The sequence below is a fragment of the Vanellus vanellus genome, assembly GCF_965231255.1.
Source record: "Vanellus vanellus genome assembly, chromosome: 5".
NCBI classification, from domain to species: Eukaryota; Metazoa; Chordata; class Aves; order Charadriiformes; family Charadriidae; genus Vanellus; species Vanellus vanellus.
In genome coordinates, this window is record NC_138910.1 from 77,176,339 (window position 1) to 77,464,696 (window position 288,358).

Sequence of the window (288,358 nt, forward strand, 5' to 3'; positions counted from 1 at the left end):
CAGCTCCCTTTCCCTGCCCTGCAGTAGTGCAGCGCGCACGGGCATGAGGTCTTCAAGACTGCAGAAGCATCACCTAGCGCCGAGCATCCGCTCAGCAGCACAAGCTATAGCACACTCTTTACGTCTGTCTGACCCTTTTTCATACTTTTACTCACGTCTTCTGTTTGCTACACAATATAAAGCCACCTTCCAACTCTAACCCCTTCTCTTGGAGGTATCTGCGCTGGGATTTCCATTTTGGACTTCAGAGATGAAGACCTTGGTAACCAGCTTTGCTTCCTTGGCAAAACAGGAGTTATTTACCAAGCTCCCGTGCAGAAAAAGCTCTCCCGCGCCTGCAGAGAGGATGAGCTGAGAGAGCCCATGTGTGCTGCGAAAGCATGTGTGAAACGGCGAACTTTCCAAGGGCAGAGCTCCAATTGCTAGGCACAATTTCTTCATCTTCCCATATCTAACAGCTCTATAACCTCTGTACATTGCTTTTTTTTTTTTTTTTTTTAAAAAAAAACAACCACACGCTACCCCTGAATGAAAGGCTGTCCGCTCCGCGCTTTTCCCCGGGGCACCACGAGAGAACAAACGGCACACAGCAGGCGTCAGTCCCATCGGCAGCAAGAAGCTCGGGTACAACTTTGGGGGTATGCTGTATCGAACGGAACAAACCAGATGCAGGGTTCTGTCATTAGATGTTCACGGCCTTCACGTCAGGCTCGAAATTCAGACTTACAGTATCGCATGAATAATATACTACAAAAAATTATGAATAGAACAGCGGCATAAAAAAAGGATGATTCTTTTAAGTAGCTCTATCCCCTGCTGTGAAAACCACGTGAATATGCTAAAAATAAAAATCTACTTATAAAGCAAGTACAAATACAAATTGCTGGACGACAGCAACATTACGTTACCTCTTGTAATATAAACTTCAGCTTGGAGCAGGGTTCCGGCGGACAGCCACGCTACCGAAATGTGCTGTTCAGGTGCTATTTGAAAGATGAATGCATACCGCAGGCAGAAGTTAATGCCCGTTGCTGGGGCAGAGAGGCTGGAGGACTGAAGTGGAGACTTTCTGAAGTGGAACAAAACCCTGCGTTGCTACCAGTGAGGAAAAGCGGGTGACCACGTTTGTTTACGCTGAGTTAATCTGCTCCCGCATTTTAGACACATAAAAGTTGTAAATGAGGAGGTACGCGCCTTCTAATGAGAGGCTGACAGGGAAGAGTTCATCAGTGTCGGGGAAAAGAGCTTTGCCATGGGAATAGTCCCGAAGCGACGACGCAAACTCCCACGCCGGTTTGGCTGCAGCGAGCTGGTTGCTCATCCCAGCCCGTACTTCCACGCTCCTGAAGAGCCCCGAGACCCCAGTTGGCGGCTCATCCTCCTGAAGGTGACAGCATGGCTATGGACAGCACGGTGAGCATCGCGAGCCGGAGAGGGTCAGAGAGTTAATTCAGGTTTAGAGACAAGGGTCCAAGACGCATTTTCGACAAGCTCAATTCATAACGTTATAAACGGAACCGTAGCTTTTATACATATCGCTTTTGGAACACAGCACCTTCGAGAAAGGTTCTTTAATTTCACCTCTACCGTGGTGCGCCTTGCTTGCCGCTTAAATCTCTCTCGCACGCCTCCCCCCCCCAAAACGACCTCACCTATCAGTGCGAAATTGCTGTTGTGCCCGATTGCGCAAACCAGCCCGGCCTTCTACCTGGGAGCCGTGCCACAAGTACCTTTCCTTTTATATACGGCGTGTTTCTGATGCTGCTGTCAGAAAAGAAAAGATGTAACGCGTCGGCGGTCTCGCTTAGATGCTGAGGAGGCACTCGGCTGTGGGAAGCAGCCGTTTATATCAAAGGATGGCAGAAGTTTGGAAGATTTGGAAGAAGACAGATTTGGCAGACGGCCAGGGAGGCCCCCACCACGGGCACAGCGGGGTCCGTCCCCACCAGACCTCTATAAGCATTGCTACAAACCTTTTTATGTCGTTTTGTCTGAACAGCCAACACGCAGGGAGGCTGTAATGTGTAAGCGGGAGGTGACGGTGGGGATCGCCTTAGGCCAGTTTCAATCCCCTGCTTTTCTCCCAGGCAAATGCAATTTAGGTTTAATAGTATTTTAAAAAAAAAAATAAATATTAAACCCCTTATTTGAGTTCTTCTTGTGTAGGCGAAGAAGGGAGGACTTTCTGAACCCATCTGAAGTGCATTAGTAGGCGAGGGACTACATTAACATACTCTCGAAGGTCACAAAAAGGCAGTTTTCATTTCATTTCACTTCGCTACAGAGTCTACCCATGCGCTACACTACTTCGTGTTTAGCAAAGACAAGCCCCAGGGTCATTCTGAACTTTAATTACATCAAAATAACGTGGTAAGAGTTCCTTTTATTTTGATAATTTACAATACCCGCTATTGAAATCGGCTTTGCAATTAATTTGGGAAATATACAAAGTGACACTTCTATCCCAGTCTTTTGTGGAGGGAGGACAATTCGCTGTCTGCTTAATAGCGGTAATAGCCCAAGACCAGATTTTTCCTACAGTAATTACAATTTCTCCTGAATTTATTGAGGTTCAAGCTTCCAGTTTTCTGCTGGGAACGCTTCATTTATGCAGGAAGCATCTCAGCCCACTTCTGCAGAAGAAAAAGCAGGGAGATACAGACCCTTGGTCGAACACAAAAGTCTCCATAGATCTCTTACCATTTTTTTTTTTTTAACTAATATCTAAGGAAGTTACAGATTCCTTGTGCATTTTTGTGCCTGCCCAGGAGCCCTCGGGGGAATTTTGCGGGCTATCTGCAAGCTCGAGGTATGGGGCAACTTGAGCTATAGCATGACCAAGTGTCTTTCCAATAGCCATTTTGTCCTTCTTCCAACAAAAGAAAACTAATTCTTTTCATCTTGTGACTATTATCTTAATAATAAATAACCCCTGGTGTGGTGTCCTTGCTTTGGATGGCATTGCTTTCTTATACTTGTGCACATCCACTACTTCTGTGTTGAGATCCCAACCGGTGAAAAGCATTAGAGCCACCGCCGACAGATGAGTTTGCGCAGCTTATGGGATAGGACACAATTTCTGATTTGGGGGAGATCTTTCGCGCCCCAAATCACTTTAGGAAACAGAGGTTCAGACTCTGGTGTTGCAGTGACTGTGTAAGGCCACCAAAACCCAGGTGGTAACTCACCTCAGCTTTGGAGATGGGACGCTGCCTCATGGGGATGGCAACAGGAAGAAACCGAACTGACATCTCCTTGACGTACCTGGAAGGCACGTGTTCCTCATAACAGAATTTTGTAATAATCTTCAGTTTGCCGTACTGGAAAGCTTCGCCCCGGTCGGCGACCAGAGGCACCAAAACTGCAGTTAAGTCACTACAGGAAATAAAACCAGTTTCCTCCTCTTTCAAATTAAAAGGAGGGAGCAGGCCGGACAAGAAACACGCTGCTGCAATAGGGCTCGATTGACTTTAACGTGGAAACAGTTGCACAGTTTAATATATTCCCTTGCCAGAAAACCGGGAATTTGTTTCCAAAAGGGCAAAGGCCTCCGGGATGCATCCCGATTCTTTGTGATTGGATCTGTGCCGTCGTCAATAATTTACCACAGCGTTTTGGAGTCCGGTGGGCTCCGCCGCGTTTCGTTGAGTCGCGCTTTCCCCACGGCGTCCCGAAGTCTAAAGCTTTTGTTTGCAGCTAATCTATAGCAAACGTTTACATATGGAAAAACAATGCGGTGGGACCTGTGTCGGCTTTCTCCTCTGATCCTCTCTATATGCTCCTTGGCTTTAACGGTCCGTCAGGCCCCGGCTACAGCACGCAAGGAGCTCGAGGCATTGCCTTCCCGGAGGTATGTCTGCTCCCCCCCTCCCTCCGCTTTACATATAGAAATTATGGGCAAGTCAGTCAGCCCATCAATTTTGTCCTGACTCGTGGCATGTGCACACTGTGCTCTCTGTAAACAGCTACCACAAAAAAAAAAAAAAATAATAATAAAAAATATATATATATTGGCAGTGGTCCAAAGCCCAAGCTAAGGCATCGTAATTCCTGCTTATATGAACTGTTTGCATAATGGCTTTTCTTTTGAGAGATTACTATTAAGCCTTCTTAAACTTCTTTACCAAAATTACCATCCTGGTTTGGGGCACTTGGAATATACACTATACAGGGCAATTTACGAGTGAACATTTTTCATATTCTTTTTCCTTATAATTATTTTGCATTTGACAATGTGAAGTTAACAAGTGCATGTTTATAACCTAATTTTCATCCAAGCCACATCCTCGTACCTCTGATTTTTTATCCCTGAACAATATTATTAACCTATACGAGTGTCATTTAGGCTTTGAAGGAAGGGAATAAACAAGTTACCTTTTTCTAAATCTACAGTGTCATGATAGGAGAATGGCTGGACTTTTTTTCGACAGCTATTAATTTCAGGCTTGTTCTAAAGGCAAATATGATTTAGAAGAATCAAAAAAGGTATCAGCGATAATTGGAACGTGGAGACAAGGGGAAGGCAGAAAGGAAAAAAAAAATGTGGTAGTGATACACTTAATTATGAAGGCTTATTCCGATAATCCCTGCTGAAAATGAACAAAGACGAGATTTTTGATGTTTGATGAACTTATCAAACAAGGCAGAATAATGAAGAGGTAAATGCAAAACCCAATCGAAGGTGAGCCAATTAAGTACTTTGTGAAGTGCTGAAGGATACAGCCCACAAATCCTCCTGTCAGAGCCAAAAGGCATCAATACCTGCGTGTCCTCCAGCTCCGTGTTTGTCTGCAGGCTCCCGTTGTTTTCCTAGAGAGATGGTGGGGCTTCATCTCACGCACCGATCTGCATCCAGGGGCTCCCTGGGAAAGCTGTTGTGGCTTTCATTGAGTAAATCCCTCTTCTGCAGCCTCCGATGAATCCCCAATGTGCTCCGTACCTCCGCTAATTATCAATATTTCTCTTTGGAGCACAGTCTTGTAAGTAAAACAGACTGCTCATTAGTTAATCACCAAAATAATAATAATAATTTTTGGCTCAGAATAACCCCTCAGAATGCTTCGAAGGCTGTGGCAAACACAGAGTTGTACTGACACGCCACAGATTGCTCCTCAAGACAAAGAAACACGTTATCCAAATAAGAGAATGTAGGAGTGGGGACAGAAACAGAGATCGTAACGACCGGGCTGGGAGGCAAGAGAAGTCTTTTCTTGCTGTCGTATAGTGATATTCAGCGTGTGTGCAGAGAGTCTGATGCAAGGGCCATTGCCATACAGTACCCTCGCCATTTTCTGATTTTATACTCTTCCTTTAGTTATTTTCCTCTCCTCAGAACTTATGTAGTTCCTTGTAGAAACGGTCAACCAAGAAATTCTCATAGTCAACATGGCCTTGTACCTTGCCTTCTCAGCACTGCCGGTGCAGCCATTCCCTCCACTCCGCAAAGCCCATGCGAATCAGACCCCGATTTCATACCGGTCGGGAAAAATACACACCGTGAGTTAACTATGGTATAAGAAAAGCAAAACCAATAGATTTCAGAACAGGCCCAGGGTGATAAACATCACTACTCCTGGAGTTTGTGACGTGCTTTTTGAGAAGAAAACCAAAAAAAGAAGCCTTTCCTTAAAACCTGCCTCTTCTTGACATTCATTCTGTTTACTCAGCGCGTCTGGTCTTATATATATGATGTACGTCTATTTTATTGCTATCTACCTATTGGAAAGGGCTAGGATCTCTTGGGAGAGCAGGAAACCCAAGACAAAATCCTCAGATCCTGCACCTGCTGCCCCTGACCAGTTCTGATGGTGAATACTTGGACGGGGCATCTCAGGTAGTACAGCCCTCCCCCCCCGCCCCCGCTAAGGGACGTTTCCCATCTCCTACAAAATAGGTTCCTGGTGGAAAAACACACGCACACAGAGATCCTTGTCTCCTTGCGAGCCTCCAGCCCTCCTTAAAACACAACTTCAAAGACCTTAGACCGCTATCTCTTCCCCTCCTTAGAAGAAGCGGCAGAGATGTTAATTCTCCGGCTCCTGTCGACTGTCAGCTGAGCCAGTGGTCAGAATGGACTGATTGCTTTCCTTGCCAAGAGAAAAAAGTAAGACTCCACTGTAATGTATTCATTTATCTTCAGATGTGTCTGTGATGAGGATGTACACACATTAATTATATATATTATACATATTCATCATTCTGAAGCATCCAGTAAACTCATCCAAATATGATGGAGATGCTCCTCTTCTAGAGAGGCTCTTACTTACCCTGGTGTAAACTGGGGAATAAATTCGTTCAGGGCAGCAGAAGTGCAAAATGTAAAATCAAGGCAAACGGTGGAAGAATCAGGCCAGAACATTTGCCCAAGACCTTCTTCCTTTTCTATCTCAGATTTAATTAAGTATCCCCTGATTCTGAATGCAAATATTCCGATGAAAAGAAATTAAAAGCAGCCTTCATTCATCAGCTCCTGCTCTCAGTTTTTTATATCATTTCACATATGTCTTCATAATTCAAGAATGTGTTTTCAAATACCTGACATAATTTTGCTTTCTACTGAGTTTATATCCCTGCATTTTATTTTTTTTTTGTTCCTGTGCAAATGATTTGGCTCTTCTCTCTTTCCTTTTTTTTCTTTTTTCCCCCCTAGTTTAAAGAGCAGCAATTCTCATTAATAATCCATCAGAAATGTTGCAGGATCAGTGCTGTAATTAGTGTCTGCGTCCATCTGAGCCTGTAACGTTCTGGGACAAAGCATATGTAACTGGAAAAATGCCATGTTATTTCCAAGGTATAAAAGAGGGAAGAGATTTTTAAAAACAGTTGTTCCACCTGTCCCCCAAATTCACCTGTATGAACTTCAAGCCAATCTCCTGAGCTCCCGCCGCTCTGCTGACTCTTCTTCTCCATTTATCACGTGCAGAGCCTGCGGACTACACGAAAAAAAATAAAAAACCACTATAGCGAAAAGCGATAGTTCTAATTGCTTTATAACCCGTGGAGGTGATGTCTCTGGGGGATAACAGTTAGGTATTGGCGGTGTTTTTCTCTCTTGTGTGGTTCAGCACCGGTACCGGAGGCTGGTGCAGCCGGCGGGGTTCTCGGGGCGGCGATGTGCGGGGCACTTCTGGGGCGAGCAAGTTTGCCGTGCCGAGACGACCTGCCCTGGACCCCCCAGCTGCGGGAAGGACTTTCGGTGTGAGGAAACGGGTGAGTGATGCGAGAGAAAGCAGGGAATTTCCACATCTTTGGGTTTTTCCCCACTTTCGCAGAAATCCGTCCGTGTTATGCTTAGATTTGGATAGAAAAGAAGGCCGTGTGACATGGAAAAGGTTAATTTTTCAGTGGAACAAAGAGAATAGAAATATTCTGCTCCAACTGCTGTGCTACACGCTCGCACCCCCCTCCATGGGCACCAACGCTCCCACAACGCACCACTTTCTCCCCCTGCAGAAGACATAGTTCAATCATGAATCCAACTAGCAATCTGTTGGGGTGATTTATTTATTTTTAGCCATCCCCAGCTCTGAGACTTGGGATATACTGTGGCTGTTCTCTGAAAGTTTGACTAGCCTTGACAGATTTTTGGGTTTACACAAATGGCTTCAAAGTCCCATCTTGAGCATTCAATGAAAATTCTATTGAAATTTAGAAATAGGCACCAGCTCCGTCACCAGCTCATCAACTGGAGCAGGTCATTATTGGTCCACTGAGGCAAGTGTGCAGCAGTACCAGTTCCCTCCTGCCACGAATGCCACATCAAGGCTTTCTCCTTACTCCAGAAGCAAAAGCACTTTCAAGTTGCCCTTCCTGCAAACATCCATTCTTAAGCTGTAATTATTGCAATAAACTCCCCAAATACCTCCTGCAATGGGAAGAGGCAAAAAATGCACTTTAACCGGACAGAGTTGACTTCCCTAAGCCAAGTGGAGAATCTATTGCTTCCTGTAGCTCCCTTCCAAAAGCGTGATTGTAGGTAATAGAGTCAGGCCAGTGAGGTGACCTCTGCTTGATTCCCATCCCATTGGAGCTGGCTTGGACTCCGAGCTGTGCTCGCTCCACGTTGCAAACGAAAACCTCCCCCCTAAGGAGCTGGGAAAAGCAAGCTCCCAACAGAAGAACACTGTGTTTAACGCCCAGCGTGACTTCTTGTGGCCCTGAGATATGGGTGGAAACCAGCACAACCAGTGCAAGCTGCCAAAAAGGTTTTCTGAAAGGCGGATGAGGGATCGTCTGTACCTCTGCACTTTAGGTCGCTGTATTAAACGGCATCTTGTGTGCAACGGAGAGCCAGACTGCAGAGATGGGTCTGATGAGGATAACTGTGAGGATGAAGATATCGAAGGCCCTTGTGAACGTCTGTTCCCAATCCCAGGGTCTGAAAGAGCAGCCCAAGGGTACGTAATTAATCAATAGCTGCTACTCTCACAATGAAAACTGGATCCAGGTTTTCATGTTGCTCTTCCTTAGTAACAGCAGCGCTCTGTGAATTGACAGGGAGCTGTACCAAACCCAAAGGAGAGCTACTGTCCCACCCAACCTCGGGTAGCAAGGGGGGAGGCAGGAGGGTTCGTCCCAGCTTTTATTTCAAATTCTGTTTCGGATGTACTTACCTTGGCCTCTCCCAGCTACTCTGTACTTTTGATGTCCCCTTTAAACTCATGTAAAAAGTATACCCCAGTTATCTTACAGCTTTCTGCAGTTGATAAAAGCAATACATTAACCCAAAGAGTAGACTCTGGAGATGCAGCATCCTGGATCCTGTTCACCCTTAAGATGAAGGATTTAGGACTTCAGAGCACAGATTGAAGGCAGAGAGCCTGAGCTGCACATGAATACGTGCAGGGTCAATACTCCTGTCCGTGAAAAATCTTTACCCTGTTCAGTTGCAAATTCTGGTTAGGCGATACATGCGAAAGAGGAATCCAGAGCAACGTGAAAGGCAAATTGTCTATTGTGACATTCTTGTTTTTAATCTTGTGTTTTAACCAAGATGCTGCTTAGTTTCACTCGGAGAACATGGGCTACAGTATGAGAACGTAGTCACCCAGCAGATAACTTTCCCATCAGCTGGATCCAATGCTCTCTGCCGTCCATGAGATCAATGCTTCTCTGGCCCAGGGCCCGGGAGAGTCCATCAAAAGTTTTTCAAGACATATATTAATTTTCACTGAGCACTCCATTTAATACTGCTCTCTGATGTGTTTCTCCCACAGAACATACAAAAGCAATAGTATGTACTATCTTAGTCTTAAAGACCATCCCCTGTTGTGAGGAGCAATGCCGCTGCCGAGGCTGAATAATGCTTTCATTTGGGGCCGTGGAAGTCCAGGGAATATTAAGTAACAGGCGGGATTTCAGAGGGCAGCAGCTGTGATGGCTGGAGAGCAGCAAGAAAGAGGCGTAAGGAAATAATAAGCGAGAGACTTGGCAAAGCACAGGCAGACTGCCAGTCTAGGGAGGGTGCTAACTCCCCTGAGAAGTGGGACCGTTATTAAAAGGAAGGAGATGAAATAAAGATAGAAAACAATTACAGGGAATGCCGGAAAACTCTTTGTGACAGTGAGATGCGTTAGGCTGTGAGAGACTCACGGGGGACCTGGAGGAATTCCAGGAGTTTGGGACTTTCATAACTGTAACAATTCATAACCGGACAATTTAACTGATTTCTTCCATCTCTAGCACATGAGTCCAAACCGATGTCTTGGAAATAAAATGGCTGTTTGTCTCCTGTTAGCTTTGGAAAGGCGAGAGCAAAGGAGAACAGACTCAAACCTTATATTTTAGGTGCTACCCAAATTCAAAGTCAGAGACAGATAGATAACGTATAGTGTCAGGAGAACAGAAACGGTGACGGAGACTGTTGGGGAAATAAAACGGGCGCTATGGATAACTTTCTGAATGCTGTTTCTTTCCAAGGTACAATATCTTAACACAGGAAGAGAGCCAGTACATATATGATCCTAATTTTTTTGGAGGCCACTGTGAGTATGTCTACAACGGAGAGTGGCGGGAGCTGAAGTACGACGCTGCATGTGAACATCTGTACTATGGAGACGACGAGAAGTATTTCCGCAAACCTTACAACTTTCACATATACCAATTCCTAGTAAGTGCTTCAGGTGGTCAAAATTAGCAATGTGCTCCCAGCTAAAAGCCAAACTCCCTATAAATATATTGTCTACATTTTATCATTCACGATAAGTTGTCTTTCAAGGTACGTTTCTCTAGCGGTCCCCAAAACAACAAGCGATCGATGATATAAATGCTGTTTTATGGCACATCAAGGAACTAACGTGCTTTATCACCCAGGCATCTGCTTCCTCTGGCCTAGTCAGAGCCAAGAGAAATGGGTTTTCTCTAAACTCTGCTATTAATGAGCTGTAGACCTTGCGCAAGCGACTTGCCTCCCTAGGGATGAAGTTGGCATGGGAACAATGCTACCGGTTCAGTCTTCGAAAGCATTTGAAGTCTACGGCTTGGCGACAAGGAACGTAAATCCAAATTCTGAGTGACACAAAGATCCCGAAAGCCATCACCATGTATCATAACACCTATACTCTGCGGGGGTGTAAATGGCACATCCCAGATTCATCGGGGCTGCTCGATTCCACGTGCCGGCACAGCGGAGCTGTCAGGGAAAAGGTCACTTCTCTCAAACGCAGGCAAAACAAAGTTTGTTTTCTAGCGTTGCCATCGCAAGTAGCTGGATCACCGCTGTTGAATTTTCGTTCCTAAATAAATTCATCCAGAAGCAGGCGGGAGAGAAAAAAAAAAAATAATAATCGCTCCAAATCATTAGGATTTGGCAGAGCTGTAAGGAACTGGAAGGAGGATTTTATAATGGGAAGTGTCAAGGTAGCTTAATAGGCACTATTACCAGCTCCGCCTGTAATGGCGCTGCTTTGAGTGGCTAAACACAAACCTTTCGCCTGCCTGGAGATGGATGAAGCAAAATGTATGGCTTTAGCTGCATTTCTCACATATTTCCAAATGAAATGGCACGTGACGAAGTTCTTTATTTCACATTCACTGCAGTCAGTGTTGGTGCTGTCATGAGCATCGCGGGCTTCAACAGAGGCACCACCAGCTCCTTGAAGAAGTAGAGATTAAAAAGAAAGGGAAATACCTGAAAAATTAATGTCTGCTACTTTCACTTTAGGCTCATGCTGATTCTGGATTCGCTTTTGAGTTTTACGATGATTCAAAGGACCTGCTTGACGCCCTTAAAAGTGATAAATCCAGAACAAAAGGCTTTACCATTGGAATTGGGCCTGAGAAATCACCTTTCCAGTTAGACTTGGGCTTCACTTTATCATATGGCAAAGGATCCCTGAAGAATTTCACTCAATACACTGCAAAGGTAAAAATAAATAATAAATCAATGATGCATATGCTCCAGTCGTGTCATCTGTGCACCGCATGGTCTGGCTATAACTTATGTCAGTTTATTCTCTCAATGGCATTTTTTAACACATAGTAATTGTACCTTAATTTGTTCGTGTAATTGCAAATGTATGATCGTTAGTAATCCTGTTTGTTGTTCTTATTACGTTTTACCAAACAGGGAGTGGGAATAAAATTGAATTACGCAGTACCACAACACATGTCATCTCACCCCATCCTGTTTCATGGCTACATTAAGCACATAAATGAAAAAATGCTTACAGGGATGATGAGGGAGGAGGAAATATCAAGATGTTGATCAAAACAGTTGTCCTCCAGGAATGATCTCCGGTAGCAGATATATCTTGTTTAAATTAATACAAGCTGCCTTACGATGGGGAAATACGCTACTTTTTATGAAAGGTTAAAATACCGCGCTGAAAAAAGAGTACCCAATAATAGGGTGTATTTCTCACGGTGAGTTTACATCATGGACTAGCTGTGATGACCTCCTTCCAATCTAATAACGTGAGCGCTGGTATTTCCCACATTTACCGTGCCCCGTCTCCACGTCTCTCGTGGCTGCTGACAGAAAACAATAAAGGAGAATTACTTTGACGGTGTTCCGAGTTGAAATGCCCTTTAAAAGGTGTTGGAAATTGGCACCGTTATAGTATTTACTGTGCCCTTGTCTAGACTCACATGATGTTTGCAGCTAAACGATGATCAATTATTGGAGGAATCATTTAAAAGGCTGTTCTGGTTGCACGAGAGCCTTGTCCGAGGCTATGGCTAATCCAGAAGAGGAGTCGTGGATCTGGTGGTATATCCAGGAAATCCTCTCCCCATCAGCACCTTCCTGGCAGGGGTATCCCCCCACTGCCGCGCTGGGCTGGGCTTGCCACGAGCCCTTCTCCTGCATCTCGAGTCAAGGCTGTGAAAAAAAAGCAAAAGGGAATAAACAGTACGGAAAGGAAACCAGAAAAAAAAAAAAAAAAAGAAATAGCAGAAATGGAGGACGGAGGGGAATCACGTGGAGCCAAATTCTGACCGCATTCACACATCAGTAAAAAAACCCCACAGCATGTAAACCCATGGCTCTGCCCTCCACCTCACACAGCACACAAGAGACACTCTCTCAAAAAGAATTACAACTGATTTCATTTAAACCTGGGCTGGTTTTCATGTCTTTAACATCTATGGACAGTCAAAGATTCAGGCTTTCCTCTGCAAACCTAAAGACTAGAAATTACTTTTGGGGGTTTCTTTTAAATTAATGTTGAGTGACAGCTCCTGCTTTCTTCACCTGCAGGAGGTTGGATTCATTAGAGCTGTGACGAAGGTACAGACGGCCCGTTTCAAGATGAGAAGGGACAACATCGTTTTGGATGAAGACGTGCTGCTCTCCCTGCGGGAGCTTCCAGACACCTACAACTACGGCATGTATGCCAAATTCATCAACGACTACGGCACCCACTTCATGACATCCGGCACTATGGGAGGCGTCTTTGAGTACATCCTTGTCATTAACAAAGAGGAAATGAGAAGAAAAGGTTAGAAAACCACTAGAAATTTTCTGTTCACAACTTTCTGCTTTAAACAGGGCATTTCCAACCTGGACACCACGAGGCAGGTCCAGTCCCCCAGAGTAACTCATCCGGCTCTGGCTGCTCCCCACAGCCATCATCTCCCTGGGCCCTGGAGGGCAGACGGTCATCGGCCCCTCTTTGCTGAGCTGGCTGACATGTCTCATCACATGATAGACACGCACTCGTCACAAGCCCCCAAATGCAGAGTGGGGGTGGGGGTAGAGGTATCTGCATGTCGTTCACAAGGTGGATGCACTATTGGCCACGTAGCAGGCGATAAGCTTGAGCATCACAAAATTTGCTTCCTGACGTAATTTCAGAAGAATCTGAGTGAAATTTTGGTAGTTTAGGAAGGAACCCGTGCATCTTTTTCTCCCTTTCTTTCAGGGTCACTTCCTAGACTTCTCTAAACTTCTCCTATTTATAGAATCATAGAATCATAGAATCAGTGAGGTTGGAAGGGACCTTTAAGATCATCAAGTCCAACCATTAACCTACCCTGATAAAAACACCACCACTTCTAAACCATGTCCCAAAGCACCTCATCTACCCTTTTCTTAAACACCTCCAGGGATGGTGAATCCACCACCTCTCTGGGCAGCTTATTCCACTATTTGTTATAGTCTTTGTTCTGGCCATTCTCATGAATGCTCAAGGACTGGAAACTCATCCAGAGTAAAGAAAGATGGCCCGCTCACGTTTTAGCCTCCTAATAGTGAGGGTTTCAATTTTCTGTAAATGGAAATAATGCATTGCACGTGGCAATACCTCTGCCGCTTTACTCTGGTTAGCGTCATGTCTGAAGACTAACAGACCTCTGTTAGCTCCAGTTCTCAACAAATTAGAGCGTATGAGGCTGCAGAGCCATACCTCTAAATCTCAGTTACGCAAAATATCCACCGCAAATGTCTGGAGCGCAAGAATAGCCATTAGCGGCCAGCCAAAGCATAACATTTTTCCTAATCAAAAACATAAGATGCAGGACAATAATATGGTACTTTAGTACACTAACCGGATTGTCAACGTTTGCAAAGGTGTCGACAATGCCATAGATCCCACTTCCCCTAAGGACCATCACTCTGCTCTGCTGAGGGTAACGCTGCCTTGGTACCTCCAGACTGGACATTTATGCAAAAGAAAATTGTGATCTTGGACAACGGGTGCAAATTGCTGCAGGTGGTGCAAATTGCTGTAATTCCATTAATTCCGTTAATTTCCATGGTTCTACCCCAAATTCTGCCTCCGGTCTGAAACGGTTTGCTACCATCACGCGCTCCATATTGAGTGTTAATGCCAATTTTTCCACAAGAAACTACCAATTGAGAGACTTTTCATCAAGTTCCCGAAACACTAAAGTTTGGAAACATGATGCCTCTTCAAATCATTTATTCACTTTGAAGAGTGACTGATACAGAAGTGAACAAGATCTTGGCAGGCAAGTCTTCAGGAAGCACACTGCCAACTTCAGAGGAAGAAGGTATAGAGAGCATGTGGAGGGAGGCTCCAGTTTTGCTTTATCTTGTGCTTGCCGTGTATACGAGGAGGAGATTTACTACTACAAGATGCCTTATCTTAGGAAAGAAGGATGTTGAAGTTCAGCAAAAGACAAAAACGTGCCCCAGTAGAGATGCAATTTTCACTGTAACGTACCACACTTCTGTAATTTTCGTCTAAGCACGACTCTGCAAGAAAGTCCACATTTACCAAGTCAGCAGCTCTCTATGTCACACGACGTAGACCCAGAAGGACCCACCCGCAGTGGCTGATATGCCACAGTCTAAAAGCATTTAGCAAAAAACATGTTTTTTTTTAATGGTGATCACAGCCATGCTTGAAGGCTGTGTTTGCAAGAGGATTATCCGCCTTCCCCGAGGAATGGTCAGGATCAGGATATAAGTGCTCAAGTCTTAAAATTAGAGCTTCAAAAGATGAGTTTGAAGCTTTGCAGATGCCGGGAGACGTACCGCTGAGTCCCCACAGGGCTGAGCGGCATGGCACCTGCTTTAGATAAACCACCGCATCCTGAGAGCCCACCTAGCCCATGAGGCTGCGTGTTAGGTGCTCTGGAAGGGAAAACACTCCTTTTTTACAGACCAGTAACTAAAGCGTATGCCCAGGAAAAAGATCCCTAGGCTGAATCCTCCTTAAATGAGAGCGAGCTCGGGCAGTGGCTGAGCATCCAGCTAGGCGTAGGCATGAACTGAACTTTAAGCGTCTCGGAAACCTGAATTTTGAAAGCGAAGTTCCTTCCCTTCTGGGTTTAGATACCCAGGAATGGACCACGACTCACCGGTGCAGAGCTTAAGGACTGCAGTTTTGCTGCCAGACCCGTTTCTAGCTTTCAGGCTGCAAGGGCTTGTATGGACGTGGTCACGAGTGAAATAAATACACGTGTCAGAACGAGGTCCCTGGTTGCTCTGCCATCAATATTTTTCATTACTTGTTTCTAAAATAGATTGTTATGGTTCTATTATTTAGCAGAAAACAGTATAATGTGTTCACACATTACAAGAACATTTATGGGAGAAACATTATGCGCAGAGTAAATTAGAAAGAGTCTTCGTATATTCTGATTAATTCAAAATGCAGCAGTAAATCTTATCACTCGAGCACATTTAACTATCGCAAATTATATCATATAAAAAAAACCCTATCAGGGCTCCCCCCTCAAGTGCCAATATTTTCTATGACCACCCTTTTGCAATGATAACCACTTTTCATTTATCAAGACCCGATCTTGCTGCAACCAATAGCGAATTGTATTGACAGACCCTCGCTGAACATAATTACTCAACGGGAACCATGGTGAATCAATTAATCAGGGTGTTCCTCAAGTTTAATTTTATGGCACTCCAAGACCAAGATAAGCAATCACTCATGTTGCTTTGGGTGAATGAACTTTACCCACTGTGTTTACAACTGTTGAACAGTTTAGTGCAAGTAATTGAGTGCTACACATTTAATCTTTCTCAAGGGCCCAGTTTTGCAACGGGATGTAATTCCCCCTGAAGTCTTGACTATGCTTCAGCTCTCACCAGTTCCCGTTTTCGGGATGCTGAGCACCCCCGCTGGTTGGGACCTACCAAGCCAAGGAGCAGATCCCTACTCCGCACCACTCCGGCAAAACCCTCCTGCAAGAGCGTGCAGAAGGGAGCAAAAAACCAGAGCTCCGGCTGTTCTACCAGTATTTTAAACACAAGGAAGACAAGTAACCGCTCCCCGGTGCTGGGGGGAGGCAGTTCAGCAGACAGCGCTCTGGACTGGGGCTCGGACGGAGGTTTGATCTTTAGACCATTAAGCCACGACGCACAAATCCCACTGACCTCTGTGCCTCCCTTTCAGTACCGGGGTATCGATCGCCAGGCTGCTTTGTAAAACGCTTTAAGGTCCTCTGACAAAAAGAGCAACAGAAGAGTTACCTATTACTTACAATACCCGCATTTAATGAAATCAATGGATTTTTTTAACTGCTAGAGAAGACGGCCTTATATTTGCAGTATACTGAAGCGTGTGCCAAAAACCGGGCTGTACGAAATATGTGCGTCGCTTACCTTGGTGAAACCACCTCGTTAGTTCCCTTCACACCTCTGCAGTGGCTTCGTGGGTCTCCAGTTACGTATTTCCACGCTGGATGTGGCGGTGCTGGTGGCAGCAGCCCCGCAGCAGGCGGTGAGGCTTCGGCAGCTCTCAGCGGACAGACTTTTTACAAGTTGTTACTTAAGCCACAGATACATGGGTTAGATCCTCAGTTTAGGAAAATTAGCAAGGATCTGTTGATTTCAGCTGCTCTTCCCAGCTTTATCCTGGTCATGAGTTAGACTGTAAAAAAAAAAAAAAAAAGAAAAAAAAAAAAGAAGTATTTTTTAAAAATAAATAGACCAAAGAAGGAAATACATGCCTGAAGCTTTGTGGTAAGATTTTTACTTTCTTCTAAGACTTTCTAAGGAAACAATTATACAGCAAGGCCATTTCTCTTTTCACCTATTATGGGATAAGCCCAATATACCCCAATAAAATATTGGCTTTTCCACCGCAAGACTAAAGGCTGTCCTCTACCTGGAATAGCTCTTGACTTTGAAAAACAGGCCATGCAAATAACTGAATATTTTCTTCACTGATAGAAAAAAAAAAAAAAACCAAACCAACAAACCAACAAGTAGGAAAATGAGCATCCTTCCACTCATTCCGAGTCACTGATTTGACTGGTTTCCTTTCTGTTTTGCAGACATCAGCGCCGGAGAGATAAGTGCCTGCGTTGGCTGGTCAATTGGCCTTACAGACAGCGAGAATAAACTGCATTTGCAAGCGTCTGTGTCATCCTCCGACTGTGCAAAGAAAGGACTTCTGAAAACTGGTATGATAGCAGGGCAGACGTCTGATAAGGCATCTTGCATCACTTCTTTTGGTCACTCGGGCACGGCGATTCAGGCAGGGTCACAGAAGGGTACGACATGCCCATGCCATCCCCAGCCGTGGGTCAGGCCCAATCACGGGACCAAAGCAACTTTAGGTCCCAGTCTCCAGGAGTACTCGCTGCTCTTCAAAGAGCAGAAATTAAGGTAGCAATGGCCTGATTAGCAACGCGTGTAAATAGAGGCATGGGGTGGCTGGAAGGCTGCAGTCCCGATAGCCACGACAGACTGGGCATGGACGACAAGGGCAACATGGCAACCATAAAAGAAGTCAAAAACAACTATAAAAAGTACTCAAAGAGGCTACGAAGCCCCAGATTTGTAAATCGCTTAACCAGCTACAGACAGGGTGACCTACTGCCCACGTGCTAACTAGAAACAAAGGCTGGAGGCATGCAAGCTCTTCAGGGCTTACCAGCTCAGAGTATTTGTGATGCTCAACTCATCACCAGCTGCCTTGCGATAACGCGGCAGGGCTCGCCCCGCGAGCGGGAGACGCTGAGCTCCCATCGATTTCAGGAGGCAGCATCAGCGCCGCTCGCCGATAGCCCCTTACACCATTGATCTCACCTCCATTAAGTATTTTCTAGTGTATGTGTGGAAACGATAACTAAACAATATGGGTGCAATTCAACTTTTCAGATGCGGAGAGCAACAGCGCCGTTGTGGAAGATATTATTCCCCGGATTAGAGGTGGAGATACCAGTTACAGCGGAGGGCTCTTAAACAGTTGGGATGGCAATATGTATCGTCACTGGGGAAGGTCATTAAAATATAATCCTGCTGTTATTGATTTTGAGGTAAGGCTTTTCTGCAGTTGAAGAAACTCTGCCACTATAAGGAATGAAAGTGTAGTCGAGCAGATCATTTCGTATTTTTATTGTGATCCCATCACAGAACAAGATTAAATGTAATGGGCCACTGATCTGGTAACCTCTTACTCATTTCACAATGGGGAGTACATCTCCCACCGACTGTATCCGCAGGGAGATGGACAAGGAGCTTAATGCTGGATTAGTGCTGAGTTAAGTTTTTAATGTGTCCCCAAACAGCCTCCCGATGAATGGCTCTCTGTGGTTGCATTCTTCCCTATTATTCTCCCCGACAACTGTCCGCCCTCCTCTATAAGCAGGAGACTCGGGGGGGGTGGGGGGGGTGGGGCAGGAGACTTGCCCCAGCCCCCCCCAAAGGCTATGCATAGACCCCCCCCTGCTTTCCACCTGCCTCAGAGCCACAGTGGCTATGCCGAACCTCTGCAGACCTTGGTGGGTGTTGCTATGGGTCCTTCCGGGAGCTTTTTTGAGCAGGGGGCTCCTGGTTGCTTTGTCAGGTGGGTCCTGTCTCTCTCCATGCTCCACAAAGCACATCTGTGGCCATAAAAACCAGCCGAGTTCTCCTCCTCCCTTCATTTTCTTGGATGCCTCATACAATGGAAAGACCACTGAAGCATCCTACATGGCTTCAGAGACCAGGGGGGGTTGTGCAAGCAGAGGGGATGGAAAGGAAGAGAGAATCCAGGGTCAGAGACCACAGGGGAGGAGGCAGGCGCACCCCTCAGCTGCGGTCAGGAGTACCACCTCTACCCTGAGCTGCGACTGTCGCTGGTCTGCTCCGGGAGCGCAGCTGTGGGCTGAGGGGGAGGAGGACCTCGGTCACGGCAGGGACACACCACCACTTCCACCCCTCTCGTCTTCGCCTGCGAGCACGCCCGCTCCTGGCTCTGTCAGAGGGTGGGAGAAGGGAAGGTGGAACCAGGAACCACCTGCGTTACTGGCAGGGCGAGCGGGAATCTGCAAACCTTCCTGGGCACCACCCCGGCGGTGGAAAGCCCTGATCAAGTAGAAGCGCTTTCGGTTCCAGCCGAACCCGTGCTGCAGGTTATTCACCTTTCTGTACGAGCTCCCATCGATTCTGGGCAAAATTTATTGCAATTTTCCAGTAAACCATGTGCTGACCTTTCTGCTGGCTGCTCCAGAGCTCAGCGCTCACTGTGCAACCGGAGCTGCCGGTAAGCGCTCATGTCCACTTCGGCAGCTCTTATCGGCAGCTCCCGCTCGTTTGTTCAAGAGGCTTGTGCAAATTTGTCTACCAGCTCTTCCCAAAGCCCAGCTGATCCTCCCCACGAACCGCTCTCCCTGCGCCTTGTGCAATGAGACGATGCCCAGCTCTTCTCTGGGACCTCTTTCCACCGATTCCCAGGCCAGGACACGCAGCGTTCGCACAGGTGCATGGATGGACAAACGTAAATACATGTCCTCACACCAGCCCCGAGCTTTTAGCTTTAATATTCAGTTGAATATTAATATTCAGTTGGGCAAGTTATAATTATAGTTGCCCACACCGGACTATTTTTTGCTGAATGGTATGTAAGAACTGGATTTTGCTACTGGAAACACGAGCAATTTATACTCTTAAAGCTGAAAACGGCACAGTATTATTTTGCTGCATCAAAGGGCAAAGAGTAGGCAGGTAAAATTCTTCACGCTCAGCATTTACGGGATGGTTCACAATCTGGTCGCCATTAGTTGTAGGTTGGCGTTAAGTTTTAATGAAACCCACTGTCCAAAGCTCTTAACAAAACATTTTGGTTCAAAAAGGCAAAATGCATGCAAGAATCTCTGAGGCTGTGACAGCAGTAAGAAATCAGTCAAAAAATGGGTTTACCGGGGTGCTTTAATTTATCATTCGAATCCAGACTTAATCTCCAAAGCATGTCCAGAAAAGCCAATGCCACACAAACCTCAAAGATGAGGAGGGTTTTGGAACGGTGGTTTCTCACTGGGGCCCATCAGTCGTGATAACGCATTTGCATGATGTACGTGGAGCTGTCAAGGAAGACAAATGAGTTTTTTTCTGAGCCCTGAGTTTATCCAGCAATGTCACAGCTCTCCGACTGCGGCCTGGAAGCATCTCAGTTGATGCCCAGCTGAAACTGTCCCCATTCTATTCATCTCCACCCTACGCAGCTGCAGCCCATCCATGAAATTCTCCGCAGAAGCGACCTCGGCGACATGGAAACCAAACGGCACAACCTGAAACGGGCTTTGGACGATTACCTGTTGGAATTCAACGCCTGCCGCTGCGGACCGTGCCAGAACAACGGTGAACCCGTTTTGGTGGGAGACACGTGTTTCTGCCAGTGTCGACCAGGTTACGGAGGCCCTGCCTGCGAGCAGACCAAGCGCCAAGGTAAGACCCCGGCGCGCACCCGTAGCAGGGGAGGGCGAAAAGCAGCAAAAAGAGAGGGCTTTCCCCTCTACGTCGTTAACCACCAGCTCCTTGCATCCATGCATCAATCAAGCCTTCGCTTCTCTACCGCTCTTGTCGCTACGCTATCCGAAGCAGCCCTCCAAGAGAATTAAATTAACAGCTCAGGTGATTATTATAAGTAAATTAGTGGAAACGGAGACGTGTTTAATAGCTGGAGACTTACTGAGGCGTTGCAGAAAAGCTGAGCTGGGGTGCAGCAGCAGCGCGCAGGCAAAGCCCGGCTGCCCATATTGCCAGCTGAGGGGTGGGCTCTGCCCGCCTGCCGTGCTCGGTGGATGCAGCTCGTTACCGCAAATGAGACCGTCATCTGGTCCCCACTGACTGGCACGTCACGTCCTCGGGACGGCGATTCTCCAGAGCGCTTGCGGCATTCCCCTATGGACGCCTGCTATAGGGGCGAGAACACAAACCTCAACGGGCAGGGAGGTGAAGGGAGGCTGACAGGGTCAGGCCAAGCAACTGGGAGGTGGTGCTCAAGCAACGTGCCGCCCAAAATGATGTTTTAGCCAAAAAATCGCCACGTTGCCAGATTTCCCCCCTGCTCGTCACAGGGACACATTTTAACTAGTGGGAAGTATCTCTTTTGGGGGAGAAAAAATGTGTTTTTCCAAAGTGTCAGGCTTTTACTTATGTTTTCTTTATTGCTCTATATACTAGCCTAAAAAATTAAATGGGTGGCAAGAAAAGCCAACCTTGGAACATGCTCTCAGATTCCAAAAAAAAAAAAAAAAGTCACAGTTCTGTCTGGATATTCTTATCCTGATTCATGATGACAAAAAAGAATCTAAATCTCAGCACAGAGAACCACAGAATCACAGAACTGTCTAGGCTGGAAGGGAACTTTAAGATCATCGAGTCCAACCATCAACCCAACACTGCCAAAACCACCACTAAACCATGTCCCTCAGCACCACGTCTACCCGTCTTTTAAATACCTCCAGGGATGGGGACTCCACCGCTTCCCTGGGCAGCCTGTGCCAATGCCTGATAACCCTTTCAGTGAAGAAATTTTTCCTAATATCCACTCAAAACCTCCCCTGGCACAACTTGAGGCTGTTTCCTCTTGTCCTGTCGCTTGTTACTTGGGAGAAGATATCTACCCCCACCTCAATACAACCTCCTTTCAGGTAGTTGTAGAGAGTGATAAGGTCTCCTCTCAGCCTCCTTTTCTCCAGACTAAACAAGCTGAGTTCCCTCAGCCTCTCCTCGTAAGACTTGTGCTCCAGACCCTTCACCAGCTTCGTTGCCCTAAATGAAGTGGGCAGAAAAATCCATCTTCAGAGCAGTTCCATTAGGCAGAGCTCCATGCCTTCAACCGAGTGCTCATAACTAGGGTCTCACCACCGGAAAATCAAAGCTGTGATGAGATAAGGAGTTAGAACAGAGCTGGGCAGACAGTTAATGCAGCTGAGCTCAAAAGCATTGCCTCAGTGACTCAAAAGTGGGCTGCTTTAAAAAAGTCTCAGGTTCTCTGAGCTGTCTCCAAATCCAAGGAATCTGCCTTGGATGAGGAGCATGGCAAGCTCAGGACCTGGCCCCAAAGCATCCCACTGAACTGGCCGGCCCCTGCGCTCCCTGCTTTTAGCAACAGCAGGGAGGGACACACGCACTTCCAGCTCATGGGAGATTAAGCCAATTCTTAGTTTGAAAACTCATTTAAGACCAAACCCAGTTTTTTAAAAGAACAATGGTCCAGCAGACTGGGTACCCTGCTTTTCAGCCAGCACTAAGTAAGAGCACACCCATCCATTTGTGCTGTCTGGATTAATAAAGTGCCCAAGCCAGGCATGAAGGCCAGGTGAGTAAATAAAAACCGACAGTAAGTGACAGCCATCAAGCATCCCCATCATTCAGGAGCGCCGCCATAATCCATAGTATCGAACGCTCCTGACAACTCAGTCTGTACTGTAATGAAAAAGCCTTGAAACGACCCACCTCCAAAGGGCTGGGCAGACTTTTCAAAACACCTCCACGATGTTAGGAGAGTTTTGTCCCTCTGGCTTGGTTGGAGGTGGGAGAGTTAGTGCAGAGAGAGATGTCAGCTGCCCTTCGGGAAAGGAAAGCCAAACCGCAGCCTTTCAACTGAGGAGAGGAGAAAAATGAAACAGGTATTGTTGGCTGAAGGAGGTGATGCTGCTTCATCTCCCCTGGCTTCAAAGCGCCTTGATCTCAGGAGCCGTGTGCTGGGCATGGCTGGATGGACCAGGGAGTGCTCCTACCCGAAGTACCCTGCTGCAGTCCGGCCACATGTAGCGCTTCAGACCTGAATATTACTTTTTTTTTCCCCCCTATTTTAATACATTTCCAGGCGGGGCGACGAATGGGCGCTGGAGTTGCTGGTCCCAGTGGGGTCCCTGCCAGTCGGGCACGGCGCGGCGCAGCCGGCAGTGCAACAACCCATCCCCGCAGCACGGCGGGGAGTCCTGCGCCGGGAGGGACCTGCAGAGCAAAGCCTGCTGAAAACCCACGGGATGGCATCACTCCCCACAGGTACGCGGTCGAGAGCGGTTTGGAGTCCGTGCCGGGCTATAAATACCCCGGGCATGATCCTGGAATTATGCTGGGGAGAAATAATTGTCAAGAATTGCATTTCTATACGTACGGAGACATGCTGGATTTGCTGTATAAAACCGGACCAGGCTGACTGACCCCATCCCTGGCTGCCCAAGATGTGATGGGAGCCCCACCAGTCCGCGGCAGCACGGCTGCGCTACAGGAGATGGCGGAGAATCCACACGGGTGGTTTTGCTGGAGGGTGACCGTGGGGCTGTAACGTGTCATGAAATAAACGTACTACAAGTGTTTAGACAAGTAAGCTTGACTCAGAGAAATCTTTATATTTGCCTTCGGAAAACACATTAAAAGCTCACGATCCTTGCATTTTTATGCAGTTGGTATTGACATATGCAGCATGAAACTTTTATAAGTTGGCGCTGTCAGATTTTTAAGTCCAGCATATTGGCCAGGGCTGCATTTGCAGCGAAGCCATATGCTGCTCTGTATGGGAGCAGGCTTAAGCCTAAAGACGCCGAAGCATCGTTGCGAAACATGAACCCAAGCCGATGAAAAATCTTAAATAAATAAATAACGTAATGAATAGATATGCTCGAACACAACCACTCTGCAGAGGATGTTCACACACAAGCGGAGGCGGGGGCTGCTCTTTGAGATCAGTGATGAACTGACTATTAGCACGCAGGCGTTTTATCTCCCAGCCACCCGGAGCCGGAGAAGATGCTAACGGGCTGCTTGATTTAAGGAGCTTTTTTGAATGTAAGACTTAAATCTCTGCACAAGAATACACGCAGTATTGAACTGCGTCCAGAGAGACCACAGCGAGAGCCCGCAGCTCCCTCTTCTTAATGAACTGCCGTGAAAACCTGGGGTGGACGGAAAGCGAACGGCACTTCATTTTACTGTGCTTTTCATTACAAGGGAAGAAGGAGGAGGGGAAAAAAAAAAAAAAAAAGCCCTAAGAAGGAGTCGGGCATTACGAAAAGCAACAAAACCTCAAAGCACAAAGGAGCACTTCTATATACATTTGACTGGAAACAGGGAGTAGAAAGGAATCATGGTTTAGCGAAAGAAATTGCTCAGCTATAGCTCTGATTCTTGGAAATGCTTGTTTTTCAGCAGCGTGTCAGTGGTGATTTAGAGCCTGACACTTAGCTGATGTAAATCAGTGTCGCTCCTTCGCCGCAGCTGATTTATGCTACCTGAAGATCTGGCCCCACGTTTTCTTTTGTGTGCACGTTTGCCAAAGGCCAATTTTTTCACCACTTCTCTTTCGCTTGAAAATGCAACTATAGGCCGGTTTCGTATACGAAACCAACAAGCTGTGTCGTCTCGAACTCTGAGATGTAATTGTCCTGTGAAAAATCCCTACGAGGAGTGGTAAAGCTGTGGCCTTTATACCAACTCTGCTTTTCCAGGTAAAGGCGATATTCACCCAGAGATGAATTTTCTCCCAAGGGCTTGAACCTGATGTCTTCTGTGGTGGGAAAATGCAGCAGCACGAAGCACCCATATATCGCTGTAATATAGACATCCCAGAGGAATGGGAAATGCAGGATCAAAACAAGTTTTCCCATCAACGACTTTATCAACGCGGTTTGGTGTTGGGCTGGCAGGTTACGTAGAAACATGAGATGGTGCTCTTACACCAAGGGCTTGTTTGGCTCATCCGCAATTCTTACCTTTACACCGACTGCTTAGGACTCGGGAAAATGCCTGAAAGTAAGTGAATATAAAGTCATCTTAGTTAGAAAGCCTCTTCTGTGACCAGAGGGAAGACATTAATAAACAGAAAGATCGGCAGCCTTGGAGGCTGGGGAGGGACGGGGCCTGCGGGAAGGCAACCTGCACCCTCAGCTTTTAGAGCCAGTTCCATCAGGATAGATCACAGGCCGGAGAACCACAAAAAAAAAAAAAGAAAAAAAGAGGAAAAAAAAAAAAAAAAGAAAAAAATAAATCTAAGTGATTAAAGAAACCACATATGAAATACCACCAAGAAGCACATATAAATAAGAGCAAAAAGCTGGGATTTGCCTGCAGTCGTTCATTCTCCCCTTTGAACAGCGCGGTGTCGGAGTAGAGAGATGAAAGCGAGGATACGCGCGGGGCAGAGTTCGTCGTTCACCTCGCAACCCAGGGCAACGAAGTACAAAGCCAAGGGCTCCCTTCAAATGCCAAAGGCAGCTCGGCAGCAGCCCCTCTCCTCCCCCTCCGCGTCCAGGGCTCAGGCATCCGCACGGCTGAAACTCGGGAGCAGCAAAGATGAAGTCAAAAGAAAGGAAGAAGCTGCCTGCAAGATCTGGGGGGGGAAAAAAAAAACCAACAAAAAAAAAAACAACCCCAAAAAAGCCCAAACCACAACAGATTATGAGCAATTACACATTTACAATGTCAGTCAAAGAAGCTTACACATCTCACGCCGAAGTGGCCAGCATGAGAGTTCAGCTAGATGAGATAAGCAGCAAAAACGTAGGTTTCTTACTTAAACTTAAAGCTTAGAGGGTACAATACAACACTGCAGTTGTACCCTGCCTTTAATGAATGGTTTTTCCCCTCTTGCACACTGACATACATTTGATATAGTTATTTATCCTATATATTTCTTGCGGCATATTTCCCAGGAGACCTTGTTTATCTCGCTCCTAAGTACATGATGGATGTATGGTGCTTTGGATAAATGGTATCACAATCAGATATTTTTATGGATATAGGCAAACCGGGTTATTAACAAAGGAAGGGCAGAGAGGAACCAGTACGCAAAAGAAAATAGCAAATGATTGATGACAATACACCTGAGGTTGCAAGGTGCAGACTCCAGATAACCAGCTAACAGAAGAGTAGATAAGGCCAAGCGCTTGAGACAGAGCTGTTTTCTACCTCGGGGTCAATGTCACGCCGACTACCCGAACGCCTGCATCCCTCTGAGCCTGCGATTTTAGAGCAGGCAAAAAAATTCCCCGGCAGGAGCAGCTCAAAAATTATTGCCTTCCTTTTTAGGCAGTGTAATGCAGAGGCACGGGAAGATACACAACATTTAATCCCACCTTCAAAAAAACCTGAAACAAAAGAAACGCCAGAATCTGGAGAGTTTGGGGAGGGACAGGCATTTGTTGGGCTGCTGCACCGTGCCCAACGCAGCAGGAGTTTTGGTGCTGTGTTACAAATAAGTTAAAAAAAAAAAAGAGGTTCACGATGGTAATAATTGCTGTCTTCATCTCTAGTTTTGATGATTTACAGAAGCAGGGGAGATATAAAAGGAAGACAAATCTGCAGGCATAATTTGACCTGAAATCTGGCAGCTGTCTTGGGTGCTCTCCGGCCTCGGTAGCCATCAAGGAAGAAAAACTGAGTTGGGAGTCTGGGGACTGCTGCCACCTCCGCACAGACTCGCTGGGTCGCCTTCAACAAAATCCCTCCGTCTGGAAAAGAACCTGGGAGGGGAACAACTATATACATAGCAGGAGAAACAGGAGCACGGTCAAGTAATTTAGCAATACTGTGACTACCACGGGGTTTGCGAGTCCCCAGTGACAACCATGTCCCGGCCTCACGGGTGAACGCCAGGTGTCTACATGGCAGGAAAAGACAGGGAGCAAATGAACCCAGGCTGGAAACCAGTCGGATTTATCCACTCCTGATGGAGATGTAAGGGGCTGCAGGTTGGTTTTGCCCTGGGAAAGCTGGACGTGACAACTAAAACTTACCTAAAATACTGCTTCGGGAGCTTCCTAAGCCTTGTCAACCGGATCCAGCACACATCACAGCAGCAACGTCTTCAAGCAGAGAGGTGGAGAAAATACAGCTCCTCCGTGTTTACTGAGTCTCTTTTTTTCACAAGCAAACCGCTTGTGAAAACGTAGCACGGGGTGTAGTAAAGCCCATTGAGACAAGCGTCTTAACCAGCGAAACGGGCTACAGCAGCGCAACCGGTGCTGAACACGCACGCGTTGTGCCCGCAGCCTTCCCAAGTTTTCATACCTGGGGTATTAATCTAAACTTGCACAGAAAGGGGGAAGTTAGAAACACCAGTAAAAGACAGTACCAAAATTTAATGCGTACCAAAATGAAACAATAAAAGCTTCCGCATAGCATCTTTTATTACCCTCCGTGTCATAATAAATCATTAGTCGGTTGAATCAAAGCACAAAATCACAAGGACAAGATAAAGTTCTGTCCTTTACGGGAGCCTTCTAAGCCTATAGATTCCATATTCAACCACTACTGAAATCACGCCTCAGTCAGACTATCCTGCTGACTTTGAAGATTGTCCGATCTGTCCTCTCTTCCTCCAAAAAAAGAAAAACCAAACCCCAACTATCCAAATCCAGGCACTGCCACTTCAAAAGATCAGGGCTTTTCTGATCTGGGCACCAGAGTTCCAATTCAGGTTGCTACCCTTGGCCGTGCTCGCCGCAGCAGTGGGCAGACGCACCATGGCTATGTGTCAGAGTGCTTATTCCAGCTTGATGCTCAGGCAAGGTGGTCAAATTCACAAAAGCCACTCAACTCCTCTGAAAAACTTCCTTAATCGGATTACATCGATGCTTCTGGAGAAGGGCAGGCAACCGCACTGCAGTAGGTGTCCTTACGGGCATCCATGAACCGCGATTCAGGTCCTCTGCTGCAGAGCTTCTACAGTGTCTCTTTAAAAAGCTTTGAAGAATATCACACTTAGCATAAACAATGACCTCTTTGACCATGACCCTAAACGAACCTCTTGGCAAATTTCTATCACACAAAAGATATCACAGTTACAGAGCGGATAATGGACATGTTTTGGGATGGCAGTTTAATTATGAAGCCCGTAATGAGTACAGAGCGCTCTTCTTTTACATATGCAATGTGCTCTTCCTTTCTTAAAGCTGTCACAGAAACCTTGTCGACAAGCGTGGAGGCGGCACGAGGGCTACAACTAAATGCACGTTCCATTGTTCAGATGTCAGAGAGCCTGAGTTGTTCTTACAAGAACTACACTTAGACAACGTCAGTCTGAAAAGACAGAAGCTGGTGATACGAACCCATCATCACCAGCATCGCTTAAAAACCCTCGGAAGAGTGTTTGACCTTGCGGATGTTAGAAGACTCACAACACTTATGAACAACTTTGCTCCGGTGGAATCGTTTCCCTGGAGCAAAGCTTGTTGCTGTTTATTTTAGAGCATGCCCCGACAATTGTCTTCGCAAAAATCACTAACCACCAACGAAGCTGCAGGAGGTGAGTCCCTGGCGTGAGCCAGGCTCAGGTCGGACATGAAACACTGCACAATATTGCGAGTTCCTCTTCTGTTTGACCTGGATTGTGATGCACCGCAAACCACTCACTTGGCTTTGGCACTTTTCACAGCAAACTCTCCCCATCTCAGATGTCCTCACCTGCATGGACTAGCGAGGCAGCTGCTGAAACTCAGACAGATGAACCAGAGCCTGTTTGGGGCAGAGGTGGCTCCTAAGGGCAGAAGACCTCAGGGGACGCGCAAAGATGTGACAGAGAACTACAGAAAAGCTGGCTGCTCATCCTGCTCCAGCGGAGGGTGCTGGCACCCTGGAGTGACAACCCCTAGTCAGGGTGCCGGAGGTCCAGCCTGTCCTGCAAGCGCAGCCGTCTCTCCTGCCTTCCAATATCCCCAAGCAGCTGTTTTCCAACTCCCCATCCCAGTAACATCCCTCTGTCCTTCCCTCCCCCAGGAACCAGAGCGTACTGGGGTGTATCCCATACTCTCAGTGGATCTGTTCTACTTCAGAAACGCACAGGAGGAACCTCGTCGCTGCGGCAGGAGCGCAACTGCAATATAGTCTAACAATGCTTTGGCGTCACCAGACCGTTCTTCACAATTCGGTTTTCACTCCTTCAAGACAATTTCTAACACGACAGACAATTTAAGTTAAATACAATAAATTGGGAAAGTGGGGTAGTGAGGCGCAGCGGCTTTAAATGTCACGTTAGATACTATTGTGCTCATTGAGATTTAGACTTTAATACGCTATATTTTGCTCCCCATGACACAGCTGTCTTCACAGAAGCTGCATATTAGCGCGCATTCTGGTGCACTTAAGATCAAACAGCTTTTTCTTATCTCAAAAGAACCTTCAAAAACGAGACAGTAAACTTTAAAATCATGCAGCTACCAAATAAGGCAGGAGATGAAGCTTGTCTCAGTTAGCCCATTGCAATAAAGACAGAGAAAAGTCCAAGTATGACGAACAGTAAGCACATTCAAGCCCATGGGACAACTGCAAAACATGTCTGAAGGTGTGATTCGTAACACACCCCCAGGTCCCAATGTCTTCTGAGATGTTCCAACTTCAATGCACTTGGATGGGACCCGTAAGCAGAGTGAGGCCAACTCAGGTGACATCTTCCCACTTCGTTTGCAAACTGCTCATCAGTTTTGTGTAAGTTCCTAATGATTCCCTCTAGCAAGGAACTGCCTCAGCATCTGGCCCTGAGCATGACGAACCTCCATTTTGCGGGGCAGGGTTGTTGCACTGTCGTCTCCTTGTTCGTTGACCTCCTGAACATGGAGACCAGCTGGCCCAGCAACCCCAGTTTCCGTTAATAGCAGCATCTGGAAAAAAAAATACGCAAAGCCAGAAAGGACTGTCAGAATAAAGCAGCTCTTTCTATGGGAAGAGCTGTCAGCTTCCACGGATCACATTTAAACACAAACAGCTCTGCCCCTGTCCACCACCTACTTGAGTCATTAACAAAGAGTGATTGTTTTAAAGATGTTAATTCTCTGATCAGCATTTCTGGTGTTTGTTCAAACCACGCTTTATACAGAAAGGACAAGGAAAAAAAAAATAATCAATTAATTAGCTTTATATTTGCTTGTGGGGTGTTTCTCCCTCTGAGGTAGCCCAAGCCTAGGTAAGAACCTGGGGGTGTTGGTCCTAGGTAAGGACCTGGGGGTGTTGGTGGACAGCCGGCTGAGCATGAGCCAGCAGTGTGCCCAGGCAGCCAAGAAGGCCAACAGCATCCTGGCCTGCATCAGGAATAGTGTGGTGAGCCGGACTAGGGAAGTAATCATCCCCCTGTACTCGGCACTGGTGAGGCCTCACCTCGAGTACTGTGTTCAGTTTTGGGCCCCTCACTACAAGAAGGACATTGAGGTGTTGGAGCGTGTCCAGAGAAGGGCTACAAAGCTGGTGAAGGGTCTGGAGGACAAACCTTATGAGGAACGACTGAGGGATCTGGGGTTGTTTAGCCTGGAGAAGAGGAGGCTGAGGGGAGACCTTATCACCCTCTACAACCACCTGAAAGGAGGTTTTAGAGAGATGGGAGCTGACCTCTTCTCCCTGGCGACAAGTGATAGGACGAGAGGAAACGGGTTCAAGTTATGTCAGGGCAGGTTTAGATTGGATATTAGGAAGCATTTTTTCACTGAAAGGGTTATTAAACATTGGAATAAGCTGCCCAGAGAGGTGGTGGATTCACCATCCCTGGGGGTGTTTAAGAAAAGGGTAGATGAGCTGCTTAGGGACATGGTTTAGGAGTGGTGGTGTTTTTATCAGGGTAGGTTAATGGTTGGACTTGATGATCTTAAAGGTCCCTTCCAACCTCACTGATTCTATGATTCTATGATTCTAAGAAAACCAGTGACTAAACTCGCGTCAGCCCCATTCTGAGGTGCTAGGGGAAACGTTAGCACGTTCTTCTTCAATGCACAACAGCTTGAATATTCAGCTCTCTATCCGCTGCTTTTCCTATTACACCGTTTCTTCTGGACCCTGAGCACGTGAGTGACATAAATTCCAAACCCTGAGAATCACGGAGCCGAACACGGAGGCAATCCGTAAAAGGAGCAATGGGGAGCGAGAGAGGAAGTTACACGTTGACAAGTGGATGGATGTGAGTCTTTGGGAGGGTCGGATGCGATTAAGCCTGTGGTAAGCAGACTGGAAGAAGGTGTAAGGGACTCCAGAGATGAAGGTTCCATGGACTTCCTCCGAAACACCCACAAAACCGACCCTTTGCTCGGTGAATTCTTGGTTTTAAATGTATTTCAGCCTGGCTCAGTTAGGACACAGTCATGCAGAATGAGGACTGGATAAAAGACGGTAAACAAAGAGCAATGATAAATGCAGTGCATCAAATTGTGGGATGGTGCCAGAGCTCTGGGCGCCTGCGAGCTGGTATTATTTAGCATCTAAATTAATGAGCTGGGAGAAGTAAACAAAACGATTAAATTCACAGATCGTCCTAAGCTAGAAGGAGTTAAGAACATCAGTCAGGAGACAGCAGCGATCCAAAGTGACCAAGAAGCATTAGTAAATGCTTCAAAACAACATAATAAGATTTTAAGATTAAAATGCACGGTAGCATATCTGGGGGAAAGCAGTTTGCAACATACCGGCTGTATCAAAGGGAAAAACTTAGGGAACAGAGCTGTTGGAGGAGACCTGAGGCTTGGCATGGATCGTATATTAGGTAGGAGTTTGTATGTTGATATAATTGCATGTACAATCGCATATAATTGCGGTTATGCAGCTTTGAACCGCAAAAGTAAAGCCACCTCCTCGTGAGTGAGAAGACATTTAGAAGAGGGCAGGCAAAGAGTGTCTGTCCCTTTGCAGGACCCCCCTGTGCATTGGGGTGGACAGAGTGGGGACAGCAGCCCCGGGCATGACTCCCCCTCCATCGCCCGCCATCCGCGGACACTCCTAAATACTGCTGGGACTTTTGGAGCATCTTTCCTATGAGGAAAGGCTGAGGGACTCGGGGCTTTCTAGTCTGGAGAAGAGAAGACTGAGGGGGGATCTTATCAACGCTTATCAATCCTCAAAGGGAGGGCGCCGGGGGGATGGGAACAGTCTTGTTTCTGTGGTGCCCAGTGACGGGACAAGAGGTAACGGGCACAAACTTGAGCATAAGAAGTTCCATCTTAACACTAAGAGGGATTTCTTTGCTGTGAGGGCAGCAGAGCGCTGGCACAGGCTGCCCAGAGAGGTGGGGGAGTCTCCCACTCTGGAGCCATTCCAAACCCACCTGGATGCTCTCCTGTGAACCTGTTCTAGGCGAACCTGCTCTGGCGGGGGGGTTGGACTGGACGATCTCCAGATGTCCTTTCCAACCCTGACCATCCTGTGATTCTGTGACTGTCTCCTCAGACTTGGGGTCCCTCTTACCTTTCCTCTCGCTGATCTCGCAGGCTGTGCCCCTGTAGCCGAGGGGACATACGCATTCACACTCGGTTCCTGAAAGCAAGCACAGATGGTGGGATTAGAGACTTCAAGTCACATCTCCCTGCAGACACCCGTATCTCCTCAGTGCTTCATCTTCTGCGAGGAAGGGACAGAGGGTGAAATGGTATCAGCATTTCTCTCCGCTGGTGACAGTACAAAATAGCAATAAAGCAGGGGAGCTGTGACTACCCTGCCGCCCCTCTCGCCTCCCCCGCCATTTGTTCCTGCCGCTGCTCTGCGGCTCGACCTCAGCTACGCCGGAGCAGTAATTCAGCAGCGCAGGGTACCACACAGTCCCCCTGCACCCCTCCTGACGAGGCATCTCGGTAGAGCTGAGAGGGAGCAAAGCGCAGCATCAGGAGTGAGCACCCAGGACTGGAGCATCCCAGCTTGTGGCAGAGGAAAAGTCCACGGAGCCCCACGCCGGCTGCCCAGGACTGTGGTGTGCACCCCAGGGCAGGACCCCAGAGGAGAGCTCCTGCTTTGGAAAATAACGGTCATTTAAAACCTCTTGTCGGGAAGATCCTAAATTAAACGCTAACCTGACTCAGCACCTAAAAAGTTATTTAAACAAGGGTAATCATGAGATGAATCTTTTAAGTGCTACAATCAACTAGCTGGTACCTGAAGCGATGGTTTCTGCGTTAGATACATTTAGACGATAACGATTCTCATCAGGACTTTTGCAGATGCAGATTGGAATTATGCACTTGACAAAATGGTCCCTTTGTTAGAAGCTCTCATCGCATCCTATATCTCTGTTTAGGCAGTGCGGTTTTCATTCAATTTGATTATTTTTCCCCTTCATTTTTAAATCACAGCCTGCTTACAAAGGAGGACAGCTTCTATTAGAAATGGGGGGAGGTGGTGGTGATAACTGTGCTTGGCACTTAGATGGTGCTTTTCATCTTCAAAACACTTTTACAAACCCTAATTAACGCTGAGACAGTAGTCACTTTTCTAGGAGGATGGAAGGAATCTTAAAAGCAAAGGAGGAGGCCTAAAGATGTCAAGGTTTGTTTTAAATGCATAATTGCGATGGAACAAAGTCTTCCGCAAAACTGATACAGATGGTCACTCCCATTAACAAGCCTCATCCCTTGACTTTACTGTCTTTACTTACCGGTGGCACTCTTCAACTAGACCAACTTTGAAAAAAATACAACGTTTAATTACCTCAAACAGAAATGACAGACACAACTAAAGAGCAGATTACTCGCCAAGCTTCCTCGCTCCCCACAAATTCCCAGCTCGTTCCTCTCAGAGGGTAGAGAAGAGATGCAAAATCCTTCTACCTTGCAGAAAGGGGATGCCGTTGCCGTGGCAGGGAGCACAGCGACAAGAACTGGTCTCCAGCTGAAACTCCTCGAGAGCCCGTCGCAGATTGTCTTTTATCGCGACTGCATTAGCGAAGTCAGTTGGAGTCACCAGCTGATACAGCGGCTCTGCCTAAAGGGAGGGAAGAAACTGCATTTGTTTCCAAGTTCGAGACGGTGTGAGCATCGCAGGGCTCGGGGGGGGGGGGCACAGCTGGAGAGGGAAATGAAGGCTGTGTGGTACAGGCTCTGGGTTTCCCATTAGTATTTCTTTAAACCTCACGAACAACAAGGCAGAGATGTCAGGAATACCTACAGGGATCCCCTCCTTGCTTTACAACAGCAAAGAAACTGCAAATATGTAATAAAATGCAACCACCGCACTGGTAGTTGACAAACAGGTAAAGTTTCGTTAAACCCTTTCTCATCCGTTTTCCCGATTTTGACATTTTTAGATCAGATTTGCTCAAACTTACGTTTCCTGAGTGCTTTCCTACTCCGATTTAAAAAACGGTCCCCCAAAAACCCACCCACAAAATTCTCCTTCGTTCCTCGTACAGCCACACGGCACAGCCAGAGGCACGCGGTCACGGCCGTTCACATTTGCACTTTCACCTTAACCACTTCTGCACTTCAAGGCCGATTTCTCTCTTTCTGAAGCCGAAACAAAGGTTTCCCCTGCCTTCAGAAGGGGGAGGGTCGTGATCTTCGTCTGCAGGTGGGGTCGGTGGGAGAAGATAAGGGGGTGCGGAGCACGGTGACCGTGCAGTAGGGACCAAGGAGACTTTGACCCGCTCATTTATTTTTTTCCTGAGAGCGAGGGAAAGTTAAACCGTGGTCTCAACATTGCCAGTCACCCGCTAACGCCAGCGGGACGACACTGGCACGCGTCACCAGAGGATCCATCCCAAATTCCCATCCTTGCTCTACCAACGCCTGCCGCACAGGCCCCGGCGATACAGTAAGCGTGGAAGATCACCCTACTGCTATCACAGGCTCAAGCTACGAGAAACAGAAGAAAGTTTCAATAAAAAATGCTCATTTCCTGCTGCTGTACATTCGCTCTTCATCAATTATCTGTGATCCATACTTTGCTTTTTGAATTCAGATCATACAAACGAGGAAATACACTACGAGTGACCTGCCAAGTCCCTTCAGCAGATGATTTATGAACTGATTAGCTTTAGTTTTCCCTAACTAAGCATTCCTGGGCTGACATTTAGTCACACTCTGCTGCTACTTTTGATCTTCAACCCCACAGGGATATTGGTATGGAAATGAAGGATTATAGATACCAAATCCGAATTACATCCGTCTGAGGTTTTTCGCCGGGCAGCCTGGTCACTGGTGCCAGGCCAGACAAAGAACGTCGCCATTTCTTGCGGGAGAGTTTTCCGTACATGGGATCTGACGCGGAGGGTTGCATTGATGTTGCCTCCTGCCCAGAGACCTCCCAGTGCATTTCCGGAAGGTCTACCCACAGCACACCAGGGGCTTGGGAACGCCACCTCCGCGGCGGCAACTGCCGGACAGGCAGTGGCTGTGCTTCCAAATTACTGGTTTTTGCTTTGCTTCATATTTTTTTAGAATTCAGCTCTTTTTTTTTTTAATGAAAAGTCAGAATTTTCAATGAGAAACAAACACCTTTTTACAAATATAAACATTTTTGCCTAAAATGAATTTTTTCAATGAAAATCAATTATGCAATAATAAAATCAACTTCCACCCCTACCAGTCCAAACTCTTGTTTAAAAGGATGTTCTCTTGCACCTTTGCACTCTTCACTCAGAGTGAACTTATTTGGACATTAAAAACGATGAGGCGGAATTGCTACATACTTCCGCTCACTTTTTACTTTTACAGTGCCTCGCATTTCTAAAACTCCACAGGATCAAAAAACCTTGACTCTTCCAAAACTAGCTCATATTTTTAAGGTTTAGCTCTGCCGCACAAACACCCAGGCATGTACGGTGAACTACTTGACCACCTGAACCAGAGAGAATTGTTGCTAAATAGCCGTTGGTGCTCACAGAAGACAGGAGAAATTTCAGGGGGGGGGGGGAAAAAAAGTCCTTACAAAATATATGCTGCCAGACATATTTTTGATAAGCGATACACCGGTGGAACGGAAAGCGGACAGTCTGACCTGCGTGGTAGGCAGCAAGCGATCACATCTGCACAGCCAAGTTAAAAGGATTAAAGCTGTTTACTTCATGTACTTCCAACCACACCACCCTTTTTAATGCATCACACCTTTGATTTTCTGAATACCCAGTCTTAGAGAAACCATCTTGCACAATACGGGTCTATTATTTGCCCTAGAAATGCCTCTTTTCTTTTTTTTTCTTTTCTTTTTTTTTTTTTTTTAAATCCTGTTTATTTAAGCAGAGAGTTCTCCAAGGCGCTCAGCTAAGTGAGGCTGAACGAAGTGACGGGTACAGTACCTTTAGCTTTATGATTTCAGGGTTGTACTGTACAGCGTCTCCCCACTCCTGCATGAGCGCGGCCGTCGGCAGGTCTTTGTAAGCCAACGCGGTGATGTGTTCGCTTGCTCCGCCGCGAACAAGGGCGACGAAATCTTCCACGTACTGTTTTTTGGAGGTGCTGTCTGCAAAAACGCATTCAGAAAGTGGCCGGCTCTGCTCAGGTATGTCTTTGTGGATTGCAGATGAGATATAAGCTCACAGCAAAACGCCCCTATATATGACCCATCCCGCTGAGGGACGAAAGGAAAAAGGCCACAAGTGTTTCACACCCGAATCACAGAATAATAGAATGGTTTAGGTTGGAAGGGACCTTCAAAATCATCCAGTTCCAACCCTCCTGCCCCGGGCAGGGACACCTCCCACCAGCCCAGGTTGCCCAAGGCCCCATCCAGCCTGGCCTTCAACACCTCCATGGATGGGGCCACCAAAACTTCCCTGGGCAACCTGTTCCAGTGCCTCACCACCCACACAGTAAAGAATTTCTTCCCACTAAAGGAAGCCTGTGCCCCTCCTGCTCCCTTGTAGCAACACCCCCATCCTCCTCTCCTACACCCTATATCTCTCTCCCTAAATTTCTTCCCTACGGTTACAAGCTTGCAGGTTCTTCCACAGCCCGATGCTCCTCACCACCATGAATATTGTCTGTTCTCCTCTGCGTATTTTCAGGTGCCCCCTCCTCCCACTGCAACACCCCCAGCTTCCCATGTGTCCCCTGAGGCTCCCACACCACCATTACCTCCCTGCTTTCCCCATGCCCCATTTGGGCTTTTTTTTTTTTTTTTTTTTTTTTTTTTTGGGTGCAAAAAGCAGCATGCTGAGCTGCTCTGCTGAGAGGTGGGTGGACTGGTAACACAGCACCAGTCGGGTGGGTAATGGTTGATCTGTTCCTGCTTTTCCCTGGAACACTGAATAGATATTTCTTCTCTACCCAGCAAAGAAAATCTTGCAAAACCCCCAAGTTTTGAGACATCTACACCTCTCTTAAGCTTGGCCGGGGTTAGCCTGCAGACTCAAAAGCAGCTGTGAGGGAGCGGGGAAATCTTTCAGGCAGGCAAGATCAAAAAATCTCCTTTCCACTACGACAAAGGCTAGAAATGAAATGGCCGAAGTGTCTCATGCTTACCTCCAATCTCTTTTAAAAGGGATTTACAGCCGGCTTCAGTTATTCCGAGCTTCACATAGACAACCTTAATACTTGCACCGATGTTAAAGCCGTGCTGCGCACATTTCTGGACATCGCTCAGAGAATAACCTTAAATGCACAGCAAGAAATCGTAGCATTTTAATACAACTGCTCAATGGTTTACGTCAATATACACAGAAAATCTGAGCTGATAAATATTTTTCCTTGGGGAAAAAAAGGAGATGAGATGAAGAAGCCCTTTTGGGGGATATTTAACAGATCCATATGAAATGAAATGAAATCTCTACATTTTACAGAACTCTGAAACCCAGTGCAAATGCAAGGTCAATGCTGGAAAAGGCTCAATGACCAACTCAGCTGTACTGGGTTACGCAGAGCTGCAGTGGGTGGGAGCCTGGCCTGCGACTTAAACGCCTTTGATGAAGGATGCCCCACCACCCATCCCCATCATCAGCAGCCAGGCTTTTTAAGAGTAACAGACGAAGTAGCTTTTCCTCCCTTTGCTAGCTCACATCTCCAACTCTCTGCTGCCAGAAGAGCCTTAATCGTTTCATGCAAGTTTCTCCATGAAGCTCTACTATATTTGTTTTTCCTAGCATATAAGAATTTGCCCTAAAAATCTACCAGTCCTTCATACATTCTTCCCCAGAGTTCTTCTCTAAACTCCTTGCAGTCCTGACACTCAAGAATATTATATTCACCATTATTATGGTGAAACATCAGATATGACACTCAAGTATCTCTTTTCTTTCTCTGCTTTTTTGTTGTAATCTCCCATGTTTCCCTGAATTCTTTATTTTTTTCAGTCAAACTCATGTCTTGATGATACAGATGTTTACATACAACACAAGTATGACTGTATGGCTGTCCTGTTCTTCTGCTCTTCTCATACATCTGATATTGGCCAGTTTCTCGAGCAGAAAAGAGCACACACTGAGTTTTGGGTTGACGCAGGATGGCCCCTATTAATGTTCATAGTCCATGTGCACCTGAAGGCAGGAATCACTATTTTCTGACATCTTTGAACAGCCCAATCCAGACCTCTCTCCTGCCGCCTTTCCCACAGAAAGTATCAGATCGTGAACCACAGACGCATTTGGCGTGTTGGATTGTATGTGAGAGCAATGCAGGAACCGAACACGTGACACGGCGTGTGATACCAGATCTGCAGAAGACGACTTGATTTCTAGCACAGACAGTAGAAACAGAATGATGTATTTGAAGGGAAAAACCTGAATTCTCAGACTTGGACCTATCAAATCCTGGTGAGAACTTCCAGCCCAGCTCAGCACCGGGGACAGTGTGAAAATGTCGGTAGTACTGCAGGGTCCTGATCTCAGTCAGCAGACACTGATACAAACAATACTACCCATCAGTTCAAACAAACGTGGCTTGTGATGGACCCACACCAACAGCTGAGAAACCGGTCAGTGCTAATGTTTTGAATATCTGAAATACGAATCTCAATTCTGTCCCTCCGGGCTGTATCCGACTTCAGGATAAGCGACTTCCTAGACAGCAGAAGAGCAAACAGACTGCGTGTCACACACGGCAGAGTCCACTAAATGCTTTCGCAAATAGACAGGGAAGGCAGTTACTCACTCCCATGCCAATGAATAAATAAGAGAGTGCAGCTATTGATTAATGTCACACAGCTCGCTCTACCCTACACAACAATCATCATTCCTCGCAAAAAAAAAAAAAAGAAGCCAGAGTCAAAGAGCAAGAGCAATGTCAGGCACAAGAGTCACCCAGCAAATTATTTACTGTTTCCTACACGCTGGAAAAGCTCTCGAGGCTAAAGGTGTTTCAAAACTGTCACTTGAAAGGCAATGGAAAAAGAACTTAGGTGAAGGTTTTCAAAGCTAACAAAAGCATTAAGCTACACGATTCTCATTCATCTCAACATCTTGTCAGCCTCCGAAACGTGTTGTCTCAAACACTTGCTACAGGGCCCTTTTTACGAACTGGCAGCACCCACAGCTTGAGAGCTAGAGGAAGCCCGTGATGCTGAGCGTGCTTTGAAAACCAGGCTCTTTATTTGCTGCCAGAAAGCACTTCGACTCCCGCACTTCCTGCTGGCTTTCTTCGAGATGCTGTTGACTCCTCCTTCTGCCATCTCCTTTTTCTGGCCTCCGACCTGAACCATCCCTGGGTGCCTGCAGAGGGGGTTTCCTACCAAAAAGCTGGCCCCAAAGCTCTTCCACAACCGTCAGATGCACATACCCGCCTTCTGGAGCTCGTTGCTGTTCACGACTAAAGTATATTCGTAGATGCCACCGACGGTAGCCTCCGTGATGTAATGGGTGCCGTAGTCTCTGTAGAGCTCTCTGTACTCCCCGTAGCTGTACTCTGACGGGAGCTGATGGAGTCTCTGCAGGAACTCGTAATGCAGCATCAGGGCTCGGGGCTTCAGCTTATAAACGGCAACAGCCAGCTCAGAACGGGCGTGAATAAATTTGCTGGACTACACGGAATGCAGAAACACAAGAGAATCCAGAAATGAGGGATGTCATTCTGGTGACAGTGTGTAGTTATTTGCCATTAAACACTTAACGCTGGTCAGGACTTATCAAGTTAAAAGTTTGCAACTGGAAATCATAGAACCATAGAATGGTTTAGGTTGGAAAGGACCTTGAAGATCATCCAGTTCCAACCCCCCTGCCATAGACTGGGACACTTCCCACCAGCCCAGGTTGCCCAAGGCCACGTCCAGCCTGGCCTTGAACACCTCCAGGGATGGGGCCTCAACAACCTCTCTGGGCAACCTGTTCCAGTGCCTCACCACCCTCACAGTGAAAAACTCCTTCCTAATGTTCAATCTGAACCTGCCCTCTTCCAGTTTAAAGCCATTCCTCCTCGTCCTATCGCTACATGCCCATATCTTTTAACTTAGTAAAAATGAAACATTTAGTAGTAAACTTTCTGAAAATCAGCATTCTGACTGATATTACGGAGAGAGAAGAAGGAAGAGGGACAGACACCCATTACAGGTTAGGTGATGGCTCAGGCCACGACTGGGACATGGGGACAGCCAGGGTCCAGGCTCTGCTCGGACAGACCCGGGATGCACGGACACAAGCACCATCCTAAGAGACTGCTCTACCCCTAATAAAGTGGACCAACCTTTGCCTTTCGCAATCTCTCTCCTGAAAAACGTTGACAACTGAAATCACAATGACTTATATGTGAAATGGTAATTCCTTACCCGATCCAAATTTACATTTATATTCCGCAGAGTATGCCATTACCAAAACTCAAAGGGAAGAAAAATTACAAACACTCACACGCACGCGCATGTATTTATATGTCTCTGCGTAGATATGTGTACGTGGGTATATATTATGTCTTCCCTTTCTGGCATAAAAGTCAGGAGCTGAAGAGGTCTTCCGTCATGTCCAAAGGATTTAGTATCCAGTTGTTGGGGCCAGCAGGACAAGTACGTCAAGGGGGGTTTAATATAGAACTGTAGCTTAATAAAATCAAGACTTATTATTGGGTTTCTTTATGGATATCTATTGCAAATGCTTCTCATATACCTCTGATCTTGTCATGGGATATGCCCCTTTGCAGGAAGCAAATGCAAGTTTAATAGCAACAAGGAATTCTCTGCCGTTCCTGAGTGCACTTTATACTGAGGGGAGGGACATACATCAGCGATACTATTAAACCATTGACAAGAGCTAGGTTTGTCTACAGCAATAACAGACGAAAAAAAGAAATCAAATGACGGCGCACGCTACCTCGGACTGGATCTCATAAAGCAGTCTTAGGAGTTATGGATTAAAGCGTCCCCAGCCAGCTTAAAGTGTGCATCAGATCGCAGCCGCGACCAAATCTCTGCAGACGAGACTGGAAGTGATTGTGCCGTCCGCGTTTTGCGGCGTGTCTGTGTCCCGATCTGGTGAATGATGTACTCGGCAGGCAGACCGCATCAGCCGCAGTAAAATGGCACGTGTTAGTCTATAATTAAACCCGTGGAAGGGCTGCTAGCAGTTTTCATTCTACGTTATTGTCAAGGCTGCCCTGCAGTTGAACATCTTGGCTTCGCTGTTTGCATTATCATTTACCGAAGTGACAGCTCCTGCCTGGCTGAATCCACCTAAAAGAGGGATGGCCCTTCACGTGCGAGATGACATTCTGCAGTGATGGCACACCACGGCCATCCATACCGCAGACCCGTTTCTGGACTGTGTGCACAGGCGCAGAAATTTAGGGAACTGCAGAAAATGTTATTTGCCCTTCTTTCACACCAGATTTCTCTCTTAGTCACTGTCAGTCACTGTTAGGTCCCTCTACCCGTGAACTCTGGGCTCCTGGGTTCGTTAGCTGAACTGCAAGTCTACCTGTGCAGAGTCCCTTGGAGGAGTCACTGTGTCGGTTGCACCCACTGCCAGACCACTTGGGCCTCTAAGAACTTTTTAATGGCTGGCAGGGCAAGGTGCACAGCATGCCATGGCTGGGGTGCAGCATGGAGACCCTGCTAGGAGTGTCTCTTGTGCATCTCCTACCAGTGAGTTCGCTGTACGGAGGGGAGGCCGTGTGAACCTGCTTCTGTGTTTCACAGAATCATAGAATGGTTTCGGTTGGAAGGGACCTTCAAGATCATCTGGTTCCAACCCCCCTGCCATGGGCAGGGACACCTCCCACCAGCCCAGGTTGCTCAAAGCCCCGTCCAACCTGGCCTTGAACGCCTTCAGGGATGGGGCAGCCACAGCTTCTCTGGGCAACCTCTTCCAGTGCCTCACCACCCTCAGAGTGAAAAATTTCTTCCTGATATCTAATCTAAATCTCCCCTCTTTCAGTTTGAAGCCATTCCCCCTCGTCCTGTCACTACATGCCCTTGAAAAACGTGCCTTTCTCTCCAGCTCTCCTGTAGGCCCCCTTCAGATACTGGAAGGCCACAATAGGGTCTCTCCGGAGCCTTCTCTTCTCCAGGCTGAACAACCCCAACTCTCTCAGCCTGTCCTCATGGGAGAGGTGCTCCAGCCCTCTGATCATCTTTATGGCCCTCCTCTGGACCCGCTCCAACAGGCCCATGTCCTTCTTATGTTGGGAGCCCCAGAGCTGGACAGCTGGATGCAGTACTCCAGGTGGGGTCTCAAGAGAGTGAAGCAGAGGGGCAGAATCACCTCCCTTGAGGAAGTGATTTCCTCAATTTCATTTTTTTTGAAATGACTTCACTATAAACATCCAAAAGTGGGTGCCCAGCAGGACACAGGATGGACTGCACTCGGTTGTGGCTGATTTCAGAGGTTTGGCAGTCCGGTTCCTGGCTGACGGGTGAATGGGAAATCTCCCGGGTGCTGTAAACACAAACGAAGGCGTTGCGGCCTTAGTAAACACATAACCAACACAAACTGCAAAATCCAATCAGGAGGAGAGACTTCATTTATCCTAGTCCTGGCTGCTGATCTCATGATGGATATTAAGCTGATACACACACATACAGATAACGCGTTCGCAGAGAATTAAGTGGAGCAGTGCTTACAGTTGAAGAAAATCTTTTCATCCTTTGAATGAACTTCTTGAACCTGTTGTCGTTTGAACTGTAACCAAGTTCAAACACTCCTTGTATTTTTATACCAAAGCTGAAGCTAGACTGCGAAGCTTTTGCCTTCAGGACACCGCTTTCATAATTTGAGTAGGAGTCATATTCAGTCATTGTAAATTCATATTTGCCTTTGGTCTAAACAGAAAGCAAAAACAACACGTTTAATTTCCTGCACAGTGATTGTACACCTGAAGCGCGGGGAAGGAATACAGATACAAATATACTTGTGAATTAATGCTTGCACTTTGAAGATGAAAAGCCTTGTATAATTGCAAAGCACTATTATTATAAACGCTGGTACTTCAAGAATACTTGGCTTACAGTGGCAGGAAAGCTGCTATCCCCTCCATACTGCAAGGACCTCAGGCTTTTACTTAATATGTCAATCTTATGCAAAGAAGGTGAAATCTTAAACACAGGCACCAATTAAAAGTATGAATTCTAAGAGGAAAAGGTTTCCTAACGGGCAACGCACAAAAATATCACGCTATGCTTTCAAGAGCATTAAGGTCAAACATACAATATTTGAATATAGCCTCGATGCACCCCAGAAATGAGCTCGGCGCCTTCGCTTCCCCTCAAAGCACACGGCGTGCCGTTACACCCTAGGCTGCTGCACGAGGACAGCTTGCCCAGCCTGGCTCTGGAGGCTCTCCACAGTCCTGTCTAAAATTAACCTCCCCGTGCCCAGCGAGTGGCTTTTGGGCCCTCTTGTACAGACGGCACCGGGAAGGTTAGGCTCAGTTTTTTGCCGTGACGACGTGCAAGAGAACCTTGCCATCTATTCCAGCACGCATGGATATTATAAGGGGACGCGTCCGACTTCGTAGAGTACGTTGGGGTACGATGGCGTTCTAGAAGTAGGGCTAAATTCAGTCTCATCCCATTTGGTCTCATGAGTTTTCTAATTCTTTATAAAATGATTTAGTAATGAAGCTTCATTAATATTACTCACTAAGTTTATTGACATATATGTTTATTTGCAGACAAACCTGACACATACCTCTGGCGTATAGCTTTCTACATTGTATGGCTTTCTGAACCTTGTGTCCGTGATATAATGGGGAGAACATCCCCCAGCATAGTACCGGTGATCAAGAACTAATCCTTCCAAGTTGTTTGTCAAGACATTTAACCTGTACATGAAGAATAACAGCAAAACATTAAGATTATCATCGATTTAGAGGTAAACATCCACTGACTTGGCTGAGAAAGGCAAAAGATTTTTGTTTGGCTGAAGGCTCTTTGTTTTGTCTTTAAGGGCTTCTTTATTTTGAAACCCCATAAGAAACTTTTGCCTCTTTCACTGTCGGATCAACCCATTTGCTCCAGAAAAACCTAAATAACAAGAAAGCAAAAGACAAGAGTCAAATTCTGACACTTCAACGAATATATTAATCACAGAAGAGAAATTTTTACCACACAGCTATGAACGACACCAGAGCATTACTGCCACCAGTACCTGCAGCTTCTGCAGCCTTTACCGGAACTCTCTGGGAAGAGCAGAACAAACCGGACCAGCCAAACCGCCACAAACCAAACCAGGTTGCCCACCCCAAGCATCTCCAGATGCCTGCAGCAGTGCAGCAGCATCCAGCTCCAAAGACCGGTTTGTCAACCCATGTCATCAGTCCAGGGTCATTTTTAATTCACATTTCTTCGTTCTGGTTTATCACTCATAATCTCTGCTGGGTTAGTCAAGGATCAACCTGAGGTCAGTAGATGAGAGTGAAAATTGCCAGGGAACAAGATCTAGGTACTCAAGCAAACGTTCAACTACTCCTTGAAATCACTGGGAAGTTTTCCTCTGATTTTAGTGGATGATGGACAGTAATCTTAACCTGTCTACTCTGAGGACGGACGTCGCACCTCAATCGTATTAGATTGGGTGATAAAACCGGGCTGATGGGATCTGTGGCAGTGAAAACCCTTCTGTTGCTCACTGTCAGGACACCCTCACATCACCCTCATGGCACACAGCTGAGGACATGGCACTCACCTCCACAAACTCATACTCAAATAGTAACAAGAGTCATTAGAGGAAACTTCACTAAAGAAAAGATAATTGCTAATAGCCCATGTCGTGTCCCTATTAGCGTTCCAGGCCTCTGTTAGATCGGCCTCTCTTTATTTTGGGGAGAGAGACTCGCATGATAATGACTTTGAAGCTGTAAAATATTAACTCTAATTTTAGAACAATCTGAAAAGAAGGGAAGTCCACTAAAAGCAAATTACTGAGCAATTGTAGCTTCAAAGAGATGAGAAGCGTGTTCCTATAATTGTCCAACATTATTTTTAATTTTGATTAAACTCAGAAGTACAAAGCACCAGCAATGACATGTGCAGCAGCCATATCTCCAGAGAATAAGGAGGAAATCATAATTTTTTCCTTGCAATATAATTTTTGTGCTTTTTCTTTTTTTTTTTTTAATGTAAAAAGCATTTTTTTTCCCCGCAGAATGAGAAAAGGCTCTTTTCACACAGTCCAATCTTACAGAAAGTTGCCACAGTCTTAGCCAGTAAAAGCTGGATCAATTCAGATGTGGATTTGAATCCCCAAAAAGTTGGGGCTTGGTAACATGCAGGTTAATCCTACCCCACTCACACAAAGGACAAAAATTCCACCATCTCTCACTGCTGGAGAAGAAATACAAGAAATTTTGACACCTCCCCCCCTCCCCCCTCGCCCCAATTCATACACTGTGCAAAAATAGGAATCCATAGCCAGGTTCAGATTTTAGGCAACCCAAGCATGGTGGTACATCCTCCCCTCACCCCACCCCTTAGGCCACCCAGTGCTTGGCACAATTTCCCCCAACCTGGGCCACATAACAACCCAACGTAAAATAGGAAAGAATGCAAAGGGCAACGGACCGGACTGTTACGGCAACCCCTGAGCACACCTGGTTCCCCCAACCCCTGTCGCTTGGAAACAGTCGATAATCGATCACCCTCTGACAATACCCGGATCACGGCCCAAAGAGGGGGGTGATACCAGAAACTCAAGATCTAGCAAGTTCCGCGCTTGTGCAACTGGTGGAATGTACCAGAATATCCCACTGTCTGAGTTGGGCCGGAGTGGAAAAGTACCTGATGAAAGTCAGTTATCTCGGACCCTATAAATAGTGACTCCAACGAGTTCCTTTGAGTTCTCCTGGATCGCAGCCGGCTGTGACCGGCACCTCCCTTGAGTTGGGATGCCGCTCAGGCTGACACCTCGAGGGTTAACGGGCCATGGCGAGTCAACCTTCGGAGTCTCAGTTATCGCCCCTTGAGGAATGCCAACGCATTGGGACTACTTACTCTAAACTCCAGAGGTGGGAAATCTTAACTATAAACTAGTCTCTCTTTCATCCACCTCTCTGTTTACCTCTTTCTGACATACACATTAGCTTGGATGAGTGTGGAAGTTCATACATTTTACTGGATCCAAATATTTTCTGTCTGTTTGTCTGTCTGTGTGTGTTTATATGTTTTGGTGTTCGTACACATACATATTGATTTAGGAAAAGGGGACACCCGTCAGCTCACTGGAGTCGCCCACCGCAAAGGGACCTTGGTCCTAGCAGTTAAAGATTTGACGGCGTGTGCGTGCGACTCCTCGAATGGTGTGTGTTTGTACGTTTTGGTGTTTATACAAATATATTGATTTAGGATACCTTATCGTTAAGTTAGTGTGAATCTTGTCATTTTCGAATCTGTAATTAAGTTGCCGTTCAATTATTTTGTTAAATCACCTTGCAAATCCTTAAATTGGTTAATGATTAAGTGCTGCTAAAATTTAACCTCTTGGTTTACCTCAAACTCTTAATAAATTTTGAATTGCTGCTGAAATCATAACCATGCCCCATTATTTCCATCCGCGACACCAAGGTGCTGATTTAAGTCACTCTATAAATAGTGGTAAATCTATATGTTCAGATGTTAACAAACCCTCCTTTGTTTTTATTTGGAAAGCGCAGTTTGAAGTAGTCCCTTGGATCCTAAAGCCTGGGTCCCTCCTGCTCCCCACAGACTGCATTAGGCCAGAGTCTAACTCTACTTACATCTCTGCAAAATAATCGGATTATTGAAACTCTCCCACTCGTTAATTTAAGGGCAAGTACCTGTAGATAGTAGAGAAATGTTTGGTGTTGACATTGCCCTCTTCACCCACTGGGTTTCGGCAGCACAAAGAGCTCTGGCAGGACATATCTGCAAGCTGAGCTGATGGGCTCCGCAAGGTGCACAAGTTCTCCTGGGTACACCTGGGACTTTTACTCACCTTATCTCTCTCTGAAAGACTCATGGAGTCCACAAGGGCCTTCCCACCGGGCTTTGGATCAGGACCCCAAAGGCTGGGGGATCCTAACTCTGGGATACAGCAATTGCTACCGCTTTTCTCTGCTCAGTGGCGATGTCTGAAGCCACATAAGTGGCTAAGAGCCGCTAGATAAGAAAACATCTCATGAAGGTCACTGACTTACCCTTTTGCCAGATTCTCTATTCCCCAGTATTGCTCCATCTTCCGGTCACATTTTTTAAACACTTTTTTGCAGTTTTTTTCATCCGACTGGTCCCCACAGTCATCATCCCCGTTACAAAGCAGCCTCCGTGTAATGCATCTCCCTAGGACGCAAACGAAAAATTACTTATAAAACAATGGATTATCATGCTTACTGGTAATATTGCAAAATCACAGTCCCTGACTCAGAGCCTAGAAACAAAATCAAAGACTCCTGTAGTGTAAGGTTCAAAACTGGCTGGAAAATATTTCCTCTCTACCTGCATGGAAAAAGTCAGATTTTTAATCGCCAAACTTCATCTGCTGTTTTGCTCAGAACTTTCAAAATCTTAAAATTCCTTGTTCAACCTAGAAAAAAAAAAAAAAAAAGAAATTCCTAATAAAAAGTATAAAAAGGGATAGACTTTTTCTGTTCTTAAAATTTTTTAGTTTTGAGACAACAAACATGCTGGAGACCGTTTAGCAGACCTTGTATGTGGTATTCTTCTTTTTCCTCTTTCCCATATCCATAATTCCTGAATTCTTTTTCAGTCTCACCAAAACACTAGCCTGGGGGACAGAGATGAGAGTCGCTTTCCTTTGCCCCATCCCCTGTGCCGAGCTCCCCTCTGCCCTGCGCTCTGCTCCCTGCGCGCTTTCCTCTCCGCTGCCGGGGTGCAGAGGCAAAGCAGAGGTTGATCAGATTTTGGATACAGCTAACTGCTGCCTCGCTTCCCCACACCGCTTACTGTGTTCCCGACTAATTAGTCATTGACAAGAATGGAGGGAAATGCCATGAGGAGCACCATCATAACCTGCTGTGCTCTTGGGCATGAGTCAAGGATGCCCAACGACTGTTCTCTTGCTGTCAGATCCCCTTGTGATACAGATTTTACTCCCTCCAGCTTTGGAGTCCTCAGCACAGGAATGACATGGACCTGCTGAAGCAGGTCCTGAGGAAGGCCACAAAGATGATCTGAGGGCTGGAGCACCTCTCCCATGAGGACAGGCTGAGAGAGTTGGGGTTGTTCAGCCTGGAGAAGAGAAGGCTCCGGGGAGACCTTATAGCGGCCTTCCAGTACCTGAAGGGGGACTACAAGAAAGCTGGGGAGGGACATTTTTGCAAGGGCATGTAGTGACAGGATGAAGGGTAATGGCTTCAAACTGGAAGAGGGGAGATTTAGGTAAGATATCAGGAAGAAATTTTTCACTCTGAGGGTGGTGAGCCCCTGGCCCAGGTTGCCCAGAGAAGCTGCGGCTGCCCCATCCCTGGAGGTGTTCAAGGCCGGGTTGGACGGGGCTTGGAGCAACCTGGGCTGGTGGGAGGTGTCCCTGCCCATGGCAGGGGGGTTGGAACCAAATGATCTTGAAGGTCCGTTCCAACCTAAACCATTCTATGATTCTATGATTCTATAACTGTGTTTTAATTTTCTATTTGAAGATTTTAAGGACACGCTTTAGACTGACAGGCGTTGGCTAACAGACTCAAAATCACTGATACAAACACAACACAGGCATGGATGGACCCAGGTCAACCTCTGACATCTCTTTAGCCCAGCAAACCCTTGTAGAAGCAGAAAGCTCAACGCGGTGGTGTCAGAGACGCACTCCGTAAGTCCTTACCTGTAACTGCACACACAAAACCTTCACACCGAACTTTATTCCTGCATGGATTATTTGTAACACAGTCTTCGGTTTCTTTGTCGGAGTAATCACACGGCTCTCCATTGAACTGAGAAGGTTGTTCCAGGCGGGCAAATCTGTACTGTGATGAAATAAAAAATATTGACTCAAGTGTACAGAAATTGTGAATTTCACGCTTGCCTAGTTAAAAAACAAACTTTGTGCCGGGGAGATCTGATCTAAGAGTACTGTCACATAAAAAAAAAAAAAAAAAAGTGTCGGCAAAGAAGCGTGATGCTGGTAACGTGCCTCATTTCAAAGGTTTCTGATCTATGACAGATTTAATTTTACTAAGGAAGGATTGAGGATTGGAGGGATGAAGGAAAGTTTGCTTTTCTTTGACAGTTTGTTTAAATGAGCCTGACAGGGTAGTGCGGGCATTTGCAAGAGTAAGGAAGGATTCAGTTACATCTCCTCTCTTTCAATTAGCGCTGGTAACGACATCCCTTGTTATTTTCTGTCAGTATATTTACTTGGCCCTCTGTATCATTAGGGATTTTTTTCCGCCCACAACACTGCTGTGAAGCAGTCAATTACTCCGTCCAATATGTTAGCCCTCCTTTTCTTCCCAGCTTTTAAGATTAACTCTTTGATATGAAGCTTCACTCTTCCCAACTCCCATCACTGCTTATTCCCGCGTAAGCCTGGGAACGGCTTCTCCAACTCGTTAGCAGAGGTCCCTCTAGCAACAAGGATTTTGCTCTTCACGCTATTGGGATCATTACTTTCATTTGGTGGAGCTTCTCGGGTAGAAAATGCTCGTTGGCAGACAAGAAAAAGCATCTTAATCCTGAGAGGCACTGAGTGTCTCCAGGTCCCGCGGGGGACCGTTAGCGGGGATGGTGCCTCGCACTGATGCTGGAACAAGAGGACTGTGCTGGAAAGAAAGTCCCCGCAAAGTCTGGGCTTCCTGCCTCTGTTTTCACCAAGTCTGGGCGCTGTCTCAGGACAGCGAGGTGGCCTGGAAACCACTGGAGTTCCCGGAGGTGAAGAGCTGAAGAGCTAAAAGGCACCTGAACGCACAAGCCTGCAGTCACACCTGTACAGAGCTTTCCCCAGAAGCTCCCCGCTGTTTGCCCAAGCCCACAGACAAAAAAAGACAAGGCTTGGAGGAGGAGGTCCTGCCTCCTGGTTTCTCAGACGTCATGCATAGACCACAAACACTCACCCTTTTCTTTTGACAGGGATCACATTGGCTCCACGAGGACCAGGGGGAGAGCGTGCAGTCACGGGGCTGCGGCAGGTTGCTCACGGACCGGGCCTGCCTGCTGTTGGCCACACTCTTGTTGCTGCTGTTGAGGTTAAGGGCCTCCTCTTCACCACTGCATTCAACAACACAAGAGCTTCATCGTGTGAAACAACCAAGCTGCGACGAGAGACCAATTTGGCCTATAACTGTGAAAAACTACACGCCAAGGAGAACTAATGGCTTGGTAGACCTCACCAAATCTTCTACGTGACCTCTAGATTTCAGTACTCATTTCACACCGGCATTAATTCTGTATGAAACCTGAAACACTCTCCAACACCCAAGAGTAGACCCAGTCCTCTACACCGGCATAAGTCTGCAGAGCACTCGGGAGGGGTAACAGCAGGACACACATTTCATCTACCCAGCATGGGAAACTCAACCCACGTCCCACCAACCTGGGCTTCACCTCAAGCTGTGCAAGCCCTACCAAATAACCTGGCAAAGTGGGCAGCAGTAAAATCTGCATCATCAGTTGCTGCCCTTGCCCCACCGCTCCAGGCTGCTCGCTCTTTGGGCAGCACTTTGGTACCTCGCTGCCGTACATGATGAACATCTCCAAGGTGGGACATCTCCATGACAAACACCAGTCGCAGTGCTAAGGGCTGGTGCGCACTCAGCATTTTTGAAAACTGGGCTTAAGCACCTCCCTTTGCCGAGCAGCCTATTTTTTCTCAAGCTGGCCAAACCCAGTAGTCTTGGACTCTATTCTCGGTTCACAATAGAGAGTCATTATCCCATTAATCCCATTCATCCCAGTAATGAACCTGAACCCCAAGTGTAAGCCTTTACTCTTCCTCCCAGCTCCTCTCTCGCCCCCTCGCGTGACAGCTGTCTCCAAGGTTTCCATGATGCCACAGCTAAAATGCTGCCCGCTCTTAAGCAGCTTCAGTATTTCTGATTAAATCCTCATCCCAGACAAATGCTTCCTTGTAGCGCCTAATCTAAGTGGGGAAACTGTAGTAAAACGTTGACAATTACTTTCTTTTCATACCCACTTTGACAAGTGAACTACCACAGTCGCATTCCCAATTCTTCCACCGAGACAAGGAATAGCATCAGCTGAAGCTTTAAGTGCCTGGCAAGGCGCTCCCATTAGAATCATCGAATCATAGAATTGTCTAGGTTGGAAGAGACCCTTGGGATCATCGAGTCCAACCATCTACCCTACTCTACAAAGTTCTCCCCTACACCATATCCCCCAACACCACATCTAAACGTCTCTTAAACACATCCAGGGATGGTGACTCAACCACCTCCCTGGGCAGTCTATCCCAATGCCCGACCACTCTTTCTGTGAAAAATTCTTTCCTAATGTTCAGTCTAAATCTGCCCTGGTGGAGCTTGAAGCCATTCCCTCTTGTTCTGTCATTAATTACCTGTGAGAAGAGACCAGCACCAACCTCTCTACAGTGTCCTTTCAAATAGTTGTAGAGAGTGATGAGGTCTCCCCTCAGCCTCCTCCTCCTCAAACCAAACAGTCCCAGCTCCTTCAACCGCTCTCCGTATCATGTTTGCTGCATGTTAAATTTTTAAATTTGATTACTGCATATTAAAAAATCACACGGAATAAAGGAATTAGAAAAACTCATCAGCTCACTGAGGCACAGAATCAGAGCTCAAAGTTCAGAGAACAGTGGAAAAATATAGTCAGATCGGAAAGAGTACAGTCACTGATTGACCATGGCCCTCTGAAAAAGCAGTATCTATTAAGCTAGCCCAGACACAACAACCATCAGCCACATTCTTGCCATTTACGTACTCAAAGAAAACAAAAGCCCGTCTCTCCAGCACACCGTCGGGCAGCGAGCACGGGAGGAGGCTGTGTGCTGCAAACAGAATTCCGCGTTACAACATGACCGTGGCAATTTGTCGCCTCAGATTTATCAAAGGCGATTACTTTTCTAAAGGCAGACACATTGCACTACGTTAACTTCAAAACGACGTCTTTCGCTATTCACTGGAAATACAGAAATCGCTCGAGACAGCAATTACGTGCCATACAACGTGCGAGCAGAGGGTCTGTACTGATTTCCGCTCTTTATCATACCACCCCACGGACACGGCTTCGGAAACAGTCACTCACCCAAAGCAACGAACGGTGAGGACGCCGAGCGCGGCGTAAAGCAGCAACAGTTTGACGGGGTCCGGAGCAAACGCGGTGCGCGCTGCCATCATCGCTCCAAGGTTCCATCGGCGATTCCAAACCGCCACCGCTCCCATTCCGTCTGCCTGCGGGGGAGGGGGTCGAAAATGGTTCAAGCAGAAAAAGATAAATTACCGGGTCGTTTTTCCACAGTGTAAACAGCAGATGACCCCCCCACCTGGCAGGTTCACAAGGTAAACGTTGCATTTGTTAGTACGTGGCTTTCTGGAGGCAAGTGGGAAGGAAGCAAAGATCTGTCCAGAAGCAATTTACGCTTTCATTTGTAATGCTCCTTCCAAGAGCCGGGGAAAAATGAATATTTCAACAAACGAAACGCGCTCCAGTCTTGGCAAGAGGGAAGCGATACATAAACTAAAGTCGGCTTTCTAGGAATAGAGTAGACTGCAAAATCATTTATTTATTTCTGCTTTTCACGTCTGCCTTCCAGCAGAAGGCCAGGCACGAGGTGTGAGCCGTTCTTCTAATTGCTTGGGTAAAGCCTCCATCCCCGAGGGTGCCCTTCGCAGGGCTCGGGCTGCAGGGGACGGAAAGAGCCCCAGCCCTGGCTGGGCCCGTCCGCCGAGACCCTCTGCTCCACGTACCCAAAGCCTTGAGCCCGTTGAAGCAAGATCTCTCAGGGTAGCAAATTAAACATCGCGGTGTTTTCTAGCCACTACGCTGAGTCGTCCTCCCTCTTAAATGGTCCTCCTAACAGGGGCAGAGAACTTACCAAGGCTGATTCCCATCAGTTCAGCTGCGCTTTCGAAAGCAGATCAGCATCTCCAAAACCTCGCAGAATTTTTCTTTGGTTGCCTGTTGAGGCAGCCTTCACGTCCCGCCGCTTCCCACTTCAGGCATGGTTCTTTTTGATTCCCGAGACACAGCAGTCTTGCCCTTCATTTTTCTAATTAGCCTTAACCTACAATGAGCATCTTAAAGGGAGAAAAGTTCTCTCAATCCGTGTTTCCCCGATGAATACCGTTGTGTTTCTCCGCCCTTCCTCTTGCTGGACAAGCAGAGGTTCTTTGAACAGTTGCACTGTGCGCAGCTATGACTTTTAACAGCACGGCTCCTCACCCTGGGCTAAACCTGATTGCTTCCATGATACGAAGAATAAATACATTTTAATTTGCTCATTACGGGAATGATGGATGCTATACATAAAGTTAATCATACTCACTAATACAAAACAAACCTGACCACCTCAGCATCATTACCTGGCCAAGCGCTACACCACTTAATGTGTCATAGTTACCTTACAAATGACATTATTCTGACCGTGGAGCCACGTCTCTGCAAAATAAGCTACTGGCCACTGCATCTTTCCAGCTTGGCAGCTCGATGATAACAATTTAACACAGAGAAGCGCATCAACCGATTTCTATTAGGAATCCGCTCCGAATGAAAAGATTGTGTTTCAGGCGGCCCGTTTTTTAAGCTAGTGTTACTGAAGAGAGAGGGAGTGGGTGATTAACTGCCCTTTCATCTCTAGGCACGGAGGACAAACTGGTAGGAAAGACGGTTTAAGCCGGGCAAAGCTTTTTTCTTCGCCTTTTTTGCTTTCTGTTTTTGTTGCAAATGACTTTGCCCCAGACTGAACCCAAGACGTGCCTGTGCGACACAGCTTGCTCAACCTTTGACACAATTGATTTAGTTGTTAATCATTTGTGCGTGACAAAAAAAAAAACAAAAACCAACAAAACCCAACCCACTTTTACAGGAAAGACCTCTCCGTAGACGGGACCTTTGCTGGCTGGGGAACGCAGTACACATCCGATATTTCAACGGAAGGAAAAGAGAAGCTAAAATTATGGGCACGCACCGCCCTCAGAGATTTAACTGCAAATCACAGCAGTGATCTTGCTGCGTGAAGACCTCAAAGCGACCCGCTCCCGTTTTGCTGCCTCTCACCACCCGCATCTCAGCAGTGCCCACGCTCGCTCCTGAATGAGCACAAAGAAGTCTGGTTAAAACAGCAGCAGGGACCCGAAAGGCAGAACTTCCTACACGTTAACATACTTTTCTGAGAGAACTGAAAAGCAAAATCAGGTTCGCCACATGATTTATAACCTGGTTTAATTAGAGGTAGGTCTAACACGTAAAATTCACACCCGCCACCACAGCTCGTTTTCCACTTCCCTGCAGTTTGGGGCTTAGTGGGTCCACGGTTCAGTGGGAACGTCACCTTGTAACCCCACCTGTGTCCTCCTTCCCCGGGCGATCCATCTTCGGCGCTGACTGTAATAGCCGCGGCTGTCTGCCGAGCTGGTTTTAAGTCCCAAAGCACTTAACGCTAACAACGCCGTTAAGTCACTGAACATGGGTTTCATCACACCTGAAAATGAAGCCTCGCCAAGCGCCCGTCATGAACACCAAGCTTCCAAGCGCAACGCATCCTTTGCGGAGTTCCTAACACCAGGAGAAGTCTGTGACCCCTCGCTCCCTGTAAATAAAACCTGAACAGTTTCACCAAAGATGTTGTGTTGTTTTTTATTTATTTATTTATTTATTTATTTATTTTTAAATGGCAGTTTCCTGTCCAAAGAACAACTGAAACGCATCAGAGATGAAAGGAGCTCCCTGGGAAAGGTTAGACCGGAGCCAGCGAGCGGCTGGTTATGGTACTGTTAGTGCACATTTCTAACAGAGTTTCTTTTTCTTCTTCTGTGAGACAATCTTTGCGTTCCCTGTTTCGTGACCCCCGACGCATCCCCTTCTGCAGAACACAACTGGCTCATTCAAAGGCAAGAGGAGGCTCGCCCATCGGTGAAGAACATAAGGCAGCAAATATGTGGTAACATTTACAAGGAAGAAACCCTATGGAATGCTTTCAGATGTTTCCTACAACTCACTCTGTTGCATCACCGTTTTTGTTACTAATACAGTCATCTTCTGGCGGTGAGGCTGGTCTCTGAAAAGCCCTAGATATTAAAAATTCCCCTTGTTGAGCTTAATTCTCCTTTTCCGCCTTTTCAGTCGCTCAAAATAACGCCTCATAGCGACTCAGTCCAAACTGAGCACAGGCTCACACCTACTTCAAAACCTCTGATTCTAAGAAGACGGTAAGAGGGGGGCTGCAGTAACGAGTAGACAAAGAAAGAAAACCCACCTTGCCACATTCCTCGCCTCTATCTCCTCTCCATTAGAACTCAAGATAACACACAAACTCACTTTCAAACTAGAAACAGCAGTTTTAAAGGAGAAAAAAAAAAACCAAGACACACACAATCTCGGTATGGCAAAGAGTACAACATTTACAAAAAAAAAACCCCACCCCAACATCTTATAGCATTATAACTTCTGCTTGTTTCTAATACAACTGGCTTCTGACACTGAGAGCTTATCTCAGACCCCTAATAACTATCTGGTAAAGACGACAAAGATGCCACAAAAGGTCTTTGCACTGCCAGTACCTGGCAATAATTCTTCATAAGCTTTTATTTTCACAAATGTCTGAGACTGAATGGACATTGATTTGCTGCCCGTTAACCTGGTTTTCTTTTAATCTACTGTGATTTCCTTTCCTCGCTGGTCAGGAGTATTTATAGAAGTGGTGCTGCGGGAGCTATGGGATGGGGTTGAAAAGCCAGCAAATAATATCAGATCTTAAAAGACCTTTTTTTTTTTTTTTTAAAAAAATACATTCTGTATGGGAAAGGCCCTTGAATGGGTAACATTTGAGGCTATTTTTCTTATTGAGATTTTTCAGGTGCTGATAAAACATTTTAGGGGTGATAGATGAGCCACAGGGCAAACACGTCCATTGAGATAAGACTATTTAAAGCTCTAAAAACTAATAGCCGGAGAGTCGTTTCGCTAATAGACCTGATATTTCCTGCCTCCAGTAGGATAATTTTAGAAAGAGACAGGCGACGTTACAGGTAATCAGGAAATCGTATCAGGATATCTCCCCATATTCCTCAATGTCATGCTGAAATGTATAATTCAGTTTCCCCACGCTTCCAGACAGCAAGTAAAGCAAGAAAAAAAACACCCTTTTCCCTTCCCCATGCCAGCTCTCTGCTCTACATTAGGTATTTAAAAAAAAAAAAAAAGCTTTTAATGGGGCTGATGCTAAAAAGCACATCAGTACAAGACCAAGCTGTGGAGGACCTCCTCGCAAGAGCTGGCAGAAGTACTCTTACGAACCGTGGCTTTTGCAGCAGCAGCACCAGCGCACGGCCAGGAGCAGGGCCCCAGTCCCACTGGTTTCACATCCAGCAGCAGAACCAGAAGCCAGGAGTAGCGCGTGCAGCAGTAAGGACGGTGGTAGCGATAGCGTTTGTAACGATGCTTGCGTAGACGACCCAGGCTCACGCCTTCTTTCAAACCCTCTACTTTCTGGTTGCCGTATGGACTTTCACTTCATTCTTTCACTACTGTGTGCTTTCCACCTTGGCTTAGGGACAGGTGTAGACAATGGATTCGAAGCTCTGTAGAAAACCACCAAGAGATATCCCCTTTCATTTCTTCGAAACGATATTCTTCCGATTGAGAACAGTATTTGCCAGAAAACTAATAAATACGAACCTGACAGGGCACGAGTTGTTTAGAAAGAAAAGAAAGAAAAAAGGAAACGGTGCACAGAAACACATATCGCAACCCAGAAAAAGCAAGAAAGAGGTTAGCTCATCTGTTGCAGCAACAGTCACTGTGTCGTGATTAAAGCACACAAAACATTGCCTTTAATCCAACGTAAGCGAGTTAAAATTGCATATTCCCAGTCTATACAATCAGTCGCTTTCCCAGAAGTCACTGACATGGAAAAGAGATATCTGTCCAAGTCCTCACTTCTGTAAAACCGCAGGTTGATTCTGCAAGCGGTTTGCTGAATAAATTCTCCTTACTGCAGGAGATCACGGCCTTAATTAGCATTAGTTAAATTGGGACCATTTCTTGAACTAGTCACGTCTGAGCTGCATACTCTCATATACCATCTACAGACTCCTACTGCGCTTAGGTCACAGCAACATTAATGTCATATAGTACATTGACACAGCACAGTAAAAATCAGATTTTTTTTTTCCATTTGTGAACAAGGCCAACCCGCAGCCAGGTCCTCCCTACTTCGAGATTCCTCACCATCAGCAGACTAAATCTCAAACCTGCTCATTCTGAATTTTAAGACTGAGGCTGCATTGCAACTGTGAGCCAGTTCTTCTGATTTTTCACCAGAAACCAACTTCACTGGGGGGGGGGTACCAGATGAATATCAACACGACTCGATTCGGTCTACATTGTAAAAATGCGTTTTAGTTTAAAAGCACGCTTAGCTGCGCCTTATTTCACTTCTAAGTTGACGTTTCATAGCTCGTTGAAAACAAAAGAGATCGTGTTCCTCCTTCCAAGGACATCTGAATGCTGTTAGCTACACACCAAGTCAAAATGACATTAACATTTTCATCACAACAGAATGACCTTTATTCTCAGGTGGGATACAAGTATTTCACCAACGTTCATTGACAGAGGCAGTGAGTGTTTTGCCATGACCTGCTGGACATTTCTGGGGGGCGAGAGATCAAGAAGAAGAAATACAATAAAAGATACGCGCACACATCCACTCCCCTCTCTCTTCCTGTATACGGACACGGACATCTCACCCTTAAACTTCAATGTGGTATCTTGCACATTTGCAGCGCTCGCTCGGCAAGGAATGGTACTTTACCTTCTCTCAACCGAGAGATCCAGTACTCGGTACCGCTGAATATCAAACAACTTTATTTTGCACGCGGCATCAAGAGCTTCACACCAGCAAAACACTTCAGCCTACCCTACGCATCGCCCCAGCCAGTAGAACGGTCCCACTGAGACAGGAGGTGGTATCATCAAAATGTTTTACTGGATCAAGGCTTTGCTCTCAATTCCGTGCATATTACTGGAAAGTTTGGTGGTGTTTTTTTTGGTTATTTTTTTATTATTTTCAAAATTGTCATGTTTAAACGCACATTTCTCATTTTAAATCTTACGTGAAGAGGAAAACGTGAGCAAAATTAATCACAGCTTCTCATGCCACGGAGGTACTCCAGCTTTGGTAGCATCACACAGCGTGGTCTCTCCCAGGGACCTGAGAATTTAGAGATCACCAAAATATCCACTGGTTTGGGATCTTCACCCTAAAACACCCGACAAGAGGCCGAAAACGGGGAGGCAGCAATTAAAAGCAGCAAGTTAGGTATTTGCAAGAAAAGCGACATTTAGAGCGTTTAAGATTAGGTTTTCCCCAAATGGGGGCACTTTTTTTTTCTCCTTTCCCAGACATTTCCACCGTCAAAAATATTGGCCGTGACAGACACCCACACAGCACTGTTAAGAATGGCAGAATTACCACAGAAGAGCAAAAGCTATGAAACAAACTTACTGAAATGACGCCTTTTTAAAATGTTTTTATTCATAACAGTATTACATGGTGTGTTACAGAAATTAATGGAAAATTTCTAAAAATTTGTTGGTTTTTTTTTGTTGTCGCTGAATGCATTATACATAAAGTTAAAAATAATGTGTCCGTTTATGTTAACAAATGGTCATTATCTGAGGTAAAGTTAAAGTAGGTTTAGAAATGTACTGCAACAGTCATTTTATCTTTCTCATCTTTATTAAAAAAATATGTGTCAGAATGCAGAAATAAAAATGAATGAGAACCACGGAGTAAACATTTTTGCAAAGAAGGTGCCCAGTACGTTATTAGATGAAAGGTTTCATCAGACACTTGGATGACTACGATCTATCAAAATATCTTTTCATGACGGGTAAAGATCAAGAACCTACGGGGGACGATAAGGGGATGGCTGGTGGGATTCCCTGGTTTGTAAATTTAAAGTGACGAATTTAGTGCTAGTGAAGGATGAGGGATTAAACAACCGCACAAGCTGGATATTTGAGTTATCTACAATACTGGTACAGTGCGGAGGCCTTCCGGTCCTCTCAACTCGGCGTCTCAGCCACGACAAGGACGATCTAATCGTATGACGAGACGATTCAGAAGTTGTTTGCGTTTATGAGCGTTGGTAAAGGTAAGACAAAGGTCCACGGTGACGGTCCAGCTGTCTCTCATGAGACGCTAAAATCCCAGCCTCACTCCCTCGGCACCTATTCGCTGCAAGGACTACGTAAATGATCTGCTTCCTACCAGCATGACATCAATGGATCCTCTGAGACACAAATCTCTTCTTTTTCTTTCAACGTTTTACCCCAGAAGTGGAAATGCACTGATGATACCAAACCTCAAACGTCCGTGATGAACCAAAATCATCTTTGTGGTTCCGTACGTAGGACAAAACCCAAAAGAGCCACTGAGGAACAAAGTAGCACCACTGTGCAAATTGGGAAGATATTCTTAAAGAAATGTCCTTCAGAAACGCTTTTACCTCTGCTTTTAATCCGGAAACACTCAATCCGCCAACTTTTCATTCATCTTCTCCGGTTAGAAAACTCGATCTTTCTTCCGATGGGAAAATAAGATCCGCTACAAAGCTGTTCGCACGTGACTAAGGAATAATGACCGTGAATGGGGATAAAAGTTCTCTTCTCTGCAGGTTCGTTAGGTCTATTCACAGCTAATTTTTCATTCACATACATTCTGTAACGCACATTTCTCTAATTTCTCTAATTCAAAATAAAAGATTGGAATCATGGTGCGAGATTTGGTTGTACACATCAACAATCGCCACCCCAGTTACTCTGTCTTCTAAACCATTTTTAGCTTATAATAGAGATGAAAGAAAGTAAAATATTTATAACTCCAGGCCTATTTTAATCATGACAAAAATGTAAATCCTAATGTGTCAATTTAAAAACAAAATCTGCACAATAACCCTAAAAACTGATTAATCATTTGATTTCTTTAACCTTTTTTCCTTTTTCTATTTTTTTCTTTTTTTTCATTTTTTTTTCTTTTTTTCTTCTTTTTTTTTTTCTTTTTAGTGTTAAACCACTAAATTCAATATACTGTAACTGCATAGGAACATCAGGAAAACACATTTGACCTGTATAACAATTCTCTGTAGGGCAAAAATATATAGATTCTTTATGAAAATCATGTGCTAAACATATGAACCCAAACACTGCACTTTTGCTTCATAAATGTAAAAAAAGGACGTTTTAGATTCTTTTGTTCTGCGTGTAAACAGTTTGATGACTTCTATGCAGAGGTTCTGGAATCGCGAAGGAATGTCAATGAAATGTGATTTCTTGTAAGTGGAGTATGTCCGTGTGAAAACTAGATCATAAAATCACGTGTTCCCATTAATTTCACTAGTCGCTGACAAGCTGACTGCTTTTGGCAAACGCTCTTGAGCTTCAGCCCATTATCGTAAGCATGTGAAAAAAACGTATGTGATGTGAGAACCACAAATTGGGTTTGCCACACCTCCCAAGCACTGCAACTCGCTACCTTCTCTACCGTGTAATGGCATTAGTAAAAGGATTTTCGTAACATTTATATTTACAAAAAAACCTGGCAATTTTCATTCGAACTCCTTAAAGCCATTTCCCCTTAAACATTTAAAGAGTTTAACAGTAAGATTTTTTTTTCAAGTTATAAAATAAAAATCCCATTTGAATTTTTTTCTGATGTACAAAAAGTGATAAAGATGAACAATTTGATCACAGAATCAGTTTGTTATTCCAAAATCCATGCCATCCTTGTCCCATTTGTAAAGTCCGCTTCATACAAATTCCTAAACCAGAATCATACCAGTATTATTTGGCAAATGATTTTTTTTTTTTTTCATCAAAAATGGCACACAGAGAAGAAAACACTTGTCTGCATAGCATTACAGCAGCAAGATATCGAAGAAATAAAAATATTCCTTTTCTGCACTTTGTTTAGAGTTTCCTAGGAAATACTGACTCGTTCATCTTTCCTCAGTGGGACTCGATGTCCTTTCTCTACCCACAACATGAGTATTCAAACAGAAAAGCAGCATTTCTTCCTCACGATGCGCTAGAACTTAAAGGTCCTTTTGGCAACATTTTCAGTCAGGATGGATAAACAACCGAGTTTTATTCTGTGGTTTCAAGTTAGGAATCATTTCCGCAGGAGGCGTTTTGCTGTTAGATCTGTCACTCATACAAAACTACGGAATAAGAAATAAAAAAAAAACCAACAAACAAACAAACAAACCAACGACGCTGCCAGTATTTTGTTGTTGTTGTTTAAATATGTCTACACAGGGGCAGGAAAAAAGAAGTCAGGATCAGCCTGATGTAAATGATGATGAAAAACATGTCACCGTGACATAAAAAGTGCCGACTTGTGCCCAAAAGGGCTGTTGAATGACAATGCCGCTGCTACATACAGACGCTGCTTTTTGCTCAAAAGAAAAAGAATGTCTAATACTCGGCAAATTTCAGATGCTCGTTATTTATATGTGGCATACAGAAGATAACAAATGTTTAAAAGAAGACCGAGGAGTGAGATTTCCTAGTCTGGATACCCATGACTTGTGGGGACGGGGCTGGACTCGCGGCGTGATAAGCAGGGAGAGTTTTTAACTTTGTGCTGCCATAGGAATCTGCCATCGGTTGCCGAAAAAAAAAAAAAAAAAAAAAAAAAAAAGTCAGGTACACTCGTAGAGCCAGTCCAGGAGGGCATCATCTCTCCTTGTCAGACAAAATCAATCGGAAAAAAAAAAAAGCACGAAAGCCAAAGGCCTGCCAGGTTGTTGGGGTTCGTTTGAGTCTCGGAGCACCACAAGCCTGTAACAATGCTATTTCTTAGGTCTGTTGATCTGGGCGTAGAGAGGTTCTGCTTCCTGGGGATAATAAAAAATAAAGTAAGCGGAGACGTCTCCAGACAGCCTTTAGAACATTTTTAGAACATCTGCTTGAGGACAGCAATACCTCGTGAGTCAAAAACCCAAAGGGAGCATTTGTTTGCTGTGCGGCCTTGAGCGGTCAACGGCACCCCCGCTGAACTCTGAAGAAAACGTTGGCATTATTTCAGAAAATGAAGGCTTACTATCAATTTCCTCTTCCGGTATTGGCCGTGCACCGACCCTCAGGAGGTATTGCTGGCCACAGACACACGAAGAAATGAAATGGTATTGATATGACTCGATGTTTTGCAGTTTACAGGCCAGAAATGTAGCTGGCGTAAAGGGCTGCTACTCGTACCGGGCGGAGAGACCCCCCCCCAGCGGAACAGAGCTGTGGGTTTTACACACCTCAGGGAGAAAACCACTTGCAAACGGAAACCGCCGCTGAAAGCTGAGCTAACGGAGCGGTGACGGGATTTCAAATGACAACATGAGTCGCCTCTGAAGGGGGAGGGAAGTTAGCTCCGTGCAGTTTGAGCGGGGGTCTTTATAACCATTAGTACCATCATGAAAGCTGGGAGGAAAGCGTGGTGATTTGCTAACAGATACTTTCTTGGGAATTTCCTGGATGGGGAGGGGGGGGGGGGGAGAAGCTGCCATGTTCTTCAATGTTGCTTCGCAGCTGACACCCTGTGCTGTAAAACTATGTTCGTCTTGGCCGCTGCGGGAAGCAAACCGTCCACGGACCCTGCGATCCATTCTACTTCATTTCCAGAAACTAATTTATTAAACTAAGAATGACATCTAAAAAAAGAACAAGACAGGCAGAAAGGCTAATTAATGCCATACTGCATTAACTCTCCGCAGCTCGATATATATTCAAAACCCACGCCACGACGTCGAGTTTAACCGAGTTAGAATCAACTCATGTCGCGGCAGCATCAGCAGAAGCTCACTTTGGGCAAAAAGCCCCTCTGAACACCGGCAAATCTCTGGGCACCGCGGAGCGCAGAGACGTCTGGCAGGGGACGGCACAGGATTTGAATCACTGCTTATAAAAATGCTGCTGCTGCTGAGAAAAACAGCCCAAAGGTGGATCTGGAGGGCTGTATTTGCTCTGTGCCCAGAGTGCCCGGCTCTGCCCCGTCCCAGCGCCCCGTCCCACCTCACCACGCATCTCCTGGTGAACGAGGAGCAACACAGCAAACGCAAAATATGACCTGTTTCCTCCGTGCCAAGAAAAGCGGTCTCTTCTTCCTTGAAACGACTACATTTCCGAAGCTTGCAAAGACTCTGCTTCCCCATTTCCCACCTACGTGAAGCCCTGAGTACACAACGAGCGTTACGGGAGGATGAGAGAAATCCTCTGGAATGATTAAATAAAGGCTGCTGAAGTTATCCCCGGCAAGAAGCAAATATATTTTGTGACCTTGAAAAACCGAAGGTAATCAGAAGAGATGCCTGCGAGTAAATAACTGCATTTCACATACTGCGTGCTAAGTCCACCTATGCCAATTTTCACGTACCGCAGACATGAAGCTGGCAGAATGATCTATTGCAGCTAGTTCAGAGAAAATCTGTACTAATTAATGTGGGAACCTGACGCACACCAGGCCGTTCTTCAGGCATTTGCTGAACCTGAGGTGATTGCAAGGGGAAGTGAAAAGGAAGGAGGAGAAGAAAAGGGGAGGGAGGGAGAGCATCCCTTTGGAAGAAAAGATGTCAGTTTTTCAAATGCCTTCAGGGAGAAAAAAAAAAAAAAGAAAAAGAGCTCTTCAAAATGTCAAGCGTGCTTGTTAGAGCTGTCCTCACATATCTTTAAGATATGCAAATGCACTTAAGTAACAGGTGTCCTAAGGTGTCACTGAACTTGACACCATCGGAAGAGGAGGAGTCCATCATCGGCCATCAGCACTTTCAACAACGCATGAGGCAGCCGTTAGAGATTTCTTTTGTCCGTAGCCAATATTTATCTGAACATACGCTACACGCGGCAAAGGCCTGCATTTCTCACCGATTTGAATAATTTTTCTTCCAGTAGAACAGAGCATTTTGAACTAAAAATGTGCTCTTATGTCTTCCTTTTAGTTGATTTCCCCCCTCAGATGCCTAAATGAGAAATTAATTGCAGTAATTGCGCGCAATCTTCTCAGCCAAAGTTTTTTGTCAATGACTGAGATTTGTTTTCTGATATTATTTGGAGATCATTCAAGCAGTGCATCTTGCCTGTAGCCCAACATTGCGAATGGTATCTGTAAAGTATTGATAATGACACTCGAGAGCAGAAGAGAGCAGAAAGGGACCAAAAAGAGGCAAAAGGAGAGTCGAGTGCTGTTGACTTCACGGATAGCTTCTCTCACAACGACGGGGAGGGGGGGGGCTTCACAAGCATGATTTTGGAGAGTCTTGGAAGCTGAAATGAACCCCCTTTTTTTTACATACTCCCCACCAAAGTCACAGGGAATGTCACAGAAAGGCAGGTGAGACGAACTTTTCTCACAGCAGTGGAATCATCTCCCCAATGTTTTCTGCTTTCTACTCCTACCACTGAGTTAGGAACAGAGCCAGAGGGAAGGAAATGAAAGAATGGGTCTTTGTCGGAAAAAAAGAAGAGAGGAAAAAAGAAAAGAGCGTACAAAGCTTCCAATTCACATAAACACTTCGAATCTTAAAGTGTTCTCCTTTCTATAGGATTGGCCCAGAAGCACTTCTGATGTGCCTTCATCAACCCACAGGGAGAAACCAAGAAGACAACTGGCAGCACCTTTTATTTTTGCTGCTAAAATCCTACTGGAAGGCTTCTATCAGCTTTGGGGATGTGGAATTTCTGGCAGATGTTTGAAAAGTAAATGTTTTCCTTTGTGTTTGGGAGCTGCTATCAAAGCAGTGTTTAGCTCTAGTCTCACATACCAATGGGGCTCCTTAGGATGAAAAGGAGTCTTGAAATAACGAGACATTGCAGGAAGAAGCTATGAATTCACAGGTCGGGTATCTGACCGAAGTGACAGGGTGCAGTAAGGGACCGGAAACATCTAAATATACATGCTTTCAGTTAGACATCGAAATATTTAGGAAGCTATTGTGTAAATGTTGAGTTAGGAAGTCTCTCGGAATTAACTACAAAAACTGCCAAAGAGAAAATTTTCCCTATCTACACTACATTTACATATTCCAGAGATACTTCATGCTTAAAATCAGTTCATTCTTCCCATTTCAAGGAACATTTCGCACAATAAACAAGACTGTAGCAAACAGAAAGTATTTCTGGCATAGTACACTACTGCATGAAGTAAGAAGGTCGCTAACGGTTTTGAATAACATTATGTAAATACTAGAAGTAAACTTGCATCCAATTTAAAGATATTAACATCTTACTCCCCAGCAGGACTAATCACTGGAGAACACCTCTCGAAAGCTTCGGCACCCACTTGGGCTGGCGGAGGTGAGCTCACGCACGAAACCTCACACGGGACTGTTTTTTCATTGGCAGCCCTTTCATCACTCCCAGCCCCCCGCTACGTGCGAAGCTTCGAACGAGACGGACTGAACTGCAGAGGTGAGGCCCACGTAGATTTCTTTGCCCTTTACAATAGATTCTCAGCATCGGTTTTACTCCTGGCTGACCGATCAGAAAAGGGCAGGCTCAAATGACAAGAGGTTCAGGAAATAAGCGTGCCGGAGCGCCAGCCGAAACGAGAATCTTGTGCTGGGGATGCAAGTGAAGGGAACGGGAAGAGTGCAATACGTCTTCTCTATTGCATGCTGACTGGATAAAATAGGACACAGTAAACTTGGCAAGCGGGATTCAAATTAAATATCTTTGGTGATAAGACAAGTGATTCCTATTGGCCCATCAACAGCTTATCTTTGGTTCTTTTTATTGCAGTTAGCCTCTATTAGCAGCATAAATACAGCAACCTTCTAGTTCGGGGTTCTGACTGGAGAGTGCCTCTATTCTTCCTGTAAACCTGCCAAGGATTATTTCCTAGTCTCTAATACCTAGTTTAATTACTGACATTTTAAAAATCTCTGTCATTTTAGTATCGAGACGGATGCTATGTATCCACAAAATGAAAAAACGATGAGAAGTACTCAGAAAGACGAACCCTGCTCCATCTTGGTCCCGGCATAATAAGGAACTGCAGCAAAGAAACACGTCTGTTATTTCCCGGCCCTTTCCCTAACAAAACAGTAGCCACACACGTATACTTGCCATCTACGTATCTGTCAATTCTCCTTCGTGACTTCTGAACCCAGTGGCCGATTTGAAGCGAATCCTTCAGAAGTCTCAAAGACACTAAACTATCGCAAGCGCCTTTTTAAAATCAGTTGTTGTGCAAAAGACAGGGAACTTTTAAACGACCTCATTAGAGAGAAACCTAGGAGAGCGCGGCCCCTGATTGACTCGCTGGATTGCCCATCAGCAAGTACAGGGCTCTACCCAAGCTACACAGCGTGTTGTCTCCGGTTTGGAGAAAGAAGTCGGAGAAATGGAAGGGTACCTGGCTACTTCTAGTGGGCTTGGAGACACTGGAAGAGGTGAGAAACCTGCGTGTGAGCTGGTTGTATTACAATGGATAGCTCGAAGGGGATTTTAGGAGAGAAGAGGAAGGCAAAGCTGTAGGATGCCGCTGTTCACAGAGCAGCCTGGGTTTCTCGTGGTCTTGTCCCTTCAGATTCTTCAGTAAATACGATGACGGACAAAGGAGCGTGGGGTTTGAAATGACAATTTTAGGATCACTCTGGAATGAAGCAGTACTTCCCAAACCGTGATCGCTATCCAAAGGCACAACCCTACCCGCTTCTCTCTCAGGTTCACAGCCCTGCCCGGCGCTGTGTCTTTAGGTGGAGAATGACAGCTCTAGAGCCTACGGTAAGAACAGGTCACCTATAATCATTAAGAACTTCTCTTTGGACTCTGTTCAGTTCCTATGGAGCCGGATGAACGATGGTAACAGATCCTGCAGATATAGCCTTTGACATTTTGAGCCCATTCAGATTCTTCGCGCAACAGAAAGCGGGCAGAAAGGAAGAGGAGGTTGCAGAACCAGCTTAATATGCCCTCCTGAGGCTCCCCAAGCTCCCAGATAAGCCAATGCTTTGTTCATAAGTTGCTATTTTCTTTCAACTTCCTAATAACAGCCCAAATAACGAGTTATAGTAGTCCATCCTGGAGCTGACTATTAGGAACGTTTATCACTAAGAATGGCACTCGCTCAAAGATGGATGATGGCAGCGGGCCACCAAAGTACCACCAAAAGCTGATAGACAAATATTCTAATGAACTGTTGCTCTCCTGACAGTGCTGATGGAATCGTGAAGGGTCTGACATATTTTGAGGGCTTATAATTGTCTGCACACATTTCACAGAACAACTAAACAACTTTTTGAGGAAGATATGCTCTAGCCACAAATGTTTTGAATGTTTTCTGAGAATCTCTCGTGAACGACTGCCAGTGCAAATCTTGAACTGGGCAGCGTATCAATAGAGCTGCATTTGTTCCAGCACTTAAAACGACTTTATTGCAATAATTGTGGTATCAAATATCCCTTTATTCTCTTTCAGAAGTTTCACCCTGTTGCCAATTTGCCTTCAAGAACCAGCTCGTTTGGTTAGACCACGTTTGTGATATCCGATCCCAGTATTCAGGCTGAATTTAGTCTTTCCACAATCGGGATGTTGTGTTAGGAGATTCTGGCCAACATAACCACAGGTATCCGAAGAAACTTGACATCAGAGAAACAAAGTTTGCTCCTCTCCTTCCCTTTTCTCATCATGCTTGGACATGAACATGGACCTGCTGGAGCGTGTCCAGAGGAAAGCCACGAGGATGATCTGTGGGCTGGAGCACCTCTCTTATGAGGAGAGGCTGAAAGAGTTGGGGCTGTTCAGCCTGGAGAAGAGAAGGCTCCGGAGCGATCTTATTGTGGCCTTCCAGTACGTAAAGGGGGCCTACAGGAGAGCTGGGGAAGGACTTTTTACTGGGGCATGTAGTGATAGGATGAGGGGGAATGGCTTTAAACTGGAGGAGGGCAGGTTCAGATTGAACATTAGGAAGAAGTTTTTCACTGTGAGGGTGGCGAGGCACTGGAACAGGTTGCCCAGAGAGGTTGTTGAGGCCCCATCCCTGGAGGTGTTCAAGGCCAGGCTGGATGTGACCTTGGGCAACCTGGGCTGGTGGGAAGTGTCCCAGTCTATGGCAGGGGGGTTGGAACTCGATGATCTTCAAGGCCCTTTCCAACCTAAACCATTCTATGATTCTATGATTCCCTGCTTGAAGGCTCCCCTTTGCTAAGCTTTCAGTTGTATAGCTTCAGGGCTTCCCGGTGTCACCGCGTGTGGACCCATTGCTGAGGCTGAGTTAGGGGCTGAGGCTGAAATGCCCCCAAGAACAGAAATATCCGCAGCATCAGTGTCTGCACCTAATACCCTCTAATTCAGCCTGAAGGAGTGCACTGGTGCAAAGAGGATGATCAGGTGAAAACTCCTCTGTTCAAACTTCTTGCTTTAATCCAAAATGTCAATAATAAGAAATGCTTAACACATTTGGTAGAATCGTAGCTAAATACAGTTCCCTTCCTCTCTCTCCTCTCACCATAGTTACCCCCCACACAATGTCTTAAGAGAGCAGCAGGCATTAAATGTAAGTCAGCTGAAGATGGCAGTCTCATTATTCAGTGTTGTCCTCACCCCTTCTGGAAAGTCACTATCCATCCTCAATGGCGCTCGTGAACAAAGGGAAAACAACAGAATACAAAACTTGCTATGAATAGCTCTGCAAATAGTTGATTTTATTTCACCTGTGAAAGCTAGGCCTGTCTGCTTCTTATCTCCAACCATAAAGGGACTAAAATGTAACACATCCATAAAATGTCACATTTCCCTAGTACGAACCATAGGTCACTCTGTAGAAGAGTGACTTACAAGAGTGTCTACTGGTAGGATGATGATTTTGAGAGCTTAAGTTGAAGATCGCGAAATGAAGAGAGGAAAAAAGGAGAAGTGAAGATAGTGAGTGAACGATGCTGAATTATTTCTACATCGGAATACGGGGTATCAGAAGCAATCAATGAACCAAATTGCTAAGGCATCTTGAAAGACCAGGATACAAAACAGTAGGCAGGTGAGCATTCTCAATACATCAAGACAAGGTAAGGAAAGACATTAGGTGGCACAGCTGATTTTATAGAGGTGCTAGGAACAGACCTATTTGAAATTGCTGAGCACAATACTATGATCCTGAGAGGTCCATTCATCCGAGCTGTACACTACGCTGTTCTTGGTGTGAAGAACCACGTTCTAAAGAGCGCCGTAATCTCCCATCTAACACACAAAAGTGGCCTTTATGCAGACTGTGATTCTTTTGTACCACATGCTTCCTCCCATTAAGTTTCTCTTCAAATGTGGAGCTCAATACACAACACAGTAGTAAGTCCCGAATTGATAATTTTCCACGGAGATTAGACTTTCCGTTGCTCTGATGATACTGGGCTTCAGAATTAGACGGGCTGGTTTTAGCAAGTGGATTTCCTACGGACTGCTGCTGAATGGCACTGCGCAGAGGCACAATGACATTAGCGTAACTTCACTGGAGAGAGGCTTTCTTTTTGTTCAGCTTCCTGTTCCTGCCTACAGCTTTTAAGAATTACTGTAAGACGATAATCAGTAATATTATTTAACATTTCCCAGAATACATTTCTGAGAACTATACATTTTTTATTCAAGACTCTACAAGGATTAACAAAAAGTATAGAAAAAAAACCATATGGAATCACTACTAATATACTGTTCTTGTAGCTCCCAGAGACCCTTGAGAAGTAAAGAATGTATTTTACTACGAGTTATATAAAAGCAAAACAAAAGGAGCCCCTCACTTGACTGCCTTAGATGGTAATATGCATTAACAGATTTAAAGTACTGTTTCAAGTTATCTCCAGAACATCTGGTAGGTAAACACGTGTGATGCTAGTTTACAAACGACGCTAACTAACTTTGTGACAGTCGGAAAATGAGAAAGAGATTTTATCCTTATTAGCCCCACTATGAATTTCAGAATTACCCTGACCAGGATAAACCACAATACACAAACGTACACGAGTTTGCAGACTGTGGGACTCGGATAAAGGTCAAATTCTCTTTCTCGGTCTAGGAAAGAACTCTTGAGATGGTCTGAAGCTGGGACAGCCAGCTATGGCAGTGCCGGCCGAGGTCAGGCAAAGGCGAATTACTCTGTGGCACCGTCAATCTGCAGAAGCAGTTCTCCCTGGGGTACAATAACCAACGGATGCTTTTGCTAGAGCAGCTCATCCCGGCTTGACTCTGTCCTTTCGCATTGTCATTTTTAGACACAACGAGACACAAAGCCTAATGCTACTTTTGCTTGAGCCCCCAAGAGCTGAGCATTTACATTGGTGAAGCAAAGAAGAGGGAGATGCCTTCAATATTATTAAGAGGTAATCTTATTACCCTCGAGTGCATCAAAGCTAAGTTACTGTAAGATTTTTTTGACCATACTTAATGTACAAAGTAAACTGACTCCTAACGAAACTATTAATTTTGAGCTCAAACCAAATTACTTCGGCTCAGGGTGGATAAGTCACTGGTAAAGACAGTGCAATTTCTGTACAAAAATAAAAAGGGTTCTACCATTGTTATGGATTTGCGCCAGGAGCTCTGTGCTGAAGCACGGAAGCAGTATCAGATCGCTTATTTGGGTAATACAAAACATGAATGGCAGACGGGGAGAAGATAATGAAACATATCCTTCAAATAGTGGCACTAGAGAGTATTTGGATGGAATAACAATGTTCAGCACTCATAAAACTTTGTAGCTTTACTGTCTTTTTGGTAAAACACATATACTCTATTGAAACAAATCACAGACCATTCACTGGCAGCCACATTTTCTAACGTGCTCTCTAACGCAAAAGATGAACAGATGATCTTTCCCGTCTGTCTGGATTTAAATGACTTAACGTTTGATGAATAATTTTTAAAACATCGGTATACCAATGGTAGTATGAATGATCATAATTTTCAGATGTTTTTAATTTGCAGTTGGAGATAAAAATACACAAACCCATTTCAACATTTTTTACATGCAGATAATAAATGTGCTGCTTCTACTGATTATCACATTGATTTAGGGTAGAGGTGTTCATGTATCATTACATAATTTTATTTAATGTTTGTTATGTCTATGCGTAAGACGACTTATTCCATTTAATATGTTAGCTCTGACTAAAGGCCAGAGCGGATTTGAGAACAAAAAACCGTTCTGTCTAATACATTGTTAGTAATGGCTCAGTTTCCCTATTTTCCCTTAGAATTTGAACACGAAAATAAGTCTACATTTCTTTAAAGCATGCAGGCAGCTGAAACACACACATTTGCATAAGTTGCAACACTTAGTGAATGGCAAAAGCCATGCAAACCACTGAGCATGAGGAATACACTGTGGATAATGGAGAGGAAAAAAAAGAAGAGATGGAAAGGAAAAACAAACCATGCATCCATGAAAGCAATGGTAGGCACTGGTGGAAGAATAAGTGAGCACCTCAAGGTGTAGAGAAAAAAAGGACAGATACCTACCCCAACCTGCGCTATCTAGCTACCGACCTGTGGACTTATAGTATCACCAGTTGGCTCACCAAATGGATCACTGTTGGATGAGGCCTGAGACCCATCAGGCTAGAATACAAGAACATAACACCTTTTTTTCTCAACAATAAGAAAGTGAAAAGTCAACATGAGGTTATTTTCATGCTGTGGGCATAACAAGTACATCCTATCTCATGAAAACCGCAAAGTGAGACCTCACCGCCGCTATGTTCTCAAAAGCCACAGTGGTTTCCCATAGCTGATGCAGGCAGGGAAGGACCACACCAGTACCTGCTGGAGCCCACGCAGGAGCTGCCACAGACTTCAGAAGGTACTGGATCAGAACTGCAAAAGGCCCCGAAAGCCTATCTGATCTATGTGGATCAGAGAGTCCAAGCTAGCGTGATTTTGTACCTTTGGGTCCTTTTTTTGTACAGACTCCCTCTTGTCTTTGGCTCACTTAGGCTCTTATCTGCCTAAGATATCTTGTGATTTAAAGTCATTGCTTGGATACCATTCCTTGCTTTGGTCCACTAAGGCTAAGGCAAAGAAATCACATACTAAGGGCCAGAACACTGAGGAGCGTAACTAGGCAAGCAACTGGGATGCAAGAATGTGCAAGGCAACATCAACCATCGTCTTTTAACACACAATCTCTCACATCTCTACCTCAGGCTTCCTTACCATCAACAAGTGAACGCTGGTATGCTAAAAAGGACGTTGCATAAGACTAACATATATAACTTTACACATGAACTCTGACTTTGGTTCCTTGTATACAATATTAGTGCATATCAACATAAATGTCATGCTTTTAGCTATCAAAACTGAACGGGGAAGTGAGCGCTGTCTGCAGCTCCCCCTTAAATACCACCCAGCCCTATTAGAATAGTTTTTTCTGACACTACCAATCAACATTTCGGTAACTTCTGTCTTTTCTAGCTAAACAGAGCTAATCAGTATTTAGAAACCTTGTTGCTACTCACAGCCTCTTGCTCCTCACTTTTGCTTGGGCTTTCAAACCCCTCTTCAAAGAGGTCATCTGCAGCAGGATCACTGGTATGAGATGCTGATGATTTTGATGGAGAACTCTGTCTGGGTGCAGGGGTTGGAGCTAAACAAAGATTAAGGTAACAGTAACAGAACATGTATCCGTTAATTTGTTCAGAAAGACACAGCAGCACAACATTTGCTCATGCTTTACAGCCCTCGACTCTTATCGTCCCTGGAAATTTTTTTCTGATGAGGAGCTGTAAGAGGTAAAATTGGAACGCAAGAGTCATTATCAATTCCATATATTTAATTTCATTCAGCAGTTTCCAAATTAAGTTTGGCTGCATCTGGTATATGTCTTCAGGAACCAGGGAGACACACTACATTACATTAAGGATGCATAAGTCGCCTGCCCTACGGCAGGTGAGCCAAACAGAAGGTCTCTGGCTGCCCCCTGGTAAATCTGCGTCTCATGAATCCCTCTGTTCAGCAATCTGAGAAATCCCACATCTCCAAGCTACGAACATGATAAGCTTATTTTACAGTCCTTCAATGAACTACCTCACACATGCGATACATCAAGCTACTAAAATAAATACCTATCCCCTAATTTCTGCAAAGTATGGCTTGAATGGGACGTAAGTGAAACCATTCGTAAGGCTGAATGTCACGGGAAGTTTCCAACCAGCTTGCACGTCCCTAGCACAGAACATATATTACTGTCTTCACAGAAGTTAAATTTCAGACTGCGGCTATCGGGGCTCTGAAATTCCTCTCTGATACTTTTCTTTATGGCCGGAACACATTTAATAAGCTAGGCCATGCATGAAGGTTCTCAGTCCATATCTGTGCTGCAATTTACATGAAAAAAAAAAAAAAAAGAAATGCTTTGAGGAGCAGTCACGTCTGAGGAAAGGTATGGCTGAAAGCGTATAAATACTCACGTGAATTTGTAGAGGGTGTCGTGGAAGTCACAGGAGTCAAATTTAACTGAGAGATGTCAAAGTCATCACAATCATCTGCTTCCTGTGCCATCCCAACTTTGCTAAAGTAACTTGAGAAGGCCTCTGAGGTACAACTGAGGGAAGGCTGATCTGGTTTTCTTGATGGCACTGGTGGAGGCTGAGCCATCTGGAAATCTTTAAACATTTCTTTTCCCATTTTCTGTCTGGGCCTGTCTGTCTGCGGACTTGATCTGTTGGAATCACTTGTGGGTGGAACGGTAGCTATAGGAGCAATGGTACCTTGAAACATGGCTGCTTGTAAAGGCAAAACAGTTTGTGTTGGCATGAAGGCAGTTGGTTGGAACTGACCAGCTACAGATGGCCACGGTTGCTGAGCAGGAGGAAAAATACCGGCTTGGCCCCACGCTATCGGCTGTCCTCCCTGCATCACCTGAGCGACTGGAGGCTGAGCACCCATGGCCAACTGCTGTTGAACAAGTGGTTGCTGTCCCCAGAACGAGGGCAGAACAGCTCCCATGGCAACATAACCTTCAAAGAATAAAGAGAGAAGGGGGGAGGGGAGAAAAGATGAAAGATTTTAGCACCACTGTCAAGAGCACGCAGAAAAAGCTGCACCACAAATCAGAAACATGCAGGCTACGTTAGTGCCCCCAGAGCTTCAGTGCACTTAAAAAGAAAACTGAAAGACGTGGTTGAATTCACATCACTGAACTTTGTACTTGTGTACAAAACCACAAATGGGTGGATATGGGCAATAATTCTTCCCCTCGTCTGAAGAAAAAAAGTTCTCTTCCTCAGCGAGTACCCCCTTGGGTCTGCGAAGACCTGCCTACACGGACCTCGTTGGCAGCCCCCTTCCCCGGAGCTCTGGCTTTGCTGGGATCACTTTGGTCAAACCGCTTAGCAGAACCCCAGGAGCTCCCAAAACACTCCCTAAACTTCCCCCCTTGCAGCACAATCCCGCTCCTCATCGTTGGGGCTCTTCTGGCTCCCCCCATCCTCTGCCTGTCCTGTTCCCCTTGGGGCGAGCATCTCTGGGGCTGTACGTGATGCACTGCGCCGGGCTGGGATGCAGCTCACCTTCCCGGAGCAGCCCACACGCTGCTAAAAGACGAGTTGCCAGAGCAAGCAGAGGGAAGGAAGAGGACACCCAGGACTCCCTCCCTTCTGCGTAGCTTTGCCGTAGTTCCTCACCCTTTTTTTTTTTTTTTTTTTTTTTTTTAATTCTTTGTTGGGGAGAGTGACGCGAACACCAGCCACCTCCTGCCGACGGCACAGTGACAAAACTGGTTCTAAGTTACAGGGAAACACCTTCGTATACGGCGGGTAACAGCTCAAGGGCGCTCCCATGACAGCGCGACCTTCTTGCAAGGGAAAGGCTCTGTGCCACCTCTTCTGACACAGGCACAGTTCAAACCGTTGGGACTCCGAAGAGCAAAGCAAATGTCTCAAATTGCATAATAAAAAGACAGAGCGCAGACGAATTCAGATTAAAAGGAAAAAAAAACCAAAACCTCCACATTTGGTTATTACCCAGTTGCTTGAGAACATCAAAAAGGTCCTGAGCTTCTCCTGTGCTACATACCTGATAACAACAAACTGCTTCAGGTGTTATGCTAGCATAAAACCTCTCTAGATGGGGAGGAAATTAAAGATTAAAACTGAAATTATAATTGCTTCCTGCCAGACCTGAACTCTCTCTTCAGGCTACCAAGAGTTTGACTGCGTAGGAATTGTATGATCAGGTGCTTTGCTATTTATAATGAAAAAAAAATCTGAAACTAAAACTACTGGAAGAACTGTTACAAATTAAACCACGTAATACAATTGTGTTCCACTGATAGAAGTATTATGCTTTACAGATATGCTGTTTCACATTTAAGTTAATGATTTACTGCTAATACTTTACAATGCAAAAACCTGTTTTATTTTTTTGTACTGTCGCAGCTTTAAAACTTCTCTGTCTCACCTGAGTGTGTTTCTGAGTCCTCCTGTACGTTTTTTCCTTTTGGCTTTATTTCTACGCTGTTTTGTAATGCTACATGTAAGGGTGGTTGCAAAATCGTAAAGGGAAAAGCCCCAAATAAAAACAAAATGGAAGCAGAACTTGGAAAGACTAAATGAATGAGCTATGAAAGAACAGTAACTTTGATATGTATCTACTTCAATAGATGGCTATGATGGATTCTCCAGATGTCCTTTTATCTTGCCCCCACTGTAACCTCATCCGAGGGTTTTCAGCCGACATTATCCCCAAACACTTCACCATCAGTGTAACCTTTCTGAGAGGCAGTGGCTAATCTGACGCTGCTGCACAGCCCATCAGAGAAGGAGTCAACCAATTAGGAAGTCACCGTTGAATGATTCAAGGCACTTCTCCTCCTCCTTTTTTTTTTTTTTTTTTTTCCATAAGCGGAGCTGCTGAGAGCGCTGCCCTTGCAGTGCTCCGAGTATCCCAGGGAGAGACCGGCAGTCAAAACCACACGCCTTGCGTGCCTGTGCACAACGCTACACGGCTTTTGAATTTTGAGCACTTTGAGGAACGCAGAAAAGTCTATAGGAAATAATCAGGATTTGACTGCGTGGAATACCTTCGAAAGGCAATCAAATTCTCCACATCTCATTCCCTCTTTACTGGAGAGAGCACAGGATATTCATTGCTACCGCAAAAAAAAAAAAAAAAAAAAAAAGCAAAGCTAAACTAAATGCTTTTTTGTCTTGCTCCGACTGTACCTAGAAGGGATGTCACCCAGATGGCTGAACTGTGGTTGAACTCCCAGCGATGGTTTTGGCTTTTGTTTTAAAAAACGCGGGTAAATTCAAGATAACGTACTCCCTGCTCGTTCAAGACCCGTTTTGCCGACCCCCGCAGCACTGTCCTCAAAATCTTTCCCCGCTTCCACGGTACTAAATTAATACCCCGAGTACTGAAAGGCAAACCAGAGCTGAGAACTGATCACCACGTTGGAGCCGAGCCCCTGTTTCCAGCAGATTTCCTACCTGAGGGTACGGCAGCAGTGCTGAAAGGTACAGAGCCAAACATGTCTGTACTAGCAGGAAGTGACTGGGATGAAGATGGGATAAAGGCATCACCTGGAGTAGCAGGAGTCTGCAAGAAGACAGGAATAAAACACAGTGATGACGTATCAGCTGCCGCTTCTGCGGCACACGCTTTGCTGTCACGTCACCCGTAACTCTGAAAATACAGGTTTGGGGGGAAGAAAGAGAAAAGAGAAAGGATGGAAAGAAGCAATAGAAGTAACAGTAATAGAATTTTCTGGAGACAGGAGGAAAAGAAAGCGAGCGAGACACTTCGTACCAAAGCAAAGAATAAAATTTGCCTGGAATACCTCACATGCGAAATACTGACATCGTTTATGTCTCTGGGACACAGAGCCTTGTGATTCTATGCGTTAGGGGATAACCAGCAGAGGCAGAAGACCAAGGCGTTAATGTAAAGGCAAATGAACTATCTGCAGGATTTATGGAAAGGTGAATGCGTGTTGCTTCCAGTTAACCAACAGGACCAGAACCACAGGTCTACAAGGCTTATGAGGAGCGACTGAGGGATCTGGGGTTGTTTAGCCTGGAGAAGAGGGGGCTGAGGGGAGACCTTATCACTCTCCACAACTACCTGAAAGGAGGTTGGAGAGAGGTGGGGGCTGACCTCTTCTCCCTGGTGACAAGGGATAGGACGAGAGGAAACAGGTTCAAGTTATGTCAGGGGAGGTTTAGATTGGATATTAGGAATTTTTTTTTCACTGAAAGGGTTATCAAACATTGGAACAGGCTGCCCAGGGAGGTGGTGGATTCGCCATCCCTGGGGGTGTTTAAAAAAAGGGTAGATGTGGCACTTGGGGACATGGTGTAGAAGTGGTTTTGTCAGGGCAGGTTAATGGTTGGACTCGATGATCTTAAAGGTCCCTTCCAACCTCAGCGATTCTGTGATTCTATGATTAAAGGAGAAATCCAATCTAACTGAGCGAGGTAAGGATGAGGAGGCAGGGCTTTGAACATCTAGTCCCAGACATGCTCCAGAACACCTTGGAGATCTGAGGCCGATGACTCCACAGCGCCTCAGTTTTCTCAGTATACTCATAGTCCCCTACAGCTTAATGTAAGGTTCAAAAACTTTATAGGAAAATGACTATTTTTTCGTTTCGTGACGCAGAAAAGCACGTTAACAAAATCTTCTTTGCCCTCAAAACACACTCGGCCCTCTCTGTCTTTACTGTTTTGTCTTCCTTCCTTTAACAGCAGTTCTGGGATATGGGCTTGGTGGAACCAAAGAGACATGATATATAAGGCTTTAACTGGATGTTCCCGCAGTGCAGCGGAGAGAGAGAGTGCAGCGAAGCATGCACCTCTGATAAACACCAGGGAAGGAGATCTGCGGCTCAGGTTATATCTCATGTGACACCTAGCCCTGTATCAGAAAAATAAAAACGGAAAAGATTTTTGCACATCATCATGAAGCAGAGACTCCACATTCAATTTGCTTCACTTTTATTTTCTCGCAACGTACGAAGTACTTTGAAATCGCCCCTGCTGGAATGGCTGATGACCTGAATTGTAAATGTGCTCGATAAATGTGCTGAAAATAGCATGCACAGTTCAGTTTCCCTGGATACTCACTGGGGGAGAGGTTACATCAGGAGGAGTGGACATGTCCCCAAAAAGCTCTAGTTGGGTAACAGCCTGTAAAGAGAAAAAAAAAAAATAATTCCATTTATCTTTTGAGGAGAAGAAACTGTGAGTTAGCTAGTTACAACTTGTAAACTTAATTATTAACAGCTAGCAATATAAATCCCCCCAAAGCCATGTAGGCTTCAAATGTCGAGTCCCCTATGGAGGAAGCACATGGGTTCAAGCTGTGGGATTTTCATATTGCTGATGATGGACCCAAACAGCCAGCAGCTGACCCTGTAAAATGATTCTGTAGGGAATCCTCCACCATAAAAAGCATGAATAAAGCATGGAAAAAAACTTTCCCGAATGGGACTGGATGCATTACTGCTCTGCCCTGAACATCAGTGAGCACCCAGCATGATTTATGGCCAGTCCTTTTCCCCGGCTCCTTTTCTAAACCCTCGTTTCAAGGTCTTAAAACACGGCAGCAAACCGTGGAAGTGACAGAAGGATACAGAAGGGAAAGGCTTTTAAAGTGCTGCCTGATTTCCCCTTGCCCATGGGACAGGTGTGACCTGGATAAGTGGACTTGAAAGAGGATGCGCAACTGGGTTATTATATGTTTGTAGTTCTACATTTAACTCATGCTAGAAATGTTTTCTCAGGGCGTCCTTCGGTTTGAGCTCAAAATAGGTCACCCATACACGCCTCAATCAACTGGACCAGAAGAGAAAAAGCACTTTCATAATAAGGAGCACCTTCAGTGGCTGCACAACCAAAGGTCCTTCACATGTTCTGGAGTAAAATGACTCTCTCCCACTTTTCTGCATCTGCAAATCTGTTCATTTGGAGTCCAGGGACAGTAAAGCACAGATTGCTTATAGCTCTGCAGGACACCTAAAACCCATCTACCATCCTTGTAAGGGTGGCTATACTGGAAAACTTTGATGAGAACTCAAGAACTATTCCTTCTCTACTACTTTTCTTCTGCTTACCAGCTTTCCTTCTTCCCTGTGTCATACTCAATCACACCCACACGTGTGGGAAGCCACAATTCTCATTATGAATGAGATTTAATGCAAATTTTAATTCAGTTCATTGAATCTTCTCTTCAGCTGAGGCACATAAACCTTGTAGCCTCCTATCACGTATATAGGCTTGAAATTCATTGAGTCTTGACCTGCAGATATAGCCAACACTCAGCGCTTTGGACATTAACCCCACTGGCTGGTCAGTCTTTATAACCTAATAAAGGAGCAAGAGTGCCCTAAAATTCCCCCCCAGCTTTCTATTACAAGTGATACTTTAAGAAATAAGACTATCATTCAAAATATAACAATTTCAGAGGTCTATACGGTTTTCCAATCCAAACTCTATTCCCAAATACAAGAGCAATGCTACAATTGCTTCGACCTGGAATTCGTCTAGCAGCTTGGGTGATTCTCAGCTTTACGTCTAACGACGTACCTAGGGAAGAATTATTTCCCATTTCCTCACATCATGTCTTATATTAAATAGATCGCATTGCTTTAGTGATACAACAAGATATTTTCTTCTTATGGGTCTATATATCCCTCTAAGCATCTGTGTGGAAATGGAAGAAGGAAGAAAGAAGAAAATCACCTTTTCTTAAGGCTACACCGATTCTACTGTACATTACTAAAATACTGCTAGAAGTAGCTTTTGCAAAAAAAAAAAAAAAAGCCTGTAAGTCACTTCTGCAGTGTGTGCAAACACACTAGGCAAGCATTGTTAAAATGCCCAGAAAAGTTGGAATAATGACAACAGCAGCACTCATTTGGAAATCTCTTCAAGCCTCCTGTAGGGACTACTGACTCAAGAGATGCCAGGTGACACCGAATCGCTGAAAGAGCCACTTTCTTCTCATCTCTCCAAATAGCTTGTTCAGCACCACCCCTAAATCTGCCCTTTTCCTGCCTGACTGGTGAGCTTTTTGCTGTTTTCTCCTCTCTGGCTTCCTAAGAAATAGCTCGTGTCCTTTCGAGGAGGCCATGAGCAAAGGCTCCTGCAGTGCTTCCATCCCAGGTGAGGAATCACAGAACGGTGGGGGTTGGAAGGGACCTCTGGGGATCATCTAGTGCAACCCTCCCTCCAAAGCAGGGTCACCTACGACAGGTTGGACAGGAACGTGTCCAGGTGGGTTTTGAAGCTCTCCAGGGAAGGAGACTCCATGACCTCTCTGGGCAGCCTGTGCCAGTGCTCCATCACCCTCAAAGGAAAGAAGATTTTCCTCATGTTCAGATGGAATTTTGTGTGTTCCAGTTCGTGCCCGTTGCCCCTTGTCCTGTCACTGGGCACCGCTGGAAAGAGTCTGGCCCCATCCTCTTGCCACCCGCCCTTTAGATATTGATAAGCATTGATGAGATCCCCTCGCAGCCTTCTCTTCCCCAGGCTCAACAGCCCCAGGGCTCTCAGCCTTTCCTCATAAGAGAGGTGCTCCACTCCCCTGAGCATCTTCGTAGCCCTCCACTGGACTCTCTTCAGTAGTTCCTTGTCTTTCCTGAACTGGGGAGCCCAGAACTGGACACAGTACTCCAGATGCGGCCTCCCCAGGGCAGAGTAGAGGGGGAGGATGACCTCCCTCAATCTGCTGGCCATGCTCTTTTTAATGCACCCCAGGATGCCATTGGCCTTCTTGGCCACCAGGGCACATCGCTGGCTCAGGGAAGCAGGAGAGCAAGCCAGAGGGGATGTGAAAGGGCAGGGCACACGTGGTTACACGGGCTAAGAAGAAGCATCTGTGAAGTTAAAGGTTTGGGTTTTTTTTTTTGGAAAAAAAAATTAGACGTTTCATATCAATACTGAAAATTGATAGTGAGTATACTTTGGAATTCAGGATTATATACTATGCATTTGAAAGGTGGCAACTCAGATCTCTATGCCTTGATAGCCCTGTAAAAGGGGAATAATAATACTTTTCAGAGTGCTTCAAGGTGATGGATCTTTAGAAACTCTTCACAGATATAATTCTCTTAAAGCTCTTAAGAGAAACTCTGTGGATGGATTTCTAAACAGGCAGCTGGAGAGAGTGACAGGAAAGTGAACTTCACTATTTGTTGTTGTAAACCCTCATGCATGATATTCCCCAAGAAAAAGGAGTATAGTTACAGGGGAATTATTTATTACGGAATAGCAACCTTATATGCAACAGGAGGTACAGAACTACGTCAGAGAATGTAAAGAGAAATTTAGTGGGAACAGAACTGGTGGTACACAACTGCATCATTTAATTACTAGAGCTTTAAGCTTTAAGCAGCAACACTTGGAGGTGGGATTTTAAAGTCCCAAATGGTTCAGATTTGGATTCTGGATCTAAGTTTTTTTTTTTTCTACAACTCAATTCTCAGCCTGAATAAATGAACGCATCTTCTCTGACATAGACGTGGTTTTACCTACTTACAGCATACAAGATTCTGGACACCAAATAGTTATCTTTTATTTTTGTGATTTCACTGTCACTACAGAACTGATTTCACCCATTATGCTTTTTTAAATAATTCACATGTGATATTAGCTACGTTCCAGTGAAGTTAATCCCAAGCCGAACATTTTCAAATTGCACTATTCCTATAGAAGATTTAATCTATATTTCCTTAAAACATTTTTAGTGTCACAACCTTACCTGAGTGACTGAAACAAGATTTTCATCAATGTCCAGCAATAAGTTTCCATTCTGCAGCTGTAAAGCATGATTTATGAAATGAAATGAATGATTTATGAAAATGACATGAATTCCTGAGCATGAAAATGATAACCTCCATAATTATTGACTTCGGCATTGAAATGAAAACCCCTTCCATCTTGCAATGAGCACAGATATGAAATCACGCAGTCAAAACAGTGAGTTTGAATGCCGCTGGGGTGTGGGGCAAACATACACTTTATTTCATCTTCTAGTGTACAAGGCAATTTTACCGCTTGAATCCTAACTATTTATTTTCCCAGATACTTATTAATTCAGCAATAAGCATACCCAGCGAGCTCTGATCCTGCTGACATTAATGGAACTTTTCACCGGCTCGGTGAAAGAAAGGACTTAACGTCCTCAGGGGGAGAAAAAATTGAGTTTTGGACAGCAAAAGCTCTAAAAGCAAGTATTTACAGATAAACACAGCTTCCTCTTGACTAGGAGAATTATAACGCCACTGCAGACATATTTAAGCTGAATATTTTCTTTCCACAGTAATTTTTAAAATTATTTACGTAAGTCAATTCAAGTTCTATTTAAATCCATAGTTTGTATGTGTGTAAATATACGTGGGCGTATACTTCCCACACGTGCATACATATCTACATCCATCTACGTAGTTAACACAAATCATCACTTCAATGTCCTCAAAATGCTCTATTTCAGATAACATTTATTGTAGTGTCGGAGACTTCATTTCTTAAGAAAGAAACGTAACAGTAAATTATCGAAAATCAAATCTTAGATGACCGAGAAGCTTCGTACAAGTTACCAGCCGGTAATCCCACGCCAGCTTAAAACAAAGAAGTTTAAAAATGTCAGAAACAGCCTAGAATACTTTTTTTTACCCCTCATCTCATCACAGACCTGAAGAAAAAAAAAAACAAAAAACACAAAACTGGCAAGAGGCAAAGCCAAAGGAAGAAAATGCCATCGTGCACAACCAGGAGAGGACCCAGTCCTGCTCCTTCTTGGAGCTGAGAGCGTGTTCCCCCAGCCCCAGGTAAGGAAAGTGTGAAAAAAAAGCTGTGTTCCTTTATTCAAAGAATTCCACAGACCTCGAAAATATTCTTAAAACGAAACCAGAAGGGTTTACACCTTCAGGAGGGACCAGTTCTGGCCAGCAGTTAATCACTTTTGGTTCTGACAGCTCCCTCGTTTAACCCCCCCGTCCTCCAGCATCCAGGGATGCGGCTCGCCTCGCTCCGAAGCGGATCCCGCCCCCGGCCACGCCGATCGCTCGGAGGAACCAGCTGAGAAATAACCGTGTCTCAGCACAGAGGAAACGTGTGCGTGGCGCTCAACGGACCATTAGAAATTCCCACCTGCGCTACGGCGGGACCTTGCAGAAAACGTTTGCCCAACATGTCACGGCACGTCCCCAAGTGCCCAATTATCATGTAGCACTTGAGCTGCACCTTCCATCAGCTCCCGTTCTGCATCACACGCTGGTGAGGAGACACATCCTAAGGGTGAAATATCCCTGTCTATCAGAGCATGGAAGAGCCTTCAACGGCAACCGGGCCGAGGCTGCGGCAGGGCTACCGAGGGCAGAATTTGGCCCTCCGAACCTTCCTCCGGTTCAGCTTTTTGATCCAAAGCGTTTAACCTTCGCAATTAAAGTCAACAATCCTCTCCCTCCTTCCCCAGCACACGAGAGGAAATAACCAGAAGCCTGGAAAGACGCTCCCGTCCTTGCTCTTCCTCCTAGGATTGCTGCCTGTGGATTTCACCGCAGAGTGACGTAAAAGCTTGCTTTAATTATTCGAAAATGCATTTCTTTGAGTATGAAAACACCCCTACAGCTTAGTCAACCAGGAGCACACCGGTGACTGGCGACCAGCCACGCAGAGCGAGGCGGAGGACAGAGTATTAATCCTCCTATCGCGGTGACATTAAACCTATAATGAAGGCTCCATCTTTCTATACAGGCATGTGAGACATACGGTAAATCTTTTAAATGCGAAATATGTAAATCTGGCTTCTTAAAGCAGCAGCAGGCTTTTTAAACCACGCCAGCCAGTAATGAATTCCTCGTGACACTTTTCACTATTGACTAAAGAAAAACACGTTGTCCGAGAGATGGAGAAAAACCAGGAGTACAGAAGCAACGATAAGAGCTAAACAAACCGCAGCTTTCATAAACCTGAATCGAAAATGATCCACCTCCACTACAGTACTCCCGCTGATCGCCAAGTACTCGGAAAAATATCTTTCCTAAGCAATGCAAAAGTTCAGATTTTAAAAGGAAAATCTAAGACAGGCCTCTTGGGCTCATAAAAATGTGAAATAACTTACTTCTTTCACACCTATATCTATATATCAAGCCAGAATATTTAACTTCTGTTACTCAGCCTGGTTTGACCAAAGACAAGGGATCTACACGGCCTTACAGCGTGAGAAAACCTGCTTAATACTGCTGTACTTTTGTAAACGAGATGGTAAAAATAGCGTCTTACAAAATGCTGAAATCTCAGAGAAAGAAGCAAAGACGGTGCTTAAAAAGCATGAAAAAAAATACACAGTAATTAACTTGTACTCTGATACAGAGCTCAGCGAGTAAAAAAAAGAGTATGAAGGATACTAAATATAGCAGATAACCAGCAATTAGTAATTAACCTTTGAGCTGGATATTAGCTATTCAAATCTTTTAAGACAGCAGAGGGAGTTAAACTTGGTTTCCTGCACTCAGGGTAAGTGCCCCACCACGCGGCCCAGTAGACAAACGAGGGATCATCCAACTGCGCTGATGCTCTGCATTTCCAATTCCCTTTTCCTAACATGTATTTTACACTGGAAGTCTAATGACAAGTCAAACGGTCAGTCAAACTAAAGATTTTTGTTCTTAATTTAGTTGAAAATGGAAATATTTTGGTTTTGTCAAGTATTTTTCCTGCTGGTTCGAATCATTACTTTAGTGAAGCAAAGCTCCAGTTGGTCGCACAACCTTGTACAACAAGTGTTGATACTCCTACAAGCTCCATGAGCCGCAAGCAGTTTGCTAATTAACTACAGTACATTCCAAAAAACAATTAGAACTCTTAACGAAGGAGCGCATCAGAACAAACCACATCTAGGTAGGTTGAGACACACTGAAAACAACCAACAGACATATTGTTTGCCTGTAAAACTACTGTTGGATTAATGAAGTAGCACGATAACTCAACAAAGAATCGCTCAATTACTTCCTAATTAAAGAGAATACACTGAAGAATATGCGTGTGAAGAAAAAATTGTCAATGCCTTCGCAATCTTCAGCCTCCTACAGATCCTAATGACCCTCAAATGCCACGAGCTTTCCCAGTTACGGAGGTAATGGTAGCCACGACGTTACCATCAACCACGATTTACACAGTTGAGCACAACCTTTTAATTATAAGGCTGCTGTGGACATTTAGGGTGATTCCCAACCGGTACGGTCACATCAGCCACACAGGCTGCCATAAAACTATGTTGGTTGATTGTTATCCCAAATACGTGCATTTGGGCATCCATCGCTCACACAAGGTTCAAATCCAGTACTCAGAATCCCGTGGACGTGGGAATTAAAGTTTCTCCTGCTTAAAGTTTCTCTTTTAAGTTTCATAGGGTAACTCTTACTTGTCAGGAGCCCTCTTCCTCAGGTAATTCTTCTCCTCCCTATTTTTATTTGAAGTAATAAACCCAAGTACTGACTTTGGTATGATCTACCCAACGACAGGGTAGCCTTGAGCTTCATCGCACTCACCAACTGTCCAGTTTCCTTTGCTTGTTCACTGGGAAGCGCTGGGTGTGCTGGTTAAAAAAAGCTGTTAGCCGACCCTGTGCAGCTAAAGAGGTGGGGTGGTTAAGGATAATTGACATAATAGATTATTGAGAAGTGTTTCAGTGAACTGCTTCACTGTTGCTCGATAACTTCCTTTAAATTAAGGATCTCTTCATATGATCAAAAGATAACGCTTACCCATTTGTTTATTTTCTCTTCATTTGAAGGGAACTTCATTCTGAGTTCCCTCCATACTTTAGGTATTTACTCTTAGAGGAAACGGCATTTAAAATGCTTCAATTACCACTTCTCTCTGACAGACTCTAATAAATCAAGAGTCCAGAAGAGTGACTCTAGCTTAGAGCCGGACCCACGCTGCTTTCAGACAACACAACACCCGAGAGAAATAAATTTCCCAGAGGCACAGAGGATGCTGGTGCAAAGGTCCCAGCCACGCGGTCACCTCCCTCCATATCTTCTCCAGACCCCCACGCGGTGGGTTCAGAGAGCATGGTATACGCCACGGTATACACCGGTCACATCACATGTATTTAAAAGAAATGCTGCAAGTCCAGAAATATCACTAGGTTGTTGAACTAAGCGCTCCGGCTTTCAAAATGTTGACGCAAGCTACAAAAGCTGCTGTAATTTCCATTTCCTAGGCACTAACAGGCCCTGACATCTGTCTTCTAGAAACGTAAGCCTGGCTTTAGATTTAGGTACCTTTACAAATACGTGCAATTTATGGCGTGCGGCCGATGCACTGCAAAGATATTAAAATGAAACATATTTTTCCATTCATCAGAAAAACTGAAAACAAAGGGGAAGAGCCAAACATTTCAGCAGATACAGTGGCCAAAGCCAACCTGCGCCAAATTTCATGTCAGCCCGCGGAAGGCTGCCTGAGCAGGAAAATCAGGGACCAAGGACAAGCTGCCGGCTGGTCCAACGTCAGCCGCGGGGAGGTCTCCATCCAGACTCATCGTAGACACATTCACCGACATTTTTCGCCTGAAGATCTCTTTCTGAAAGTAATGGCCCTTTTGCTGCCAGTGCGTAGCTCTGCCAGTTCTCCCTGGGGAAAACGGGAATGACGACAGCGGCACAGGACACGGTAAAAGCTCAGATGGGCGAAGATGAACTCTTCAGCGTCAGGAGGCTACGGCACCGCCCGGGCGGCACGAGGCAGCCGGCCGTGGTGACACGCCACGGTTTTCTTCAACCGCAGATTCGAGAGACAAGTGATGACGAGGAATCCAAACTTCCACGTGAGAGCAAAACTCGGCTTCCAGGCTGTGACAGCAGAGACGCCTTTGGATGCTTGCAGGGAATAAACTTCACAATGGAAGGGAATTAGAAATAACTCCAAACTTACTATTTTATAATACAAGGCAGATTTATGCAGGTCTATCAAGTGGTTTTCAAAATGACAGGGGACTGGACCTATAACCAAGAAACGCGTGATTTCTACCTTCATGACGGAATACCAATGTCATCATGGTACTTTCGAAACCTGAATTTGCTTTGAAACATCCCTGAGGGCGGCTAGTTCCTCTCCTTGGAAAAGAGACACGGGGGCTTGAGCAGAGCCTCGGACGCGGCCTCGCGCCTCAGCTGAAGCTGAACAGAACATTCAGGTGTTTAAGTGGTTTTTGCTGTGGATCCACTCCAAACTATCAGCTGCGAAGCTGGTTAGGCCAGCGCGGAGTGAGCTGTTATTTTTACTTTACTTCTTTTTTTTCACTATTACTTTTATGTGTCCATCTATGCGTGCGTATAGATTTGATAGATAAAAGTAATCGTAATCTGAGCAAGATGCAAATGGTATGGAATAAGGGGTGGAATGTCCTGGTTTGAGGTCAAACAGGACCAATTTTGGTCATAACTTCGCTTCTTAGCCGGGCCTCTTCTAACAACTGAAATTAGCAGCATATTGTGCGGACACTGTTCGCTCTCAGAGTGATCAGACCCATGTTCATAGCTGATGCCCAGGCATGGCATGCACAGAGGCTCACGCTTATACTTATTGCTCTAACCCCCACGGCCAACCAACTTTGTTGTTTGCCCCGTTGGAGGGTGGGAAGCGGAAAAGCGTAGTGGGGTCCCACCTGCAGGGAGGAGCGGACAGGACAGGTGACCCCAAACTGACCAATGGGGTATTCCATCCCATCTGCCTCACGCTCGGTATAAAAGCTGAGGGATCAAAGGGTCACGGGCTCTTCCTTCAATGGACAACGTCTGAGGAGGACTCTGTTCATCTGCCTGTGATCCCCATCCTCAATCCAGATCCGGAATCCAGTTCCCGTCCGTCACTGAGTCCAGCCTGGGACTGCCCCAGTGCCAGCCAGTGACGTGATTGTCATCTCGGGAGAATGATACGGTTTTGTATATATTTCACTATTTCTTTTTATTTTATTATTAATATTTCATTAAAGTAGTTTAGTTCCTTCTAAACTCATAAGTCTCTTTTTCCCTCCTCTGCCTCTCTCTTTGAAGAGGGGTCAGAGGGGAGCATCTGTCAGTCCCATCTGGGGTCCCCCAGGTCCCCAGTAGCCAATTTGGCCTAAACCACAACAGGGTAAAAGGCTTTTATTCAGGGTTTTCACTTGCATTTCACACAGGTATAAACAGAAGCAGAAAGTATAAAACAGGAGAAGAGGAGGCCCATGGGTCTTGCTGAAAGGAAGGAAAAACCACCTTGACAAATCTCAGTGACCTTTTACAATGCAGAGGTAATTAAATCACAGATAATGACAGACTCCGACGGCTAACACGCATGCCCAATGCAAAGTCCAAACGCAATACACGTGTCAGCTTGCTCAACGTACCAAACCTGCCCCACGGCATCCAGGGATCTGCCTCTCCTGCATCAGCCAAGCCCGACGGAGTGCGGGACCCCCCAACCTCAAAGGAAGGAGGAAAAACCCCACAGATCCAAGCATCTTAAGACACAACAGTGCAACGTGAGCAACATCGCTGGAGATCACCAAGTAGCATCTGCCGCGATTGCCCAGAAGATAACACGGGGCAGGGGATACAGATCGCAAAGGGGATGGTACCCACAGAGCAGACGGAAGCAAAGGGCTGATGTGCGGAGAGGCTGTTATAAGGGTCTCCTGCTAGAGCACAAATCTCGCTCTCGAAGACATGTATGTGACAACAACATCTCACCTTCAGGGCTCAGATGTTACCTTTGGCATGGTGCTAACAGCTAAGCCAGCACCAGCGTCACTATCAGAGTTAATACCGCCACTAAATCAAAAGACAAGCTGAGAGGAGGCGCACACGGGGCAGAGGTGCTTCCAGCGCTGCACAAGATCTCAGAACAGTTACTGCAACATCTGCGCTACAGACGCCGGTATGTGTCTTCACTTCTATCTAAAAAAACAGCAACGGCCCACTAAAACATGGAAGAAACTCAGGCCACACGGCGTTATCATAACCAACTAATAAATCTTCAAATTGTGCGACAAGTAGCTGTGCCTGTTAAAAACGCACGTCCCACACCACGGTGTTAAACCTCAGAGGTGAGCTTTAATTGATGTAACTAAGCCAAGGGCGTTTGAACACAGGTGTGTCTTTTGGCAAAGGTAAATAAAAATGGAGGGCTTTGCCAGCGCAGGTGGTCAGAGACTGGGTCTGGGCATTCTCTTGCTTCTCACGTTTTAAAATTTGACCCCGAAAGCCTGATTGTGGAGGATTGCCAATGCCACCGGTTGGCAAGTTGTTTCCGTAAAGCCACTGACGCAAACTTTGGGAAAAGCCAGAGGGATAAAGCTCTCCTTCAGACCAGGTATCATAGAAAGAATTCACTTTGCAGAGGATGGTGAGGGTTATCTGGAAAGCTGCTCTGAACTGCTTTATTGCCAGACATTTTGGTAGGCCGTTTCTCCAGGGACTGACTTTCCGCGTGAGCTGGTGGCGCCCAGGGCTGCCCATGCCTTCCAGATGCCCCCAGGCACCTCTCCTCTGACGCGAGACCTGAACAAATCAGACCTGCAAATGGCACTGGCATCCCAGCCAGAATGAAAAACTGAGTTGTCCCGAAGGCAGCTTCCTAATTCGGGCAGAAGGGTCGGGCGGCCCTTACGGCTTCTAGTCCCGAGCGTGCTCATCGGCTCCTCCCATGCCTTGCCCCATTCCTCCCCGTCCATTCCAGCCTGGTTTGTTAATGTTTTCCACCTCGTTGGTACTACCAAGACGACTGCCTGCGTCGTAAGGCATCAGCGCTAATGCCTTGAATCTTTATACAGCGGTAAGAGGAGTTGTTTGAAAGCCTTCATAAAATTATAAGCAGATAGTTTAGACATTTTGATGAGACGAGAAGGTTTTATTGTGATGTGACTGACAGTCTCCATGAAGGGTATTTACAGTCTGACTCTTATTACTCAAAACACCATGACAGGTAGGACTTGATGTGGGTGCATAATGGGGAGACGATGGGGAAATTATGACAAAAAGAGCTCATTAAACATTTCACTTTTTTAGAACAGTTAATTTCACATACAGAACTACAATTTCTAAGCGGAGCGTGTACCACTTAACACAAGCTCTTTGGGGTAAGCTTGTTTTCTTTGTCTGGCTCGACGTCTATTCTCATCGAGCGAAGAATAGGAGAATTGGTCCAGGGAAGGAGCAGAGAGAAAATAGGAATGAATACAAGAACTCTGAGTTGATCCAGAGGAAGGGAGCGATAACGGGACGATACTGGATATCATGAGAAGTGTGTTTGGAGCTGAGCTGCGTGCCCAGCAGAGGAAATCTACAGGATTTGCTGGGAAGGGAGGCAGCAGAGGGATGGGGAAATACAAGAATTATATTGAGTAAGCAATCTTTTCATCCCAATGTCAGAGAAGTGACTTGGCAACGAGCCACCACTCATAATTGAGTTCAGTGGGTACGTTCAAATGCTGAGATCGGAGACTCATTCCTTTCCGCCTCATTTGCACCGTATTTACATTACTCGATATCGGAGATCATGAGGAGTCACACTACAAAGTACTCTGACACCTTCTGACAAATGGCCTCACACAACGACACGGCATTGTGGAAGTACATCGGCTATCTCGATGTTCGACAATGCCGAATACTTCTGCTTCACGGCACTGCCAGGAAGACGCTTCATGCTTTCAGCCCCAATGGGATCCCCTACGCACAGGGAAAGCAATATACGCCCGAACGGTCCGGCTTTCTTAAGAAGCTAGATCTTACTGCAAACCAGTATCAATTACACTTCCCAGTTTCCAAGTCAGCTTTGGAAAATGGATTCTGGCTTTTAGTTTTCACCCTGTGGTAGACCTCACCCCACCTAAGCCTAACCATTTAGAAGTTACCATACCTGCAAGTCATTTAGAGTTCCTCTGCAGCCGTAAAGGAATGATATCCAGAGGTACGTTTATTTCCACCTGAGAGGGACGCCTCATGCAGACAGAAGGAACATCCCCATGGAGCGGCTACGTCTCTCCGCTGGCTACAGAGAGACAAGGGTGGAGGGCACGACAGCTTCAGCATCCCTCACTTTTATGTGCGGAGACTAGAGATAACTTGCCTGAGAACGCACCAGAGGAAACCAACCCCCAGATGGAAAATTGATCTCTGTCCAGGGAACGTGAGCGATTCCATTCGAACTCAAGCAAAACTTGCTGCATTTTTAGTAAGTGTTGTATTTATTGTCGGGAAAGAGTATTCATGGTGCCTGAAACCTATCAGGAGCTACAAAAAGTTTCTCACTTTATTCATCCATTATGAAACTAATGAAAGCAAGATCTCCTAATAAAAAAAGTGTCCTTATATGTTTAAACCGGGTAGATGAGCCAGATTATTTGCCCTCAGATTGAATTTTAGAGGTTTATATAATAATGACAGCTATAAATTGAAAAAAAAAATTACGGCAAGTGTCTCAATGACAGAGAGTCTCAGATGTGGAAGGGTGAGCAATAAATCAGATGGGCAGTGGAATATTAAATTGCTAATTTTAAGAGGTATTGCTGCTTTTCTTTTTTTTTTTTTAATACATACTAATAAAAAGGTGAAACAAAAACCTCAGCGACGTATTTCTTCCTCTTCTCTTTCTCCTCTTTTTCTTCATAAACTACATAACTTGTTTGGAGAAAAAGCTCTAATCACTTTAAATTTAACCATGAAATAGCAAAACAAACAAAAAAAAAAAATTAGGTCTGCAACCAGCTTCATGGAGATGACAGATTAAATATATTTGATGATTACAGAGCAGGTTCCACATGCCCTATATCTCACAGTCACGCTCTTTACCAGGACAGTCTAATACCAAAGTGTCTGCAGACATGATTGCAAGTGTACTGTACACCCAGTCATACTGCAACGACCTAAATTACAGACTATACCCAGAGTAAATTTGAAACATTGCTGAAGGAATAATAAAAAAGTCACAGGAAATGTACAGCAGAAAAAAAATGTAACACCGAACTATACGAGAAATGAGTGAAAAATCTACAGCTATTCCTTGTCCACAAACACCTTAATTAGTTATGCAACTTGAGTTATTTTACTAGATTTTCCCAGGCAACACGACGATGCCTCCCTCCTCCTGGTGCCTTATCATGAAATATTTATGGCAAGTTTTGTTTGTTTGCGCAAAGCACAGAAGTGTCACAATTCAGGCCCCCATCCAGCCCCCCCCCCCAGCATTTATCTTTTTTATTCAGCATCTCCGTCTCCGTGCTCAGCCCAAGCTGTGCGATTTACCACATCCTTATGCGGAAGGAGTCTCTCTTTCTCCCCCTTGAATCCAGGCATTTTCCCCCTGCTTACAGCAGACTGAAATTCCTGCCCTGCTCCTTTGTCTTTCCCCATTCCCCCACAAATCCTCAGAAATATTAATTTTGCGTATAACCAACGCAACCGAACAATTTCTCAAGGTATATATATATATATATGTATGTATATATATATATATATCACGAAGTTATATTAAAAAGTAAAACCTCTCCTCCAGCAAACGCACGCCTTGCTGCTAAGGCATCTGTCGCTCCACTTCTTCTCTCACCCGCTTGTTACCCTTCCTTATGCATTCTGGGGATCAAAGCTTCACCCCTTCAAAACGCTAACAGACAGAGAGGGAATGGTGCCATTTGGACACACCAGGATATTACACCTCTTTTTGGACGGATTCAACCATCCATGCAAGGCACGGGGCAGAAAGAATTACGTTTACAGTCTATACGGCCCCTTAGCCTCTTGTGTACTTAGAGCATACAGAATCAATACATAGTAATACTGGTAGGAAACCTCCTCGTTCTGATTACAGCCCATAATAACCAGGAAAGCAATGTGGCACATAGAGCAAAGATGGAATTTGTTGGGCAAGGTCTTTTTGCACGCTGTTGAAACTGATGACAATTACCCGCATCTCTGCTCCACCACTCTACAGCCCTTACTGAGCTCCCATAGAAGTTGGTTTTATTGGAAAAATAATTGCTTTTCTATGGTGTATGTTAGGTTGGATTTTGATGTAACTTGTTTGGTTGGTTTTTTTTTTTTTTTTCCAAGTGACAGAAAAGTAATTCTAATGCAAATCCCCATTTTTGGGGGTAACATTTGATTTGAAGCTCCCTATGAAACCTTTACCTATCAGCACACTGCGTTCACCGGGAAGTCTTCTGAGAGGTGTAGACGTTACAGCCACAGAAAATCACCACAGAGGCCACAGACGATGTTCTGACATACCTTCTCCTAACGCTACGTCTCTCGACCTCCGCTCTATCCATACCTCGCCTCCCCTGCTGCCCGACTAAAGCAAGCTGTAAGAAGCACAATGTATAAAGTACAGCTCTGACAGAGCACACGGGAGAAAACGCAGCCCACGCTCCCTCAGAGCGATAGGCCTCGTACAGCCTTTGGGTAACAGAAGAACCCTTCTAATCCCAATTCATGCATTAACGTGCAGAAGGCTCAGTGTCGACTCTTCACCGCAGGTAACACATTTATAAACGGTGAATTCCATAAGAACGAGGCGGACAAGACAGAAAGGAGATTTAAGTAATGAACGAGATGGATATACGTGACGTTACGGTCCTGCTTACTCCGAAGCAACCCAATCAACCTGTAACACATCACCGATAAAATTCCCATCGTGAGGAATGTATCAAATGTTACATACAACAATGCAAGTCACAGAAGCTAAAAACCACATCTTCTTTACTGCATATAAATAGGGAAGATACTTACACTTACAGGTTGACTTTTTGGCACGTCATAAACACCTTCCTTCTTTTGGCTGGTAGGAACCTGCAACAGCAAAGGAAAACTACGGTCATTACCCAAGCAGGTTTGATGAAAAATTGAAAACTGCAACTGATATTTAGGTCCAGGGTAGTCATTTAATACTAATGAAATCAAGGATGGTTCCCTTTTCATCCAAGCAGCACCATTAATGGAGACTACACTGAAGAAATAAAACATCTATCTGATTTTTTCAAATCCTAAAGCCCAGTAGCGTTCAGAAATCAGATTTTCATTCTCAGTTAGGCTTGGCTGCATTAAATCCAGGTGCACTTGGATCTCCTTCCTACTTAAACGGTTTTCATTTTACTTGGGGCTTAGAAGATGCACATGGAAGTCATGATCAGGTCAGCACGTCATCTTCCTCCACGGCAGAGATCCAGAGTAGAGCTGCCGTTCTGGGGCAAAGAGAAGTTTGGCCTATGGCGTTAGATTTCTTCCTTCCGATTCATTTAATAATCTAAGTCAAGTCCAGTCATAACGTAGCCCTGTAGTGAAGGGGCCCTGCGGCTGCTCTAAGCGATGTTTGGTTACAATTCTGCAATTTTACTAAGGAAATAACGGCCTCTCGGGGTCTGACGCAGCCAGGGAGCTGAAGCCAGCAGCCTCGCACGGACAGGGGATGACGCACTTAAAAAAAAAAAACTTTGGGCGAGTCTTTACTCAAGTCAACAGTCATGATTTACCCCTTGGGCATTTATAACCTGCTCATGTAAATTCAGTTGCTTCGTTAATACTGGGCTTTGCTTGCCTAAGGACTGCTGGTTTGCTTATTTATCATTTGTGATTGCATTTCTTTTCCTTCCTAAAAGCACCGAACCTCTATTGTAAATGACACGGGCAAAAAGAACAGTAAAAACATGCACTAAACGGACACGAATGCTCTAAGTAAATCAGGGCTACTTTTCCACTGCACAAGGGCGTTCAGCGTAAGAAGGTCACATTTCAGACATTAATGCATCCTCACGGGTTAACAGGAGAAATAATACTGCAGCTATACTATGGCAATGAAGTGGTTATGTTTTTGTTTTCTAAGACAATAAGTATCTGAGAGTTCTGATATGAGAGTAGGTTTGGTTTAGGGGAAACAGAAGGAATGTTACTTATTCACTGAGGTGTGCTATCGTTTCTTATGCTGTACACTATATCAAAACCTCTTTCTATTGTTCAAACATTCTCTGGCCCACGTTTAAATGTCAAAGTTTTCATGGAAAGTCTTAAACTTGGTGCACAAGGCAGAAGTTCTTCAAAAGCATGAGTGTAGAACCCTCATGGAAAACGAACAAGCTTTTTAAGAGATCTATTCCTATCCTGGGAATGCCTTGGGTTTCTCAATGAATTGTCTTCTTCCACTAAAACCACCTATGACATTAGATAACGTGAAACTGGTGAGAGTGGAACAGCTGAATTTCATGCAAACAAAGTGCTCTCTTTTTACAGACGCTGAAGTGTCAGTGCAAGAGCAGAAAGCAAGAACGGCGTAGTTAGTAAGTCACTGGAAAGTTTAGCCTTCATAAAAAGAGGACAAACGTGGTAAGATAAACTAATTACAAACTATCAGCAGCACATATTTTTCTTTTCTCTCTGGAAAGTTTCCCCATCCGTCAACTTCTCCATAAAGTCACCCCAGTTTGCACACTCCTACCCACAGCTCATTATGGAACGAGCCTTTCCCTGCACGATCCATCCCCCTTCTCTTTCTCCAGCTTGTAATTACATCACAGAAAAGCTTCTGACTTCTAATACCAAGACAGAGAAACTTTTCTGAAAGACGTTCTTCTCTCCCACCTCGATACCGCCTGTCTCCCTGTTGCCTTTACTGGCCGTCTATCATCACGGGTTTTCGCATCGCTACTTAGACTGGGGGTCTGCAAGGGATTTCTCCTGTTTTTCCGTTGATTAGCAATATCAGCAAAGGGGTACCAGCACTAGTGCTGCTGACAGCTCTGGCTCTGTGACAGGCTCTGGACCATTTTGACGTACTTGCATCTTACAGCAACACCGCAACTCAGAAACTCCCATCTCAGACTGTCAACTCCTGATGGAGCAGAACTCGCCGCTCCATGGAGACCGGTGCTGCTTGATACACAATACGAAACCCCCTAGCAAAATCCCATCCCCACCTCACTAAAACAACAGGCAGGAAAAGAGATGCTATTAAGAAATCTGACACTAGGTGAGAGGGTCGGTACACGCTCGGTGATCAAATCCTTGCATAACTAACACAGAGCAACTTAGACAGACAGACAATATTAGAAGAGGAGACAGAGACAGACAGTCTTTGGGGTAATGCATCAAAGAAAGGTGACAGACGGAGAAAGAACGCTTAAAAAGAAAATTGTGACCTCTACTATGTTAGAAATAGAAATTGTCTCTTTTGGCACGTATCTTCCATCTCCAGTTACCCACTGGGTAGGAACCTTTTCCAACCAAGGGAGAAGTGAGCTCTTCGCATACCAGCTCTTGGTTGAAAAACTAGAGCAGCACCAGAAGAAAGATTTGGTGAGACTGAAGCAAGAATGCACGAGGTTACTGAGCAGACACGTATACCAAAACGTAGTACGCGGAAGGCTTTGTAGTAAATAATAAAAGCTGGCACCCATGTGCATCAAACTGAAAAGACCTCACCACACACAAAAAAGAAAAGGGGACATTTTCTAATTTAATTTTTAATCGTAGCCTGGATGGTTCTGAGATCCTCAAGATCTCACACGAGAAACGATTTTGCCAGCGATCTGAGCATAAGATCTGAGCCGCGGGAACCCAGATTTAACGGCAAGCCAAGACCTCACGAAGGCCTCGGGAACTCGGGAGCTCGCAGCTCTGGGCAAGGCTACGGTAGCGATACTTCAGCATCTGTCAATTACAACAGATAGCAGAAGACGACTGCCAGCTCCCCAGTCATTTGCCGTATTCCAAGTAGCGCCCGTAGTAAATACAGGCAATGACATTGCTAGACTGCATATACCGAGAGTGTGGTGTATTAATGACAGGTATCTTCTGTGCACCACCATGGGAGGAAACACTTCTCCATGTCCAGATACCGTCCAACGAAGCCTTGAGCAATTCTCTGCTGACTTACAGGACAGTAACAGCAGTACCTCGAGATGAGGCAAGACCTCACCATCTGCTTATCACCTTCTGTTTCCATTTTAAGAAAAAGAAGCTGTCCAAAGAGTCCTCCTGTTCTTCAGGCCATTCCGCAGAACACAGTTCCTACTTCTTCCCTACCCACCAGTTTGCTCTGAGATCTCCAAACAGTGGGAGTGACAACACTATTTTTCTTGCTTCCAGGGGTATTTCTCTACGACATCACTAAAAGCTCTGCACTTTGAGGAACAACAACCAGAAATTTCTCGTCTCAACGCAGCAGTTGTAAGAATTTTGTTTCTAGCGCAAAACTGACAACCAGAGTGGTCGTTTATTAAGAGACTGCTGTCCTGAAAATACTCAAACCTTCAACACTACGCGGTGGGAAATCTCCCACCTTAGGCATACTCTCACCTGGAGAGCTCTGCATGTCCTGGTCTACAGATGCAGAAAAGATGCCGATTCTCGTGTGCGTGGTGTGGTGCCAGGAAATTAACAGAGACAGCTTAAATGAATCTTATCTTAATGACCCTGCGATGGGGTCCGAGATGGTTATTTTCTAATGTTTAACTTGCATTTCCCTTTCCTACTTAGCTTCTTTCTATTTTGGCTTACAGCTACTCTACCCTTTCATTTTTTTTTCTATTATCTTCCTACCTTTACTATTACTTAAAAAAATACCTTTCCCTTTTTTTTCTCGTTCTATCCCTGCTCCTACCTTAAAAAAGCTTTTCCTATTAGCAGATCAACCTCTACTACAGCTGGATGAAATGCTTAATCACTGCTTGCATCTCCTTCCACTCCATACTAAATGATTTCCTCAAATCACAATTTCCTTACAGCACACAGAGATTTCTGTCTATCTCCAGATTTGCCTCTAGTGTGTGATACAAAATGAATTACATTATATTTTAATAAACCCTGTACCGATCCCTTGAGGATAAATTGAATGACAAAAGATTATTTTATATTGCTTTCAATGCAATTTTTTGTCAGCGTGAAGAATGCAAGCTCGGGCTCTAACATAACATGCGCACTCCGAAAAGATTTTCCCCGGTCTGGGGGATATCCACCGGGAGCTCACAGGCTCAGTTATTCCCTTGGTTAGCCAGAAAGAAGAGCACTGCCATCCAAATATCTTTCTAAGAATTGCGTGAATGGTCTGTCCTCCATGAGATTTCGGTATCCATTTCTTAGAATAGGCGTAAAAAGTTTCAAAAAATTAACAGGAAAAAAAAATAAAAATCCGGTATTTAGCACCTTACGTGGTGTACTCAAAAGTTTAAGACCCTTCGTAAGCTGACAAAGTTAATAAAATCTGCAGAAGCTGAAATGACAAAACAACAGCAAAATCACACGGAGACCGGGCGGATTATTCACGTTATGTCACCAGAATGAAATGCCAGACGGTTTTGTGATGAATGAAAACTAACAAAAGTGAACTACGTATGAAATGTACTTTACTAAATGCTTGCAAGCGTTGCAATGAAAACACCGAAGGTAGCGATTTTATACCTGATAAATGTTTTCCTCCGTTTCAGGCTCACGGATCGGCTCGTGTCCAGCCTCAAACACAATGTACTATTACACCAGCCGCCAGAGAGGAAAAGTCAAAGATGAAACAGAAGGGAAAAAGGCGATTTGGAATTCCACGTAAAAACATAGGCAGGCATTAAAGAAACAAGTTCAAAGTACAGGCCGGCAGCAGGACAAGCGGCTTGTCGGAAAGCGCAGAGCGAGGGTCTTTCATATTTCATAAACCGGCAACGAACAGACCTAAATCTCCTCTAATGATCATTACAGCAACTTCCTAATTCTTTCTCGCTAGGGAGACCGCCTGTGGCCCAATATTAATTTTCTGAAGTCAACGTGAATTTTGCCTCTTTTACATAATGGCGATTATTCCCACATATGTTTATTATTTTTTATGAATAAAAAAGCGAAAGCCGAAGTGGGACAACGGGCTGGTGCCCACGTAACAGGCCACACGGCAGAAGGCTGTCACGACACTTCTCATTTTCAGGTTCTGGCTCGATTGCGAAGAGCACAAAATAAAACTCCTGACATTATAAAAGCTGAATAGTAATTTAGGGCACCCTAATTCTTATCATCTTTCTTGCTGCACCTCAGGCACTGTTCAATATTCGCTAACGGTCGAATCAGCTTCTTTGAGCGTGCCTCCCACTGACAGGCCTAAGCGGAAGAACACAGAAACTCCAGGAAAAAATAACCAACGTAAAGTATCGTGTTATTTTGTTTCAGCACAAAAACATGAGAACGAAATTGCATCTTTTTCTGCTTCACACTCAGCAGGGTATCAGACATGAATATATTGACATATTTCTGATAATCATCTTTGCTCCCAGACATTTCGCTTGGATGAAACAAGACTTAAATTTCAGATCTATTATTAAATCATAGCCCAAATGCCACCAACAAGGGAGTGTGTTACAACATCAATTCAACTGCTGGTTTTTTTCCAAATATTCACCCTCTGAATTAAATTCTGGCCCCATAGAAGCCAAAACCAAAATGTCGATTTATTCCTATCAGGACGAGACGTCACCTTCCTTATTCTCAAAGTAACTCCCCTTCTGCTAGAGTTTATATTAAAAAATGATGACAAATCTCATTCGGACACTTAAAATCGGGACTCACAAGCCACATTTTAGGAAATATTTAAGGAAATATTTAACCTAGCATTTCTATCAGACATCTCGTGCTATTACTTACAGCCCCATCTCTAAACATGCTACTTTCTGTAAAAATCTTACAATTTTCTCAGAAGACCCATCTCAGTAAATTTCAAAACATCTTGTTAAAGGTTTTGGAGGTGCTCGAAGATAACATATATCTAGTTATTTCTGAAACTCCAAGGCCGTACAGCTTCAGAAATTACCTGGTATACAGGATCTTCTACATCTTCTTCCAAAATTGTCTACAGCAAAGTAAGAGGACAGGCAGTAAAAGCAAAGAACATAAACAGTAGAGATAAAAGAACTGTATTCAGAAATTAAAGGACAGCAAAGAAATAAGCAAAATGAGCAGGTAAGTATAAAGTTTTCTTTCCTTAGTATACAGATAAAGTCACATTATTGTACAAAGTAACTTTATTCGAGTTTCATCCGAGTTTAACAATCTGCGCCTTATTTGATTGGATTCAAAAACACACATTCAGAAGTATAGTGCATCTTCCCTAAAGTACTAGACACTGTTAAAAACCTGACTTACAACACACTGACCTTCATTAAAGTTTTCCTCCCGATTTAGAAGAAATACTACATGGGAAATGAATAGATCATTTCCAGCTGCTAGACGTGTTCATCACACCCCAAGTGATGGCTTTCATCACTGTTTAATCCTACTTCTGAGCTCACGATGGCTCTTGGGTTCGTGTCTGTCCGTTTGAAGCTAGCACCGTTCAAACCCATTGCTGTTAAGAAATGCTGAGGATGCTCAGTGCCTCTTTGGAGCAACTTTGGGGGGATACTCCAAACCATACTTTCCTTGGCAGTAGTCTAAGCTTATGCGTGTACCTGGTATACCGCTTGTTCACACTGCTTGTCCTTTTGTGCCTTTTTTTCCATTTCTTCCCTTTGTTTCAGTTCATAGATGAGCTGAAACAGGTCTCGCAAGTCCAGAATTACAGGTTCAGCCTATGGAAGCAAAAACAGGAAGGAAAGTTTCTATATGGGAAAATACACCCCTCCTATCCCGTCCTGCTGCTAGAGCAGTTATAGGATCTCCACAGTTAGGGAGAACTTCATACAGAGTTAATTTCTACCTTAGCATCCGGGCTCGGGGTAATTTCGATCAAACTACCTACCTTTGCGAATTAATGATCATTATAATTATTAAGACGAAAGGCATTATGAACACAAAAGGCATATATATGAATATAAAGGCATATTTATTAGTGGTTTCTCATACAATGGAAATACGGTAGACTATACGCAAAGTAGCTATTTGGTATCTATCGCTTTCTGTTTAAAAGCGTATAGGAATAAACGCAAACTTATCTGTACTCAGTCTAGTTTAGTTAGAAAGGAAAACAATAATTAATTATAACAAAAATACATATTGAAAAATCAGGAATGGTGAAATACATTCCTTTCTCCCCAAGCTGGTTTCATTAATTTGCCATTCACGAACACATAAGCAGACCCTTGTGACAAGTGTGGCACAGTCACAAACAATGCAGGATTGGCCTCTTGGACAGCTTCTTACGAACACGGCTTTTCCATTGAGTTACACTGTAGAAAACGACAGCGATCTGATACTTACTGCCTGGGCTGTTTTTATTGCCACAAATCTATGATTTCCCTCCTTTCCACATACGTATCCAAACGCTCGATGGTCTGTGATATCCTTTGCGATGTATGAAATTTCATGAACTGCATGGTGGTGCTGTAGTAGCTATTAAAAAAACAAAAAACAAAACAAAACAACAAAACCACGGTAGGAAATATCCATCAAAATGTTCCATTAAAAAACTTTATAATTTCTCTTTCATCAGTGCTTTACCTGGATCTCAATACACATACGGAATTAAACCAAATATAACCTAGTATCAACACAAATTAATATCGGAACTTTTAAAGCCTAGTCTCTTTTCAAAATCTAGCCAAACTTGATTTGCTTTAATACTTTGACTTCAACAGAACCTTTTTCTTGGTATCTTTTGGTGTGATATAATTCAATAGAAAATACCATGTTACCTAGTTACTACCTACGCAGCATCCTAGGTGCAGAGTCACTGTTTTTAGGGGTGTAAAAGAAGCGGCAGCAGCTACCTGTGGCTTCATACCGGGCAAGCCTGAGGACAGACGGGGCTGCAGAGCTGGAGCAGAGATACCCAATTTCTCTCAGACTTGCCTTATCTCTGCAACGCTCGGCGTCAGCCAGCAAGCGAGATTTCATTTAAAGCAGTAACAGAACTCCCAAAATGTATTTTTTCTTTTTTCTTCCCAGAAAATTCATGGAAATGCAATAATCCAACTTGAAATGAATGCTAAATGCGGAAGTTCACATTTTATTTTAAATCCCACTTTGGTTAATTGTAATAATAAAAAGACTCGATTTTGTTTTAAATGTATGAGTAAAACTCTCCCCTGAGCAGGACAGGAATCGGAGACTCCTCTAAGCACATCTCAGAGCGCCAGCATCACTCCCGCTTCGGCCTAAATAGTATTTTATTACCAAACTAATACTTAACAATTAATACTTAGAATAACGTCCTTGAAAAGTTTATCTAAAACAATCTATTAGCGTGAATTTCTGCCTTCTGGTAGATTGACCTGCTCTTGTATCAGCGAGGGATAACGCTATTTCTGAGAGCGGGCACAGCCTCACAAAGAATTCTTTTGAGGTCCAGATTCCTGCTGGTTTGGAGAAAAGCACATTTCGAAAACCAGCGTGGTATCCAGGCAATCTCTAAACAACCAGTTATTTTTAGATTTTTTTTTTTTTTTTTTTTTTTTTAAATTTAAAATTCAAAAGCGGAGAGGATGCGTGTGCGTAGAAGAGAAAAGGCTGAGCGCGTGGTGCGGGGCAGGTGACAAGCAACGAGACTTCAGAGGAACACGGACTGAAGTTTAAAAGGGGAGGCAGCAGGCATGAGACAGATCAGTACATATACAGCAAAAGACTGGAAGCGTTTCCTTTTCATTTCGTGCTAAATGACTCCTAACTTCCCAAAATCAAGACTGCTCGCTCGTAGGAAAATGGAAGCGTTGCCATTGACTTCAGGCTGAACCTGGCTACGCTGAAGGTGCGCTTCAGACACTCCCAACGTGTTAAGCGTTTAAAATTAATGACGGGATCTTACTTAGATAATGGAGGGATATTGATTTATTAGGTTTTTCTGAAAACCAAGTTGCACGCTATCTGTTACAATGAAATGAAATGTTCCCATCTCTCTATTCTGCATATGACAGGGAACGTTATCTCTGCCTCCTATTAAATCAAAGTTCTTTGACATTGCTTTATTGATTGCAAGGCAGCATTCTGCACTGAAATTAAACTGCGATCAGATTCCTTCCTCACGGAATTAAATCTGAGGATCATTCTACCATGGCAAAGTATCACCCACAATGTAAGACAGCAGATGGAGACGCTCCAATTTATTTGGGAACCCTCATTAACCGTTCGAAAATCGTTACATTTTTAATGGTTACGATATTTTACATACTGTATCAATAGATGTACAAATTAAGTAAAGGTGACTGCAACATTATCCTTTTACACGTTTTAATGTATGGAGCGTTTTTTTTCATTTGTTTGAGGGATACTGAGTTGGAACCTACACATGAAATGCAGTGTCGCATACGCACATCTGCACTCAAATGCAGATAGAAACACTCGCGTGAACTTGCATTTTCACAGCCCTCGATTCATCTAACGCACCCTCTCTACATATCCCAATACTTCATTGCAAACGTTATTTAATGAGCGCCTGATTCTTTGCTCCTCGTAAAGCAGAAATGAGACTCCCGCTGCGGTCGGTAGAGATTTGCCACCCTGGAATGCAAGATCAGAACTGCATCCTCTTCGCAAACCTTCGTTTTCGGGAGGCAGCCTGCCCGGCACCCCAAACCCCCCCTCCCGGCGGCGAGACGTGCGCTAGAGAAGGGACAGGAGAAGGGAGAGCGGGCGGAGGAAGGCCATCTCACCCCGCCGCCCAGCAGAGACTTACAATGGAGGCGATCCGCAAATACGCCGGCTTTGCCTGTTTTGATGAGGTTCGCGTCTGGTGCATTCGCATCGATTAATCTGTCTCGTAAAACGAGACCGACCGATCGAAACGTCATCTTTACCCCTCGGTTTGTAACTGCTCACATGTAGCCAACCCCTCGATACTCGATACGAACAGGCCCGGAAGGAAATGAAACAAAAGCCGTATAAAATTGCTCACAGCAGCGCTGCTGGTCAGTGCTCAACCGCTATTATTCACAAGCTGATCTGCCCCTCTCTCCCCAGCCTCTTCTCTGGTTCTTTTGGTTATTTTTTCAATACATTCACGGTTTTACCCTGACTTAATCCTCCCTCTAGTGCGTCAGAAGCACATAAAAGGAGTATTTCATAACTCAGGGGTGTTTATGACAGCCCTGTATGCCCATGCTGATGGATTCCATCACACGCTATTCGATGGTTTTCCTGTATCTTTGCCGAGCGCTGCCACGAGCCATTTACCAATTCGTAAGCGAGGTATCAAATTGGTTTGGAGGGCTGCAGTACGACAGAACAAATTATAGAGAAGACTTAATTTGTATTATGGTTCAATACAGTCAATTAAATATTGCACAGATTAGAAAGCAATTTAACATTTAAGCTTCTGTTGTTAAAAAAATCTACTGTACGTAGCCTCCAAATTATTTTAGGTCTCCTGTGACTTTAGTCACTGTTGCAAACGCCGAGGATTTTAAATGCAAGCGCAGATAAAGTCTCAAACTGGATAAATAAGACAGTCCCACGATGCTCGAGTCCTTCTTTTTAAACACGATGTCATACTTTACTTATTCATTAGAAAGTTTTTTCATGGTGTTAAAGAAGTCCAAAATACCCACCCTCCCCCAAGGCTGCTCTCTTCCTTCTTCCCCTTCAGTTTGCTCCGGTCTCTCCCCCTAGCCGTTATTTTCTCTCCTTTTCTCCATTCTATCCCCCCGCTTCTCCTCTTCCCCCCGGCTGCTCCCCGTGCATCACACTGAATTGATTTAGCTGCCTCTGAGATCTGTAGCATTTCTAATTTCCCTCAGGCTGCTCGGCACCTATCATAAATTTTTTCACCCCTTATCCTCATCTCGCCCCTTTATTTCCATGCTGTAGCCTCCAGTGCCACTAAATCAATTAAGTCAATCAATTAAGTACTTGGAGGGTCCAGCAATCATGTCAAATATGTGAGTTAGATGGCACGAGAAAGTCACTGCTTTACTCTCGCTATTTCTCTTTTAATGAGGTTGTCTATTTAGCGGAGCCTGGGGCAGAGGGTTAAGAGCAACAACAAAAAATAGCCGACGAGATGCAAAGCTCCTATAAAAGCTGCCCCACCGAAAGCAGGAAACACGCACCACACAATATCCTATCTATAGGGACAAGTTTCCCAGGGATTTAAGTTGCGCGGCCTTTCCCCTTCAATGACTAAACGGTGAGCCCGTTTTCAGATAGGTGCTATCAACTGGCCGCTCCGCCGTTACCATTGCCACGCTATCCACACTGGGATGCGGGTGACGGATGCGGCCTGAGCATCCTCTGCATATCTATTCCTGTCCGTTCACTTCTGTCACATTGGAATAAGCAAGAGCGTATTTAGCGTGTCACACGAAGCTCCCCAAACATCAAAATTACCCACCAAACCGCAAAAGCCTTCATGGATTCATAATAAAATAACTTTAGGAACTATAGTTTTAGTCATGCCACTGGCCACATGTGAGTCCCCCGTACCCCGAGTGACGCTGTGATAGCTCAGCAGCACGTTAAGGAATCACGCGCTGTATGTTTAGGAAGACTAACGAACAAATCTTAGAACCTGTATCTAATGTAGAAAATTACGGCGATGCCTTAACAAGACGCTTAGCAAGCCAGAAGTGCGATAGTCCGCTGACCATTATTTACTGCAACACATCGAGTGAAAACAATGAATTGTAAAACACGTGAGTGGTTCTGAGATGAATTTGGTCTCTATTGCTGCAAGAAACGCTGGAGCGGCACAGATGTGTGGCCAGCTCCTCCCCGACACCCACGAGGCTACCGGCCCCGTTCGTTAGTGGTGCTCAAGATGCCCATACTACGGCGCTTACTCAAGTGTTCTTCATGGCCATCTCCTTACAATTCCTGTTTGGTTTAGCCGATTTGCAGGCATCGTGGGGACAACAACTGGTCACAAGCCGTTCTCTACCTGCCTGGGTTTGTGCCGCAATGCTTCTCTGCTGTTTCATAGAATCATCGAATCATAGAATTGTCTAGGTTGGAAGAGACCCTTGGGATCATCGAGTCCAACCGTCTACCCTACTCTACAAAGTTCTCCCCTACACCATATCCCCCAACACCACATCTAAACGTCTCTTAAACACATCCAGGGATGGTGACTCAACCACCTCCCTGGGCAGTCTATCCCAATGCCCGACCACTCTTTCTGTGAAAAAGTCTTTCCTAATGTTCAGTCTAAAGTTTCGTTAAAATGCACTTCACAGAGGAGGTCTGGAGCTGCTCAGCTCCACCACAAACACCCCACAGTCCAAATACAACCTTAAGGAGCAGACACAAAACACCTAAATTCCCTACAGCTGCAGATTCTAATCCCAGACCTGTCTAGTTCTTTCAGGCAAGGATGCAGAGCAGTCCCCCGTATGTAGACAACTAAAAAAAAAACCCACATCCGAGCCCCCAAAAAACCCTTGCTGGCACGGACTTTTCCCTGGTACCCATTAATGGTACATGTTAAACAGTTGAGAACCTTTCAGCTCCCTTTCCCTCTAGAGGCAAGTGTGTTTCAATGGGACAGTGTACAGACAATTTGGGGAAAAAGTCAACGATCTCAAATGTCAGTGAAACGGAAAAACGAGTCAGTAAATTGTATCTGCACCACAAACTTTCCCCCGTTGTTTTCTGGGACTTAGTATTTGGGTGGCAGATGGGGCGGCAAGGCGTCAGCCTACTGAGATACGCAGGGGATAAGCTGATGGGGAAAACACAACAAACCTTCCCCTAACCACTGCCGAAATGCTCAGCTTAATCTGAAACAGCAAAAATTAGGCAGCTTGCTGTGTTTCCAAGCTACAGTTACCAACGACTCCAAACTCCCTGTGAATTACTGCTGGACACAGCACAGGGCCACCGAGGGCAGGGCTGGTGACAGGGCTCATCCACCCGAAAAGCCAACTGCTCCCCCAGTGCCGTCAGTGCGTTCACCCACGGCCCTTCCCTGCCTGCCTGGTGGTTCCTGGGCACTCGGCGCGGTATAAAAACATTTCACTGACACTGTAGGTGTTGCTGATTTCTCAATTAGTGACTTTCACAATTAGGAATTTCTCATTGCCCCATCCCTGGAGGTGTTCAAGGCCAGGCTGGATGGGGCTTGGAGCAACCTGGGCTGGTGGGAGGTGTCCCTGCCCATGGCAGGGGGGTGGAACTGGGTGATCTTCAAGGTCCCTTCCAACCCAAACCATTCTATGATTCTGTGACGGGCTGCTACAAATCATGGTGTTACTGCTGCCGTCTCCTCTGCCTCCACTGGGCACATGCTTTCCATTATCATTTTTCTCTTCTATTATTTTGGCCCATTTTCCAAAGACGACTACAAAAAATTCTTTGGATTATGCTCCCATGTGTCAGAAAGGCAAAAGGGGAGCCATTCACCCGGACCTTACAATACAAAAGGGGACGTTTGAGGAAAGGGGGAAAACTAGTGCTCACAAGAGAAAGAGCTTTATAAACTTTGTGTCTAAACCAAAAGCAAGAGAGGAAACATACTGCAGAAAGGTCCTGGAAGCCGGAGCTTTGAGTGCGAACATGACTGAACCCTCCTGCTGAAGGAGACTGAGCGCGTGCGCTACGTACTACACAGCCGAAATAGATGGTCCAGCCCTGAATCTTTTTTGACCCAAAGCCACTCATGGAGTTTGGGCTGAGCAAGAGGTGATAGACTTTCCAAAAAAATAAACCCCAAGAATAGGAGCAGAAAAGGAAGACGTAACCTCTAGAGTGTCCTCCGAGCCTGAAGGGACATCTCAGATGGCAGCCTTTAAGCATGTCCTCACAGTGAGGAGAAAATAAGTCTGTCTAATCCCCGTGCTTCTTCCACGCACGCTGATTTTGCAGACAATAACCTAACGACTGACTTCTCCAAGTGCCAACTTCTAAAAGGCATTTCAGCGCACGAGCTTTGCAATAAAAACACTTGGCACGAAAAGCACACTTTGAGATTATACGCAGATCAAAGCTTGGTCTACGCATCACAAAGGGGCACGTAAAATATGGTGCTGATAAAAAAAAGAATCGAGACAGATTTAGCCCCAGCTATCACAGCCTCAGTCCCTCCAGGGGTCAGCAGTCTGGCTGTGACACAGCAAAGCACCCAAAAGATATGTAAAGTTAATTTCCTCTTAATCACAACAATAATAAACTCTTGAGAGCCATTCTCTTCCTGCAACCGAGGAGACCGAAGCAAAAAAACCTGACTGTGTGACTTCTCAAGCTTACGCGGCAACGTGCAGCTGAGTCGGGAAGGAGGAAAGTCAGTGAGCGTGACCCTACGCGTGAGGATGGGCACCTCTTCAAGTGAGGTCCTAGACTAAGCTCAATCCGTACCCTCCGATTCATCCTATATAAAGGCAGGCACTCGGCAGAAGTACCCCAGGCAGGAGCCTGGTTGGCTGGACTCCAGAAGATCGCTTAAAAAGGTACATCAGCCCCAGCTAAAATCTGAAGTCATGCTTACCGTCTCCTTTGCTTGATGAATAAAGTATCCTGCTACTGCCTGTATCCTACCTGGGGAGGGAGAGCAGCGAATTCTTCAGAGAGCAAATGAGAGTGTCCTTGTTTGCGCCTCCTGTGACAAGCAGGTGCAGTGGTGCTCTCCACCGGCCTGGAGTTGTCCTCAGCCGAGACCCCTGGCGTACACCCGGAGTCAATTAAGTTGGCGGGACTGAACTTTGCCAGCGCAGCAGTCTAATTGTGATGAATGGATCTACGGTATTGAGCTAGCTGGATGTTCCAAGAACCTAATTTGTGAAAGAGAACACCACTAAGGTAATAAACTTCTGTCTGGCTCTCATAATTTGTAATAATGTCTGACAAAGACCAGATATGAATTTAGTTATTGTTCATTGTCTTTGGAAGTAAATGCTAAGCTGCTCATGCAGAAGATCCATTTATTAGATATATGAACTCGTGAAAGGAACAAAACAAAACTGGAACGCAGACATGGCCAATTTCGTATCTTCACTTCAAAGGTTTTTCAATTTTTTATTGTACCAAGAGTGAAAGTAGCTCGCTAAATCTAAACCCCTTGTCCAATTACTATTAATCCCAAGTTATAGTTTAAATCTGTGCTTGCAAATATTGTTCCAGGACAAAGAAAATCCTAAAGGGCAAGGAAACATTTTCACAGAGCTTTGGAAAAACAAATGTGCTACACTAAAGCCACGATGCTGGACCTCCCGTGAGTCTTGTAGTATTTTCTTATTGTTTCTACATCAGACATAGTCATTGTTTTATCAGCATGGTTAAAAAAAAAAAAAAAAAAAAAGAACGATTTGCACAGGGCTATCAAGAAGCAGCAAACCTGATCCTCGGGACCGAAGTCAGTGGCCCCCCTTGGCCACGATCAGCTCAGTAACGCAATACGGCCCTACACCGCAACTGTATGGGACCACCTACAGACTACAATACGTTGTTTTACCGTGCCATTTCTCTATTTCGACGTGGTGTACAAGAAACAATACTTGCCTGTAAGGGTATTATTTTATTCTTTGGGATGGCAGCCGCCCAGTGGCCACTGCTGGTTTCCAGGGCTGTAACACATCTGCCCGAGCGTACTCCCCCTTAGCCCCTACCTCATCACCTTCTGCAAAATGGTCAGTAGATCAAAATAGCCATAAATACGCCAATATCGCCCTCTGCTCCCGAGCCAAAACTTGCATCCCACCGAAGCGTGGCACCTCTGACCACGCCTTGTATTTTTTCCTGATATAGTCTGAAGTCTGTTAAGACTGGTTTTGATTAAACCTTGAATTTGAGGGAGCGCAATACTGAGTAATGAGACAGTCAGTTTGTTACAGTATCACTGAACCTCTCCATGGTTTTATTGCATTCATCTTTATAGCCCGTGAATGTCTTTCGAGAAGCCTTTACTTTTACAAGGTTCTTTTGTTCCTTCACAGCAATATTCCTCACCTCCTGAAACGCTTTTGATTTACATGAACAGCCCAAGAAATTCCTTCATACAGCTCCTGGGAGCTTTGGAGGGAATTTTTGGCTTTAACTGTCTCAGATCTTAACTGCTTCAGATTCAGCAAGCGGTATGACCCCCCCTCTTCCCGTAGCCTGTGATTTGAAAAGCTCATCAGTGAAAACCAGCCCCTGATTCTCTCGATTGGTCATGCAAACCCTATAAAGCAGAGCTTGCAAAGACCACAAAACCCCCGCTCATACTGCCAATACTAAAATTTAAGTTGCACTGGGTAGTCATCAAACGGCAACTTTCTTTAACCATAAATCTACTTCCAGAATGTTACAAATTTCTCTGGAAAAGGTGAAAAAGGACAAGAGGGATTTATTTTATATTTATCTATCTGTCTTCCAGATACTCATACCAATTTAATAAGAATTTAAAGGGGGCTGAGGGAAAGCACATGTATAGACAAGAGTAAGAATAGAAAAGGACCCTACAAATTCATGAACTGTGTATAACCAATATGTCATGTTCATGAGCCAATTGAAAATTAAAGCAAAAGAAGTTGAGAAGTCCACATGACACCATGTTTTATATCTTTCAAATACAAAAGTGCTTTAGTAAACCAAAGCATACAAGCAAGAAATCTCGTGTTCCACGACGACAGATCAGTTCCCAGTGGCACAGTATTGAACGGGACAAAAATCTACTCACTTCAACTCTTCATCTCTAATGGCTTTATTTTCTAGTGGCAAGCATATATATTTATATATACAAGTAAAGGAGACATCCTGGAATGTCTCCTGCCACAGGCATCGGTTTGCATATGAGAAACACTTGAATTTACCTTTTCTATACCATAAACAGGTAAGCCTTTCATCCTGGGGTCGCTTTTCTCTACTACTACATTATCATGGGAAATGCTCCTGGGTCCCAGTAGGGATGTCTGAGCTGCTGGACGTTCTTCCCAACGCAGAACTGGGCAGACTCTTTGAAAAGACTAAAGAACAATCTCTATCAATATTCTAAGATCTCAGGTTATTCCATAACTGAAGGTGTAGGATCACAGAGCACCATAGCGACGCCTGTGCTGGAGGTGTTGATGGACTGCGTCTACCTGCAGGTTAGCAAAAGATGATTCTGGAGAGATGAGCTTTACAATTCAGAAACACGATCGTTAACTACCTATCTTGGTCATAAACAGCAGGCTGGCACTTCATGCCATTTTATTTTCACTCTTCCTACAGAAAAAGAGAGGAAACCATTTCCTCTGAGTTACAGTTGCAAGTATAAACAAACTTCAGATAACCCCATAAATGTGCCACTCCTTCATTCGCTCAGGTCCCCCAACAGACCCTTAACCTGGGACATAAAGCACCCGCAGCAACACGACGAGTGTGTGCAGCACCTGAGCCCTACGATAAGAATAAAATGAAACGTAAAAGGCAAACCTCAAAGAGGCCCTAAAAAAGAGCAAAGAACTTGCAGGTATTTTTTGGCTCGATTTTGGGTTCCCCCCGCCCCTCCCCGCATTATCCCAAGGTAGGAATTTCTGGAGTCGCGCTCAGCAGGTGCTTGGCACACTGTGTGACAACAGTTCTCCATTTCAACTCAGGCAGTGGAGAGTATTTCTAAGTTCTGCCCTGGCACCCTCCGAAAGGGAGCCCTAAAGTTCCCATTTGCATATTTTAATGCCCAGAGCTGTTTCTTCCACGCTCATTTCCATGTAAAGCAGGCTGAATGTTTGGTTTTAGTCTTCTCCTGCTAATTGAAACCTCCACAAAGCAAACTTTGATTAAAGCAGTCCGCACGCGGACGTGGCCCAGCAGAGAGCACGGCTCAACGACACTTGCTTTTCTCTCTCTCCCCGCTTCGCTTTTCTGTCCCGGCAGTGGGTGTCACGCAGGGTCCACCTTTCGGAAAAGCTGTCCGGCAGCGCTGCCCTCACCTTTTACTTAAATGCACGCAGCAGAGTCTTCCATAGCTTTGACGCACGGCTGCTGGCTGCTGTTTTCTACCTCTTATTCCTTTAGTCCTCCCCCCTCCCCCCCCCTTAACAACTTCTGCGCACAGCAGCACATCTTCTGCTTCTCTTCTCCTGATCAAAACTGAACCCCCTCATTGCTTCACTCTCAGCACTACGCCTTACGCATGTAGAGGTCACGCTCTCACGTGCGTGACGCTTTAAAATGCTTCCAAATTCCTGTATCGTTCGCAGGAGTGCGTTTGGCTAATTAAAGATGCCATAAGGCTATAAAACCCTCTACAAACCAACTCAGCCTTTTTAAAAGCAAGGACACCATCAAAAAAATTGGATTCAGATCCATATTTTGACTCCCTAAAAAGAAAAAAAAAAAAAAAAAAACAAAAAAGAACAGGGCAGAACAGGGCAGAGGAGCCATATGCAATATTTTCAGATAATTAATTAGTGCTCTGCCTCACCTATTTCACAACACTCCCTTTAAAGTCTGCCGGAACGTGGCCACTTGCTTCACTGGGAGTACAACCATGCAGAAGTAGGATGGGAACCGCAAAGGATTAAAAAAGTACAGGTAGAGTGCATTAAATGCCGCTTTTCCTAGAGGAGTGCTACAATGCAGGGACACGTTAGGCACTGCTGTAATTCCCCAATTACCGCCAGGTGCTGAGTAGCGCGACAGGAGATGCTGCGTGACACATGGTCGCCCACGTGCTGAGCACACAGTGCACGAACCAGAAAGGTTGTGAGTACAATCATCTCATTTAGGAAGGCAACTTTTGTGAATAGGTATTTATATATTGAGCAAAGATCTGATAGCATCTGAAATGTATTACTTATTCAACTGAGAGACAGGCAGAAAGGCAGGTATTTGTGTCGGGTAATTGTTGACAAATAAGAGCATCTGATGGGCAATGGCTGTCTTTCATAGAGTCATAGAATGGTTTAGGTTGGAAAGGACCTTGAAGACCATCGAGTTCCAACCCCCCTGCCATAGACTGGGACACTTCCCACCAGCCCAGGTTGCCCAAGGCCATGTCCAGCCTGGCCTTGAACACCTCCAGGGATGGGGCCTCAACAACCTCTCTGGGCAACCTGTGCCAGTGCCTCACCACCCTCACAGTGAAAAACTTCTTCCTAATGTTCAATCTGAACCTGCCCTCTTCTAGTTTAAAGCCATTCCCCCTCGTCCTATCGCTACATGCCCCAGTAAAAAGTCCCTCCCCAGCTCTCCTGTAGGCCCCCTTCAGGTACTGGAAGGCCACAATAAGATCTCCCCGGAGCCTTCTCTTCTCCAGGCTGAACAGCCCCAATTCTTTCAGCCTCTCTTCATAGGAGATGTGCTCCGGCCCTCAGATCATCCTCATGGCCCTCCTCTGGACACGCTCCAGCAGGTCCATGTCCTTCTTCTGTTGGGGACTCCAGAGCTGGAGGCAGTACTCCCGGTGGGGTCTCACGAGAGTGGAGGGGCAGAATCACCTCCTTTGACCTGCTGGCCATGCTTCTGATGCAGCCCAGGACACAGTTGGCCTTCTGGGCTGAGATCGCACACTGCTGGCTCATGTTGAGCTTCTTGTCAATCAGCACTCCCATGTCCTTTTCCTCAGGGCTGCTCTCCAGCCATTCCCCGCCGAGCCTGTATTTGTGCTTGGGATCGCCCCGACCCAGATGTAGGACCTTGCACTTGGCCTTGTTGAACTGCATGAGGTTGGCTTGGGCCCACCTCTCCAGCCTGTCCAGGTCCCTCTGGATGGCATCCCTCCCCACCAGCGTGTCTACCCCGCCACACAGCTTGGTATCATCGGCAAACTTGCCGAGGGTGCACTTGACCCCACTGTCCATGTCGCCGACAAAGATGCTGAACAGACAACAACAACGTTTCCTCCTCTTCTCCTTCCACAGGACCACTTATTACATAACCTGAGCAGAAGAAAAGGCATTTACTCGTCCACCTGAACTATCAGATTGAACAAGGCTCTTGCCGACCTCCCTGTAGACACAACCGTGTTCCTGCGTGCAGAACACCATCCACTGATTTTATTCCCAATAGAGATATATTACTATCATCCTGCAAACTCCGGGTAACGTTAAAAGTAAACCTTCCCGTAGTTTTTCCCTCTCCCATTACGCTGACAGCGAAGGTCATCGGTCTCCCTTGCACCTGACCCCAGCAATAGGAGCGGTTAAACAGCCTACAAGTTAGCACAGGAATTCACAAGCGCCGCGGGTAGTCTTGCTATTGCTATTGCTATTGCTATTGCCAGGGCAAAGGGAAAATTGCAGAGCCGGCTACCAGACCGAACGCACGGAACGGGCAGGAAAATCACCAGCACACCCGGGGCGTAATGCTTTCAAAGGGGGACGTAACTTTCTGTTACGGCACCCGCCGAAGGTCCCCCACCGCTCTCCAGGGAGGTTTCAGTGCATCTCAGCCGCCCCTGCTATTATTATGTCAGCATTTCTCCTGCTAAATCCTTTCCTGAGCAGTTTGAAATCCGGCCATTACAGTGCAGCATGTGCTGAAAATGGGCCCGAATTCGTTTTCTAGTGCGTTTTTTTTTTCTTTCATTTTTCTAGTTAATGCACTAACCTGCCTTAAAAATATGAGTACTTGCAAACAACTCCCCTGCCCCGAGCAACTCTGTAGTTTGGGGGCTCTTCTATAAGGCCAAATCACAGCTGGAATCAGAGGGACTACAATGTGGCTTTCTCATCCTAAATTATTTCTCTGAATCACAAAAGGGTAGTGATCATAGGCAAAAAAAACCACCCCAATATAACTCTATACTTTGAGTTTTCTGTTGTGGGACAATACCTCCCCGGAGGGATGCAGTGCAGCTCCAGTATATAACGGGATCCATATCAACAACCATTTTTATAACCGAAAGCTGACTTTTGACTTTTTAGTAAAATTCACCTCACATTCCGTTGAAGCATACCAAACACGAAAACTCGACAAAACCGGAAGTGTTTGCATAGTTAATTTTTACTACAACAGCTCTGTAGACAGACACCCGCCCCCATATGCACCGGAGGCCAAATGGTAATTGGGCACGAGCATATAGCGCGGTTCCCCCTTCCATAAGACAGTGCAGGTAGCAGTACCTCCCTTTCTTAAATCCATCCCGGGGTGCTTGGATTAAACCATGGGAAGCCAAATACAGCCAAATGAGACCATCACTAAAGTCATAAAACCTCATTTGCTGCCTTTTTGAAAGCAATCGAATTTTCACCCTTTCCACACTTGAAAAACACAACTACAACAAAGTCGCACTAATTATTTCAGTTTGGCTAAAACGCCTGGAATAGCTTTATTTTATCTTCATGCCAATTAGCGTCAGAACTCTCCCAAGGCAGCTCCCGTGGATCCTCACTACCAGAAGGCTGAACTCAGCTGTAGACGAGAGCGCTTCCAGATGAGAGGAAGGAGAGAAATTTCAGCCTTCCCCCGTATGCCAAGTGGTAGGAGGAAAGACAGAAAGTTCAAAGCTCTACATCCCCCCCAAACCCTCGGACCTCAGGACGTGCAAAATCACACCCGAGTTTTGCCTTTTGTGATCTTTTTTTAACCGTGACAAAACTGCCATAATACAACGTAAGGCTTTTACAACCGTCGTGCAGCCAACTGGGCGTCTATGAAACGCATCTCAACGAGCTCGTGGCTATTAAAAATCCCCGTGGAGCACTCTGAACCATCTAAACTGTCTAGGGCACAGTTTGAAAGACCAAGAAGAAATGAATTACAATAGTCAGTAAGGGATGTAATTATGGAAGTAGGTTCTTCTGACATTTACATTTTGCTAACTGTCAAATGATGTTCATGAAATGGGTTATTGTTTCCCTTTTAAAGTATCAGAAGAATATAAATACCTTATAAGAGTACTATGCTGTGTTTTTAAGACCCCTACTCTGCCATATTCTAATTAGATATATTTATTGCACATAGAACAGTATATGCCACGTCTTAGTATTCATATTTACAAGTAGAAAGACGGAAACTGCCACGCAACAGGGCAAGACTCCCAGTTGGCCTGAGAAATCTTTCCCACCCAGAAGCTGCGGACAATGCATTCTAGTCCTTGTAAGGCATAAGAATGGCCACAAATATCACGATTTTCAAACGCATGTGCAAAATTTGACTTTGCTGTTTTTCAGTATGCTCTTTATTGTTATTACGTAATATTTTTAATCACTGTAGTCCTTCGAAGTCTTCAGCACGGTCCAAGACCCAACATTTCTTACAAAAAGTTCCTATAAACGGATAATTCTGATAAAAAAAAAATAATTAAAAGGTAATCCCAGAGAGTTTATACTTTAATTCCAGCCTTTGAAAGCTAAAGGCCAGATGCCCCTTGGGACATCTCTGAGCTGCATGGCCGGAGTAGCTCCTCCTCACAAACCCTCGGGCATGGAGAAGTCCTTCCCTCACGGCCCTGGCCGATGCCCTCCATCGCTCCTCTGGCCCTTCCTCCCAGGTGAGTACGCTGCAGGCGGCTCAACCCTGAAGTGAGCCTGGTAGAAGGGACGGTTGATTCGTGGAACCGTTCCCCAAGCCACACTTCTGCAAGGTCACAACAGAAACAACAGATGGCCAGAAGAACGATTTCATGGGCTGGATCTACAAGCCGCTAGATGGGCTGTCCTCACCCCAGGCAAATGACAACAGGGTGACTACCACGAGGCAGCACAGCTCTGCAGGACAGGCTGTAATCACAGGGTACCAGCAGTCTTAGCATCATGGAGTTTAACAAGTTTCTAGCATGGGAGTGTTTTAAGGAGGGATCTGAAGACAAAACAAGGAGGTACTGCATGAATATGCGCAAAGAATTCCTCCGAAGTATGATGGGCAGGATGGGAAGAGGCTTGGAGGCGTTTATTTGAAAACTGAATAAATGGAATGATGAAAGTTGGTAGTGTGGAAGGACTCCTTGAAAGTGGATGAAGAGTAAAGGCAGCCAGGAAGACCCTGGGAAAAAAAAACCCAAACAGTTAGGCAATGGGCTGATAAACCAGAGACGGCGGATGCAGCGTAGGAACGCAAAGAGAAGTGTGACATGATCAAAAGAATAAGCTGAGGCAGCAATCTTGGCCGTCACGATGGATTTCAGAAGCAGAAGTCACATTTGTCAAGGACAAAGAAAAGGGTAACAATCGAGACACGAGATGAAGAGAGGCAGGACTGGGTTTTAGCTGTAAGCACCACAATAAACGCTGCATTTCAGAGCAGTGAAGAAGAATCTGCAAGATCTGGAGTTACCCTGGATGTGACCCTCGAAAACGAGGTTGAGTCAAAAAAGGCCGCGGAGTTTACAGGGCTGAATAATAGGTGATGCGGATATTTTCCTCGGCACTCCGAAAAGATCAGAGAAGGACCTTTGGGAGTCAGGATTAAAAGACCCGGTTTAGCCACATTAAGCTTGAAGTGTTGGCTAAACGTGTAAGGAGAGCACCGGACAGACAGGTCAAGATTTGAACAGAAGGAGACAAGGGCTGGCGTCGTTTGGTTTGACACAATAACCAAATTCATATTTTCAAATGAAGTAATTGATAAAAAGCACAGCAGGAAGAGAAAGCGCTCGAGGACAGAGAGCACCCGGGAAATCCCAGATGAAAACTGCACGAGAGGGAAAGTGAAATTAGAAACACAGGGGCAAAATCCAGAGACAAGCGTCATGGAGGCCAGGTGGAAGGACTTTATTGAAAATGAGCTGAGAAGTTAACGATGCTAACAAAGCCCTGCACCTGAGATCAACCCCCAAGCGGCCAGTGGGAACTTTGGGAAGATCAGAGAAATGAAGGGGACAAAACCCACCTGTGGGAGGTTCTGGCCTGGAACTGGAAGGAGCCCCGGGCAGGGACCATTAACAGTCTCCTGGTCAATACTGTGCTCTGGCAAACACAAAAATGCAGTCAACTGATCACACCACCTCTCCTGCTCGCCGCAGAGTGAGTAGAGCGCAGATAAAATTAATTCCTTCTTTTATTTCTGTTTTTAAATATTCAGAGACGCTCCGTGATAGAGACTTGACAGTTTGACATTTCATCTGCTCCAGCACATGTGCTTCGAGGAATAGCTACAGATCCATAATTGTACCTCGATTTCTGGTCATAGATGCCAGAACCAACAGATTTCCAGTAAAGTCAAGAAGTACCTTTGGTAAATTTTAAAGGAGCTATCTTCTGCCAACAGCGAGAATTTTAATCTTGCTAAAATTTTCTTTCAGCCAAGTTTAGCTGTCCTGTTAGCAATCTATCAGCATAATTAACACTATCATTCACATCCAATGGAGAAGAGCAGCAAATCCAGGGGTTATCAGCACAAACCCGATAAAGTCCCAGAACAAGCTGGAAATTGCTTTACAGAAGCCTTAGTGACAACTTTGAAAAATCTGTGCATTATAGGGTCAAGAGAGCTTAAAAGGTCAGGAAGAGGGGTAAGACGTGGGCATCTAAAACAGCGGCTGGATCATATCGCAGCCATAACATTATCTCCCTAGAAGACAACAATCTGAGGCCATCAGGATTATAACCATTATAACCACCCACTACACGTATTATTTAACTGGACGTGGTTAAGCGTTAAAGCAGAAGCGCGATCACTAGTTTTGTGGCCACCATGAAAAGGCAAATTAACTTTTTTTTGCACAAAATGCTGCAGGTAAGGTCAGGTCCCCCTTCCGTGGAACAGGGAGGTATTATTGACTGAGGAACACCTTCTCAGGCAGGCAAACCCTGCTCTGCGTGAGAGTCATACAATCCTCCTCACAGATAATAAAGGTTAGAGTAAGGGATGGATAACAGGAATGAGAATAGACAGTCAACGCGAAATATATATATTTATACATAGTTTTCCTTTCTGGATTTCATTCTGACAGCCTGAAGAAAACGGCTACGGATTAAATTCATAACGTGACTAACACACCGCGATACTTCTCTGCAATACTGTAACCCAACCAGACGCTTATAGTATTCCTAGAAACGTTACAATCCCATAGGCTGTGCCCGAGCTCTGTATTTTGATAAAGATACAGGTCAACGTCTCTGAAAGAGTGGCCAATCTCTCCAAAGTTATAATAGACAATGCAAATGAAACCCACTTGAACAGAAATAATTCTTTACTTAACGCCAAACAGTATTTTTTTTCCTTTTGTCTTATGTCTCTTTCACAGTGTCTGGGTTTTCCATGAAAGTCAGCAGGATTTTGCAATTAGAAAGAACAAGAGTTTAAAAGTATACCTCATTACATGAATGTGGACAAAAATGTTTTCCCAAGCATTTTATAGAATTTAATTACTGTTTTTAAATACATTTTTGGAAAGTAACCTACAGTAAATAAAGATTTATTGTTACATAAATAAACAACGAGACAATTACAGCCTCTTTATGGAGACCATATTAGTCATGCACGTCTAATGAAGCATTACTAAGCTATCACAGGGAGATAGCCTGATGTGTGTGATTAACAAAATAATACTCATAAATAGCTAACGAACAATGATGGTCCTTTAAAAATTCTGCGTATCGTGCTGTATTGAGAGTCGTGGGTTTTGTCGCTTTCTAAGGAACATGTTAACCACTAAGTTCCACCCTGAAAAGGAGAGTAGTAAATAGCACAACGCAACGATTCGCATTTTCGCCTGCTACAGACCATGCTTTTGAAAATAGAAAAGAACTCTCATGGAAGTCTACTCATGAAGAATACATTTCGGCTTGTGCTGCACTCATTCGAAAGATGACGTCTTGAGATGTCACCAGGGGGAACAGGACAGAAGAAATGATCATAAATTATTTTTATATAATATGCAGCCATGAAATCTCTGAAGTAGCATTAGGTAGAAAAAGTCTGGGTTTTGTAGTAATTGTGGTGGATTTTTTACGTTAACAAAAAATATATTTGGCAAACATATTGTGAAGAAGACAACCGGGATGGATGGCCAACATATGAAAGTAGACAAACAAGGTACGTTTATAAGAAAAAATAGGGTCAAACCCCACGCGTAATGACATTTTTTGGCACAGAATAGGAGAACATCCTGTTAATCCAATTAAATACAGTTTTGGATTACACAGCTAACGTTGGGACTTCAACAGCAGCGCAGTTTGTGGTGGCGTGCCTACGTGTGCAGGCTCCTCCAGCAGATGGGTGAGTCTACGTAACAGTATAGGCAACCTACAGCTCTGCCACGCACGGCCCTTCCGTCACGTTCTAAATACACCGAAAACGACGTGAAAAGAGGTGTGAAGGGTCCATGGTATAGAATGATGAAATATAAGGGAGAAGTGTTATTATTTCTATTGCAGTGCTAGAGATGAACTAAATTGTATCGCATCTACAGTGCAAACTCACAGCAAATCCTTCTTGTATTTTTCTCGCTGAGATAAACTCTTCCCAAATGATATTCCACCTGCAACCTAATCACCTTCATGGATAAATTTAACTCAAAGGGCAGAATTCCTGACGGCTGGAATAACAGCATTATTACAATCGATATTTTTTGATGAACGTATTAAAGACAGCTATAAAGTACAGGGGGAAAAATCTTGCGTGTCATTTTCAGTAGTGACCCAACTACAGCCCTTCATCTGTAATGAGTTATGGAGCAATGCCCTTAAATCATCTGTATGAAGTCAGCTATGACACTCCCGATTTTAAAAAATTTGCTAGTTTTGAGCTACAAATTGATTTTTTATTGTGATAAATTAAAATCCAATAGTAGCCTACAAGATACTGAACACACAGAAGCCCACGTTTTTTCAGATTTTTTTTTCTCTCTTTTCTATCACATCAGACCGCCATTGTGCCAGACACGACAGCAACAGCCAATGATAAAAGTTAAGAACGGACATTCTAGAGAGGTAAATAACCTTTCCAAATAAACAATAAATGAGCACTGTGGCCCAAAATATCCTTTTGGGAATTGCAAAATCATGGAAACACAACTAAGGGAGAAAGCATTTCGGGTGCTAGGGAGGGCGGTAAAAGGAGGAGAAAGCAAACGCAAGATTATCCAGGCTGTTCCCTATTAAGGCCGTATTTTTCTCCCTGTGAACATCAGTCTCCAAATTTTATGAACTCTCAAGTTTAACACGGATATCCCAAGATCTGTGTGAGCAAAACACAACCTTTTTGCAACCCCTTTTGCTTCCTCCCCATCGAAAGAGCCAGGCTGAGCAATCGTACGTCCCCAGTTTTGCCAGCTTGTGGGATTTCCCTTGTTCTTTCTAAATCAAGAATGCCATTATCAGTGTGCTGCATCACCTAATTGCATCGTCCTTATTTGCCTTATAGGAGGCTCCACATTATAGCAGTAACGCGGTTTTCTTTGGGGCTGACCTAAGCACGCAGACCTCGACGCGAGACTACACAGACGGTATTATTTCCTACTATGACAGCTGACATCTCGTAGCATTACACCATGACGACCCAAAGCTGAATGGGTGAGACACAGCGCTTCATCCCTAAATATCTGTCTCTTGCGCTGTGGGAAGCACCTTGCCTAAGTAGTGGTCCTGCAGGCTCAGAAAGCCCAGAGATGCTGTCGGGGATGTCCATGACCTGTTGCTGATGTTACCCGGTGTATTTCAGATGTTGAGATTGTACGTGACTAGCAGCAGGAATGGGAATGAGGTGACAACTGTCTGTTGAGGAAGCACAGACGGGTTGGACGAACGAGAGTATGAACTGAGTGGGTCGAGGACGTGAAACTGTGGGACACGGAGAGACGCAAGCTGGGGAAAAAGCCAAAGGGATGGCGGTTGTGAAGAAGCAGCAAAGGAGTTCAGGCTCCCCCCTGCTTCAAAAGCTTGGCATGGGAAGCACGACTCTCCTGCTTTCACAAAAACACGTAAAAACTGATGTTAAAAGCTCCCCGGATCCCTCTGTTACAGTCTTGTTTCAAGAAGAGCAACTCAATACTCCTGTCCATCACTCCGGCAGCTCAGGGGCAGACGCCTGGAAGGTGGATTTAAAGGTTTCAGCCTAAGCCTGAGTGAGTGAGTGACAGGGTTACTGTAAGGATGATATAGCTATGTCAGATTTCGAGTATACGGTGTCAAAGTTACGAAGTGAAGGAGATTTGTTCTCATGTCCCCACCTCACTCGTTGCCGCTAGAAGAGTGTGCAGGACACTGCGGGAAAGGCAAGTCGGCTCACCCACACCTTTGTTTCCAAACGCATCCCCTTTTCCCTCTTTATTTCATGAAAATAAATCCTATGTTTGAGAAACATTCAGAGACGAGTGCCACAGGACAAGTCTCTCTCTCTTTCTTCTTCTTTACTTTCCCAACAAAAAGGCTTTAGTCTTAGGAAAGTAACCGTGGCCTCAGTGCAATTTGCAAATTGAAAAAGAAAACAAAATAGTACCATATTGTTTGACGTATCACACTCCGTTCTGTACGCTGAATGACGCTGGTATTCTCTGGCCAAAAAAAGGTATGTCATGGCATACTTAAGCACAGCCCTAATATCTATTTATTAGAGGACCCAACCACGTCTGCACTGGCAGCCCTAATTCTGACGGACCCTATCTTCTGAGCGCAGACTGTAGCCTCAGTTCTCTTAAACACTGCTTTTCTATGAATACTTTACACATGCTGTACCCACCACATTCCAAATGAGCTTTTCATTACTAACTACTTGTATTATGTATCAGTGAGCTCAATGACATTGATTTTCTAATAATATAAATTAACTGGCAAAGATAATTTCATCTATCATCAGTAGGGTTTTATTTCTGGCATCATGTTAAATAGTTAATCTTTCAAAAGATTAAATCAAGAGCTTTTTAAAATTCAAGGCAGAGCTTAAACTGCTGCAAAAATCTTCTTAATTAGGATTAAAACAGTTTGTGTGTTGTCGCTTTATATCTAAGTAGTATAATGTTTTGCTTAGGTTTCTTCTTTCAGAGCAATTTGAAAAATCAAACATGATATTGCTGCGGCAAAAACCGCGTAAGGCAGGGGAGTCTCCTGCAACCTCCTCCGCCAGGTGCTACTGGATGAGCTGCTGCTTGGCCACCCCAGACAGCAACCTCAAACTTCCCAGTATCTTTTACCTCCAATTCCATACAATAGATGCTTTTTCTACCATTGGCAACACAAAAGCTCTGATTCTTATGGTAACGGCGTACGTCACAGAAGACGGTGGTTGCTGTTAATGGAAGTATACTGGGTTATGGTGACTATGACCGTGTTCACGTAGAACTACGGACCTGATAGAAATTTTTAGGTTTCCCCTGGGACATCTTCAGGGCGATCCCAGGTAGGCGTGTGCTGCTCCCAGGAGCCCCCCAGCTCCCCCTGCCCTTCCTTTTCTCTTTAGTTCAGGGACCAGTGGGGAAAACAAGTTTCACCCTCCTTGGGCTTGTCCGCAGCTCCCTCCGTTCCAGCTTGTTTTCTTCCCCTCAGCTTCCCATGACACAAGGGGCCCAAGCCAAGCCACTCCAAGCCTCTAATCCTAAGCCCTTGTCATCAGACTCCCCAAAGTCACTTGGTACTGCTGAGGAGCCTTAACCCGCATCCAGAGGACTGGTGCAGTTGGGCTCAGGCTGGATGAGAAAACCCTCCTGGGTGCAGACAGCAGTCTGCGCCACCGACTGCTAAAACCGGCGGGCTGCTATTTCCAAGACCCGGGGTTTTTTTAAGCGGCAGAAGGAAAACAAACCCCTTCTTGCCACTTTCCGGACTCGGAGCTGTGAGTGTTTATGCACGTCAGGAGCATCTGGGTCCTCAAGTAAGTGGCTCTGGCAGAAGTATCCAGGAGAAGGCTTTACAATAAAGCCCGTCCCCACGCTACGCTTTACGCCTTGCTCATCTAATGGCTCGCTCTGATATACGATAACCCTTTGTCAAGCTTGTCAGGTGCTGGTTTATGTGTGCTTACACTGGTGAGATATTACCGCCCAGCTAGGAAACGCTTTTAAGGCAACATCCACGAAAAGAATCAATGTTGTTCCGTCACGATTGTTTTACTTACCCCTGTCTTTTCATCGAAGATTTTGATTCCCCCAAAGGAGACCGTTAAGAAGATTTTTTGTTTATGTTCTCCTTTCGAACGAGCCGCAGCAACAATTCCCTGTTGACACAAAGAACAGTTGGGCTGGTTTCATCCCTCTTCCAGGTGCCGCAGCAGAGCGCAAAGATTTGCTTGTGGACGACTGACCACTTTTCTAGGAAAACTTAAGGGCTTTCCAGGAACGGTCCCCCCTCTTGCTTCTGGCTTCCTCTCCTTTTTTCAAGGTACCACATCTCTTTACGTTACCCAGACAGCATTTCAAATGCGCTCCCACTTCCAACCCCTGCAGGAGCTAATCCTCCATGAAATTGGCTTTCATGGAAGCTGAAGGTCATTTCTAGCACACTTTTCCCAGCTATAAGCTGTTTTGTTTTCTGAGTTTGGTTTGTTTGTTTTTATTATTATTATTATTATTATTATTATTATTATTATTATTATTATTATTGAAGAAAAAACCCCACAACAAGCAGTGGAGGAAAAAAACACCAACTTCATGGGCACCCCCATCTGGAATAAGCTAATCGAGCTTTTTAGAGAAAAAGAACATTCTTCTCAAAATCAAACTACACCTCTGCTGTAAAAAGCGGGTGTTGAAGGTTAGGTTTTTTTCCTGATCTCAGGCTTTTACTTTGCAAGTGAACTTGCTGGTACGCACCTCTTGTATTATTCTCCCCCGGCACAAGAGTGACTTCTATTCCCACCTTCTCAGGAGCCTGCCCTGACCAACAACACCGTACTGAGATCAAACGTAACCAACTGCACTAGTAAATAAATGAAAATATTTAGCCTTTAGCTGGCGCTCTGCAATTCCAACGTGTTTCAACAACCACTAACATGTTTTAAGACCTTCACGAGGTCGTTGTTCTTATCACACAGATATGAAAATTAAAGAGAAAAACATGGAGTCGTTTGTCAAAAGTCAAATGGAGTCACTTGTCAAAACTTTATGCCTGGCCTTAAAACTCCCGTTGCTCGACCCGAGGTTGCAAGAGTCCACAACTTCACGCTGCGCCGCCTTACATACAGATGTGAATTTCTAAAGTGCCCTCCCCTTAATAGTTTGTCATCTCACAACACTGTTTCGATCAATCTCTCCGCTTTGCAAACAGGTATCAGGCACCTGGGAGATGTGGAAATGGGAATCCACGGAGGAGAGAGACAAAAAGCCTCGCGCAGCTGAACAGCGACAATTCTCCCAGATTGCTTCTAGGAACTATAAAATGATGAGAAATATCCAGTATACAATTAAACCAGATAGGAATCTTGTGGCGGATGCGATAAGTCAACAGCGCGCCTTTTAGAACAGATCAGGTTTCTGCTTGTCGTAAAATTTGTAAATTATCTACCAGACCTTGCTTTTAGATTGTTGGACTGTTGCTGTTTATTCCCGAATAACCACCTATTCCTCCCCGCTCCTCGGGACTGGAACCCTGCTAGTTGGTAGTGTAAAAGATACCATTTAGGGATCTCTCCTGCTGAAAAAATTAGTAATGGGAAATGCATCAGCTCTCTTGGTGGAGTGCTGGAGAGAGGACTGGAAGGAAAAAACCAGGAGAAAGACTGTGGAGGGTTTACTCCTAGACCTACCTGGTGACCCTGCAGTGCAGACGGGAAGCCAACAGCCAACACTGCACGAGAAAAACACAATCTATCCTTCCTCCTCGACCACTCCGGCTCTTCCACATTTCCCAGGGCCACGTAAAGGATGCTTCTTATAGACAGCTCTTATGCTCTTTGAGGGTTATAAGACTGAGCCAGAGAGAGGTGTCTAGCGTGCTCCAGAAAGCCCACCCTCCTACACCACCAGCGCTTTCGGACTCTCTCTACTCTCTAAGTTTGCAGTCTCCTCAAAATCTGCTTTTGTCACCACTCCACCTCTTTCCCAAAGGAAAAGGGGACTCCTGGGGACTCCTCTTTATCGTCCCATGCTCTGTCCTCTCAGTGCACTGCCTCCTGGTTTGGTAACCCAGAAATTCTGCCATTACAGGTGCAAGACATTATCCTCCCAGTGAGGACACCAGTTGCCCCCTGTATCTGGCTACCTACACCCCATAATGTCACTCACCTCTTCCTGCCTGTCCCGACAGGAGATAATGGTCAAAGGCAGGGCTGCAGTTGATTAGCACTGTCATATAAAATGCTCTGATAAACCATTTTTCTTTATAGTGGTTTACCTCCCCTTTTGCATAATAAAATTATTCAATTTGCAGATGTGTTGTTTATAATGGTTGTTTATAATGGCAGTGGTGTCAATCATGAATAACTACTGAACTCAAAGATAATGTATTAAAATTAAACTGGGATAAGCAATACCAGCCAGGAGTTCATGTAAAATTGACTGATTTCAATACATAATTAACCAGAGCGTGACTCAGCGTCACGAAAGGAGAACGAGTAAAAATTCAAGCTGAAATCCGCTCCCCTTGACGCCGTAATATTAAACATTAAAAGTTTCACTGCACCTTGAGCTTCATCATGGAGTCTTGGCATAACTTGTCTCCTCGTGCAGCAGAAACCTCATCTATCCCAATCAATTTTGCTTTGTATCGGACACCGTCACCTTTAAACCTCTTTATTAAAGTGGCTTCACTGCGATCCTGACCTGAAAAGACATAAGGGAAACAAGCAAATGTGCATGAGTGCAGAGGAAAATAAACAAATGAATACTTGCAATTAAGTGGCAAATTAGATCTAACTCCCACCTCAACACCTAAACATGTGAACATTTCAATAAAATTAGAAGAAAGGTATTAGTTCAATAAAACCTTTTGCCCTTACTACCTCAAACGAATTCACAGTGGAATTGTTGCCGTACAAAACGTTCTGCACAAAATTTGCACACAAATTAGGTTTACAGAAATAAGAGATAAGCCTGAATCAGACTTCACGGATCTGAAAACTCCTGATCTGTACAGGTTGTTTTAATCCCAATGCACTTGAGAATTTTTCATTTTGCAGACAAAACTCTAATAGAAACATGCCACTAGTTCCTCGTATACCGACTTATCTAACCGCATCAGCAATATTTACACTATTACCATTTGAATGATGAAAAAACAAATGATGTTATTTGCCTAGAGAATATTGCTGCTCTTAATTCTCCACCAAAAAAAAAAAAAAAAAAAAATACTGTCTCCTTGTTCTACTCTTTCTGCTTCTATATATACAGAAGAATCATAACCAGCAACATCGGCTCTCACAGGCTCACCCCGAGAAGCTTAAAAAAATGGCACAAGATGTTTCTTAATAAAAAAAAAGCAATCAGGGGGTAAGATAGCACAGTTCATGTACATAAATTACAACGCTCGGACCAGCCTGAACCACACGACGCTGATGCCCCAGCAATCCGTGAAAGGGATAGTTTTGTCGGGAAGACTTTTTCCCCGAGTACCCGCAGAAGAGTTTATTCCGTGTCTTAGCTGGAAGAAATATGTTAGTTAGGGAATCGGTCTTCCTAAAATTGATTAAAGATATATTTTTGCAGCTGTCTGTGGAATTTCTTGCTAGGATCTCAAAAAAGCAGCAGTGAACTGTAAATAATTGCAACCGAACAAGTAACCAAAGAGACAACTTTCAAGGAACAAAGAAGCAAGCAAAAACGTCGGATCTGAAAGAATTTGAAGTTTCTTGGACCCAAGAGATTCCGCCAGAAAACTTGCCTAAACATGGACCCAAGTTGCTGAAATGTATACTCTGACCGCCTCGGAGCCGCAGGCACAGGTTTTGCCCCGTCCTTGTAGCTAGTGTAAAAAATGAACAGGGCTGGAGTCTGCTATAAATGAACCAGAGGTAAGAGTCTCAAATTGGCCACCTGTACTTCAGAATTTTGGCCCAAACTTTCTCCAAAGCTCACCCCTGTTTGAAAAGTTAGATTAAAGCACAGAAAAAATAATGAAACCTGCTTCTGTGCCGCTAATTTCTGATAAGCAGAAGTGCAGAAGCTTTGGGGGAAAAAACTGTTTTGTTGTGCATTTCTGTTAAAAGCCCCTTTTTCAGCAGTCAACACCTGTGTCAACTTTGCTCGTCTTACACACCCATCAAGTGGATGAATAAATTAGGTTGAAATCTATGGAACTGAAATTTTTACAGTACCATTACACGAAAAAGTAGAGAGCATACACGACCAACGAAGAGTACTTCCGAATGAAGACACTCATTTGCTCCTCCTTCCCCCAGAGTAGAGCACATGTCCATGACGATGGACTAGACGTATGTTAAAAATAGAGCTATTTTAAGCTTATTGAGATCTTCGAGTGTGTTTCAGCACGCAAATACTATTTCTTTCAATGAAAAATATCAGCTCAGACCAATGTCTTAATGCCTCGTTGATAGTCCCTTAAAAACACGGCAGCTGATAGGTGTTCCTCTGATAGTTCAGTGTCCACCCAACTGTTTCCCTTGACTCGTCTTCACGCCTGCTCCCTCAAAAAGAATTAAACAGAGGGTTGGAACTTCATGCTCTTACATTGTATTCTATTTAAAAAAAAATAATCTGATGAGACATAAATGATAAATCGGAAACTCTGATTTATCAGAGTTATTCTGAAGTAGCGCTAATACCACTCCCCAGGCAAATGCCAAGGCAGACGTTGGCACCGTCAGCTAGAAACAACGAAAACCCATTTTCCATTTTCAGCTCCAGAGTGGGGTGGGGGGGGGGGTGGGGGAACATCTGGAGACACAACAAAGTACAACGATAACAGTGGACTTTTCCATATGTCTTTTATACTTGCAAAGCTATCCTGTTGATTTGCAGTAAATAAAATCCAATTCCAAGAGCTTTCTTGCCAACAATTTTCAACCTTACGTCTCCGTTACAGCCGAAGGCAGCTGTTAACTAATAGCATGAGCGTGTAAGTGTTGAAGAGCGTCTCCTGGGTCCAAGTCATGATAGCGACCTTGCATTCATCAGTTATTTGAACATTTATACTTATTCCAACCTCTGATCTATTTTTCCTGCACGTAACTAAATCCCTGACATTAATAGCCCATTGAAACACAACTTATGGCTATGTTTGCTGACGCACAAGTCCCATGTCAATTATGACCCAGATTAAGTAGGATAAAGTGCTTTTGGGATAAATGACTGGGAAAAATCATCAACCTGAAAATGATGTCGATATTTTAAACTGCGGTGGAAACTGCGAATTACTAGAGACTACAAATTCATCCGTAAAACCCTAGAGCATGTGTCCCATGAAAAAGCACAGGGAATGCACGCACACGCTGCCCTATATTATAAATCACCATCCGCAACAGTCACCATTTCTCAGCATACATCCAGATCTCCCCCAACCAGGGCTTATACTGTATTTCCAAATTTTGGTGCTGTAATCGGCACCGAAAAAACTTTCTACCCTCTTGGAAAATTACCATAGGACAAACACTGTCAGTACGGTCAACTTTATAGCACTCAGGAGAGGTGAGATTTATGTGGGGTGATACTTCATTTGCGCACTGGACACTTATCAGGCAGATAAGTCCAGACTCTCATAAACATCTCATCATTAGACAAAAAGCTTTTTTTTTTTTTTTAATGACAGCTCTTGAACAAGATTCTTTGCGTGTTTGAAACAGCATGAATAAGAGATGCCTGATATAAGGCTGCAACTCTTCTTAAGCTTCAGAGGAGGCCGAGTGCTAACGTTAAACCACTAAACCAGAGAGCTGTGCCTGTGCCAGAAACCCGCCCGGGAAAAGCGCCGCCTCTTTCTCTCCGGGTAACAAGCGGAGTCAATCCTTTCTTCTTCGCAGCTCCCGCCTTCGTGAGCGCAGACCCGCTGTCGCGCTCGGCTCCCCAGCCGCCCCCTGCCACCGCACTGGCTCGGCCCCAGCCGGCGGGAAGGAGGATAAGCCCGGATGCGGGGCTGCACTTACTGCTGGAGCTCGGTTATTATTTGAATAACCAGAAGCAGCGTCTTGGGGCTTTCACTCTCAGCTTGCCGTCCTCAAACTACAAATAACATCTCAAGGGCGGGAAGGGGGACGTTCACAAACCAACTACGATGATTTTAGGGACAACTGAAGCTTGAGGTCTCAAAGCGTTCCCAGACCATAATCTACAGCAAAATTAGAAGCACGTGTGTAATGACAACCACTTCTTTCCACAACACACGTTTCCTGAGAGCTCATTTTAGGATTTCTTGACTGCAGAGAAGACCACAGCTGCCAAAGCCACACCAGGTGAGCAGCTGACACCCATCTCAGTTGTCCATCGTGCCCTGCGCAGGTAGGGATCTGCCCAGCATTCTTGATCAGAGGACTAGCACCACCAGGGCACTCTAAAACGATCCTAAATTAAGTTTTTGTCTTAACTCTTTTTTAACTTCCAGACCAGTGAGTATTTTCCAATGGTTTGCTCTAAAATGCTTCCATAAATGTCTTTTCATAAGCAAAGAAATATCCTCAGCATTTGTTCGCAACGTGACACGAGCACTTCACAATCTAAAATGGAACCAGGTTATCAAGAAAACTAACAATTATTCGATTCTCATGCCCCAAACTGAGAAAAAATGCAAAAGCTAAAAACCCACTAACAACAACGTCACACAAACTCAATTTAGAAAGGTGATCCCTTTTAATTAAAAAATGTGGTGCTGTTGACACAGGCAACAAAGTCTTTTGTTTGCAGCATATAGATTTATAATCCTCAGAGGCCCTTAAAATGTAAATGTAAATGTAAGAGTAACTATTTTATCTACTTCTATAGATGCCACCGTTCACCTTTAAGCCATATGTGTTCCAGCTGGAGCCACTGCTCCCGCGTAAGTGGGAAAACATGACCTTTGCTGCCGAGTTCTGACGTTGCACTTGGACTTCCACAGGTTTTTAAGAGAACAATAAATCCCCGGCGCTGGGTGACGCAATGTGCTTCTGAGTTTGCATCTAAAGTAGAGAGAGACTTATCATCGTGATCAGCGTTAAGGTATTTTATCCATCTCACTAAATATATTGTAAAAGTAATAAACAAGGGGTTTAACACAGTCAATCATTTTTATTCGAGGCAGTATACCTTAATTAAACTCAGATTCTGTGAAGCAAGTGTCGTGGTCAAACCAGGACAGCAAGCTAGAGACAGACCTGAACCCAAAACCCCAAGTACTCAACCCAAGTACCTCAAGTGCACCCACTCCCAAGACGTGACTGGTACACAGTCCAAGAGGAGCATCAGGGGTTGTGGAAGATCCAGGTGAGAGCAGCCCAAGTTGAGCGCCGGAGGCGGATGCTCCGCGGGCCGTGCCCATCAGCAGCGCTCTCGGGAGCGGCTCGGGGGACGCTACCGTCACAGCAGCCCACCAGCCACCATTTGACCCTGACTTTGACATCCAGAGGGAGAGCTAGCTGTGTTGGCATTAGGTTACCCGGCCCCAAGTAACGCTCTTAACTTCTGAAGAAGTTCACAGACTGAAGTTCACGCAAGGTTTTCTTCCCAGGCACCGTGCGTTCTCAAGAAGACTTATCCTCACTCTTGTCGAGTCACGGCTGACACTTGATTTCAGCCCTTAGCCCAACACGGCACCAAGCTAATGTTGTATTAACACGCTAACATTTAGAGCAAACGCTGCTCATTCTCCCAGGGGATGTGTAAGTAAGTGTATTTCATAAATAGAAAAAGAAAATAAACCAAAGCATCACCGCAATAAGCACACTGTGGCTTTTCCTCTATGCCCTTATAACACACTACGCATTCTTCACAGCACCCGCTAAACTAAACCAATAGCCCTGGAAATGGCTATATCCTTTATTTACATGTGTGAAACCCTCAGGGCATAATCTGAATTTCTTGATTTTACGACTATAAAATATATAATGATATTATCACCAAAGTCAATAACATGCTCCTGGCAATCAATTCGCTGAAGAACGACACACCGCTATCTTTTTTTTTTTTTTTCCTTTTCTAGCTAATAAACTGTCAAAGTTGTATCCATCACACATTCAAATTATAAACCTGAAATAACACCTCCTTATATCTCACAGGGCTGAAAAACAATCACACACGCGCTTATAAACAGCCTACATCTTCATGGGGACAATTAGCATTTTTATAGCACCAATGCAGTGGAAAATACAAAACACTGCGGTGCAGAATGACCTCTAAGATGCCATGCACACTGAAGACTAGTGAATTAATTACTACTAGAAAGGTATTTCCCGTTAGCTGTGCGTACATACGCCCCCATGTCCACATACATATGCATCCATAATTTTATGTATTTGCACATATGCATACACACGTGGTGCACAGCTTCATTTGGTATCAATTATCTGAAGAAAACTCACAGTAATTTCAATCAACTACAGATTTCCCCAGGAAAAAAAAAAAAACACACAACAGTACATATGCAGGTGTTAAAGAGAAAATACCCATACATAATTATATGTACCTTTCAGTACAGCAGCAACTAAACAGCAATTCATGAAGGAATCACGAAAAGCTCAAAGAGATTATTCTCCTTGATGGCACATATTTCCTCAGTGGCTTCACTGAACTACACGTCCAGTGCAGAGGGCTCAAAACTATCCATCACACAAAGGGATGGATCTTCATCCCAAGACCGCGGCACCTCGGGAACTCAATTCTTTCTTCACAGACATAAAGAAGCTCAGTGCAGAATGATTATTTGGGATTTTAAACTTAAAAAAAAGAACCCTGCTATCTCTTGATCTAATTTTTGAACTTTTCTGCTAGAGGTAGAAAACTTTGAGTTGCCAAGTTGGGTCTTTGGGAGCTTCATTGCCCAAACCCACTGTGCTGCACCTAGAGATCTGACACGGAGAAATAATATCTTCTTCCTTTTTTAACATAACATTTTAGAAAAGAAAACACATCATCTCTAGCAGTATATGCGCACAATTTAACTTCTGGTGTTATCGCTAGCATCCTCTAACAGCATTTCTCAAATGAGTTGCTTGCAATTAGCCATTTATAACTTTTTTTTTTTTTTTAACAAGAGAGTTACTTGACAGTTTCATTTCAAGATCTATAATTCATCTCAAGTGACCAGCGTAAATTCGCCGCAAGATCTGCTCGCAACATCAATCATTGCTATCTTTTAAATTAAGACGTACCTTGAATTTTGTGCTTTACTTCATTGATGCAGGTTAGTTCCTAGCAACTGGGAAAAAACTACTGATGTAGTGAAATCATAGAGTCATAGAATTCTTGAGGTTGGAAGGGACCTTTAAGATCATCAGGTCCAACCATTAACCTACCCTGACAAAACCCCTTGGGGGTGGTTTTCAACCTTAAAAAGCATGTTAAAATTTCATAGGAAATAAGTACCTCTTTTTTTTTTTTTTTATAGAACCCTATACAAAACCCTTGGGCACAGTTCATGAGTGCTACTTGAATGCAAACTTCTCCTTTCATCAACTGGTAGGGAAACTCCTCAAAATTCTGCAAGACGTGTTCTGAAGTGCTTTTGGCTTACTTACCCAGCTAGAGATAACCTGCTGTAGGGTCAACAAGTGAACCCTGTTGGGGTCTACTGCGTTAAACAAAGTGATTTTGCCAAGGAACGAGTACGTAAAACCTCAGCGAACTACCTTTGAAATCCCCTCCTGCCAAGAGGCCTACCCCTTCCTACGAGCCGCCCTCGCCCAAGAGAGCCATCAGGGAGCACGTGAGCCCCTAGGCCGAGGAACTAGAGGGAGAACCTCCCTCCCGTCCCGCTGGTGGTTCGATCCTCTTGGTCCTTCTGCTCAGCAAAGGGTAAAAATGCCCCATTTTGACGGCAACGCGAAGGTTTGTCTTGAATGCAATGACCAAGAATGTTTCTATGGAACACGGTAAACCATTTAGAGAGGGGAAACGGCAACCACTCTGAAGGCTCAATGAATTTCTATTACGGTTAAATTTAAAAACATTACCTACAATTTTAAACACAGATAAGGGCTCTCCAGGAAAACTCAATCATCATTCAGACTATCATCTCAGCAGTACTTCCCGATTGTTCAGCACTGCTGTTCACAGTAACCTCCAACTGAGAGATTTTACGGCTTCTGGCATTATTAGCCTGTGAATTACCGTACTCGAAGACACCTACACATCCCCACTCTTAGAACTAAGTTTCCCATGGAAGTAAATAAGATGTTCCCATATTATTTGCTGTCTTTGATCAGAGGTTTATGAGCAGAGATGTCATTTACAAGGTGACAGCAATTGTACTTGCCAAGTTTTTATCTTAACACTTGATACACTACACGAGGTAATACAAAACCAGATGTACGTTTTACTGTCTCCAAAGCAAAATGGTTGCGTGGACCAGATTAAATTATTTCTTTATACTACAAAGCGGTATGTGTGAGTACGTCAAGAGAAAGATTCAATTACTTACAGAGATGGCCTCAGTATAAAATAATGTTTGATTAAAATTTTGGACAAATCTGAGTGATGGAGAGTCTATGGCGAGCGCACGGGAGATGGCAGTGATTGAGCACATATGCTCCCCGGGCAGATGACAAAGCACTCATTTTAGTTTTAGCCAGAAGGCTCACTGATCAATTTTATTTTCTTAGATGGTCTTTGAGATGACAGTATATGGGCACATCCTCAGACACAGAAATGACCAAAAGCTGAATGTAATTAAACTTCCTTTCAGCCTCTGTACCATGCAAGCCTTCATAAATCTTTGAAAGCCATTTTGTAAGGTGCCTTTTACAGGCTGGATGCGGAAGCAGCTAAAATCCCAAATTCTACACTGATTTAAACTGAAATAAGACACCGCAGTAGAAGTTCGTTTTGGGGTACCAGCTTTGTTCAGCAAGCCTTAGGGAGCGACCAGAAGTGAAACAAGGAAAACCTGGTGGTGCATTTTTTGCTCTTAAAGATTAAGAATACAAATGATGTTTTCTGTCCAACTAGAGGGGAAGGGAGAGGACGGGTATCTGACGACTCTTCTCTCTAAAAGACAGTTCAGCAAACTTTGTTCACCTGACGTTTCAAAGCTGGAGTAAACGTTTAAATCAAGCAGACATCAAAATGCCAATAAAGCCCTTGGAAAATGAGGGTCATCAACCAGCTCATTCCTTACCCACTTGCCCAGATGTCAGTAGGAACTTGGTTGCTTCTGAGACAAAATCACCAAGAAAAGGTAACTGATTTTATAACGATCCTTAATTGGCGTTAATACGCGCACTGCATTTGGACGGGGCATGGTGAAAGCCACGCTCTGAAAACCACGGGACGTGTCCCAGCTGCACTAATATGCCCAAGTCAAATGGCCCTAACGGGGCCGCCAGTAGATACCACCTGCTGCCAAAAGTCTCCATAAAGGACTTGAGAAGCAGCAAGGAGAGGCCAGGCCAAACGGTGCCGCTAAATTACCTCAGAATGTGTCATTTCCCAACCAAAGCTGAACTTGCCGGGGAAGAGGAAAGTAAATAAGAATTGCCTTTTCTTCCAAGCTCCACTGAGAAGCACCTTAAAGCAGCTGAAAAACTAGCCAACGCTAAGAAAACTTGTCATTAAAAGATGAGCGTCTAAATAATCATTTCGGTATGTGAACATGTAACAAGATTTGCAGAGTTGCTGAATTCCCCTGACTCTCTTTAATCCTACAAGAACTGAGAGTGTTCAGAACTTATGAAAAAAAAAAAAAAATCCAGCTGCTTTTATTTGTCTACCCATATCTGGCTTTAAGTATGTAGTTTTCAGGAACAATTTTAATTAGACTTTTACTAATCCAGGACAGAGACATGCGTGCGCTTACACGCGGCGCCCCAAAGTCACGCTGAGACACACAAATTCACAATTTACACTTCAAAGCCTACAAATATATTCTGTTGATGAGTCTATCAAAGAGCGTAGTTTTTGCTACGTAGAAAGAAAGAGAAAGGGTGGAGAATCAGTTCACTTCATACAAATGCCAAATTCTCGTGCTGCCCTAAGATAAATGTTAATTCTCCGGGACTATAAAAAGAGCAAGTTAAGAAAAGGTTATGCTCCGCTGATTAACATTCCCAAATTTCTCACACGTTCAATAACAGAAAAATCTTTCCATTCAAGATAACTAATTACAAACACTAAACTCCCCAAAGAAAAGAGCAACAGCCCATAACAGCTAAGACAGGAGGACGAAGCCGTTCATTGATTTACGCTTTACCCTCCCGCGTCAACACTCTGGTCCCCCACCGCATCAGTGCCGTGCACGCACAGAGAGGGGGCTGTGCACCCCACTGGATGAAACCACAGCCCTGTGCCAGGGCCACAACTTTCCTCCTTCAGCCGTCCTCTTTGTCAATATAAGAACTCTACTTTGTTGAAGACTCCCGCCAGCACTGATTCAAACAGTTACAAAAGCGATGCAGTAGATCACGGCAGGCTGCACCATGCGCCATGCTGTGACCGTGTCCTGGTTTCGGCTGGGATAGAGTTAATTTTCTTCTTAGCAGCTGGTATAGTGCTGTGGTTTGGATTTAGTATGAGAATAATATTGATAACACATTGACTTTTAGTTGTTGCTAAGCAGTGGTTACACAAAGTCAAGGACTTTTCTTCAACTTCTCATGCCCTACCAGTGAAAAGGCTGGGGGGGGCGCGAGAATCTGGCAGGGGGCACAACCGGGACAGCGGACCCCAAGTGGCCAAAGGGATATTCCATACTATATGATGTCACGCTCGGCATATAAACTGGGGGGGAGCCGGTTGGGTGCTTGGGGACAGGCTGGGCATCAGCCGGTTGGTGGTGAGCAATCATTTTTCATTTGCATTGCTCATCTTCCTTGGGTTTTATTTCCCCCTCTTTCTTGTTATTTTTCTTCTCATTACAACTTATTATTATTATTATCATCGTTATCATTATATTTTATTTTAAGTCAATTTTCAAACAGTTCTCCGTTTAACCCACGAGTTGTCTCACTTTTACCCTTCAGATGCTCTTCCCCATCCCACGGAGGTGGCGGGGGAAGGAGCGGGCGGCTGCGTGGTGCTTAGTTGCTGGCTGGGGTGAAACACTGCAACTACGTCACTGACGTGACTGCAACCGCAGAACCAGCCTGCACCTTTCTTCCTATGGAATTATTGGCACTGACAATTATGTCTGGATTTATCAGTGGTTCTGATGATATTGGTGTAAAATGCAGTTCTGGAAGATGCAGACCCGTAAGCTTCTGGCTTAAAAAGCTGCCTCCAAGGCCATGGAATTACAGGCAGCACGAGGCCTCAGAAGGGAACCACGTATCCACCTTACAAAGCCTATTCTCGTGCAGAAAAAAAGAAAATAATGAAAATTACATGTTAAAAATGCACACTAAATAGATTTGTAGAAGTTATCCTATGATCACGTTAATTCAATAAGAAAAGCGGCTGCTCTTTATTTTCCACAGGCAAATGGAAATACCAGTATTTGCCACGTGGCAGTCAACAAATAAACAAACCGCTATTTCCTTGCTGAAATTGTTCACATTTTGCTATCTAATGTTTCAGGAAGAAAATTATTTTCATTTTGGCCTCCCACTGCCTCCGCAACATCAGCGAATGTCTCTCCCTGTTGGAAAAACAATAGGAGGCAAAGAGGAAAGCAGCTTTTTTTCCTGAGACTTTGGGCTAAAAAACGCCATCAATTTCAAAATTACAACAGTGGCAAAGTGCTTCTTTCAATCTGGTCCTTTCATTTTTGCCTCCTGCTGCCGTGCCTATTGTCAGAGTGGCAGCAGGAGGCAGAAATGAAAAGCCTACCGCCGGCAATCACCCTTGGGCAAAGCGTTAATAAGAAGTGAAACACTCCTGTGCCATAACGAATTCCAGAGGTAAGAAAGTGGGGTTTGCGCGTCTCTCACGTGTGTAGTGCCACGAAGGATGAGCCCATCAGGGTAACTCTTCTGTTTCTGGAACTACGTTGATCAGGCATCGAGGAGCCAGGGTGTTTGGGCTAGTATTTGGGAAACTAAGAATGAAACAGTTTTTTTAGAAAAGCAATAAAATCCAACAAAACCAAACCGCCAAAACCCTCCAGATAGCTCTACTTCAAGTCAGAGGAAAGAAAATTACTCAAATGGGAGAAGCTCGGGCAATTTTTCCAGACATTGGGTAAATGGGTTGAGTTGTAAGAGCAGAAAGACCCAACTGCCCGCCAAGCTAACCTAAAAACCGAAAAGCCTGTTGGTACGGGAGGGGGAACAGGAGAAAAGACCAAAGCTGAGTGCTTAGTGCTATCCAAATTTGTACAAATTTTAACAAATTTGCTGAGCCACCTGCAGACCAGTCCAGTATTTCAGAGCTATCCACCTAAAAAACGGCAAGAAGGTATAGTGCAACCAGAAAGAAATTGCAAACAACCGTCCTTCCAAACACCCTGCAAGCCAGAGAGAAGCTCTGAAAAAGGGTGACTATGACTAACCCAGCCAAATAATGACCTCTGTCTCTTGCTCTTTGGTGAAGTTTCCAAAGAATCCGAGTTGCCCAACTGTAAATCAGTGTCCTCTGAACATGACTTAATTAAAAATGATGCCTTTGTTACCTGAAAGGAGAAGCTCAGTCCTCAACTGAGCAGTACCTGAAGGCGTCCCCGCTTAGAGCCTCCAAGGCTGTCTCTAGTAGCTGGGCACTGCAAGGATGACCGAATTGTATCCTTTTTGGAACAAGCGTGGCTGTAAAAGGGATCACAGAATTGTAGAATATGAGGTTGGAAGGGACCTCAAGGATCATCTGGTCTAACCTATCTTGGCAAAAGCACGGTCTACACAAGACGGCCCAGCACCCTGTCCAGCTGAATCTTAAAAGTGTCCAATGTTGGGGAATCCACCACTTCCCTGGGGAGATTACTGTCCTCATTGTAACTTTCTTCTTGTGTCCAATTGGAATCTACCCAGGAATATCTTGTACCCATCACCCCTTGTATTTTCCATGCGACTCCTTGTAAAAAGGGGTTCTCCATCTTCTTTGTAGCCACCCTTTAAACACTGGAACATGGTGATAAGGTCTCCCCTGAGCTTTCTTTTCTCAAGGCTGAACAAACCCAGTTCTCTCAGCCTTTCCTCATACGGCAGGCTTCCCAGTCCTTTCGTCATCTTGGTGGCCCTTCTCTGGGCCCTCTCCAGCCTGTCCACATCTGGTTTTGGACAGCAGGGACCAAAACTGAACACAGTATTCCAGGTGTGGCCTGGCAAGTGCTGAGTAGCGTGGGACAATGACTTCTTTACCTCTGCTGGTGATGCCCTGATGCAACCCAGCATCCTGTTGGCTTTCTCAGCCGCTGCAGCGCACTGTTGACTTGTATTGAGCTTGGATGGTTTAAGCTAGTTCTAGGAAGTTTTAAGCAGCTGGAGTAAATCAAGTCAGAGGAGAGGAGCTGTGTCTCGGCCTGTCCCTGCTTAAGGTTTGAAAGAAAACATATTATTTGCCAAGATTATAAATCTGTTTTTACTACCTTTGTGGTAACAAGAGTTCATTACAAGAGAGAAAAAACGTATTCCTCTGAAGACCCTGGGGAAAAAAAGTGGGAACAAAGCTGACTTCATCTATAGAAGTTCTTTAAAAACAGAGAAAACAACTGGGAAGTGAATAAAGAAGCTAATGAAATTGAATATGATATTATTTTTCATTGCATGAATTAAAGAGAGGAATGTTTTCTTCACTATCACTGAGCCAAGATAAACTTAATTTTCTCCCATTAAAAATAAAAACCAGTGGTACTTCACAAATAAAAGCACCGCTATTTCTTGCGCTAGACTTGAACAACAAAAATTTATGAAGCTTGAAAACGACACTCTGTGCAAAGTGCACCTAAACCGTTTCATCACCTGTGTTTCTTAAAATAATAAAGGAAGATGATTTAAAAAATAAATTTCCATATGAACTCAAAAGGAGGATAAGACTGTTTTATTCTTAGGTCACAGTTCTTTATTGACTTCACCTGTACAAAATCCTTGTCATAGCTGCATTTAAGGACATGCAGATAAAATCAGTCTGCTGAAATCAACACGAGCATAAAAAACAGCCTCAGGGGAAAAAAATAGATTCTCTTTAAACCATTAAAATATTACCAGACTTTTAAAACATTATTATTCTTCTTGCAGTCGGGCTTATCTTCTGAAGAGCGTAAGAGCTGTCTGCTTGGTGTAATACTCTAGTTATTTGGTGGCTGGTACCATCAAGCTTTTCTGGCTATTTCTACTTCTAACGATATTTTGCGAGCACACGCTGAAAACACTGCCCAAACGATGCATCAGTCCTTTGGACTGCACCCCGATGCCTTCTCCATAACTTGCCTATAACTTATTCATTTACAAACAAAATTGACTGTGTCTAATCTCCGTGAAAAAAAAAAAACAAAAAAAAAACAACCAAAAAACCAAACACAACAATCTAATAATTTAATGCCTGTATGCAGCTTAGTGTATTATAAGATAGGGCATTGCTATGCCAGGTTAGTATGCTATTAGCTGGGGGATTCTCAAGCATCTGTCATGCAAAGTAGGTCAATTTCTAGCCATATAATTCTGATTATGTCAAAATATTTATTCATGAGTTGCCTAATTCAACACACTTCAAATAAGTCATATTTATGTGAAAAAAAAAAAAAAATCTAAATTATGGTTGCTAACAACTGGGTTATCGCAGCTTCAAACACTCTGGTAATCCAGAGACGCGGATAACGGGTTTTCCTTACAAAGTACGATGTAGTCACAGAATTGTTTTTATTTCCTATTCACATTATTTTTAGTCTGGTTTCTCAAGGAAACAAGGGTAGCACAACCACACGCTCCATGGGCGTATGTGGGAAAGCAACGGAAGCCCCCATCCTCCCTTCTCACGCCCGTTCTTCCCTGCATTAACACTTGAACCTTTGGGCCGATTTCAGTGAAGGCTCATCAATATTACGAATTTTTCACCTTCTTGGTCGGGGGCAAATAGGCGGTTGAATAGGGGAGAGACCCTATTCATGGCTCGGCTGAGGGAAGGCCACGCTGTGAGCTTGTCGCTCCTTAGAGCCCGGTGTCCACACAGAAGATCGACGTCGAGCCCCAAGAAGCCAGGCTTGCCCAGTTCCTCAACTCGCAAAAGTCTTTCCACGGAAATTAAAAGCTTCTCAGCAGGAAAGGGGGTATACAACGACTTACATCGTCCACACGCTCGACAGGATCTAACCCCTTCCAGTGAGAGATTAGGAATGACTCAGCTGCAGGTAACGCTCGGGCAATAACGGGGAGATGGAAAAGTTCATTACCCAGCCAAGGCCATCTGTGACTCGTTGATCATATAAAGACAAGAACAAACAGCGACTCTGAGCTTTTCAGCGCTACTGCTGGAAAAGAAAAGGTCTTCAGGATCACCATTTCCTTCATCCCACTGTACCCTGCTGCAGCGTGCAGATTTCCTGAGGATTTCCCCTCGCTTTTACCAGTTCTTGCTTTTATCAGCACCCACATGATGGAGTCCACTTTTTTTACCAACCGTATCCCTATTAAATAGCCTAAAAACTTCAGGCTTGGCTGAAGTTAAATCTTTTAACTTTCCTCCCCAAGTAAGTGCCGCCTAAACGTACCTTTCATCTTCTAATATACTGCCAGCACGCGCAACTGAAAAACGTACAGTGCTATCATTCCTAAGGCAAAAAACGAGGAGCCTAATTCTTCGCTTTACTATGTTTTCTTTTATGCCGTTCTAGGACGTGAAATTGAAGAGAGACTCCTCCGAGCAATGCCCACAGCAAGATGCAAAAGGCACAAGGGCCACGCGCAGGTTCTCCTCCTACGTCATATGGAATAGCTTATACGTGTCTGTAATCCATAGGATTCTTTGCTTCCAGGGCAGAGAGGAGGGAACGCCTTTACCTTTCCTCTGTTAAGAAGTTGTCCCCGAACAACAAAGACAGACAAGACTTAAACCCTCGCGATGGTCTGTCAGCTTTGCGTGGCGACAGATCTTCAGGTTGCCTCGAAACAACCAAGATAGAAAGGCTGCACGTGAAAAAATTGTTAGAGGATGAAACTAATTCGTCAACCACGCAGCTGCTTTTGTAAGCTTTTAAACACAAATGCGTGTTTCTGGCCACCGTGAAATTTTAAGAAGCTGCGTACCACCCGGTGAGGGTTCGGTCCTCTGGCACCTGCAGGAGCTGGACAAAGACCTGAGATATTACAGCCATTACTCCCTCATTTGCTCGAGGTACCACGTCTGCGCACAGCTATGTTCTGTCAACGACCTTTTTAATCAAAGACAAGGAAAGGCAGGCATTAACACTTTTAAATGCTTTCAATTACCGATGTCCTAATATTAATTTTCTAAATGTTCTTCTACCCGGGTAATCAACCCGCGATCTGTGTTCCCTTTGTCTGGCTGCTTCTCACGCCAGGATTTAAATGCTATGTTTTGTTTCATCTTAAATAGTTTTCCCTTAGACCTTTCTGGTGGAGTCTGCAGGCAGTCAACATAATCTGATTGTTGATTATGTCCGTAGCAGTTATTTAACTGCCGATTGGGCCAGTTTGAAACACAACGGTGGCTAACAAGACTAATCTCAGAACTACCATTTAAGAAAAATTCTTTTATCATTCAAATGCCAATTCTTTCTTCAGCCGCCCTCCTACGTGATATGACAAAAATAAAATCTATTCGATATTAAAAACATCAGCAGTGAGTCTGAAATAGCAGATCAAAATATAAACTCAGATGCTGAAGAAATATTTCTACCGTATAGATTTTATAGTTAAAAGACTACTGTCACAGAAAAAATACCCTTCTGATTTTAGAAAACCTAACAGTATAAGACAAAGCAAGTGACAGCAGATGTTGTAAGATGAGGAAGACTTCATCCTTAGGGTTGTATTTTGGCAAGCAGCAATTTAAAAATTAGGCAGACCTCATTATGCAAACGCTGCCACTGCCTTTTGGCTGGTCCGCGCTGCCTCCTCAACCCATCCCTCGCTTACACAAATGTCAAGTTATTTACCTAAAGCTTCAATACTTTCCTTGGGAAAATGCATGGGTTTGACTTCGTTTCAGGTGATCCGATTTCACCTTTTCACAATCCCAAATCTTAAGCGTTTGGAAAGCAGAGAGCGCAGACGCACGCGTTCATGTACGGAAGGGAGACGTTCCAGCTTGAGTTCGATTCGAACCACTGGAAAGCTCAGCAAAGGAGTTAATAATAGCAGACAAAACAAGATTCATTTAATCAGCTATGTATTTCTCTGATTATAACAAACAAAGAAACAGGATTGTATGACAATTTTGAGAGATTGGTAAACTTCAGCAGTGCCTTGTAATGAAGCCTTGGCAAGAAACAAGTGAAATACAAAGATTTTTCATATTGAGGCTGTGTAAACAGTTTCCACTTTTAGAAATGTATCCTAGCAACTCATAGAAATGGTTTTAAAAGACAGCTGGACAAAAACATAATTTGGAATAAAAACAGTAATTGCTAAACCAGTGAGTCTGGTGGTCCTGAACTGGTCTTGCAGTCACATCCCAACTACCATACAAGATGTTGAGAAAAGAAACACCAGGACAAACAGATGTTTTAAACCCAACATCTGCAGGAACAGCTACAAAAAAAGCGCATCAGAGTCGGTGGAAATGATTCCGGACTTTGTATTCCTTCCTTACTGATGTAGGAAATCTCTTTGGTTTTCAGCAGAAAGGCTCGGTGGCGTACACCTCGTGTTCCGTATTTGCGTGCTGTTGGACAGAGGTACAAGATGCACGACTGAATTTTATTTATCAGCTGTTCACTTAATCCCATTGCGAATCAATTTTTTTTTTATTTCTTTTTTTTTTTTTTCCAGGAGAAAACAGGAAGAAGTGATTTGTATAATAATGCACAGACCTTGATTAAATATCTAATCCATAATTCAATAGAGAGATTCTGCTGACATCACCAGCAACAAAAAACGTTCATAAAATCTATCATGAATACAAAAGAAGCCTAAACTATATTTCAGGATTAGTATTTAGACTACAATTGCATAAGCACTATTGGCAATGGGATAAACCATGTTTATACGTAACAGGTCACCTTATAAAAACCCCGAAGAAACTGAAACGTGAGAGAAGAGCATCCGGCTCCCGAGATGCACACAGAGAACACTCCTCAGAACACACTCAATTCTACCGCGGAGGATTATTTTGCTTTCCAACAGCTGTTTACATGTAAACTACAGTACATGGCATATACAGAATAATTAACTATCAGGCTGCAAATTCAGATACCGTCAGGTAATTAGCTCAGTCACGAATCTCGGCAACTGCACTCAAAAGTGGTTGTAAATGGCAGCAGACTGCAGAGTGGGCCACAGGCCGGGTCTGCATTTGGCGTTCAAGGACTCAGCAAGGGATTCTTGGAGGAGGAGGAAGAGTTGGGGCTTTTTTAGGGGGTGAAGTTGTTTTTTTGAAGCCAACGCTTGCCATAAATTCCCCTGGGTAGCTTAGCTACCCAATACTCAACCTCTAATGAGTAAGAAGATTTTTATATTTATTTATTTTTAAAACCAGCGTAGATACATACGACTTTTTCAAAACTTACATTTAACAGTTTGCCAGAGGATATTTTTCCAGAAGAAACACCAGTTAATTTTCAGCCTCTCATGGCATCCTGAATATTCAAAGAGAGCTTCAACTAATTCTTTGATTTTTCATTTCTCCAAAGCTCGAGTTTTAGTAATTTTCTTATTATGTTTGTCAACAGATACATTACCAAACCTTTTGTGCACACTCCAACATATCCCACATTTAATTTTGTTTCAGTTGATAAAATTCCTGCCCTTTATGACATATGCTCCAGGTTACATACAAGGGGCCAAATCCAGAAATCTGTGTTTGATTCCTAGAACGGGAGCCATGATCTGACAGGCAAGCTCTACCTTCATCAAATCCACCTTTCTAGTGATATGAAGTAAACCATTTGGCTGAGAACACATTTCACACCACTCTATTCATAATCACAGCTCGCTGAAGAACCCACCATCCTGGACATCGCATTATCTCAAGCAGAACCTCCATACCACAGCACCCACCAAAATATAAATCACCCTCTGGAGATCCACTGACGAGAGAAGGACGCTAAGGCAATCAGCAGCCTGTGTTGAACATGACTGAATATGAGCCAGCAGTGTGCCCAGGTGGCCAAGAAGGCCAACGGCATCCTGGCTTGTATCAGGAATGGTGTGGTGCGCAGGACCGGGGAAGCGATCATCCCCCTGTACTCAGCACTGGTGAGACCCCACCTCCAGTACTGTGTTCAGTTTTGGGCCCCTCACTACAAGAACGACATTGAGGTGTTGGAGCGTGTCCAGAGAAGGGCTACAAAGCTGGTGAGGGGTCTGGAGGACAAGTCTTAGGAGGCACGACTGAAAGAACTGGGGTTGGTTAGCCTGGAGAAGAGGGGGCTGAGGGGAGACCTTATCACCCTCTACAACTACCTGAAAGGAGGGTGTAGAGAGGTGGGGGCTGACCTCTTCTCCCTGGTGACAAGGGATAGGACGAGAGGAAATGGGTTCAAGTTATGTCGGGGAGGTTTAGATTGGATATTAGGAAACATTTTTTCACTGAAAGGGTTATTAAACATTGGAACATGCTGCCCAGAGAGGTGGTGGAGTCGCCATCCCTGGGGGTGTTTAAAAAAGAGTAGATGTGGTACTTGGAGACATGGTTTAGAAGTGGCTTTGTCAGGGCAGGTTAATGGTTGGACTTGATGATCTTAAAGGTCCCTTCCAACCTCAGCGATTCTGTGATGTTATGTCAATAAAGTTCCTTACATTTGGTGGGATGCAAAAGCAGCGATACCACCCTGGAACACCCTCCCAGACCCCAAGGAGTCCCGTGCCAGAAGGGACAGCTTTGAAAATGAGTGGCCTCCCATGTATTTTTTAATTCATTGACCTTGCCCAACTGTTTTTTCAACTTCAAGCATACGACACAAACCTACTGCCCAGACCCCGTTGTTGCCTGGTGTCCCAGGCGATGCAGCGTATGAAGACCAGTGCTGTTCTGCCCCCTCTGAACCCACCACCCGTCAGCTTTCACTCACCCCACGCAGCTTCTGCTCAAAGGAACAGTGAACACTTGCTCACTTGGTATTGTAGAACAAAACTTTCACAGAATCACAGAATCTCCTAGACTGGAAAAGACCTGTAAGATCATCTAATCCAATCGTTAACCTAACACTGCCAAGCCCACCACTAAACCATGTCCCTGAGCACTATGTCTACACAACCCTTAAATACCTCCAGAGATGGGGACATAACCACTGCCCGGGGTAATGCCTTCCAATGCCCGAGGACCCTTTCAGTAAAGAAATTCTTCCTAATATCCAATCTACACTTCCCTTGGTGCAACTTGAAGCCATTTCCTCTTGTTCTATCACCTGTTACTTGACAGAACAGATCGACCCCCACCTCTCTGCAGCCTCCTTTCGGATGGTTGTAGAGAGCAATAAGGTCTCCCCTGAGCCTCCTCTTCCCCAGGTTAAATAACCCCAGTTCCCTCAGCCTCTCCTCGTAAGACTTGTGCTCCAGACCCCTCACCAGTTTCATTGCCCTTCTCTGGACACGCTCCGGTGCCTCAATGTCCTTCTTGTGGTGAGGGGCCCAAAACTGAACACAGTACTCAATATCATAGAAGCATAGAATTGTTGAGGTTGGAAGGGACCTTTAAGATCATCAAGTCCCACCATTAAGATGCAGCCTCACCGGTGCTGAATACAGATGTCTTTCCAAAGCAGCAACTGAGAAATAAGAGCCCACCACCGCGCTTATAAATTTATTACTATTTTTCCCTCTGTGTGCATTGTTTTACATCATCAGCACTGAATTGTATCTGCTGTTTCTTTGCCCGGTTATTCAATATCATCGTACCTTTCAATGCTTCACTGCGATCTTTCATTTCTGCGGCTCTGGATAGTATTTTACTGCTAGCAAACATCACCGCCTCTCTGCCTGCCCCCTTCCTGGCTCATGGTACTGGCTCAGGGTGATTGACATCAGTCCTCTGGCCATGCAAATTAACCTCACCACTTTATTGCCACTTCCCCTCTTTTTGAATTCATTTATTACTTCTGAACTTTAACGCTTTTGGGTTCATGAAAAAAATAAAATAAATAATCAGATGAAGACTAAACTGAAATTCAAATGGAGAGCAGCACACCTAACACTACATTTGGATTTATTTCGGAAAAATCTTAAGATCTTTTGTTCTAAATAGAGTTACTGACCTAGAAACATATATTCATCTCTAGAAATAAATCAAAATTCCTCCTACATTAATCTAATTGCACCAGTGGAAGCTAAGTAATCCCTTAAGTAATTTAAGTTTCCTTATTTGAGGGGAAAAAAAAAAAAAAATAAATCAGACCTTCCCCATTGCTGGGAGTGTATTTTGTAGAACAAGCCAGTTATGATTAATTTCTCTGTTTGCAGTAGTAAAGGCATTTTCCCTTAAAACGGGAATAGGTGTGAGCAGACAGTCTGGGTGTTAGTGAGCATTTCATTAGCAAGTAAACAAACGACTTCAGAGTATATAAAATAGTCTAGGTTTGGTTTGGGGTTTGGTTTTTGTTTTTTTCTTTACTGTCACTGCAATAAAACTCCCCACAAATATTTTTTATTTCTGAAACAGAGTAAGCTCAGAAGAAACTAGGAACCTTTTCCAGAGGTAACTGTAATGAAAAAAAAAGTGGAAACTTTAAAGAATTAATGATCCTGCTGGGCTACCTCCTACCCCTGTAATCATGAAGCTATTTCACAAAAGGGCAGCAGCACCAATCATCAAAACCATCCCTCTTTTCCCCACGGTGCCCGTATTTAAAGGAAAGGAGGAACCCTGGCTCTGTGCCCAAAGAAAGGTGCAAATCCCAAGAGGATTCAGGTCCTTTGTCTTACTCGGAGGCAAAGGTAGCCCGGCGCCGGGCAGCCGGGAGGTAGAGCAGGGCAGGATGGCAGGCTCTGGCCTTGGTCTGTCTCCGGGCTCTTCCGATCCTCAGCCTCAGAGGTTCGGCTCTCCCCGTGGGATGCAGAAGGAGCGTGGGAGCTGGTGTAGTCTGGACTCCATCAATGGACTCCATCAAGGACTACGCACCTTAAAGTTTGCATTGCAACGTTCAGTCCCCGCGCACACGACAGGAGGAACACTTGCACATCTCGTTATAAGCGGGTCGCAAAATGACTTCTGGAGGCTGCGCCAACCACAACTCGCAGTTTGCTTAAGGACAAATGTTGACTCTTATGAGAAGAAGTCTCCTCTCCCTTTTACCCGTCTCTTCAAAAAGTTCTTGCTCCTTTTCAAACACAAGGCTTAAGTACCGAGAATACCACTTCAACCCCATGACCCCAAGGAGGAGGCACCTCTGTCGACAGAAGTACCATTCTCCTAGCAGCTATTTAGCAGCGTGACCCAGTTGTGATTTAAGACCAAGGACAACCAGGGAAACTCATGTCACAGAGCACCAGAGAATTTATTAGGGCCCGTGAGTTCTTGTGAATCCCTTTTCCTTAGACAAGATGTTCTCTACAAATAGCTCTTTGTCTAGAGTAATTATTTGGGGATTAGGAAGAGCTAATAAAACCCTCTCTTGAAAGGCTAGATGAATTTGAGATGATAACAAGGTTGCGATGTGCCTAAGGGAGCGGGAGCATCTTTCTGATTGTAATTTAATCAACCTTGATTAAAAGAAAGAAACATTTACCTGTACCTTGTTCGATAAATTTTGATAGAAGTCTATATTCCGGTAGGCAGCCAATCTATTCTACCTGCCGTTGCTTACTGTATCCAGGCTAAACGCAGATTTCCTCTGCTTCTGCTCTACCCCAAGAAAACCAAAGCAAGACATGATGGTACACTATATATGCAGTATATACGCTAAAACCCCTGAAGAATACTCTGGAAAACCAAAACATAGACGTGAGCAGTGTTCTTGAGAGACAAGGTCCTGATTTCCACTTTTAATATACTCCAAATCCATATATCAGTGTTGGGAATAACTGCTTGCTTAGGTTAGGGATATATACAACTATCAGAGCAGTACATTTCCGCCGCATTCAGCCCTAAACATCCCTCCAGTGCGTAAAATTAGACTTGCAGCTCAAAAGACTTTCCTTCTCTGAGGCTGCAGAGGAAGGAGCACCACCGAGGTTCTGGCTTCCCGCTCGCCAACAACATTCGGATAGAGTCTTCTGCAGCAGCGCAGATGACTCTCAATGAAGTCTTCCCACACTAATCATCTCTACAGGAAGAGTAATTTATATTAGCTACTTTTTCTTGATATGCTGCAGCTGAGGGGACAACAATAAATAGTAATTATCTGTACTCTTCCCAAAATATCGAGTCTCTGAAATTCCAATTATTTGTTCTCATATATACCAGAGCTCACCATCAGCGTAAATATTTCTTTCCACCATTTCTTTCAGTCTTTGAAAGAAAAGCCTATGTAGCGAAAATCTAAGGATGCTATGGATTGACTATGAATAGCTTATTACTTCTACAAAGTATCTTAATTATTGCAGGTCTTACTAATCCAGACAATTAAGGCTTGATTAGGCTCAAGTTATTTTTCCTACTTTAGTCATGTAGATATTTTTATTTATATCAAGACCCCTAAGTGCATACACTTAAGAAGAAACCAAAATAGTCAGAGAAATACCTACCTTCCGAGTGAAGGAGTAGAGAAACAGATTAGTCAGCGTTGCTTAATCAGAATCATAGAGTGGGTTAGGTTGGAAGGGAACTTGGAGATCATCCAGGTCCGACCCCCCTGCCATAGGCAGGGACACCTCCTATGTATTCCCAGCAATCCACTGAATTTTCCATATTCTTTACACAGGCTGAAACAAGCCAATACCTTTAAGATTTTAGATCCTGAGTTTAAACAAGTCAAAAATATAAGAGCACTGAAAATTAAATACACTCTGCACACAATACAAATTAATACATTGCAAAATCACCTTCACTAAATGCAAATGGAAGATGAGGTTGTGATATGCTTACTCCGGTATTAATTTGAGTGTGACTGCTGATGAACTGAGGTGCTAATTAACTTGTAAAGCTATCAGTATTTGGCTTTAACTGATTGGCTCTATTACAGAAAGCCTGGGATGCTCAGAACATGTCAAAAAAGAAAAACAAAGCTAAAAATACTTAGGGTCTCGCTGTTTTGAGACACCGGTGGGTTTAAAAGCAACGGAAGGGAAATCCAACAGCTACGAACCGCTTTGCAAAATAACGAAGTGAATTAAATTAAACTATAGCTTGATGAAAATCGGGGAGGAAAACAGCACTAATGATGCTAAGAATGGAATCTAACGTCTCTCCGACTACACCACGCATTCAATAAGCACGCTGTGCACATAAAACAATGTAGTGAGCGCAATAAACATAAACCACCGTAAAAAGAGAATGTGCACTTTATATTAGGCAGTATACAGAAATCTAGGCCAATTATGTGCATAAAATATTGGTATACGCTTCACACATCTGCGAGTAAAAAAACACAATGAGGAAAACGTGGGGCAGCAGGCGACATTTGCAAGATTAAAAAAGTCCAACCCGGAACAACAGGAGCTAATTAAAGAACAGATGACATAGCAAGCTCTTCCCTCTTCCTTACCTTGATTCAATACCCCTTCAAAATAAATTAAGCAGCATCAAACGAGGCAGGAGGTCACATGGTTGGTAGTCGCTCTCCTGCTTATGAATACCAGACTAAACTGACTGCCCAGAAGCTTTTGTTTTAAACACTTTTCCCCTTTCTACTTTCGACTCAGCGGCGCCGGCTGGATACAGGAGACTCCCAAAAAGGCATTTCCACATCTGGCACAGAATAAAAGTTTAACATCTGAAAGGCAGAGGGGCACATTGGCACCTGCTGAAAACTGCGGGGTGGCAACAGCGGATAGGACCGGTGGCCCCACGAGCTGGGATCTGTATTAAGAGCATCATTATTGCACTGAAAAAACAGCACCCAGCAATTAGAGCGTAGCTAAAGGAAGGGACCCACCTGTTACTAGGTCATTTATGCACCATTTTCTGTTAATTAAGGATCATCTATACCAGATTTTAAGCCTGGACGTCACGCAGTTAATACTGAACAGAAGACAGTCACTAACCCAGGAAAGAAATATATAGGGAAAGCAACTAGCAGGGGAAAAGTGCCCTCAAAATTGTTAAATACAGATTCGTAAGTGTCTTATTACATAAATAGTTAATTAAGAATAATTTACAGAAACAATTATCATTACCATATTAACACTAATGGTTCTACCCAGGAAGACGGCATTGTATAAAGCAAGATTGCCTGCCCGCTACTTCACCCTATAAAAATGTCGAGGGACTGTCTTTGGTCTCCTTAATTCCCTTCCAGTCTTTTGCCATCTCAAGACAGATGGACTCTAAAACAATTTCAAATAACGGGGGTTAACATATTAAACACAGCACCTGCCCACTTTTATTGAAGTTAAGTTGTTCTATTCAAAATATTCATCCTTTTTTTCCCCTTCCTTCATGAAAATACATCACTTACAACCCTGCCCAGGAAAACGTGTCATGGCTAATATTGTACGGATAACAAGTCATAAGATTAAGTAAATATGAAACGACATAATTATGTCTACGTATGGATTAGGACTTGAGATTTTAAATTCGGTGAAAAATTCTTCAAGGAGAAAAGAAACAGCTGATATAAAAAAAAAAAAGAGGGGAGAAAAGACTGACAAAAATTAAACACGGGAGGGACGAAAAGAAGACTTTCTGCTCATACTTTTGATTCCACCACTGCTTTCTCCAACCCTACGGATAGAAATAGAAGCCAAGGCTGTGTACCCGCGCACAGAATTTGGCCCTTCAGCTGAGGGCTGCCGGGCCTGACTGAGTTTCATTTGAGCCTTCTCCAAATTGCCTCCCACCGCTGCCCGTCTGCCAGCCGCCTTCTCGGCGCCGCACGTCCTGCCGTCGGGGCAGGGAAGGAGGAGAGCACCCGCCGCAGCTCCCGGTAGCGCGGCATTTTCAGCTGCTGCAAAGGGTTGCAGCTCTCCGGGTTCCCGCTCCTCACAACTAGTCACCTTCTCGCCCGCGAGAGCCCAAACGTCTCCCGTTTGCCATTACAAGTCTGCCCGAGTAAAACAACTGTAGATGGGAACGGCTCCTCCTGGATCTCGCGTATGAGTATTTCACGGCAGACTGCCAAAATTTTTTTCATAGGAAAAAGGGGGACTTTGAGATTGGAACTTTAAGCCGTGTGCCCCAACAAATCAATCCAAAAACCCCATTAGCAAAACCATTACTCCAACAACCCCCTGAATACAGTCATCTCTATTTGCTCATTTAAAAGACAACCAGACCAGTGTCCTTGGAAAGCTGAAGTAGTACGCTACAAAAAGTTGTTTTTTCCCCAATCTGGACGGCAAAGATGTCTGCTATATCCTGTCTGCCTGTTCCAGGAAGAAACAAAAATTAGAAACAAGAGTATTTATTTACATTTCAACTTCTTTTTCCTCAATTGGCACGTAAACTAGAGGGAGGTGTGGAAGGAAAACAGAGCTCTTTTAAGCTGGTAACTTCTCATGGGCCAATTCCATCACCTTTCACTGAAGTCACGCGCGGCAGGAAGAGCTCTGTACAACCTGGTCAGAACAGCTCTCATTTTCTCCAGATAAAAAAGGGAAATATTTGCAGAAAACTGAGAGGTACCCAATACTTTTAAAAAAAAAAAATCATTAGAAAGTTATTTGCTTCATGATGTCTAAATATCAAATATTGACCCCGGAGCCTAACGCAGGAGAATAAGAGAACTTTGTTCTTTTCCCTTTTGTCAACACCTCGGTGGAAGAGGATAAAGCTGTTGTCAAAGTACACATGATGGAGATGAACACAAGGAACGGCCTTACATAAAGGCTGTGTCAGTGTACTCTGCGTATTTAACATCTACGGTAGCAGTTATAAGGGCGGTGGTAATAGCTGGAACAAGGAGCTTCTAAAGCTGTCTCTGCCAGGGCTATTGGGCACGAGGAAAAAAAAAGGCAATACAAATTATTCACTCAGATATCTTCCTCTGAGGTTCATTGGATTTATAGGAGAAATAAAGGAAGAGGGCTCTCACAGATGACACGGCGATCCAAATCTGAGAAATCGGCCATAGGCTTGAGTAGCAGAACATCTACTGTAGTGACCTACAGCGGCAACCAGGAGAGCACAGAAAGAAACTCAAGAAAAAAAAAACAGCAACTAAATTGCAGCTGGAAAGTCATCTGCCTGACATCCAACCACGCCGGTTGTTCCCAGCCCAGTCTCGCGGACGCAGAAGGTAACTGGAAACAGCAACGTGACACTGAAGGAGCAGACTACAGGAAACATCTAGAGATATTTTGCATAATTATCCGTGAGTGTGAGGGGCTGAACTCAAACCTCCTCCCAACGCTCTCCTGAAACAGAAAGTTTTAAGTTCTTGATGAAAGAAGGCAAATAAGCTTTGTTCAGAAAGAGCAGTAGATCCTGATGCCTCCGTACAGTCAGAGAATCACAGAATGGTTTGGGTTGGAAGGGATCATCTAGTTCCAACCCCCCTGCCATGGGCAGGGACACCTTCCACTAGAGGAGGTTGCTCCAAGCCCCATCCAGCCTGGCCTTGAACACCTCCAGGGATGGAGCAGTCAAGGGTCAATCACTAAAGCTATGCTTCTCAAGCTTACAGAGGTGCCAGTAACTACAACAGCCCCAAAACTCAGCGCCACATGTGCCATTCTAGCTGAGTCCACAAGACAGGATTAGCCCAGTTTTTTCTAATTACAGCCCAGAGAAACACCAGGGGGGTGAGAACCTCTCCAGGCTGGTGAGAACCTCTCCAGGCTGGCCCGTCACATGAGAATTTGTCAGTTTGGGACTTGTGCTAAAATAGCTTGCAGGAATTAAGCTCTTTTACCTTGAATCTGAATCTGCAGCCTAAACCTTTACATAATCTTTTCCTCACCACCACCTCTTCACCTTACCTATAATTAAAATGACGAACACTGGATCTTAAATAAATGCACCGGCACAGCAGAAGAACAAAGCAGACTTTCATGGTGTTTGTGTTAGTGCTGTCATTTCAGAATTCCTCAGACTTAAAAAAAAGCAGTAGAAATAGGCACTCATTTATACAAGGGCATCAGCTCCCAGCAAGGCCAGACGCGTCGTTATTATCCTCTACGAGCTCATCCTTTGAATAATACCAGAAATCAGAGAACAAACTCTAAAGATGGACAACTGGATTTTACTGTTTCTTAGGTTCAAATGCTTTCTTGTGCTCACTAAAGCGTACGCGTGCCCGGCAGCCACACAAGCGCACGAGGAAATCCTGCACACGCCCGTAGGCACTTTAAAGGGCTCCTTTACCTATTTGGCAAATCTCTGTTGACAAATTGGATTTTCAGCCCAGCTTCTTAATAATGATTCCGTGGGGAGCTATTGAGTAATGAGGATAACTCCCGAAAGTCGTAACGTGCCTCCGGTCTCGGTGTTAGACCCCGTCCCGGTTCCGAGACTGCCTCCGAGGCTCTCCCGCAGCCTCCCCTCCTTACGCGCGCCGCGAGCAGCCGCTCCGTGTGCTGAAATCAGACCTCAGCGTTTGAGAGCTTCACTCCAACAATGCTGGCTAATGAAAATGATGGCGGAGGAGAAGAGAGCGGTAATGAGACATTTCAAAGAAGTCACACGTGCGTGCTTTAAGGTGCGGAAGCACGGAGGTGCACGACCCTGCTTTTTTTTTTTTTTTTTTTTTCCAAATAGATGGAAGTCTAATGACTTCTATAACAACTGTAGAAGCTCCTATCCAGGTATCGGCACCTTCTGATTTAAAACAACTCGTAACGTGGAAGTAGCACTTGGAAAAACAAGAACCCTGCGCTGCCTCCGGCTGCCTCCTCAAGGGGATGATCACAGCGAGGACTGCGGAGCGGAAAGGACGAGGAGCCCCCCACCGGCTCTGCACAGCACTGGACGGAGCTTCTCACCCACGGGCAAAGGGTCCCTGTTATCCACGGGCTTCTGTTGCTCATCAGCAACTTTTATCCTTTGACTACAATCGTTGCTGCTCCTGAGCAGCCCGCCTACCCACAGTGTGGAAAGGCAGAGGTGACCTTTTCCCCGCTCGCCTACTGATTTCAGAGAGTAATATTTAACATGTAAATGAGGCACGGTAGGTAAACATTTACAGCTGCCCTATCTCTGACTCTGTGCCTCGCTGGCTAACACACGAGCCTTTTGTCTCTCAGTTCAGCCAAGAGATTTGCAAAATCCATTATCAGAAAGTTTCCAGATGTGACCGGACAGGATTTTGTTCCCTGATTCTTCAGAAAAAAAACCCAAACCAAACCCAAAACAGGCTATCCAGCTATTCAGAATAAGAGTCCATAATTTAAAGAGAAATTTTTCAGCACTCGTATCTTGCAGTGGTGAGTTCCACAGGAAGTATATCAACCTCATTTTTTTTTAAAACTTCAACTTACTGCTCCTGAAGTTTTACTTCTTGTTTGACCTATTAGCATGAAGCATCTGAATTATCTTTGCCAGCTCTCTGCATTAACCACTCTAATTTTATCCAAGTTCTCTCATGTCTTTCCCTGCCTACCATCTTTTTGACTGTACTTCCCTGTAGCATAATGGCATTATAGAACTTTTGCAAATTTTTTTTTTTTTTTCCGGACATAATATGATATTGTCAGCATTAAGGGGCAGGTAATTAGTTTTTCCTCTGTATGGTGGGAAAAGATAAGAAGAAATCATCTAAATTTACAAGGCAGAAATTAATGCAAACTTTCTGTCCTGCACTTGGACCACAGGAACACCCACCTATCGATAATATGCTTCCTTCTTAATGTTTTTAAAGGAGTAGCTAAGACAAACATCTGCCTGGCATGGTCCAGACCTCCCCTCTGTGATTTCTCAAGGACTTTCAAGCCCCATAACTCTATAAAATTGTATCAAATTCATTTTCTACTATCACTTAGATATTTTTTTTTTTAAGCTAATATTTTTAAAGGACAAATGGAAGCATTTGTAATTTACCCACCACCCTCAGCTGCCAGGAAGCCTAATGTATAAAATTCCTAGAAGAACCTATAAAGCCAAGATTTGAAGACTGCAAACTTAGTATCATCCATGACTTGAGTAAAAAGTTTACAGCTTTCATCTTCAGCCTCCCTCCTGCAACCGGTCTTTGGAGTCATCAATTCTAGAGACAGTCTTTCCATTCCTTGGCATTGGTTCGCTGCGTTTCTTTCAGGTGAAAAACATCTCCAATCTGAGTGGTATCTCACTGAACTGCACAGGATTCAGCTGAACTAAAAGTAGTACAGTATTTTTCACTTTATTTTCTTAACAGCAATTATTCACCATGATTTTCCCAGGCACAGCGCTGACTCAAATGTAAAAATATAGTTATATGTAAAAGTAAATAAATAGTTATATGTTTTACTCTGCGTAAAGGGAAGTGCCCCAGAGTACCTTTAAGTAATGTCATTGTGGTTCACCTTCTAACCCAAGACCTTCATTATGCTCCTGTGGAGGAGAAATATATGGCTATGGCTGTTCATCATTGAGCACCACCAATACCATATTCCCTCTATTAAGTCGGCAGCTTACACGGCAAAGGATTTTATCAGTTTTTTTTTTTTCCTTAGTCATCCCTTTTCCATTCTTGTTTTATAGGCTTTTTTTCCTAAAGAGACATAATGCCCAAACTTTTGTCTCTCTAGTTAAAACGATTCAAACTACTAACTAATGGCAATCAAATTCAACAGAATATGAAAGATATCAAGTTCCCATAGATTCTAGGAAGATTAGGAGCCAAAAAGAAGGGAAAGATTCAAGCAAACGTCTCCACTGAGACAAAAGTTGCAACACCAGTTCAATCTCATCATTAGATGTTAATCCACCTAAGAGAACATAAGACTCAGCTGACAGAATTACTCATATCCTCTTTTGCTGCTGATCCTGGTCAGCTCATAACCCGGAAAACAGACAACGAAAACAACCGACTTTCAAGTTCTGCTTTGGGAACAAACGTTTCAAGAGTAATTTTTAAAGCACAGTGGAAAGCAAAAGTAAAACCTGAAAAACCTCTACAGAATCATATCCTCGTTCTCACAACATAGACAAAAGCACTGGAAAATAAAGGTAAAGTCAATTTTAAGTTAGAAATTATATTCAATAATGACTTCATATTGACTTCTTTGCCAAGTACTTCACATATATATTTATATTTACTGATTGACGCCACACTTTGGAGAAAGTTACAACTCAGCTTTGGGGTTTAGGATGTTGGGTTTTGGTTTTGGTTTTTTTTTTTTTTCATTGAAAGTATTTTTATTGTATTTGCCATTCTATTATTTCCCTCCTTATGCTTTTTTAAGCTTCCCCTCCTAACCCCTTGTGGAGCAGCAGAGGTGAGGGAGTGCTGGTGCTTCCATCGCTCCCCATCTCCCAAAGGGCTCTCAGTGGTATCCCCCATCTCCCCGAGTCTGAGCCTTTTCCCTCTACATTGGTACTCGCTGTTCGGTGCCACTAGCGCCTTTTTCTCAATCGAGAAGAAAGATGAACAGCCGCCCGGGTAGTCAGGTTCAATTTCACTCCATAGATCAACCAACGCAGAGAGCCGCAGCGCAGTATAATTTACATCCCCCACCAAAAGCCCGAGCGTAGCTGACGGCTAACTTCACCCAGCTTTGTCTCATCTTAATCCATTCCTGCACTTTGAGTTTCAGCAGCAACCAACTCAGCCCAATTGAAACGTTTTAATGTCTAATCTATGATACAAATTGCTCGCTTGCTACAGAAAAGCCTATTCTTTATTAAAAAAAAAATAAAAAAAATTCAACAACAGACAAGGCAAAATGTAGCACGGAGAAGTAATTCGAAAATACAGATTAAGCATTCAGCTCAGCGATACAGGCATAGTGAAATCCAGGTGACTGGTACCCAGTAAACAAAAAGGCACATCTTTCTTAATTTCGATTGGTTTCATCTAATTTTTGAGAAGCAGATGTTTGTCTTTTTTAATCACCTACAAGTCATTTCAGCTCCAGGTAAAGCATTCCCAAGTGCGCGGGGACTGCTGCGAGCACATCACTTGACTAGGCTGAGCATCAACATCATCGCTGTCTGATGGCTCACCTAAAACTGGTCGTGCAATAAAATGATGTCATCAACATCTAATACTCTGATACAGTGTTGATAAAGAAGAAGTACCAATGGGCCGTCGACCTCGACACCCCAATGCCTTTCGCTCTTTCAGTGACAGAACCAGCCGAGGTAAAAATTCAGCTTTTGACTCACATTGGAGATTGGAAATGAAAACCTTATTTCATTCAGACCCATTGGCGAGGAGTCCTTCCACAGAAACAGATACAACTTCTCCAGTCCTGAAACTCTTGAAGACAGCAACACACACAAACCTGAGAGTGATGCCTCTGCAGAGGATAAAATGCTTTACAAGCAGGTAGTTTTGTCTGTATCATTTAACACAGAAAAACAGCATTTTCTTTTGTAAAAATCAATGTAGGGTATCTACTCTCCACTGATATATAGGATAAACGATAAAACTTGCTAACATATCATCAGAGAAACCACCTGAAGACATCCACATCTGGGAAGACTCACGTTCAGACAGAAGAATCTTTTTTCCTTTAACTCTGATGTTATTTAGTAGCAAAGAAGCATAAAAGCCTAACTCTGGGCACCGAGTCCATAATTTTACATCTCCGGATTTTTAAGATTTACATCTGTCATAAATATCAGAAACATGAATCTTCGAAATCAAATATTAAAATGAGGGATGATACTGTAATGTGCTGCGGCATACGGTAAATTGCTGTCATTTCTTGAGAGGTGGCAGCATTTCAGTGGCGGCTGATTGCTTTATTATTTTTGCATTCATTGCCCATCACTGATGTATGCAGGTTCATTTTCGTTTTTAAAAAGTAGCTCTAAAATAAAATTTTAAAAAGCACTGTTCACAATAGGCAGAGTGCACCAGTGGTTTCTGGGCAGCATTCCGCGAATCTCGTCTTTATTCAGTGTTAAAGTTTGTACAATACTTTGAGATGTAGGATAAAAGAGACAGATCTCCACCTCCATAGACAGTATTTATAGACGTGTACAGCATCTCTACTAATTTTGTGTTCAAACATGCCATAAATATCTCAAAATGTACATTAGCATTAGTAGCCTCTTGTAAAGCGAGTTCTCAAAAATGCTTTTTAAATGTATCAGATTGGACTCAACATTTAGCAGCCTTTTCCATTCTACAGAAAAGGAAGGAAAAAAAGCAGTATTTTAAATTTTCAGTAAAATAAATTAATGGACAAATACTTGACTATATCCTGCATGTGAAGCATGCAAGGATGGGAAGATGGAAAGCTGTCGTAGCATACTTTATTACCATCAACTGGGATGTTCTTGGCTTACCAGTACATTATCACAGCGTGTTGTTTTTCACAGTGGCATCTGAACATTCATCCCTCCTGTGTTTCTTTGTGTTTACTGGTCACTACGTTATCCTCCTTGTACACTAGCAGTTAGCCTGAAACCTCCTTATCCTCTTTGCTTACATCAGAGCTTTCTGTAAAAAGTGCCATTTTTGTGTGCCCCCCCCCTCCCCCCCCCCCCTTCTCCACTGTATCATAATTTACTGCGAGATTGAGAACCGAGACAATACTGCATACATTTTCTTACCCACAAGGAACGGAAAAACACCAACATCACAAACCACAATTTCAAATCATGACTTTAACAGAAATCAAACTCCCCTGAGCCCATCAAAAAAGGCAGGTGAGAGTCCCCATATATGCAACCAACTGGATTTGATATACTTGCTATTTGCTCCGAATCTTCATTTTCCTGCAACTCTGATCTCATTGTTCTATATTTTGTTTCTCTAACTGCAAAGAGAAGCAAGAAAAGTGGTTTTCTAGTTCAGTGTCAACACACGTGACAGTGTAACGCAGCCTTGCAGTCACTCGGTGCACAGTCCTCAATCCTAATCACGCGTTCTCAGTTAACAGTTCTCCTTCCTATATCGAGCCCAAACACTACCGTCGTGGACGCATCAGAACTCCATAACCACACAAATACACAATATCTGGCAAAGCACAGCATTGCTATATGCCTACAAACCTTCCTTTGGTTTCCTAGACAATGTGCAAAGGTAAGGGAACACTATTATATAAAGCCACACTTTAAGTTGCTATAAAGCATAGGTGGTTTTAAGCCAAGCCTGAAAATTATCCTCAGCCTGAGTTCAATAAAGAGAAACTGTTTTCAGGATCTTTTGAGCGGGTTATTTCCAATTCCACAGAGGCAAAAGGATGCTTATTTTAAATAACGGCTTAATTCTGGACACCTTCATGGGAAGTGTATTATGGAAGAATAGGTACAGAGTAAGTTTTTTCAAGCAAATCTCAGACTACAGTTAGGAAGGATGTTGTAAGCTTAAGTAGGATTGGGAGGAAGCTCACGGTGTCAGGATAGAAGGGAAGAAGTAACAGAAGAGACTGAGGGCAAGCCAGGTTTGCGGAAGGCCTCTAGGATGTAGTCAGAGAAACAATCCTTGCACTTGGCCAGCAACACATCTCGGGACGCTGCCCTAAACCAGTTTTAGTGAGAAATCCCAGCCATGGGAGGTCTGAAAAAAAAAATCAGGACAGGGCTAATCGGAATAGGTGCTGCAGCTCACTGAAGCCGCTGACGCTTCAGAAAAAAGAATCTGTTTCCATACTTGAAACAAATATAGTGATGCGATTGGCGACTGACCAGTGTTTTAACGTCTGAACTCAACCACCATATGATGTTTTGTTTCATGATTACAGAGTGCTTCCACCAGTAAGGCATGAAAGTTAAGCTTTGGCTCTTTTCCATGAACTACGCTAAGCATCGTCTCTCAGCCTTGCGAGACTGCACACGCATTATCATTTTCTATTCTGCATCACTGTCATTGCTCCTTACCTGCAACCGCTGGAAAAGCATTGCAGAAGCATTGTATTTAGACAGAAATGGAAACAAGACTGTAATGATGCCAAAGAGCAGTAATTAAAGTGAAACAAATTAAATTGGGAAGACACTGAAAGACAATTTACTTGAAATACTGTATTTCAGGCCACCTAAGGAAAAAAAAAAAACTAAACAGTTTTTCATTTAGAGTTATGATTAATTAATTATGAAGGTAAACCCATAAAGATTAACAGCTGTACTAGAGAAATCTTCTGCTGTGTATTTGCAAACACTGCAATTCCCATACTCCCAAAGTCACTCCTGGGCTGCCAGTTTTGATGGGGAGGTGAGGAAGAATGGAGTTTTTTCAGAAATACCCACTAAATCCAAATTGAAAAGAAAATTTTTGATTTAGATTCAGACTATAGAAAGAGCTCAAGAAAACCAAAGTGTTAAATGTAACAAATCCTGAACAGTCACATATTTACTCATTCTTTGGACTTCTAGTAACGATGCTGCCCCAACCAACAGGTAGCCATGACGCAAAGTGGTTGTGCTGACGAAGATTAAAATCTTGTATGGCTATTCACAGAATCACAGAATGGTGGGGGTTGGAAGGGACCTCTGGGGATCATCTAGTGCAACCCCCTCGCCAGAGCAGGGTCACCTACAGCAGGTTGGACGGGAACACATCCAGGCACCCAGAGAAGGAGACTCCATGACCTCTCTGGGCAGCCTGTGCCAGTGCTCTGCCACCCTCAAAGGAAAGCAGTTTTTCCTTGTGTTCAGAAGGAATTTCCTGTGTTCCAGTTTGTGCCTGTTGCCCCTTGTCCTGTCACTGGGCACCGCTGGAAAGAGTCTGGCCCCATCCTCTTGCCACCCACCCTTTAGGTATTGATAAGCATTGATGAGATCCCCTCGCAGCCTTCTCTTCCCCAGGCTCAACAGCCCCAGGGCTCTCAGCCTTTCCTCATAAGAGAGGTGCTCCACTCCCCTGAGCATCTTCGTAGCCCTCCGCTGGACTCTTTCTAGTAGTTCCTTGTCTTTCTTGGACTGGGGAACCCAGAACTGGACACAGTTCTGCAGATGTGGCCTCACCAGGGCAGAGTAGAGGGGGAGGATAACCTCCCTCTACCTGCTGGCCACACTCTTTTACCATTGGCCCTCCTGGCCACAAGGGCATGTTGCCGGCTCATGGTCATCCTGTTGTCCACCAGGACTCCCAGGTCCCTTTCCACAGAGCTGCTTCCCAGCAGAACGGCCCCTAACCTGTACTGGTGCATGGGGTTATTCTTCCCGAGGTGCAGGACCCTACACTTGCCCCTGTTGAACTTCATCAGGTTCCTTTCCGCCCAACTCTCCAGCCTGTCCAGGTCTTGCTGTATAGTGGCACAGCCTTCTGGTGCGTCAGCCACCCCTCCCAGTTTTGTGTCATCAGCAAACTTGCTGAGGGCACACTCTGTCCCATCATCCAGATCACTGACGAGTATGTTGAACAAGAGCGGGCCCAGTAGTGACCCCTGGGGAACACCGCTAGCTACAGGCCTCCAACTAGACTGCGCCGCTGAGCTCTGCCATCCAACCAGTTCTTAATCCATCCACCTCACTGTCCACTCATCTAACCCAAACTTCCTAAGCTTAACTATGTTATAGGAGACATCAGCAGGAGCTTCACTCCATCAAGAATAAATATATAATTAGCCTCAGCGTCTCGTTTTGTAAACACAAACTCCTGCCTATAACCAGCCAAATTATAAAGCAAAACACAACCGTGGAAACGAGAAGGTTCCCATCCGTCCCAGCTGTAAGCCAGGGCAGCGAGGGAGTGGAGCAGCTTTCCGCAGGTGTAGCCCCAGCTCCTTCGCTCCAGAGGGCTGGAGGACATCTCAGAAGCAGGAGTGCAACCCCACAGCCCTCACTGTGATCAGACCTCCAGTACCGGTGGAAAAATTCCCACTTGGGTGTATTTGGACTACAGTGGCATCTCAGCATACACGGGATGTTAAGTAGAAAGTGACAAATTTAAGCAGGCGTTTTCAAAGCAATCACTCAGTTCAAGAAAAATGCACCACTTAAAGTGCACGATATGCTCCAGTGATATTTGTAAATAGTTTAAGGAAATACCTGAAATTACAGACCAGCGAGTATATCTAATTTCAGCTCAGCATGATGGTTTTCCTCAAGGGAAGCCAAGTCATAAATATGAAAACTGTCAGAAGTTCCTTAAAACTCAAGCATGATATAGCCTAAATCTGCCACACAGCTGAAGAGAAGTGGAAGAATAAAAAAGAAACCCCAGAAAACAAAGCTGAAGCGATTTCTATGTGTCTTTTCGAAATAAAAAAAAAAAAAAAAAAAAAAAAAAAAGAGGATTTTCTGCCAAAGTTATTTTTTCAGAAGTTGTTCAAATCCAAATTCCCTTTTTATCTGCCTTGGGCAGAATTCTCAATTTCCTACAAGCAGAGTCCAAAGCGTGTTTTAAGGCACACTGACACCTTCAGAGCTGTGCAGATGCAACACGGGGCCCCTGAAGCCGCCTGTCATTTTCTCCGATGCCATCGACACACTTTTCCTACTCTTCTCTCTTTGTTAACTCATAACAGGAGACTGGAAAGAGATCGGCTTCTGTTGCCGTGCTGCGGACTGGATTCATTAGGAATGTCCTAAGAACGTGCTGCCAAATGAAGGGGGGAAAAAAGCAGTTAAGAAATACGGTGATTTATATTTTTATATTTTAACTTTGTCACACCGCATATTTTACCTGCGGGAGATTAAAATATTTACAGCTTTTTACACGTTTACATTAAGATGTATGGCTTTATAGGAGACTGAGGGGAAAAAATGGGTCTAAAAAGAGAAATAAAGGTTTATTTTGGTGAAAACGGTCATGTTACATGACAGCAACAAGCTTGAGCCAACACAGAGCAAGCAGTACTTACAAAGCACCAAATTTAATAGCGATTTGATTTTTGAAGCAGCTTTTCCATTCTTCTCAGAAGCCATTTCATTCTATTTCTATGAAAATGAAAATTTTAGAGAGATTCTAATTTACTTGCACTCCTTAATGGCTCTGCCTTTTTCCACTAACAAAGAAAATAAAGTGTCTGCACGCTTAGCAGCTACTCGGGGATAAATGCTTACCTGCTGCTCTTCCAACGCACATCCAACGTTTAACCACAGGGTTTACCCTGTGTCTCTTACTGCCGTAAGACTTTTCACAGCATTAAATTGCCACGTATACAACCCATATTACGTTGACCACTCTGAAAACCAGACAGACCTTGCATTTACATTTAAAAGATAACTAGAGATATCGCTGATATTTATTTATTTGCCTCAAAATGTTTTGCACAACCCTGTAAGCAGCAGACCTGGAGCCATATGTGTTTATTCTTACAGCTGGGGACCAAAATCCCTTCACAAGGACAAGATATTTAAAACCTCTCCTCCCTAGAGAACCAGCTTTATTTCGGGTATCTTAGAGAGAAAATCGCATACCCTTACCAGAGCGCTCCATTAAGAGCCTGGATGTGGCTGATGCACTGCCCAGCAGCCAGCAATAAGTGGAATTTAAAGCTTTTAGCCAATCTGAGGCTTTGTCTACACTGCAACATCTTGTGGGTTTGTTGTCTGGCTGAGTGGAGAGGAGAAAACGAGAAAAAAAAAAAAAAAAAAAGCCTTCATCTTGAGGATAGTGCTAGTTTTTCAAATTTTCTTTTTTCAAAACATTGTGCCATGGACAGACACGTGGGACATCGATTCCCTGAAATCACTGCCACGTCCCCTGCCCCAAGGAACCCCGCAAGACCACTCACACAGTAACGAACAGAGGCTCCTCGTAACTTTTTTTTTTTTTTTTAAAACTATTTTATCAGTTGTCTCTGAATTTCCTAGTAATGTTTAAATGCTGGTTTTGAACTGTAAACCCATAAATAGCATGATAGGCAGGAACGACAGCAAGCACATCTTATCGTCTTGCCTACGGATCCTGCCACCCTCTCAGCCAACACCCCCACAGGAACTGCTCACCTCCAACATCTCCCACGCAGGTGTGCATAGCTTGAATTTAAAAAGCGTTACAGAAAAACACTTGCCTTGTGCCAAAAGTAATACTGCCATAATTTTTTACTTTCTCCAGGAACTTGCCAAAACAAGCACAGAAGACTAAAGAATTTGTCCACATAACAAAGAAAACAATTATGCATGCGTAATGTTTTCAAGAAACATGTTTTACTTCCCAAAACATAAAAATAAATTTCATGAGGAAACTAATAAACCCACGAGGATCCCAGGATTTCTTGCTGTACCACAACCTATTTTATAACAGGCACATCTTAGTTTCTTATGATGTTTATATTTCAATAAAACAGTTAAAACCCAAACTATTGTTTATTTCTGTAATTTTCTACTTCTCTACTCCAACAAAACCTTATGAATCTCAATTTGGTGGACAATTATTCAGAAAGAAAACTCTAACAGATAAAAACAACAATAATAAACAAGCCATGCATATTAGCACTAGCATGAAATGTTTCTGACTTCCGTTTTTCCACGATGTTAACTATTCTTACACATTTCAGCTAGTCCTAATTAGGATGGAATGGCCAATCTTGAAAAACAAACACAGTTTTATCTTGCAGTCTTAAAAATATACAAAAATACAACAGTCCATTTCAAAATGTATATTCCAGGAAAAAAACATTTCCATATTGAGGAAGTCTGATTTCAGCAAACGGGAGATATAATTTAACACATTGTCTTGGCTTGGTAGCTTGTAGGAAAATGGTCTGCACTGATTTCAGCAGATCTATTTTGGAGCAACTGAGAGCTCAGCCCACCACATTTGCAAAACTTCTGCGTTAGTTCCAACACAGAGTCCACAGCAAATTTGTCTTAAGTAGGATAGCTCTAGCAAACTAAAAAATTGATTCTCTCTTCTTAGTTTCCCACAAGAGTGTAAACATTTTGTGGTAGGTTTCTTGCTCACATGAATTCTCACCAAAGATACTCCAGCCTGGAGCTGAATGAATGGTACAGCGCTTCAGATGGGATCCAGACAGAATATGTTTAGTAAACTCTCCTCTGATGAACCCACTACCTCAAAAGCCAATTTAAAGCTGTGATTTTATAGCATCATGTTTATTCACCACAGTAAAATCTTTGAGCAGACCTTTATCTTTCAAGCCCAAACTTACCCGAGAGAGGCAGAGAGTAAAGACTCCCGCTCTTTTCCGGCAGGATTTTACTTATTTAAAACGTATCTATTTCACTATCTCGCTAAGCGTTTCCAATTTGCAGGTTAGATTTTCCACTTAACTGGAAAAACAAATGGAAGCTGTCAAGAATACTGTCTGAACAATACGTCAGCGTGTCCCTGCTCAAGCTGACCTGCACTGCTGTACTGGTAAGCAACCCTCACTCCCAGAGGAAGCTGCAATTGTTTTTCCATGCACGCGTTCAAGCCACCGAGAACGAAGTTCCAGCCACCCTCCCGCTGGTGTCAGGACAGTCACCTCCCGGCGATTCAATCTGGGTGCTGCTGCTCCCAGAGAAACCTAAGCAAGAAAGCTCCCATGGCTTCGCTTTCCTACGCATCTAAAGTTATCACCTTGTCCCGGTTTGAGGGAAAGCAGAACCCATTTTCTGTTCAGTAATTTTATTTTGCAGCTAAGTCTCTTCCAACTAACGAGTTCTCTGAAATTAACAGCGTATTGTCCACACTCTGTGCGCTCCCAGAGAGATAAGACCTGATTGTCTCTAATTTATGCCCAGGCATGGTATGCAGAGAGGCTCTTGCTTATACCTATTGCTATACCAACCCAGGCCGGATAACTTGGTTATTTGCCCCGTTGGAGGGTCAGAAGCAGAAAATTGTAGAGGGGTCGTACCTGCAGGGAGGAGCAGAGAGGACAGGTGACCCAAAACTGGCCAACAGGGTATTCCATCCCATCTGCCTTATGCTCAGTATAAAACCTGAGGGATGGAAGAGTCAGGTCTCTTCTTTCAACACCGGCGTCCAAGGAGGACTGTTCATCTGCCTTTGATTCCGATCCCTGCATTCCCCAACCCAGATCTGGAATCCAGTTCCCGTCCATCGCTGTGTCCAGTCTGGGACTTTCCCTTTCCCTGCCGGCAACGCAATCATCATCCTGGGACCTTGATATGGTTTTGTATATATTGTATATATTTCATTATTTTCTTTCTTCTTATTATTATTATATTCATTGAAGGAGTTTAATTTCTTTTCTAAACTCATAAGTCTCTTTCTCTCTCTCCCTCCTCTCCTCGGAGAGAGAGGTGGGGGAGAGCATCTGTCATTCGTTTCAGTGGCCAGACCGGCCCAAACCACGGCACACCCAACATGGCTTTCATCAACTTTCTAAGCTCCACATGAATCTCTGTGGTTGTGCAATATTTCGCGTCCAATTACTGAGTCAGGATTGGGCACTCTGGAATACAGCTGTGACAATCACTGGCCTGCATGTATTAGAGTATAAAGGCTCAACTTCATTTTTAAGACAAAATAGTAATCTTTTTGCTGGCACTGTTGGAATTTCAGGAGTTCCTGGAAAGCACTTCTTCCTTTAAGGCAAAATCCTTAATCATAAAGCGAGTCCATGTTTGTGTGCCTAATTCCATAAAATCTCTATACCCGGAGGAACCGTAAGCACAAGGCTGGTCTGACTTCTCCTGCTAGCATCTGGGATGCGGCACTTCAGCATCTGGGATGCGGCACTTCAGCATCTGGGATGCGGCACTTCAGCATCTGGGATGCGGCACTTCAGCATCTGGAAAGGTAACACCCGCTGGAGCCAGTGGTGACCCTGGCCAGTAAGAGAAGGAACCTAGCTAGCAAGAGACCAAGGCACACAGCCAAGTAATTTCCAGTTATGCGATATTGATTCAATATTGAAATCCTCTTTGTTTCACTAAAATCAAAATGAAATACTTTTATGTATTTTGAGCCTTATTAAAACCTATTCTTCCTTCTTAAAACAAAACTTAATTGAAACCAGCTGGGAGAAGAAAGTTTCATTTATCATGAAGTGACATTTTGTAATTAAAATACAGTTCAGAACACAATGTTTAGCTGCAAAGGCGTGAATTTTCCCATCTTCACTGTTGCTGCCAACTTCCTATGAGAGGGGTTAAAACTAGAAAACTGGCTGTTGCTTCTTTTCACTGCAAATTAACTGAAAGAAAACCAGAAATTCTCTATCTAGAAACAGCTCCCACCTTCATGTCTTTTTAAGGAGACAAGGCATGCCAGAGACGCAGTGCTGTGACCATGTAGGGAGGTCTCTGGGGCTGGTTCAGGCATGATGGCTGGTGAAAATTAATAAACTGGATTAACAGCAATAGCTAAGAAGAGTACAGAACACACACCTTTCCTGCGTCAACTACTGGGTCCTGCAGCTAGGCTGCAAGTGGGCCGTGCCTTCTGGCAGGGCTGCTTTCAGCCAAGAGCTTCACCAGGTGAGACGACTGCCTGGTCTGTGTCCCACTCTGCAGTGTAAACTCTAGGAGCCGCCGGTCCATGGATAACAGGTCAACCCAACTCATAGCATCTACCATACGGAGAGACGGAGCCGGGAAGCACTGCGATCACACAAGGTCTGAGAGGTGGTATGAGACTGGTGCCACCCACAGGTGTTTTACCCTTGACGCTATCTGAGGGGTAATGCAGGAGAAAACTCACAGGAGAGCAGGAGTAAAGGAGTAATTAGATGCCTGCGATAAACTGTGACTCTGCAGCAGTATCAGGAGACGTCTTAATCACAGGTTTTGGGTGGCCCACAGTCATAGTATTTAATGTCTGCATTTCTTCAGTTGCCTGGTGTTGCCAGTTGTCTATCCTTCCAGACAGTGGCTGACGTCTTGTAGTTGCAACTACAACAAAGCAGTTCCCTGTGCTCCTGCCGGCGATGCCCCCCTGCCCTTTCACTGCAGATCCCTTCCCTGCCACATCCCGGTTCCCTGGAGTAATCCAGTAATCACCTCCATTTAAACCTCCACTAATAGCTTTGCTAATATGGAAAGCAAAGAGTAAAGAGAACACAAAAGTTGATCCTCAAATGATAAATAAGATGTGAAACCCTTTCTAAAGATTACCATTTTGGTCAATACATTCTGCAAAAGCTGCATTTCCAGATCATTTCCTGTATTTAGAGCAATCCTATTACTCTACTCCTTCCCCCTTCTTAATCTTCTGTCCTTGAAGGCTCCATTTTGGGGTCAACTCAGACTTTATTGAACAAGTTGCTGAACGTGACTTCCTCTCAATATTCTTTTATGTTAACAGGGCTGTTCACATACAGCATTACTCCCAAAATCACGCTAGTGAACCTGGAAAGCTGAATTTCCCGCGCAGGTGGTAAGAGCTGGAAAGAGGCACCAAGTTACGCATAGTTGGCTACAAACCTGACCGTACTTAAATTTCTGTATGTGGGTCTCCAACTAAAGAACCCAGTTAGTTTTAGACGCATGAAATCTTTTGATATGGTAACCATGAAATCTATACATGGTGCCATAAGCATCGCCTTTCATATTCACTTTTTGTGCCTAAAGAGCTGCAAGGGCTCTGCTTGTAATGACTATAAGCTGTTGTAAGCTGAAATGTAAAGTTGACTAGCAAATTACTTTGAGATATACCAAGCAGTTAATTCCTTTTCCTAAACCAACATTCCAGGTGCTAGGAAAATCTCTACATCTGTGCACAGCAGCAATAAATACAAACTTTCTAATGTAGGCACAGAAAACGTGCAAGAATTTCGTTTTCTTCTAATTGGAACGTAAGATGGAACAATCATTTCCACTGTAGCCGCCTACTTCACGACACAAAGAAAAGGAACGTGATTTGGGTTCAAAATCCGTCAGTGAACTAGGAGTGATGAAAACATTCTTACCACCCTCACAAAGCGAGCGTGGCCCTAAGGCTCTGAAGTAGGTTAATACCATGATTACAGCATTTGCCGAGTTTTGCAACGGCACGCTGCTCCAATCTCCTTTCATACTTCCTAACTACCTGAATAAAAACGCTTTTGGTACAAAGGTTAAGTACATTAAAGAAGAGTCATATGAAGCTTTAGCCACACCTCTACCGTATATATGAAATAAAAATCCGCAGGCTACAATGGCTTGATATACTCAGAGTTATTCAACGCCTTTGGCACAATCTTGCCATCTTTAATACTGTTTACGTGTTACAAGGTTTATAAAAAAGGGAGCATAAGGAGCTATCTCCGATCATACAATGAATCGAGTGCTTCAGCTCAATATACTGACTGTTGGGATTCACCACCAGCCTTCGCATCAGGCTGTGATCCGGTTCCCTTTCTCATTTGGAGGAATACAGTCACCGTCATTGGCAAGAACTGACCCAGCTGTGCATACACTGGGACAAGGCTGTTCTAGCCGGACTCCAAACTCTCATCCAACGGTTGAATTCCAGAGTCAAAGTTGAAATTTTCTTGGAAAAAAAGTGTTTCCCCCAACAACTGTGACTAAGAATTAACTTAATACTACTCCTAGGCTTGAGGTGAGTAAACTAGTAAGTTAACATCTCTAAATGAAATTCTGATGAACAGAAACTTATTGACCACGAAACCTCAGACCTCAAAGCCCATCATACAGAACAGATCACACAAAAATCCTACTCTGAAGGCTGGAAAAAGGAACTTGGAAAAGTAGCGTACTCTGAATATTTTGCCTTGGTCATACCAACATAAGCATATTAATGTTTTCTAGACACAAAAGTCTGGCTGACTAAATACCCATATTTCAGGGATGCTTAGCTTGCATAAGCAGTACTGGCAATAGGGAACAGGTGGTGTTACACACCTACTATCGGCAATTAAAATCATTCTCTTCTGTGTGTGAAAATATTAAAATTTATTAATTTTTAGGAGAAAATACCCAGTTCCATCTCACAAATCTGTTTTCCCCCCTCACAGACGACTATTTCTAAATCTTTCCGCTTGTCAGTTCTGAATAACTTGGGTTAAAAAAATGATACTTAAAGGGGTTTGAGTTTAATGCAGGCCAATAACCTTGAATATTTTAAAGCAGCAAGAAAGAGGCTTAACCACACATTTCAGCAAGTCTTAAGAGACATAATTTGAAAGGTATTTATAGCTAGTGCCTCTTTATTTTCACATCTCAGGCTTTTAGAACCTTTGCTCTAAACCTAAAGGGGAAATTTTTCCCTTTGAACTAGGTTACTTCAAATGGAAATTTCATTACAAACCTTAGAGAATTCAGTCTCCTCCAAACATCATATGCTTTGAAAAAAAAAAAAAAAAAAAAAATCAACTTTGTGTTTGGATATAATTAGTGTGGTAACAGAAATGACAAAATCCGGCCTGCAGAGGTTATAGGGCATTAGTAAAAGATGATGTTGTAATGGTTCAGACTTATCTGCTGGAGATCGACTGTACAGAAGGGAGCATGAAGAAAGGACAGAATACGTAATGCTGACCTCACCGAGTTCATCTGATGGTCAGTAAATTCACATGAGTTTCAAGTTACATTTCTCAAAATACCGTCACAGTTCTGAAAAAACACACTAGGAGATGCACCTTTGGTATCTTTCCCCCCCTCTACCTCTAACTAGCACACGCCCCTGCAATTCAGCAGTGGAAAACAATGTCTAATATGTGGCATACAAACTTAGTACATAGAAGTTCTCTTTGATAATTTTGCACAAAGGTGTAGCTCTGACTGTCTTACTCTTTTGTGTTTGCCAAGAGCTCTAAATAAGAGAGTTTCTCAGGAAGAAGAAATTCCACTCTAAAAATAAGATTAAAAGTTGTTATGACTTTCCTGGAAGCTGAACTTTGAATAACAGGTGAAAGACAACTTGTAATGTTCATTTTGCAAAATTACAAGGCTTCAAAATTTCTCCACTGCGAAAGTCTTATGATAAAATTGGACTCCAGTAAGGGAGAGTTACCAAGTCAGGTTACAGATCATCTTAACAGATGATCATCAAGCAACAGAACATACATTTTCATAGCATGTTTATAAAAGGTCTTATTGCATCTTTAAATTTGCATTGATTGCTTCATTATGAAAAACACCCAAATCTTCCCTCATTTTTCTTAATTACCTTTTGTTTTAAGAACCGAGGAGTTTAATACAAATACACGAAGTATGTCATATAAACATACAATAATTTCACTTACTAAAATTCCTGCATCCAACTGCTCTGTGGACGTTTAGTCCCAAATGATTGGTTCCACCAAAAATTAAACCTCCTCTGTGATCTTCATAATCTTTTCAGTACATTGGCAGTTTATGCACTGAATAGAATATAAGGAATTACTGAATTAAAGAATTACCATAGAGAGTTTACTAGATTTTTAAATATATTTCAAATATATTTACTTTACCTTTATTTGCTGAAATGCCCATGTCCCTGAAAATGGTTAGGAGATAATTTAAAATGAACGAATGATGAAATTAATATAACATCCTAAATATTTTTAAACACAACAAAGGTTCACTGACTGCTTTCACAAGAGCCGACCCCAGAGATCCTCATTGCTGTCTTAAATATCTCTACATTAAGAAAAAAACAAGACGCATGAATCTACAAATTAGCATTAAAAGCAGGCTTTCAGGTTGTTAGAACTCCTTTCAAGCTATTTTTGAACACCCAAGTTGTGTTTGTTTCACTGAAGTAAGTAGTCTAGCAGCTAGTGGGAGTAACTACGCCTGCCTTGTAGGGAAGGGGCTTGACCTAAAGAAAAGGACAATAAACTTGCATTATCCCGGACCTCCTTAACATATGCACATACAGATGAGCCGCAAAGTACGGGCCTTTCCATCATTTTAAACAGAATTAGATGACCCCCTAATAAACCTCCTCTTCATATCATTACTGTTCATCCCTCTCTGTTCTAAGCCTGTGGCCGTCTTAAGCATCAGTATCTCAATCAACTCAACTGCTGTGATCTCAATCTCTTCTCATCACTTGTTCCTGGTCATCTATTATTTGTTCAGAAAGTGCAACCACAATAATCTCTCCTGAATACTGCTCTGACTGCACCCCTCCAAAGCCCTGCACTGATATCCAGTCAGACTATTCATTTCAAACATTGTTTCCTTCTTCCAGCTAAGGCTGGCTCAAAAATAAGATCCACATTCAAAATATTCAGATTTTTCCTGTTCTGACATTCTCCAAAAGGAAAAGGGAGCTATAAAAGCAAACAAAGGAGGAAGAAAGGATGAAGAAAATGGTGAGACACACATATATGCTGCAGTGGCCCAGGGAAATCACCAGAGCTATGGGACTTCCCCCCAAAATCATGCCCTGCAATCAGCATGAGTGTCAAGCTCTTCCCCCATCCCTATGAGTGGGAGGGATCCCCAACTCCTCTGACACAAATCTTCTCTTTCTGAAACGTTATCTTGGATCTGAGGAAGTTTCCTTAATGAACCCTTAGTTGAAAACAGTACTTCCCTATGGAAAGTTCCTCTGTTATTTTGCTGAAAAAATATCCACGAGTAATTCCTGAACACCTGAACTAGTCTGGCTTCCTTCACTGAAGCAGCACTGTCAGCTTGGATATTGTGATGTTTTTCTTCTTCCAGAAATATTTCTAAGTTCCTTTCATGTCCCTATGACGTGACCTTTTGCATAAGCTATTTATCAGACTGCCTTCTTAAAATCATTCAAATCCTTTCTAAAAAAACCGAACCCAAAACCACAACCACCTGTCACAAGAATTTTTTTTATTTGAAACTAAAAAAGAAGTATATATGGAAAGAATGTTGCTAAAATGTAAAGAATTGAGATCTTCTGGTGCTCCCGTCAACATCCGTGTATTCACGTTGGGGTTGGGGTGTCACACAAAGAAAGCGGGCAGCTCCATCTTCACTCTCAGGTGTGGAAAGCAGCACCAAATGGAGCACATTCCCCGACCACTGTCCTTCCATTCACTGCACAGGGCAAAGGTCCGCAGGAAATAGCAATATGAGCTCAGCTCATTAAAAAACTGTATGAAAATGTATATCCTGAAGGGATGTTAAATTAGGCTTACACAGGCGACTTGGAGTCTGAGCTTCCTTCGAATTTTAGTGCTTAACCTTACAGCCCCTGCATTTCTTTAATGCAATTAAATATAGAGGTAGAGATGTAATATATTGCTTCAGTTATAGTCTGGCAAAGAGAAGGAAAATAGGTGAGACAGATAAAGGACTCTGTAGGCAGCTTTCATTTTGATCCCTAGCGTCTCTCTAGCATTGCCATCTTTTTGACATGCTCACAACAGCGGCAGCTGTGTTCTCCCACATCCATTTTTACTGAGAAGGGCTGATAACACGTTATTTTTAAAGAGATACTTCAGAGTTTGTGCATTTAAAAAAAAAAAAACCAACAAAAAACCTGCAATGCATAAACTTCCCTAGAGCAGTAAACACAGCAAACATGAAACACACGCAGGTAACCACATAAACACTAAACTTAAGCCACGTCCAACTACAGAGTACACCCAATTTCCCTGATGCGTTTAATTCATTTGACGTGACTTTGTAGATTTGAGTTCAATGTATAACTCATACAGGCAACACGAGGTATAAAAAAAAAAAAATTAATTCCGTCAACTATTAGTGATATTTCTGCCTTCCGCCTAGTTATCAGCACGCTAGCCCACATTATTGTGACGTGCGAGTATTACCCTCTTATTACTTTGATGGCAATTTTATATTTAAAAATGAAATTAATAGCTAACCTCAAAAGGCTTATTACGCTTAATTTCATTTCACTCCCCAAATCATCCTTTTCGCTATACAATTTCTCCTCTAACTAAACTAAAAAGAATCAGAGGTGTAATTATAGATTACAGATTAGCTGTTCAACGTTTGCTAGCAGTTAAAATGGAGGTAGACCTAAAAAGCAAATTGACTCCAGAGAAAGCTGCTCCTCCTGAGGCTCGTAGAAGAGGCTGCTGTGAAACGTTACTATTTGTGAAGTAAAGGCTAAAGCTTTCTGTGCTTTTGGACAACTTTGCAGGGCTCTCCCAAAGCAGGACATCCTACCACCACTGAAACCACTGCCAGAAGGATCTCCCACCTTCCCCAGCTGCATTCATTGGGGTCAGTTATGGGTAAGGTAGGAGGACACAATGTTGTCCCAAGTATCCCTCACAAGAAACCATCCCCCTCAGAGCCAGGACAAATCGGGGAAGGGCAGAGGCTCTCCTGTGCTACACAGCCACACAGCACAGCCTCCCAAAACACTGACCCACAACCCAGGAGTATGCGGGTGACTTGGAAGCCTCCTTTCCCCTTGAGGTCACTCTGTACTCCTGGGTCAGGACTTCACTGGAGGCATTGTCTCCATTCTGAGCCTGCGCAGGAGCACCAGCGAACTTCCAAGTTGGACTGGCTGACCAGGAGGAGGAGAGGTCTGCGTGCCGGCCGCTGAAGTAAGAAGCTGAAATCCTGAGAGGCCCATAGGTTCAGGTGCCAAAAACTGGAGGAGACTGGCATTGGGAGGGACAGCTACTGCACAAACTGGATGTCTAACATCACCTATGGAGAAAACTGTAGAGTGTGTGTGTGTATGTGTCCACTAGCAAACTTCATACTTGATCAACCAGAAGAGAGGAACAGGACTGAGCCATCGGTGGTGTTCATGTGTACAAAGGTCCTATTTCTGAACAGGTGGGTGCTGGTGAAAGCTCTGCTCTGTGTGGGGCGACGTGTGTGGCTATTTGTAGTGTGTGTGCACACACCTGTCGGGAACACACGCTGAGGTACACCAAACTGCAGCAGCCTTGTATTCGGCTGGGAGAGGAGGGGTCCCCGCGCCCTGCAGCCCTCCCGATTCCATTACCTCTAATGGAAGATCATGGAAACACGACCATGTTAAACATTTTGGCTCCACACATACTGACTTTTGTGTTGATGGAGGAACAGCTTCTTTTCTTCCCTAATGCGAACATCGCACAGCAGACACAGGGCCCGGGGAGAGCACGAGCTATTCGCACCTTCACTTCAAACTTCATCTACTTGGAGCAAGGAAGGGCGGTTTCGCAACTCAGCAGCCAAATGGTAATTTGCCCCACTTCTCCTGGTTTTATTGCTGTTTTGCAGCAATGAATAATGCTGTCTCCACGAAATGGAAGTGAAAGCTACTCTGTTCTTGTCAGAATAATAATGGATATTGTGTTGGCAACTGCCCTTCTGCGCTGCACAACAGCATAAATAAAAGGAATTGGGAAAAGCCAACAGTACCGTAGAAAATAAAGTGCGTAAACTCAGCTGCTTGCAAATAAGCGATAACCTCTATTGTTTGGTGTTTCAGCCTGTGCAACATCAACAGGATAAACATTGTGTCTAAATCAGAAGTGAGTCAACTCCACTGATCATCAACTATGGAGAGAGGCAGTGGGAGAGAGGCACCGGCCATTCCAGGAGGATCAAAGTAGAAGAGCGTAGCTTGTAAGATGTCAAGAGTGCCTCCAATACATGGTTGTTCGGACGGCAAGAGGGTGAAGGATGGCCGCCTCCAAATTTCAGGTTAGTTCAATGCCGGGATATTAGCTCTGGCCTCACTATTGGTATTAGTAGAAGGCAAAATGTCAACGAGTGTCAAAGTATTTGCTCCTTACGCCTTGGATTCATGTACAGTTCCTATTCACAGAGGCTACGCGGATTCAAGCAGGGAAGACTTGCCTTCTTTCATGGTTTAGAAAATGGATTATTTGGAATGTTCCTCACTGAAGAGCACTAACTGCGAAATACGGTGTAGCTCCTACTCATGATGAGCCATTAAGGTGTCCGGCTGGACAGACAGAGGCCTCTGCAGCCTGAGCGGCATGCAAAGCAGTTCTGGTGTGAATGATATCTGAACGCAGACCAAGAAGTTATTCGAGACAAGAAAAAGTTTCAGAAGGTGCTCCCTAATGATGGAGGTCTTCAGTGAAGAGCTGATGAGTACCAATAACTTGATGCACTGAATTTACAATCTTTCGAACTTCGTACAGGACACTATATTTTTCTAAGCAACAAGTGCTCTCAATACTATCAGGGAAAGTATATCTTTGTCATCTTAAAGAAAAGTAACTTAACAGGATCATAGGTGCGTAATGCATCGGTCTATCATCCAGTTGTTCATGATTTCAATATTAAAGGCACCAGGAAATCAGCAATAGGAACGACTACAGCAGGTGAACAGAAGAAAAATTCTCAAGGTACACAGCGTGAGGACTACCCTTGGTGGTTTACAGTACAATTATGGTACACCACCACTCTGCTCTCAGGACACAGGGTTCCCACAATTTCAGAGGGGCCAGAACCCACTTCCAGAAGCTGGTCTGACCCTTGGCTATGTCTCCACATTCGCTACCTGGTTCTGTCAGGGCTTCCTCCACTGTCACCCTCCAGAGAGACACGTCTTCCTTTGCATCCAAAACCTATTTCATGCAGGACTCCAGGATGCTACACACACATTTTGGGGGATACCCCTTGGGAGAGCAAAGCTACCAAGAAGTAACCTGATTTCTCCTTTCCTGCAAAAACAAAAGCGTTCAGTTGCCTTTGGCATCGGTTGTTAGTTTCTAAAAAAAATTGCTCTTGCTGCTCACATCGCAGAGGACCTTGATTCTATTTCATACTTAATATGCCTGTTCAAAATCCACAGATATATACGTTAAGACCTGATCATCTGATACTTGCATTAAAATACACATAAAGTGCTTATAAGACAGCTACCTATGATTTCACTAAGAATTGGTCTAGTTTAAAAGACTGAAAAAAATTATTTTGCTTTTTATTCAGCTCATTGTCTTCATACAAGACTCACACAAACACATTATTTACTTAAACAAACTAAATATATTGTTGTCTCATCTGCAAAACCAACCGACTGTAAAAGCAGAGAAATGCTTTTTTCTGTCTTTACACTAACATTAGCTATTATATATAACAATGTTTAGTTTAAAGTAATACAAATAATACGTAATTATTTCTGAGGACACATTTATCTCTAAGAGGAATTCATTTTCGAGAGGAATGTTATACTTAAACACATTAATCTACCGTGCCATTACACAACCCAAATACATTACATATTTTATTACCTTTATTCTAGATGGCCAGTAACGTGAATATTGATTATATAGCTAGAGCACATCATCTACAAGGATCACAGCCGCATCTTTTTCTTTACTCCCGAGGAGCACAGTGAAAGTCTGGGCCTGACATATTTAACACAGGAATCCCGATCCTATTACTTGGCCAAATTCACTGGATATTTCTTTGAGATCAGGAATATGTCATAGTGCACGAATTAAGGGCTTACAAATTCAGACACAGCATATTTCAGAAGGCTACCAATTTTGCAGCAAGTTTTTAAGACTAAGTGACCAGCATTTAAAAGGTATAGGACATTAAAGATTAAGGACACAAAGATTTTTCAACTACGGGTTTGGTGAGTAATTTACTATGGTATTTAGCTAAACGCTTGTGTTTCTTGCTGCTTAAATACACAAACCACACCCTGCATGTTTCCCTTAACTGGTACATTGCTCCACAATTTTTTATTCACAAGTTGATGGATGAAATCACTGTGATATCACTACCGAGAGAGCAAAACATATCGGTTAGAGCACAGAATAAGAAACGGAACCCTCAGATTACATATCAAGCTCTGCCCTGATTAGTGGTGTAATCTTAAGAAAGTAATTGAGAGACCAGCACTGGCTTTTGATGCAAAGATCTAACCACCTTTGAAATCAATTTATTTTTCCCCCATATATACAAAGGTCATGAAAGCTCATTACTTTCCATAAATTATATAAGATTATATAAGTTTGGAGGAATTTTCCCTAGTAATATGAAAAAGTATACACTGTAATAATGTTGACATTAATGCTAAATGTTACCTGTTTATTTCGGGGAAAATTGGTGAGCAGTTTAATGCTTCCAAGGTTACTGGGATGACGCTCATTTTCCAGATTTACTTGTCTTTGATTTCCATTCAGCAAAATGGGAGCATTTACCAATACAGCTTATATCTCCAACCGGTACTTTATAGTGAGAAACACTTCCATGTATTTTATTACTACTTGTGGAATTTTCCATAATGTAAACGGAAAAGGCAAAACGTTTTAGAAAAGCAGAAGTGTTCAACTGCATGTAATGCAACACGCTGACAGAAATGTCACTCATCAATATTTATTAGACAAGCAAATATCTTTGCATGAAGAATGATATAAAAACATTAATATCGCCAACATACTTGTCCCTGTAGAATATTTCTACGTGAGCCATATTTGGAAACTTCCACTAATCCAACCCCCTAGAGGCATTTTAGCTGCTAAACTGGACATGACAGAATTTTCCTCCCTGAACTCTCTAAACAAAACTTCTTGTTCACAAGTGTCCTCGTACAAACTTTGCTGGGAGTCCTTTCGATGACTGCCAAGCAGACGAAAAGTTTCCCTGAATGTTACTTTATTTGCCTGCTTGGAAGTTCTACCTCCGTACCAGCCTCAGCCCCTCACTTTCTGCGTATTTCAACCGAAGCTCAGATGTAGTTTAATAGCGTAAGGGGATGAAGGCAGAACCAACGTAGAGCGCAGGTTGAACGGGATGCATAGGTGATCCTCACTGCCAGCAGCCAACAGATTTCCTAACGTACAGCCAGCCTCAGAGCACAGTAACACCCACCTGTATTTAATGTCTGTTACACGAGTCAAATCCTCCGCGGAACATGCATTGCATTAAGCTCCTAATTACTAGTTTCAATTGAAATGCTTTGACGATTGTTAAAACAGTGAGAAATGATAACATAACAGAAGCTCTCAGGAAATGTTATTCTTAACACTCAAGAGATTATTGATTCCTCTCCCGAGGAGCAGCAAAGTAACCGAGCTCCAACCTTAACTTAGGCAGACCCGTCTCTCAATTAAAAACAACAGTAAACATTTTAACCGCAACAAGAGACAACATCCATCACCCCCAAAGAATGCTTCAATTAACCTAACTATGGACCCCCTTTGGTTGAATGCGGTATTTGAAATAGAATTCATGAGCTCTCTAATTTATGATAGGTTATTGGATAATTCTTGTTAATTATAGCTACACAATGTCAAAATTAATGATTTTCCCACCCTCTTTCAACTTGAGAATGAATTCATAACTTACATCAAGACTCAAAAGATGTGCAATTAATATTGTCAGTAACCACTTCACAAAAGAGATTTGTTAAAGGCAGGCATGTGGACTCAATTAGTGCATCAATTAATGCTGCTGTTACTTGATCTATAAATTATTGAAAAACTCATAACTACAGCAAGGAAACAAAGCAAATCCACTCCCCGTCGATGAAATAAGCTCCTGACTGTGCCCCTCTTTCATTACTCTTTAGATCAAATTTGGATTGCACTGGATTCCATAAATCTCAGCAATGTAATCGGAAAAATAAATGACGCTAAACCAATCTGACAACTTGAACTGCCTCGTTACAGTGATGATGCTTTAATTGTTGTTAGCTGATTGTAATGTAAAAAAAAAGTTTAATAATAATAATTAAAAAAATAATAATAAAAAAAAATCAACCATCATTGTTTATAACACATTAATTTAAACTGAAGTTCCAATCTCGAAATGAACCTGTACAAACTGCATCAAGATTTCTATGTATCAGCAAAATTGCAACTTTCACATCAACCAGAAACCTCCAACCCACTCCCAAATTTAGCAATGATTAGTCCAAAGATTAGATTCAAACAAGGGCTAAGAAACCCGAAAAAAGGACTTGGGTAGCATTAGGCACCTATGATGAAAACTAAAAATGACAAAACATAACCTTGTTTAAAGGCTGCTTATCCCCAAAGGCTTTTAAACTAACTAGGTACCTCCTGTTTGATCTTAGTAGGGCTACAGATTTGCTCCTGGGGATGCACAGGTTTTCCTTTAGATAGTTAGACAGACTCCACTTTCTCATTAGAGTTTAAAAGACCCAGGAAATAGATGTGACTCTGCCAGAGGCCTGATCCGATATATGCGAATGGTCCCGGAGCCACCGTACTCCTTTTAATTAGCAGTCAGACAGTTAAAAGGGGACACTTAACCCGAGAGGATCAAACTCAGATCTTCTACCACCAAGAAAGCACCGCCGTGCAACGCCCTCCGCTCTGCTGGTGCAAGCGGGGTAATTCCTTACCTGGCATTAAACAGCCCCCTGAGCGGAGTCCGCTCTCGCTTTCCCTCCTCAAGCACAGCTTCCGAACTTGGATATTCATTCAGTCAAACCAAGCGCCCAACTCATGGCCGTGAGAAGGATCTAGCTCTGGTGGAGACAAAGCACATCACACCCCCTCTAAATTTCACATTCCTACTGGCTAGTTACGGCAATCCGCGGCTTGGCGACCTGCCTACTGCGAAATCTGTTTCCCGATGCCACGTGTCTCCCACGCATTGACGTGGAAACCTATTAAATAAGGGAATTTCACCCATGGGGATCCTTAGCATCAAAGATCGTTACATGCCGATTGTCAACGTGCCCGAGCTACTCCTTGCATCCTGCTTCCATTTTTAAAGGTCCCTGTCATTTTGAAAATTGACTCAAAAGTCGTCTTATTATAGGGAATATAACGAGAGATGATTTTGCAAAAAAAAACAACCCTATGCTTCAAATAGAATAATTACAGAATTTAAGTCCAAGAGGAAGAAATCAAATCGCTAGAAAAGTCTCCTGGCCTGCCCCAAGCAGATACAGATCTACATTCAAATTTGGTAGCCTGGCTCGCTTCTTTACTGACCGCCCATTTCAGTATTCCTGTTTAAGTTAATTGTGCAAGAAGGGATTTTTCAAGGCAGTTATCAGTGTGAATTCAACATCAACGCAATACATTTTCCCCGAAGAGGTTTCTAAATCATTTTTAATTCCAGTGGGCACAAGTAAATGTTTTCAATTTGATTCAATAATCCATACACACTTATAAATGGCTTTTCCCCCGCGTACTACAAAACAAACGTGGGTTATGTTTCTAACAACTTTGGCTAATAAAAAATTCTAATTTCCTACCCTGAATGGTAAAAACACGTAACGTTTATTCACCTCTGAATGAACCAGATGACATAAACAAATGAAGTAAAATCAACCTTTAAGAGCATTATTTGAATGATTAATTCGCTGAATGATTAATTCGCTAAATTCTTCTTAAAGAACACATGATTTTTGGCAAACCCACCAGAAAAAAACAAATCACCAAGAAGTCCTAGACTAGAGCTTTCTAAATCTCCTGAGAATTTTGCATGAGTTCCTTTTAGAGAGCAACATGAAACCTCTTCAGGCTATCTTTTAAAATTCATCCTCAAAAAAGGTAATTACAACACAGTTACTACTACGTATCAGTCAAGAATGGCATGAAGATTAGGGCTGGAGGTGGGGGATGGCAGAAATGTAATCTCCTCTAATAGCATCTAGTGTGCTATAAACTCGTAAGATGGAATAAAGTGCAGAAAGGAGGGCTGCGGAGGTCAGGGTGAAACACGGGTCCTCCACTCCTAAGCATCTTCACGGTACACGGAGCAAAAAGCGACTATCTGGAGAGGAAGGGAGGTGCTTGGCTCACCTCCATTTTCAAAACCGTGTCTTCATGTCACTTAAAACTCCTACCCTCTGCCGGGAGCATCACCAGGTAGCATTTCTGGAGCACATCAAATCCTTGATCCATCAGATCAATATTGACTGAATAAAAGGCAAAATTAGTACTTGATTTTTAATAGACTATTTTTAAGATTACCCAGGGTGATAATGTTAACACAGAAAATTACAATTTGATATTATCACGTTAATATTGAACTTACCTATTGTACATTAGAGCTTCGCAGCTGTGATTCTACTTAAAGAGCAGCTTCTGAGAGGATTTCGTATGTAAGTTCTTGTTCTAACTGCAGTAGTGATAATCATTCAGTGTCAGAACAGAATGGTGCCTTACCAACCTGCTCTGATGGCAATGGAGAGAGACTGACGAGTTGACTATGGCTAGAAAGCTTATGGCTGTAAAACCACCGTGCCTAATGAGAAATGTTTTAAATAATCTCTCATAAGAGAATTGCTTTGCATACAACTACAAAAAGCAACAAGTGTTCCCAACACATAAAAGAAATATTCAGTAAAATCTGGAACTCTGTAGGAGCATTTAATGCCGTATGCCCTATCTGCAGCAGAAGTCAAACTATTTCCCTGTCACCAAAAAAATCAGTAATCTACACAATAGCATCTAAAAGCAATTATAAGAAACCATAAAAGACCATCAAACATGTCCTACCCTTCTGCAGGGAGTTAGGCCACCCCAGTAGCAGGACTTTGCATTCACCCTCATAGAGGATCATGACACTCCTCTTGGACCTTTCCTCTAACCTGTCCAAATTATTAAATTGTCTGCTTAACTAATGATGTTACAGTGCCTTTAACACAAGACAGGCACTGTACCACAGATGTATAAATCACATCATCTGAATAACCATCATTTTCTTTTCGGCCATGTACTTCAATAAGAACAGCAGCTTGCATTTATCTAACATTTTATCATGTTTTGTATTCATATACCTTACAAAGCTTAGGAATTAAGCTTTTTATTATTTCAACACTTCAAATAAGAAACACCACCTTACTATATCCTTATACAGACATAGAGACAGCCAAAGATTTAGCTCTCACTACACAGAAGACTAATGCTGATATTGGGAAAGAACCCCGTTCCATGCTCTAACTCCGTACTGATCCTCACCCCCTTCCAGTCACCCCGGATCTGCAGCGTGGGACAGACACCCCGTTAGGCAGCTATTATCAAACTTAACGCTCTTTCCCAGCGCAGTGCTGTGACCTGCAGCTGGCAGGAGAACTACCAGGAGGGTAGATAATACAGGAAAAGAGCCCTTCTCCCTGCTCTGGATGGAAACGGCTGCACAGCTCTTGCAGAACTACAACAAAATCCGATTCCCTGGCAATACACTAGAGCTGAAATTTCTGTTTATAAAGCAAAGACTAATTTCTTGGGAATAGTCAGTTCCATTGCATAATCAGACTCATTGATTAGCAACGTTAGAAAGTTCACGTTAGTATTTGCTACCTGTCACTGCTCCCAGTTAATGAACTTGGGAAAAAAGAAGAAAAAAAACCCCAACTCCTTGTTTTTCACAGGTCCATCATTCACACTATACAGGGGAGGGCTCACTGTTGAAATATACACAAATACATACAACTCGATGACAAGTAAACGAGCACAGCAAGTTTCTTTTGACTTCCATTATGTGGGATTTGAATAGCAAACGCTGCCTGAATTGTATCCCTTGTCTGTATAAAGCAGTCACTGTACCACGAGGCCTGTGGGTGGCTGGATGTGATCGGACACACTCAGACTCGCACAGACAACACACAACAAGATTAATTCTGGAGATGTGCTACTGCCGTACACTGGCCCTTCCAGTTCTTCAGGTACTTGTAAGTGCTGGAGGGAGCGCTGATCGCTGGCACAGAACATATTTTATACTTCTCGCAGCAATAAAGGTAATTCTCGGAATTTCCATTTGGGGAATAGAATCAGATTTTGTGCAGAGAAGCATTCAGTTATTATGATTTATGAAAATGTTTTTAGAAAGTGGATGCTGAATATTTTATTAACATAAACATCAAGTTCCTAAAACAGTTGTTTGCTGTTTTCAAAAGTTTCACCCTCCAGCAGAAGAAATAACACAGGAGGAGACACACATCAAAAATATTATCCGTATTGCAAAGAAGTGACATTTTTTAATTTCCTGTCTGCCCAAAAACACTGAATGATCATACAACCAAACCATCTTTACTTTCTTTACTTCCCTTGAACACCTCCCTCGGATCACGTTCTCATTTCCAAAGTTCCCCTATTTTTGCCTTTCCAAACTACAGCTTTTTTACCATAAATGAATCATTTTTTTCCTTGTGAGTGTCGGCCTAGAGTAGTCATAGGGATTCTAAACCATATTCCCAAACAAACACTTAAAGTCTTTTAATTGCTGTATCTCTTTTTAAAAACACCAATATAAAGATTTCTGATACAAAAGCTATAGCAAACACAAGGCCTTAATTAACGGTTTGATAGAATCACTGCAGTAATAGGTATAGCTGCCCAGAAGCTGAACGAGTTATTTATCACATATCTAAGATGAGCAAAATTTGCAACACATACATATTTGAGCAAAGATGAGATATTTTTTTGTCTTAAAAAAAAGTAAAAAAATCCTCAAAAGTAAATGGCTAAATTACCCATCCACAAAAAGAAACAGAATGGCATACTGAAAAGCTCACGTGAAAGTTCAAATCTTGCTGCCTCAAGTATTAAAACTATTTACCTATGTTTTTTCTTTATTTTTTTATTTGACCATATCATATTAAATCTGTTTTCAAACTCAATTTCATTATCTGTATAGGTTTAAAAATAAAATCAAAACCAGCTACACAGAACAACAGGAATTACCACTAGAAATCAAGGTCTTGGCCTCCAAGTCCATCAGTACTTAAACCCATAAGCAATAGAACACTAATAAAAATCTAAGGATAAAAATTCCTACTAAAAATCTTTCAGTACTCCTATTCATAAGCACCAAATTTCTATCGTCCCACTTCTCATGCTTACCAGTCCAAAGAAGTGCCCCACAGTCTGATGCAAAATTGTAAACACAAATATGAATTTATCCAACCACGCACTTATTCATAGCTCCTCCTTAATTTTGAGTTTTCCCCCTTCTTGTTTATATTTCCTTTACCAGATTACAATTAATCTCTCTACTGAGTGCTACTGAGTTCTCTGTAACTTCACAAAACATCAGTAAGATTCAACCTCCAGTAACAGAAAGCACATTTAAGCTTTGGTTAGTTCAAACCAAAGCAGAAACAAAGCCTTCGGAAGAAAATTTATTTATCAGCACATGAAAAAAAGAGTTATCTTTTGCTACAAGCAATTTTAAAAATTGTATTTCCATTTGTGAAACTATTGCAATATACATATAGAATAAAAATTAATGAACTGTAATACATAAGTTCTTTCTTACATTTTTAATATATTCAATAAGATATCGTTTTAATGTCAGAGTGTCGAATCTGATGTTCCCGTACCAGACTGCCACTGGGCTTAACAATTGTACTTTCACTGAGTGCACAGATAACAGAAGAAACACAGATGCATAAAAGGTGGTTGATGCAGGAGCTGATTAAAGTACAAAATACATATGAATAAAGAGAAATGAGTCACTACCTTTCTTTTTGGAGTCTTTCTTTGTGCTGGTTTTAACAGCCACTTGAAGTTCTGTCTCAGTTGACATCCTATATCCTTAGTCCTCTTCACACAGATCCAGGATCTCGGTCAGGCTCATTTAGAATGTCTCTCCAAGAGAATAATTTAGCCTTTCAGATACTATAACCCAAACAGTTCATCTCATTCACTCCTTTCCAGTGCTGTTAAAGAAGGAAACAAAAAGTAATGGTCATTGTCTCAGTTTAAAACATTAAAAAAAAAAAAAAAAAGCCATTGCAAGCTTCCTGAGGAAGAAACCTATGAAGTTTTCCGTCTATAGAGTCAATCGGCCAAATAAACACAGTCATCGAGTCCTGTTTGAGATGTTTTGGCATATCTGAGATCTCTTCACAGGCTCGAGACACCACCCAAGGTGTACAGAAGACCTGTACTTCTGGATCAACAGCTGGAAGACAAAGACTACGATGCGGGAAGTAGCCGGAAATGTCACCAAAAGCTAATAATTCTGCAAGGACACAATTCTTACATGCAACAGTCCCAAGGTAAAAATATATTGCCAGATAGGAAGTTCAGATTTTTAGTCCTCAAATGCTCTTTCAATGTTTTTGTTCCCCTACGTGAACAAAGACAAATGAAAAATGTATTCATTCCTCATACTGAGCGCACCATAATTTGCCACTCCTCTTGCTTATGATAATGTTTCCAGTATAAAAGAATCTGCCTCCACGTAAACAAAGCTGCAATTCTTAACACCCACCTAGTAATTTTTCTTGCAAAGAACTCTGAAAATGCACTTAATTGAACCTTCAAAATACAAATGGAATAGGGGGCAAAAGGATAACATCCAGGGAACACGCGACAGCTTTCCGTAATGTGGAATCGTTGGGGAGATACAGAAACACACCGGCTGCCAACCCACAGCAGTAGCTGCAGAAATGCGCTGGAGCAGTCTGGGGGAGGCCGTAAGGCTGCAGGCAGGACTGGGGATGTGGGCTGTGGAGGCAAAGAATAAACAACCAACCAAAGAATAAACCACTCCAGCCGGTCCTCCTTGCTTTGAAGGATGAGCCACCTACTTCAGCCAGTCTGTTGAGGGCACAGGACCATACTGTCCCGAGCCATTTGTCATGATGTTCCCTCACTAAATGCATCTTCTTATTGCTCTTCCTTTCTGTGAAAAAGTTCTCATTATTAGCACAATTACAGTGAAGTCCATCTGGCCTGTCTGAACAGCTGCCCAGTTATTAAATAAGCATTTAATAAAGAAATTAACCCAGCATATCAGCTGGTTAGCTGGCCAGAGATTAACCGCAGTTACAGTTACTTACTAATGTCCTTCTCTGTCGTTTAAGAAAGTAATACACTGCAAACATTGAAATAATTTTGACAGTTTAAAAGCACTTTTCACAGTAAGAGCTGTGAAGCCTCTAGTACTTTTAAATCCGGGCTTTTTTAGCATTTTTAAATGCTTCAGTAACATTACACTGCCATGCACAGTCTGAAGTGATTTAATATTCCTGAAGTGTGGCAGGGGCTGTTTTTAATAAGCTCTTCAAATCTGTACATGTACTATAGAATATTCAAAGATAGCTTTTCAAAATCTGCTGAACGGAGCTGGAAATACAACGTGCCCTGTTCCTCCTCTATGGAGTCTGAGTAAGTGTCCCATAGCAAAAAGGAGGAAAAATAAAGCAACTTACAAATGAAAGTTGCAGCGCTTGCTAAACGCACCTTCTCGGAATACCTGAATGAACTAAAAGCATTTTGATTAACATTCTTAGTTAAGAAAACGGTAGGAAAGGACAAAGCAAATGAAGGTTGGTCAAAGAGAGAAAAGGAATAAGGTAAAAGCCCCAAAACTGACAGTCCTTCAGGATCTGAAGCGCTCTTTGGCCAGGGCCATGGACAGGGAGATGTTTCTGCCCCAAACACGGTCACGGTGGGACACCACGTGCGGTGACCGCTGGGCCCTGGTGCAGATCAAGGCATGCGCTGTGCTGCGAGGGGACCACCTCAACCGTCCACGGAGTCGCTCGTCACTTACGCTTGAAATCCCCCCAGCAAACAGGGAGGGAAGTGCTGCGGAGAACAGATGTCCCTCGCAACCCCCATCTCCTCCCCCTCCCCCTGCACACAACCCGATTTAATAATATTTAGCTTTACAGCACAGTAGGGATGCATCGGGCTTTACAGCTCAACCGCACTTACTTAAGGCGTCTCTCAATCACAGCTGGATTGACAGTTTATTTTTCTAGAATTTGGATTTATATTTACCTAAAGGTTAACCGCATAACTTTGCGAGAAGCACTAACCTGAACCGCTTAACAGAAGAAAAATATTTATAATAGGTCCATTTATAATAAAACCAAAACAAAGAAAAGAAAAAAAAAATACCCCCATGGTCAAGAGTTAAGGAAGTTTTAATGTCTTAGAAGACTGTTTAGGGTACAAAGCACCGAGAATGTCATCTCCTGTCGTCAGCTACTTTCAACAGGAAAGCTGAAATAGTGGCATCTGAACGGCACTGAATATTTTAAAGTAACAACATATGACTGCTATCTCATTTGAAACTCTCCAGAAAAGCTATATCCCCTCGAGGCTATCCCACTGAGTAATATTTTTTACAATAAATGCAGGTCTTATTTTTGGACAGGTTCACATATTGATTTACTTTAAAACCTAATCAGGTCATACTCTCGCAGGCTCATAGAGCCTTGAATAAAGTAATAGGTATCTTTGTAAAGGAGCACATAAACATCTGTCAGATGCAAGCTATAGTTCAAACTGAATTTGCTACAGAGACAATTCCTCCAAAAGTACAGGTCTTTATGTGAGCTACATTAGTAAACTTTCATATACTGTCCATATTTCAGCCGTTTATTACCCAGATGAGAATGGCAGTCAATCTGCTCTTCACCGCAACAGCTTTCATTGTCTCCTCCAATCTAGGTCACCCTTGTTAAATACTACGCTCTTCCAACTGTGGGAAGTACTGCAGCATGGGTTCTATCAATGAGATACTCTTTTCTTTGATCAGGTCTGCCACATTTTCTCTCCCTGCTCTAAAGACAAAATTTTGTTAGCTGCATTTTAAAAAAATAATAAATCCATCATCTTACACATCCAGTCTTAACAATCTTCTTGTGTGCCTCGTTACTGTTCCAGCTATTACAATGTTATGTGCATGCCGCAGCTTTGCCTAAAGAGGATTCAGAGCTCTTCGTTTTAACAAAATACTGACATTTTCTGTTCCCTTTATTAAGTAGCTACAGTAGGAACACAATCAGCGCATTCTGGAATTAACTGGCGCTTAATTCCAAGAGAAGTCTTAAGCCTGCATTCTGTATTACTCCTACACTGGTGTAAAACCTAAAGCCTTAGTGAAGAAATATTTTTGTAAATTCACTTTGCAGTTAGGATTAGCACGCGTTCGACCTTTTATGCGCAGGGAAATTCGTCACATGCTCCACCCGCCTCCCCCACGCATTTGTAAAACAACAACTTCTGTCAAATCATTTGTCTTTTCAACCACGCTTGAGCGAGCTCATGAAGGGGTTATTAGGCAACTTCCCCTGGTCCGAGTTATGAAGGAGGTCAGACAAGACAATCATAATACTTCCCCTGTGGCTTTAAAATACATGAATTTATTAATTTTCTTCAGGGCTTCAAAACTTAAGAAGTTCCCTCCCCTGAAACCCATTTCCATCTGCTTATGTAAAGGAAAAGCAGTCTTAGAAAGGATTTGTAACTAAGCCCCGGCATTCCCTAGGTATTTAAGTTCTCCGGAGCCCCGAAGTCGGATCTAACAAGAGGATGGTACCTCCCACACCCTGGTTTGACAAAACAAACCCCATGCTCCCATCCTTAGCTCTTGCTTTTATACCTCTGAAGTCTTGCAATTCATTGCCTTTCCTCCAAAGCACCCAAGATAAGCGTCTCTAACGGAACGTGATTTTGCAAGTGTTAAAGAAAGCCCAAACATACTAAGAGGGCAAAACAAAAAAAACCAGCCAAGATTATTTTAAAAGTGCTACGATCCTGCAAAACTGAAAACAGTTCAAGCATGAAGGACTGCTGTCTGGGGAGAAAAATGTTACTCATCAACTTCTCATCTGACCAGGGAGAACTTCAGTGGGGCCGCACACGAACAGATGGTGGAAAAACCCACGCTTGCCACCAGTGCCCTTTATACCTTCCAGAGAGAGGAGGCCACGGAACCCTTTGGAGATGCTCGCACTATTTTGTACTCATCAGCTCCTCTCCCCGATGGTCGGGTCTTGCAGGAAGCTACTGAGTTTCAGAGTATTAATCTTTTACAGAAGGCACTACACTAATACCAAACTGAAACCCAAAGGACTGGTCCAAAACCCACTGAAATATTTCAGTTAGTAAGGCCTGTAAGCAAGAACCAGAAAAGGAGGAAGACGGGGTAAGAGAGAGCTTAAGATTGTGACACGGGAGAAAATGAGGAGGCAAAGAACAGCAAACAGGGGAAGCTGTCTCTGTATATACTTCATTAAAGCAAATTCTAGAACAACGTGTTTAGCAGCAAAATCCAAGCAGCTCGTGCGTTAAAATTCTGGCTACCCTGCAAAAGAAAACAATCTCCATTAGACTGCTTCATGCGCCCAGTCTCTCTTCTCTAGTTTTGTCACAGAACAGTGTAATAAACTGTTCATAGCGACAGAGTCAAACGACTCCGTCATGGCATCGCATGTCAATCACTGCGTTTTCCTGCAATTTCTTCTACAGGCTAGAGAAATACCAGGTAAGGTGAAAGGAAGCTTAGTATTCACGCGCACAAACCGAGATCCTCCACAAAAATTCATCCCCCAGCAGCCACACGGAGAGCAGAGTGCCTTTTATCCTGGAGTCTCCCCTTGCAAACTGCAAACCCTCCTCTGGACCGCGGCACCCGACTTCTCTCCCCGCTCCCTCCCCGAGTTACCCGGCTCGCAAGGGCTCACCACCGCCTCCCTCTCTCACACCTGGTTTCGTTTGCTCCAAAATGAGCAGGTACTCCCCTCCACCTCTGACTTCTATACATTAAGATACAGAGAGGAGACTTATGTGCTTTCTTACAGTCTGTACTGTGTCTGTAGTGAGATACCAGAACAGTACTTTGCAATTAACCCTTTTCAATTCTTCCGACATCAGAAAACTACTCAAACCATAACATTTAATTTCCGTTTGTATACAGTTGCTATTTGTTTAGTTGTATTTATAAAATACTTATCTCCTGAAAACAATAAGCTGTTTTTAAAAAAAACAAAACAAACCTACATGTAACTAAGGCCAATAACACATTTTATTAAATTTATTGTGGTTTACAATATGCTTCACTATTCTCTCTCTAGGGCATCTTTCAGGCAGGCTACCGAGCTCCTCGGATGGAGTAAATAGCACCACTGAAGCTGATTTACCACTAGAAGAACATCTTACCAAAAAATTGACTTATAAAATATCTCCAAAGTAAAATGTTTATTAGTATTCCAATAACAGCAGGAATAATTACCAAAATCCCTCCAGGAAATCACTCCATGTAGTGGAGAATACTACACTCCACCTCACCAATTATTCACCAGAAGTGCTGTGAATTTTCTACTCTTAGAAAATGCTGACTGGATTTAAAATACACTTTTCACAGGAATAAATTGATTTCATCAACATTTTAAATGGGAAATTACTAACATTTCATTTAAATATTACATTTTCTATTTTATATTATAGGGGACAGCATTCTGGAAACAAAGGCAAAACAGACGACATCGACCTTGCTTTAACAGAATTTGTGAAATATTCAAAAGTATGCCATTTTGCATTCAGGAAAAACTACGTGATGCCGCTTCATAATTTCTCTGAGGAAGGATATTCAAATACTTTTAAGAAAAACTGCTAAATGTGTGCCTGTCACTGAAAACCAATAGAAAAGTATTTGTATTTTTTTCCCTTTAGTGCTTTCTACATTAAATCTATCCTCTTAAAAGAATTTCTGTAATCACAGTATAAACCCTTTTTTTATTAAAAACAAACAAACAAACAAAAACAAACAAAAAAAACCCAACAAACCAAACGCTGCAAAAACCACCCAGCACTGAGAACCCAGGACTTGCTGCTCTCCCCTCTTCTGCTCTGTTGCTGACCAGAGCTAGTGCTGCATAATTCCAGTGCTGCTGCGGTCCCTCCAGTACGGTTTCGGTCTGATTTCCAGCCATCGGGTATCAGCTTCAACTCTGTGAAATAACACTTAACACCCCTTCCACAGGTTTTGTTAACACCAGCCTCTTCTTTGAGTCAGGTATATACCTGGGAGCATCATCACGCAACGCGAACAGCATTGCTTTCAGGAGTCTTGCAAAGCTAGAAGGGACAGAATCAAAGCCCAAATCTATTGCCACAGAAAATTAAAGGCTGGAAATCAAAATGGAAATTATTAAAACCAGTCGTGGCAGCGCTTTAAGCCTTCAATTCCATAAGGAAAGCATGCAAGTCTGCCGGACGAGTGCATTTGCAGCCTTGAATGAAACAAGTCAGCCCTGGAAAAGGCTGGACACACAGAGAATTCCTGGTATTCTCCCGCCGGACACCGGGAAGGCAGGGAACACGGAGGCTCGTGTTTGCTTCTCCTCTGCCCACACAGCGGGGAATGAAACTCCGGCCCAGGGAGCTGAAAACGAGTAACAAAGCTGTTGTGTGCTGGGGGTATAAATACAAAACACATTGTTCCTGTAAGCGTATTTTTCTGCTCCGAGATGCAAAACTCCACTCAAAGTGTTGTTCGTAAGCTTTTGCAGGGTATTACATTAAAAAAAAAGAGCGTTGGCACTGAACAAAAGAGGCTGAGAAACTTCACATCATTCCTTCGATACAGGGAGGCTGCTATGTTACCAGACAACGCAGGGAGTCGTTCAGATCGGACTAGAGATTCCCTGTGCTCACAGTGAAACTGAATTACCTAAATGCTTTTCCTATATGAATGGCGTTACACCAAGGCTTTACTACACCCAGATTACTCCACTGCTGACCCCGAAGCAGATAAGAAAAAGAATTTCTGATAAGGCTGTGCAAGAACAAACAAGAACCAAAACTCACAACTGCTACACATACCGCCCAGGCACAGGCTGACTGCGATCCGAGCTCCACCAGCAGAAAACTGCCGTACCTCCATTAAAGTCAATAAAGCCACACCAGCACAAAATCAATAGTGCTACATTTGACTTATATTGGCGTAACTCCATTGATTTTAATGGAGTTGGAGTTACACCAATTTTATGCTGGTGTATCTGCATTAGCGTCAGTGAAGTTATGCCGGCGTGACTGATGTAAACACCACCAGACCAACCAACCCCTGTATGTCTAAAATTCATTGTCATTAACTCTAAAGCAACAAGAAAATGCAAATCTGTACATTACCAAAGCAGGGTCTTTGGAATTTATTTTTGCAGAGCAGCAGAACAGCTCTTTTGCGATCCTCTTGACACCAAAGAACCAGAGTAAAGACTAAGAACGGAAAAAGGACAAAGTACACAGTTGGGATCACAGTATTCTGTAATTAGAGCTGTTAAATGATTACTAAAGCGCAGCGGTGCAATCATCACACTGAAGGAAAGGGAGAAGTATGCAGTCAGGAGCATCACCAGGGAGAAGGTAAAAGCAATGTCAGAGACACCACGTTTTATATTTAAATGCAAATTCCTCATAATCAGAATCTGCGCCTTCTAATTGGAAGAAAAGGTTATGAAATTAAATGTCGTACATCCTGGACAGCTCAGCATGTTTTTAAGGGGCACAGTAAGTTGAAGGCAACTTACTCATCTCCTGTCCTTTATAGGAATATCTTAATTCAGCTCTTTTTTTTTTTTTTTAATTTCAAGATGACTTTCTTAATATTGCAAGCGAGACTGAACTAGGACTCACCCTCTCATTTATTTTAAATAAAATACAGCACAATACCTATACAATATCCAACTTAAGCGATACTCTGAAATCTGAAGTAAAGCTTGAAAGTGATGCTTTATACTGGCCTCTCAATGGACATGAATGTTGCAACAACTTTTTCAGGTCCCTTTGAGATTTGCTCAGTCATACGACTTAAGCTATACATCGTGCCCTTCAATTTTCTGAATGCTTCCTGACATTACAGCAAGGCAAACTTTCCTAAGGTCAACAACAACAAAAAACCCCTATGCCAGGATCTTTATTCACTGCTATTTTTCAACATTCAGCCCTTGTTCCCTGACAGTTAAGTATTAGGAAAACTAATCAGAGGACTTCAGCTCGCTGTAAACGGACTTTTGATTTATTACACCAAACCCAACCACCAGACTTCTGCCGAAGTTCATTGACTAGCAGAGCAAAGGGGAAAAAGCAGGAAGCTTTCTGGAACTCTTAGGTATGAATTTACACATAGAAGCAAAAATTATTTTTACTTTGTTGTTCCACAACCGACAAATATCAATATTTTAAATAGGCTAGTAAATAAGATTTAGCTAGAGAAATACTTTTGACAATTCCATTTAAATACTCCAGTCTTCAGACCAGCAATGTCACTCATGAAGGTAATTCCACACGACTGCTGAGACGAACAGCAGGCAGACTTCTGAACGATACCGAACAGAAGTATTTAAGAACGGCTGCCAGATTTTACTGGAGAAATTTCAAACCATAAATAATTTTATTTAATTCACTTATCTGCTCTCATCTCATTTGTGAATGCGGTGCCTTGTATCTGATTATGTTATACACTGCTCCACAAACGCCTCTGCTTTAGATCAGTGAGAGCGTTAACCACTTTAAAAGGGTGGGAGCACCTCCCATAAGAAGTCAGGCTCTACACATTTTCTGTTCGTGCATAAGATTCGGCAGCGGCTCAAAAAGACAGCGCTGACAGTGGCTCAAAAAGACAGCTGGAAAATATACTATAGGGGGGGAAAAAAAAAAAAAAAAAAAACAAAAAACAACAAACACCCAACAGTTTAACCCTTGAAACTGCATGAACCAGGTGTTGTTTTCTGTATTGTAATTCCATACAGAGAAACATCCATACAGGGAAACACAGCGGTCTCCACTCTGCTATAACCATGCAACTGGAGAGGTCTACACGACCACATCGCGCACTTACAGAATCAAAGCCTAAGTGATCAGGTTACGGACCCTGTAAAAGGAATTACCTAAAAGAAAAACAAAAATCAAGCCACTGCCGGGCCAAAACGTCAGGAAAAAAATAAAGATGCCTTTGATTATTCAGATGGGGAACTCTTAAGCAGATAAACGAGTATACGGACCTGCACAAGTGGTAACACATCACAAAACCATGCTTATTTTCTAAACATTTTTAAAAATCGCCCAAGTAGCATGCAGTGAGGAACCATTCACCTTCCACTGTCATGCTACAGTTCATTCTCTCTTGGAAGCAATTACAGGACAAATGCCAAGCTACAGAAGGTATTTTTCCAGCAGCAGCATCTGGCTTCTTGGCAGACTCCTCAGGCAATTTTATTGGAAGCTTTAGAGATGCTATTGGGTCAGTCCTAGTCATATCGCTCATGAGCTGTCTGGCAGTCCCTTCTTCCTAGATGTCATAATCCTTCTGATTTACCTTGAAGGAATTAGCACACTTTTATCCATTTCAAAAACAGTTGACCTGCAAGGCATTTAGGGGCTATCTACAGACATAGTAAAAGTCACTGGTCTAAATCTGTGTACCTTTGAGCCAGCAGCATTTCGGCATCCCTTGCCTAATGCATCACCAAGAAAACAAGTAAGCCGTGAAAAAACTCTATGTGTATGTGTATTTTACTGGTAAACTGAATGCATTCCTTATGATTAGAGGAAAAAAACATAAGATGTATGAAAAATTAACCAGTAAAAAGAAAAAAAAAAAGGTAAACTGGGGCAACAGCAAATCTGTGCCTTTATTTAATATGAACTGCTCCCATACAGTTAAGACAGTACCGTGCGGTATCCTGCAGTAAGGGACAGTGCACGTGAAGTCAAGGAATGCTGCTGGCAGACAGCAAGCATAAATTGAAATACAGGGGGATCCACTAAGTCAACGGAAGCAAAACAATTTCTGAGAATCTGCTTCTTGCAACTCCTCTGTTAACTGCAGTGCCTCCGAGGGTAGAAGGGCCATGTGGAAGCAGAGACAGCCTATGTCCTTTGCTCTCCCTACTGCCTGTCCCTTCCCCCTCTCCAACCCCAGCAGCTAAGATCTGCATTATTCTGCAGCTGTGATCATGATTAATCCTCATCCAGAAGGATGAAACACAGGATGCTGGTTCTACCCCCCTTCTTTGCATACCACAACGAAAAGGCTTTATGTCAGTTTAGAGTAGTCCTCTAGAATTAATACAGTGAAAGGGGACAGAATGCTATAGAAAGTGCATTTATAATACATAACACAGGTGGGATCTTCCTTTTTTAAAAGACTTCTGTGCAATTACTTACAAGAAACATACTTAATTAAAAAAAAAAAAAATTATGCCTGGACATCTTCTTGTTCCTTTTTTATTTTTTTCTTTCAAGAGTTTTTAGAGAGGTTAGAGTAAGAAGCTCCCATAAAATCCTGTACCAGGTTATTTTCTAGGAAAAAAGGTCCTAATGCCCAAAGGTAAATATTACAGGTACAAGAAATGCACTCTATAATTTAATAAAGGGCTATGGATGTTGGATTTTCAGTAACAGGAGTACACTGAGCAACATAAGAGAAGATTGACAGCACTAAGAAAGATGCACATATCCAGGTCAAACAAAAAGCCAAACGGAGTTCTGTCATCAGCAGAGTGCAACTAAATCCAACCAGACATAGAATTCAGACTTGGCTAATGCGAATTGACTAACATAATTCCGTTTTATGCCGGGCAAAACATATTCTGATTACAGGCCAGTGCTTCTCGCAAGTTCTAAATTTAGGTATCATTAGGGCCAGGTGAACTGTTAAGCGAACTAATCTGAATTTTATCCGTATCAAAGATTTGTACTGTTCACAAATTAACTTCTCGGATTTAAACCATGTATCCACTCTCATTACTTCATACGTCTTTTGGATATCCCCATTCGTCAATTAAAATTTCTGCAGAATCACAGTACACATCGGCAATGCAGCGTGGGTTTTAAAATGTCGTGCAATGGCACACACTGAAAAATCAATTATTTAGGCTCCAGTACCTGAACAGAAGTTACTGGCACACTAGAAACCAAGCCATATTTTAGAGGAGATGTAGCACAGATTCCCTTGTTTACAAGCTTGTTTCTGCAAAGTACGAAGCGATCTCAGTGATCAGGTGAACATTTGAATACACGCCGAAGACTAAACTCCCAGTGATACCCTAGATTTCACTGCCTACACAAGTGAGATGAAAGTTGCTCACACAGGCAAACAGAGGCTTTCCTGGATGCAGCGGAGATCTAAAATATTTTTATAAACTGTCTTTGATTATGCAGTCTCAACAAGGCCTGTAAGTTGAGAGAGTAGTGAGGAATAACCATCACACGGGTGTACCGCAGTACAGCAAAGAAAATGAATTAAAAATATATGTCAAATGTTGACCTACCTTGTACACCGCACTCCCGAAACACCTGGTACACTTAAAACAATGTACATCATAAGCAGGGATAATACAACCCAATCTCAAATAAAGACTCTGCTATAATGAAAAACTTAGTTGTTTAGCCAGCCAAGTTTAAAGCCAAAAGGTGAAGAGTACTTAATCCAATTAAAATGAGAGGGAATTTAGGAATACAGAATTTAATTACTCCACTTGGAAGGTAGCCAGGATGGTTGGGTTAAGCACCCGTGCCCTTGCGAAAGGGCCACGGGAACTCAAACAGCTAGGAGGGGTCGGGCCCTCGGCTGGCTCTCTCCTTTGAGCGGGGCACCCTCGGCAGCCCCGTGCCCCCTAGCTAAGCCCCAGGGAAGATCTCTGGCTCCTGAATTACAGCGTTCCCAGCAGCTCCTCCGGAGCCCAGCATCAGGCAGGCTCCAGAAACCAGAGAGACTCTCAGAGCAATATGGTGAGACTGTAGGTGACAGCCAATTAAAGCCGTTCGGATAAATATGCGTTCAATTAAGTTATTGTGTCACTTTAACATTTTGGTCTGGGGTTTTTTCAGCCCCACAGACTAGATAAGCAGGCAGCAGTAATATTAGTTTTGGAAGACATGTGATGTTTGTGTTACCCACTCGAGTTAATTAATAAAAATAATGACAGAGTTACAAAAATCAGAGATGATTAAGAACTTGAAGACCATCCTACCCATTTCTCTGCCAAGGAGGATTTGTTCTTAACAGCACATTCTTCTGTTCTTCATCAAACCTTTAAAATGACGCCAGCAGCAAGAGTCACATCTCCTTCCTTCAGAGGTGTTCATACATTCAGACTGATTCGGAGGAAGATGTAAAGCTGAGAACAGAGGTTCTGCCAACTCCATATCATTATTTTGAGTTAACTGCTAGGGGATTATCTTGAGCAATTACTCTCATCCCTTACTGCACACACATTCCAAATACCTGTAATCCTCACATAGCTCAACTCTATCAGCGTTAAACCAATCTATGCCCTTTAGGTAAGATCTAATAGTAAAATCACATACCACTGGGTTTATAACCCAGACTATTACAGTCTCCATTATTCAATATTGCTTATTATTTTGTACTTACAAAGTCAGGGAGATGTGATTTTATTGCTTGCAAATCATTCTTACATTAGTCTTACGCTGTTATAATTTCACTCTGCTTTTCCAGATAAGCTTTTTGCTTTCTGCATATTTAAATAGTAACTCTAATTATCCCTACTTGATTGCCCTCCTCTTGCAAAGCCTTTCCACAGTATCATCTGCAGTGAATTCTTCATCCTGCTTAGATTTTAAAAAACCCAAGATACATTATATTCTTTAATTTTAATAACTGCATAGAGGTGTTTCTCTTTTTTGAAAAACATGCTTACTGGCTTCCCTCTTCAGATACCTTTTTTTCAGAAACACAGTGAGAAGGGCAGATTACTGACTATTGCACTGGTAATAGTAACAGTACAGAACAGTGTCTAGCATTAAAGTCAATAAAAAAAAAAAAAGAGAAAAAAAAAAAACAACAAAAAAAGGCTATTGACATGGTACCAGCTCAGCAAAGAAAAGTTTCATTTGTTGTGTAAAAACATTGCTTCCTCTGCAAACTATGCTTATAACAGTTTCTGGATTTATTTCCAATCATAGTTGCAGAAAAAATATTATGCTTCTAGTTCATAGGTACACAGAAGTTACACATGGCTAGATAGTAGCTAAATTCATTATATTTAATGCATTAACTCGGGTAATCCATTCAAAGAAATGCACATTACAGTAGCCCAAAACACAACAATAAGATGCAAATCAAAACTAATGTTTCTTACAAGAAACATTGTTAGTCTTTTAATAAGTAACATAATAAATAGCCTTTTAATAAATAATATTTATTAGGTTTTTTTGGTCATTTTTGTAGAGATTTTGCCATTTTGGTTACTGACAAGGTATTTTGGTTTAACAACCATGTGGTGTTAAAGTTGCCTGACACTTCCTATTATGGATTCTCATTTTAGCTGCTTAGAACTTCACCAAAGTACATCTGCTGCAGCTGACGTCTTGCATGAGGCATCACAAAAGCAATGATAAATACAATTCAGTCTTCAAGAGACCTCATCCTGTCCTGCTGCCCTGAGGCATAAGACCATCCCTTCCTCCTGCTTAGTGAGCAACAAAGTCTCCTACAGACAATGAAATCCTGATTTTGATCCTCCAGCAGAGATCTGTTCTTTTGCACTAAGACTTTATGTGGAAAGATGAGTTACTGTGTGACTGCATACACAATTTTGCATTCATTATCTTCCATCTGGACAATGTTAAATAATGTTAAATTTAGCATTTCTTTACTGATGTGCTTCGCTCTGTAATAGTAATTTACATTTTTATGCATGTGTGTAATAACATAGAGGAAAGAGAGGCAACACAGGTGTACCACAACCATATTGCAGTGTCTTCTTGCATTCATCTTGCAAGCTGCATTCTTTCAGCCCCTGCTCCCGCAAAAGTTACTTCAGCAATATGTGATTAGAGTCTGGCAGAAGTGACTACCTCTCAAAGAAGCCTTTGGCAGGGGAAGATAGGAAAGACAAACAGGAGGTCCTGTTGTAACTGTGACTTTCAGGTCTGTGTCAAAGCAGTATCAAAAAGTGACGCCTCTGAGCCAAAGACTTTCCGTAGGAAACATGACGTTGAACCAAGAAAAAAGCTTCTCTCTCATCTCCTCGGTTGCTCTCCACAAACTATCCACCACTACCTTGCATGCACAACAAAGTACTACGGTCACTCCTGAAGCAGCTGGTTTCAGGTACAGCCCCCATGAGAAAGCAGGGTGGCAGGGTTACTGCCTCTACAAGCTCCGGCCAGTCAATCAGCTGGGCTGACCGGACCCAACTCATCAACTGGGAATAAAATTCTGCTGCTGTGCACACCCAGCACCAGGGGGCCCTGAGAAGCAGCTTGGCTGAAGAAGGCAAGACTGTTTGCCAGTTTAGTTTCCCATCAGGAGGTTAGCTCCAAATCTTGTAACTGCCCAAGATGATGATAGAGGGGTCATGAGGGCAAGTTCAGAACACCTGCAATACAGCCTCTGGTTCAGACAGACTATGTCTATGTTCTGGACGGGGTTTTATTTTCCTTTTTATTTTCTCCAGATTGATGACTTTGAAAGCAACATATGCCTTGAGACCCACAGTAGAGATGTCTCGTTGTGATTTATGCTTTACTCTGCTATAATGCTACAGCACTGGTAAGAGCAGAAGGATGGTATCGATTCCACCGTCCGGGTCCACCCTCAGGGACTGAACCCACGCTGGAGTCAGCACCAGGAGGCCGGGATGACTTGTCGTCAGAGCGGAACAGCTCGGAAACAACGCCAGAAGAATAACTGAGACAGATCCACGGTGATCTTCCTGAAAGTCTTAAAGTTGGCCATGATTTAAGAGAAAGCTATATTGTTAACTAGTGTATTAACAGGTTGAACATCTTCTCAAAGCAAGTACTTCATATTAATAAAAGCCCTGAAATTTTTTTTTTTTTTTTTTTCAGCAAGACTCAGCATTGCTATCAGGACTGGAGTGTAACTGAAGAACAATTGATGTCACCAGTTCATATGCAAACGGAGGTGAGGATGCCTTTGCCCTTTAGCAGCAAAGTAGCCCTCTGCTAGCTAGTCTATTAGAGACCAAAACACTCAAAATATTATTGGAAGCATAATTCTGCTTGAAGCTCAGTAACTCCCAGATTTTTATATGTGCAGTAATTTAGTCTATTTTTATCCATTAAAGAACATTTGCATTAACAGATTGAAAAACTTCATTCATGGCTTTATATCTATACAACTGTTATAAACCCTCCCCCCTGCTGCCCATATAACTAACTAAATCAAGGAAGAAATTACATTTACATGTTCTTGAAAATATTTAAAAATCATCATTAACATGTGTGATTTCATCTTATTTTGAGTCCAAAGTTGTATCCTGAATGCCATTTCTATAGAAATCGAGTGCCAAATATTACCAAGTTCCAATTTTACTGTCTATTTAAAAATTATCCTGACAGCATTCAGGCAAATTGAATTTAAAACTAAAACTTAGAGCAAAGCCTTAGCATGCCACCATAATATTTCAGGCAACAATTTAAAGACAGGAAAGGCAGAAAGCAGACTGTGCATATACTATAGTTCAAAATAGATTCCTCATGTCAAAGGCATAATTTTTCCTTTTTTTCTATTAAAGAGTTATTTTAAGTCTTCCGCTGAATATATTTACATGCATAATGAAACTTTTTCAGTGGTTCTATCTGAATTACTATATATGCTTTAACACTGCATACACTAATAGCGTACACGTACACACAAATCCACACATAAACGTACGCACTCATGCACACAATATTTATGCAAAAAAGAATTAATGGAAGTTTTTGACTGGATGCTACCCCCTGTAAACACGTTAAATGTAAACAGTGCTTAAGGCTGGGTTCATTAACTAAAAATGTTGCTGTTGTCTGCACAATTCATGTTTCTCATATAAGAATGGATGACACACAATATGCTATTTTACAGACTCAGTTCTTTCCAATTTACCATCAGGGTCTCTCTCTACTAGGAAGTTCAGCGGTCGCTTACAATCCTCACAGAATAATTTGAGTGAGATCTCACTCAGCACCTGGAGATAAAACTGTAGGCAGTCTTCTCCAAGAAAAAAAAAAAAAAAAAAAAAAAGAGGGAAGAAAAAAAAAACACACCCACAAAAAACCCAAACCAAACCAAACAAGCAAACAAAAAGAAATGGGGGGTGTGTATGTGGAAATAGAAAGGTTTTGAATGAGCTCCAAACACATACTCTGACACGTTGGCATGGAAAAATGGTGTCCCAAAAGCCACAGTCCACTGACTGACAAACATCCCATCTTCCAAGAGAAGAGGCATTACACTTAAGAGTAGTAGCTCATGTCATTGTAGGTTACTCTTCTCAAAAGTTCAGCTGCTAATCACCTTTTTCTTCTTCAGTCCTTTTCCTAAAATCCCTAGCACTAGAGCATTTGCAGTCTGAGAGATCTGCGCACATCCAGTCTGAAAGCTACTCTGAACTCCCACACCAAGCATGGAATTTCACTTTATCAATGAAGTTTGGACCTCATGTCCCCATTACAGGTTGATGCAGCGTTTGATAAACAGATACAATTATAAGAGATTAACTTCAAAACCACATTATTCTCCAAACTAAAACACCAGCATAGGTACAGCCATCATTCCCTAAAACATTCCAGGACTTCACTCTACCGTAGCTGTACCAGCTGCCTCTTCTTCAAATATCTATGACACCCAACTACTTCCAATACCATAAATAATAATTTATTGCTATTAAAATGTATTATACTTACAAATACTTACATTATTTATGTCTGTAAAATTTCTGAGCAGGTTCATCACTTGTTGCGTTTCCCTTTCACAGATGCAGCACTGTGCTATATCTAACTTTCCACAGGGCTTCACCACCTCCCTACCACTCCGTGTACAAACTATTTTGGTTTCAAAGATCTATTCTATACAGGGTAGGTTTTTAGTAGCAACTTAAGGCCTTTAAATTCTTTTCTGTAACCTCTGTGTTAGTTTGTCAGTGTAGTTATTAAGCCTGGGCACTTTGAGGCTGATGGGTATATCTAAGCTAGCCCACTTCGAGCTAATTGCGTTCAATTTAACATTCTCCAAGCACTGGCAGTCCTCACTCAAGCCAAGTGTGAAAGTTTTTAAATTAGCTTTCACAGTTTGATTCACAGACAGCAAATGCAAAATGGCACAGGATTAATTTTTCCCCCAACAACACAGTGCAACAAAATAGCCCAAAGGCTATTTTAGTTCATTTGCTTTAACTATTAGGGAAGATTCACAGCACAGAGAGTGCTCCAACAGAGGCAAAAGCTCCAGAGGACTTTCAAAGCTTAATATTGCCCCTATTAATTAAAGTACCATACGTTTGTACAGCCTTTCCACTTTGTCACCAGATGTTAAAATGGAAATCTAGACCATTTAAGACAAGCCACACTGATTATCACTTAGAAGATGAACATATCAATACATTTTTCTCATTTTTATTACAGATTACATTTTTAATATTTAATAAACTCTGGTATTGGACTGTAAAATGGTCTATATAGAAATCTACATTTTCCTTGGAAAAGTACAAATCTGGACTTCATGTGCAATCTGACAATGTCTCTTTTGATCGGTCTGCCTGTATTTGCCAAAATACAAGTTCAAAAGGAAGCTAGAATATTGAATCTGCAAAAACGACTCATTAACTCCTACCAAACAATGGCAGAGTAGGATGGAACTTCTCATTTTCCCAGCAATTACCACTAGGCACATACACTGAGTTTACACAGTCAGCTTTCTGAACACGCAAAGTCTCTTCACAAAACTTCCAAGTACACAATTGTCCCTTTGAGCAAGTACAGAGGGTGTGTATCAGCTGCTCCATCGACAAATAGAAAAGTTCAACACATACAAAAACGTTGATGAAAACGCTACACTCCGTCTTCAGAAGAAAATTATTTCTCCAATTTAAGAGGCAAACTGAAATCTCCACTAAGAACTTCGCCCATCTTTGTCAAAGTACGTAGCAGATTATTAGACAAATCTTAAATCCCCATTCGTACGACGTGGTTCACGCAAACTAGACCGCATGACCGCAGCCTTAAGTATCACAAGAAATAACATACAGCGAGATCAAAGTCAGCTATCTTCAATGAGAATCTTTCCATTATCTTCAGGAGTTTCTACATAAGGACCGCAACTCATAATCACTCTTTAATTCAAAATATTTCTAGTACTCCAATAACTAAGAATTCCAATCTAATCTGATAACGATATTAATAGTGGTAACTCACATCACAGATGGGATCTATCTTAGGTATAAACAGTATTTATAGTGAACTACTAAAAATAAATTCATAATTTTTTTTGCATGCACAGATGGACACCATCTTCAAACCGCAGATACCAGATTCGATATAGCCCAGCAAATGCAGGTCATAAAACTATAAAGTCAAAGGCTGATCTGTAAATGTCAAAATGTTAAGTCACTGAGGTGAATATAATTTAGGCACTTCTTGATAGGACTCAGAATGCTCATCTCAAATACCAACCTAGTTTTACAAGTATTTTCTATTGTGTGCTAAGAAGTTACATACCTTCATTACAGTAATCATAAATATCACCTTATTTTGTAAATAAGGAGCCTCTTTCACATTAGATTTGCAAGCAAAGGACATCAGAAAATCTGTATTTCTTAAAATTTGAAAACAGAAACCACATTGTCTATTTAGTGAAACATATTTACAGGATTTAAAAAAAAAAAAAAATAATAATCTCACAACTCTTTCTTCAAGACAATTCCAGCATTATTCAAAACTCCAAACAAGTCAATGAGACCCAACACAAAGGCATCACTGTCAGCGGGCAGTCGGAGGCAAGAGGATAACCTTCACACACAGGATCACTACAAGACCACGCAGAAGATCCACAAACTTCCTTAGTTTCAGCGATCTTAAAATTTAATGAGTACATTTAAAATCTCCAGCTGCAGTAAGTGCCGGTAAGCTCCGACAGCAGTGGCCAGACGGGCACAGCCTCCTGCAAACCTGAGCAGTCCCAGTCGGCACATCAGCAGTATTCCTGCTGCCCAGGACTGAAGTCAACTTTGGTATAGCTACAAAGGCCAGAATTGCAGCTCCACATGGTAATAGAGAGTAATTTGGATACGTCTTTACATTCATTTTATGACAACTTTTCTGATGATGCTTATGTAATAGAATACTTAGATGAAATTTCATCGATTTAAACCTATCGGAAAATCTAAGTTAATACACACAAAATACAAAACTGAGAAAACATTATTTTTAAAAAACCCTACTTTATTAATGCCTTTAGACCACCAGATTTTCTGTGTAACTACAGACAATATAAATCCCTAAGACAAACGATCATGAAGCTTTACACCCTTAAGCGTAATACAGCCCGCTACGGATACAACTTCTTTGGTGGTAAGTACAACTCAAGTGTTCCCTGAATTACCTTCCAAAACTTGTAAAGCTTTATCAGCTTAGATGGTAAATAACTACAGGTTATTTGATAGCTAAACTTGTCAGAAACTGCAAAAGAGATACAATCAATTGTAATTGGAAGTAATGGACACACTTTTCTGGTCACTTCATGTCAGGTGATAACAGACATCAGAATCACTAAACAACACATTCACATGAGACGTCATATGTTTGTGAATATTTATGCTAAGAAACTTTGAATTCTATCCAAATGTAAATGCCACAGTATAACTGATCAGTCATGATCATGAAAGTCTCCCAGAGTATTCTCATTTCTAAAATAAACTAAGATTGTGAAAAATTCAGGTTTTGGTCAAAGTGAATCATCAATGGACTATTGGTAATTCCAGAGCGGAGACAAAGCATTCTACAGGAATGGAAAATGGCCCCAGTATAAACAAGCCCAGGTAGGATGAATGTATGACACTTTGCAAATAGTAAGCAGTAAATGTTTAGGCTGTCCAGTTGTTAAGTGATGTACAGAACACAATTTGACATATTTTAGATACCAGGGTTCTGATATTCAAAGTAGAGCATATAAATGACAGAAGCAGCATGGCTAAATTTCCTGTGGTCATTTGAAAGTCTCACCTAGTGCATTTTAACTTTTGGAAATCTATATGTATTTTAATTTTGGGAAACTGATGGTTGCTCATCTCTACTGAACACATGAACATGTGTATGTGCTGATGAAAGATACTCCCCCTAAAAATATTAATTCCACCTGAAAAGCGACATGCGCTCTAGACAAGTACAAAACACAGGCAATCTTCCCCTTCGATGGTTACCGATAAAGCACACAGCTGCAAGCACCTGCAAAGGACAGATTCCCCATCCCCCCCCCCAGATATTGGAATTAGTTGGAGGAAAAGAACATGCAGTTTCAGCATGATCTTAAGTTATTCTTTGGGGATCTTAGTGGATAAAAACGATTACTAATATTAAGGACTGAAGACCAAAGCAACTTGTTTGCATTTGAAAGCCATTACAAAGTACACTAAAGACAGCAAGCACAATATACTGTACACCTGCATATATGTTTCATCCGTTTCAGTACTTTTTTTCTTCACCAGCTTATTACACTAATTTTATATTTGGATCCCTAAGCTCTTCAGATGCACCTTGATTTTTTTCTTTTCTCTGTGCACAGTAAGATAGAGACCTGATAGGGACCAGGAGGGACCTCGTTCGTGCCATGCACCTCTGCTGGAAAAATGTAATATAAACGGACAAACGCATTCAGACTATCTCCAGTCAGCAACTCCACCTCAAAAACAGTTGTCACCAAAATGGCTTCTATAATTTTTCTTCCCTGCTATCTACCCAGTGAACTTAAATTACAATCTATAGACAAAAGACTGCTTTTGAGCTGCACACCTGCTGTCCCAAGGGTACCAGGGAAAATTCTAGGACCATCAAGTGTGTTTCTTTAACAGAGAAGAGGGAGCACTGCTGAAGATGAGGAAGGTAAGATATGAGAAGGTGCTGCAGGTTTGGTGTCCTCAAAGTCCCTAAAATTAACGGCTGGCAGACAATTGTTGGGGTTTCCCATGTAACTTCTTACCAACACAAAACAGTCTTACCTAAAAGTTTATAGTGCTGAGGATAACTCTAACATTTCCTTTTAAGTGCACTTCAGCTGTTTCAAAATAACAGGACATTGATACTTCGGATTATTTTTTTTTCCTGTTGAACTCCTGTTCTGAAAAAGTGCAGCTCATATCCTTTCTGAAGCTTTTTCCCCCCATGTCCAACCTGAAAGCTCACTTCTGGCCTCACTAAGGCAAAGCGAGGTCTCTGTCCAAACACACCAGAAAAGTGCATTCCTTCCTTTCTCACACTTCAGTCACAATGCATTCCGTTTCCTTCCTAATAGCCTCTTTCAAAATGTTCCTCATATCTTCTAGCAGAAACGCCTTCTCAGACAGACCCAACAAACAACAGTTTGGCATGTGTAGGAGGGCAGTAAGGTTTGCCCTTTCAACAACAACGAGCTGCTCAGGGAAATGCAGTTTCAGTTGTTAAAAAGATAGCCGAAACATTGAGCACAATCAGGTCCCACCAAAGCGTGAACCACTAGTAGTAGTTTCATTTAATTAGATGCATAAATAGATATTTCAGTGCCTAGTTTTAAAATAAACATCTGAAACATCAGTTCAGTGCATATACATATACACATTTTACAGTTTTGACTAAAAGAGCACGCTACCTGACACGAGCAAAAGTTGTATCAGCTTTCAGAGCAATGCAGTTTCTTGAAATAAAGGAAAAGTAAGGCTAACTGCCAGGAAATTCTATCATTTTACCTTTTTGCATTTGGCAGGAATTGATATGAGAGACATTAGATACAGAAAAGAGGCCTTGGGGGAAAACCTGCTAAACACATGCTTAAATCATGTCACTGTTTCAGTATGTTACTTTATATATTGACTAGATGGTCTATATCTGTGTGCCTATATATGTAAAAAGTCCTGTATCTACTATAGACAGTCTTCAACTGGCAATTTGTAACTCAAAAAAAGCAAGCGTTGGTTAAAACTAAAAGCTACCAAAGAAAAAGTTAACATGCAAATCATCACTCAGTTTAATGTAGCTTCTGATCTGTAACAGCACGGAACAAACAACTTCAAAACTGCTATGCTGGTGCAACAGAGCAATGCCAATTCACACTGGATCCAGGATCTGTCCCGGTATATAGTTCCTTCATTCACTCCATTAAATCATGTTTGCCAGCAACTACATTGTACTAATGGGTGCATAAAGCTATTCTGCACCTGCCGATTGCCAAGGCATCTGTGCAAACACAATCAAATGGAAAGAAGTGAAGCAAGGAACCCAACCGGTAAAAATAACCCTAAATCAATACAAATAAAACTTAAGCACTTGGCATGTATGGCTGACTTCTTGCTAAGTATAAATGGTATCAAGGCATGTTTTACCCCACAACGTTTAAATAAATCAGTTTATGTGTTACCAAACAATACTCTTTGCATTTAACTGTCCTAACGCAAAACAAAGTAAATCTTCAAGTGGCAAATGCTCAAGATGAATGAACATGTCGGGTTTCTGAAAAAGTTTGGTTTTCTTTCAGGGAACTACAGAGCTACTTCTGTTTCCTCACGAGGTTCAGTGCTGTTTTATTTTGATGGCTTGGAGAGACTCACTAATCCTGGTAGAAAATCTTCAGTTCTGCTTTGTGTTACTTCTATTTCCGAGACAACCAGTACAAAGAAATAGTACAAATCCAAGAAGTGGAATTTCCAAGAGATGTTACACTTGCATGAGTAGCTGTTATTGCCAGCTGCAGCAGCCAGAATATCAATTTACTCACTGCACAAATTTTTGAAAGCATGATATAAAAGTGAAGGCAGCCTTATCATTACCTGCTTGTTTTCATTTCAGAAAGCTGCTTCCCCTTACCTTCTTTAAGTATCTACTAACACTTTTTTTTATTGCAGTTCATCTTGAAAATTAATCCTCATAAATTTAAAAACATTTTCTTGCAAATCTGTCAGGTTGGTAGTGCCATTTCATTTATTACAAGACCACATGACGCATCAGAGCTCTGTATTTGAACATGACATATTTTCACTTTGTTTTGATACTACATTTGAAAATTGTTCCTATCAATCTTTCACTGGAGCCAAAACTTAACTGTCTTGTTCACTGAAACATTAAATGCCAAGTCACACAGATGAATAAAAGCATTTGCAAGTGTAACATCTGCATTTGCAGTTGCAAACATTTGCAAAATTTCCTGTCGAAAAGGTCTATAGAAGGGAATCCACAAAAGTGAATCAAGTCCACAGCCAGTATCAAAACCAATTATTCCTAATAATTTTGGTCATCAGATCACACTTAAAATTAAGAGACTTTATAAACAGGCTGATCTTTAAGTAGACTTTTGGAAGTGTTTACAGTTCAGATTTCCAGAAAGTAGTACAACTTCCACGCATTTGCCAGACTCGGCTTACGCACTGTTTAAGATCCATGATTTTCTGCATCGTTTGCTAGAGAGGAGTAAAACACCCAAACAAACAGGCCATATACTTACATTCCCCATAATGCATCATTTTCTCTCTAAACAGTGGCAGCAAACAGGCACATCCAATACTGTATTACTTTCTTCTCTCATTCATGACGATGTCACACACAGGTTCTTTGATTCTGAAAAAGAAGCATTTCCCAGGTTCTAAGGATAGAGGTACCCCAACCAATCCATCATGCTTTGTGTGCTAATGATAGACTCATGCATAAGAGGCACCAGAAGCAGTCAGAGGCAGCAGGCATGAAAAGGAGTGAATCAACTGTCAAGGGTTGTGATCTGAAGGACTGCAAGGCTGTGATTAGAATTTTCAATCAGGTCTTCCACAATTCATCACTCTACGAGGGAAAGGGGGGGCACATGTTTCTTCATCAGCCCCTTCTGCGATTGGCATAGCAAGTTCTAGGGTATTAAAAAAAAAAAGAAATCTTAACATCTCACATTTATAAGCGGGTATGTTTGAATCTTCAGGGAGTGAAAAGATTTTCTGGAACTGCATAGCTACCACTTTTTGTCTGCATACTCAGAACAAAACCAAGATTATTTGTAGCACAGCCTTTCAGCTGATGAAAAAGAAAACACAGGTCTTCCTTTCTCTAAGGAATTATAATTAAGAAATAATTAATTATAGACACCCGGGCCCTGAAAACCTTTGACTGTTGTCTTTAGGGATATGAAAAGGTATAACCTCCCCCCCCCCCCGGAATTCTTCATCAGAATTTGCTAACACACTCTGTGAAACTTCAGAAAACAAAAAGGCAGAGCTCTTCACAATTCTCACAATCTGCATGAAATCACCTGCAGCACTTGAGAGGTGGCATATAGTCACATTTTCAAAATTCAAAAAGGACCAGAAAGTTGACTGAGCACATAAGTTCAGAGTAATCAAACACTTGGTCTAACTTTGTTTTCCTTACAGTATTTGTTTGCCTTGGTGCTACCTCTACTGACTCACTGAAGAAAAAGTCAATCCCACAACTCAACAGCCTCAAACGGGACTCGGAGCCAGGCTGGAGCTGTAGCTCTGCCACAGTATCCCTTTCAAAACCACGAGAAAGTCACAAAAGCTCTTCCAATACTTTGCTGCTTCTTCCCCCCCTTCCTCACCTATGAAATGTAGGAACTCTGAATACAAATTTTGCAAGAACTCATTCACAGAGGGGATTGCTGCCTCAGAGGACAAGCCTTCCAAAAAATGCCAGCCCAGCAATTAAGTACTGGCGACTTGAACGAAGTGCCACCAGGAACGAGCGGTCTGTCTGTATCAATGTCACTGCAGAGGCTTTTTCTCAAAATCTACATCCAAGTGACAGCCCAGGCAGATTAGACATTTATTGAAATATATGAATGAAGCATTATTTTAAAAGGCAATTTTCATGTTAAACTATGAATAATGAACAGTAAAGACAGTTCTTATTTGCATAATTAATGTTTCAGTTATTGATATTCCTTCAGAGGGTCACCAGCCTTTTTTCTCCAAGTTAATTAATTAATAAAGCAACTCCTTTTATGTAGGTAATTGTAATCGCTTTAATACTCAAAGGCATGTAAAATATCTGGCACGTTTTTTTTTTTAATGTTGCAACCCTAGTGACACAACAATCATTTGCATAAATGTAAACACTGAATGGGTCCATTTAACTCCTGCCTAGAAAGAAATCCTTTGAAACTAACAAGAAAGAAACACATAAATTATGGACAAACATGGCAATAGGGGCAAGACCACCTTTTGTCCTTACATCACAACAACCGTATTTTCCTTAATGCAAATCTCAGCTTCAAGACAATACATGACTAATGGGGCAAATCTGTCCTCATATGTAGCTGAAGATTGCTCTGAAGAGACAGAATAATTTAGGAAAGAATAGATGCTTATGGGAAACCAAATACAAATTGGAAAACTGTTAGCAAGCAGAAAGCTTTAAACACTCAACATTTTACAGGTAATACAGAACTTTTCATTTTTCCATTAAGAAATGCACACACAAATCCCGCAAACAGAAGCCTGACCTACAAAAACCTGCTACAGAAACTTATTGCCCATGGTAAGTCTTACTCAAGTCAGGTGAGATGGTTACTTTGCTCAGTAGCCAGAGCTTAAGTGCAGCTGCAGCAGATCAGGCATCATGGCAAAATTCAACCTGGAAAGGTCTGCTGAATGCAGTGCTTGAAGAAAATAGGAAAGCTAAGAGGTCACAGCAGTTACGGAAACTTTTTTCCCCTCTCTCCTTAGAGACAGTAATGACCGACCAGGCTCAGTACAATATTATGAACATCTTGATTCACAAGTTAGTTGAAAAGCTACACAGCCTGTCTGTGAGCTATTGTCTTACAAGTCAATTACTACAGCTTCTTGGCTGTAAATCTGTCTTGCTCCATTCATAATCCATCCAAAACGCTACTGCAAAAACCATTTTAGTGGCCTCTTTCATCACATCTCTCCCTGATGTGGGAGAATGAATACAGAGATTATATAATTTTTATCACACATAATATTCTTAAACCTCTCATAACTTGCACTCATCCGATTTCTGACCCTCTCTATCTACATCACCACACTTTCCTGCCAAACAAGCATCCTGATGGGGAGGTTTGCAGGCTGCCCTCCTAACACAGTGCCACACAGCTCTCCAAAGACAATTCTTTGTCGTTAAAATTTCACTTTGAACACGTCTTTTACGGTGCAATTTAATGAAAGAGAAAGAAAGGTACAGAAGATGTCAGTATCTGGGTACTGACACCACTGACAAGCTGATAACCAGAGTCCCATCATTCTGGTATTTTCTCATCAGAAAACAGCTACTGTCTCTACTATCGTGCTTTCTGAGAGAGAGGTTTGGGTTTTTTTCTGGTTTATGCAGTGCCTAACACCAATGAGGGAAACCTAAGGGATGGAGGGTCCCATTCTGCCTCTACAGTTTTGGGAATGGGATGGCAATATAGATAATAAATGCTGTTATTTGCTTTATGCACTCATCTGCATCATATTGGCTTCTAAAACTTTGCAAATATTCAGACATCATCAAGACCCTTTGCAACCTGTTCTCAAACTGTAAATCTCAAATCTGCTCTCCATCTGAGAGATTAAAACAAATTGTGAAATAACTTAAAAATTTAAAGTCATTTCACAGAAAATGGAAATAGATACTGTAGGAAAAAAACACATTCCAGACTTGCAAAATTCTCTCTTTTATGTAATCTTTACCCATAATCTTCCAGAGGATTATTTTGATCTCTCTCGGCAAGCACACCTCACAGTATTTTTCACTGCTGCAGATCTTTTCAAGCCAGCGGTTGGTTGTGTATTCAACTGGGCGTTCTAGCAAATGGTATTCAAAAGATGCAGGAGTACGGAATGCAGCCACTAAGTAGATTATGAATAAAACACTCAGGTATTCTTTTTCTGTATTTGTCAGTAATTACTCACAGCCAAGGAACATAATAGAGATCTGCTTCTTCAGTGTCTCACTTCTAAAGGATCGATGTGGTGCGAACACAGGCACTACAGGACTTAATAGCAAGTTCCAGCTGCTTCCTACAAGACAAGAGTCTCCTCGACAGCTTTCTCCCAGGCATCAAGGAGCTGGCTAAATAGCTGCTATTAGTGTATATTGGTGTCTTTTTTTGTCAAAATTATAGTTAATAAGTCCAAAGAGCCTAGAATGGACACATCCAAGAGAAGATATAAATGAAATTCTAGATTAACAAAGCTCCATTAAATCAAGTTAGCAATTTTATTTCCAGGGATAACAAGTTGGCTTGCAGTGGTGGGCTAAATAACGCAGTTCAACAAATTAAGAATAGATCTGTATTCAGACTGAATGTACTGTTAGCTCAGAAAAAACGGCAGGAGGGTAAAGAAATGCTGAAGTAGCTGTTTCCTGCCCACAGCACACTTTCTCTTCTTCATCATTCCAAAACTATCACGACCATACATTCATCACCATATCTTGCACGTTCCCCAAGAGACAAAATAGGTCTCAAAATCTCTGCCTTAATGGGCGTCACCAAACGAAATACCAATTCATCTGGATGCAGCACATGTAACATGCATAAAACATCTTGAAATCGGCGTCATTAAAAAGCGGGGCTTCTCCTTTGCCACCCAGCCACTGCCATAGTACAGGCTGTTTTTATCATTTCACACCGCAGATACCTTCACTTCCCCAGAGCACATTTAGCAGCAAGCCCGGAAATTTCTCCTCTGACCAAGAGGCGAGTCACCTTTACTCTCTCTGTAGTCACAGTTTCAGCCATGCAGTTGTCCGTGAAACAGTGAAAAGTTTCTCCATTGTCAGCACTGAAAGCTTCTCTTAAAGTAGTTCTACTTTTTTTCCTATGTAGCCACATTTTCATCAAATTTAGTGCATACATTCTATGAAACTGTTTGAAAACCTCAGGATTTAGGTTAGAAAAAGAACATTAAATGTAGGCTAGGCTACAGCGGGCTTTCTAGGGAATACCCCACTAAAGCAATCTCTTGATAGGTAAGGTATCTTTCTTGCTGTAAAAGCAATGATTGTTGAGCACAGATTTTCAGTGGGCTCTGGAGGTTTAAAGTCTTAGAAAGACCTAATTTCCTTCAACACTATCTGTTTGCTTCCTCTGGATTTTATATCTGCACATGTTCAGAAGGAATACAGAATTGGGCAAAAGAAATGATGACACACCATTAGCAAAAAACTTTGGTTTGATTTTCTGTATCTTATAAATACCATCTAATGCTGTCAAGTTTGCTATAGAATATTTATTATTTTGACTATCCAAAAAGGATATTTTTTTTCAGATTAAAACCAGCACTTCAAGGTAAGTAAGAAGAATTAGTGTTACTAAATGGACAAAGTTCACCGGGGGGGGGGGGGGGGGGGGGGGGGGGGGGAGATTAATATAAAATTACGTGATTTCTATTGCATCCAAGTGGGCAATGAAAACTTTAATGTATCTGTTCCTATCTCAGGCATACCTATGAATATTTTTACAGCAGAGATACAAAATGCCACCAATGTTTTTACACTTATTTTTGCTCTATTTGAGTTATAATTTGTACTCCAAAAAGGAACCATTTTCCCAGATATTCATACCACTTGCTCCATTCCAAAGAGACAGGATTTATTTCTTAGCCGAGTGGCATTCCAGTTTAAACATTCTGCAATATCAACATGTAAATCATCCTGAATATAGTATATACAGCTGCAAAGTTTTTAACTAACTAGACAGACAATGAGGAATTTCTAACACCTGGTGGTTTCATTCTTCATACAACTTCTTTTGCAATGAAAACCCTGTACGTGAAAGGTTTCCAGACTCATCCTTTGTGCTGCCTTTACAGGACATGCTGAACATCACAAGCTTCACAAAGACTGTGTGCAGTGTGGATGACAAGACACATTCCAGTGTTTTTTTTTCTTTCTCAAGAACTGTTTCAACGCGTATGCATGACCTCCACAGTTTAACTGATGACTATTCAGTGCATCAGTTACAAAAAACAGCCATTCTCATTTCCTTTACACTCCTGAAAGAAATAAATCAGTATCTTGACTGATTGAAACACTTAACTGCCAGTCATTTTGCTTTGTCCCTTCGCTGCCTCGCACCAGCCTGCGTGAACTCAAGAGATGCAGAGCAGTGATTAAATTGTAACATGGAGCACTGAGAGCAATAACTAAGTAAGCGCTTATAAACAAATAACACAGTTCTTCATAATTCAGTAAAATACATTATTTGATTTTGTGTGTATTTTTGAAAGCCAGTCAAAGTACCAGTGCTTTTTTACTAATGCAATAACATTACTGCTTAATGGTGGAAAGCACAGGAGAACAATATATGGCCTACAAATAAGAGTAAACTGTGCAAGCTTAACAATACAAGTTTATCTTCCTTATGAATTACCTAGGCAGTGCTTTTATTATATGAGATCCGTTGTTTCCTGATCTGCAAATTACTTCCTGATTCTATTAAATATAATGGGAAAATGTATTTTTCAGTCATACTCTCCCAAAAAAAAACACCCTACCTGACAATAAATCAGTCTAAGCAGGTGAGTCTAAAGCAGCAACAATGCCAAGGTATTTCAAGTATGCAGTCACCGGCTCCCTATAACACTAAAGGGTTTTTTCAAGGGTGGGAGCAGAGAGAGATGAAAGGATTTAAGTGTAAACTATACAATGATAGTACAATTCTGGAGTATTACCATGCGTCTGAGGGATTATTAAAGATCAGGTAGGATTTTTCTAGCCTTACTTCTGACACCTCCAGGGAAACAAATTCTGCAATGCTCTGTAGGAGATAAAGAACAACCTGAGTATATTAAAAGGCTCGTAGATATAATTCCATGAACTACAAGCTTTCTTTGTAACGCAGATACCTTAAAGTGCATAATACTTCTATCATAGTCCCTGCATTTCGTATGGTTTTGAAGGATGACATTTCCACTCACTGACTTAGTATTTGCATGTATTAAATTCTCTAGTGAGGGCCCAAGAAGGGTAATATTATTTTTATTCATATATATTCCTCCCCCTAAATTCCAACACCACATCTCAAACTCATTTACCTAAGCAAAATGTATAGCCATTAACACCAACATGATCCTCCTGAATACGAAAGATAGAGGTGGAGGTACTTCTATATGCTCCTGAAAACTGAAGTCAATAGTCATTACCGGTATTAAGTGGCAGAAGATACATTTACTATATTCTTGCTAATGACATACCACTTGCTATGAAAACTCTAATAAGTCCCATTTGAATCAACACAGGGTAGTGTGGTAGCACTAGAACTACGAAACAAATAGAAAAGGCAAGGCATCTGAATTTGCCCAAGTGCTGTGACTACACATACAGCATTCTTTCTTCTTCAGAAGCTCTCAATCACTTCCCGAGTGTAAGAATTCATCACGCTGGATTCATTTTCCAAGCTCCATTTCAAATCCTCATCTTACCAAGGCCCAAAGATCAACAGGAGTCAATGTGACTCTTGGTATCAATGACCTTTGCACTCCACCTCACAGGAGTCATCAGCAGTAACGTATACTCTCAAAATATTCACTGTCACATGTGCTGATAGAAGAAGGTGGGGTTTTCCTTCAGTTGTTTGACTGAAATGACCAGACACAGAGTACCTTACTGAGTACACAACCTGTAAACAACATTCTCTTCCAATTACCTCTTAAATATTTGAACTCAAGGTTAGATATTTCACTGAAAAGTTTGAGGAATTTATTTATGATGCTGCTATGAACAGTGACATTGCTAAATAATTCCCTTTAAATAAATTACCTATTTACATTTACTCTACTCAAAGCTAGGACAGGAAGCACCACCTATGATTAAGGTTGCCTGGCACTTCCCACTACAAGAGTTTCCTTTCAATTGCTTGCAACTTTGCCAGATTTTTAACTCTTCAGGCTGCAATTTTACACATCAAGTGTGCTTGCTTCAGGGTGATTTTCAGGACATCAGGGAAGAGAAATGAGTTGAACCACTTCCAGGATTTAAACTGTAGGAAAATCATATGTTTTGACCATGTTAAATTATCGTTATGAACTTACATTTGAAAAGTTTTCTGGATCTTGAAACTGGGAGTAAGATTTGGTCTTCATATTATGGAACTGTTTTTCTTGCTAATCCTAAAAAAAAAAAAACCAAAACACAAAACTACCCAAATTATAAAATGATAGACTTTACACTTGTCCAGTGACGACTCCTTTATACTAAAATCTCTCTACACTGTCGCCCCTCCTGCATCCTCCAGAAGGAACTAAAATGTGCATGCACATTCTTATAAACATTGTACCACAAAATGGGCTACCCCTGTAATTACTGCTCTGAACTGTAATGACACAAAACACTGGAACCAACAGTGAGAGGTTTGTCTTTCTATTAAGGCACCCAGCAACCTAGTGGATTTGAATGCAGAAGGGACAAGAATCAGACCAAAGAACAGAGGAATAGAGTTTGACACAAAATCTTGTATCACAAGAATGGGAAGAGAAGTTGTGACTGCTCTTTACTAATGGAGAACTTCGGAGGTTTAACCTGGGAGTCAAGAGGCAAACCACCTTCACGGGAGGGGGGATTAGAGTGGATGGAGACAGTGGTCTGTAAGAGAGGTGCTGCATCCAGATAAGGAGCCAGGAGAAAAGGAGAGCTGACTTGTGGTACCCAGGAAACTGGGATTAAGAACTGATGTGAATAACATGCATCTCATTTGTCTCTATTAACTGTCACAAAGAACATAGCAGAAACTGCTGCCACAGCTACTCAATTAAACCCAATGGTGTACACCTGTCCATAGGAAGGACAAAATATCTGGTCCTGACAACACACATAGATCTCAACACAACGTGATTTGATGTTACTCTTCCTCCTCAAAACAAAATAGGAGTTCTGTTTTATTTACTATGTTAAAAGCAAGATCATCCTATCATTACTGCTGTACTTCTCGTTGAATATTGTAAGTGGAATTATTTCAAATACTTTATTTCATTAGACAAATTTTCTAAGAAGACATAAATTAGGGCATATGGTTCATAATATTTTCACATCCTTTCCCCGTAACCCATTTCACTAGTTTTACACTTCATCAATTTAAGCATTATTGCTAATACATTACATTTAAACTCTGTCACAAGAGAAAAAAAAATCCAAATGTCTAATTAGAAAGCTATGATGGCCATTTCGGAAAGTAGTGTTACATTTTCTACCTACGTACAATACATATGAAAGCACTGAAGTCAGAAGCAAATGCAGAGCTCACGGGGCTACAGGTGTCTGTGCAGAGCAAGAGCTTTTTTACTGCTTACTTCGGTACAAGGAAAAACTGAGTCCCCAGAGTATGGAATCCCCGTCTGTATGATTTACAGATACACAACAGCATAAAGCATTAAACGAGAGCATGAGAACGTCTGTTTTACCACAGCATAAAACCAAGGGCGAGTAACATTTTTTTATGTGAAGCATAACACATTCCTACGCACAACTGAACCAACAACAAGAATATATGAAATTACCTAATGGCAGGAAAAGCATCTCTGACTAACACCAGGAAAGTTAACTGCTAACATTAGTTAATATCACAAAAGCTATTTTCTACCCAAACCTTTATACTGAAATGTGACAACAATCTTTCAAACATCAACACATGCCCGAAAATCATGCGAGAACAAAACAAAAAGAAGAAATGCATGGAAAAGCTTTCACGGAATACGGAGAAGGCTGAAGTCTCCATCACAACTCATTGTTTGACTGACAATTGTTGCAAAGATTTACAAGGAAATGTTTTACAAATCTTTGTGAACGTATGCGAGCTCCACTTCTTCAAAATGAGGAATATACATTCCTGTCATATGCTAAGAACTCTTCTACAGGTTGTATTAGTGTCTTAAAAGCATCAGTGATCAATCAGAATTATCACAGGAGGGGATTCAGAATTATTATGTCAGGTTTTTGAATGCTAGAAATATGTAAATCTTCACACTACAAAAAGACTGGGCTGTTAAAAAAAAAAGAAAGAGAATACAAAACATATTCATCTACACATACACATGCTCCTGACAGGTAGAATAGGCCAGCAGATAACACTTTTGAAAACACCAACAATTAAAAGGTATCCCACTCCCATTTATCAACAGACCATTACACCATTTCACAAGTTACTAGTTAAATATACAATTATTCAGTAAAGAGAAAGGGAGGCCCTGGGTTTAATAACACATTATACCTATAATAGCAACTGTTTCTTTTCTGTACCCTGACTCCTTCCTAATCTGTTTTTTACATTACATTTTTGAAATAATATTGGGTACACTGTAGCATAGCCTCTAAGGCTATAAAAATAAAATGTAATAGGCTTCTTTACCTGTAAAAGGGTAACCTTTGGCATGTGAGACTGGAGGTGGAAGGGACAGTCAGACTGTTTACCGGGTGCCAGAACTCAAGAGTTTCTCTTCCAAGTGTGGTGTATCGTTATGAAACCATAAGACAGACCCCATTAGCAATTCCTACTTTCATAGAAAAGCTTTTATATATCTTATATAATACATATATTACACATCTAATATATATTAACAACTTTTTCATAAGCTTTAAAATAATCTTTAAAGAAGTGGAGAGGAAAACCAGCCTTGATTCATTCAGGCAAAACAGCTGCATACCACAACCAGACTCCTATACTCACAAGCATTCGGTTCTCCTGTGCCCCATTCAACACTCCACCTTGGTGAGGCAGACCTTCTCCCTCCTGTAGTAGTTATTTGCACAGTATTTGCTCCTCAGAATGAGTGACCGTAACTCCTCCAGCTCCGAGCTCTTTTCAGATCGCTGCAGGAATACTGAGTTGCTGCACCACGATTAAGAAGTTTCCCTCTCACATCACCACAGAGATGCATTGAGAATCATTACAAGTTATTACTAGCACCTCACCAAAATATTACACTACCATTTTTCATTTAAAGGAAATTTGTTTTAAAAAAGCCCCTTGTGAACTCCACTACAAGTTGCAAGGCATTTCAGTCTCCCATGTCTACTTCTTAAGCTTTTATTACAACAATAAAGAACACATGCAACATTAATATCTAGAAGAATTTTACTCTTCTACTTGCATCATCCTTATAAATTGTTCTATTAATTAGTTATTTGATCTCAACTTATTAGGAACAGCACAAAAAAAACATTGTTCCCCATACTGCTCTGTAACCTACATGCTTGTCTTCTGCTAAAAGCTTCTCTTAAAAGTGCTATTATTAATTGCCAAGAATTGGAACTGTTCCTCTAGACATCATCTCACATACTTTCAAGACAGGCGGACAAGATTTTCTGCACTTTTTCAACTGACGTACAAGCTAAAGTACATCTGAATACACAATTCATTCTATTGAGCACCATGCTCTCCCTAATGCATCCAGTGTAGCCAACTTCTTACAGGAAGTAATTGCTGGAACAACCAGGGCTCTCATAAGGACCTAACAAGACTAATATACACCATGTCATCACGTCTGCATCTTATTTCATGCAGTGATACTAAAATGTTAAGGATGCAGTCCAACAGAAGTACGTCAGCACTGACCAAAACCTGTACAACAGTCTTCTGTACCTCTAGACTGAACTTTTCAGCACTTATTTATTAATGTGAAAACTGGAATATTACAAACTACTTCTATTCTTATTGCTTATAATTTAAGATTAAGTTGCTCTTTTTACCTAACACCTGCGACACGCATGTCTGAAACGGGAAGGAATCCTCAGAGATCCTGGTTCCAGTTTTGTTTGGGTTTTTTTTTCTCACTATTGTTTGAATTCACAACAGTAACCCTATACCAATCTCCAAAATGTTTTTTGGAGAAGAAACCGTATGTACCTCCATTTCCTAGAAACCGGCACAATTCCTGGCGGTTTCTTGATGCCTGTTTCTCCTAACAAATAAAACCCTAGACAGTTTTGGAAATATCCAATGTTCGTTTCTCTCATGAAAACATATGTCCACATATGACAATGAAATACATTCACTCTGCTTCAACCTAAGAGTACTCCTCTTTCATGAATTACTAAATAAATAAATATTCACTTTGAAGCAGCCAAAGGTAATACAGCATAGTCCACCAAAATGAGGAAAAAAAATATCTGAGTTAGCCCATTACAGACATCAAAATTGATATTATAGCTGCTTTACTCATTGCCTACATGCAAATTATGTACACGCTTCCAGCCACAAATAAGAAAATCAACACTGTATTCATCAAGGCAATTTAGTCTTGTGTTATTGGATCCACAAAACAAATGACAAGTACTTGTACTATTTTCCTTCTCTGTACTGTACTTCTTCCCATCTCCACTGAAAAGTTCCATCTAAAAATACCGATTAGCAGAATCAGCCACCCACAATGTTTACGGGTCATTTGCAATCTGTTCTTTGAACTAAAGATGATCTTTGCAATAAAGAACAGAGTTAGTTCTCTACAGAGGCTTGAGCAATATTTCAAAGTTTGATGCACATGAACCGCTCCCCTGGATTTCTGCTGTCTGGAAAAAGCAAGGGAACCAGAGTTCAGTGACTGAGAACAGGATTCTTCTTACCTAAATTTTACCTGCCAGGACAGGGCATCTTGTATAAGCTAATGAACTAAGCTTCTTACACAAAGAACAGTGAATGACAGAACTATCCCATGGAGATTCTTCTCTCTGCCATCTCTTCACCTTGTCCAAGAGAAAAAATTATGCAAGAATGAAACATGAGAAATGCTCTATTCAAATGGGACAACCACGTGTAAGTAGCTTGTTGGATCAACAGTCCTACCACAAAAAACCAGAACTGCAACCACAGAGCTCCTTTATGAAAATCACTTGCTGTTCTTTATCAGGCCCAAAACTGGGAGTACTGAAGTCTCAGACCAATCGTGCGGTTGTGGCAGAATTATTTTTCTAGCGTTGCTTCACAGCATAAAGCAGACTTCCTGGTTTATGGAAGCAGACTTCCTCCAGGATCATCCTGCACCGAAAACCAGAAACTGAAGCTTGGCACAGTGGGATTCACTCAATAACAATTCTCACTTTTCTCTGAGGATCTGTATGCTCCAAAAACAATTAGCATTTGCTACAAATGTAACATAGCAACAGCGAACAAGCCCTCATTTGATGTAAATCAGTGTAGTTCTTCTGATTTGAAAGAACTTTACCAAATTTCATCAGCTGTGAGTCTCACACAGTGCTTTTGAATAGCTCGCTCTATCACTAGGGAGGTAAGGATCATAAAATTTGAGTGCCAGAAACAGTAAGTGGTCAATTCAATTTGTTATCCTGTTTAAGACTTCCTAAACATTTTATTTCTCTTGTTTTCAGAAGGAAGAAAAATGGGGCTGAATATATGAAAACTGTCACACAGGGATGGTGGGTGAAAAACTGTCCTGAAGCTAAAATCTGAGATTTGATTACTTCAGCAGCTACAAAAAAAAAAAAAAAAAATCATAAAATAATTTTATTAAACTCACTGATATTGTTTTTACTGTTTTTAAACTTGAGCAAACTGCTAACATGCTGCGTGAAGTAGCACTTCCTGTTGATTTGTTTTGTATTAATTATAGTGTAATTAAAAAGGGGAGTCTTTATTGCAATCAACTACCAGGTGGTTTAAAACAAGAAACAGGGGCCTTAACATTTTCAAATGATACTGCCAGTGTTACTGTGGCACACTGACCAAATTTAAAAATGTATGCACATTTAGGGAAGAAAATCCTAGCATTGGAAAACCTTTATTATGTTGAAAAAGGGAGGAAAAAACCCCACCTACTGGGAAGACCCTTGATATTAGTGGTGCAGCTGCTACAGTTAAGACACGAACACCTATCAGGTCATCTAGTCTTGCCATTAAAAGGTTTGAATTTGCTAATACTCCTCAGAGCTTGAAGAAAACCAACATAAAAGGCAGTAACAATAAAACTAACTTAACTGTGCATTTTGTTACATAAAGGAACGAAAGGGAAAATTGAAATATTAATAAAATATTCACTGCATTGACTGTTGATGAACTAAACAGCAGTACAATTTCACGAATATCAGCTGGACTGCATTAAAGTTTAAAAGTATTTTGGTTTTTTTTTTTCCTAATTACCTTTATGCTTGGCTTTATCACATAGCTAGCTGGAAATTCCAGCAACGCACTGAAGTCCAAGCTATCAATGCACTAGGAGCCCATCACCGTTAACTTCAAGAGCTAGCAAAGATCAAGGAAGCAGTCTGCTACACCACCATAGCCACAAGCAAAATATGATATGTTAAAAATTATTTGATTGGTAAAGGTTATAGAAGAGAATCAAAAAGAGGATAAAACTGAAATTCTTCACACTAACTACCTGCTAAAAATACCCACCATCCTGAATACAAAGGAAGTTTTCCTTTCCTCCCATCAATGCTGACAGATTACTGTGAGAGAGAACTAAAGAAAAGGTATGAACTCAGTAAGGGGAGAATTCAAGTGACCTACTACACGTTAATCTGGCAAAAAGCACATGCCAATTGAACTGTTACGGCCAGTCTCCAGGCATAGACTGACAAGTCCTGGAAATGCTGTCAAATTACTAACACACTGTCTGCTTCTGCATGAGCACTGAATCCTGCCGGCTTGGATCTCCTCATTCTGGCTTGATCTCAGGAACCACTTGAGGCACCTGAATAAATCCAATGAAGGATAAGCAAGTTGAAGTGCTCTTCTTCTTTGCCGTTTTAGCATAGTTTATTAAGAGCTGCATCTCAAGTAACTAGGAACAGAAATGAAATTTTTCTTTGTATGGTGTACAGAGATCACTCACATTTTTTCCCTGTTACTTCAAGCACTGAAAAAAAAAAAATATTATAAACCTTTAGGTTGAGAAATGACCAATATGATGCCTGCTATTCTTAAGTAACCAATCCGTCAGTAGGTTAGAAGACAGTGATGTAAAAGAAAACTAAGAAATGTATATTGCATCAATTGGAATCCCAGCAATTCAAGTTCTTCATTTGGTTGGAACTCTATGATCTTCGAGGTCCTTTCCAACCTAAACCATTCTATGATCCTATGATTTTTCAAACGGGCATATTTAAAGCCTTCGCATTTCTAAATTCTAAATGTGAAGCTACAAATGTCAATAATCTAATTTAAACATTTCAATTGACTGATAAAATTATTTTTGGTAGGTACAAGTAAGACAGCCTTATGTTTAAGAAGCTACTTCATGCTGTGCATTAGTGAGTCAACTTTTAACCAACAGCAGTTGGTATGAGTACAGGTATGAAACCAGATGACCAGATACAATAAAAAAGAAACTTTCCCATGACTTGAATACAGTAACATTTCAGAATCCACTGCAACTTTTAAACTTCTTGTGCTTATTGGAAAGTGTCCATTCAAATTATTTAGTTCTATTTATAAGTTATATCAAGTGATACTTTTAATACCCATTATTGTTCAGTATGCTTTTTTTTTTTCCATTTTAAAAAGTATTATTTTAAAGTCTTGTAGCCTATCATCTTCAGACTGTGGATTTTCTTCCTCGTTAAGTATGTTGTGAATCTTAAAGATAGCCAGAAGAGAAAAACTGCAGCAACGTGACAGTGTGGGAATTAGGAAGGTATCCATCGAAAAACCTCTTCTGGTTTTGAATATCATTTACATGGGCAAAGAACACTATACAGTGCATTACTCTCTTCTCTCTCTTGTGTTGACCACACACAGTCCAAGAAAAGTGTAACCTCATACAATTTGTTCCACAGCTGGAAAAGAAGTAAGACCTTTCTTATTTTGCAGAGACCTAAAACAAGACACCCAGTGACTGTCAAACCTATTAACTCACTAATCACTCATCCACGCTAAAGAGGTGTTTATGCTCAGCTGTCCTAAAATGAAAGTGGAGATGAAAACAATCCCTAACTGGAAAGCCAAAAGGTTTTGAATACTACGTTTTAAAAGAGAAGAGAGAGACTTTTAAGCAAAAAAGCAACTCTTGTCAAAAGAGATTATGCAAAACCTCCCTGAGTGACAGTGAATAAGTTAAGAGTCCTGCCGCTGGGATACCCACTCTAAAAGCAAAGAACTGTTTTCAGGTAACTGTTGCTATGATCTTAAATTTCTGCAGACTCACAACTTTCCTAAGCTTCCCAAGAATAAAACCGTGCAGGTTTAAAAAAGTTCTTTTCCAAAACACGAATATATGTAGATTGATTGATAAGATTCAGAGAGTATCATGGGACCTAACACAGATAGACTGATGGGTCCTGCTACCTAGAGAATAACACCAGAAAAGGGATTTGCACACCAGGAATTGCTTTCAGCGGCCACAACTGCAGTGCCTGGATGCTAATCAGCTCCCAATTAGCTTCAACGCATGCTGGCCCCAACAAATACATTCAGTACCACTTATCATCAGCAACCCTGCAAAGACAAAATGCAGCAATCACTCACAGCAAAGCACACCTACCTACATCCCTATCGCCCTGATAACAAAGATATTTATACTGCTTTTTGCTACGGAAATCATTTTGGGGAGATTCCAGCTCCATCCTTAGTAATAATAGGAGGACTCTGTATTAGAGGACTCTCAATTACCCTCAGTACTAAACAATGATACACTCACATTCAGGTATGAATAATTCTAGCGGCCTTACTATTATGTCTTGATTGTCTGCCTTTTCACAAATGTCCTCTAAATGTAATTTTCCAGTAACTAGTCACTGAGGAAAAGCACCTCCTAAAACCACAGGGACACTGCCTAACATCTAAATCTGAAGTTTTTGCAAGACAGCAATATGCCTGCTAAAAGAAAACAAAACGGCAAGCACACATGCATGATAGGATTATTTGATTCAATACAATATAAATTAGGTCAGACTCCTCTTTGGAGAATTCTATGTCAAGAACTAGGTGGTCCACTAAATTCCTATTCATTTGCCTTCAGGCTTGGGGAATTGCAAAGACTCAAGAAACTGATGTTCTTCTACCCACAAGAGTAATCACTACTTGGGGGGGGGGGGGGGGGGGGTCAGGGGGATGGAAATCTCTCAGTGTAACTGCTTGACAATATCTGGAAACCTGAGAAATCTTTACATAATAAAAAGAGCAGCTAATAAATCTTTGCATATATATAACACATACATACATGTATCCATACACAGAGATATAGAAAATTCAATACAGAAAAAACCAACAAGTCTTTTTGTGTACTTAAGCATTAAACTGCCCTATTTTTTACATTGTATATATCCTTAAGAAAAGCAATAATTTATGCATTCTCATTAAACCAACAGTAATGGAATGACAGGAGAAGCACTATCTGTAGGAAGTGCAAAGGATTACAGGCTGAAAACTCTGCCCTGAGCCTGCGCCCCAGCAGGCTTCTTGGGCTCAGGAACATTGTATTTTTAAAAGTTTACCCACAGTTATCGTGCCCCATCCCCTGGAGGTATTCAAGGCCAGGCTGGACGGTGCTTTGAGCAACCTTGTCTCATGGGAGGTGTCCCTGCCTATGGCAGGAGGGTTGGAACTAGATGATCTTTAAGGTCCCTTCCAACCCAACCCATTCTATGATCATCCTTTCTGATTCTATAAGCAATTAAAGTAAATATACATACCTCCAAGGGACATAAAACGACACCAGCTACTTCACATATCTAAAAAGACGACCGAATCAGAGCAAGATGTAACAAGTAGCACTTCAGCAGTCCTGTTGATCTACTGGGGACAAATTTGGTTAGGACATGCAGCTGAGTCTTAAGAGCTACCTCCTTGATAACTGCTTCCCCCACAGCTGAGGACATAACAGCCTACAGCCTCTGCACCTGCACAGACACACAACTGGTCATCCCAGGGCATGAGCTTCACTTTTAACTCCTCAAAAAGCAATATAGTGATTAAAAGTCAAAAGCTGACAGGTCTCTCTCTGATCTGGTTCTTCAAAACAGCACATGGAACACATCTTGAAAAAGGTCCACCACTGAAAATGGGTTGTGCAGACCTCACTGTAACCAGCGAGGCTCACACTAGCAGGTTCTGACAGAGGATTTGTGTGTGTGACTGAACCACTGAAAATAAACACAGGTAAGGACTTTTCATGATAACCATTTTTACACAAGTTCTTATAGTGTTTGTTGCTTAAACAATTGAAAGCCCTTTCCAAACAGAAGAATGGGAAGTTTCATACTGCACACGTAAAACCAATGAACCCTTCTTACACCCATAACACCTGAAATGTGTTTGATGGCTGTGTAAGATTAGATACAGAGATGAGGGTGCACACAGTAACACGGTAGCTTTCCTGTAACTTGCAGTACTGGGTTTACTCACTCTTTCTAAGTTGTGACAATTCTGCTGCCTTTAAACAGAAATGGAAGATTGATTCATGGATGAAATTCTTAAACTAACACTATAAAATGTAATTTTGCTGTAGCTAGACTGGGCAAAATCCAGTGTTAAGGGCAAAATACAGTTGCAGGTTCTCTATGTGACAAGCCCAAGTATGAAAATGTTTAAATCTGATTAATTACTTGGTTTAGAATATATCCCTTTCGTTCTACTGTATCAAAATACTCATAATAAAACAGTGCAGCTGATGAAGTCAAGCACTCCCTCACAAAGGCTGGCAAATTTGCAGAACAGCACTTGAGGTTCAGATTAGTAAAATCCTAATGAATATCCACTCTAATACCCGTGTAATTGCATGGAATGCATTTGCAAGTGGTACAATTAAAAAAAAAATAATAAAAAGAAAAAAACACTGGCACAACTGAAGTCCAGACTCTGTTTTAGCGCCAGTTGAAGGGACTCAAGTGGCAACTGAAAGAATGAAGATTCCCGCAAGAAAGGAAAAATTGCAATAAAGGTTTCCAATTCTTTCCCACATCACATACACTTCACTCTAGCGCTGCAAGTACCAACATACTCCATTTCATTGCTTTTGTCTCAGACAACAATTTTCATATTTGACACAATGACTGCTGTATCGCAAGTGCCCATCTCTTCTTGCACGCTCTATAAGGAGCTCGGTGCTCAGGACAGGCTCCTGAAAGACTTTCTTGGAACTACATGGGTAAACGTTGCCACTACTGCACTACACGTTGCAAGGCTTTACACTTCCTTTAGGGAGCCAGCACCTGGCATCTCTGCACCTCTTCTTCCTACCATAAAAACAGGTTCGTACGCAACTGACTTTATCTCACAAATCCAGCAGGCATATAAATGATTTAAAGATAGAACGAGTACTGTAAGAATGAAGCCACAGAAGGGCTGAAGGCAAGCACCGCTAAAATAATACCAAATACTATAGGACATATGAGACACCAAGTATTAACGTACTTTTATTCCTAAGTAATTGGCTGAGCAAACGTATTGTGATCCAGCAACTCTGATTAATTTTGCAAGAATGCTTGGGTAGTGTTTATAAAAACCAAGTCATTACCTTGACCAAACATTGACTTGGACAGTTAACTTTAACCATCAAGATCTTGACTAAATATTGACTGGGAAAGTTAATTTGAACTATAAAGTCTAGAAAATCTTGGTCCTCTCTATTAGTATTTGCTATCACTTTAAAAAGTAAATATAATTGTAAGAATAGAGATTCTCCCACCTAACCAATATTTAACTGTGTAGCTTGGCTGTTGCTAAATTCAATACAACTATCTTGCAAAATCTGAAATCTGAAATATTTAAACGAAAACAGACCTGTTATGGATGAGAGGGAAAGGTCAATCTTCCTGTATTTTGCTTGAGCAAGGACGTTTCAAAAGTATTAAAAAAGAATCACAAGATTCACGGTTTAAAATTATTTTGATACATCTATGCAGGGGTCTTCCAACATATGTTTAAAAAACTGTGCCTTGCCCAAAGAACAAAGCAGGCTTGCCACCAGGACAATGTGTTCACTCTGGTACCTCTACTTTTGAAGCCCTAGTAACAGCTACTTCAAGTCTACATCCTCCACTATTGGTGTCACTTCATCATGTGAGGCCACGGGTCAAAGGACATACACAGGGTCTTTCACTAGCTGAGCTAAAAAAAAAGAAAAAGAAGAAAATCAATTTCAATCCTCCTAAGATGAAACCACTGATGTGTGCAGTCACTAAAGTCCCAAAGGTAATCCTACAAGAAAACCTGATGGTGTCCTCCATCACTGTGCTGAGATACTGTTGGAAGTGCAGCAAAATCACATATGAGGTATAGTCCAAGATCAGCATCTTTATCAACACACTCCAAACAATAAATCTGAACTTCTAGACTAATGTGAATAGTGCATTTTAAATGTTCAATGAAACAAAGTGGTAATTACAAAGGGGCAAGGAATCTTATGTTTCAGGAAGGTGTTCCATATCTGGTTAAAGAAATAAACAATGACTGTGAATTCAGCACTAATTCCACCTAAAGTTTCATTTCAAGAGTTTGAAAATGCCTTTTAGTTTTGTGCCTGAATTCCTTTAATATATCAGCTGCCTTTAGCACACTCAATGAAAAATAGCTTAAGAGCAAATATAAAAGATATAAATCTCAGATACGAGTAGAAATATCAAACTAACTGGTGAAAACTTGCTCTTCCATTATTTTTGAGTATAGTCGTAAGGAACAGATTGATACTGGCGTTATGGGGGGGTGAGGATGGAGAATGAAAGAACAATAAACAATACAATCATCAGTAGTTCAACACAGTGCTGTGTCTTGCAACGGAAACATACTGTGAAACAGCTTGCAAGATAAGCTTCATCAACGATAAGTAATTTTTATTCCGTTTGAGTGGTTGAAAACAATAAACATGATTAAATGCTTCAGACATGCATTCAGAATTTAGACAAATGGCAGAGAGTTCCAAGGACTTTGCTTTTAACACTACGTTGGGGAAAGACCTAAAAATTAACTTGGCCGGTTTGAGATGTACAATAAAACAGAAGTTCACAGGGAAATTAAAAACTTCCCATTCATCCACAAGCTCCACGAGTGACCAAAGCAGAAAGCAGCTTTGTCGTTTACTGTTCGGACCAACACTGCTCCCAGTTCCCTACCTCACCACTTTACCACGCACAGAGGCATTTCGACTGTGCCGGTCGGGGACTATGAGCTCCCATAGCGCGGAACACCCTGTAAAACACAAAGGACAGAGGTGGCTCTGGAGTCTCCAGCCCCGCGCTGGCCCTGCGGGTCCCCGGGGGCGCTGTCACGGGTGTCCCGGCCCGGGGGGGCTGCCGGCCCCTTCCCACGGAGGGCAGCCGAGGAGCAGCAGCAGCGCTCCGTCAACTTCAACTAAATTCAAAGGTGCCTGTTAAGACGTTCCGGGTGACTCGGTGACCTCGCACAAACACAAGCAAGAACCCAAAATATTCAGATCAGGGTGGTTTTTTTTTTTTTGTCTGTTGGTTTTGGGGTTCCCCTCCGCCCCCCCCAAAATCAGAGCCGGGAAGTACGCGAACGCGCAGCACCCAATAAAGCCACTGTTGACACCCGCAGCGGGAAGGCGAGAGACGAGGGCTGGTGGGTCTCTGGCCCCCGCTCGGCTCGGGAGGGCGACCTCGTCCCCCCCCCGCTTTGCCCCCCCCTTCCCGCCGGCCAGCGGCCCCTCAGCTCCAGGCGCCATTTCCCCGCCGCTCCTCAGCGCGGCGTCTCCCGCCGCTGCCGCACCTTCCCGGGGAAAGCAGCCAGGGCTCAGCCCAGCCGCCGCCGGGCTCCCTCACCGGGGGCCGGGCCCTGACAGGCAACGGGGGCCGCCTCCACACACACCCCCCTCCGCCCCGGCCGCGCTGAGGGAAGCGGGGCACAGCCGCCGCCGGAGGGGCGGGAGACAGCAGCCTCGGGACTCCCCTCCCTCCCCCGGCACGGCTCTCACAGCCGGGGGGTGGTCGCGGCGGTGGGTCCCTCTGATTTCTGTCTTCCCCCCACCCCCCTCCAGGGACCGGTGTGTCCGGGATGGGGAAGGTGGGGGGGGGAAGAGAAGCCGCCTCTGCCCCGCCACTCGTCCGGGAGAGGAAAAGCCGCCCACCCCGCTCCCCTCCGACCCGGCAAGTTCCCGCGACTCGCAGGAGATTTCACCCCTTTCCCCCCCTCCGGGTGACGGGAGAGAGCCGGGGAGGGGACGGGGACGGGGCGGGGGGGAGAAACCGACCCAAACTTGCTCCGGAGAGCCGCTGCCCTCCCCTGCCCGCCGCGGGGAGAGGCGGGTCTCCCCTCACAGGAGGCAGCAACGCACCGGGGCGCCGCCGCCCGCTCCCCCCGGGATGGGGCACCCCCCCCACACACACACCCCCTCCCGGCCGCCGAAGGGAGAAGGGAGCCGGCGCCCTCACCTGCCCCAGCGAGCCCTCTCCTCCTCGCATTCCTCTGCTCCCCATCGTGGGCGCAGCAGCTGCTGTTATTCCTTAGGATACACATGGCTCGTCCATGCTGGCAGAGCCGCCTTCCCGCCTCGCCTGCCCTCTCCGGCCCCCGCCAGTGCGGCGCTGAGGCCGGAGGGAGGGGAAAAGGGGAGGCGTGTGGCGGAGGAAAGCTGCCGATGAGGGGTCGGTCTCCTCCTCCTCCTTCTCCTCCTCCCCTGCCAGGGCTGGGGGTCTCGGCGCCGTTGGTGCAGCTGGGCAGGGAGTGAGGGGAAGAAGGGGGGCCGGCTCGCCCCCAACCCGTCACTCGTCTGCGGGGCAACCCCGGTGTGAGGGAGCGGCTGGCGGCCCCGCCGCCGAGCTCGCCTCAGCGCCGCATCCCCGTGCTGAAGCCGCGGTGATCCAGCGGTGCCGGTAAAAGGGGCTTCCCCGTGTCCGGCGAGGAGGGGGGGGGGGGGGGGGGAGGATGGAGGAGCGCAGGGACGGCGGGCGGGCGGTCCGTCAGGGCGGCCCACGCGTGAAACCCGGCCACGGCGCCGCGAACACGGTCTCCCACAACACCACCCCCCCCCCTCAGATCCGGGGGGCTCCGTGCCCCCACAGCAGCGGCGGACGCCCCCCTCCCCACGCACCAGGTCCCCCCCGGCCCCCTCGGGAGCTGGTGGCCCACGGCCCGTGGGGCGCACACCGCGGAGAAGGGGGTCCGGGGGGGGCCGATCACAGCGCTACTCGCGTGGTGTTTTTTTCTCATGGCTTCTCTCAGTCACCCATGAAAATTTAATGAGGCATTTAGGGCTGTTACCTCCAGAGTCAATGGAGGAAGCGTATTTAGCCTAATGCACTTGCTGCCGAGCCAATAGGTCTATTGCAGGCAGATCAGAAGTCATGGAGAGACTCTCCTTTCAACACAAAATTCACGACCCATTAAACTTATTCTGTGATAACAGCTTCTTTACAAACGGAGACCCATAGAAAACAGAGGCTGTCATGCACTTCCTGAAAGGATTTACATACAGAGGAGAAGTACGTTCGCGAGGTTATTGCTATTTCAGGAGTATTATCTCCAATCAAGGCATAAAAGCAGCTCTGCTCTAGCTAACTGAGGTAAATGACTAAAAAGAAAAGCTTTTTGCAGCCTCCAGGCAGATCTGATTCACCTCCCGGGTCTGAGTGGCAGCGTCTCTCCTTTGGCTGACAAGAGAAGGCGGCTCAAACCATTACAGAGCATCCCGTCTGATCAGAAATTACGAGCGAGACGTTATGCCGGGCACACAAATATCTAACCGCTGATGCGCACTCTTCGAGATGACAGTCAAGGAGTGATCACCAAGACGCTCACATGGTAGAAAGATGTCTACAGGTTATTTTACCTCCAACGCGCAGGCAGGAGATCTGAACCCACGTGGCAGTGTGGCAACGTGCAGGGATCGCCCGTTCAAGAGCGGAGGGAAAGGCTGAGCAAACAGAGTGACTGAAAGCACATGCAGAGATCTGATAACATTCTCAAATATTTTCAGCTTCATCTTCCTCAATTATTCATTCCATAGCACATTAGGTATTAAGCATAAAAAATAAAGTCTTCTAATAACCTTTACGACGTAACAAAAATGCACTTCAAAAGTCATACCGCATTTATAAAAGTAGTTGATGGAATGGAGAATTTTACTGTAGAGCTGTTTTCTTCAATTCCATTTATTACAGAAATGAAAGGCAGAGTTAACAACTGAACCCACTTATTCTCATGTGGATTAAAAAAATTAAATCCTAGTAGTAAACTTAATTGCAGCTATATTTCCTATCGGTGAGAATTTCACCATGTCAGGAAGACCAAGAACTTAAGAAAAATTAAAGTAAGAGAAGTCATCTTTCCATTAGGAAATGACAGACAGCATCCTCTAGATGACACGTGGCTATGCTCGTCCGTAAGTATTAAGTCCAGTAAAATGTTGGTGATTCTCAGTTCCCAAAGGGCCTATTTTTTTTGCGTTGGGGAAACGGTAAATGAACTGCTCTCCACCCTTGCCCATTACACTATAAAATGAAGTTGCATTTAGCATGTTGCTGGCCTCGCTGAGGTCCTGCAGTTTACAGGAATGGTGGTGGTTGTTGACTATGAAGAGAAGGGACTTATTGAATAAGTGTCAACTTCATTCCCATTTCTGAAATTTACGGATGCAAGTCACACTTGCTAACAATATTTTTTAAATATAAAAGACTGCACGAGCTCACAGCTTGTAATATGAATGCAAATGAACTTGTAATTATACTATGCAATTTTCTACTTTTTAAAAAAAAAACTATGAAAATAGAACAGACCTGAAGAGCAATATGAACTGCAGTTTTCATTGTGTTCCTTCATTATACAGGAGTTGCCATAAGCAATCTGCTCTGTTTTAATGTAAAATATTTTTTAGGCCATAACTTTGCAACACAAATTCTCACATGAGAACATATATATGGTAACAGTTCCTCCTCTCTAGTGAAAAACATGACCGAGATGCAAAGGAGCAAGACATTTGGTGTGATGATTGGCATAGCCTTCTTTTGTCTTTATCCGTAAAGCTTATTTTTCATCATTCTTATATTCTCTTTTCTGACGATGTACCATACCATTCCAAACTAAGTGATAAGCCATTAAGAGTTATATATGAAGAACCTTACGCCAAAGATGTCATTTCCACTAACCACTGACCAGCTGGAGGAGCTGAAGGTAGGAACCTAAAAAAGTACTTCTCTAAACTCTCTTTCCAGTGTGTTGAATAGTCACCTCTGCAGCACTCAGTCCCTTAGTACTAAAACTGCTAAAACAGCTGAAGGGAAAGTAGTATCATCTTCTTAGTTCTTAATTAGATTTGAGCTTACAGGACAATGAGCATAACCTATTTAAGTGTTCCAGCACACATTAGTTGAGATAGGGATAAATTCAATGTTACAACCAAGTGCACTGCATAAATTATTTAAAGAATTATCTCAAAATAACATTAAAATATCCACTACTGATACCTGCACACCTGGATTTTAAGTAATTTATTATACTATCTAATTTACAATAAGAACTGTAGTTGCTAGCAAACTGCTAGCAACAAAGAAGTACCCCACAGAGCAAAAATGTTTACCTGGAGATGAGAGATAATTTGCAGAATAATTATTGAAAGTTTATTTATATCAGAATAATTATTGAAAGAAATTTGGAGAGGGACTTCTTACAAGGGCATATAGTGACAGAACGAGGGGTACTGGCTTCAAACTGGAAGAGGGCAGATTTAGAATAGATATTAGCAAAAAAATTTCACTCTGAGAGTGCTGAGGCACTGGAAGAAGTTGCCCAGAGAAGTTTGGATTCCCCGTTTCTGGAGGTGTTCCAAGGCCAGGTTGGATGGGGCTTTGAGCGACCTGGTCTAGTGGGAGGTGTCCCTGCCTATGGCAGGGGGGTTGGAACTCGATGATCTTCAAGGTCGCTTCCAACCTAAACCATTCTATGATTCTATGAAAGTGAATTCACTCATAATGCATAGTCAAGTTTTCTGACTCCCTAAGAAAAGGGCACTCAAAACTTCCCACTTTCACCTCATAGGCAAGTTAATCAGTATCAGCTAACCCCAATTAGGCACACATGCTAAGAACAGAGCTGGTTTCCTTTCAGAGCAGACCCAGATGAGGACCTTTTGCGGAAAGATGGATCTCCAGAGCTCCCCTTCCTAAAATCTGCTCTGGTGATGCAAATTTCTAGCATTCTATTGGCCAAGGATAAGAAAGTTTTATTTAATCCACTGGGTTTTATCCAGCTGCAAGCCTACGTGTTTCTCAGGTCAACTGCTAAGATAGTATCCGCACTGTAAAACTAGAATCATCTTGCATAAATGGAAAAATCACAAGGCCATAAAACCCGTAAGGTTATTGTCAGTGCACATGCGTAACATCCATTAGCATTAATGAGAACTGGACATCCTCTGAGATGGAATATAGGTCTTATTTTCATTAAAATAATTCATATATCTCAAGCTGCGGTTATTATAAAGGGCACCGAGCAATGTTACAGAGAAATTTTGAGACATGTTCAAGAAGGAGCTTTAGGTGGTGCTTTCAAAGAATATGGAATTGAAGGATATTTGTCACACTTCACTTGATTCAAGTGTGATTTTTGGAGAGGGTATTTGAAAAGAGAATCAGCCATTATTTCTGCTATTAACATCTTACTAAAACACAGAACAATGTGCAGACCATTCCTTGCCAATTGAGCTCTCAAAATGTCAGCTTCCTGGCAAAACCACTCTCCACATTTACTGATCTATATTGTAGCCCACAGCAGGATCATCGTGATCACTCTGGAGATACTCTACGTGAATAGTTCCTCACACAATAGTGGTTTCAGTTTAATAAGTTCCTCTAAGGCAATTAGGTACTGACTGGAAATAATACCTGCTGCATTATCAGTAGCTAGGGTAGCCCATCTTTTACCATTGTAGCCACACAGCTAGCTCCTTAGCCATTCAACAGAATTAATCATGATTTGCATTCATCCTCTTTTTCTCAAAGGGGAAGAAACTCGGCGCTCTCAGTTCACTAAAGATCTATTATGGAAATTTTCTTACTTACATATACCTACTCAGCTGATAGGTGACTGAAGAGAGTAAGTTGCTGAACACTACTCTCACTTGTCAAAAAGATTTATGTAGAAAAATTGTGGTGATCCTTCATGGAAAATGAGAAGCCCCTCTATTTTCTGGCAGGGGCACATCAGGAAGAGGTTATGATAATTCTTGACCACACAGTGCAATCTGGTGAAACGTGTATTATCTTGAAAAGTCAAGTACATCTATTAAAAGGCATCACATGGAAACACTAAAATTGTAATTAAGTCTTAAAAGTTCCAGAGACCCATCACTGGTTTCTGAAGATGGAGCTCCTACTGTATTACGGCTTGGTCACAGAAGGAACTCCTCCTTTCACGCGTCTCGGCATAGACTGCACAATTTTGTAGTTAGACATGCAAAAAGGATTCAGGAGCTTGGTGCAAGTCCCAGCTCTGTCACTGACTGGTTGTGTTATCTTGGCTGAGTCAAACTATACTTTCTTTATGTCCATCTCTACCACACCTGTTTCACAGGCATACTATGAGACTTTCTCCACTAATGTTTGGAAAGACCACAGAGCCATGCAAGGACATACATAAACACTAACCATTGTTATACATGTGACCATTCCTTCCATTTTGAGTCCCAGGAGGAAAAACTAGAAAAAAAAGATATTATTGTTGTGCCTGCTAGCTCCTGTTATTCTCCATCACATATTCGTTACTGAACTAACCCTTATGAAATCTCTTTCCTCAACTGAAAATTAACAACTCCAACATGCATTCTAAGGCTGCCCCTCTAAAATCGATCTTCAAGTAGACGGTAACAAGTAGATGCCTGTCTTGCCAAATAACGGAATTTGTGAAAGCACTGGAGATTATGAAACACATTATTTCCCAGATGCCCATGAAAGAGTCTGTGATTCTTCAAGTACAGTGATCAACTTCCTCACAAATCCAAACTGCTTCATATTTCAAATCCTTTTTGGCAAGGTGCATTTCCCTTCACAGCCAATTAACTGCAAACTAATTTAGAGTGGGTTTGCTTTCGCAAACATAAGTGTCAGGTTCCAACAGAGAAAGTGTTGCTAAGAGCATGATATATGCACACACCCGGAGTTCCATTGTTCTCCTCATTCCCTCATTCCCCCCAGACATCACTGATGATCCACACAGAGAAATCTCTGAATTTAATAAGCTCCTTTCAAGGAAAAGTTCACAGATGAAGAAAATTTTCAGCATCCCTTATATACTGAAAGCCCACGTGTTCTGTATCACTTTGGAAAACACTCACACTAGTTTAAACACACATAAACTGACAGCAAAGGGTATCTACTATGAAAAACGTATATTTACTACAGAAAAATCTATCATCTACCCACAGAAAATACAGATCTGCTTTATCGAGAATTTTGAAATTTGGCTTTATTCTGAATTAGACAGTAAAAGGGGGGTTGGAGATTTTGTTTTAAACTCTGCTTCTCCAAGCAGAAAGCTTATTGCAGCTTGTTTTTAAGACACGGTCTACTTTAACAAGCAGTCAACCCATTTAAGCTCTCTGATTTGGACAACACTGCAACTTCTTTTTACTGGGTATATATTTATCTTCATAATTTCTTCATTTTCAGATGTTAGCTTTACAATGGAAAACTTCAGACTCAGAGGTTCCTAAAGATCTTGGCTGTTGTCATATTCTGTGATTTTGACAGGAAAAGATCTACTTGCCATTGTAAAAATCATTTTTGTTAAAAAGAGACAGACAAACATGATATTTAGGACTGCATTCCCCTCAATTTCTGCCAAAATAACAGGTATTCAGAAGACAGCAATTGTGTGTAGAGAATGTCCTCAACAAGTAAGGTTGTTTTTCATTTCCTCTTATGTCACATTACCTTTCCCTCTTTATATTTTCCTTTAAATATTTAGACAGAGCAGAGAGTTTTAAACGTGTCATTGACACAAATAAATGTTTAAGCAGTCATTCTACCTTGGGTTCAGCTCTTGTCAGATGTGATAAGTTAAATATCACTGGATCTGGTCAGTAATTGGATGGAAGACCTCTGAGGAAAACTCAAGCGCTGAAGTAAGTGGCACTAGTTATTCAGTAGGTGTTTTTCTTAACCTCAGACTCATCCTGAAAAATGCCCTCAGCATGGTATTATGAGCACTAGCTGAACAAGGCATTTTCAAGTCAGATTTAATGTGCTATTTCTGTTAGGCGCTAGAAAAGATTCCCAACACTTTTCTTTGAAACTTGCTTAGCCCACTTTCAAGTTCGTTGAGCCCATTGCTATGTAAAACTATCTTTGAAAGTACGAAATCAATTTTTAATCATTTTCTTTTTAATAATAATACATTTTTAAAATCTATTGTTTCAATAGTAACTTCTATATTACTTTTTACTGTCTACATTCCTGACCTTTCCTTTTACCCTCTCGTTATGTTTCTGAGTGGTCAGCCTCTCAGTCTATAGCTCCTGGGTACCAAACCATAGATATTTCCTTTTGCCATTTCAGAACCAACATCAGCGTTTCCAAACCCAGATATAATCCCTCTTCAACAGCTGCTGATTACTGGCTGTTTTGCCACTGCTCCTTCATGACGGAAGTGGAACTGACACCGGCGGGATGATCCCCAAAGCTCATCCATCCTTCAGGCTGTGGAGTACATCACGGCCAAGGACTGAGGAATTGCGTGAGGCTGCTTCACTTGCTTATGAACTCGAGACTTCCATGTATGTGGTTCAACGGTAAACGACTGCCAGGGCCAACACCTCCAGTCCCAATACAAGGTCTCTGGGCTTCTGGGACCCCTCCAACATGCCATGAAGTTAATGTACAGGTAAAACTAGCTCCTGGAATGTCAATTTTCTCTTTGTCCGGCAAGGAGGCTGGTCCCTAGAGCTCCCAATCCCCACGCACTCTGCACAGGGAAGGTTTGCACAAGTCTGGAAACCTCCGCTCTAGGCAGCGTGCCAGAGTTCGTCCAAACATATTTGCCTAAGTTGGTATTTCTGTAGTACATTTCAAAACTTGACAAATCATTACTTTCCGACATTTGGTATTCATATTTTTTTTCTTTAAGCTTTCCAGGCAGAAATGTAAATTGCAAGTGCCACCATAGCAACTCAATGCAATAATATAAATCTTCAAATAACAATGTAAATGAAGGATGTTTGAAGTATTTTATTTTGTAATAAATTTATAGGTGTCAACTAAATCAGGGCTTCATTTCTAAAGGGGTTTTGCTGTTTATCTAAAGAGACAATCCTTCACTTGAAAGAGATTATAACATTAGCCTAAGACAAAACACAGAGGTTTAACAAAACATCTCAAATGCATACTATTTATTTATATTAGAAAACTGCTCAATGGTACAGTTTAGGTTCCTAAATGTCTACATCACTTTTTACTCCTGGCTTTCTTATTCACATTTAATAAGGAATCATGAAGAACCAAGACAGAACCTATACAACCCAGTTTTTGAGTCCTCATCGACTGCCACAAAGCCAGGGTAATTTCAAAGATGGTTAACAAATGGGATTTTTAAAAGACTGATGGTTGTCATATGCTTAAGGCTCGGTTTGAGATTATGCAGCATATACATAGAAGAAATGACAGTTTTTCAGCTACGTGGTTCCTCTGGCTAAGGTGGTATTTCTCCAAATCAGGATAACACTCAACAAATCAGAGAATACAGTGGCACACCTTCAACCCAATATGAGGGCCAAGTTCCAGTTTGAGATGCTAAGCACGCACTATTCCAACTTTTGGAAGGCTTACTTTCACATATATTGTGCATAAAAGACTGAATCTGTACGCAAACCTGTAGCAAAACTGACAAAAAAAAGCAGCAGCAGTATCCAGAGAAGAAAGAAGTTAAACGAAATCAAGGTTACGTACAGAATAAAAAGACATCCAAGTTATTTTTAAGATGAATAACCCTTCCCTTTCTGATTCCTTCATTTCTCATCAACATCTGTCTAAGTGTATCCCCCTTTACAATGAAGTTTGTTTCTTCTATATAAAAATAAATTTGAACAAGAACACCAAGATGTTTGTCAGCTTTCAGAGCAAGGAAAAATCTATGTTGTTTAAAAACTAAGGCTGTTGAACATGCAAGCATGTTTACTCTGGACTTCAAATACAACATAGACATGGTCTTTAGCAAGGAACAGAATCCAAATTTGACTAAATAGATAATGGATTACAAGAGATCAATAGCATTCAACTGAATATTTACCTTCTGTTGAAATATAAGTGCTTGGGACTGACAAATGTCAATAAATATTACAGCACAGGAGTGGGTGGTAAGCAAGACTAGATCCATCTGGCCTGTTGATGAGGAAGAAAAAGCACTGTAAAACTCACGGCTACAGGAGTGTGAACAGGAACACATATGCAAGGGTGCATACTGGATGAGAAAATGGAAGCGCACAGCTTCCTCAGCCTCTTGCCCTTATGTTAACTTCAGATCTGGAGTAGTGTCCACTTCAGTCCTGCATATCGCTGTCCACATTTGTGCTTGGTACATAGTCTCCCGTGAAGACACAAGCATGACTTGGATTGGAGAAAGCAGACTTCATGGGAAAGGCTGCTGAAATTAAGCACTACCAGTAAACAAAATTAGAATTTGCTAACATTTGTATCCAGGTAGCCGTAAATCCACCTTCCCACTTTTCACAGTCTATTAACATCTTCCTTTTCGAATCCATAGGGGGTTCTGCAGTCTGCCTGACACAACTACTTTGCCTCTAACATAGTCTGGAAACTGAATCCCTCTCCCTATAGAACACTTATTTGCTACACCTTCAGAAGATGATTTTGCACTGAGCCAAACTGAAGCATGGATTTTGCATGTGTTTTGATGAGCCATCAACTATTTTAGATACTATTCAAGCTTACCAATAGATTTCAAAATGAAACAAAATCTACCTCTCATCACATGCACAACAGGATATAACAGATGTCACAGAGAAACCAAGTAATAGCATTTTTCATGGTTGAATTCAACAATTACCTCTGTGCTCCACTCTGTGGACTCTGCCATAAAGCCCAATAAGCATGAAAGAGACACATACCCCAGGAGTCCAGTGTAAACTTTTATAAACAAAGTCAGGCAAAGCACAAGACAGAAAACCATCCAAATACACATCTTTCACACTAAAACCCACCCAAGACTACATCTAATCTTGAATACACCGTGTCCTGTTGGAGCAAAGAAGGACAACACAGTGTTGGAGAGAGAACAAAACTGATGTCTCTTCTGGGAAGAACAAAGAACATTGTGCCCATATTTAAACGATAATTTCACTCTCATCGGTACTATTTGCTGGCAAGAATGGTGTCCTGTTGGTAATTCCATCACTGACCACTTGCAGCCAGTATGAACACACTGTAAACCCCCTATTACAAAACAACAGCATTTGGCAGCTCCTTCTAAAACCCTCTCTAGATGAAAAGCCCAATGAAGACACTTTTCTTCGGCTCATTGCACAGGAGTTGTACATGGGTTTTCTGTCCCTGTGTAATTTTCTCCTGCAATGTGTACTCAAGGTTAAAACGCTGTCCTTTCTCCTTGGTGATATCTGTCACCAAACTATCAAAGTATACACGTTAGAGAGCTTGCCAAGTGGACAGTCAAGCGATGCAAAGATAGGGCTTTGATGCGCATTGTGACCCTAGTGCATTCCCTTTAAACATTGAAAAGACGGGAAGGAAAAGAGCCTCTTCTCTTTTCCATTTGGGGGGAGGGGGGAATTAAGTGGCTCTTTGGGTACAGTAGCCTTCACATTTGTTGCAATTATTACAGCCCCTACAGGCTTCAGCTGAGACCGGAATCCCTTTATGATGAGCAGTGTAAGCCATAAAGCAAGGGAAAAGCCTTATCTCAAAAATACATAAACTAAACACAGCTAAAAAGGCTGGTAAGAAAACACCCTCATTTCTTTCCATAATAAGGAAAGGAGGCATAGGGCATGAGATTTACCCCCAAATCCCAGGGAAATCTGCGGCCAAGCCAGGGGGAAGGACCCAGGTCTCTGCCAACTGCTAGGCTGACACCTTCACTTCAGAACCTGTGACATCTGTGACACAGACCTCATCCTCCAGGGACTGCAGCTCTTTCGCACCGTGCATAGCCTTTGAAGAGACCTTGTAGACCAGCAAACCAACCTTTACAAAGCTAATTGCATACACAGGCCTTTCTGGGATAACAGCAATTTGTTAGTCTCTCTGTATTTGCCCCAAAACAAGGAAAGAGAAGAAAACCACAAGCTTTGGACAGTACAGATATTAGCTGTAGGAAGCGTTCAGGCCACGTATCTGGCACGACCTCTAACTCCTCTCTTTTACCTGGTCTGCATATCCAGCTGAAAATGTCCATTTTACTGTCTATTCACCTGGCCAAGTGTTTGAATACTCACTGTGATTTAAACATCAAAAGAGCATTAAAGCTCAAACATGACTTAGAGCCCAGTTTAACAACAACCACATGGGAACTAGCTCATTTTAGTTAAAAGGGAGTAGCTTTAAATGCAATTAAGAGCTCCCAATGATGTAATAAAGACAACTAAAAAAAAAATCAAGGCAGGTGGGCAAGAAGGAATCACCTTTCTGTCTAGAAACGGTAAAATAACGACAGTCTGACTGTTCTTAGGGTCACCGAGGCCAAAATGTGCAAAATGACCTTCATTAAGTCATACTTTGTACTTTTGCTAGGGGACTGTTGCATCTGCTCCTTTCAATTTGGCTTGTTTGAGTAACAAAGCTCCCAGCGATCATCTAAACCTCATTTGAAGCACCTGTGAACAATTCATTATATTAATATAACAGCAGGGGAGAAGTACAGATACTAATAAATAGGTTGTTGAGGAGCTTTTGCTGCCAAGGTTGCTTTACCCAGCAATGTCCCCTCCACTCAAAACCTGGGGCACTGCACTGAGAAACTGGGATCTCTTGTACCTGTCAGAACCCGCATCTGGTGGTAGAGGAGCAGGTAAATTAATTTGTCCTTTCAAAACAGTTGATAAACTTGTGTCTAATACTTCTGAGAGACTCCAGCATGATTTGAAACAGTTTTTTTCTCAGTTAACATAGAACAACTGTTCTCCAGCTAAAGGTGGCCATGAAAGGCATTTGGTAACAATTTGTACCAGCTGGGCTTCTCCTTACTTTGAATAGATTTGTGTAAATCAGCACATAAAAATAAGCAAGTGGTCAATGCCTTTAATTGCATTTGGATGTAGTGTAGTAATAGCAAATATCTGAACTTCTGCATTATTCTTCACATTCTGCAGTTTCAGAAAATAGATTTTTTTTTTTTTTTTTTAAATAGAAGAGCAGCAAAAAGATTTTGCTGTTAACATCTATTTAGTCTGGTTTCAGTTAGTCACATTTTGCAAATGTCAGTGAAAAGCAAAGGTCAACTGGGAAAAAAACAGTATGCTATGGATCCATACAATCATGGAATGCAGAGTAGCACGGGGTTATAGAATAAGCTTAGGAAGAAAACATATCTGCAGTAGTGGATATACGTGTGGTAAAATACTGCTTGTAGACCAGCATATCTATTGCCTTAAAACAGTAGGAAGAAAGATATTGTTTATGTTACAGTACTTTAAGATCTCTTTCCAAAGAAACAGAGAAGAATGTCATATTTTCAATTCATTGCCTCTTTTTTAATACTTGGGCACCTTTGAAACAGCCTTGGTTTTGACAACCAGTTTGCAGGCCAGAGCATCCTAGTTGCGCTCTTGCTGCAGTGAATCTTTCCTCCATTGCACAAAGGGACCACAGGAAATTATAAACAAAGTCTCCATAGAAGATGTAGGCTGTATTCCCTACTCTACAAAGGACCCTGGGAAAATACAGGACAGCCTAACTTTTTTAAAAGTGTTTAACATTATCTAACTCGGTATGCATTAGGTACCTAAAAACCTTTATAGCTCTCTCTGGTTTTGTCGTCTGTCTCTATTATTCCGCTGCATATGGGAGTATTTCCAGGCCCCTCAAGATACGCTATAAGCTTTGACAAGTTGGTGTTGGTAAAGCACACTGAGAAACTTGAAAGGAAATGTGCAGTTAATAATTATAAAGTATCTTGCCCTTACAGAATTGGTTGAAAGTTTGTTACTATTATTATTCTGGAAGGCACGCAAAATCCATACAGAAGTGTCTCCAGACAGTTGAACTGGAACAGGCATTGCCCCGTTTTCATCCTTTTATATAAAGAATAGAAAATTTTAAAAGGAGAGATATTACGTATATCAACAGCCAGGAGGGAGAACATTTTAAACGCACAAGTTAATACAATCAACATAATTTTAAATCAATATAACAGAATAAACAACATAACTCCCATAACATCACAACCTCACATTTTCTACGCCACCATAAACATGGATTAAAGATTATTTCTTTCAGCCAATTTTCTCTTTATAAGACAACCTTTTTATCCTGTACATATATTTGTTGGTTTCTCAACATCCAGTTAAACGAGTACAGAAAAGCCATAATGATATCCAATTTATATTGGTGACTTTTGATGAATTACTTTAAACTTAGAAGCCATAAAGTAACCAAAATCTACTATTATCTCTATGCTGAAATTGAGTTAGCAAAAATTGGTGATTGTTACACTGCTTGTGGAGTATCAAATATAAACAAATATTTGCACATGTACTATGAAATCCTCTCCAGCAACATGGAATTGAAGAATAGACAAGAACGCTTTTATAAAAAAACGAGATCACTTTTATCATTTTTGTGTAAGGGACGATCATCTGAAACCTTTCTTTGAGCTGAAAAGTATTACATGACACAAGCAGGTTGAGGGATTTTCAGTAATTGTATCTTCCACATCTATCTTCTGCATAGATAGCTATGAAATAAATACTGCGTGTGAGCAAGTATAAAAATGTACTTGAGGTACTTCCGTTAGATAGAATCTCATCCCCTTGAAATTGCCTTTCACATGAAAGATGCCCATTGACAACCAGCAGTTTAACTAGTTGGGAATATATATAGTCAGCTACCACTCAGCCTTAAACTGTTATCTGATTTGTCCCATAAAGCAAAATATATGAGGTACATGATACAGCATGGGGATAATGTACAATAAACATAACTTACGCTGCAGGAAAATGAGTTCCTGTTGGATCATCTCACAACAGAATCAACTGTGTAAGAATCCATCCAATCTGATCAAACTGTTTTCTCGTTTATATTATTTTATCCCCTAAGCATGATTAAAACCAGTCTTTTTGTAAGATAGGTCTGTGATAGCTTTTAAATTACTTATTCTAGTGAAGCCTGCCAAAACTTCTTTCTTCCCCCTTTTGAAAATACAGTGTGCATTACCTGCAGCAGTGGCAAGGAAGTTAAAAGCTATCAAGACTTCTGAATAATAGCTCACTACATGTGTTTACATTTTAACAGGGGTCATTAACTTAAGTCTCCATTAAAAGATCGGGGGGAAAAAGGATTTCTTTCTAGGACTTTTTACACTAGTTATTTAATTTCTCTTAAAGAATGCAGACTCTATGTCAAGTCTTACCCATAGTGCCGGAGTTATGTAATTTTGTACCTATGAATCATCACTTTAGATGTTCTGCATCCCTTTAAAGGTATAAGTATTTGGAAAGAAAGTCTTCGCATAGCTTGCATTCTCAAATAACTGCTATAAACCCAACGTTCTGGGGTAACTTTCTTCACCGAAGCGTGGGCCTTCTAAATGCTTCCATTGAGGACTTCTGAACATGTAACCCACACACTACGAAAAAGTACAGAAGTTGTGGCTTCAAGACCCAAAGGCCCACTATGAGTTTGTCCTATTAGGTACTGAGTAAAAATAGGTCCGAGGAACTGACCCTCTGAATAGCTGATACAGTCTTTGGCTGGAAGGGAGCCTGCAACACATATTTTGATAGCAACAACTTTACTATTCTAATTTGTGATTTCTGAATGAAGAAAAAGGGCGATATTAGGTAACCTAATGAGATGAGAGCAAAAGGAGACGGGGTAGGGAAGTCTGGCAGAGAAGAGCGTGGGGGTGAGGAAGGCACACGCGCAGGGACGCCGAAATGGGGATACAGTGCCCAAGGGACAGATGGAGCCAGCGCAAGGCTGCGGCACAGGTTGCTCCACGGCTTGTGGGTGGGCAAACAACACAAACTCTTCTAAATAGCAGCTTTTGCACAGGCAGGTCTATGGGCAACAAATTCATTATTGTTTTTTAAAAACAAGCATGTCAAAAACAGCTTTTGGTTCGTTCTGGCCACGTTCCTGATTTACACCATTAATGGGCTTCTAAGTGCTACGGTTTGACAGCATTATGCAGACTTTATTTTTGAAGAGCACAAAAACAAAAAATCACCACAGCAGGTTGGAACAAATTTGGCCATAAAAAGTTTTGTGGGAAAGAGTTAATTCCCCTAAGGTTTCCCAAACTTCCCCTTATTGTCACAATTTCACTGCAAACACAGTCTGAAATTTGGTCTTCTCTCATTGGCCGTTTCCCTCTAGCTTTCTTGTGTTGTGGGGTTTTTTATTATTTCTTAATTAGATTACAAACACTTTCTACAAAAACAGTAAAGCGCTGCCTCTGAGCTGGTTCCTGGTAACAGTACGTTCCAAATGTATATTAACTCAATGTTTTAATTTCAAACTGAATGCAAATTAAATTAATCTTTCACCAGAAATAGTAACGTCGTTTTCCTCAGTGCTTGTCTCATGCAAAATTTGTTTACACTTTAAAAAGCCATTTTTTAAACTTAAACAAAACTGGTTACTGACTTCAGAACAAGCCCTGTTGTCTTGTTTTATTCCATATCTGCACTTGGTGAAGGGACGTCATCGAGACAAGTTTTACCATTTTCCAATCGGTGCTCTTGCTACCAGTTTACATGAAGTCCCGCGAGCTGTTGGAAATAATATTACACCTTTCTGGTGTACCATCATCTGCTTCACTACTGCCTGGGAGCCCGCTTCAAGGTACGGACAGACATATTTCTCCATTTCCTTTTGTCATTAAAACACGCGTTTTAACAAAATTTGTTTTCCACATAAATAACTACGGGGTGATTAGTTTTTGCCATTAATTCCTTCTCACGCTACAGCACTTGCTAGCTTGGTCCAGAAAGCAGTGGAGTAGGGAGGGAGCGCTACTTGCAAAACAAAGTGAGACCATCTCTTGCTATTTGGCCAGTGACCCCTCGTGTCCCCGGGGAGGACAACTGGGGCGGCGTCCCCGATCCTGGCGGGACTGCCTGCTTCACAGGCCTGGAAAAGGGCAATCAGTGCCAATTGCTCATTAACCTTCTCCACCGTTGGAAATCTATTGGTGTGCTTGGTTATGAAAACATCTTTGTGAGAGCAGAGCCGGGGAAATGGAGGTGCAGGGTGCGGTGGGAAGGGTCACGCGTCTTCATCAGCAAGCAACAAAAGGAAATGGAAGGAGGAGTGACATTACAGGATCTGAGTTTCCATTAGCATCACAAAAATAACATATTCAGCATAAAAATAACGTATTTTCTACAGGACCTATTTACATCTGAGACCGGATCCGCTTCCTCCTGACATCTAAATTATGGAGACATATCTCCCAGGATTTATCTTTGATTTTAAGCGATTAGTTGTTTGCTGTTTAGGACACCCCTGAACGATTTTAGCCAGTACTGCCTGAAAAGGTTTGCTGTGACATCTGATACTCGGAATCAGCTCTGCGGGGAGAACGCAGAAGCGACCAGTTATTCTCAGAGGCTTCCTCTGTCTTGAGTTCTTAAAAATAATGTTAACTGTAGAGCTTAAATCAGCACTGTTCCTCCTAACACAGCAGCCCAGGGCTGCCAGAGGCATTACCATGGCTCTATTGAAGCTTGCTGTGAGGTGGAAATACTACCCTGGAGTTCATGACTTTGTAGCTGTAAGAAAAGATATAACCATCAGATCTTATTATACCATCTTATGCACAACTCAGTAGAAAGCAAAAATCCAATACGGGACTCTGGGGACCGAGAAATCCCAGAGAAGTCATTCGCGGAAGAAAAAAAAACAATCCGAAACACAAAAACGGGTGGAAGGTGCAGGTTTAACTTTTTAGCTGCATAGTACAGACACCCCCACCGAAAAGTGGAGAATGCGCATCCTTATGATCTTTGTGTGACCGACGCACTAATGAGCACGTTCCCCTCAGGCTTGCCCTTCCTACTAGTTTTTAACTGTGCCCACTAACCAGCACCACCTGGTTCATTAAAGGCATTGCATTTGTGGGAAGTTGGGGAGAAATCAGTTTACCTGAAACATTTTTTGCAAAGATTTCGTAGATCCAGGATGAATTTTCTGATCAAAATCCATGAAAGAGACTGAGATAAGAGAAATCCAAGTTTAAGTTCATGCCCTCCCTAATTCAAGCCCAAGTATTCAGTCTCTCGTTCCCCTCCCTTTTAGGTCAACGAATATTTATTCTTAGAAAGTGGAAGGTCTTTAAACAGAAGAGATCAAAAGCAACAGAACAAATCCACAGCCCCGTGGCTGCGTCCCCCTCCACACGGGCTGTAGGAGGACGGGTTAAAACCACTGCTCCCAGTTACGTGCTCACCAGGCTGCCCCCGGGGGTGCTTCTCCCCATCCACACCGCCGTCTCACAGGCCTTCGGAGGGCTGTGAATAGAAAAGAGCTCCTGATCCTTGGTCATTACACATGCTATGCATCTCTCTTTGTGTTGTTATTAATAAACATCTCCATTTTTAGAGCCGCATGTCTGCACTTGACGTTCACCTCCCCATGCTACCAGCCTTTGCAGGAACGTTTAAAGTATTCACCATCCTTCCCCTTAATGACGGCTCGTTGAAGGGAAACATCGTTAATGTTTCGGTGGCGCTCACCGGACGCAGGATAGCAACCCAAATATTAGCTCAGGTTATTTTTATGTTTGCTTTGCACACTGAGCGGTAGTTTCGCCGGCGAAGCGATCAGGCAGGATTTCACATGTAATTACAGCTTGAGAATGAAGTTTGATGACTTGCGGAAAATATCACGAGATCGATCTACTACTGAAGAAGTAAAGCCTGATTCTAACGACTATCGGAAACGAACCTCGGCATTGACTTTCCAGGACACATTTGTTTTTATTTTAACGCAGACCTACGAGTGACACTATAAACATTGCATTTGTTAAAATATTAATACAAATATCTACGCGCAAGGAAGAAATAATTGGGCGGTGGTTTTATCTTCTGACAGAGGAAAAAGCCAATTTAAAAAAATATATTAGTTACTTCCCTCAGACAGGCCTCGTAGGTTTGCTACAAGGAACTCGTAGGTCACATAAAAGTGCAATGATAAAAAATGCAGGTGCTGTGAAACATTTATAAAGTGAAAGTATGAGGGAGTATGTAGTTTAGAATCCGAAATGACACTTTGGCATGGAAAAGATCTCCCACAGGGCAGTTTTGAAACTTCCAGAAATTCTTAAAATGACATCTTTCAAAATGAACCATCATCAAACGTGCTGAAGTCGTTACCTCAAAGTGCTTTACTGATAAGTCAGGTTGGGAATACGCTAAAAATAAGTTGCCCGGTTTTACAGCTTGCGGGACTGATCTGGCTGGCACATTGTGCCAGGAGCTGTGACCCACGTGAGCAGTGCCCACACCACCCGCCGTTACGGTTTGTGTTAATTCAGGTTTATTTTGACAGACCAGAAGGAGCGCAATGGGGAAACGCACCCATAGGGGCGAGTGAAAGGCACGTCCACACCATGCAGAGGGACGCGGTGGCCAGATGCCCGGCAGGCACTGACACAAGCCGGCACAAGTCATCCAGGTGTGCGGTCTGACCCAAAACGGCTCCGAGGAGGTGGCACATCTGCCCCGTGACTGCCGGGACAGCGTACGCTTGTTTCGTGTGGTTAGTGGCACAAAGAGCGCTCTCAAAAAGCTGAGCTTATATCATTGAGCCTGTTTAGTTTGGAGAGGAAACGAGAGGGCAGGACACGAATGGCACAAGGCGGGCGTATTTATTTAATAAGTTCTGAGGAATTCAGAAAAAAAAACCCCAACCCTGTTAAAAGGAAATTCCTTTCTTGTGCAATGCATAATTAACCCGTGGACCCCTTTTCCCCAGCCCTTGCTAAGCATTAAAGCGTAGTAGGATAATACGCATTTGCTACTGTTCTTAGGTTTGCTATGGTTCTTTTCTTTCCTAAAAATGGAAAACCCAAGGTGCTAACCATAAGCTGACAGGAGTCTGGCACTTACAGGGATAGTATTTCACAGTAAGTTTCTTCCATCTGAATTAGAGTTACTAGCCACCGACAAAAACAGAATAAAAGAATAAACGTTCCATTGCTTTCACCCACCATTGATCTTCCTTTAAATGCAAGGATGCTTTCGCATTAGTTTCCTTAACTACTACGGATACAAGCCGAAGTCTGCCTTCTGCCCCCAAATTAAAGATTTATTGAAAATAAGACCACTCAACGCAGACTGGAGTAATGCTTTGCACAAAATCTACTATTATCAACTTGTGGAAACACTTCTGTCCCCTTTGGTGTGACTACGCCATTCTGAGAGAAGCCGAGTTACGTTGCTGCACCCGCATCAGTCCTTTCTCCATCACCAGAGGTGCCATCCATGCCCGTCGGCTGGCACAGCTCCGCGTTTGATCACTCACTTCTTCCATGTGGTTCTACTACAGGAATCTGGGTTAATTTAAGTATTTGTAAGTAGCAGAGGTTTTTTCCCCCCCCTACGTGCACTTCCATAAATTCGGGTTAGTAACAAGTCTACATACATCCCTTGCTCTTTGGTCTTCCACACAGCAACTAGGCAAAGGAAACAAAACCCCACACGAAAACTCGAAACAGTCTCTTGTCCACAGAGGAGCCAAAAGACAGAAGGGAAATACAGGTTCAGGCCAGAGCCAGAGCGGCGGCTCCCACACCGCGTTAGGACCGAGACCTTCGGGGACGTCCTTCCCACGCCATTTCAGTTCAGCCCCGTTCTACGCGGCCGCTCGGTACAGCTTTTCATTCGGTGGTTGCAGGCTGCTTATACAAGGAGGGGCCACGAGGGCTGTTCATGCGGCACACAGCTATGCAAGAGTACTTCATCTGCCCGGCCACTGCGCAATCCCGCACGGTATTTACTGCACGCCATTCAAAACCATCTCTGAAGAGAGAGATTGCTCATTTCTTTACCGACTCTTCCAGGCACTCAGCATTATGGAATATGAGCTTTCCACAAGTGTTTATTAACCTTCATAGAAGAGAACGTGTTATCCCATTTTGTAGACAAGAAGCGAATAAAAAGGTTGATTTAGGCATTCAAAATCAGTGACTAGCTCTTAAGTGTGTATTCCAAAGCACAAAGGGCTAAAATCTACAAAGAGAAGGTCACAAATATTTTAGAGCACTTCTTATTACAAAAACAAACAAGCAAATAAAAACTTCGCCCCCCTTCACCTCGCTTTCAAAAGCCACACCGCGTCTCATGAAAATTTTTCCCGCTGCCCAAAGTCAGCTGGAGGCAGACGCTCACCACGGGCGTATTAAGTCTAGCAGCTAAAAGGCAGGAGGATATATAAAGATCTGGCTTTCAATTGCTCCTGTCGTTGGAGCTACAGATGAAAAACCCACTTCACCAATTGCACAATGGCAGGACCGAGGCGCAAACTTCCCAGTGAGTAAGTGTTTTCTTTGCAATCATATAATCCAGTTCTATATCAGTACGGAGACTTAACAGAAAGAAAGAGAATTGGTGCCCATGCAATAACTTAATTCAGAGGGACTAAATTCAACAACCTGAGCAAATGATGACTTTATTAGGTGCTATCCCAGATATTTGTGTGCTTTTAGTACACCCTGATGGGTAATTGTTCAGCTGGTGAAATAGTGGCATAGCTTCACAGAAGTCGATGGAGCTGTAACAGTCCAGCTAAGGATGATGTACAGAGCTGTACACATATTTTCCTCTTTCTTTCTTTCTTTCTTTCTTTCTTTCTTTCTTTCTTTCTTTCTTTCTTTCTTTCTTTCTTTCTTTCTTTCTTTCTTTCTTTCTTTCTTTCTTTCTTTCTTTCTTTCTTTCTTTCATAATTTCAGCATTAATTCTGGTTCCAGAACTTCGACCCTTGAACAGGGACTGCAAAAAAGACAGCAACGCAAGCTACCCCTTTTTGCACATCAACCCACCCCTCTACTAATTGCATGATTTTGCCTTGAGCAGACAGTAAAAATGGGACTTTGTTCATTTTCTCTGCATTCTTAACTACAGATGGAAAACATTTGTAATACGCTGCATATGACAAATTAGCTTCCAGTCCGTTTTCGATCTTAGGTAGCTCCACAGGATTTACCGTGCTGTAAAACAGAGCAGACGCTGTCCGAACGCGGTCACAACCGAAACCCTGCTGGCTCAGTAACGCAACAAAATGCAGATGAAAGGCTTTGAGCTATTTCAGCTTATATAGTTCTACACACAAATCACACATAACTAGGTGGACTTAACTTCGCTCTAAAATTCAATGACGGTAATGAATTTTTACATCTTCTCTGCCATTAGTGACTTGCATGTAATAATCCCAATAATATTATCTCAAATTCCTATGATACTACAATATTAATGGAAATGTAAAACTAAACTGCTAAAACTTAAAACCGATTAATAAAATATCCCGTCAAACAGATTCATTTCGCTTCCTAAAGCAAAGAACTTCACTTGATCTCAGAGCATTAGCTATTTGAAATGCTAAAACATTTTTCTTTCAGTTGTAAAAGATTTTTCCACGGGCAAGAACTTGTTTGTCACCACTCAGGCAGCCGCCTTTCCACAAGAACAAGAACCCCGCTCTGTATCCTTGCTAGGCACTGGAGTGTCTAACAAGACTAGTTAGAGATTATTCCAGTGAGTTAATTGGGTTTCGGAAACAGTTTGGAAAGAGACGCTCTCTCAGGTTTTCTCCTCTGTTTGGGGAAATAGGACTTGCCAGTCAAGATTACGACCTCTGTCAGGACGGGCAGCATGAGCGGACCTTCACTCCCATCTGCTTAGACAGTCTGGAGATAGACTAAAAAAGCCAAATTGAGAAGAGTTCCACAGTAAAGCCCCAGATGTGAAAGTTCTGAGTTTCAAATATCTGCGTTCAATCTAAATTTGTGCTGCCCTTATCGCAGGTGACTTGCCATGGAGATCCGTATCCCAGTTTAACAGAAAAGCCAATTTGAAGCAGTAAAGCAACCCAGCTCATCCTCATGACTGCCAGAAAAATACAAACATACTTCTCCTGCTTTTCTGGTTTCAACCAAGTTGAGCTCTCGGTACCCTCCCTGGGGACACCAACACGACGAGAATTCCCAAAACACAGGGAAGTGTGATCCCGGTTCGGGCATGTTCCCGCTGGATGCCAGTTGGGACCAGCACGCCCCTCTTCTATGCACCCAGCTGTGCTGCAAACTGCGGAGGAGAATGCAGAGCACTGCAAATCAGCACGGCAGTGACAGACATCTCATCTCGTCTTCCAGTCAGCAGAAGCGCGATGCACAAATGAGAGAGCAGAAGAGTGAGCTTGGGGCGTAGGTGCTGCGAACGCACCCCACTCAACTTCACTCGTTTGATTTGATCCCGCTGAAGCCACAGTTCCGCACATATGTAAATACTTGCAAAACAGCAACCCTCATTTGCGCAAGCGGAGCGAATTGATACGGCGTACAACTTTAACACAGCACTGCCCCCCATGGAACAGATGGGTCCTTACATGAGATGCATTCAGGCTACCCAGACTCAAATAAATCGCCGGACCAGAAGCCTCCAGCTTTGGTACCGCAATGCAACGAGCGCTGTGCTCAGTCTTCTGCCAACGTGCAAATCTAGATGAGCGGGTTTGACTTTCTCAAGGTCACTTCAGGCTCACGGCACCACCCATGGGAAGTGGGATCTACCTGGACGTCTTTGGCCAGTGAGATACATTTTGGTCTCCTCTGCTTTAAAACAACTAAGAGAAAGAACAGCTCACACCTCCATAAAGCGCAGCTTTCATTTAAAGACCTCGAACGTAAAAGTACTTAGAGGGGTTTCCTTGCTTTCACCAGAAGCTTCCTTGTTTTATAAGCTCCATTATTATGGCGCTGTTAAAAGTTTTAATGATTTAAATAGCGCTCTTGATTTTAGCCAGACCCTTTCACCCTCCACCAAGTATCAGACCTATAGGCTGCCAACACAAGCATGAGAAGACCTCTCTGAAACCTTTTAAGACTGATAGTACTCAATCTAGTATTTCTGTATTAGCCAGAAATTCCTCTGGAAATATTCAAGACTTTCACAATATTAAAAAGTAACCCACTTACTAAGTTCTAAATAATATTTATTTTAGCTAACGGCAGTATTTTAGAAATCCTTGGTTCTATAAGCCTATTAACTTCTAATACTACCAAGTTCTGCTACAGGAAAAAAAAAAAAAAAGCCTTCTCTTGCCGCTTCTTGACACTGGATGTCATCTAAATGGCTAAAATGCAATACTGTTCCAGGATTATTATTCCACGAGAGAAAGATATTTAAGAAGGGACTTGTGGAAGCCACACTCACAGAGCGAGCAGCACAGAGCTAAGCCGTACAGGCAAACACCTCTTCTAATTTCATTGTATTTATAGGTCAGCTAGTTTTATTTTGCCGCATAAGAGATTGACTAGGAAAATTCATTACTGCCACTCGCTCTGATTTTCCTTCTCAATATAATTAAGCTTTGCTAATTGTCTATCATGATTAAAATCATGCCAATAACAACCTTGTTTCCCCATTTGGCTGCACTCCAGGCTCTTCAGAGCTCTTGTTTAAGGGCAGTTCTTCCAGTAGCGGCTGTGAAAGGTCTTTTACCAAACACGCGAGGTGAGCTGTTGGCCCGTTTGCCGATAAATTCATCGAAGTCAGGATTCTACCCGTGGATTTTCCGAGGGAAAGAAGACAGTCAAAAAGAAAAGATGTGACCGACAACTGTATTTTAAGTAAAAAGTGAGATTCACTGAAGATTCAGAATTCATTCTTGCAGGTCAGAAAAATGACCTCGAACAATAGACAAAGATATGGAGGTGTTGAAATGCATGATTACTTCAGGGCTGTATTATGCTCCCAGCAATATAAAGCCGATGTAAGGCACGGAAATTCAACCAGAACACAGAAAGAGGAGAAAAGGAGAGAGAAAAGGGGGAGGGTGGGGGAGAAAAAGAAAGAAAGAAAGAAAGAATTGGTGCTGTTGTTGTAGCAGAAACTGCTACTTCTCAGCTTCACCCCCCGAGCGGAAGGCAAAGCAGGGGTGCCGAGGGCAAGGCCGGAGCTGAAGGCAGCTCTGCTTTGCGCTGGGGTCCACCGCTCGACGCGAGGGGACCCGGAGAGTGCCCTGGCAGGGGCAGCAGGACACAGCTGGCAGGCCAAAGCCATCCTTGGCTTCTTCCTACCTTCACTTTGCCACCTACCCCTTAGGAACTTCCCTTGATGAAGAGAGACAGGGCTTGGCTTTTAGCACTGTTCATCAGCAGATTTCTGACAAAACAGATTTTCAGGGGAAAGCATTGATTTATTGACACTGAGATGTTTTAACCTTCAATGCTCTTGTTTCCCCGTAGCTCATTTGCCGGTTTGCTTGGGGATGGGGACTTCCACTGCCCACTGCCTTGGGCAGTCCTGCCTGGCACACCTCTCTGCACCGGGGACAGCGATGCAGGGGTACCTAACTCACGACCAGAGGCCCCGAGGTTTTGGGTCTCGGTGCTTCCCAGTGAGGGAGACAGAGATGGAAGAAACACTGCAGGTCCCACAAACTGTTTCAATGTTTTCTAAAACGCTACCTCCCCGGAGAAACCCAAGCAAGCTTCAAATGACCGCGTGTGTCTGCACATCACTCGAGCGGCCCAGAGTCCTGGTTCCAGAAGCAAACTAACCAGATCACTACATACCTCACCTTTTGGCAGTGTAATACGCGTACCTGAACCTTCCTAGCTCATTCACAGTTAACTCTGTGCACTTCTGCTACGTAACACGTTCTGTGCCTCGTTTCCCCTTAGGAAAAGAAAAAAAAAAAAAAGCCACTGCCTTTCTCTCCACTTCTGTCTAATTTACACTGTAACCTCTTTGGGCCAGGACCTATTTCTTGTTACGTGTTCATACAGTGCCTAACACAAAGGCAACCTAATCGCAGACCCTTTTTTAATGCAAATGTAATAGAGAACTGGGCTGTTTGAACAGAAAGGGTAATTTTGGTTCCCCCTCGGTAATGGACTTTTTCTCAGGGAACAGATAATTGGGCTGTTTTGTCATTATTCTTTTTAAGTGAGGTTAAGGTCCTATTGGTGGTAAAGTGAAATATGTATTGTGGGCTAATCAGCGGTCTATATCAAAATGTGCCGGGGCAGAGCTCACCCTGCATTTACTGAACTCAAAAGATGGGTTGTACTAACACAATTAAAGGAATAATTTGGCTACGTACACATGTAGACGATTACACTCGGCTGTCTTCTTTTACCGCAGATCACGCAGAGGAGGGTTTGAAGACTAGAATCATGCCCGTAACAATTACGAGTCTAGACGGAGACCTGCCTGAAGGCACAGGCTACAGTTAGAGCAGTTCAAGTTACTGCCTCCTCCAGAGGAAGCAATCAAAGAGGCAGTGGTACTCATGCTCCTCGTCTACCACAACGCGCACCGAAACAGACTTCAGCCCAGTGGCAGGTTAAGCTGAGCTGTTTCACTTGGCTTTGCAGAGGACTAGGAGGACACACGCAATAAGCCAATGCATCTCAGCTGGGGACAGTAGCTTTGGAAGCAATGGCAGTGAACTGCGGGCAGCTGGTTATGTTTTCTTGCTCCAGAGCCAAGAGGCTCAGTGAAGATGCACCCTGGTAAATCCAGCCCAAGGAACAGCAGATTTGATCCTTCGTTCTTACACGCTACTCGTTATCAAAAGGTTGCTTCTCCTTACACAGGGAAGCATGTTTTTCATGCTGCCGGGGTACAGAACTAAAAAAAAAAAAAAATTCTTCATCAACTTTGTTGTCAAATACATTTCAAATGCAGCAGCCTCTATCTCGGTGCTGTTTGTTTCAGTCCAAGAGAAAGCAAAGGACTGCCAATCTTCCGTCATTTCTTAGCATGAAGGTCAGCTTATCAGAAAATAACATCGGTGGCAGACATTTAAAATACATTTATTCCAAGGTTTCTCCCACCCTTTCCCATGAATAGTAGATTTAAACCCACTACTAGATAGTCCAGCTTTTCCAAACCTATAATGAGCTATTCCGGTCAGTTTTTTAATGCAGTGAATCCGATTTGCTTCCGAGTGCAAGTCAGAATGTTGATAGGGATCACGAAGCCATATATGAAATACACTTTGGATCTATTAGAAACTTTCTTTCCCTGCAACATCCACGTAACCGAGATTTAAATCGAAGAAGCCCTCCCCACTAGCATGCAGAAAGCAAAGTCCTGGGCTCCAGGATTTACACCTTTCTTTAGTACGATGGATCCTAATTCTGACAACCTCCTACAGACATTGCAAAGAAAACCTGCTCATTCCAGCTGTTACCTGCGTCTCAGAATTCCTTTTACACTTAGATTTTAATCCCCTAATTACATGACTTGTAAGCTACTGAATTCTCTGTTCATGAGAAATTGTCCAGGGTATCTTGCAGAAAGAAAAAAAAAGTGGCATGTTTCTGCAATGCTTAATTCTCACACAATGAAGAAATATTGGAGCAAACCTACAAAAGCCAATCTGAGTAAGAAAATAATTAGCATACACTCATTCTTTTAAATGCCAGGGAAAAATCTGTCCAATGTATTTGAAATTTCAAGGCCTTTTTTCCCAATGCCTCAGGCATTAATGGCTTTTCAACAGGACATAGTATGTAATTTTCTTAAGGCAATTTTCAATGTTTTTTCACCTTCAGAAAGAATGTACTGGGTTAATCTTTCCCTGCTGACATCATAAGGATGATTTCTCCAGTTAAAAAGGTCTTCAAAACAAAAGGAATAAAAAAAAAGAGTTCATTTACCGTTTCTTTGCTGAGCAGACGAACCGTACTTTAGGATCGTTCAATGACAGCCTGTGGGACAATTGTCCATTCAAATGATCATCATATGGCAATATACGTCCCGGCAGTCCCTGAATAAATTCCTACATTATAGTCCAGACTCTGCTGTATAAAGAATTTAACCATCTCTCATTTGTGCCTCAGGAGACCTGGGTTATGCTCCTGGATTTGCCGTTGCCCTCTGGTATGCTGCCCTGCAAAAATCTCTTTGCCTGCATCTCTGTTTCTCCACCTCTAATACGGGGCTCAGGATATCTGTATAAAATACTCTCCTGTAGAGGGATCAATGTATAATTGTTACATTTCACCCTTTCGAACGGCTCTCCTGGAAAGCAGAGAATTTCAGTCTTCATTTAAAGTACAAAAGCCGATGCGTCTATGGCATTTCTAAAGGCACTTCCACATCAAGCTCCGGGAATGCGTAAATGAAAATACCTCTGAAGCAAATTCCGTTTGTTTTTCATCCATTGTCTGTATACACTGACACACAGTTCATCTTATCTTCAAGGGAAAAAAAGTTAGCACTTAAGCACTTATTTCTGCTGAAAAACCATTCATATAAATAAAAGGGAGACAGAGAGAGACAAAGTGCTCTGTATGGACACTTTAAGCTGACAGAGAAAATGCTCCTACCACAACACGCTGGAGCACACTCTGGGAGGACAGCACTACTCTCGATTTTCATCTTTTAAAGAAAATGAAGAAGAATGAATAGCTATGCCTCACTTACTCTTGAAGCCAATCAAAAGGAATATTCTGCTATCTATTTTTTATCCTCCTGCTCTTGTTAATGAAAACAAAAGACCTAAATATTTGATTACTTCCCCCTTGTGTCAAAAATAATAGTTCATGTCCTTTCTAGTTTGACAGAAAGGAGACTTGTTAGATCTAAGTCCTTTCATCTGAAACCCCATCGCACAGGTTTGCACCGCTCTAACCTATTAAAATAAAGTTGAGCTCTGAAAAGCTTCCTTCTTTTTTTCCCCCTTTTGGAACTGCACTGCAAGCAATGATTAGATTGCATTTGCCAATAAATCTATAGGGATCAGTGAACCAAAATAGCTACTCCCTCTCAAACCTATCAATTAACGGGCTTCCTTTGTTAATGATGTTACCATTTCGTGATTGGCCTTAAACCTTACTCCATTCCTTCCTGCGCCCTTCAGAACAAATAAGACCGCGCTAAAGGCTCTGTAAAATGCATTTAGGACACCCATGTTTGTGGATTTATATTTTAGCAATTTCAGCGGCACTCACGGTTTTAACAAGCTGGAATCTCAGACATGCCGGATCTTTCAAAAATATGTGGTTCAGGTGAAAACACGTCTCAGCAAGAAAACACTACGTCAGTACACAAAGTGGCTAGAAACAGATTTGAACTAATAAAGACATAAAATGATAAGGGAGGATAATTTTAAGAAATTTATATGTAGGGACAAGGAATCATATTTCAGAAAATCACACGTAGCATACGATTACAAAGAATCAAGGAAGTCACGGGAAGAGTGACCTTACTCCACCGAGGTCATTCAAATTATTCTAATAGCGACTTTCTGCTTGTCAGTATTAGCCGTAAATATGGGTGGCTTGACTTGTTAGTGGGGGGGGGGGGGGGTTCCTGATGTACTGAATTGTATTACAACACAGATTCCATTTCATTCCCACACTCTTCCCCCCAGCTGCATTTTCAGGTCAGCTGCTGACCCAAAGAGCCCGGTCTTCGCACCCAGCGGTACCCCAGTTCTGCCCCTCTCCCACTTTCCCAACTCATTTTTCCTTCTACAGTGGATGTGTTTTACACAGTTCTTGAAAATCAATGCTCAGTATGATGCATGTATTTATTTAAATAGAACTTCTATTTCCTGTAATTACTGGTGCAGCAGTATTTTTCTTGCTGATGTTTTAAGTAACCTGAAGAGTAGGACAGAGAGAAAAGAACGAGATAAAAAAAGCAGTTTAAATGACTCCAACCTTTTAGCGGAGTTGTGCCAGTCTGAAGCTGAATAGATCATTCGGAGTGTTCTTTCCAAATGGTTGTGTAACCAAAAAAAAAGGAAATAAATCAGGGGATGATTAGTCTCTGTAGCAAGAACTAGGTAAGAGAACAAATCAAATTTAACACTAGGAAAGCAATAATGGAAAATGCCTGTCTCACCGACAGTTCCCTTGAGATAAACAATCTGACAGCGCTGAGCCGAGCCAAGCCGGTCTTCCCATCAGTACCGCAAAAGCCCCTTGTCCATGCTGAGAACTTTGTAGAAAAAAATATCAGCTGTAGTCTGTCCCTTGTTAGCATTATGGATCTCTATCTTTAGCAAAGATAAGCAATTTAACAACGTGTTATAATCCAGAAACTTATTAGTCACCCTCCGAGATACTCAATTAACATTTTCACAACTCCAAGAAGTTAAGCGGAGCCAAAAACTCTCAAGTACCTTTGAAATAGTTAACGCTATATAAAAGACCACAATATTTTTTTCTTACTATTTTCCCTTCCTAACCTCATCATGTAACAGTCTCCCTAATATTTCCAGGCTCACTGTGTTAAATACTTCCAACCGCGCGCTGCCTTCTCACGAGCAAGCAAGCAGTCACGGGGAGTGCGGAGCACTGACTGCAGATGGACTGTGTTGTAAGAAAACAAATACGAAAACTACAAAAGCTTTTGTTCCGTATGATGAAAGCCAACATCAGTATGGATTACACCGCTCACGGAGAAGCCAGCTAATAGAGCACTCACAAATCATAATTCATCCATTTGGCTCTCACAATTCATTTCGTATCAATTTAGAAGAGTACCGCGGCCCTGCCTGAGGCACCACCACGCACTCAAGATAACCCAAAGAGACATTATGTCGTTCAACAGATTATCAACTGCCTATGTGAAATCAGAACTAACGATGGGACAAAGTGACTGAAGGACCTCATCTTACACTTAGCAAACCAAAGGCACTGGAGTGACCATTACACGGGCTCTTCATTTCCCACCCCCGTGACACCGTGAGTCCCAGTCTCTCTGGCTCAGACCCACGAGCCGGGCTCAGCGTATCCACCCGCACGCTCGCGGCTCGTGAGCTCCCAAATCGGTAGGGAAGTTGTGAAATAGATACTGCCTCCACCACGTGAGCTGACACAAGTGACACGTCCCTGACACCGCGTTCAAGGGGGAGATGCAGCCCCGTCCTGTGAGCTACGACTGCAGCCTTCCAGCTCACCTCACCACCCGTCAGGACTGCATTTAATTCCTGACTTCTACCAGCCAGGAAAAATGAGATGGTGAGAAATTTATTAGGCTTTATAATCATGCATAACAATCTGCTGTACATCACGACTTAAACTGGAAAATATGCCTGACAGTAGAATTTCACCCTCGTTAGATAAAATGAGGAAAGGTGATTGTGTGTGATCCTTGCCCCATGCTTCCATCATGAGAGAGAAAGGCGGCAATTGGCGACAGCGTTTCTTACTAATTACACATTACCCCTTTGAATAGACAGGGGTATACAGATCTGTTTTCTTCTCGCTCTTTTCACTGGTGCAATGTAAAGAGACACTTTTATTAATTAGACAACAATACTTGGGGCTATAAGCTACTTAAACTCCTACACCTTACACACGAATCTGGAACTAAGAATGAGGTATTCCATTTTCCGACAGAGATCAAGGGGAACCAATAGTGACTTTTAACACAACTGAAATTACTAGGGCAAAAGGGCACTCAACACAACCAGCAGAGACACACGTGCCTTCATAGAATCATAGAATCATAGGGTTGGAAGGGACCTCTGGAAATCATCTAGTCCAACCCCCCTGCCAGAGCAGGGCCACCTTAGAGCAGGTTGCACAGGAACGCGTCCAGGCGGGCTTGGAATGTCTCCAGAGATGGAGACTCCACCACCTCCCTGGGCAGCCTGTTCCAGTGCTCTACCACCCTCAAGGTAAAGAAGTTCCTCCTCATGTTTAGGTGGAACTTCCTATACTCAAGTTTGTGCCCGTTACCTCTTGTCCTGTCACTGGGCACCACCGAAAAGAGCCTGGCCCCATCCTCCTGGCACCCACCCTTTAAGTATTTATAAGCATGGATCAGGTCCCCCCTCAACCGTCTTTTTTCCAGACTAAAGAGACCCAATTCCCTCAGTCTTTCTTCATAAGAGAGGTGTTCCAGTCCCCTAATCATCTTGGTAGCCTTGTGTCCGATCCCGCTCCTGCAGAAGAGGCTCTGCCCCTATTCGACGTGCCCTGCCTTGAGCCCGTTTCCATTAAAAATGGATGAACAGAGACAGGTGACTGTATTTGTTCAAACCCAGCTGAAGAAAGCGTCCCTTGCTCTCTCTGGGTTCCTTGGTGGCCAAAGCGCTTAGGGTGTCAGGAACCCAAATTCTACCTGGACGATCTTCCCCATCCTGTGCAAGAGACCCTGCCTGCTGCAGGCTACCCTCAAGCAAATCCCAGGTAAACCAAATGCTCTATTTCCTCACCCTGACAAATTTCTGGTTACTCCTGGAAGCACTCACCAGTTTCCAAAAAAGCCAGGTCCCTGAGAAGTCTCCTCTCCTGCTCGCAGCCCAGCTCAAGAGCCAACCCTCCCTGCAAGCGAGGCTGTGAGCTCGCAGGGGGCAGCTCGCTCGCCCACCCAGCGCTGCCCTCCTGGCAGGGCTCTGCCCGGCTCCCTCCCACCGCTCCTCAGCCCTTCTGAGAGAGATCTAAGATCGGGGAATTAAAAATGAATGCGTTCGCGCGTTCATACTTCTCTTCCGTTTTGCAGAGCGGTTTTTGAGTATTTCAAGTTCGCAGTTTTAAAGTTTTTCTCCATCAACTGTAAGCACTAGAAACTTAAAAGCAGAGCAAGCTGAGGGGTCGAGACCTGATGCCCTGAGAAAAAGACAAGACACCCGAGAGCTGACACAACCCATTTGAACATTGACACGATGCTGTTGCACTGAACGGCACAGACCGTGTCCAGAAGTGACTGGGTTTCCTCTAAGTACTTACGCTGCGCTATCACAGGATTTCAGAAACCCGAAGCACGAGAGATTAGTGCTTTAAAACCTCACCTGACCTAAAGCAAAAGGGATGGGTGCCAAGGAATAGCCGCTAACCGTTTGTCAGCGATCTTATTTGCCTTATTCCTGCCGTCCTCTGATTTTGCCTGCCGGGTAATGCCAGAGTAAGGATGGTCCCTTCAGACTACCAGTGTGGGTCAGTCATGGTACTCTGAATATAAATTGGCTGCACTCATTTGTAATGTTTTCCTTCCTCCGTTGCACCGCTTCTTGATTAATTAGTGCCATTAAAGCACCTACGCAGAGTACACATGACAACTTGCCTTGCATAACAGTGGGAAGAAAGAGCGGGTCCTTCTGAATTCAGGGAAAAGTCTCTGAAGTGTAAATAGATAAAGATAATCAAATTCAGACAAGATTAAAATTAACAGACTATCAACCAAGTGACACTATTAATAAATGTCCACAACAAGCAGGGACAGAAAGGACTCCGAAAAGACCAAACGTAATTTAATTAAACAAATGAGAACATATGAAAGAAACCATAGCAGATAACTACATGAAAAGACAAATAAAGATTTCAGCAATAATTGATGTTATATTATTCACTGTATAAAATGAACTGTAACAGTGTTCCTCTCTATTTACATAGCAAGATGTAGGTGGAAAACCTTGGGATTTTAACTGTAACCTTGTAAAATATAGACACTTGCCCTTCGCATTAATAAATGAAGTTTAGTTCTCTGTGTAGCACATAGCACTGGGCCATGTGAGTGCAGAATATACATATGTACTCACAGCAATCTTGTGATGCAAGGGAATACTATTATTCTGATTTTATGGGTAGAGTTTTACAACCTCATTAGTCTTGAGGCAACAAAGCGTTGTTGGTAGGGTTTGGCTTGATATTACAGAGCGTGAAAAATCACATCCCATAATCTACATGACTAAAATAGGCAAAGTTTCTGATGTAAATGCAATGAGGTTGACAAAACCCTGCCCATCGGCTTCGCTTCGATTTATTTGAGTAGCTGCACTGGCAAAATACCTCTTTCGCCGTTTCTCCACTGGAGATTCATCCCACCGGGCTAACTGGGGCCAGGGGATTTTGTAACAGGGCTAAGCCGCCATTCACAAAGCAACGAAGGGACTTGCAGAGGGACGGGGATGCCCGTGCTACAGCAGGGAACCAGCTTCCAGGAGAGGAGCGAGCACAGCAGGTGAGAGTGGCTGAGCAGGGGGCTCCTCTGAGCCCAAATGCAAAAGGGACCTGAACAGGGGTGGAAGCATGGACAGGCTACAGAAGAAGGAATACGGTGGCATTGGCTGGGCACGCAAGGATGGAGGAAGGAGGACTCTCCGCTTTAAACCTGTTTTTCCTCAGTTGCTCAAAAGATGAAAGGGAAGTCTCTCGTTTCCACATTAACACTTGAAGAAAGAACGCTCTGTGTTACCCCAAACTCAACAACCACCCAACAGCAGGCGCCGAACTGCCCCTGCAACGCCTGCCCTGCCGCCGTTTCAAGCAGCACTCAGAAACCTCAGTTTCTAGCGAGGTACCTCACCATCCTCACTCGCTACGCTAAAACAACAACGCAAACTACTGTGGAAGGCGGCGGCGTGTCAGAAGGCAGCAGCTATTTAGGTACCCCTCCTACTGTCGGTACGGCTCTGCCCGTGGAGGTCAACACATATTGGCTCCTCAAGGCAAAAACAAGGCCAAAAAGAAAAGAAACTGAAAGAAACCACCTTTAAAAAATCACAGCCATGTCGATACTGAAGCTTCCTCCAATATAAAAATTTCGCCTTAAAAAGTCCCGGTCCAGAACAACTGTATTATAACTGGAGGTTATTTTCTCTATGAGATAGTAAAAATTCTTTTAAAAGACAATGCTACCAAATGGCTTGCCATTGAATTCTACCATCACAGCACTGTATAATGTGACAGTTTCCTAATTGTCACTATTTCCTATATCACTTTACTAATCAATTAATTTGATTTTACTGCGTTTCAATCACTCCACACAGCAATCGCGGAGTGGTGGGCGTTTTTAATGAGATCCTGTGAGGACCCTGTGTAATTGACCCTCAGCTATACAACATTTTTATCAACAGGCAAGAAGAAAATATGAAAACATTACTTGATAAAAATGTCAAATGACTGACAAAGATTAGGCGAATGGTAAATAATGAAGTGGAGAAGGTATTGATTCCAAGCAACCTGATAAGATCAACACAAGCAAACATTATGTGCTCCGCAGTACAGCTATCGAATGAGTCCTAAATCCTAATTAGGAATTAGGAAAAACTGAATCCTAGGCACAAAGAACGTACGGCATTTTTACAGGTTGGAGCAGTCTATTTCGGGAAGCCAGCGGCCAAAAACCAGAAAAACTTGGAAATCGTGACCAGGCATTGCCATTGTAGCAAAGGAATGTAATGCATTCCATGACCGCGTTAGCAGAATAAAGCCACACAGGGACAGAAAGATTCTATCGCACTGTTAATGTGAATTGGTACAACCACAACAGTAACGTAGCAGTGCTGTCCCCGTGATGGGTCTTGCATGAAACAGCCGCAAGAATGATTAAAGGAACAGTAAATATGTGCTAAGTGCACAAAGTAAGGGACCCCATCTATTCAGTTTATCAGAACAAAGGAGAGGGCACAAGTTGATCACAGCTTATTAATACCTACCCGGGACGCTGAAGCTCAATAATTGAAGCTTCTTTATGAAATAAACAGAGCTATAATAGGATGCAGTAGCTGGGAATTAAGCTAGGCAAGTTCTGACTTGAAATGAGACGCTGGCTTTTAATAGTGAAAGTAATTAACAACTGGAAATGATTTATGGAGAGTTAAGCCGCATTCTTCAACACGGTAAACCTGCATTTCACAAGTGGGTATCTTCTGACAGATGCACCCCAGCTCAGCTGGATTAATTCAGGGTAGCCTTCGGAAGGGCAGAGGAGATTACTACACTGGTCCCTTCTGGCTTTACAAACCACGGGTCTCCAGATCAATCCCCGTTCCGACACCTCTGGCCTCGAGTGTTTCCTTCAGGTCATTAAGTTTAGCATCCACTCTCCTTTCATTTGGAATACGCAATTCAAAGCTATAACTGCTGCCTTAATTTAATGGTAATTAAACCTGAGTCGGCCTCAGTGTTTTCTGTAACCAACTCCCTCTTGCAAAGGAAGAGCTGGACGCAGCCTTCTGGAGCCACCATCTGACCAGGGTGCCGGGAGGGGACAGGGACAGCAGCACGGCTGACTGTCCCCCAAAGGACAGTCACAGCCTGCAATTTAATTAAAGGGCCGTGCCATTAGAAACCATTTTTGGCTTGCAGGACCACAAGAACAGGCTGTCAGCTAAGGAGCAACGATACAGGGAGCCAGCGCAAAGCGTTCCTTGCGTCCTGACATCAAAAGACAATTCTGCCCTGGAGATAAGCTTCCCTCAGCCCCCATCCCACGGTAATGCAGACCCTTCCCTTGTCCACATCCAGTTTTCCTCATCAGCGACACAGCATGGCCAACATTCCCCTTCCTGAAAGAGTTTTTCCGGGTCCTCCTACTCCTGTCCCTCAGCCCCAGGTCTGAGCCTACTCGAGCCCCGTGGAGGCTCAGTTAAGCACCACACGGTCACTTTGTCGTGGCAAAATAAACCAGTTCCAACATTCAACCTCCACAGCTTCCGAAAGAGGCTCTCATTGGTACTGTATGGCAAGACGCAGGCTCCTACTTGAAATAAAGATGATTTTTAAAGGTTTGCACGGCAAGCTCGTTCAGCTGGTCAACAAATTGTGCAATGTCGCAAATGTTATTTACAGCCAGAGCGTGCAGGACACAATATATCCTGGCTGAATAATGCACTCTAAGCAAGTACCCATTAGCGATGATGATTACGCACCAGAGCACCTCATTAAGCCTTTGACTCTCTGGTATCCATCTAATCAAGACAATTGCACGCCATTGTCATGTTTCTCAACTGCGACACGACCCGCCATGCTTGAAAAGAGGCAACTTCTGAAACTGCAAAGGCACCGCCGCCAACAGCGGAGTGAAAAATGGGAAAGGCTCCATATGGTTAAACGGCTCAAAGAGGGAACGTTTAAAAACAGACTCCAATTACTGCAGTCCTGAAAGGCTGACGTTTCCTCGGGAGGAGATGCGGGCACCCAAAACTCCATCAGGAGTGCTAAAACAGAAAGCAAAGCCTATTTGTTCCTCTTTGTATACTCACCCACTTCTCACGATGTATAAGGAGAGCTATAAGCCTGTACTCAGGTCTTTAGAGAACGAGAAAGAGACAAGCCTTTAATCTTAATAAATACATATGCCTTACCTAAGCTTTACACTAAATGAAATGAAATAAAATAGCACTCTTTGACCTAGGCCGATGGAGATACAAGCTGGAAAATTTTAAACCAAAGACTGAACTGTTTTTTCATCCATCACGCGGACTCCTTTCCTCCTGCTGCCCGAGACATGCATAGTAGAATTACCTTTTAAAGTGTTAATCGTGTTATGGCCACCAACCAGGTATTTTCTATTTCTTCATTTGTAAAGCACTTCCCAATCATTAGCTAAGTTGTCTAACAACTACTTCGCAAAAAACTCCCCCAAAACATAGAAAACCAGAACCGGTATGCATATGGTGATCTGGGAAATCAGGTCTAACAGGTATGCTCTAAAATCCCTTCGAGTTCATGCAGAAGGCAGAAAGGAATTTGCTCATAATATATCGTCATGCACATGACTAATACAAGACTCAATAAATTGTTAGTTTATAGAGAACGGAGTATGGGATTTATTTAGCCACATTGTTTAGCAGAGATGACACAATCCATAAACTCATCACTAAAATAAGTAAGAGAACCTTAAAACAATATATAGATTGCTGCCGCCACCACCAAGCGCCACTTAAAATGACAACATACATTAGCAAAATTTTTTAAGATAGATAACCTCAGATGTAAAACATTACATTGCTGTCTTTGGATTTTGGTCTGATCTTAAAATACAACTTTGTTTTTATATAAACGTTAACTGTGTTTAAAAATAAAAACTACCGCTTGTGTACCGATCTATTTGCAGTGCTATAGATCTACCAGCTGGCGTGATAAGGAAGGACGAGCCCCAGACATACCACACGATTTGGTTTCATTCCTGTTATTAGTGGAGGTAATTTATTCAACACATGCAGCTCTTGGAAACTACCCGAGGCCTGAGCAGAGAGGACTTCGCTGAGTTGCTTGGGTGAAGGCAGCTTTCCTTTTACTAAACTGCCATCAGGGAGGTCAGCCATAAAAAACTGAATGTCTTATCTCAAGCGGAATACTTCACATCTTCTAAAATGAAATTCATTTTCCTGATGGATTCACGGGAGTTCACACGGAGATAAAGAACATGAGTGTCACATTTATTCCTCCGACATCTGAACGTGCAGAACGCACAAGTCTTTATGCTGAAGAGGTTTTAGTTGCAGAAGTGAGAACCTCCTTTCGGCAAGGCTGGGTGGCCTCTCCAGCAAGTCACCACCTCTCCTGCTCATCTGCAAGAGAGATGTGGGGACCATGAAGGATTTCTTCCTTGAGATGATGCTGATGGCACAGCAGGACTATCTCAGAAGTTTCAGTAACGTAATAAAAGTCTCTGTGCTCTGAAATAAAATTAGGAGACTAATGTGACTCTGGGCTTCTCAACAGACCGGAGCCGTGTTGGTTTATTGCACACAATTTAGTGATAGCCATACCTTTCACACGGGTGCAAAGCGCTTTTTTTTTTTTTTTTTTTTTAATAACAGCTACAGAAAATCAATAGATTTCATGAGTTCAATTAATCCCCGCAGCTGCTGTGCCAGAGTCAGAAGGAAACAAAGAAATTTTCCATTTCTAAGCTTTGGGACTAAGCTACCCCACTGTTGTCTGTAGATGACGATGGCCCTTGAGTATTTTGGGCTGTGGTTCCCATCAAAGCGGGTTTTCTTGTAACCTGTCATTTTTAAGGGTAAGCCCTTATAATTTATAAAGGTAAGCCAGTGCTAGACTATGTTCTGAACTAACAGAATCATGCAGTCGTTCATATTTAAATGTGTTGGATGGGCCTTAAATATAAAGCCACTAGGATTGAGGTTCGGATAATGGATCAAGGTCCTTGGGGCAGCCCCCTCTTAACCTTGCTGAGTTGCATGGAGGTTCATGCTAGAAGACTTCCCTACTACTGGTACTTATTCTTAAGTAATTAGAGGAACATTGACTACTTGAAAATCCATTTTTAGATTTTTTTTCCCCCAAGGTGCTGTCTTTTGTGACAGTGGATACCCAGCAGGAGGTTGGAGAGCCCTTGCAGGCAACTTTCCAGGGGAAGGTCCAAGGTTCAAAAGCCACTGAGCACCCCATGCTCTGGGTACCACCAAAGCACATCAGACTTCACGTCTTCTGCAGGAACAGCTACGTATGTTGTTGATTCCAGTTTAACCCCTTTCATCTATAAGATCAAAACCTGCAAGATACCTCTTATTTATGATATGTTTCCTTGTCCAAATTCCCACTCAGCTTTGACAACCAACTGCTTGACAGGGCCTGGGCACCTACGGGGCCGACCCGCGCACACAGGGGACCTCACTGAAATGTGTGACACGCAGCCTACATCTTCTCCAGGAAAAAGGTTAGTGTTTTATTGCTCCTAAATAGCGAGTTTGGGTCCTGTAAAGAGCCTATAAAGCTGGTCTTGACTAATTACTTTGTGGTAAAAGCAGTGACCTCAAGTAGATCATTGTCCTTTATTGCTGCCAGATTTTATACCGAGACAGTTATCCCGGTGTAAAAAGATGCCTTTCCGCACCACAGACAAAGTAAAAGCCATTGCGTTTCCAACCCTCCTGCGGCATTTTTTTTTTTGCCAGTGGCAAATCTGAGCTAAATTTGAAATGTTTATCGAGTGAATCACCTTTTGCACAGCCCAGAACAGCTGCCTCGTGACTATGTCACGTCCCCCCAAAAAAGCCCTTCCTCTCAGAGCGTGCAGCACAGCGCGGCAGCATGAGTACAGGGGACATTCTGCGGAGCTGCAAAGGCCAAAAGGACGGTGATGCGCCTGAGTTCAGTGGTCCCGAATGGGTGGTTTATAGCCCTGGTAACAGAGGTGGCATCCTTTGGTCAGACTCAGGTGTGGGGTTTTTGCAGCAACACAAGATCATTCCACTCTACTCCATCTATCAAAGAGGGGGGAAAAAAAGGCCAATACCGGAATCTCTGAACTCGTGGTACATTACGCGCCGGTTTTATGTCCCGTACCATCAGTGGCCACAGCGTTGCAGGCACTCGCGTACCTGCTGAAGGAGGACCGGGAGCGTTTTCTCCTGTTGGAGTGCGGATCAGTTTGTATTTTTCAACATGACGATTGTGGCTGCCAAACCCGATAATGAAAAATTGAAAGTCAAATAACCCCTATTAGTCTGTCAAAGGTTGATGGAGCTGGTATTCTATTTTCCCATTGTGAGCGACTACCATTGTTAAGAGCTGACAGGCAAATCTCTGCAGAAATATGGACTCTTTGTGAGAGCTATTTATAGTAACATATGACAATGCAGTGCTATAATATGCATACTAAAGCATTGCCCAGGATATGCGAGAGCCCCCTGATACAATTTCTGGATTGTAAGGCAAAATTCCATTAAGATAAGAACATTTGAGAGGCCTAAACAGATGAGATACGGCAAAGTGGGGAGGAATGATTTGGGGTTTGTTATGGCAAGGCACCAACAGCGTGAGTATTTTACAACAGCCTTTTAGGGATGAGTAGAGAGCACATTTATCAATACCACAAGAGAAAAAAAAAAAAAAGTCAGGTTTATGTTTATTTTGCTCCGCTTTTCTTTTTTGGTGGGTTTTTTGTTGTTGTTGTTTCATTTTGTGACCAGTTAAAAAGCAAAGCAGGTCTGTGCCTGGATCCCAGAAGAAGAGGGAAGTGCTGTTGACGATGATCAACAGGGAACAAGAGCAGGACGGATGGCTGCGGGAGGGATTCAGAGGCTCCTGCTAACAAATAGCGAGTATTAGCTGGGACCAGGTACCGAGTACGCTCGGCGTATGCAGAAGCAGGTCCAGGCTTCACAGCACTGTCAACAAAGCCAGGAGAAAGCCCAAAGATGAGGACCAAATGAATGATTTCAGCAGTTTCTGAAGGACTGGATGACACACTGGGAAGAAACGAACACGGAGTGCAATGGCAAGATAAAACAGCCGACACGGCTGAGCATACACTAGTACGATTAAGCCTTGGGCAGATGGCTTTCCCCTCCTCCTTGGATGCCAAAATCCATTCTGGAGAGGCAGAGCGGAGTCCTCAGTGCCTCCTGGTCCCCTCCACAGAACACCTTCTGTGGGCAGCAGGTCCTCTCCAAGCCCAAAGAGCAGCTGGGGCTGCTTTTACCAGATGTTTTCTGATGCACATGGCTTTGAAAGGAGGGGAAAAGGAAGAGGGGGAAGGGAAGGGAAGGGAAGGGAAGGGAAGGGAAGGGAAGGGAAGGGAAGGGAAGGGAAGGGAAGGGAAGGGAAGGGAAGGGAAGGGAAGGGAAGGGAAGGGAAGGGAAGGGAAGGGAAGGGAAGGGAAGGGAAGGGAAGGGAAGGGAAGGGAAGGGAAGGGAAGGGAAGGGAAGGGAAGGGAAGGGAAGGGAAGGGAAGGGAAGGGAAGGGAAGGGAAGGGAAGGGAAGGGAAGGGAAGGGAAGGGAAGGGAAGGGAAGGGAAGGGAAGGGAAGGGAAGGGAAGGGAAGGGAAGGGAAGGGAAGGGAAGGGAAGGGAAGGGAAGGGAAGGGAAGGGAAGGGAAGGGAAGGGAAGGGAAGGGAAGGGAAGGGAAGGGAAGGGAAGGGAAGGGAAGGGAAGGGAAGGGAAGGGAAGGGAAGGGAAGGGAAGGGAAGGGAAGGGAAGGGAAGGGAAGGGAAGGGAAGGGAAGGGAAGGGAAGGGAAGGGAAGGGAAGGGAAGGGAAGGGAAGGGGGAGAGGGAGGGATACCAGGACGGTATTTTGTGCGACAGTGTTTGCTGCATGCATTTGAAGCTCCCACAGTATTGATGTCCTCTGCTATGTCATGTCTGCACTCGCCCACAGCCTAAAAAGGCAAAGCACGCCAGCACTTCTCCTGGCAATCAGGAAACCGGATTTCTGAATTTTCACTTTTATTTCCCATTTTTAACTCTGAACACTTCCGTGCTTCGTACTGTCAGGAGCCGGTAAATAGAAGCATTCTCATTTGATGGTGGGAGGTATCAACATAACACTGCAGGCTTTGTAGATCGCACACTCAGCAAATCGTGGTTCACTGCTACTTTGGTGGCTCGGGGGGGTTTTGACCACTGCCTTGGATGCTGTCATATAGCCTTAATGCTTTTGAAGCCTATGGTGTATCAATTAGAACAGTAAAAGCCAGAGTTAACAGGACAAGACCTCTTCAAAGATGGGAGTCAGCATGTGGTAACGGCGTAGGCAGTCGACATGCAGTCAGGTTCCTCCTTCCCCTAATGCACGCGTCAATTCTGCAAAGCTTCTGCAGTTTGCCTTCACTTACCTGACAGAAAACTTCCGAGCATACAGATAACACACTTACAGGCACCAAATAGTTTAGCCTGCCAGATACCATTATTGTACGGAGATAAGATACAAACATACGCACATACAAAGGAAAGAAGCTAAGACTGATAGAACTCACGGGCACAGATTGCAGCTTAAGACTCACCAACCTCTTTGGCTCTCGCCACCACCTCTTTTAACTAAAAAACCCACAAAACTCAGGGGAAATCTTTAAAATTCTCAAAGAGTTACAGTGAGGTCACCAAATTCCACCCAAGACACCAGGGACTCGTGCAGGTCTTGCAGTCCTACACACAAGCTTGCTTTTGCTCTCATCACACCGGTTATATTTTCTTCCATTTCTTGCCTAATTTTCCAGTTATCAAAAGAGTAGTCTATATAGGAGGCGATCTGCGCGCGGGTTTACATTAATGGCATATGGTCCTTCACATCGTAGCCAGACACTTTGTCAAGAGAATGGAAGGTGAATATTAATGCATGTTAATTTACATACCAGTGTTAATGAAGCTCCTTTTGAGGGGAAGAAAGAAAGAAAATTGTGCATTTAAGTGATGATTATGAGGTATATTGGCTCCGAAACCCCCCTTGTCTCTTCTAGTAAACATTTTTGGTTTTCAAATGGGGTTTTCAAATGGGGGTTTTGTTTGGTGCTGACCTCCCTCTAAGTCACAGGGGCTCTCATCACTAATTTCAAGGAAAGAAGGGTTGGCCAGCAAAAGCCACTTTAAAACACATTCATGAAATATCTTTTCCCACTGCTTTGCGGTTGTTTTCACAAAACACCGGAGCTGCTCCAGGTTGGAGCCTCTCAGAGGAGGTGCTTCCATGCTGAATACCAAACCCTTCCATAAAAATGGAGAAATAATATACTTTAAAACAATCCCACGATTTGCTGTAATACTGCTAAAATGCTTCAGCTTGAGACAATGAAAGATAATTTTGGATCATAAAACAAGAGCACTTATGTATGTGCTATGAATACATACAATGAGGGTTAATGTTTAAGTATGATGTGAAGCATTAAAATACATCTGAACAACACAGCAACATGAAAATATTTTACAGTATCAAAACACAACAACAAAAATCACAATTATTTGCCGTGATTTCCTATTCAGACAGTTTTCAGACTCTTCAGGCTCAACAATTGCTTCACAATCCTTTAACTGAAACATTTCCCATGACCCCCTCAGTTCTTCCCGCGGTACGGGTTGGGGCTTAAAAAGCTCACGCAAACCTCTCCCATTTTGTTTTCTTTAAATTTCTGTTTGTTACCTCACAGCAAATATTAAATGAAATAAAACTTCAGAATTATCCACTATTAACTGAAAGTTATATGCTGATTTCTAAAGGCTTAGGTTTGGTTTCACTGTTGTAGGGGTAGAGGAAACCTCTACGCTGTAAAACTTTCTTTCCCACCTGTAACTCCCCGTAATGAACCTTGTTTTAGTTAACTTTCTGCATCACCTTACTTGCCCATTAGTAGTTGCTTTGTGACCCTCCCTCTGAACTATCAAGCTGGTCACAGGTTCAGGAATTACCCAATATCTTTTTTTTTTTTTAAGAAAAAAAAAAAAAACCAAAAAATATTTTTTTTGCATCAGATCTGCACTGCCCAACCATATTGGACAACTAATTGGCTCCAACACTTAAAAGGAACAACTTATGGATGATTTAAAATAATTAAAATCTTAAATAGTATGATTTCAGGGGTAGAGCTAGCCTTAAAGCAAGGATTTCAGTTCTAATCCTGGATGAATAATTAGCTGATTCAGACGTGTATTTATGGGGACAATAGTGTTCCACTAGGTAGAAAGACACTAAAATAATGACAAGTGAATTAAAGAACCTGCGCTACCGACGTGAGGAGATGACAGCTGATGCCTGTGTTGTCACATAGGAGGGTGGGTTTGCTATTATTTGGGCCCCTGGAACCCTTTATGAAGCCTTTACACTGCTGACTGGTTCAGAAGGTGGAATTATATTTGATTATGGGTACTCAAAATATTTTGTGCAGCCATGCAGCGCATTTCTCACGAGAAAGGAAAGAAAGAGAGGGAAGGCGGGAGCTGTGAGACATCATGCTCCACAGCTACGGCAAAGGCAGATGATAAAACCCCCCACATCTTAATAATAATTCCCATTCCCACAATATTGGCTGACTGCATGTAGCCCCCCTACCCCATAACCGTGCCAGCCCCACACACCACGGCACCCCTGGGGCCACGGGAAAGACCTCCTTCTCCTCAATGAATCCTGCCACCGCCAGCCTCGTGTCCTCCTTGCCATCCCAAGTGTTGTGCCCTCCTCCTACTCCACGGAGCAGCTTCGAGGCAGCTCTCCGTGGGCACGGGAGAGCCCCTCAGGCCTCTAACCTCACTGGGAAGCACACTGTACAGACACGGGATGTTGCTCCAAAGGACAAGCATCAGCACTTGGTTCTAAAAGTCTCTCAAGGCCTTCAGAAAATATGAGTATGGTATAACGTGGGTCGATTCAGGTGCTGACCTGCCAAATTTCCAAGGAGGAGGTCGCACTTACAAGTCTGTGTGGAATAAGAATTACTGATTGAGTTCCTTAAGTACATTAAATAAGAGAGCTTTGACTTTAAATCAATAGAAAAGCTCAAAAAGTTAAATACAGAAAACAACAGATTATGCAGAAAACGATCCTTGAAAATGTTTGCACTTACGCAATACCGGTTAGAGGATTTTATCTTCTCCAAGACTGGGGGTCTTAGCTCATTAAATGTCAATATTTCTGTCTATTACTCCCATTTGTATTGTGGTACCGAGCCCATGAATTTGAGATGGGTGTATGTGAATAGCTGCACTGGGGGGTTAACAATAAAAAAATATACAGCGGGGCACTGGGTCTTCAGTAAGGAGGGAAGTTGTTGTTCTTTACACAAATCTCAGGAGATTAAGCAATGGAAAAGTGTGTCAGACAGCAGGATTTCACGGTCCAGAAACTCAAAAATAAGATAAAACTCCAAAATCAAATTACCACTCCTGCCAATAAGCTATTACTGTGCAGTTATTAAATACACACAGACATTCACATGACCACGTTGGACTGTAAATCACACTTGCAGACAGTTCATTTAATGAACAGTGTTTGAGTAGACAATCTGTTTTGGATTATATTAAATATATAACTCCACTTGCTCCAAAATGCCTTCATACTTAAACTTTGTTGCAATCCTCGCGTAAAAAAAAAGGGGGGGGGGAGAATAAATCATTGCCAATTGGCAATCTTCAGTTTTAAAAAGCAGCAAGTGGGAACCAACGCTTCTTTCAATTTAATAATTTACCTTTAAAGAATTTATGCTGTAAAGCTGGATGATAGCCCAGAAGAAAATACGGAGGATTTCGCCTGAAGTTTTTAGTAATTAAAATATTACACCATTGATTTAATTTACTTGTGTTACAGTAAATGTTTTTGCCTTGAAATGCACTTCGCGGATGTAAACATTACACATAGCCCCTTTCTCGCTGCTCCTATGTTACAGCAGTTCCCCGTGCCCGGTATAGTTGGGTCCTACCTTCAACGCTGAGCATCCCTCTGGTCCCAAACACAGCTCCAGCGCCTCCCTGGGGTGGGTTTCCCTCCCCCTCTTTGCAGCCCAAGGCACGGGGACCGCATCTCACCATGTGCTCAGCAGCAATGCCCGACGATGCCTGACCCAGATACGCTGCCATCCCGCTTCCCTGTTTTACAGGGGGAGCTTAGCTGCCTTCTCCCAGGGGCATCTCGTAGCCGTGCCCAACCCTCCGGGGCTGCAGATGGGCGCAGCCCCCGCCGCACCGAGACGAGAATGCAAGAAAAAGGGGCTTACCCAAAAACTGCACTGCGCCACATTTTAACCGCGCCGGAGGTGATAGCCGATGGAAATGGGGATAACGTGAATACTGGAGCTGTAATGTGTATTTTATAAATAGGAGAGATTTAAAGGGAATATACAATCTCATGCCGCAGGGGTTTAGCCAGACTCCATTAGGATTTAGGTGCAGATTCCGCTGCGGAAAAAGACGGTGCCTTATCAGGGATCTGCTGCCTGGGGGTTTCTTGCATTTCCCTTGGAAGCATCTGGTGGCCCCTCAGCCCTCATCCGCAACGGCAATTTTTAAATCCCACCATTACGCTGTAGCCTCGGGCTAACGTGCAATAAGGCTGTCCCGATCGAGAAGCGCGATGGCCCAGGCCCTGTCTCCGCGAGGAACTGAAGGTCATGAGCCCCTGTGACTACCAAGCGGATGCACGGACAGTCCCCATGCAGTCCCAGAAGCTATCAAGGACACCGCTTCTGGGCCTGATAAATCAAGTTAAAGAGCATCTCCGAATGCTCAGCCAGATGGATCACTTGAATGGCTAAACACTCTAATACATCTTTTTGAGAAAAGATATTGGCTTGTGCAATGAAACAGATAATTGACTATTCCATGGAAACTGTTAGGGCTTTACCTCTGGGATCGGCAGGAACCCAGCTCTCTTCCTACCGAGGTAAGCCTGCGAGTCTTTGGGTTTGATTTTATTCTCCCTTCCTTCCAGGAGGAACATTTGGAACAGAAACCAAGCCCGGGCTGGTCTTCTCGCATCAATCCACCCGCCCATGTACTGCGATAATCTGCAATTGAGCGCGAGCGCGGCAGCCTCATAAATCAATGCAAATAGCGTAAAGCTTCTAAAACAGCCGTGGATACAGGATAACCTGTCCTTAGCCAGGTGGGTCAGACTGAAAGGAGCTCTTCAACCCCCGCCCCATCAACCACAGAAAACCCTCCCTCGTCCCATCGATAACACGAATCCGGTGTTTACTCTCTGATCTGATGTTATAATGATGGACGTGATGAGACCAAGGAAATAACTGATTTTTTCCTGGATTGTGGCAGAGGTGGATAAGAGGAGAGAGTGCCACCCCCACCCTTCTCTGGCTCTTTCCTCTTCCAAACGCGACATCAGTTCCACAATTTATGAAATTGTGGATTATTTTTTTTTTAATATGAAAAATGAATGAAACCCAGGTTACGGAGCTGTAATTCCAGGGCGAAGCTCCACCAAAATGCACGGCTCTCTTAGTGCTTTATTTCTGTGGTTTCTCAGGAGCTCCTTGATGGAATTACAGCGCTGTCATTCAAGTTGCTTGTTATTTGTTCTATATGTAAATAAAGGGAAAGCATTTAAAGGACTGCACTAATGTATTCAAATATTTGTAGATAATCCACAGTAAATCTCAAGACTGGAGGATTTTGCATAAGTGCTTGAATCTGTAACAGCTAGGAGGGAATTCCAACTCCCTGGCCGAGCAAATTACACAAAAACTAGCAGGATGATTAGACCAAGCACATTAATATTCGCAGTCAGTTTTGTCTGTCAGCACGTAGACTGAATTCAAGGCTTGCATCCTCCTTAATATCTGTATGGCAGGAGGAGAAGCCAGCCACCATCAGGGTATAATAACAACAGCAAACCACATCATTTCAGTTTTATACAGCACCCCAAAACACAAGGGAGTGGGCCGCCTGTTGTATTTACTTATAGCTTTCAAACAAGTTTTGAATGGCAGTTGATCGGCTGAGAATTTTTACCGTCCAAATATTCCTGCTCTTTACATCTTGGTGAGTTAGACAGAGGTTCTGACAGCCCACAGTCATTTGGATCCTCTACAAATTTGTCTACCATTTGTCTACCAGGAAGAGAACCACCTCCATCAGTAAAGGTGTTAATAATATATACACATATTATTAACTGAACTTATTTTCATTTCGTGCCCTGGAGTCATCATTAGTGAAGATTAAACATGCATAAATCAGTTTCTCTTAAATTAGTGAACATCATCAAATGTCACCTTGTTGAAACTAAAATTTATTTATTTATTTTTCAAAAATTGGATGATGTGGAAAGACAGATACGATTATTCCACCATCCACCGCTTTTTTTTTTTAGCCAGGCCACTGGGCTGCATCTAGCCACTGGTCTCTTAAGTCTCTCATTATCCCTAAACCAGGGGAAATCAAGGTCAGGTCTGGAATTACTGACTTTTCCCATGTGGTTTATACACCTTAATTTTACTAAAAAATCCTGGGTGGTTTGGAAATCTTACATGGGGGGGACCAAATTATATCTTCAGCTTCATATATACTCTGCTATGCCAATCATGGGAAGTCGCTCACGTATAATAGAGAGAGGAGATTAGCTGTCAATATTGCAAATAAAAACTAATTAAGAGCGAATGGTTTAATGACAGAGGATCATATTTCAACGTTGCCGGTTCCAGCTATTTTATCAGGAGTCTCTTGGAATTTATTTAAAAGTCTTCCTCCTGAAATAAGGTGATTACATGAGAATCTTACTGTCATTAACCAGGAGTAATTTCCCAGCCTTTCAGTTGCAAAGAAAAGCTAAAAGATATTAGCTGAGTACACCTTCAAGGCTCAGAAATTAAAACATTCAACACTTACTAATCTCAGTCATTTTTGAGGGCCCTCTCACATTATTAAATGTTTGGGGTTGCGACACTGAGACCGTAAATGTACCAGAGACATCCCAAATACCAGGAGGTTCTTCGTCCTTTCAAGGAGGGGAATGCTGACGCTGTTTATTCAGAGCTGATAAGTTGAGCACAGCTCCGGGCACAAAGTATTAAAAAACGTACTCATGTTGATTTGCATTTCTGCTAATTATTTGCACGGAGCTGTCACCTCCAACACTGCCGGACAGAATTACCTCCCCTAAAGGGCACTGGACAGAAGGGCATGGTGGGGTCGGATCTGAGACCAGGCAAACAAAATTGTTCTACCTTGGGAAAAAAAAAAAAAATGGGAATTTAATGTTATTTCGGGTTACAGTTGCCTGAGTGAGGTATGCATATGTTGGGGTAATACGGTGATAGAAGTGCACGCTTCAGCTCTCTGTATTGCATCTGCAGCATCTTGCTTCATCTTTTCTACATTTTCTTGCTGATCCAGCTTTTTTCCTACAAACAGCTAATTAATTGGGGTTAGCTTTTCAAAGTCCTTTTAGTTGCCTGACAGCTCGGACTTCAGCACAAGTTAGGCACACAAACGCTGCTGAAAAGTCCATGTTTAAGGGGACGGGGAAGACAATTCCCCTTCTGCAGCCACCTGGGGACCCTCCAACTCCCACTTTTCTCTGCTGAGGTCCTACGACCATCGTGAACACACCTCCTCTGGCGGCCACCCAAACCTCTAGGTCTTGGCGACCTTGGCTGGCCTCTTCATGGGAGCTTCCTGCACCCACAAAAAACCAATCAGTGGCACTAATAAAGTTGCCCTGTTCCCTACGAGCAGTGAGACGGCGGCAGAGCAAGCGCAGGAAGGCCTAGAGTGGTTTTGGCTAAGGTGGCCATGGTTCAACAAGAGCCTGAGCCTGGGCCTGCCGTTAGCTCAGCACTGTCATTTTGGGGCTGTCCACGTTATGGAGACGGGCTTTAAAATCTCTGTTTTCCCTTCCTTTACAACGATGATAAAATTCAGCACATTAAGTGCTGTGCTGATACAGGGCATTAATCTTTACGTCCTCGCATGCTTTGTAAGTGTTGATGCAGAACGACAGAAATATTGCAAAAATCACCAATAGTAAAACCAAAACAGTACCTTAAAAAGAATGCTTTAAAAGTTAATTTTAAATATTTCTATAAAGTTTGCGAGGAAGTACCCCAGGATAGACTACTGAATCACCCCAAAATCGGAGCTAAAAGTAGGTTTGTTTTCATTCACATTAATCCTCTTTCCCAGTCCGCACTGCTAAAAACATTTGCTGGAGACCTAGGAAATACTGTTCCCATTAACAGCTTGACAGTATACTGTGAACATGTACACACAAGCAGATTTTTTTGTGTACTATTACCCTTGAACGTCAGTTCAGAGAGCACGCCTACATACCAAGTCATGGATGAAGAAACACAGGGGTATAATACAGAGTATAAATAACAGTAGGAGTTGAGTTCGTATTGTTCCCCATTCCATACTGGGATCTAGGGGCTGTGCTAAGGCAGCCTTCTCTTCGTCTCACCTACCACAGCTCTTCTATCCATAGAAATGATTAAAAATTAACGAGGCAAGGAAGACAGATTGACTTTATCGGGTACCGCTGAGATCAGATTAACATTCCACTGGCACGCAGGAGTTCAAAGTTCAGGTTCTTGCATTACTGAAAGTTTAATTTTTAATCTTTCTTTAATAGTAAAGGTCCAGATGAGTACCCTGTAAAGGTCCTGCCCCGACATGAAGGAACTTCAGACCATAAACTTCAAAAGCATTGATGACAGACATCTGATGTTTGCTTCTCCAAAAGAAGCAAAGCCTCTTGCCTGCTGAACTGGAGATACTCCTGGAATTAATCACGTCTCCGTTGCTCTTGTTTTGACCAAACACATCACCCTGCTCCAAAAGATAAATGCAGCGGTGAGAGAAAAGGAAGGGCACCTCAGCAGACTGCTGCAACTCTTCTGTTCCTGCCTGATGGCCAATGCCACCTCTAAGGACCAGCTCTCGAATCACCTGAACCTTACCCCAGCTCAAGGTTTTAGTGCACCAATGACCACAAAGTCAGCAGGTATTCGTGACCTACACACTCTTTAACCAATGCTGTTCTGTCTCACCTCTCACTTCAGAAGGGCCGTCCCAGCCATCAGAAGGGCCGTCCCAGCCATCAGAAGACACACACTCTTAAAAACACGGGACGTTCCACATTTCTGCCACCATTTTCTTGTCTGACTTTACCGTACTGTTGCTAGCGGAATTACTTAGCCTAACATCAGTAAATACTTAGCAACAAATGTTTTACACGTGACGAATCCTCCGCTGCTGGCCGTTTTCAGATGTTCACATTTTATCTCACCCAGCAGAGCTTTGGTCAGGCTCTCGCATCAGCGGTCACAAAGGTTGCAGAAGAAATGAGGACCTGGGGCTCCCGCGCAGCCTCCCCATCCTTTCAAAACCAAACTGATTGCTCTCTGATGGAGATGGGGGACGTTCAGTACCTTCACACATGGAGAGCATATTCTATACGTTGAACATGCCTGTGAGGTAATATTTCAGCTGAACCTATTGTCTGTCACATCTGGTATTTTGAATAATCGGTTAAGTGAACAGTAAATTAAATTAAGCCAAGCCAGTGTCATAAACCTAAAGTGCATTTCCAGAGGTTCTCCCCTATGAAAAGGGAGGTGGCTTAGAAGGCTTTAAGATCCTGACTCTGAGATCCTTAATTGCAAATAAAGCAACAGCCTGTGAGGTTGTACCCATAGAATAGCCCACTAGGGTGGATTAAAGTCAATTCTTGTGAGAAAAAAAAAGTGACAACACAGATGGATTTTCCAGCAGAGAAACCTGCCACAAATGAAGGGCTTTTGATGACAACCGGAGCTAAGAGACTAAACTGGAAATATGTGGGGAGACGCTGTCCTGGTGGTCCCCTCGAGCCGTGGTGGCAGAGGAGCTGTAGGAAAGATGAGGTTGTTTTATCCACCCGACACTGGGATGAGTGGGTCTGGCGTCCTAAGCAGCTGCTATCCAGAGGGCTCTGGACGTACCCCAACATTTTCTCCCATCTCCTGGAGCTACTGGCTGAATCATTCCAGTGTCAACCGACAGAACGATCTCGCAGTCAAGTAACATAAAGCAGCAGCTAATTTGTAAGCTTGTCCTTGGGGATGCTCTACACAGCCTTGCAAACGCAACGATTGTACCGATTTCAGCCAAAGGATTGTCTTTTTGTACACCTCTAACACCACTGAGAACCATGCTTCCCCAATAAAGGGCTAATGAACCAAAACAGTTGTTCATATGTTTTCTTACTCCTTCTCTTGAATGTCACAATAAATCTATATTCCTGGATAACAGCAAGCAGATGGATATCGTAGCTTGTAATTTGGCATAGGTATTCTCAATCAAGTCAAAGATTAATTCTCTCCAATGATAATCAGCTTTCTCATTTGTTAGAAGCCCATTATCATTTTCTAAGAGGTTTTTCTCAGGACAAGGGTAAAAACAGCTCTCTTTGTCCTATTGCTTTATTTATTACGGAGAGAATGAGGGATGGATTTCTGGAGATAAGGCGGAGTTAACCACAGAAAATTGCATCTTCAATAAGCATATAAACAATAGTAAAAATTTCCTAGAAGCGCTCTTTGATGGAGTACGTGCTCACAGAAGGTATCTCCTGTTGTTCTGCAAGCAGCTCAGGAAATAGTTTTTGCCAGCTTTGGTAGGATTACTATTTCCTCAATGAGACTGAAAAATAAAAAAAAAGATCAAAACCAAAGAAAAAACTCTTTCTGGAGCTACCTGCAATAGCAAAAGGAATGCCTTCTTTTTTTCTAAAACCATCAAACTACACGACAGAGTAGAAAAACAATATGGATTTTACTAGCTGGGCAAAATAAAATGGGGATACAGTGCCATTTCTAGTGACATGGAAAGACCTAGAATTTGTAAGCGAATGCAAACCCTGGCACATAAGGTCAGCTTCAGTCCTGACTTCCAGATCCCACCTCATCCCCAGTCCTGCAGGAGGTGTGCAGTGTGTCTGGGAAGAAAATTTACATTTCTTCACTCTTCTTCCTCTGATTTTAGGATTTCATGAAATACTCCTAAAAACATCCCCTAAAGGTATTTGTTGCCCTTGAATTTTGTTTGCTAATGAGCTCCTAATTGTGGCATAGCAAGTTCATCAACTACTGCACTTTTATAAAACAAAGCGGTACCGCAGCTAATTATTTGTTAAACTCGTTATCGGAGCTCTGCTACTGTAAAATTTTATAGCTACTGAATTTTCCAGCTGACATCCTTCTGCAGGACATTCGGCAAGGACCCTAGCAGAGGTCTTCTGCTACACCTCACCGGGGCAGCTGCAGATGTTAAAGGTGGGTACATACTAACGTGTCTCACGGACCTGCAAGGAGCACGAAAATGTGGACACTTCCTCCTTCTTCCTCCTGCTATAGAAATGATAAACGCTGGCAGAGGAAAAACATATATTGCTGGGCCCAACAAGGGTCAGCAGCGTCTGACCAAACTTACTATACCCATCATAACCCAATTTAAAGTATTTTAGTGTCACGGTTATTTTCTTCCTCAGTTAAAAAGGCAGTTTTGAATGAAAATTATCAAGGAAAATATAGGCAGAAGACATCCTCAAAAAAGCCCAAGACTTAACGAAGCCAAGCCTGCCGATATTAATTGGAGTTAGGGCTGCTTTTAAAACCTTGGAGCGATAAAACGGCAGCGATGTGAGGGGCTTCAGAGTTCCTTCTTTTCTTGCAACCCTTAGCAGCTCCAGCGGGCATCCGAGGGCAACCCTAGGCACACACTGAAGCCCAGGGAAATCCCGCCACCAACCCGCGTGGGCGCTGGGTAGGACCAGTACCGCTAATCGACAAGTTGTCGCTCTCTGCACTCTAAAGAACAATATCTTGGTAGAAAATTAATAGCTCGGTTAGTTATTGATTAACAGAAATGCTACAGCGCTCTTACGATTTCAAATTGTTCCTGATTAATGGAAGAGGCAATGAAATGTAAACAATGGTCTCGTTGTGCTGGAAGCAGAGCGCCGGCATGGGCAGGCAGGTGACTACAGCATCGACTACTCTCTTATACCTGCCCTGGAAACGGGGATTAGCCAAGCCTGGCTAAAGAGGGAACCCGAACTGGAAAATATCTTTCTGTATGAATCCCGGGGCTAAGACACTTTCAGGTTCTGCCCCAGCAGATAATTATATTTCCTTAATCTGTTGGGCGAATGATTCATTCCCTTTTCTGCCTCACTGTTAGTACGGGAGCTGAGGTATCTGGTGTGAGCCTCCCTAACTGGTGAGGCTCGCCAGCCCAAAAAACCATCACTACGTTGTGGTGGATAACAGTTGCTCCCTGCCATTCCCACCTTTTCTTTTTACTCCCTGCTCTAACGCATCGAAATTAAGGAACAATGAATAAACAATGAGCTCACGTCTCCACCAGAGAAATTAAATGTTCCAGTCTGAACACACGAGAGCTGAAAAAGATTTAAACACAGTTTTGTGTCGTCCACTCCAGCTTTGCGAATCTGAGCTGCGAGTCAGCCGTCCTCTTCTAAACCACTGCAATCGCAATGTCCTCCGACACCAAGCCCGGTAATTCTTCCAACAGCCCCTGGGAACGCAGACTTCTGGGAAGAGGCAGAAGACAGCACCGAAGTGGCAGAAACAAAACTACTGAAACCATTCGAGCGCTCGCCCGGCAATGGCATCCCTTAAAATAGTGCAGATTGAATCAGCGAGTCCCTTCCAAAGAGTGGCTGCATTCAGAGAAGCCAACCGGAGCACCTGCCAACACTGATATTAGATGCTATATAGAACAGATAAACCACTAAAACTATTGATTTGGAAAAAAAGAATTAGATTTCCAAAATTGCTAGTGCTGTTTCAGACTAGAAAGTTTTGGAAAAAGGGTCCACGTTTCCAGTTCAACCACTGACTTGCTTTGGACGTGAACACGGTCTCTGCTCCCTGAGTTACACGTACACAAATCTGTGATGCAGTGAAGTAAAGAGATTGAAAAAAATTTGGGAATCTCCAAGGTAAAACTATTACATTACAAAATCTCATTGCTATGCAGTACTTATTCTTCTGACTATTTAGGGTGAATGTGAATGCAGGCTACTAGAATCTTGTATTATAAAGAAAACACCGGTAAAACCCAAAAAAGACCTATCAACCTCTACTACAGATATAATCAAAACAGGTTTTATTGACTTGAAGGCAGTACTTCGCCATGCGTATAAAAAAAGAGTTATGCATTTATACTTAAAAAAAAATAACCCTACACTATTTGATAGTTGTGACACTGAATTAATAATTTTAGCAAATCAGAAGGAAGTTAATATAATCCTCAATTTGCTTTACATCTTCAAAGTCACCTACGGCATTTTACAAGGCAGGTAATATTATCACAGCTGGACACCTAGGTAATCTTTTGAGCTCTTTTTCCTTTTCAAAATAAATGTTACAGATTTACCACGATACTGCTAAAAGAGCTGTTAATTTACTTTGAAAGATGAAAGAAAGCAAGTGAATTAACAGAGCCTTGAACTCCATCAAACCGAAAAGGAAAGCCAGCAGGGCACAATACGAGTGCGAGATCCAAGGCTGAAGATGGACCGGCAACGAGACCCTCCTGCCGCACCTCCCCATTTCGGGGGAGGTTTGGATTCAGCCGCCTCCATCCCGGCTTTTCATTTGTCCTTTGATCCAAAGCTGTGTGATTTGCGGAAGATGGCAGGTGCTCCGCAAGAGCAAACTTGCTATTTGAAAACATCAGGTTGGCTTTTTGAGGCCAAAACTGAAAGGAGAGCAAACAAGGACCCCAACACTGACAAATACTCCTCATTTCAGGTGTTCCCACTCCCACTCCCACTTCCAGAGTTCCCACTCTGGAAGCCACTCAAAAGCTTAATGGGCTCCAAACACCAAGACTAGGAAAAATTCAGCTTTAATTAGCATCCAGTGCAAAATATCGATTTTAACCCCTCTTCTTTGGGGCACAGCTCCTGGTGAGTTTAACCATTTATTGGTCTTCTCTGCAGAGGACAGATGTTAGATTTGTCATCAGCTGGAATCAGCACCCGCCGTACCTGCCCACGCCGGGTGCTCAAAGCCCCACGGTGCTGCAGCGGGACCACACACAGGGGTACTTTCCACCACCGGCACCATCTCAAGCTCCCCATGACCCCAGTGGTGCTTTCTTATGGGCACCAGGTAAAACATAACAATTTACTCCACAGAAAAGCATTATTAAAATAAAACTTGAGGGATGTGGTACTCTTATTTCTCCCTACGTTGCCTTCCAGCACTATTCAGGACATCTCAAAGACAGCAGGCACAAAACCCGCTGTACAGAGACATGCTCTCCACTTGTCATCAGCAGTGCAAGGAACAAGCACCAACAGTCATCGTTTAAGGACCTGGTATAGGAAATCACTTGCAAGTTCATGGTAGTAGTCTGATCTTACTGATTTTTTTACTGGACAACCATTTAATTTCGTGTCTGACCATGGTTCCAGTCTAACTTTTAGCAATTATGAAGTATTATAGCCAAGGCACACTGACTGTGTAAGAACCCGCTGTAAACACTTGGTGAACGCTAAAGGGTCTCTCCACTGACTTTCTGCATAGAATAGTCAATGTTTACTCTTAGAGTTCCTTTAAATACATGTTACTCACACAAACATTCATCTCAGGCTCTTTCTTCAAAGTGTAATTGCTATGGGATACTACTGCCTGCTTTTTAAACAGAACTTAAAAAAATAATAATACATGTATATAATTCATTTACATTTACATATCAGAAAAGCCTAATCAAAACCTCCCTGATTTCCATGTCAACTGTCATCGATGTTTTAGCAATCAGCAAGCTTGCATCAAAAAAATCAAAACATATTTGTCTTCTTACATAAACTATTACAGCAATATAATGTAAAAAGTTAGAGATCTAAATGACACTTGAATAGGGGGAGCTGTAAAAGCTGCAGTGATTGATTTCATAATGTTTTCAGGCATTATAAATAACCTTTAAATGTCTCTTCTACCCTGATTTGCATAAGCAATTGACAGTTCATTAGATATGGGGGGGGAAAAAAATAGACAAAACCAAAGCTGAGACAATACCAGGGACTTTGGTCTACACAAGGACCTGGGGGGAGTGAGTGTGACTTTGTAAAAGAAAAAGGCCAGTGCACAGAGTCCTTCTGGAGAGCTCATGATTACGAGAGGGTCAATCAGTGCTGCTTCAATCTCAGATCACCAAAAAACCTACTGCAGATTCACCAGGATTGGCACTGGGTTTGCACTGCGCTCTGAAAAAGCTGTGAAAATCGATGTACAAATCAGGGCCGGATGCCACAACAGCCTGAGACGGTGTGGGACCTCCACAGAAACTTCATCGGAACTTCATAGGACCTCCATAGGAACTTCATAGGAAATTCACAGGACCTCCATAGGAAATTCCCCCCAACATCCAAAGCGTTTCCCACCGTCGCCGGGGCTGGAAGCTCCCCTCTCACCATGCCTTGGTGAGCACCCACGCAGCCTCGTAAACACGCACCCGTTTCCTACGTTTCTTACCCACCTAAGAAATAAAAGGCTTTTGCTCATGGACAGACAGAGCCATTCGCTCTGCGCTGCAGCCCGCGGTAGCGGTTACGGGGCTTGAAAAGGGAGGGTGGGAGAGAAGGGGAAGGAATGAAGACAAGGGAAGATAATTGAAAGTACTAGTGCATTAGTTATGTTGCATATATCTAATGTAATTAGTATTAATAAGCTGTCAGTCAGAAGATGTAGTTGTTAAAAGGCAGTTTCAATAGGGGAAAATAATAATTGAACTCCTCCATGTATTTGTCTGTACTTATTTATTC

At 43.2% G+C, this 288,358-nt stretch overlaps 3 protein-coding genes across 6 annotated transcripts; 1 reads left to right on the forward strand and 2 right to left on the reverse strand.

The window, feature by feature from the left end:
* Nucleotides 1-3,731: 3,731 nt before the first annotated feature.
* Nucleotides 3,732-23,116, forward strand: C8A (complement C8 alpha chain; the record flags this gene model as incomplete). Its single annotated transcript, XM_082484121.1, has 11 exons — nucleotides 3,732-3,850; nucleotides 6,007-6,103; nucleotides 7,065-7,209; nucleotides 8,252-8,396; nucleotides 9,919-10,108; nucleotides 11,162-11,362; nucleotides 12,698-12,938; nucleotides 17,200-17,328; nucleotides 18,029-18,186; nucleotides 20,353-20,596; nucleotides 22,965-23,116. The coding sequence occupies 11 exons, from the start codon at nucleotides 3,732-3,734 to the stop codon at nucleotides 23,114-23,116; spliced, it is 1,821 nt and encodes a 606-aa protein (XP_082340247.1).
* Nucleotides 23,117-29,487: 6,371 nt separating this feature from the next.
* Nucleotides 29,488-52,491, reverse strand: C8B (complement C8 beta chain; the record flags this gene model as incomplete). The annotated part of the gene is made up of 12 exons (XM_082484537.1): nucleotides 29,488-29,736; nucleotides 32,297-32,365; nucleotides 33,649-33,802; nucleotides 36,114-36,277; nucleotides 37,279-37,407; nucleotides 39,526-39,766; nucleotides 42,791-42,988; nucleotides 43,857-43,989; nucleotides 47,320-47,461; nucleotides 48,960-49,101; nucleotides 50,188-50,341; nucleotides 52,355-52,491. The coding sequence occupies 12 exons, from the start codon at nucleotides 52,489-52,491 to the stop codon at nucleotides 29,585-29,587; spliced, it is 1,815 nt and encodes a 604-aa protein (XP_082340663.1). The 3' UTR covers nucleotides 29,488-29,584.
* Nucleotides 52,492-62,121: 9,630 nt separating this feature from the next.
* On the reverse strand, nucleotides 62,122-186,249 carry DAB1 (DAB adaptor protein 1; the record flags this gene model as incomplete). 4 transcript variants are annotated; one of them, XM_082483801.1, is made up of 15 exons in its annotated part: nucleotides 62,122-62,166; nucleotides 71,789-71,860; nucleotides 72,757-72,884; nucleotides 73,708-74,256; nucleotides 76,729-76,837; nucleotides 78,364-78,426; nucleotides 82,001-82,057; nucleotides 94,017-94,076; nucleotides 98,676-98,741; nucleotides 100,060-100,098; nucleotides 100,697-100,816; nucleotides 101,445-101,576; nucleotides 124,002-124,100; nucleotides 126,503-126,642; nucleotides 186,183-186,249. In XM_082483801.1, the coding sequence occupies 15 exons, from the start codon at nucleotides 186,247-186,249 to the stop codon at nucleotides 62,122-62,124; spliced, it is 1,746 nt and encodes a 581-aa protein (XP_082339927.1). The 4 variants fall into 4 exon arrangements, with proteins under 4 accessions (XP_082339927.1, XP_082339929.1, XP_082339928.1 ...); XM_082483803.1 differs by lacking the exons at nucleotides 62,122-62,166; nucleotides 82,001-82,057 and having other exon boundaries at nucleotides 71,777-71,860; nucleotides 94,023-94,076; XM_082483802.1 differs by lacking the exons at nucleotides 62,122-62,166; nucleotides 82,001-82,057 and having other exon boundaries at nucleotides 71,777-71,860.
* Between the last annotated feature and the right edge of the window lie 102,109 nt (nucleotides 186,250-288,358).